The sequence below is a fragment of the Ostrea edulis genome, chromosome 7 (assembly GCF_947568905.1).
Source record: "Ostrea edulis chromosome 7, xbOstEdul1.1, whole genome shotgun sequence".
NCBI classification, from domain to species: Eukaryota; Metazoa; Mollusca; class Bivalvia; order Ostreida; family Ostreidae; genus Ostrea; species Ostrea edulis.
This window is the reverse complement of record NC_079170.1, coordinates 43313519-43601876: the sequence shown is the minus strand read 5'-3', so window position 1 is coordinate 43601876 and position 288358 is coordinate 43313519. Positions and strand designations below refer to the sequence as shown.

General features: G+C 35.3%; 15 protein-coding genes, 2 long non-coding RNA genes and 1 other non-coding gene across 24 annotated transcripts; 12 read left to right on the top strand and 6 right to left on the bottom strand.

Moving 5' to 3' along the window:
• Positions 1-169: 169 nt before the first annotated feature.
• On the top strand, positions 170-4692 carry LOC125656498 (isatin hydrolase-like). The gene is made up of 2 exons (XM_048887099.2): positions 170-237; positions 2973-4692. The coding sequence occupies exons 1-2, from the start codon at positions 170-172 to the stop codon at positions 3487-3489; spliced, it is 585 nt and encodes a 194-aa protein (XP_048743056.1). The 3' UTR covers positions 3490-4692.
• Positions 4693-6751: 2059 nt separating this feature from the next.
• Positions 6752-11176, top strand: LOC125656499 (isatin hydrolase-like). The gene is given in 5 exon segments (XM_048887100.2): positions 6752-6762; positions 8929-9099; positions 10179-10269; positions 10271-10349; positions 10827-11176. Coding segments are annotated over 5 exon segments (702 nt in total).
• Positions 11177-19665: 8489 nt separating this feature from the next.
• Positions 19666-35189, top strand: LOC125654872 (isatin hydrolase-like). Its single transcript, XM_048884974.2, has 3 exons — positions 19666-19925; positions 27356-27526; positions 34498-35189. Exons 1-3 carry the CDS (start codon positions 19747-19749, stop codon positions 35027-35029), a joined length of 882 nt encoding a protein of 293 aa, XP_048740931.1. The 5' UTR covers positions 19666-19746; the 3' UTR covers positions 35030-35189.
• LOC125654874 (uncharacterized) lies at positions 30531-33033 on the top strand. The gene is made up of 3 exons (XR_007362498.2): positions 30531-30750; positions 32017-32105; positions 32291-33033. It is a non-coding gene; the product is annotated as an uncharacterized LOC125654874 (long non-coding RNA).
• Positions 35190-45787: 10598 nt separating the features above from the next.
• Positions 45788-55931, bottom strand: LOC125655862 (RING finger protein nhl-1-like). The gene is made up of 3 exons (XM_048886389.2): positions 55386-55931; positions 52021-52216; positions 45788-46417 (listed from the first exon to the last, which is right to left on the bottom strand). Exons 1-3 carry the CDS (start codon positions 55511-55513, stop codon positions 45986-45988), a joined length of 756 nt encoding a protein of 251 aa, XP_048742346.1. The 5' UTR covers positions 55514-55931; the 3' UTR covers positions 45788-45985.
• Positions 55932-56103: 172 nt separating this feature from the next.
• Positions 56104-60549, top strand: LOC125655860 (protein rolling stone-like). Its single transcript, XM_048886388.2, has 2 exons — positions 56104-56237; positions 59464-60549. The coding sequence occupies exons 1-2, from the start codon at positions 56151-56153 to the stop codon at positions 60259-60261; spliced, it is 885 nt and encodes a 294-aa protein (XP_048742345.2). The 5' UTR covers positions 56104-56150; the 3' UTR covers positions 60262-60549.
• Positions 60550-108124: 47575 nt separating this feature from the next.
• Positions 108125-143616, top strand: LOC125653733 (uncharacterized). 4 transcript variants are annotated; one of them, XM_048883309.2, is made up of 4 exons: positions 108125-108593; positions 108919-108965; positions 121052-122578; positions 141831-143616. In XM_048883309.2, the coding sequence occupies exons 3-4, from the start codon at positions 121072-121074 to the stop codon at positions 141992-141994; spliced, it is 1671 nt and encodes a 556-aa protein (XP_048739266.2). In that variant the 5' UTR covers positions 108125-108593; positions 108919-108965; positions 121052-121071; the 3' UTR covers positions 141995-143616. The 4 variants fall into 4 exon arrangements, with proteins under 4 accessions (XP_048739266.2, XP_048739272.1, XP_048739267.1 ...); XM_048883315.2 differs by lacking the exon at positions 121052-122578 and having other exon boundaries at positions 108255-108593; XM_048883310.2 differs by lacking the exons at positions 108125-108593; positions 108919-108965 and having other exon boundaries at positions 122410-122578.
• Positions 116968-119136, bottom strand: LOC125656500 (craniofacial development protein 2-like). The gene has a single exon (XM_048887102.2). It carries the CDS (start codon positions 118302-118304, stop codon positions 117639-117641), a length of 666 nt encoding a protein of 221 aa, XP_048743059.2. The 5' UTR covers positions 118305-119136; the 3' UTR covers positions 116968-117638.
• LOC130048166 (uncharacterized) lies at positions 129125-131223 on the top strand. Its single transcript, XR_008797014.1, has 2 exons — positions 129125-129400; positions 130555-131223. It is a non-coding gene; the product is annotated as an uncharacterized LOC130048166 (long non-coding RNA).
• Positions 143617-143812: 196 nt separating the features above from the next.
• Positions 143813-157395, bottom strand: LOC125653736 (uncharacterized). Its single transcript, XM_048883322.2, has 7 exons — positions 155774-157395; positions 153625-154291; positions 153115-153388; positions 148537-148723; positions 145917-146111; positions 144410-144633; positions 143813-144142 (listed from the first exon to the last, which is right to left on the bottom strand). The coding sequence occupies exons 1-7, from the start codon at positions 157255-157257 to the stop codon at positions 143985-143987; spliced, it is 3189 nt and encodes a 1062-aa protein (XP_048739279.2). The 5' UTR covers positions 157258-157395; the 3' UTR covers positions 143813-143984.
• LOC125653734 (phosphoserine phosphatase-like) lies at positions 153887-188527 on the top strand. 3 transcript variants are annotated; one of them, XM_056144511.1, is made up of 6 exons: positions 153887-153902; positions 180538-180699; positions 182248-182382; positions 183867-184012; positions 184831-184979; positions 187912-188527. In XM_056144511.1, exons 2-6 carry the CDS (start codon positions 180560-180562, stop codon positions 188017-188019), a joined length of 678 nt encoding a protein of 225 aa, XP_056000486.1. In that variant the 5' UTR covers positions 153887-153902; positions 180538-180559; the 3' UTR covers positions 188020-188527. The 3 variants fall into 3 exon arrangements, with proteins under 3 accessions (XP_056000486.1, XP_048739276.1, XP_056000487.1); XM_048883319.2 differs by lacking the exon at positions 153887-153902 and adding an exon at positions 177724-177864; XM_056144512.1 differs by lacking the exon at positions 153887-153902 and adding an exon at positions 177757-177864 and having other exon boundaries at positions 180538-180688.
• LOC125653735 (peptidyl-prolyl cis-trans isomerase-like 1) lies at positions 161491-168745 on the bottom strand. Its single transcript, XM_048883321.2, has 4 exons — positions 168565-168745; positions 164791-164945; positions 164459-164527; positions 161491-162204 (listed from the first exon to the last, which is right to left on the bottom strand). Exons 1-4 carry the CDS (start codon positions 168624-168626, stop codon positions 161981-161983), a joined length of 510 nt encoding a protein of 169 aa, XP_048739278.1. The 5' UTR covers positions 168627-168745; the 3' UTR covers positions 161491-161980.
• Trnat-agu (transfer RNA threonine (anticodon AGU)) lies at positions 168272-168345 on the top strand. Its single transcript has one exon. It is a non-coding gene; the product is annotated as a tRNA-Thr (tRNA).
• LOC130048685 (uncharacterized) lies at positions 175866-176555 on the top strand. The gene has a single exon (XM_056145702.1). The coding sequence runs from the start codon at positions 175866-175868 to the stop codon at positions 176553-176555; it is 690 nt and encodes a 229-aa protein (XP_056001677.1).
• Positions 188528-191989: 3462 nt separating the features above from the next.
• LOC125655293 (uncharacterized) lies at positions 191990-197305 on the bottom strand. The gene is made up of 3 exons (XM_048885538.2): positions 196279-197305; positions 193046-193348; positions 191990-192425 (listed from the first exon to the last, which is right to left on the bottom strand). The coding sequence occupies exons 1-3, from the start codon at positions 196490-196492 to the stop codon at positions 192193-192195; spliced, it is 750 nt and encodes a 249-aa protein (XP_048741495.1). The 5' UTR covers positions 196493-197305; the 3' UTR covers positions 191990-192192.
• Positions 197306-202260: 4955 nt separating this feature from the next.
• On the bottom strand, positions 202261-209158 carry LOC125656079 (uncharacterized). 2 transcript variants are annotated; one of them, XM_048886663.2, is made up of 4 exons: positions 208762-209124; positions 206898-207206; positions 203824-205727; positions 202261-202871 (listed from the first exon to the last, which is right to left on the bottom strand). In XM_048886663.2, exons 1-4 carry the CDS (start codon positions 208997-208999, stop codon positions 202818-202820), a joined length of 2505 nt encoding a protein of 834 aa, XP_048742620.2. In that variant the 5' UTR covers positions 209000-209124; the 3' UTR covers positions 202261-202817. The 2 variants fall into 2 exon arrangements, with proteins under 2 accessions (XP_048742620.2, XP_056000485.1); XM_056144510.1 differs by having other exon boundaries at positions 202261-205727; positions 208762-209158.
• Positions 209159-246294: 37136 nt separating this feature from the next.
• Positions 246295-251358, top strand: LOC125656178 (ficolin-1-like). Its single transcript, XM_048886772.2, has 3 exons — positions 246295-246507; positions 246630-246794; positions 250665-251358. Exons 1-3 carry the CDS (start codon positions 246354-246356, stop codon positions 250922-250924), a joined length of 579 nt encoding a protein of 192 aa, XP_048742729.2. The 5' UTR covers positions 246295-246353; the 3' UTR covers positions 250925-251358.
• A 20653-nt stretch (positions 251359-272011) lies between these two features.
• Positions 272012-283372, top strand: LOC125656502 (fibrinogen-like protein 1). Its single transcript, XM_048887104.2, has 6 exons — positions 272012-272044; positions 273116-273212; positions 273340-273504; positions 276734-276975; positions 283174-283210; positions 283320-283372. Exons 1-6 carry the CDS (start codon positions 272018-272020, stop codon positions 283370-283372), a joined length of 621 nt encoding a protein of 206 aa, XP_048743061.2. The 5' UTR covers positions 272012-272017.
• The last annotated feature ends 4986 nt before the right edge of the window (positions 283373-288358 follow it).

Sequence of the window (288358 nt, the reverse complement as noted above, 5' to 3'; positions counted from 1 at the left end):
TTGAGACCTCAAATGCAATGCGAGTTATCCTTCATTGGACTCCTTATGTGATATGATATCGTTCGGTAGGTTGATATATTTAGTGGGCGCGTTTGATCTCTTTGCATCGTTCTTTTCCTACTGTAGTCCATTTACGCCTTATGACCATGTGCTATTTGATATAGTGAACATGCAGTATATGGACGACGAACCTGCAACAGCAGCTGAGGAGATTCGTTTTGGAGAGAATCATTTGTTGTATGCTTACTATTTACGCTTTAAATGCAAATAAAGTACAAAAACAATTAATAGTATATAACGTACATTGTTTAGAATTTTCAGGGTTTTTTTTTTACTGATAATGTGTTTTAATGTGCATCTATAAATATCTATATATATATCTAAAAATATACTCCAAACCTTTTGCTGATTCTTTTGGGGGGGGGGGGGGTGTCAAACTTAGTTTATGATGATTGCACGGAATACCAGTTGTTCCGTATTGGGCACGGCGAAGCTGAATCCCAATACGGATTTCCATTCCACACCCTGTATGACTCCATATTATATCTCAAACTATCTGTGAAAGTAAAAAATACAATACAATGGAATTATACTTTACAGTTAACAAAGTATAGAGGAAAATATACAAATTTTTCGCATCACCATTTCCCAGCCATATTGACTTTTTTGTTGCATTTACCAACGCATGCCCAATGCAGGGTGTAGGGTGTGTACACCAAAAAATATATACCTTTGCACTTGATTACGGAAAGATGTACACTTTGTGGTCAGTGTAAACAAATCGAGTGCGCCCATTGTTTCCAGAATGACCAACCTATCTTGACCTTTTGATCTAAATCATAACAGGGATCTGAAAATCCTGGAGAGACTTCACACATTATATTGCTAAATCACAAATAGTATTCAAGAAAACATCCTCACCAATTACATGAAAGGCGAAGATAACGAACAGTGATCAATCTCATAACTCCTATAAGCAATACAAAATAGATAGTTGGGCACACACGGACCCCTGGACACACCAGAGGCGAGATCAGGTGCCTAGGAGGAGTAAGCATCCCCTGTCGTATAAATATTTGTGAACAGAGGTAATGTCTATATTTCTTTTTGGACAGCAATTCACGACGAGTTCTTCTGAATCATGACCGAACGTTATCGCTAATGCACGGAGGAAAATTGAATAAAGTTGCAAAGACTAATACGTATAATAGATTTTGAGATTATGTACTTCAGAATATATAATACTATGAAATGGAAGTTTGCTAATGTGTATGTGCATGGCAGCCTCCAGCGTTTTTCAAGTGAATCATACAACGCTTTATACTTTTTTTTTCTCACTTTTAACTTTCACTTCCATGGCATCTTGTACAGTTTAGATATTTCAAATCCAGAATCTATAGATACATAAATAGTATTGTCACCTGACTGGTACAATCATATAACACTAAAATGAGAAATCTCCTTTGTGGAAATAATATTCCTAACTGTTTCCAACTACATGTTATTAAAGGGACTGGTTCACGTTTTTCGAAAGAATTTTTTTTTTCATTTTTGATGTTAAAAATTGAAAATATTTAATGCTGACAACAAAAATTTGAACCATCTGAATGCAAGGATAAGAGCAATATTTTAGCTTTGATAATGATTTATGTAAACATATACTCGAGGTTTTTGTGTAAACAAACAAACCAGTGAAACGCTAATTTTGTAATTTAAAGCATCTTCATGTTGTACAATCACAAATTTTAAGTTTTAAATAACACATTTTCTCTCTGGTATACTTGAAACGTAGGGTGTATATTAAACTTAGATCAATATCCATTTATTTTGAAAACTTCGTAAACAATAAAACACATTAATCTTTGTTTTCAAAACAAATAATAAACTCTTTTTATTACATGTATATACCCATCAATGTTTCATTGTTTATTGGGTTTGTTTTTGTTTTGTTTTTTTATACTGTGGAGTTCACAGTGTGCTCCGGTTTTCCGGATCACCACACTGTGGTTTTCTGATTCCGTATCAGTATCCTCAGAAACTGATGACGTCACAATGCATCAATGCAACTTTTTTTTTTTTTTTTGATACTGTGGATTTCAGTGTGATCCGGTTTTCCGGATCACCTCACTGTGGTTTTCTGATTCCGTATCAGTATCCTCAGAAACTGATGACGTCACAATGCATCAATGCAACGTGTTTTTTTGGGGGGTTGGGGGTGTTTTTTTGTGTGGAAAATATTGAACGCGTCGCAAACAAAACTGCATATACAAAATGTAATTTCACTGTATGTCTGTTTTTGATAATTTGGATTACATTTATTATCTTATGAATGTGGATTTAAAATGCATAAGGGGGTATATAATAAATTTATCATTACTGCAGTAATTTGGTCCGAAGAGTTGGATCATGTCTCGTTGACAGGCGTGGAACATTCAATCAAACTTGACGCTTCGCGTCTGGGGTGATATGATGACCTGCGCCTGTCAACTCGACGTGATCCAACTCTTTAAATCAAGTTACTGTAGTAATAATATTATTTACCGTGTCAATTTAACCAAATTTACAGACTTCTGTGCAGACGAGATGTTGTAACTGTATTAACACCTTTATCCCCATTTGTTGTATTGCTTATTTTTCATCCAGTATAATGGTCCATAATCAATGGCTATTCATCCAATAAATTACACGATATTCAGGGGTTTCAACTGTCTCGTTCTAATGTCAGCATACATACTGCACATTTCATGGTCGTTATAACGATTTAATTTAGCAGTACAACTTGTGATTGGATTAAATACTGTCTGATGCATTTCATATCAATTGTTATACCGTTCTTTATACATAAATTGTAACTACGGATTACTACATTTACTACATTTACCCGATCGAGATATAGGGCTCACAGCGGGTGTAACTCATTGATAAGGGATCACTGTTCGTTATCTTCACCATTGTGGTTTATGTACTTACAGAGTCTCAACCGATGATTTGACGGCATGGGAGGACAAATACGGAGAGATCCCCAGACAAGCTGTGGTTGTGATGAACTCTGGTTGGTCTCACAAATATCCAGATCCAACACTTGTCTTTGGAACACCTCTACCCAACGATACCTCATCGTTTCATTTCCCTAGCTGGCACGAGGAAGCCGTCACATGGTTGATAACCAAACGACAGGTCAACGCCCTTGGTGTTGACACTCCTTCTACTGATTATGGACAAACCAAGACATTTCCCTGTCACAAGATCATGGGGAAAAATAACGTAGTAGGTGTAGAAAACGTAGCGAACCTTGACAGCATTCCGGAAAGTGGCAGCATCGTCTATATACCCGTTATTAAATTATTTGATGGTAGCGGTGGACCTACTCGACTTTTCGGAACATACGACGACGAACCGAACAAAACAAATTCTGCCATGAATGTCATGAGTACCGCAATCTACGTCTACCTCTTGCAAATAATAACAATCTTCGTTTACCAATATTGAATATAACTCTATGTTCCATTAATCCCTGTATGCTTAATACTAATTCACATATCTAAATGTTTTTAACAGAACAGAGCACGGTTTTCGATAGCATGTACATTATTCATGCATATTTCGAATTCTTCAACAAGCATTTCGAGCCTCAGTTAAATTCAAATGCCTTTTTGTTTTTTGTTCAATTGTATGCCTTATAAGCAATTTGATTGCGTAAAATACTAAATGCGAAAAGAATTCCAAGATTCTTTTTAAATAGATTGCTACTAATATTGAGGAGGATTATATATGTGATAATCGTTTTAGACAAGAGGATCAATATACAATACTGCAGTCCTCGAGCTAAAAATGATCTGAGTAGTTGATGTCTGCTGCTTGACATTACAAATCTGTTTCTGAAGTTCCATAATCATTGTAGACATTTTAGACAAGTGTATGAAGTGTTCCTCGAAGATAGTGCAAGATAATTGTCTATGACATGGAAGTAATTTCTACAAATGATGATTGATTGAATATTGTTCATAGGAATCGTTCACTCATATGGAGACGTCACCATGAAGGGATCTTTATCGTGCCACATCTGGTGTGACACGGGGCTTCGGTTTTGCGGTCTCATCTGAAGGACCGCCCCATTTAGTCGCCTCTTACGACAAGCAAGTGGCACTGAAGACCCATTCTAACCCGGATCCCCACGGGGTTGATACAAATGAAGTTGGACTATTTAGATAAACGGTGTATCAAGGCCATTAACTGTTTTAACTCGCATTAGATCGTATAAAGTGAGTGGAACTCACTTCCGTTCCTCGCAACTTCATCGCGACATATCTATCCGAGATAAATATGTTGATATCATTTTATCAGCGAAATTACCTAACCTTGAATTAGAACACACTTTAAAAAAAATGTTCTGAGTCCCTCTCGTTTTCAGCTAACGGGCTATTTTAAAAAGCAGTAGATTGATTTATCACTCGACATTAGTCTTTAGTGCTGATTCTAGACCTATAACTATTTATCCTTTTAATTATGTGTGGGGGGTTTTCCTTAATGATACGTATTTATGCATAATTATGTATCCAGGTATTTATATTGTTAATTTTCGTTCCTCTTGTTTACTATTTAAAAAAACCAATATTTGATGTACTTTACTGATATGCTAGTATGATTATTTTAGTCATGTTATATTAAATTCCATATACAAAAAGCTTTACTGACCTAAGTATGCAATAAATACATGTAACGGAGAAAATTTACTACTGGTATGTATTTTTGTGAACCTTTCGTCCTTCACTATCAAAATTATTTATATACATCCATCGCTATATATACTTCTTTGATAAGATTCAAAAATATATTTAATATGGATGACACGACAGCCGTCGTTAGTCTCATAAGTCAGGCAATAAAGACAAGTTTCAATATATTTAAAATTTTATCTATTTATAAATTAAATCAATCAATTTTATAAATATACAAACATATTTGCAATTTACAAACCATCGAAAAGAAATACAAATAGCCCATGACAAGGTGAAATTCCTAACGTTGCATGTCCTTCCTAGGCCTTTGTGTTATGCCACGTCTTATGACGACGGCCCCAGTCCACTGACTTCCAGTGTAGTTCAATGAACACAAAAGGAGGGTAATTACTTTGGAATGGTACACTACTGGAAAATTATTTGAAGATTACTGGGAGTTCGTTGGAAAATTGTTGGAAGATTGCTGGAACCTTATGACAAAATGAGTACAATAAATCTCAAGCTAAACGTTCTATATATATATTTATTTCCTAATTACCATAACTGTGCAACATACAACCGTGCAACTAACACGCTGTACAACACTCTCTCTCTACAACACCCTTAAAAGATCTGTTAACGTCGTCAAACACATTCAGTACCTGACAAATACGGCACACTACAAATATAGCAGTTAGATATAGCACAACCCATTAGCAGAGCAAAAGGAAAACAAACATCCGGTAGGTAAATAACCATGCACGTAAAGAATAATTAGAAATATAACATCGAACACGTAAAGTCTTCAAACGTTACTCTAAATACAAGACTTAAATGATAACAAAAAACCAACTCACTCCTACTGGATATTGGTTACCTGACGTGAGATAGATTATGCATTCCATATTATTATATGTATTTATAATATTTGTCACTGACCGTCTACAGAAATGTCTGATTTAAACTCCATAGAAGGCTAGGCTTCGACTCGCCTTTAATGACATTTAACAACCTGACAATTTTTGGAGACAATCAGTAACAAACTAAATAAAAGTTTTGTTTTGTCGAGGACCAGACCAATATATTTAACATAGAGATATATAACAAAGAAATATAATCTAAAAGACGTTCCGGACACAATGTCGCCGCCTCAATTTTGCTACTCAGAGTCTAAAACAAAATCCGACGGCAATCACGTGACCCGTTGTATTCAATGACAGAGCGTCATTCTAGTCTGAGGCCAGACAGATCTTTAAGGGGATAATGACGGTTATGTGTTCGTAAAGCTGTACAGTAAAACTATACTGATTGAATGACATTTGATTTTGTATTGGCTATATAGCGTTTTCATAACCCGGAAAGTTATGACACAAAACGATGAAACGTTATTTCTGATAATGTATTGCATATAAAAGAAAGCATCACAGGCTCTTTAAACCACCACTCGTTATGGATGATAATCCATCCCAATCATGCCGTCAGTTCCTTAAACTTAGATTTACTGACAAATGAAGAGATGCTGTCAACATAAGCAACGTTTTTCTTCTTTAAAAGTACAGTTTTGTATTTCAGTATACCAACACCCTGTATGTTCTACAAATATACTTATACTATTGAATCCAATATTTTTAATTACGAGCAACCTTTACAGTGCCTAAATATAAACCATCTTATACTTAATCCGCCCAGGTCTAAACCATATTATACTTAATCCGCCAACGTGTAAACCATCTTCTACTTAATCCGCCCACGCGTAAACCATCTTATACTTAATCCACCCACGTGGTCTTTACAGTGCCTAGATATAAACCATCTTATACTTAATCCGCCCACGTGTTCTTGTTTTTCTTCTTTGGACTATATTTCAGCTGGATACATCATGTATGTCATTACAGGTGATGTTGATATCAATGAAAATGAGGACCTGAAATCACTTCAGAAATCCTCGGTCTTTTAATTGGCGAGAGAGCTTGAGTTCAGTCGAGGAGTATGCGTGACGACGGGTTAGATATCAAAAAGAACTTGATACCAGCATGGATAAAAAGTATAACAGGAATATGAAAATCACGTATTGGACACTGATGACCATATATTCCTCTGTGTTTAGTGATAAGTGATCCACGAATTACATAAATTACATGAAGAATGTATTTTGGCCCTAGTTGACAATGTTTTAACAACTTTGTCTTTTTTTGAAAAAACGCATTATATTGCAACTGTAAACAAACGTGGCATTAATTCCACATTCAATATTTTGGTAAGCATACGTATATTCTAACTTCCCTTTCAAAATATGAAATTCTTCAAAATCATGTTTCAGTTTTAAGCACATTTCATATCCCAGTCAATGGGACAAATGAATTTGAGTTACCGTACCTATACTGGATTCAAACATTACAAACACATATACATTGCTGGATCAAGTAAATGCTTCACTAAGCCCCTATCTTTGCCCCTCACAAAAATATTAACTGATGTGAAGGAGAAACTTCAAACATCAAATGTGGATTCTACAAAATTCTGAATAAGTTTCAATAAGTTTGAAAACCTCAACAAAATCCGCAAGATAAAAACCTATGACATTACAACACTTTACATGACCATTCCTCACGATAAATTAAAAACTAGTACTAGAATTGTTGACATTAAAGAAAGTTGTTTCTTCAATAACAATAAAAAAGAGGACCTCAACTCAACGTTATTGCAAACGGGATGATTTAAGATTTTTCATCCTCGGCATTTCATATACAAAGATATATGTAGCAATATTCCATTATGGTGACGTCTCCATATGACTGAAAGATTATCGAGAGAAAGTTAAACAATATGCAATCAATCAATCCACCATCACCTGTAAATGACGTTTGTATGTCTTCACCGATTCCATTGTTCTGCGAAGGGTCAATTTTTAAGTCGAGCATGTGTACTGACAAATAAGTTGATATTCTATCATTGGGTAAAACAGCTGACTGAGATGTCTCAGCAATTAGGGTCGTTCATTGTGTTCTTATATTGACTACGTATACATTGTTGATGCCTCTGTATAAAAGGCTCACGACCAGTGTGACCGGTTGAAAGGAGACGCTTACTCTTCCAAAGCACCTGATCCAATTACTGGTTTGTCCAGATGTCTGATTGTCCTGCACTAAATTTTGTATTCTTTATAGGAGTTATGAGATTAATCACTTTTCGTTGTCATCACCTTTTCATTTAACTAGGTTATAGGTGTAAAACAAATTTTACAGTATACAACGACCCCTTCTTATTTTAATACAAAGAATAGTACGCTCCCTTCTAATATGTAGAGTATATAAGTTATATTTATAGTACTTTCATTCGTTTCTCAGGAATATAGAGTGGCGTGGCAGTCGGGTCGCGCATTGAAAAGACTGTCACTCCTTCTGTACAATAAATTCCATACAAACGAAAGAATGTATTATGACCTGTGTCATTCGTAATAACATTGCACAATTACACACTACGTGGCATCATACACTGTAAGTATGGTATTGTCAACAGTTAGAAGTAGGAACAAAATTGCTAAATTCGACTTTCTGTTCGGTGATATTCAATTTGACGTTTTAGAGTTTCAAAACGACGTTGATGGTATTACATTATTTCAATATGCATGGTAGTGGATCTTTAAAATTTGGATGAAGGATTGGGCATAAATATTTCCCAGACTTAACTACATACAACACATGATATTTGCTGTTGAGAGTTTTTATCGATTAATAATGATAATTTTCATTCATATGTCGATTTGATATATCCCTGTGAACTCGAAATACGAAGACACCACAGAATCGTCCACTTCTACTTCATACTTAGATATTTTATTGAAAATAGATATCAACGGCAAACTAACAATTCAACTTTATGATAAACGGGATGATTTCAGCTTCTCCCCGATCAGATTCCCATATTAATGTAGCAATATTTCATTATCACCTGCATATGATGTTTAAGATTTATATCGCTCAACTGATTCGATACACAAGAGTTTGTTCTGCATGTGGTGTGAACTCGAAACAAAGGATACCGCAGAGTCGTCCATGTCTTCTTCATTTAAATGCGAAAAGGGAACAATGTGTTTATTTCTACGATAATATCCTATGATTACAGTATATATAGCTTTAAGAGATCAGTTCTTAACAACTTGCACGATCTTAGCCTTATGCATGGGTTCATACTGATTATGTGATTGTAGGCTTGAAAACAACTATTTTGCCATGCCAGAGCACATGGGGACTCACATAGACGCACCAGCCCACTTTTCAAAGGACGGCTGGAGGACCCATCAAATTCCTATAGAAAAATTGCATGGACCAGGAGTCATTATAAATGTCAAATCCAAAGTTGTGAACGATCCGGATTACAGGTGAAATATAGATTTAAAAAAATCCGTATGAATGAATATAGTTTATAATTACTTATTAACGAATAATTAGCACAATGTTCTTTTGTCAAAGTACATTTTCAAGGTATTGTAAATTCAAGGATCCAAAGAATCACTATAGATATTTGTCTTAAAGTTTATGCAACGTATTTTTAAGTGTATATTTTCTTATCGCTGAGCAAGCTAGTTTTCTTACTTCGAGAAAACCCGTTAAAAGAGAATCACAGATGCACAAATACAATATTTATATGTAGGTCACCCTCTGTTAATGAGTAATAAGTTTGTTTATCCTACGTAAAATATTTCATGAACGAATTAGCTGAATTAACTACAAGTCTGTGACTCTTCTTTTTTGAGAGGTAAATTTGTGAGAAATACATTGAGCAGATGTTTTGGTGTGTTCACGACTGTGCGTGCGAATATGAGCGCAAGGAGGTGTGTGTATTATTTACATGTGAAATTGTTAACTACTAGTATTTGTAAATTTGATATGAACTGTTTTTGATACAAATTAAGGCAAACGTTTATTTTGTTACAGTTTCACATGGAATTTATGAAGTCCTGGAAGTTAGAAATGTAGGTGCGTGCGAGATTATATGTGCGTGACTGTATGCATTGCGTAAACACAACATATGAATAAACTTCGTAATATTCCCTAGTTTAAGCTCCGCCTATTTTTTTAAATACTGGAACACATCAGAATACTATTCGCCACACCCTTCACAGACGAACAAGTCAAACATCTTCCTCGGGCATGTTCAAGAAATATCTAGGATTGACTTTGTCTAGTTGATATCCATCTGTCTGTATCAGGAAACACTGGTCACTCTCAAAACAATGTATGTAAACTGATACGGTACCAATTTTGATGCACCAGATGCGCATTTCGAAAAATGTGAGATGCTATTTACAACGTATCCATATTGTTTCCCTGTGAAAGATGAATTTACATGGCATAACAGTTGGTAATATCTGTACATATTCAAATGTATGATTACACAATATATATCAAAATCATTTGTTTCGGTATTATATCCTCCATTTCATTTTATTTATTGCAGAGTTTCTGTAGATAACGTATTGACATGGGAGGAAAAACACGGAGAGATTCCGCGACACGCTGTGGTTTTGATGAACTCTGGTTGGTCTCTGTCACAAATATCCAAACAAAACCCTTATCTTCGCAACCCCTCATCATGAGGATGCTTCTGAATTTCATTTCCCTAGCTGGCATGAGCATGTAGCAATATTCCATTATCACCTGCATATGGTGTTTATATATCTTAACTGATTCGATATGCAAGAGCTTGTTCTGCGGATAGTCAGTTTTTAAATCCAGGTAAGCTACCGACAAACAAGTTGATGGTACAGGGATGTCAGCAGTCTCGATTGAAGTCAGCATTTCGCAAATTCTATGGTCGTTATAACGATCTAGTTCGTCAATACAACCTCACAAATGCTGTCTGGCGTGTTTCATACCGATTGTTAAGCCGTTCTTGGCACACTGATTTTGACTGCGGATAACTCCGTTTACCTGATCAGGATATAGGGCTCACGGCGGGTGTGACCGGTCAACAGGGGATGCTTACTCCTCCTAGGCACCTGATCCCACCTCTGGTGTGTCCAGGGGTCCGTGTTTGCCCAACTATCTATTTTGTATTGCTTATAGGAGTTATGAGATTGATGACTGTTCGTTATCTTCACCTTACATGAGGAAACCGTCACGTGGTTGATAGCTAAACGACAGGTCATAGCCGTTGGAGCGGACAGTCCCTCAACGGATTATGGACAAACCAAGACATTTCCCTGTCACGTTATCCTGGGGAAAAATAACCTCGTAGGAATAGAGAACGCAACGAACCTCGACAGCATTCCGGAAAATGGCAGCATCGTCTATATACCCGTTATTAAGAATTTTGGCGGAAGCGGTGGACCAACTCGACTTTTAAGTACATACGACGACGAACCGAACAAAAGAAATGCCGCCATGCGTGTTATTAGTACTGCAATCTACATCTACCTCTTGCAAATGATTACAATTTTCGCTTATCAATTTTGAAACTCAATGTTCAAATGATCCCTGTATGCTTGATACTAATTTAAATATCTAATTGGGGTTTTTTTTGTGTAAAAGTTAAACAGAACGGAGTATGATTTTCAATAACATGTACATTATTCGTGCATGTTTCGTATTCTTCAGCAAGAACTTTGAAATTTAATTAAACTCAAATGCTAAATTATTCACTCATTCAGATGTCTTATAAGTGATTTGATTGCGTAAACTAGTAACTGCGAAAAATATTTTAAGCTACTTTTTAAACAGATCACCGCTAATATTGAGATGACGACTATGTATATGACAAGCGTTTTAAAGATGAAGATCAATATACAGTAGATCAATCCCTGGTTCAGTGGTTAAACTTTTCACTACTTTACACAACCATTCCTGGCGATGAATTGACGAATTTTGGACATCAAAGAAAGTTCTTTGTCAACAGAAATGGAAAGAATTCCTAACTACAAACATTACGTACGTGTGGACTACAGTCTTATACATGGGGAGTTTTCCTTGCTCGGATATAACGACACTGTGATCATACGTAATAATAGGTCCTCTGTACCCTTTCCATATCATAAGAGTTGACTAAATGGGGTGGTCCCTCGAATGAAACCGCAAAAACCGAGGTCCCGTGTCGCAGCAGGTGTGGCACGATAAATATCCATCCCTGCTCAAAAGGCCGTATGTGCCGAGCATAGGTCTAAATGTGGATGCCCATCAACGGTAATCGTGTCATCTCCATGAGTAAACATATACTCGAGTGAGACACCAAACAATATACAACCAACCTTACTGTTGTTACAAAAGGTTCAAGGGCTAACCTGTCCATACGAGACATATGCCGTTGTGACGTTTGAACATGACTTTGGAAATTCAAATTCTACAATTCATTTGATTTGTACAAGGGCAGGGGGTGGACATTATGAAACAGTGACTAAAACATCACCGCCAGACAATCAGAGAGAACCAATATCATTAGCATTCAAAATTAATTATTGCTGGAACTTTGATCATTCTGCATGTAAGAAATTTGAATTGGATACATTGAACTCATTGAAGACTACAAACAGACGAGAGACAATTGATCTACTAGAAAATCCCCCATGACAAAATCTACAGACTACATACAGACAATACATTCATATGATCAAGTTACAAATGTAGAACGTGGTATCTATCAGAAAAATCAGTGTTCAGTTTGCATGAAAATTTTCCCCAATAAAAATCTGTGCATGAGAAAGAAAATGGTAAAAGAATGTCATGTATTGTTCCACCATGCGACTTAGATTTTTATCATGTTGATATTCTTGGGAGTCATTTGATAAATAATAATGATGCAGACATTAGGGTGGAAGATTTGAACTTTAAAAAATCTTGATTCTTTTGGGAAATATTTGACAGAAGAGTCTATAAACAAAACACAAGATGTTTTCATAGACCAAAAACTGTAAACAAGGATGGTTCTGAGAGATGCACACTGGTTTGTCATAGGGATGGGAAAAGGCGAATCGCATGTGATATAAAAGATAGAAAGAGGGGGGAGAAAAAAGGGCTCATGTAAATTAGATGGTTTATGCTCATCAAGATTTTCAGCTTTGTTAGAGAAGGATGGAACAGTTAAAGCAAAATACATACAATCACACCCACACTCAACAACTTTTGAAGATAGAAAATTTTTACCTATTCCAGATCATTTGAAGTCAGACATAAAAACTACGTTAGCATTAAAAATTCCTATAAATACAATGTTAGACAAAGTTAGGGACAAATTTAGTGACAGAAACAATCGAGATGACTTGACAGACCTGAAACATTATCATTTGATTGGCAGAAAGACAATACACATTCTAAAGCAAAAGATAATTGACTCATCTGTTATTAGACACAAAGATGATGCAACATCAACATTTCTTCGAGTGGATGCTTTAAGGAAAGAAATATTTGATCCCATTCTGATTTTTAAACAACAAAATGTAGATGACAGCAAGATTGGACTGGCTAAGGAAGACTTTATGTTGGCAATAATGACGAAACAACAGCTAGACATATATGAAAAATATGCACCCATAATTCTTTGCATGAATTCCACCCACAAAACAAACTTATATTCATTTAAGTTGATAACCCTTCTACTTCCAGATGAATTTAGACGTGGTTATCCTGTTGTATTTTGTATTTCCAATAAAGAAAATGAACAAGCTATTTCTGGGGTTTTTTTAAAATGGTGTTAAAAACAAATCTCCACAAACAAAAGTAATTATTTTAATGACAGATGATGACAATGCTGGTTGGAATGCAACAAAGAATGTATATGGATCAAACTTAGAACAACTCTTATGTATAGTTGGCATGTACACAAAAACTGGCGATTAAAAATTCAGCATTCAGCAGCATATCAAAGACACAGAGTAACAAGACGAAATTTATTGTTCCAATATATTGTTTAAATATGTGACTTGTACACATAAATACCTTTAATTTTAGTGGTAATTAGCTTTGTTTCAGGTTTGGCTTACATTTTGACAGATTGATTAGTTCGTCAATACAACCTCGCATTGGGTCAAATGCTGTCTGACGTGTTTCATACCGATTATTAAGCCGTTCTTGGCACACTGATTTTGACTGCGGATAACTCCGTTTACCTGATCAGGATATAGGGCTCACGGCGGGTGTGACCGGTCAACAGGGGATGCTTCTCCTCCTAGGCACCTGATCCCACCTCTGGTGTGTCCAGGGGTCCGTGTTTGCCCAACTATCTATTTTGTATTTCTTATAGGAGTCATGAGATTGATCACTGTTCGTTATACTCACCTTGCATTGACTAGACCATGGGCCCATAATACCAACTTAAACTAAAGGAATCATTTTAATGTGATTTGTTTCATTGCTGCAGAATTCCATTCAAAAGGGGCCGAAACTTTCCTGGTTTCTTGAATAAAGCTCAATATTCTAATGTTTAAATATGTGAATTTTGAGAATTTTGTGGATTTATTAAAATGTAATGAAATAGATTATTGCCAATGAAGTTCTCATAAAGATTAGCTCTACCATGCCACTTGGATTTTACACTATTTGCAGATTTAGTTTTATTGTTATGATGAACTATGAATTTGTAAAAATGAAAGTTGTACACAAAATTAGCATGGCCAAATTTTCTTTACAGGGGTAAAGTACCAGAGAAGACGATATGTGTACCAAATTGATGCATCAACTCCTGCAAGGAAATTTGTTGCTTTTTGTGAAATAAAAGAGTTTATATTTTCTCAAGATTAATGGATGTTTTGAGAAGACTAAAACATATATTGATTATACAGATGTAGTAAACAGTATATAAATAGTACATGTAGTTGAGGGTAACATTGAAAATTTTCACCCTGAGAAAACCATTGTCAACCGAGTCGTAGCCAAGGTTGACAATGCTTTCTCGAGGGGTGAAAATTTTCAATGTTACCCTCAACTACATGCAATATTTGTTTTATTATACTGAATGTTATATAAACAACAAAGCAGAAGGACTTACGTTTGTTTACATTTGATCAATCACTGTCATGCAATATTTGGTATATTGATATGGGTATTCGTGTTTATTACAAACGTTCTAACGACGCAGTCTAACAATCTACGGCGAACCGTACGCGCATAAATTTGACGCATGTGATAATTTTTTATAATATCACCCGTTGTCAAGTAATGTTACCCGTTGCTAGATACTATCATCCCGGGCGCGTGCTTTTTGTTCTGAGAGGGTAACAATATGTTTTTTAAAATGCTTTTCGACCAATCAGATTCGAGTATTTTACATGAAAGTATAATAATTGTTATTATTATACTTTCATGTAAAATACTTGAATCTGATTGGTCGAGAAGCATTGGAAAAAACATTTTGTTACCCTTTGAGAACAGAAAACATGCCCTTCAGGGCACAGGGGCTAAGCCCGTTTTGGGCCCGAACTCTGTGATACCATAAATATAGAAAGGGGTCTAACTCTGACACAGATAAAAAACTAACACTCGCTTCAAATGCCTAAAAAATCTTAAACTAGGTAAGCTATGCGTAGTTTGTCGTTTTCCTTGCATAGATTAATGTTTTAACTACTTGCATGCCAAATTTCAAGTCACTGGTTCTTAAAAATAACAAAGATATGCGTCATCGTTCTCTCGATTTCACTTGTATATTTTTACTAGGACATTTACCGGTCCAGGTCACGGAGTCGTTTCTCGCCTATGACAGCAGCGAAATTCAGACTAGTATGGAAGATTTCGGACCTGTCAATTAAAATTTCACATCAATTATACGCTACTTACTTCCTCATATTTTAATAATGTTCTTCGTGTAGACGTTACACGACTTATTTTTCCTCAGCAGCATCAACGGTTGACAAGAGCTGCCATTTTAATGAATACACTAAATACCCGAAATGTCTAAAACTTTAAAGAAGGGGAAAATGGGTAATAATAATCTAAATGAAATAGAATAAACAAAAACAAAAAATTAAAAAAGCCAAGAAATAATGTTCAATTTCCTTCTCTAAGTGCAATATCACAAGAATAATGTTTGATAAGTTTTAAGGTATTTGAGATTTTAAGTCTATCGGGTATTTAGTGCGTTCATTAAAACGGCAGCTCTTGTCAACAGTTGATGCTGCTGAGGAAAAATAAGTCGTGTATAACGTCTACACGAAGAACATTATTAAAATATGAGGAAGTAAGTAGCGTATAATTGATGTGAAATTCATTGAAAGTGAAAAACAAAATTTTGGAGAAAATCATGAATCATTCCCTTTAAAGGTTACACATCTTAAGTGGAAAATACATCAAGGAGAATACATTTGGCAGAAATGAGTTCTTTAAATAATATCATACATGTATAACATAAACTATCTATTTTCATGCATATGTATTGGTATAATAATTAAAGTAATTAGGTCCCCATCATATGGCAGGTGCCTTGAGTAATCAAGTAGTCCATCCATCAATACTGTCTTTCTGGCTTCGTTAAGTGGAGTTAAGGGACTTTAAATTTTTGAGGTCACCAGAATCATTCAGGAGACCTGTTGCTATCTGTATTCATCAGTCAGTCATACAAAATGGAATATTTGAAGAGTGTTTTGAACAGCTCAACCAGTTCTAACAAAATTTGGTATAAAGTATCTATGGGTAAAGGGGAACAAAAATTGTGAACTTCATTGACCCTACCTCCCTTGGTCATGATTAAAATAAGCAATACACCCTCTACTAAAATTGTGAAATTTATAAACCCTGGGTTTAGGACCCAGAGTGGAGCTAAATTGGTCATATATTGAAAATATGTCATATCACCAAAAAACGTCTTCACTTCTAGAGAGCAAGGAGGTAAAACGTTTGCATTATTATAATGAGTCATCTACTATAGTTGTGAAATTTATGACTTTAGGGTTCAGGCTCCATTATGTTTACATGTCGGAGTAAGTAAGCATGGAGTTTTCTACTGAATATAGAGTAGGTGTTTTAAACGCTATGGGTAATTACTTAATGGCATGATGAGAACGTTTGTGTCTTAATGATTTTTAATATGCATGTATAGATTTGTGTGTATACACCTTTATGTATAGGTATGTATGTTTATGTGTTATTTAGCTTGATTGATTGATTGATTGGGGTTTTACGCCGTTTTGGCAATATTTCAGCCATTTTACGGCGGTTAACTTATTCAATTATGTTTGGTTGCGAGTGTTTGACTTTCCCAGACGGTCCCAGTGAGCCTACTCTTTTTTGAACACCAGGGAAACGATCTTTTGCGTACCGTCAAGGGGGTTGTGATCCTTGACACGGGACACCCTTTAATGTCCCATCCGACGGACATTGTTATTTAGCTTGAAGATCAGCTCCAATTATTGTTTACTTGAGATATAACCATATGAGGTGCAGTGTTTCCTCCTTCCTTCTTGTTCAATGTAATTTTTGTCCTGTTTCAATTCATGTTAATTCTGTCTTTTGGTATCCCCTCTTATGTATGTAACATCTCATAATGCCCTGTTGGGGCTCTGAATTAGAAATAAATCTATTGTATTCTATGGCACCCTAGAACCTGTAATAGTTAGAGACATATTTTTTAGACTATGTTTTAATATAATTATGTATTTATTGTGTGAATTTCTTCCATTTCTCCAGACACACTTTTCTTGTTATAGTAAAGAATACAGAGTATAATCCTAGATAAACGTACTGTCCTAGTTCAGAATAAACAGCAACACATGATTTCTGAATGATGGCCATTCAAAATAACATTTACTCAGAAGGTTTGCTTTCAATACATAGAATACTAAAACGGAATATGCAAGATGTGGCTCACTATAAAGACATCATAAATACATCTATAAATAAGCTGTCTCGAATACTTGGGGTACAAGACTGCCAGTTTAATAGACTTGGCACAGGCACCGTCCCTGGATACCCTCTGTGTTTATGACAACATTTTATAATATTGTTTTACTTTACTACCCATATAGCACACTTGTTGTACAGCTCATTTTCAATCAGTATTATGGTGAACCAATTCAAGACTAATGTCAATTACAGAAACTCTTAACATGTGTATATGGTACACATGTGTATATTGTATCATGTAGTTATAATGTTCAATTGTTAAAATTGTAGATGCCCCCACCCCCTTGAGGGCCCTAGATTGGTGAATAATTTATATAATAAAAATATTGAAATATTCTGTGTGATTGTGCAATAAGTCATTGTTGAACAGGTAAGTATAAAACTATAGGTAAAGTGTACAGGCTACTGAGATCTCTATAAAGAATGGTATATGTACGAGTAATGTGTCATTGTGATGCACTTTTCTCTATACACTTGCTACACATGTAGACTGCTGTAGTATTGAGATTTGGGTACCACATAATAACTTAAATAGGGGGTGGGGGTAGTGCCCCCTGACGCTGGCCTGATCCTCCCTATCACTATTTAAACGTTGTAAAATATTTGTACTAGCATCTTTAATGGTTTTACCCATAGATAAACATTATGCGTGTTCGTAATACATCAAGAAATTATATGCTTATCATTAGGCGTTGTTGTAAATTTATTCTCAGTAACCTTACGAGTGTTGTACGTTGTAATAAATTATATGTGTAAAGCAAATCGTTTTCTGTATGTAATACGTACTGATACTGTGACACATACCGATTGGTCTTTTGTTTACAAAAACTGAACAAATTCGACCTGGACATTTGTTGTCAATATTTGGTGCATGCGCAATAGCCTAGTCCTAAAGTTGCGAATAGTAAGATTCTTTAGACAATATATATTGCTTCTTCATAAGCTCAGTTAAAACATTCACCATTCCGCTGACCACTATTGTGACGTAATTTTTAATTACTAATACATATTATACACTGTACACATAAGTCTACTATGACGTCATATGGTATAAAGAAATTCAACAATGATCGAGCGGAGTATTTCTTAAATGTAAAAGAGAAAACCATAATATCACTATTTCAAAACATTTTTGTCGTATTTAAAAGCAATTCTTTCCGTATTGTATTACTCAGTATGCCTATGCAGAGCACATATTTACCTCTGACATTATCTATTGACATGCTGTTTGTACATGTTTTTAGTGATTACTATCATTTTGAGTTGTTTTTCGCACAAAACTAACACTGATATATATAGTTGACCGCGAGTATGATGCATGTGACCCAAATTTGCCATTACGCATGCGTTTACATTTAATGCGATTTAGCTTCGCTTAGCATTCACACGGAGCTAATGCGAAGTAAATTTAATTCGCATTAAATCGTGACGTCAATTTTAATTCGAAGTAAACTAATGCGCATTAAAATCTCCATATGAACGCAGTTCAGATTTAATTCGCATTAACTTATGTTTAATGCGAATCAAATTTTTCGTGTGGACAAGGCATTAGATATATCGACGACTTATTATCTATTAACAATAATAAATATTCAAAAATGTATATATAATTCAGGGAGATTATCATGATAGTAATTCCCTTTATGCTATAAGTACATGTATTTATTTTGTCTATACATATTATGTTTTGTGACAATTGTTATCAATTAATCTAAGGTGAGAACCTCGTAAGTTGTAAGAACTTGTGCCAAACCTGTTGTATAGTATATATGCAATAAAATATGTTCAATTAACTAGCTATAGCATGTTAACGTTGATATTCCGTTTGACTTTTTGTTTGAAGAGAAGTCCTCCGTATTTCCGGTAAGCGTCTGGTCCAAGCTACGTAATTGACTGATTTTGTTTTAGAAAGTTGAATCCCTTTTCAAAATTCTTACATCACATTACCTTTTTCTAGGCTTTCATTAGATATTTGGAACCTTCAACGTGTGTTAATCTCGGTTTTTGTGTGCGATATCCCGAATTCATAATGTAATTTGTTTTCCGTTGATAAGAAATTTTATAAGAAAACAGATGTGCATAATTGGTTTTATAAAAGTAATAGTTTACTGTGAATGTAAATCACTCCAATTAATAGAGCATGCTGGGTATATATCTCCACGCGCATTAATTATTTAACACAGTTGCTGCACGTTTTGGACAGAATGGATCTCTTGATGATATGCTGCTGTGCTTTTCTCCTGACAGTGAGTCCCGCGTATTCCAAACCCAGAATTGTGGACCTTACCCACAAACAGGACGAGGACTCTATCACGTGGCCGATCAACCCGTCGTACAACTTCACCGTGCTCCTACGAGGATTTTCAAAAAAGTACAATGCCTGGTAAGATTTTTATATATATTTAGGTATCGGGTATTATAATGCATATATCACGCCATAAAGTATCATTTCTATTTAATGTCATTATTGAATAAGCCATGTATCTTATTGTATGTTATGATAATCCTATAGTATAAATCATATTCAGCGTAAATACAGTGCAAGTTCTTACAACAAAGAGAAATGAACACCAAGTACACGGAATACACGTGTGTGTACTACGGCTTCATAGGTTTACGTGTATGTCTGCTATACCCCATAAACAATAATTTTCTCCTTTCTTCTTTCATAAAAAAGATTAGGTGCATGTCATCTAAATTGGTCTCATGAGTCTAGTAAATTCACAATATCATGCAAATTTACTTTGTTACGTTTGTCAATAATAAATTCTTGTCCTGATTTTTGTCTCTACTAAAAAAAATTAGTACTTTCAAATGAGAAACACAGTACGTTATGTTCAACTATGCCCTAGATTTTGCAGGCAGCGCAGTTTTCTATAAAGCAAATTTTCCAGACTCCATTTTAACGTCTACAACTGTCAGCAAAACTTGCAAAGATTGAATGCGTTTCCTTGACCGCATTGAATAAACTTGCACGCACGGCACATATCATTTTCTAAGTAATGACGATAATGATGATTAATTGCGACGTTACATCTGTAGACAAATATCAATGGACGTGAAACAGAAAATAGAAATGAATGTGCGCTTTTAGGATTATAGTTACATAGAATTTAATCAAAACATGTAATGAAAAACGGCATTATTTTTTTTTCGCTGAGGAAAAGTGTTTTTAATATACGCTTGGTACAAAATTTTACAAATTTTCTTTAACCGCATATTTTGCGTGAATTTAGACCATTTAATTATTTTTTTTAACTTCGTCCACGGTAAAACTTAGCTGCAGAACTGTAGCTCTCTGAAAAAATATTTTGACATAACAGAGAGCTACAGAGCCACCCCTTATAAAAACCTTCGATTTACGGCGCACAAAAAGCTGCGCACGGTTGAGGCCTTATATCGTTGTATTCTTGAGTTACTGTCTCATAAATTTAATATCAAAAAATTCTTAACATATTTTCCTACTATACTTGTGTCTAAACATACCTTCAAATATTCATTAAAGCCCCACACGACCTGAAAACTCCCAGCTTCAAATGATTTCGTTTGTTGACGTAGCCATGTTAGGTAGCCGGGTCAGTTCGTACCCTGTTGTTGTTAGTATATATTCATAAAATTCGTTATATGTTATGTATTCGCTCTTCATTTATTATCAATACGAATAATTTATAGAAATTAAAAAAATAAAGTTTTTCTAAAGGTAAAATAAGCTCTTGATTCATGAAAATGCTACTAAAGTCCTTAACACTCGTGTGGCAGGGATGGAGACCGCACCAGACTAATGAAAGCCGCATTGCCGTGAGTTTAGCTATTTGAATAATTATTATTTAAAAGCACTGGGATGATATATTATTTAAAATATTTAGCTAAAATATTTGTGGGGATATTAGTTCACATCTAGACGTTATTGTGCAAGTATGGAAATTAACCAGGATTCGAATTGACCGGCTACCTAACATGGCTACGTCAACAAACGAAATCATTTGAAGCTGGGAGTTTTCAGGTCGTGTGGGGCTTTAATGAATATTTGAAGGTATGTTTAGACACAAGTATAGTAGGAAAATATGTTAAAAAAATTTTTGATATTAAATTTATGAGACAGTAACTCAAGAATACAACGATATAAGGCCTCAACCGTGCGCAGCTTTTTGTGCGCCGTAAATCGAAGGTTTTTATAAGGGGTGGCTCTGTAGCTCTCTGTTATGTCAAAATATTTTTTTCAGAGAGCTACAGTTCTGCAGCTAGGTAAAACTATGTAAAATGAACACTATCATTCAGAATTTGGAGAAACTGGATTTCTTCGAGGTTTTCTTTACACTTCGTCCGACATTGATCACGTACTATAGAAATTTCCTAACTAGCACAGTTGTTGATACTGTATACATACCGACCAGCTGCATGTCCTCAAACATGGATGGGTTTTCCTAGAACGATTTCTTTGTAAACACTCTCCACAGATGCCCACTCTGATAAAATATTTCAAGATAAATATGACCCGGAAAAATCCGTGCATTGACATGGTGCGTCTTGACTCATGAAAACAAAAAACCTTCATGTTTCGTAAATTTTTCCCCTCATAATAATGATAAATCCTTTATCATTATCGCTATTTATTTGTTAGGTTTATTCTTATTCTACCGGGTGAAGGCTATATATTTTACAAAAAAGTTTCTAACCTCATTTGGAGCAAGCAAAATCGAATTAAACGCTACGTTTTACAACAGAACAACTTGATAGTAGGTGTTGTAGAAACTGAACTTATATTAAAGATTAATAAACTCAAACATTTTACATAAAATGCTACGTGTAGTAATCAGTAGATGCTTCAAAAAATCTGGTACATTTTAGATTTTGTGCTGAATCAATCTGAAGGGAAAGTGAAATAAAGCTATTTTTAGTCTTAACTTATTTCAAAGAAAATTTCAAGAACGGCGTAATCATTTAATAACGTGAAAGCGATGACTTAAAAACGATGCTGATCGGATGAAAAATTCGTTTGATTTCTTAGTCAAGAAAATTTCGTCCTGAGTTCATCTGCACTAAGAACTAGGAACTACTTTTCTCTGGAGTGCATCTTCCCCGTTCTAATTTTATCGCTATTTATAGAGCGAGGATTTCCACACAAACATTGTAAACGAAATGTATTCGTTTGATTTTTTTTTCATTGCTACCAAAAATAAACACAACCAAAAATTTTAATACTCCCTTAGGCCTAGTGATGACGTGGCAGAATAGTCAACTTGATGACGTAGATCACTTACTGGTAGAAGTAGACAGATTACACGAGTTCCCGGTATGTATCGTATGCTTTACGAGTTCGATAACATGATGGAGCAAGCGGCGACTTTTAATGTGGGAGATATTAATGAAATTGAACTGCTTTATATGGGGTTCAGTCAACGAGGGCAGTTTAGACGAAAAGGAGTTGAGCTTTTTACTTGATATTGGAATGAAGGCGAGTCGCATTCCACAGTCGGACTACGACACAACCAGTATCCAACGTCTCCTCCAACGCAATGCGGCATACATCCAGTCACCACTTGTTCTCTTCCTTTATATCTAATTCAGCTTTTAACCATTGCACCTTTAATTTGGTGTATAATCGATTTAATTCTGCCTGACCTAAACGCACAACCAGTTTTGTTGTTGTTTTCACGGTTACGTATACATGTATGTATTCCTACGCGCCATCTCAAAAATGTTAATTCAAGTTTATTGATGAGGGGAGCTATTTTTCTATTTGCAAAACATAAGTAAATGATGAGAAAGAAAACTTATCATTTTTTTATGCATGTATCAAACGAAAAATTGGACGGAAAACTTTTTCATCTACGCGAAGTTTTCCGTCCAATTTTTCGTTTGATACATGCATCAAAAAAAAAAAATTATAATTTTCGTTTCTTTAAATAAAAAATTACTCATTAGACAGTTTTCAATAGCAAAGTAACATTTGAATAATGTATATAGCAACAAGATAAAAATATTTCGAATTCAAACTTTTGAATAACATATTGAGCTGCAACATAGTAGTCTGCTCTATTTAAACCATTCGTGTTTCACATTTACACAATACAATCAAAAATCATGTTTTAAATCCAAATTTACCTTTCTTTCACATACTGGTACAATTAGACTTATATCAGCATTATGAAATAAGCCTGATAATTTATGCCTAGCCCATACCGGAAGCATCGGAGTAAGATTATACTCTTCCATTGCCAAAATTTAAAAATAAGTTTCATTAGAAAACCCTCTGAACTGTACATTTTGTCTCAGATAAGAATGATAAAGTCTTCATAATATATTTCCTGCATCAATTAAAGCTGCATAACCCGATGTTCCTGTATTATTTTTGTACATAATTACTTTAAAGCAGATTAATTACTTTATAAAGTTATTAACTTTCCCTTAATTGCATGCTATGAAAACATCTGCATGTAAAATAAAACAGTGAGAATATTATTTAGATATTAAATATAGAGTGGTACGTATATAGATCATCCGGAAAACCTCGGGCCTTTCACCCAAAACACGGTGTTTTCTCTGAAAGGCCCGAGATGTTCCGGATAACCCATAAATTATACAGTGTTAGACGTCTATAAATAGACCCACGCGCGTCTGGGGAATCCCAACATGATGTATTAACTCATACGCAACTGTCTAGTTTTAAGGCTCAAAGAGCGTAAAATACCGAATTAATAAGAGGTATTTTATACTTTTATTTCTATTAAACTTATGGTACGGTACTGTTGTAACAAAATACACAGCTTTACACAGATAAGACCACCAATGATCTGAAAGTTTGAACTGGTCACGTGACTGTCACTTGAAATGGCAGAGTGATGCCGTTGTTTGTAAACACCGATTTAAAATCAAATAATTTTGGTTAAAACAGGTGAAATAATGTATGACATGTCATACAGCCTCATAACTACACACGTGCGATGATTTAATAGCGTTTTTATGAGATGGAAAAAAATATTGTAATTCGGACCATACAGCTTTAAAAAAAAATACGAGTTGTATTATAATAGCTCTCTTTTTGGAACGTTCTCTTTCATTTTCAAGCGACACCAATTGCATCCACCGTGACATTAGTAGACACTTTCATTAGTACATGTACGAGTATGGGATAGGGAAACTGCATCTAGGGGACATTCGATTTTGCAGTCTGGGACGAGGATTTGCCGACTTTTAGCCAGCGAATCTTACTCCAGAGGCGTAATTTCCCTATCTCACACAAGACTAGCTTTGTGAAACTTCAAAATTATCAACGTGTAAACTACAAAACCAAAGGTTGTCCACCAGAAAACTATTACCAAATTGAAATTTAAATTAAGAAAACGTTTATACAAAATATTATGAAATATAAATCATAAAAAGATATATGACGTAACAATCAAATGACGTCGCAGCAGTGTGAGACTAATCGGCAATCCTCGGATGATTCCGTTACACTTCGGCTACATTAGAAATTATACGATTTGACAATTTTGACGAATTATATACGGTTATCAAAGGAATACTGGTGTAGTCAATGTAAAGAGAAAACAATGATTTTCTAATGTATATCTATGAAGGAATGACGGTTATGGTGGATGTACGAGAACAATATTATTAGATTGACTGATTGTATGTATGTATTACTCTTAATTAACGTTCCTCTTGAGAATTTTTCACTCATGTGGAGACGTCACCATCGCTGGTGAAGGGCTGAATAATTTAGGGGTATGCTCGACAGAATTTTATGGCCTTTGGGCAGAGAGGGATCTTTATCGTGCCACACCTGCTGCGACATGGAGCTTCGGTTTTTGCGGTCTCATCCGAAGGACCGCCCGATTACGTCGCCTTTTACCACAAGTAAGGGGTACTGAGGACCTATACTAATCCGGATCCCCATGAAAATATGATTAGAAGCACCATGGGAGATTTATAATATGTAGTCGTACTGAATGGTGATTTCCTGTAGTGAATGGTGATTTCCTGTAGTGAATGGTGATTTCCTGTTAGACATGACATTAACTCCCCTTCTATTGCTGAAAGCTGTTCTCTCTACCCTGTCTCCGTCTGGCTGTATTTTATTGTTAAAGGAACAAATAACCAAACTAAACTCTTATCTTCGGAACTCCGCCAACAGCTTGCAGGCCGTCCACGCTTTCACGTCGCTGTGTAATTGCGAATATTTGTCAGTTGTTTCCCCTATTTCAAACATAGGTGGCGCAAGACTCGTTTACGTCCTTGTTGTACATAAGATTTAAAAGAGAGTGTAAGGTTTTTGTTGTGCAAATAGGGAGCGGGGGTAGAATTCCCGAGATATGAAGCTTTTAAAAAATTCAATTGGTTCATTGTCATCAAATGTGACAGCGACAACGATCGTTTTAAGTTCCACTCAGCGTCGTGCACTATAAACTTCAGTTCAGTCCGACTTCACAGATATCAGATGACGACTTTGTTGCAGAAAGTATTTACAGGGGATTAAACATTTGCTCTGTAGATCGTAATATTCTGCATGAATGTTTTATGCTGAAATTGTATCTATCCTTAGTGATACAGTCATCAATGATCTTATAATTCTATGACCCCCCCCCCCCCCCCTTTCTAGACTAGATCTATAATCGAACAGGGGAAATTTGAATCATCAATATATTAACCAAGTATGGTACAAAAATACATTTCAGATGTCATTTAAAAATTAATTTTAGAGTTAACCAAGGTCGTCAAAATATGAATGAACGCGATTGCTAATAGCACCCCCCCCCCCCCCCCTCCGCCGTCACTCGGTACGACCGTGACGACACGACTGTAATGGAGGGATGGCTATAATCAGACTGTAACTGTAAGGCGGTGAATATTCTTAGGTCTTGTTTTCGTTTTTGATGACTAGATTGTAAATTAATTTCAACACTTTACTTTCATTGTTAATTTTGTTATAATTCAAAAAGTGTTGTAAAATATTGTTTGAATTTCAGGGAAAACGAGTCTGGATTCTTAATAATAGAATTTCAGATATATATGGATATATTTAATAATTGATATTCTTAATCCTCGAGAGAGAGAGAGAGAGAGGGGGTCCGCATCTTATTGTTTTAAACATATGTAATTCAACAACTTATAAAGAATTATGATGTATTGTATATTATATATTGAACCTAAACTACTGTTTAAGCATGTAAGCTTCACCACGAAGTAGTTTATTATGAAAAACGTTCAATATGTATTGAATGTCTTTATTTAATCGATGTGACAGAGAAAATTCGGTTACAGCTGAAACTCTCAACGTGCTTTCCTTTCCGCCCAGAGAGTCTTGCAATACGTTTTCTAAGTTCGTCTCTAAGCGTAGGTCCTACGAACCGTAATCCGTCATCGTTACTAAATAGTCAACAACTTTCTAATCTAAACATGTCCTTCTGACGCTCTCTTAAACTTGAGGTTAGAAACGCCTTGGACGTTAACGGATCGTGCGCCACCTGTAATCAAGGGCGAGTAATTTGAAGTTTTATTTGCAATTGTTTACTTTCGAAATGCAGCGTCACGTGATCATGAATATTTCGAAATAGGACGTTCACTATCCGACTCGGTGAATACATAATTACAATGTAAATAGGAAATTAGCTTGGTTACTTTTTAATCCGATTGAGTTAAATTGCATAATTTGTATAAAGTGCATAACTTATATAGCTTGATATAAAACACTCGGTATCTATTTCTACGATAATATTACGGGATATACAGTATAGCTTTAAGAGATCAGTTCTTAACAACTTGCACGTTCTTAGCCTTATGCATGGGTCAACACTGATTATATGATTGTAGGCTTGAAAACAACTTTTTTGCCATGCCAGAGCACATGGGGACTCACATAGACGCACCGTCCCACTTCTCAAAAGACGGCTGGAGGATCCACCAAATTCCCATAGAGAAATTGTACGGACCAGGGGTCATTATAAATGTGAAATCCAAAGCTGCGAACGATCCGGATTACAGGTGAACCATAGAAACCGCCCTATGAATGAATATAACATATACATGTAGTTGATTTAGAATATCAACAAATAATTAACACAATGTACATGTACAATGGACCTTTATTTCATTACAGAGCAAATGGTTTACAAATGTGATCTAATCTTATGTAAAATATCAAATTAAAGGATCAAATATAAATCCCTCTTGTTGTAAAACGGTTCCTTCCGACAAAGTGTTTTATTATTGTCTATTTATCTTATGTATTACAAAGGACAATGACGGCTGGAGGTTCTCTTGTCAAAGTAAATTTTCAAGGTATTGTAAATGGGAGGATCCAAAGAATCACCGTGATCTAAATATTTGTCTTAATAGTCTACGCAACATCTGATCCTATCGCTGAGCAAGCTAGTTTTAACTTGGAAAAAATCGAGTCGCACAGATGCACAAGTACAATATTTATATCATATGTAGGTTAACCTCTGCAGACGTAAAAGTCAAAACATCTTCGGGAATGTTCAGGAAATATCTAGGTACAACTTTGTCTAATTTTATCCATCTGTCTGTTTCTGTTCCTCCACAGGTTGGTCGCTCTAGAAATATAATTTAATAGCGGTAACCTTGTTATTCGGCTCTCGCGTAATTAGCCCCAAGAAACGTGATAACTAATTGACATAATTTAGATGCATTTGATTTTTAAAATAAATAATTCCGATTCCTAATGGGATAATGCTATTCTACAGATTTCTGTATTTGGTATTGTTCAACATAAAAACCCACATCGGGACTGGAAAAAAATATATGCAAAGTTACATATGTACTCAAAATTATTTTTTAAACATCTCTTCACCTCATGTTTTAAACTCATCCTACATTAAGTATTTCCAATCAAGAACAAATTAATTTTTACTGGTGCGAAACATTGACCTGATAAAATCAGTCATGTGACCTTCAATTAGATTTTAACAGGTGTATATTTGAGATGTCACGTGACTTGTTACATTAGATTTTAACAGAAATGTATTTGAGATGACGTATGACATTATATTTTGACAGATGTGTATTTGAGATGCCACGTGACTTATGACATTAGATTTTGATGGATGTGTAGGTGTGGCCACAGGGGCTCGGTTGTCAGATATTGAAGTTTTGTATTATTTGTTCCCGAATAATAAATTAAAGTTTTGCATGATTTGTGTCCGAATAATGAATTATATAAATAAAATCCACCACCAAAATCCGCTTTTTTAGAGCTTTTAAAAAAGGTGTATCATGTGTACATTAGAAAAAGTAAAGGGACGACACTCGCCATCTTGGATTTCTAGGGGGCCCTCGATTCACGGCTTGTTTTTAACAATTTCTACTCTCTGCCTACCGGTTTCTGGCGAGATCTATGTTGGAAAAGATCCAACGACTTCTCCCTATCGTCTGCTTATGTCTACATGCCGTATTAAAGATCCAGTGACCCGAAACATCCTCGATACCTGTCCCTACTTATCGAAAGCAACGGAAGTTTGCATCGAGTGACACGACGCCTACCGGAGCTCTCCATATAATCACTGGGGTGTTCCGAATGCATACGATAAGTCCAGAGAAATCAACACCGCAAAAACAACATATCTTAAAAGTGTTGACTTTGCTTTAGAATGGTCACAATTTATTGATAAACGGCCAAGCTGCTGAAAATGGGATGTTTCCATTTTCACATTTACTGATATTTTGGAGAAGCCTAAAATATGATAGAATTTTGTTTCCTTATTTTGAATAAAGTTCTTGCACGTCGTATTTAAGTTGAATTGTAACATTTGAAAATAAACAATGCACACGGTGTACAGTTTTGCATATCGGACCCATAGAATGATTCTAAATGGGGGAGGGGTATTTTTATTTCTCTTCTTAAAAGGCTAAAGCAGGAGAAAGACAGTCCTAAGAGAGAGAGAGAGAGAGAGAGAGAGAGAGAGAGAGAGAGAGAGAGAGAGAGAGAGAGAGATTACTCTTAATCAATTTCCCTTAACCCTTTCTCTACCGTATCGGTCAATATGACCGATAGCGCGTAAAATCAGGGCTACGCAAAAGGAGTGTCTATAAATCTTTGAAACTACGGACGTAATATATATGTTTTATATATCATATTTTTGGAAATTTTCTATATTTTTTAACTATGTAAAAATCAATTGAGTAAATAAAGCCATAAAATTAAAAAAAGCATTTAAAATGAAAGATGACTTCGTCTAAATATGACGCAACGCTTTGTCGCAAGGCCATTTCCCCCCTCGCTATGATTTTTTTTATTTTCCTTATGAATGCAATGTTTTTTTATATTTTTGAAAAGCATATATTCCCTGCTTTCAGTACATATAAAAATTATTTTTAATGCCTGCCAACGTTATAAGAAAATAGCAATTTTTTGCACATGTACGTTTTTTTACGATTTTATTTCTCAATGTTTAAACAGATCGGTGTTTTATCTATATTTATATATGGAAATAGGGAAAAGTAAATACAGCCTGTAAAAGTAGAGGAAATCTTCTTTTTGATGGACCCTTATTCATATTATAATTCTCGGTAGTTTTTATATTACGATAAAATGAAATTGGGACATGCTGCGCGGTTTTCTTAAAAATTAGCGACAAATCGACGTCGCTAACAGCAATCGACGCGCGTCGCACAATAAAGTGGTGAAAACTATTTGTATTGTCCTCTATTAGTAAATTCAGCACCTTTTGATACACTAAAACAACATACATACATGTATGAAATAATCAGCCAGGTATCTCTGCTTTTTTAAAAAAAAGCATAAAACCAATATTGGTATAAACAGTTACTCAACCTACATGTAACTTCATAAAACACCTATTGAGAATGTTACATCGGCAGAATGAATTTAAAAAAAAGATAAATAAAGTACTTCAAATTCAGATATAAACGTTATATTTGTTCGGAATAGTAATAATTTTTTTCTCTGCCAAAGAAAGAAAACAAAAAAGAAGTTCACCTATATATAGCCGTATACTTTTATTTTTCCGTGATCCGGATCGCGGGCCTCGCGGGGTTTTCTGAAAGTGTGCACAGAGAACACACGTGTTTCCGTTTCAACGAAAACAACACAGCTTCACCGTGATTGTCACAGCGATCGCTTGTATTTTACATCTTTAAAACGACCTGATGTCAGAAGAAGAAGATGCCCTGGATCTCCTGTTGCAGGATGACCCAAACGATCATGCATTTAGTATAAATACGTACATGTAAGTTGATGTAATCACATAGGCCGACTAAAAAGAAGAAAAATGCGGTTTTGTCATGTTATGAAAAATTCACGATTAGTTAACCGCGATTTGATGCCATAATTTGTCGTTTCATGAAAGAAAATATTTATATTTTATGATATTTAAACCAAGTGAATAACACCCTGTCCGGGTCCGGCATTAATCAGTTTGATTACCCCCCCCTTTTCCCAGAATTATCTCCTTACTTGACACGCGAGTGTAAGAAGGGGGTGGATTTAGTGTATAATGGGATGGGGTGGTTTTAATCAGACCGGGCATTCATGACCGCTGGTGAGAAGGCTATTTTCCAAGTTTTTTCCATGTTTATAAAAAAAATTATCTTTCTATGAAAAGAAAACACAATCTGTTAGGAAAACACACTTTGCATTATTGTAATAATAGAATTTATTATCATAATTTGAATTATTTTCTTTATTCTGTAACAAAAATAAAAACAAAATGTGTGTTTGGGCCAAAATGGGGGGGGGGGGGGGTAACATCAATCAAAGTCTGATTATGACAGCTAATGAAAAATCATATTGATTTCTCTTTTATCCAAATGCATGTATTTTATATACACTTAGTAGCTTGTGACCATAAATGACATACATGTGATCCATACATGCTGGTACTTGTATGCTATGAGCTAATGGGCACGTGTCCCCTTATTGCCGGCCTCCTCCGTGGCCGAGTGGTTAGAGCATCGCGCTCAAAATCACACGGCCTCTCACCTCTCTAGGGGCGGGTTCGAATCCCGTTCGCGCCGGTAAGTGAGAAAGTTTTCCCAGTTTACGTACGAAAGGTCGGTGGTCTCTCCCCAGGTATCTGGGTTCTCTCTTCCACCAATAAAAAAACTGGGTGCCACCAGATAACTGAATTCAATTCAACTTTTATATCTGGGGTCATTCACTTAATTTCCCTCAGAGTTTCAGTATTTTCGCTGGACCCTATAGGTTTTAACCTGAATTTCTTCAGTATTTGCCCTCATGTATATGCTAGGCGTAATGCAGACACCTACATGATACATATATTTTTTTCATTACCCACTCTGCTACTCTCGCAATGTATAATAAAATATTCGATTCATTTCTAACACATGTATGCAATCCCTTACCTTATCTTTAAATAAATTTGAGTAAATAAATTTAAGTGCGAAACTGTTCCATGCTACCGTGAAACTTATATTTTGCTTTTTAAACATGAACCAACAATTTTTAATTGTAATTTCTTTTCTTCTTTAAAAAGGGTATTGACATCCCAATATTTAGTTAGGGAGGGTTGCCATATACTTCCCAAGGAAGTTTGCAGCCTCTCACTGAAGAGGAACTGTACAGGTATTACTAATTTTAAAAACCGATATTGTGGCAGTGATTTCCAGTTTAAAAAGAATAATAAAATGCATAGTAAAAAGATTACCTTTACCAAAATTAATCTGGCTGTGAATCTAACTCATTTATTAAATGTGTACAACAATTACCTCTGATAAATATTCATAAGTAATTAAATGCATACTTTTCAGAGGGCCTTGATTATCGGAAACATTTACAGAGCCAATTGAGTTACTTTTTTCCCCAGATTTTTGTGCATTATCTTATATATGCCTGCTGTGAAGTTCCAGTCGATAGACAGATATTGGTCAACGCATGCCCCTGTCGGAACAACTCATTATCAAGAATTATGTCTAGAAATAGGTTTCAAGAGGTTGAATATAAGAACATTTTTGTTAAATATGATGCAAGTACATTTAAATCTAGTGATTGAAAGTAAGTACTTGAACATTTGTATATGTTGAACTTGGAGAGGAAAAATGGTTAGTACTTTTTTATAACATTTGATAAGATGTTGTTGCTGAGCAACCAAATATAATTGAATAAAAAAATTAATTATTTTAGATTAACAGTAATTGAAAGGTCTTTGTTTTAATGTTGCAATACTTATTCTATTTAATGGAACATAATGGCAAAACGTCATATTATTAGAAAATGATGGACAAGTATATAAAGTACGAAGTTTCCATTTGATGTCCTTTGACCTTAATTCTCTGCATCATATTTTTTGTTAAAAACCTTTTAAAATGATTAAGATCTATTTAAAGATTATATTTTTAAAATAATGGGACATTTACTAATCATCATGGAATGTAATTACGTTTAAATTGTGTCGAATGGATGCAGAAAGGCAAATTATGGTCAAAATTGTACTATGAGTGTTGTTACTTAGCAACCAAAATTATTTGTTTGTCAATAAAATTGATTAGTTTGATTGTGTTGTTTTTGTAGTATTTTAAAAGGCACATTAGCTCATACATTTAGAATTTCCTATTTTTGACTCTAATCTAGTGAGAGGGGTCGTAATATATATATTTCAAAGAGAAAAGATTGCAAAAATGTGCACTTATATGACCTTTGACCCCGTAGACCTCTTTGAGGTCATGGGATACATTGACAACTTTTATAAGAAATTGTTCCCTGTCCAATTCCTAACAAAATTATATGTTGTATGCCTACCCCAAATCGTGATCCATGCAGATTTAAATCGATTTAAAAATACTGTCATTTAGTCTTTAAAAACCTCCAAAATGTGTCGGTAGAGAAAGGGTTAATGAAAGGGAAAAAAGTGGATTTACATATAATTGGTCAAGATAAGTTGAAATGGGGGAAGGGGGAGGTTTGCATGACCCCCCCCCCCCCTTCTATGGGCCTGCAACCTGTGTTTGTGTAATCGAACGAACACTGATGAGTTAACGACAATACACTTACAATACTTGTATGGTATAATGGTATATCTGCCTTCAATTTGATATTTATATAGCAATGTGTGGATAAGCAGGTGTTCTTTTGATCATGTGCCCCTGTGGTACTTTATGCGTAAGTTAATCTAATGAGAATCATTCAGTTATTGGTATATAAAATCCCTCCCATAAATTACATAGTTTACTATTTACAGCTTACTATGCTACGACATTGTCTGAATTCTTTGTTCTTCCGTGGAAAACATTCGTTTACTAAATTCAATTTAAATTTAGTGCTTATTTCAACTTAGACTTCTCTAGATTTATCCTATGCATTCGGAAGACCCCAGTGATTATATGGAGAGCTCCTGTAGGCGTCGTGTCACTCGATGCAAACTTCCGTTGCTTTCGATAAGTAGGGACAGGTATCAAGGATGTTTCGGGTCACTGGATCTTTAATACGGCATGTAGACATAAGCAGACGATAGGGAGAAGTCGTTGGATCTTTTTCCAACATAGATCTCGCCAGAAACCGGTAGGCAGAGAGTAGAAATTGTTAAAAACAAGCCGTGAATCGAGGGCCCCCTAGAAATCCAAGATGGCGAGTGTCGTCCCTTTACTTTTTTTAATGTACACATGATACACCTTTTTTAAAAGCTCTAAAAAAGCGGATTTTGGTGGTGGATTTTATTTATATAATTCATTATTCGGACACAAATCATGCAAAACTTCAAATTATTATTCGGGAACAAATAATACAAAACTTCAATATCTGACAACCGAGCCCCTGTGGGTGTGGCGCCATATGAATTGTGACATTGAGCTAGACTTAGATGTCTAGATGAGATGTTATTTACAGCGTATCCATATTGTTTCTTTGTGTATTGTGGATTTACTTGACGTACCAGTCTGCAATATGCATATTCAAATGTATGATTACACAATATTTCATTTGTTTTTGTATTATGTCCTTCATTTCATTTCATTTATTGCAGAGTTTCTGTAGATGACTTAATGGCATGGGAGGAAAAACACGGAGAGATTCCGAGACACGCTGTGGTTTTGATGAACTCGGGTTGGTCTGACAAATATCCAAACAAAACTCTTATCTTCGGAACGCCTCATCACAAGGATACATCTAAGTTCCATTTCCCCAGCTGGCACAAGGATTCCGTCACGTGGTTAATAGCCAAACGACAGGTCATCGCCGTTGGAGTGGACAGTCCCTCAACAGATTATGGACAAACCAAGACATTTCCCTGTCACGTGATCATGGGGAAAAACAATGTAGTGCAGATAGAGAACGTAGCGAACCTGGACAACATTCCGGAAAGTGGCAGCACCGTCTATATGCCTGTTCTGAAGATTTTTGACGGAAGCGGTGGACCTACTCGACTTTTCGGAACATATGATGATGAACCGAATAAAACAAATGCTGCTATGCACATCACGAGTGCCACACTCTACATGTACCTCTTGATTGCCATTCTCATTGGTGAACGTTACTCAGTACTCAATTTGTCATAGATCCCATGGATACTTAATCCTATTCTACCTATGCAAAATGATTAATTGTTTTGTTTTTTGTTGTTGTTTTTTTACTTGTAAGCGTAAATAGTATAAAACGTCTCTGTACATTGAATGCTTGTATGTATTCGTATTATATAATATACATTAGAAAATATAATAGCTCATGTTTTAATATGCCCAGAGACACGTAAACCCAAGCCTGGAATAGAAAATGAAATGGGCGGAACCAATCTTTGAAAATAGCGCTTTACTATATTTTTTCAGCAGCAAATAAAGGTTTGGAAAACTTCTTTAAAAGCATCCAGGAGTACTCTACAGGGTTTTCGAAAATTCGCAACATTTACAAGGCATCTAGATCTAGAACGTTGAGTCTATCAAAACACAGCCCTACTGTATATCGGCTAATTTTGACATTGATAGGGAATGAAGTTTCTTATCAAAGTAGTTTTAAATCTTTATGCTTTATTTGTTGGTACGATTTTATTTAACAAGTGTATCATTTACATGAATAGAAATTTTGGCACTTTTATTTTTACGAATTTTCCTATTCCGCCAAAAGATTTGGCATTTTCAATGCGTCAAACTTGACTGATACATGTATACACGCCTCAAGAATTGTTCTGAAGAAAATTCAATCGTACGCCTTGGATTCGATATTTCACGTGGTAGGGTCACAATAGGGGTAGCTTAAGATGGATGTATTCTAACGAACTGTACGTCAATTCATTACCCAATCTTCCATATATATAGGCGCGAGAGTTAAGGTAAATATTGGGGGGGGGGGGGGGGGGGATATGAATACAGATTATATAAATGATAATAAATTGATAAAAATCTGACGGATGATAAATATAAGACATTTGGGAGTTCTTATTATTTATTTATTTAGCAAATGATTATTTATCAAAAAGGGAAAGTCATTGGGCGTGTCCTCATACCTAAAATTGTGATTTCTCTTAAAAGTGAGATTGATCACTTTTTGCTATCTTCACCTTTCATAAACAGTTTGGGACAACTTTATTAAATATAAAGCTTTTAAAAGATATAAAGATTCATTTGGTTAGTTTGTTCACTGGTCTTGGTGACGTCTCCATATGACTGAAAAATTCTCGAGAAACGTTAAACAAGATACAATCAATTAATCGTATGAGGGGACTAAATGGGGCGGTCCTTCGGATGAGACCGCAAAACCCGAAGCCCCGTGTCATAGCAGATGTGGCACGATAAGGATCCATCCTGCACAAAGGCCGTAAGCGCCGAGCATAGGCCTAAGTTTTGTATTCCAGTGTATCCGATTTGTCCCTTAAATCGCCTTGGCTACATAAATGTCTTGACTTGAACAGGTAATACATGATGATTTTGATCGTGAGTACCGGTATACTAAAAAGCATGACGATACGTGACGGGGCAATATTTGTCTATGAGTAGAACCACATCTCTTTCTCCCTCTCTCATGACCGATTCATTTCCTTGTGGAGTCAAATTATCTAAACGAGCTACACATTTATTCCATATATTTATATATCAGTTTTTGAAATACAACTTTGTTTTCTCGCTTTTTGGTCATCAATGGTATATATTTCATACGTGTAGTACTTTATGTAAAAGTTGAAAGGTCGCTTTCGTCGCACATCAAGTTACCTTAAAAGTGCGTGAAAATATTTCGTGATGAACACACTCTGGTGTACACCTTTACAAATCAAGAATAACTAATGTGGATAAGGACATCTAACAATACATTGTACTTATATCATATTCTTCATACCCATATACCGCATGTTAGATTTATTACTGAGATGATATACACGACCAAGACAGTTTACTGTGTGAAGCCCCGACATTTATGACTCTCCTCACAGAATGGGTGCTCGGTCGTGTAACAGCGTGCTCTTGTAATGTTGTGGGCTGATCGGTGTTCTTGCCTCCGATCTATTGTGATAAGATTTTTAGCCACGTTCTTCACGATTTTTCGTATATCACATTATATTACGGTTAATTTCAATTTCCTCTTGTCCTGGATATCATGCGTTCTTCGTTATTTGATGCCCCTTTGTACTTTTTATTTTTTAAGAATCCCACTCATATATTCATTGCATAATGCGCTATTTTTTATTTATTTTTTTTTTTTTTTTTTGGCGAGATAATATTTTCACATTTTTACATGTAGGCAGCGTATTGATCGGAATTATCGGGATTATCAAGGAATATTCAATTATGTGAAAAATGAACAAAGAATCTCTGTTTTCGACAAAACGTTGTATATGTTCTTTCAACGAGCGTTGGCTGCGTGTTTAAGATTTAGTTCCTTCTGGACGATTCTACTTGAACTACCAATCTAAATCATTGATGTAAAAAAATAATTTATATACTTAAGACACATGTCAATACACACATTAAATAATTATTCTCTTAAAACATCGAAAGTATCCGCAGAGGAAATGTCCTCGTTCTTGAAAAAAAAACCCACGTATTTTAAATGACCTATGTCATATCATAGTGGAACTCGTGGATTATATTTACACAGTTTATAAAAGTTCTTGTAGCCTCGTGCATTGACCACTCGACTGTCCATTTTTAAGTTTAAAAATAAAGAAATTATTCAAACACATACACAGATGAGTTGCAGTTTTTTTACGCTGAATTTTCATGAGAGGGGATATTACACCAGATTGATTTATCGTTCGTTGTCCTGAATTACAAGACACCGTATTTGAACACGATCACGCTACTCGATGTAAATACAGATAACTCGTCCCCACCGCTAGGTGGTATTTTGTTAATTACCATACGGATATTCAGAGGGGGGGGGGGGGGGGGGGGGGTCCTGGGAAAATTTGATGAACAAATTAACGTGGTTTTTTTTTTAAAGACAATACAGACCTTCTTGTTAAACTCTCTGCACAAGATACTAGTGCAATAAAGTTTTTAGATCTGAAATTATACAGTAAGGAATGCCAACGTATCTGGGACTTTAAAATGAAAACACCAGGAGAGAGCAACAATGATGCATATTAAATGACTTAGTGGACTCAAGACTTCAATCAAAGTACTGAAAGTACGGATGGGAGTTGATTTTATGTAGGTGTGCACCAGATTCTTCTGGGAGTAAGAATTATTTTTTTTTTTTTAGATGAACAATATCCTCAAAAGTCATAAACCTACATGTATCAATTCATGTTGTGTCTCTCTAACAAACAAAGCGCAATTATTCATATCTACATACAAGTACATATAAACGCTGGTAAGTTAACACCTTGTCTGGATTGTATTTTACTATTCCAACATAGCATATACATTTACTCTTAGAATAGCTCATTTTGTCAAACTATGTCACTACATTAATATTCTAAAACAAAAACATTTTTTGAAAAACTCCACACATAACTTAATAAATCTTGGGTTTATGTTCATTTTTTATTTTTTATTTACAACTCCTCTTTGATTGATTGATTGATTGATTGATTGTATCTTGCTTAACGTCTCTCTCGAGAATTTTTCACTCATATGGAGACGTCACCAAGACCGGTGATGGGCTTCAAATTTAGGTCTATGCTCGTCGCCTATGGCCATTGAGCAGTGAGGGTTCTTTAGCGTGTCACACCTTCTGTGACACGGGACATCCGTTTTTAAGGTCATCTCCGAGGACCCGTGACATTCACACCTGATGCCGAGCATTTGGCGATGGAACTGTCACTACCTGTTTTCACGACTTCGGACTGTCGCTGCCGGGATGAAAAACAGGGAAAGGATTGACATCAATGTATCGTTCTTTGATACTGTGGATTTCACAGCGTGTGATCCGGTTTTCCGGATCACACACTGTCATTTTCTGATTCCGTATCAGTATCCTCTGATACTGATAAAGTCACAATGACGTCACAATGGATCAACGCAACGTTTTTTGTGGAAAATATTGACCGTGTCACAAACAAAACTGCGTACACAAAACATAATTGTATGGTATGTCTGTGTTTTTGATAATTTGGATTACATTTATTATCTTATGAATGTGGATTTAAAATGCATAAGGGGGTATATAATAAATTTATCATTACTACAGTAACTTGCAATTGATCCAAAGAGTTGGATCACGTCTCGTTGACAGGCGCGGATCCTCAGATGAAACTCGACGCTTCGCGTCTTGTGTGATCTGATGATCCGCTCCTGTCAATTCCACGTGATCCGACTCTTCGGATCAAGTTACTGTAGTAATAATAATAATAATATATATATATATATATATATATATATATATATATATATATATATATATATATATATCAGAGGTTGGATCAGGCCACTAAGGGGATAAAGCATTCCCTGTCGACGTTAAACAATATACAATCAATCATGAAAGACGAATATAACGAACAGTAATCAATCTCCTAACACCTATGAGCAATAAAAAATAGAGAGTCGGGAAAACATGGACCCTTGGGTAGAGGTGGGGTCAGACGCCTAGTAGGAATAATCATCCCCTGTTGACTGGTAATACCCACCGTGAGCTTTATATCTTGATCAAGTAAACGTGCAGGTGCTTGTGTATAGGACTTCAGGTCCACTTCTCCCTCCTTGTATTTCTAATGCTATTTCGGGTGTATTTCTGATAAAATATTAAATTTTAGAATGTTTTCATTTAAATGGAATGCATAAATCTCTCAAAGAAACCGGGTTTTTTTTTTAAAATATCATATCCCCGATTATGATTGATGAACAAGACGGACAATACAGTCGGCGTCATTTTTGAAGGGAAAAAAGCACTTTGCTGAAAAACCCTATTGAAAGAGCAACAATAATGAACTACTAAATGAAAAGAACGGCCATTCTAAATCTACTGATGATTCTTGGATTAAATATATCGCTATTTAGTGCCCAATAATTTCTTCACCCATTAAATTTCATCGTTTTAACCTCACCACTTAGTGAGATGCTGAGATATTGCTGTCCCAGCCCACTGTTTTTAGAACGAAAAAACCAGAGGCAAGGTATTCTCTTACCCTTTTCGTGTAATTAATTGTTGATGGTATTTCAATTGGAAGACCTCATCAGGAGTTAAATAGTTTAATCTTACAATATATTTTCAGCTATCTGATTCGTAGGAAGAATTCAATTTGTATTTGAAGATGTGACTTTATAGTAAAACTAAACTTTAACTAAATGATGCATATACAGCTATAAGGCTTTACCATCTTATCATTTAACGTCATGAACAGAATATTAAAAATTCCATGGATTTTCTTTATTTCCTTTTTTAAAATTGAGCAATTTTGACCAAAACTTAATGAGTTCAACTTTGTATATAAATAATGAAGATTACGTGAATCAACAGAGAAGTGCATATATAATGTGAGTGTGATTAATTCTACACAATGCGAGCTGTAAAAGTCTAATTGAATATTAATTAATCGGGTATAATGGAAAGTTATTTCACCATTATAAATCTAAATGACAATACAATCCTTTAATTTAACTATTTAGTAAAGGAAAATTGAACTGGTATTATATTCACTATATGTACCGATTGTTACACACGAGGTACACGCGCTCTATCTGTCAGTTAGCTGACTCTTGTAATGCGGTTTTACGCCGTTGTGGAAATATTTCAGACATTTTATGGTGGTTAAATTGAAATATGTTTGGTTGTACGTGTTTGGGTTTCCCTTAAGGCCCCTAGTTCGAAAATCAGTGAAACGATCTTTTGCGTGACAAGGGGGTTGTGATCCTTGACACGGGATACCCTTTAACATATAAAAGTTAAAAATACATGCACAGATAAAAATACAAATCATTTCGTGTATATCAACAGTTGTATTATCAAAGTATTAAACTTTTCCTGTAAAAATTGTATCTTGTAAATATTGTATAATATAATGATTGTCAATATTTGTACAATGCTTTTGCATTGATTGTACGTTACCAAACAGTTTAGGCGTAAAATCACTGCATTCTAAAAGAATGTGATATATAGTTACATGTAATGGACTGTCACAGTATATACATGCAGGCTGAAGTTCTCTGTTTAGTAGGTGAGAATGGGTCAATTTTGAATGTCCAATGCGTATTCTTGAAATAATCACTTCGTCCTGGCGTTTCATTACGATGTTTCACGGTTTGCTTATTTTGTAATGAATGGAATAAAGTTTACTTGTGTCAGAGAATTCCCAAAAGATTTGACATAGAGAATTTACATATAGTTTTGTGAAATATTCTAAATGAGTGTTGGGAATTTTAAAGTGTGCAATATTACCTTGAAGTGCATTTTTTTTTTTTTTTTTTTGCAGACCATGTGTATTGAAAAAACAACCTGGAATTCTATAACGTGTACATGTAGTTTGATTTTCAAACTTTTTATGACAAATTTTCTTGTAAATACACAACAAAAAATATCTGGGTTTTTTTAAAATCAATATTTGATTTGATTTACAACTGAAAGTTGGGAAAAGTCTGAACTGCATGACTTGTTGCTTGCACACTAAAATAATGAAAATGAATTTACTGTGAAGCTCATAAACACATTTCTTGGTTTTATCACAGCCACTCTAACATTTAGGTGAGGTCACTGAGTGTTCAGTTTGTATTTTTAACACTACTATCATCGCCGATCGATTGATTTCCCAATTATGAAGACGTTATGTGTCCATGAATTTGAAAGGTCCTCGCAACTGTTATAAAATAGTTACGCGGAAACTGCAACTTCAAAGACACCGACTTTTCTATGTCCACGCTATTTTAAAGCGTGAACTTGCAGTCCGCGAGGCCCCGTGTTTTTACCTGTACTGTATTATGATCGATGTTATTCTGTCTGCGTGTAGAAATTTTTGATAGTGTGAATTATCGCTGTTGACATTAGATTGTATTTCTAGTGATATTTCGGTTGTTTCTCAATTTACATACTCAATTGACCAACGGTAGAAAAGTCAATTTTACAGAAATTATGCATTTAAACATGTAATACGTACACACGTTTTATGACCTATTTGGTGCTAGCGCTGCAAATTACATCTGTTTGTAGAGAAGTGCTGAGGTCCACCCCACCTTGAGCCGAGTGACTGCATAGAGGAGTTGATAAAATAAATTCCCCCCAAAATTTCCATTGTCATGAGAGACACTCGTGGAGTAGACGATATGCGATAATGTTTGTATAGGTACATGTGTGGGAAATCCCCCTTTTCTAGATCACCCATTAAGAGATACGTGTCTTCGTATGATATATCCTTTAATTTACAGAGCCCTTACAAATGTTTCAAGTTCAAGTTTCAAGAAAACAAAACATTTTGTGCATCTTAGAAAATTATATGAAAAATTTATACTTCAAGTTCAAGTTTCTTTATTCACTCAAACCAACAATACGTGGTACATGATGTCAAGTACATGTGATACATTCCAATGGGAAAAACGATACAGGGAAGAGAGACACAAACATAATCATGTTCACATAAGGAGCGAAAAAATAGGAAGCGAAAAAAAAAATAGAATATACATTTATGTATGAGTTATGGAGGACAGACTAAATCGTATATTTTTGTTACATGTATAAACAAACAGGTTTCTCAATAGAATAATTTCTTATTAAAATGGATTAGTCATAAAACAATGATGAGTTTATGGTACATACGTCTTTCCATAATTACATAAGAATTGTAAAAATAATATCAATATAGATTCTACTTTTAATCACCTGTAATCCGGATTGTTCGCAACTTTGAATTTGACATTTATAATGACCGCACAATTTCCTCAAATGCAATCTTATATGATCCTTGTTAATGTACGCCAAATTACGAAGAAAAAAACCCCAAAATAAACAACAACAAAAAACTAAACTAATGATAATGAATAAATAAAAGTCTGAAGAAAATAAAATTAAAAAAAAGAAGAAAATGAATTGATAAAATAGTCAAATGTAATACATATGTCCGCCCGTCCGTCCGGTGTTTTCTGTTTGTACGAGTAATTTCATTTCTCTGTTACATATGAAGCTGAAACTTGCTATGGAACTTCTTCGAGGATCACTCTAGATCATGATGCAAGGATTGTGATTTCCTTCAATATTTGAGAAAATTACAGGTTTTTTTTAACTTACTTGTAGTCAGTTTTAGGGAATCATTATTATAGAGTACATGGTTTGCCTGTTTTTCCTTCCACAGTTTTCAAGTTTGAACCTTCTTATTTTACAGAGTATTTGATTGGGTATGGAAGATGTGTATGTGGCAAGGATTTTGATTTTCTTCATTGTTTTGAGAGACAACATCAGGTTGTTGAATTCAATCCAATTTGAGGAAATACATGCGATATGCATATTTAATAAATGGCATAATTTGTTTCTTTTAACTCTTCTCACATAAAAAGCTATGGTCTTTTTTATCAACTTGAACATGTGCATAGTGCAAGGATTTTAATTTTCAACAATTTTTAATTTTCTTTGATGTTTTAAATATTTACAGGTTGTTAAATTTGGGGAAATATTTTACACACAAAACTCATGGTTTGTCTATCTACCTCCTGTCTCCGTTTAGGCTACGACCCTTTATTCATACAATGCGAAAAAAGTATGTCACAGCCTGATATTACCTGAAGCAAAGTTCTACAAAATATGGCTTAAGAAAAACATCCTATGTACACATGTCAGTATTTTCAAGGGCGTATTATGTACCGTTTGGGGTATTCTTGTGGATATACTTCATTTGAGCATTAACTATATTCCTTGGTAATTTTATAATAAATTTTATTATACCTCAGTGTATTTTTTTCTATATAAGAATATGTCGAATAAACATATTTTTTCTAAACACTCTCTTCCGTAAAATAGTTTTTGTGATATTTGCCCATGGTGAAATAGTCGTCTAACTATTCACCAACAGCATTTTATTTCCCTCGCATTTCATCTCGGAATTGTTCTAGTTGTATCCGGATCGTGACGTCAAAGTCCGATAACTCTAACTTGTTTATGGCAGAACGCTTTGCATCCATGACGGACGGTATTTAAGTCTTCTTTGGTATAATAAAACACCTATCTACTGACTATTTGGACAATAGCAAGTTTATTATCCCCCTCGGCAGAAACTTTTTTCCCTCAGCTGTGCCTCGGGAAATAATTGCTGTCTTGGGGAACAATAAACTTGCTATTGTCCTCATAGCCAGTAAATAGGTATATATTATTTACCTTACATTTACTATCTTACTATTTTGTTTGACAGTTAATCACACATATACAAATTGTCGCCAGAAAAACTCTAAGTTCCATTAGATCTCTATCAACTCAGTATCCAGCAGATGAGGATGACGCAATGCGAATACTATAATTATAAATCTCTATTACTTTGTTCCGGACATTTCACAACACGAGTTTCACGAATTTTCTATCACTAAAACACCAATTTAGTGTCTAGTTAATGCTGTATAAGGTATGTTGAAACACGATGGAAACCTTATTTTCTATAACGTACTAAAACACCGACATTTCCGATAACATTTACCGTATTGCCGATAACATGTTTTTATCCCACCCGATGTTTTTAATAAACTCTACTGTTCCCTTACTGTAAGTTTATTTTGATCTATCATTTCCTAAAGGATTCTCTAAGTCTAAGAATACAAATGAATACCCCTTCTTAAATAAATATAATTCTAAATACTGCTCTAGTATCACATTTTCCATTGAACCGAGTGTCCAAAAACAACTAAGTAGCCGATTACACGTTTACCCGCGTGAACACCAGAGGTAGGATTGGGTGACTAGGGGGAGTTACAAGCACCCCCTGTTGAGCCGTCACATCCGAGGTGAAGCCTACATGTATATATTGATCGAGTAACCCGTAGTCAAAATCATTATGTAAAGAACGGCCTAACAGTTGGTGTCAAACACGTCAGAACGTTTCGACCTCAAGACAGGTTATATTTGTAAATAAGATTATCATGATATCTAAGACGAAGAGCCGATTTCAGTGTCCTCCTTCTGGTGTGCTCAGTGGTCTGTGTTTGCTCATCGTCAGTTACCCACGGATGCTTTTCATCGATTCTCTTCATCATCGTTTGAATGAGCGTGCGTAAACTCTAAGCAGTGGCTTGCGCCGATGGTGTTTGCTAAACTCTCAATATTTCTTCATTTTTTTTTTATATCACTAACCACTCGACGTACACAATGAAACGAGATTCCATCAAATCCTCATAATCATGATTTTGTTTTTTAGCAGTTTTGTGACAAAATTCTACAAAGGTAGCATTCTGAAAAAACGTGTTTAAATCTTAATGTCCATTTGAGATGGCCAGTTGAGACAAAGTAAAAGGAGATGATCTCAATCTAAATTGTGAACGTTGGACAGTTTGATGGATTTTGAATGGGTTGAATCTTTGTTTAACGTCCCTCTGGAGAATTTTTCACTCATATGGAGACGTCACCAATACCGGTGGAGGGCTTAAAATTTAGGCCTATGCTCGGCGCTTACGGCCATTGAGCAGTGAGGGTTCTTTAGCGTGACACACTTACTGTGACACGGGGCATCCGCTTTTAAGGTCATCTCCGAGGAACCGTGACATTCACACCCGATGCCGAACGTTTGGCGATGGAACTGTCACTGTCTGTCGCGGCCAGGATTCGAACCCCGATTTTGAATGGGACGTAGACTCATGTTCGATAAGGACAACCACATGTGTAGGAGTAGCAAATCATTTTATCTTATACATTTATATCGCTATTTGTCGTCATAAATAAGATTTGAATGAGAAGGCACAATCATAACTAATTAAAAAGAAACATTATGTATGAAAATACGTTTTTTATTAAAACAAAACTCTTTTATCAAAACATAGTATATAAACTACATAAAAGTTTTATAAAATATCAAATGTTTCTGGAAAAACCCAGATGTACAAAAACTATTGGCGTCGTACAAAAAATAGTAAGGTCATTGCTTTGAAATAAAGCACTGAATCTCAAATTATTATTTGCTGTTTCTATCTTGGTGGGCCATAAATGGAAACGATGGCGGGGTCCACGGGAAGGCCGTGACGATATTGGTTGACCATACCGGGCGAAGGGCGCCAGTGACTTTGCTCATAAAACTGATATCCTCTCGTTCTCTGATATTGTTTCAAGTTGGCATGACTACGTGGAACAAATTCGGGCTGATTGGCATTAAGTTTGCTCTTCAGAATGTCAAATCCCTCATCAGATTTACGAGTTGGGTTCGGTGAGCGGTTGTTTCGTTGATGTCTATCGGACACCAAATCCTTCCTCTCCCTGATTTTAGCGATCTCAGAATAAGCGCTGTGAATAACGTTGCCCCTTTTCTTCAGTTGATGGAAGGCGGCGTTCATATTTTGTTCTATGTTTTTCAGCTTTTCATCCATCACTGCGTTTGTTTCAGTATTGGTAGCAGCGTCCACCTTTTGACAAAAGATAAATTCTGTTATCTCAGAAGTATAAATTTTTGCGTATCTATGTTAAATTGCATGTTTCATAAATGATAACATTCTGCTTCGATAAGATCAATTAATTAATTGATAAGATCAATCACTTACAACTCTATTCATCCATGCAACAGAAGCTGTTAGAATGAGTTTTTAAAGGGGCACTAACTGTGAAAGTGATGACAACCTTTTTTTCTCAAAATCTCTCAATGGTAACCCTAAACCTAATTTCTGTAGAAACGAAGTGGTTTTAAGGAATGAATTTATTTTCTTATCGTTGGATGGAAGTATTCCACGAAAACAAACGACGGAAAACTGCATCATTGCGCGTAAGGACCCTATTAAAATTCACTTTGAAACCTACAAATACCAGTTTCCATACCATACACACAATAATATTGTATTTTTTCTCCCGTTATGTACAGAGAAATTACAAATAAAAATCCCCTCTATCATTTGATTAGATATCATCTATTATAGATTCTTAAATGTTGTACATACCTACACTGTAGGACGTCCTCAAAATACGACTTCCTCATATATACTTAACTATTTGAAATAAAAGATCTAAAGTTCGTAGGATATCCATTAATTCTTTCATCATAAGTGTCCGAAAAATTTCACGTCAATATGTAAGTTCTGAAAGAATTTTGCAGTAGTTTGTTTGAATAAGGTTAAAGGGTATACATGGTGATCAGATGACAGAAAAGCGACCCCCACCCCACCCCCAGCTCCGATCATACATGTATAAGAAATATCTAATTTGATTTAGAATTTAAATATATATATATAATAACTTCAAGAATTGATTCAAATTGCAGGCAAAGGAAAAGATGTGTCTAATTCCTTTGTACCTAAAGGTCACAAAAGTATAAGGGAAATGAGTAAAAGATTGTGTTATATAAAGTGGTGGATCTAAAGAAGGTTAGTGGTGGTTGTCTCATTTCGTTAATCATTTTGAACTTAATTAAGGGCCTGAATATTTCAGCAAACACGAAGGATAATTGGTGGAGAAATTCGAAGAACATAGATTTTTGAATCCACTTGATAGCCTTATCACTATGACATTACAATGTACCCATTAGTAAGCCACATATGAGGTCATTGCTGATAAAGCGGAGACAGTCACAATATACATTTATAGTTATCACGCGGAATTCTAAAAACCACGTGATCAGTGCGCAGGACACTTAAGGTAACGAATGAACTCGGTATGATAATGAGATTATAATGAGCTGATATGTCATGACAGTTGTTCCACCTTGATCAATCCATATTTGGGTACACATACACAAACTGCATTTCTAGGAATATTACACATGACCTTAAGTCACACGCGTGTCCTGTTTATTAATCCTTAGAATAGATATATCCATCAACTTATATTCACATTTTCAGTGTTTTTAACTTTGATATCTTTACAAATTGCAATGCATTTTCTCATGAACACACTCCAGTTGTAAATAATGCGCATATAAATATAGAGCTACTTGATAAATATAGTACGTTTATTCTTAAATCAACGGCTGGGGATTCCGACAGGAATGAAAGTAGAAAATAAATCATGGAATGTGCCAGCAGATCAGCATGCAGTTTATAGCTCAAGCTCTCTGAAAAAAAAGAGTTCTTTTTAAATTAGATCACATCTAGAATACCGTAACTTAGACGTGGAGAATAATAATAAACTTACACGTAAACAATAAAACAAATCTTGATCAGTGTGTGACAATTAGCTTTGATATTTGATCGAGTGTGGGACTTAATCTCAGCTTCTTTCAATGTTAATAATTACAGTTTGATATGCTAATAATGTATCCATGCACCTAATTGTCCGTGCAAAATCCCTCTTAGAGTCTATTTAGTCGTATTACTATTTTTCTATTTGTTGATTGGCTAAAAACTGTAACATCAATAATTATACCATTCATTGGTAACAAACTGAGTGTTTGAATTACAAATTGCACGTTTGTCTTGTATTTTTACCATTCAAGATCAAAACACGAATAACTGTAGAAGCAACTAATGAATAAACAAATATGGCGGCGCCCATATGGATCACAACATTTTCAGTGAACTTATGTAGAGATTATCTCTATTCGTTTGCTGATTTTCTCCTTTTTTTCCCTTACACATGTACATACGTGTTACTTTTAGAGCCTTGCTTCGCGGACGGGTTCGGTCCGTCCGAGCTTCGCTCGGTAATATGATTACGGTGTGACCGTTGGGGCGAGCGCAGCATATCTGAATACATTTTCAAAAAATTTATATTGAACACAAGGAAAACTGCAAACTCCCCGTCGAGGCCTCATTACGTCACCTACGAATTTGTGAGCAAACGAACTCTGGTGGAAGTTTGGGAAAACTGATCTCGTTCACTGTCAATACGTAGGATTACTGTCTTGCTCTTCTCGCCAATGTAGGAACCAGTTTAGCGGGAAATGCAACGAGCGTGTTGTGACGTAATCTGGTAGTTGTGACGTGACTGTTTACATTTCTATAGACAATATTTTAAAAAGAAAAAGAAAGGGGGGAAGAATATGATTGTCATCCTTTCCTTTCAAATAAGAAAGGTTTGTAATACTTTAAAGTTTTTTTTTTTATTTTTGTTTTACGAATCGAACCATCCGCCATTTTGTACGAGGGACTTCTGGGATTGGCGTCAAAAAAAAAATTCTTGTTAGAGGTTGAGATTTAGCTCGGATTTTTTCCCGCGCTCTAGTCATTAGAGCTCGCAGTACGAGCCAGCGCTCCGCGCTGGCTCGCTGCGCTCGCTAATATGTATACGATGTGACCGTTGGACCGAGCGAAGCATGTACGTAATGGTCATTGGAATGTCCCAAGTGGTAATCATAATTCCGTTAAGTACGGTATATTATGATTCATTTAAAAAATATATATATTGAATGAAATTTCCTTGCGCTAAACACCCAGTAACATCTCAATATTAAAGGAGTTTATATGGGGACAACAGTTTTACATGATCCGCCTATTCATTGAACGCGGGAAATAAAACGCAAGGCGACGTAAACTGTGCATTGTGACGTCACATTTAGCCTCGACTTTTTCTTTTTCTTTTTCAAAGCAAACAATTATAAACAACAATAATACATTCCGTATGCAATGAAAAAGGCCGTTAAAACTAAACTAAATTAACCAATAAATTCAAAATGGTAAAAAAACTAACCGTAATTTTATCGAATATTCTTATTCAAAGAAACTCATGAACTCGTTCATTTATATAGTCGTATTACGGTTTTATATTGTATTTATTTGCTAAAACCTGTTACAATGATAATTATACTATTCACTTTGAACAAACTGAGTATTTTAATTACGAATTGCACGTCAGAGGCTTCTATTATTGGCATTCAAAATAAAACACGAATAACTGTTGAAGCAGGTCATGAAAAAATAAATGGCGGCGCCCATATGGATCACGAAAATTTTAGTGAACGTATATAGAAATTATCTCTTTTTCTTTTGCTGATTTTGACTTTTTTCTTTTACATACGTGTTACCTTTAGAGCCTTGCTTCGCGGACGGGCCTTCGGCCCGTCCGAGCTTCGCTCGGTATTAAGCTCTAAATCAATATTTGTGATTATAATCTACAATACGTGTGATATCAGATTAAGCTCTAAATCAATATTTATGATTAATATGTTTTACGGCGTGACCGTGTTTGAGGGCGAATCAAAAAAGTTTGGCATTAGTATCTATATCCAAAACAGGACAAAAACAACCCGAAGTTAGCACGCGGACGGAGCTGTATCAAAGCATCCTAATTTTGGACATTTGATCCGCCTATATATTGGACGCGGGAAATACAACGCAATTGATGTAAACAGTATATTGTGATGTCATATTCAGCGTCGTTATTTAGCAAATTTACAAACATAGCGTTTGAACCACAACAAAAAACATGGCGTTAATCGTGGAGTGATTATATATGATTAAGAAAATAAGATTTACATGCTTTTACGAATTTTATGTAACATCTCAGAACGACGTGAACTAGGGTAGACGAGATTCAAAATGGAGGAATACATGTCCACGAGCTAATATTCGAATCGACGCCATTGGTACCAAACTTTTCAAGTTCCATAGGTATGGTTTGATTTTTCATTATTTTCCTATATTTCCCTTTTAAACATGTATATACGTGTTACCTATAGGGAGAGCTCTCACGGCCGTGAGAGGGCTTCGCCCTCTAATATGTATACGGTGTGACCGTTGGACCGAGGGAAGCATGAAATGGTCATTGGCGTGTCCCAAGTGATAATAATAATTCCGTTAAGTACGGTAGATTATGATTCATTTAAATATATATATTATGAAATTTTCCTTGCGCTAAACACCCAGTAACATCTAAATATTAAAGGGGGATATATGAGGATAATTACAGGATCCGCCTATTCCTTTACCGCGGGGAATATAACGCCATCCGACGTAAACCGTGCATTGTGACGTCACATATAGCCTCGACTTCTTCGTCTTTCAAATCAAACAATTGCAAACAACACTATACATCCCGTTTGCAATATTTGAAAGAAAGCTAAATGTAAACAAAAATCAACCAACAAATTCAATGTGGTAAAAAGGTAGGCGTAAACATATTGTATATTTTTTTTATTTATGAATACTCATGAACTCGTTCATCTATTTAGTCGTATTCATATTTTTCTATTTGATGATTGGCTAAAAACTGTAACAAAATAATTATACTATTGATTTTCAACAAACTGAGTGTTTGAATTACAAATTGTACGCCAGTCTTGTATTTTCTCCATTGAAATTAAAACACGAATAATTGTAGAAGCAACTAATGAACAAAACAGTGTGGCCGCGCCCATATGGTACACGAAATTTTCAGTGATCATATGTAGAGATTACCTCTATTCATTTGCTGATTTTTTCATTTTTTTTTTTAATACATACGTGTTACCTTTAGAGCCTTGCTTCGCGGACGGGCCTTTGGCCCGTCCTAGCTTCGCTCGATATAATTTACAATAAGTGATATCACATTAAGCTCTGCAGTTAATTCATTATTTCGTGACTTTAAATTACTGCCATCTATATGAAAGAGCGTGGTTGGTTTTTTGTTTTGTTTTTGTTTTTTTGTTTTTTTGTTGTTGTTGTTTTTTGGGGGTTTTTTTTGTTGTAAACTTAGGAATTCGAGATTGCCTCATGGGATGTAGTAAAAAAAGGAAGGGGTCCAATAAAACCTAATCGTGATGCTGTGACTTTACTAAATGCAAAAAACACTGAGTTATCTTTCCTTTCTGAACCACTGATCTATATTTGTGTTTCACCCTCTCCGTGTAGTTTTTAGCAACACGTCTAGTATTCTTGTCCCCATAAATATGATGCTAAAATTTACCAGTATGCCGCCCAGCTATAACCTTACACCAGTTCCATGTGGTTTTTATGATTGATCTTAACTTTTGTCACGCGAAGTAGGGATTGGCATACTAGAACGTACCCAAGAGGCACTGCATCCATTGTACATTTAAGTCACATCACAAGTCGTCAAAGTAAAACAGGGGCTGTAGACCAGTTAGCGGCACATTTTCTTGACTTACCTTTGGCGCAGATTGAAAAGTTGTCAGTGTTTCCTTTATTGAACTCAATGCGTAGTTTAATCGAACACCATTTTTAAGTTTGTTGACGTCATCCAGGAGAACACTATGACGACAGTTAGGGCAGAGTATTGTGATGTCACAAATAGCTGTTATTTTAGTATTTTTTGACCGGTGCCGACCTATCTCATTCAGACATCTGAAAGAAACGAAAGAAAAGAAGTAAAATTATTATCCCATATCGATAGATGAAAATAGTTTCATTTTCTTTCAAGAAGAAGCAAATAGTGGATTCTGAATATTTCATTGTTACATTTAGACTACATATGTGTATCATGTACCGAATTTACTTTGCCGGACCCCATAAAAACGCGCTAAAACATAGTACAATGTACGCCGAATGTGTTTTCTTTATTATATTGACACGATTCTTCAAAATGGCATCCGTTGTTAATTTAGTACGCGCCGATTCTGCGCAAAGCGAATTTGACAGTTCAACATGTGTACCAATATCTACCCAGAGTTGTCGTTCCTTGCTCTCACTTACACCCAGAGTTGTCGTTCCTTGCTCTCACTTACACCTCTGTTAACGTCTCAAAAAAGCAATGTTATTCCATATGTAAATCCACTTTTTTATTTACGGCTAATAAAACTAAGAACTATTTCATAAAATATCGGAAAAATGTAGGACAAGCAACTATTTATAGATTTTTTTTCCATTACTATTCTTCATGTAGGCCTACCTACATGTATGTATAGGCCTGGTGCAATAGAATTATCCAATATCCACGTTTCAACCCAAATCAATGCTTCTTGTGTCACAAAAGGACTTGCCATCTGTTCAATATTTATTTATTTACGTATATTTTTGTAACTGAAGTCAAAACCATTTATTTGAGCATACATGCCATTTTACAAAAATCTTGTAAAACCCTAGAGACGTTGACAGAGGTGCAAATGAGTGTAAGGAACGATAACTTTGGGTAGAGATTGCATGTGTACATGTTCAATGTAAACAAATATGCCAATACAACGTAAAATCTTGTGAAAATATGCGGTTCTTTGGAGAATACAATTAATTGGTTGATACAAGTTGGTCTTATTCGGAATCTTTATGACTGTATTTCTAAATGTTGTGGTTTTGGAGTATTTGGATTAAGAAAAGAGTCATCTTACAGTGGTGATAGCCACGTTTGGAGATGTATCAACAAAAATGCAACAGGAATATATCCATTAGAAAATCATCTTGGTTTGAAAATCACAATTTAACATTGGGGGAAAAAAAATTATTACATATTTTTGTGTTTATAGATGTGCTCAAGATTTTGTAATTAATAAACTGGATATTTTTCAAAAAACTATAACAGATTGGTATAATTTTGGACGAGACGTGTGTGAATTTTATTTGGAAAAATACGACAGGAAAACTTGTTGAAATTGATGAATCAAAATTTGGGAAGAAGAAATATCACAAAGGAAGGCATGTTGACGGAGTATGGGTATTTGAATGAATTGAAAGAGATTCCAAAAATTGTTGGGTTTTGGGTTTTTTTCTTTTGTTGGTTTTTTTTTTGGGGGGGGGAGTGAGGGGGTTATACATTTTTTTGGGGTCCGTGTGGCAGACAGGACTGCTAATACCCTGGTGACTATTAAGAAACACACAAAGCCGGGAACCACTATTATAAGCGATTGTTGGAGAGCGTACAATGTATAGCTCCCTCAGTGAAGAAGGATTCAATGACTTACATATAACTATGAACCATAGCGTTAATTTTGTATGTACAAATTTCGGTGCCCACACAAATACGATATAGTCAACTTGGAGGGCACTTAAAACAATCTTTGCCAACACACGGAACACAGAAAGCATTATATGACAGTTACTTTGCACAATATTGTGTCAGGAAAGTATTTCGAAAAGAATCCGCCGATTCATTTCTCACTTTTTGTCAAATTATTAAAGAAGTTTATAATCCGAAATCAACAAAATCAGACTTTGTAACGGACACGAAAACACAAGTTTCAAATCCAGCCCCCAGTTCTCCAAAAATCAAGAAAACTCTACCTTTTACAGGTGTTACTAGCACACAAAATAACAGTCTGGGTGAATTTCGGATATAAGGTAAGCTATCTAATATCTTTATCTAGACCCATTTTATTCAAGTCACCGAAAAAAATGACGTCGAAATATTAACTTATGCATAGCAACCAGGATATGGGTCGCGTGACATGCGCATTACGTAAACTTCCGGGGACCGGCAAAGTAAATTCTTCTCAGTGTACTATTTTTTTTTTTTTTTTTTTAAATGGTTGTGAGTTCATTGCAAATTTGCTGATCTATGGGCCTCCAATCACACACCATGGTCAGACGCGAAAAATTCAACGACGTATTTCATAATTTGTATGAAACGATCGTTCTTGGTTTTAATTTGTATTCACACCCGAACATAATTTTGCTATAATATAAGACACTTGTATGTTGTGGTTCATTGGACAAAAATTAACAATATTTAAACAATACCAGCCTACACAATGTCATGTTCACGTCGCAATGCCAATCCGGCCGGTGTTGTTGACAATTCCAAAACTGTTCGGAATGAACTTAAAGTTCCTTTCTTGCTTTTTAAAAAAAAATATATGTTATAGGGTCAGTTAAAGAACATATTGGAGCTGGTGTTTATTGCTATATATGTCTACGTGTCGGTTAAAAAAGCTCTACAGAGCTTGTGTTAATTTTTTGAAATGTAAGTAGATCTATAGTGTCGTTAATGAAATTTACTTAGTAAACGCATTTACATGATCCGATTCTAGATACATCTACGTAGATAAATGAATAACATGTACAGCTATGGATCATATAATGACAGAAATCTACTTCTTTCTATAGATCTATATAAATATATACTTCATTATGTAATTCATAATTCCAAAGTTACAGTATCAATGTATGATAAAAATATAAAATATAAAAATTAAAAAAAAAAAATCTAAGAATCACGATTGAAATTTTATGCCATTCATTTACATTTGATTAAAATCAGATTTCTTAGATCCGCGCCCTATACTGTTCTCAAGCACGTGACGTCAAAGTTCAATTTCCCATTTTTCTCTAGTAACCATAATTACACTAAAGCTGTAGAAAGTAGACAGATTTCCAAAACTTTTATGAAATATAGAGGGACATCATTCTGTATGATCCATGATAACTGGATTTTAGTTATTTATTAACCGCACAATTAACATTATACGATACCTGTAGTACATGTACCTCATTCCAGTTACACGACATACATGTAGCAGAAAACATTACTATATCAAATATACAAGAAATAGATTAGAATAGCAACAGTAATGATAATATACTTTACCCCATACAGAACGTGTGTCCACAAGGTAAAATGGTGGGTTCCGTAAAAATATCCCAGCAAATGTTGCACTTTAAAAAACCAATTACTTCCGCTCCAACAATTTTCTCTAATTCATGCTCGTTTCCCATGTTGTATTAACCTAATAGCTACGAATTCTTAAAAAAAAAATATATTATAAAGAAAACATAAAAATGTAGACCTCCCTAACAGAACTCACCCATCGCCGTGGGGAAAAAAAATAACAACCGAATCTAAGGAGGTGACGTAATTCTTTTATGACGTCACAATATAAGTAAAAGCAAAAATCCCCGTGACGTATATTTTACTGATTGTTCAATATGGTTTCGGGATTCTTGGGATTGTTTTATTACAATCTATTATTATCATTCTTAAATTATTCATTTCATCATTATTATTTTTAATTTAATTTTATTTATTTATTTGTCTTTCATTTTCAAGTTGTTATTTCCCCCTGTAAGCATGGTTGCTATTTCTTTTCCTTTAAATAAAAACATAGATCCACCATGTCCTGTGGCTATCTTTAACCTCGTTCCCCATTGCACAATCGCGAGTTTTCGCAGGAGGTGTGTCCGATGTGTAGATAGTGATACATGTACGTGGATAGGCAGGTAAATAGAAACGATGAATGACGAACCGATAAAAGCTTGATAAGGAGCAAGGTGTATACACATGCAATCCATATAACGGAGCCCACGTGTTCCAGGCGCGTGTAAGAAGCTGACCACAAAAGAACATACACGCAGCATGGGGACTGGGTCGATGCGGGAGGAATTTCGAGTGAGGAAGCTGGGCTTTAAGTATCATAACCCAGCGCATTTCTATTCATGTCAAGTAAGACTTTTTTTTATTATCAATCCGAATTAGAATTGTCAGTATTGTGAAAACATATTCTGAAAAAAAAAAAATCTTATATCGTTAAATAGCTGTATAACTGTTTATTAACTATTCATTACTGCAAAATTTTCAGTCATTTTCGTAAATAATATATCAAAAATTTAGATTCGTAATATCAAAGAACTAAATATTTACTAAATAATATACATGCACAATATAGCGAAGAAATCAAAATGTCTGGGTAAAATGATAAGAGTTATTTAAATTATTTTTCAGCTTTCATTCATAAAGTGCCATACGATGCAGATTCATGTCTAAATCAGCAAACAGATTTTAAAATTTAATATGCACCTTATTATTTAGCTTTCAACAGTGTGTAAATAGACAGGGCAATTTACATTTGAATCCAATTATGACCAGATTTAGCATAAAAATTCCCTGAGTCTATAACACTCAAAGGAGATGGGAGTGGGGTGGAGGGTGGGGGGATTCAGAAAGGTTTAAAATATAATTGTTAGTCCTAGGAATTATCTAAATCTGCGCTCACATATAGATCTCCCTTCTAGTACATGATATTATGCATGGTGTAATTATAAGGATACACGGTGTCTACATGTTGAATATCACGGATGTGAAGTAGACTGTACAGTGTATGTTTGCCAGGATTCACGGGCTGAATTTTCTTTTTCAAGTCCATGTTGATTGATCTGTCCTAGTTACTTGTGAGGAATTAAGTGCTTGTTTGTTGATAGCACTATAAAGTTTGTGCAATCCTGGAGATTTACAACAAACTGTGCAAATATACAATCTTCGCAATTATAATTTTTGCAAGAAAACCTTTCTGTCTCAAGTGGTTGAGCTGTCATACAGTGTACTCAGTTTACACGGAACATGGGGGAGGACAAATTTAATGTTACTTAAAAATATATATATGTCTACGAGCGGTAACTAAAATATAGATTATCTCTGTAAAATTGACTTGCAATGGCGTTAGGGTGTGAGCAAATACAAATTTATAAACCTTTTTTTTTAGTTACCTGTAAACTGAATTTGGATATCAAACAATGTCCCACACGTAATACAACCATTAATCAAATAATTTCGTCCGGGGGAAAAACAACCAAAACAAATAGAATGAATAAATAAATTTCGAAATGAAGAAAATTTTTGAAAAGGTTTGCTAGATTAAGTCCCACTCCGCGGCCTACTTGATTATAGGTGAAACGACCTGAATCAACTTAGATTTAACTTACAAGTAAATCTATTGGCGGTGACCCACTTTCTCGATTAGGTACAAGCTTTTTACGTAATGCTGGGCTTAACTAAAAAAAAAAAAAAAAAAAAAAAAAAAAAAACCCACAAAGATCCGATTTTCCGATGTCTGCGGATTTCTTTGTGCAAATATTGGTCCACTCAAATTGAATATGCACGGGGATTTACAGATAAAACGATTATTAAAGTAATTCGTTTCCTGGAGATATTTCGATCTGGGTTGACAAAGAAAAGCTTTTCGACATAAATTTACTGATAAAATATTTCTACAGTTTTCACTGAAAGTAAGATACTAGATAGAACAGATTCACCTAGTCACGTGTATATATCAATATATTTACATTTCCAGTGTTTTTGTTTTCGATATCTTTAATATGAATTATTTGTACATTTGCAATGTTTGATATCTTGTAATAATAGCTATTTCCTCATGAATGCGCTGCAGTTGTGAGCAATGCATGTGTGAATCTTGATGCATATAGTACATCTATTTCAACGGCTTAAGAAATTCAACAAAAATAAAAGTGCAATATAAACATAAAAATAAATTTCAAATTTGAAAAATAAATGAGGGAATGAACAGCAACACTTCACGCCTGAATTCTAGTACTCGTTAACGCTGCACGCCTGAATTCTAGTTTTCGCTAATGCTCCACGCCAGCATTCTAGTACTCGCTAACGCTTCACGCCAGCATTCTAGTACTCGCTAACGCTTCACGCCTGTATTCTAGTATTCGCTAACGCTCCAAGCCAGCATTCTAGTACTCGCGAACGCTGCACGCTTGCATTGTAGTACTCGCTAACGCCACACGCCAGCATACTAGTACTCGTTAACGCTGCACGCCTGAATTCTAGTATTCGCTAACGCTCCACGCCAGCATTCTAGTACTCGCTAACGCTTCACGCCAGCATTCTAGTACTCGCTAACGCTGCACGCCTGTATTCTAGTACTTGTTAACGCCCCACGCCTGCATTCTAGTAATCGTTAACGCTGCACGCCAGCATTCTAGTATTCGCTAACGCTCCACGCCTGCATTCTAGCACTCGTTAACGCTCCACGCTAGCATTCTAGTACTCGCTAACGCTGCACGCCTGTATTCTAGTATTCGCTAACGCTCCAAGCCAGCATTCTAGTACTCGCGAACGCTGCACGCTTGCATTGTAGTACTCGCTAACGCCACACGCCAGCATACTAGTACTCGTTAACGCTGCACGCCTGAATTCTAGTATTCGCTAACGCTCCACGCCAGCATTCTAGTACTCGCTAACGCTTCACGCCAGCATTCTAGTACTCGCTAACGCTGCACGCCTGTATTCTAGTACTTGTTAACGCCCCACGCCTGCATTCTAGTAATCGTTAACGCTGCACGCCAGCATTCTAGTATTCGCTAACGCTCCACGCCTGCATTCTAGCACTCGTTAACGCTCCACGCTAGCATTCTAGTACTCGCTAACGCTGCACGCCTGTATTCTAGTATTCGCTAACGCTCCACGCCTGCATTCTAGTAATCGTTAACGCTGCACGCCAGCATTCTAGTATTCGCTAAAGCTCCACGCCTGTATTCTAGTACTTGTTAACGCTCCACGCTAGCATTCTAGTACTCGCTAACGCTGCACGCCTGTATTCTAGTATTCGCTAACGCTCCACGCCTGCATTCTAGTACTCGTTAACGCTCCACGCTAGCACTCTAGTACTCGTTAACGCTCCACGCCAGCATTCTAGTACTCACTAACGCTTCACGATGTATGACGACATATAGCGTCCGCAGTTCATAGCCACATGGTTTCTAAACTGAAATTTATTTCTGAATATATTTTGAACTTCTGTTACGTGTATATTTCGATAAATACTTTTAAAATTTCTATATATTTTATGTTGAAACCCTTGTACGTAATTAAGATGATTAGACTCACGGCAAACATTAGACATTTGTTTTATTCTTATTTTCAGTGGCAGTGGCCAGCATGGGTTTATATCGTCATCCGGGTACTGATATCTCTTTATACAATAGGTATCCTTATTTTCTTCTTCATAAGAAACTCCGGCTACACGGTAATGCAATTTCTGACAGTATGGACATACATCCTGTTAACACTTCACTTCTTTGTGACCGCACTCATCTCCGTGTTACATCACTTCCGGCGAACCAGTCCAAGCGCTTCTGTTGACAATGAACATAAAGACGGAAGCAGAGAAAATCCGGGCTTCGTGATCGAAAAGGGACAGATCGAAATAGAAAATCCTCAAACATGTACAGAGGACAGATGCAGTAGTTCAGAAAAATTTCAGAACGCGCTAAACGATAATATTACATGGTATATGAAATTGTCGTGGTTGCTCGCAGACATAGTGCAAGTGTTTTCGATTTGTGTCACAGCAATCTACTTCAGCGCCATCTATCCAACTTTAAACGCTAACGTAAGTGAAATCGAACTCTTCGTCGATTTTAACGTGCACGCAGTGAACTCAGTATTGGTGCTGATAGACCTCCTAGTTTGTGCGCGTCCGGTCCGGATTCTTCATTTCATCTACCCCTCTGTGTATGGCATGGTATACGTCACGTTCAGCGTCGTGGTGTTTGAAGTCTCGGGGACCGTGATTTACAATGTTCTAGACTATACGCAGCCCGTATACCCTGTAGTTACTGTGATAAGCATGGCTCTTGTTGCCATACCACTTTTACAACTAGCTATCTATGGCATTTACCGTTTGAAAGACTACCTATTCGGTAGAATATATAATTGTTAAACTCTGCAGGGAAACACGTCTTACGTAATTTCACGTGTCATATATAGCTGGCAGCGATATTTCCATTAATCTTATCAAAGTGATGTCAATGTTAAAAACTTCTTTTCCCACTTGCATGAGAGAGAAAAAAATGAATAGCGTTTATTTCGTTTTAGTTAATAAAGGATCTGAACAAATGCTGTACATGGCTACATTTAAGACGTCTTTCAATTTTTGAAAGTATATGATATGATATACCTTGAGCCCTGGCATACCGTCATATTGAATAAAACGAGTTTTACAATTTAATCATATTGCAATATAACATTTCAAGTGTTTGGTTGTTTTTTTTTTTACATTCGACATCTTTATCAATTGTAATGATAGCCATTTCCTCATGAATGTGAACAATGTGCGTATGAATCTTAATGAATATAGTACCGGAACGAATAGTTTAATGAATGGCTGGCAATATTCCGACAGAAATGAAAGTAAATTGGAAATATAAAAGATTAATTTAATTTTCGAAAATACATGAGAGTATGAACGGCATGCAACGCTTTGCGTCAACATACTTTTAAAGAACCGCTAACGCACTTCATGAATTATACTGGCATAAAACCTCGCAGTTTGTGCTGTCATGTATTTTCAAAAATTAAATTTATTTCTTAATGAACACGCGGTGGTTAGTCTACTTGTGATTGTGTCAAGTGTATCCATACGCAGTAATTAGCCTATATCAACAGTTGAAAGTTTATGAGATATTCAGTGAGAAAGAATGTTCAGGGGAAAAAAAACAAAAACAGAGTCAATAAATATTGGAAATGAACTGTTTCAGGCTTTTGCTGGTTATCCCGTTGTTCCATTTGTTGCATAGTACTGTAATGCCTTGTTCATTAAATTTTACTTCGCATTAAATTTAATTCAATGCGCATTACATTGATCCGAATTAGATAGTGTTTACACGGAACTGATACATTAAAGATGCGAAGTAAATTTTAATTCGAGTAGGATTGATACGCAGTAAAATGTCCGTGTGAACGTCAGGTCAGATTTAATACGCATTAACTTACGCTTAATGCGAATTAGATTTTCCGTGTGAACACTGCATTACTTTGACAATATTATCACCAATTGACGTCGTAATTACGGGGTCTACCTATCTGGTTTCCTATCATAATTACCAGCTAGGTATTGACATGATAATTAGGAGGTATTTCATATCGTAATTACCACTCGATGACATCGTACTTACGAGTATCTTACATTCGGTAGATTCATCCGGTCTAAGAATGACTCCCAGAAGGGATAATTTAATGTTTTTAGAAATTTTAAACTGTAAATATCAGCTTTGTAAAAACTGTACAGTAATTCATGTACCTTCGCCTAAAGAAAACACACACACGCCCAAAAAAAAAAGAAAGAAAAAGAAAACAAAAAACAAAAACTCAAAAACTTGGAAGTATATAGATACATAGCACGGATTAGAATCTATAATGTTCGTTTCGATGTCACGAGCAGAGTTACCTAACAGTTCGCAAGCATAGTCTATTCAAGTAAGGAGATCCTGTTTCTATGCAGTTTCTATAGTCATTCCTTCTAGATCTTGATAGTTGACAAGTTTCATGCGGTTTAGGTATGGTTTCCACTCAGATGATGGTGGTTCTAAAATCAGTTTGAGTAAGAGTTCTTGCTATAACTTCGGGAAACAGTATCCTGGTATCAGCCTGTCAGGAGTCTGTCTCGTAATTACGATTTCTAAACGTGTCAGGAATTTATATCATTCGTTCATTCCTCCTTTAGGTCATCTATCATACATATAGAGGTGACAAATCTCTGTGCACTTAATATCTTCGATGTTAATTCATATGCGTAGAAAATGTGAATTCATATAGTCAAATTGATAAAACTTGCGAACAGAGAAGAAAAACGATATACAATACACACTTAAAATTGTAAAAACGCAACAGATGGCACGTTTATTTGCTCGGATGGTTGCATAGCCTATCATAAAACGCGCAGGAAGTGACGACGTGCTTAGCATTTTGTTAAGCTAAGCTCGGTCAATATTGTATTTCTCAAGTAGTTAAATCATCGTATTGACCTAAACGATGTCAATGATTGTAAAATATTTATTTGGGAATCTATCATTAAGGTTTTGTCTGTAAAACTTATACGGTACCAATTTTGATGCACCAGATGCGCATTTCGACAAATAATGTCTCTTCAGTGATCCTCAAGCCGAAATTTTGGAAAGTCGAAATAACAATAAACTTGTAGGAGCTAAAAGGAAAACTAGAGTGCCAAAAAAACTGGAGCCAAATTCGTCGAAGGGTCAGAGCTATACATGAGGGAGATATAATCCTTAATTTTAAAATGGATTCCTAAATTTTATCCCAGCAATTAAATATACATCCGTATTTTCAAGCTAGTAACAAAGTACTTAGTTACTGGGTTGTAGAGACCCCCGGGAACTAACAGTCCACCAGCAGATGCCTCAATCCAGGGGCCATAATGTAAAACTTATACAGCACCAAATTTGAAGCACCAGATGATTATGTCTCTTCAGTGATCCTCAAGCCGAAATTTTGAGAAATCGAAATAACAAAAAAAAAAAACTTGTGGGAGCTAAAAGAAAAACCAGAGTGCCAAAAAACTGGAGCCAAATTCGTCGAAGGATCAGAGCTATGCATGAGGGAGATATAAACCTTAATTTTGAAATGAATTTCAAAATTTTATCCCAGCAATTAAATATACTTCCGTATTTTCAAGCTAGTAACGAAGTACTTAGTAGGGCATATATAGGGCACCTGTGGTACATCTGGCGTTTGTTGTCATATCTTGCGACTTTGGGATGATATGTTTCAAGATAAAACAAACAGTCGACCCGCAATAAATTCAAGGCTGTCCGTTGTTATCGCACTCTCATGCAGTAACACGGTATTTATACGAGATCTGAAGGAGCCATTAACATCGGATGTTTTTGCAATCTTAGTGTCGTACTTTTCTTAATGAACTGGCTGTATTTTCATACTAATTTCAACTTGTATCCTTCCGGCACTGACTACTCTGATGGACCTCTGTGACTTGAAATGCTAATGTTCCTTTATTGTTGAATGAGTCTGCGGTCTCTATTGCTGACTGACAGTGAGAGGATGATGCCAAACCAAAGTCTTCCAATGACGTCTGTTCTCCGGTTCTTTCACCACAGACACTTGTATTAGGTAGCCCCTGGTACATTCACTACGTACTGGCAAGTCTATGAACTTATCGTTCATTTATCAATGCAATCTAACATCTATTGGCATGCAACAGTTGCGGACCTAGGATTTTATTATTACGAAACGGGTGGGGGGAAGTGTGTTATATTTCTTGACACCGAACCAAAAAAAAAGGGGGTGGTGGTGGTGGAAGAATAATTAAGTCATTGGAATTTGGAAAATGGGAAATTAATGAAATACACGCTGTTATTAATACATGTATGTTTTATGGTGTGACGGTTGAGACGATCGAAGGTCCCTAATATTTTACAAAACGACTTGTCACATTTGATTTGCCTATCAATTAACGCTGGAAATATACCTCATGTGTAACACAGTGCATCGCGAAGTCAGAATTACCTTCTTTTATAAAACATTGGGCAGGGGCGGATCCAGGAGTTGCGGTTACGAGGGCGCCACTTTATGAGGCAGGGGGTCTGGAGGCGAAGTCCCCGGAAGCTCCTGGATTTTACAGATTTTATAGGGCTTGAAATATGTCTCCTATTGAGTCATTTGTACTGGATATTACAGATTTTATAGGGCTTGAAATGTGTCTCCTATTTAGTTATTTGTACTATTTTCTATCATTTCTAATAAGGTGAAATTAATACATTAAATATGACGCAAATTTTAAGGGTTTTTGAAAAAAATTAAGTTCTCCCACTGAATTTATTCAAGAAATCAAAAGATTTTGTCATTTATTTCTCCGGGAGTGGAAGAAATAATTGCTTCTTTTATCGTTTAGTACATTTTTCTAAACAAGATACCACGATTTACCTTAAATTTGAAAATTTTAGGGGGGGGGGGCTGGTTGCGCCCCCTTTGAATCCGTCACTGTTGGGCATATCAACAACAAAACGAGCGAAGGTATGATAAAACTTTTCTGGTTCACCAGAAATGTTTGTGGTACTTTTGAAACAATTTCTTTTATCTAAGGGTTTTTCAATGAAGTATAGCAGTGATGGCGACATTTTACCAATTAATGCCTTGGATAATACATTTTCAGCTGACAAAGAGTAAATCACGTGACTCGCATGTGTACATGTAATTACAGGAGTGAGCTCATCGCGTTGCTTCGCTCGCTTTCATATTGGGGCCGAGGATGGTGTCGGATCAAAAACTGGGTGGGGGGTAGATATTCACCGATGGGCAAGATTCTTAGCGAGTGACTGAATCATGTATAGACGCAACAATTACATCGATCCCTCATCTATTAATACTTCTTTCTTTGTAATAAAACAAGCTAAGGGTATTATACACTTTTAATTAGATATTAACATACCTCAGTATGAGAATTTTATGCAACGCGTAATCTGATTGGTAAAAACAGTCACGTGCCAGGGATGATAAAATTAGCTATGTAGACACCTAGAGGGGTAATACGGAAATATATGGGGTCCTTGAAAAAAATCATATTGGGCGAGTCGTAAGCCGAGACGTAAGCCGAGCCCAATATGGGTATATCGTATATACTTCAGAAAAATTGTTAAAGATATTGATAACCAAAGAGAATTAAAGTTGACCTATACTCGGCCTACCATTCTCTCACCAGAGGGCGCGTTACGCAAACTTCGTGTAGTGCGAGGAGCGCACGGAACTCTGGGTAGAGAATGTCGGCCTACATCACGATCAAATGTAAATGCAGAACCATGCTTCCGTTTTCCGAAATGTGGTATTTTAACGATATTGGTTTGATTTTTACATGGCGATATGAATATCCGATATTGATTCCTTCCTGGGCGGTCTAACATGTATCAGCTGCGGTCAAAAGTTGAGATTTTGTATTTTAAAGAAAAAAAAGGGTGAGGGGCTAAACTGAGATGATTCAAGCTTTAGAAAAAAATCGGGTGGAGAACAAACGACATTTTGGCGGATGAGGACGTGTCAATTACATTGTATATGTCTGTGAGGCATTCAATGTACATTGACTATTCATGTATATTAAAGTTTTACAATGATCCATGTTCAATGTAAGGAATAACAAAAGTTAGGGAGACGGGTGGAAAGGGGAGGGGGGTCGGACCAATTCAGATTTCCACCAGCATCTTAATGATATTAATTCTTTTGTAAGGATCCGGGTTATAATGGGTCCTCAGTACCCCTTGCTTGTCGTAAGAAGCGACTAGATAGGATAGGGCGGTCCTTTGGATGAGACTGTATAAACCGAGGCCCCGCGTCACAGCTGATGCGGCACGATAAAGATCCCCCCTGCTCAAAGGTCGTAAGCGGGAAGCATAGGCCTAAATTCTGCAGCCCTTCACCGGCAATGGTGACTTCTCCATATGAGTGAAAGATTCTTGAGAGGGACATTACACAATATACAATCAATTGATCAATCTGTTTGTCATGATGACACAGTATGAAATAAAACGAGGTTTGATTTTATGTGTTTTTATTTACATTATATGCAATTATAGATAAATACGAGGAACACGGCACGGATCACATTGATCTATATGTTTTGATTTAGCAGATATGTACACAATGTATATAACCATTATCATTGGATTAACTACATGTATTTAAGGAATGGTGTCCCAAGTACATAATGTATTTGATGTTAGAAGAACACAGATCTTGATTCTTCTTGTCAAAGAAACGCTTATGGAATTTCAATTGAATAGCTTGATTAATGTATGATTGATTGTATATTGTTTAACGTCACTCTTGAGAATCTTTCACTCATATGGAGACTGATTAAGATATGTTAACCCCCCCCCCCCCCCCCTCATCTTTGAAGCAAAAATCTATGTGTGACAATAATAATTTTAAAACAAAATGTGTTTGTGAAACACAAATGCCCCCGATAATGGCCAATTCCAAAGATGACCAATGTCACAAGGACAAATATCTTGGTACCAGTAGAAAAAATATTGTCACAAGAAATGCTCATGTGCCATTAAAAGCTCTAATAGTTACCATTTAGAACTTATGACCGATGTCATTATTAAAAAGTAGGTCAAACTCCACGGTCAAGGTCACAGGGTCAAAAAGGTATCATCGGATAGGTCATGTCACAAAGAATACTCATGTGAAATATCAAAGCTCTAGCACTTTATGTTCAAAAGTTATTAGCAAGGTTAAAGTTTCAGATAGAATGACTGACAGGACGAAAACGATATGCCCCTTATCTTCGATCTTGGGGGCATATACACAACAATCTTATGTTGTGTTTGATATAGCGATTTTAACACAATTTACGGCGTCTTAAATCCTTCAATTCATATTGTTGATACCTGTACATCGTAATATTTTCTGATAATTGTTAATGACTTACAATCGTACTCATCAAAAACTCGGTCAATCTTTAATATATACCATTCATTTAGACACAATGAAATAATTGCTATCTCAAAAGTACTACGCAGCTGTTGAATCCAAATTAACATCAACAAATACATGGTAAGCTTGTGTAAAAATAAAAGTTCACACTTCGCTACTCCAGTGACCACAGATATCGTAGTTGTATTCGCTGCTCCAGTGTTACAGATATTGACGCAAGCTTCAAAGATCGGCTGCAAATAATTTGTTAAATTTCACTGACCGTCATGAATTTGTCATTTTTCCTCATCCCCCCTTTTTTCCCCTAAATTTTATGGGGCGGCATCTGTATAACGCAATCAGTTTCTTGTTGAGATGATCTGCGTTTAAGTGGTGTACATGTATCCAATTTGTGTACATGTGTCTAATTTATGCACATGTAAATGATTTCATTGACCAGTAGATATTCATATAAAACTATGGCTCAGGATAAAAGACACATGTATATCACGCATTACACACGTACATTAATCATATAAGCAAAGCCATCAAAATTCAGTTTGTTACTTTCGTTTTTCATTTACATTGTGCAAAGCCTTCTCTAGAATATTTTGGGTTTTTTTCCAGATAAAATGTAAAATTGAATTGTAAACCACATCCATCTTATAATAGTTGTAGTTTGGCATAGTTTAATTTATTATCCAAGATTGTAAATTCTTCAAGATTTCAGGGGGAGCGGGTGTACGTGTTTTAGAACTCATAGCTCTTAAAATAATACGTCAATATCAGATTTTTTTTACTCAAATTCTTATTCTGAGATAATAATCTGTACATTAAAAACAATTTATTCAAGGTTTAGCCCATAACAAATAGAGGAAAAGACCAATATCGACACCAAATGGTATTTTCAACAGTATTTCTTTTAACATGTTTGGGCTCACAAAGTGTACATTATGAAAATTTGTATTCTAACTTATCAAAATAAATGTTGATGGGTTACTTACTTTTGAGAAGCAATAACAATGAAAATAGCATGTCAATATATATACATGTATACATATATATATTTCTATACTATATATATATATATATATATATATATATATATAGATAGATAGATAGATAGATAGATAGATAGATAGATAGATAGATAGATAGATAGATATAAATATATATGTATATATAGATAGATAGATAGATAGACAGATAGATAGATAATAGTTACTTTTCGCAATGATCGGTAAAAGTATAGGTAAAAAATAAAAATGAAACACGAAGACGTTTAGCAAAGTTTTAGCGCTTTCATTTCAAATCTTCAGAAGCTTTACATTTAGTAACATAGCGACGTTACGTCACAAACAGCGGAACGTCTAGATTTGTTTAATTTTAACATTCCGCTGTTTATGACATAACGTCGCTATGTTACTAAATGTAAAGCTTCTGAAGATTTGAAATGAAAGCGCTAAAACTTTACTAAACGTCTTCGTGTTTCATTTTTATTTTTTACCTATATATATGTACACACACACACACACACACACACACACACACACACACACACACACACACATATATATATATATATATATATATATATAAGCACTAAAGTTCCAACAACACCCGATACCTCAAAATGTCGGATCCACAACATGGATACAAGGTCAAATACAAAAAATTATACAAAGCACTAAAATGACCAACGACACGAACAACGAGATTGTCAAATTTTCGGGACGACCCGTCCCTTCTTCAGGACAAACGAAAACAATTACATAATGTGGTCAATATCAACAGAGCATAATAACAAAAACTACATATAAATACATCTAGCACTACAACTACACTAATCTACAAACGTATTTACAACGCAGACCACATGTTTTTGGTCTTTAGGCTTGCCAATCAATGTTAAAATACTTATTATTATTATTATTATGTTTTTATTATTTTTTTGTATTTGTTACTTATTATTATCTTTTATAAATTATGCATGGTTAAAATAGAATCTCTCTGAGTACGAGTTAGCTTTACTATTTGTCAACGTAATTGGGTTAACTCGTTCCACTTGTTTATTGTTTTTCTTTTCGGACATTTTGGATCAGCTCTTTGGACGAATAAGGCATGTCCTAATTCGCTCCACTTTTAACATTGATTGGCAAGCCTAAAGACCAAAAACATGTGGTCTGCGTTGTAAATACGTTTGTAGATTAGTGTAGTTGTAGTGCTAGATGTATTTATATGTAGTTTTTGTAACGGACTGTCTAGGAGTTAATCCCGTACAAGATTTAACCTCCGAGTCCACTATGAAGGATGAAGAGATTTCCAGTGTTTTAAATGATTTATATAGTATAAAAATATCAAGTTAGACAAATTATAAATATAAACCAGAAAGCTTGAGAGGGAGTGTGACTTTCAAATATCTACACCCTCCCATAGGTATATATATATACGAGACAACAAAGTCACGCCATGTGACTATCATGTACAGCTCAATTCCTTAATAACACATTTTCATTATACCCTGCAGTAGTATAATACAAAAACACAGGACAGGCAGAACAGGTCACCGAAAGCCCAGTAAGAGTACTCATGGTGCAGAACAAGTCTACCATTCCAACATAAGGCATTATATATATATATATATATATATATATATATATATTACTGGAATATACATACTTGTAATTGACCAAATCGTACCTGTAAATAGGTTGGCGGATGGCGGTATGTGGGGATGGCGTTATAATGGAGTTGTACATAGCGAGGAAAACGGGATTTTGAACATTTTTGGCGATATGCGGGGGTGGCATTATAACGGGGGGCAATATAGCGGGGGATCACTGTATATCTTATATAGGCATTTTTTTTCATGATTGCGTCCATTTAAGACCGGGAATAGATCTACCTTGATTAAAAGTAGATCAGTCCTCGTGTGATGTCATAGGTTTTGCAAAATTCTTTATCAAATTAAACTTTGTGCATGATAAAAATATATCTTTCAGATGAATTTTCTTCACTAAATAAAATCGGGTGTACTATTGATAGTGCAAAAGTTTATATTTCCCATAGATAATCAATTATTTATCATAAAATTTATGTTGTCAAGGGTAATAACTCCTATGTTGGTATTACCTCCACTGTAATAATAATAATAATATCCTTTATTTATACAGGATTGCACAATTAGTTGTATAAACTAGTTTACAATGTGGTCCTGTCTATAACATATATACATATCGAGAACATAATATATCACAAACCATGGAAATATCACAATTCATATACATACAGATAAGAACTAAATGAAAAGAGACAATAAACACACGAGTATCATTGAGTGTCAAAATAATGTTTTAGATAGGCTGATTTAAAAGATGTTGTAGTTGTACATTTTCTTATAAAATCTGGTAACGAGTTCCATAAAATTGCTGCTGAAATGATAAAAGATCTTCTAAAATATTCTGTTTTGGCTCTTGTAACATAAATAAAATCTGTAGAGCTCTGTCTTGTATTTCTTGTGTTTACCTTATTCACAAATCTAAAAACATGTAAATACTCTGGAGTCATATGATGTAAAACTTTAAACATAAGAATAATTTTTCGATAAATAAAATAGTCAATCAAAGGCATCCATCTCAAATTTGATAGCATGCAAGAAGTTGACGCTGAATGAGGTACTTTGATATGTAAAATGATCCTTGCTGCCCTCTTTTGTAATTTAAAAAGCCTATCAATATTTGTCGTGTTCTTTGTATCCTGCCATACTGTACAACAAATGAGAAAAAACAATAGTATTGTAAATTTTGAGTAGTGCCTCCTTTGACATAAAAGTACTCAATCTCCTTAAAACACCTAGTTTCTGACTAAGTTTTTTTTTTACATAGGACATCTGTGTGATAAGACCACGTAAGACATTCATCGATGTAAACACCTAAAAGTTTGGCACATTTGACATTTTCTATAAAAATTTCACCGACATTAATACAAAGGTTTCTACATTTCGATAATTTCTGTGACGTTCCTATTAAAATACATTGTGTTTTCTTTAAATTTATTGTCAATTTGTTCCTATGCATCCATTCCACAGAATTTATAAGATCATCCTTTATTTTTTTTTCCAATTACATCTAAAGATTTATCAGAAACATCTTGTGTGGTATCATCTGCATATTATTGACTGTAGAGTGCTTGAGACATGTTGGGTAGTCATTTCCAAACAGAATAAAAAACAGAGGACCCAATATAGAACCCTGAGGGACTCCGATGGTAACATTTTTTTCCTTTGAGATGGTCCCTTTCCATTTGACACATTGCGATCTTTCATATAGATAAGAATGAAACCATTTAAAAGTTTTTTCACAGATACCATAAGATAAAAGTTTGTGCATCAAAACATCATGATTAACTGTGTCAAATGCTTTGCTTAATTCAATAAAAAGTACACCTGTAAGTTTCCCTTTATCAATGTTCTCAAGCCATTTGTCAATGATATTATGTAATTAAGCAGTTTCGCAAGAATGTTTTGGTCTGAAACCTGATTGATGCTCTGTTAAAAGATCATTTGCATTCAAATACTCGTAAAAAGTGTTAAAAACATGCCTTTCCATAATTTTACTTATGATAGGTAAAACAGATACCGATCTATAATTATTAACATGGAAATTATCCCCAGATTTGAAAAGCGGATATGTCAGCGGGGAAATTATCCCCAGATTTGAAAAGCGGGGTAACTCTAGCTTTTTTCCATTCATTTACAACGTCACCCTTCTGTATAGAGAAATTCATGATGAAACACAATATGTCAGCTACAACATCAATACTCACTTTCAGTGATTTTACAGAAATTTCATCCATACCTGTAGCTTTTGAACTTGACATGCTTTTGATTTCTTTCTTAAAAAATTCTATAGATACAGTTGGAATTGTAAATGAGCCTTTCGGCTTTAGTTGTTCAATTTTCGGGAGCGAAGCATCAAAATTTGTCCCAAATTTATGACCTATGCCACAAAAGAAATCATTGAAGGCATTTGAAATTTTATAGGAATCTGAGATTACTTCGCCATCAATTTCTAGGTAGGATGCTGATGCGCCTGCAGATTTAGATGGTAGAAATTGCTTTAATCTTAGACTGTATGTCTAATATGTTGACGACGCTACCGTTTGAGAGAACGCAGCTACATATACACAAGTTTTGTAATGTTCATGCTTTGACCATTCAACCAGGTTCAATTTAAACAATATCTATTTGCCAAATACTCAGTACATGAATGAAATTAGGTAGCAGAAACAGCCGAATTAGTTTTAACCTGGAATTTTACATTAAATAATTATTTAAGTCCTGTATCAGAGATTGCTACATTTAGATCACTCCAAAATACCCAGCATGAACATTTTACAAACATGTTATGCATGAATGTGATTGAGATATGTTATACTATATACATTATATTTCTGATGCCTTCACTGTGACTTGCTTAACTTTTGACGCGTGACTTGTTCTGAACTGTATGCTCTCGACTGCCTCTACTTTCCTTATTTCTACTCTCAATCTTTCCAAGTCACTAATTGTGTGATAAAAATGCCCAAGTCTTGTTGTAAACCTTTCAAGTTTGTAAAACTGTGTGAACAGCACCGCATTTCAATATAATGATATATATTTTTTCTAAAAATATTATGATATATTTGCAAGTCAAGTAACAAAGTAAATTTGCATAATATTGTGAATTTACTAGACCCGTGAAACCAATTTAGATGACATTCTCCTAACTTTTTATCAAGGAAGAAAAAGGAGAAAATTATTGTCCGTGAGGTATGATAGACATCAATCTAATTAAAATTAGATCTTTGATCCGCTCATGCAATCGCTGAGCGGATCAAAGACCTAATTTTAATTAGATTGGATAGACATACACGTAAACCTATGAAGCTGTAGTACACACACGTGCATTCCGTGTACTTGGTGTTCATTTCTCTTTGTTGTAAGAAGTTGCACTGTATTTACGCTGAATATGATTACTATGTAATTGTCTTATCTTACTATAAGTTACATGGCTTATTTGATAATGAAGTTGAATTGAAATGATACTTTCTTTATGATGTGATATATGCATTATAACACTCAACCCCATCACCTGTACATGAATTTATCTTGTCTACAAATAGATTTGTTTAATTTCTTAAAATCTTTCATTTTCAAACCACAGAACCAACTTGTTTATATCTTTTTTCTGTGTTGTAAATTTCTATATCCATACCTAAATTATATTTGTCAGTCATACATCAAGCTGTAAATTATCATAGAAATGGAAACTTAAACATATCAATGTATTTTAAAATATATTGCTTCATTATCATTATTTGATAATTATATGTGTATGACCTTGACCATGTATTTGTATGGCGAGGGTTTATATAGGCAACGCCTGTTGTCCAATCCTTTTATGTATTATACATAATAAAATATTGTTTAAAAAAAAAAAAACACCAAAAAAACTATCACCTTTTCGCATTTGAAATTTATTTTGTCAACACAACATAAACAACACAAATCAATCATCGCATAGAATAGATACATAATCATATAATTCCTAACACTACAGATAAAAAAAAGTTTACTACTAGTAATGAAAATATATAATGACCTTCTTGCACCTGATAAACGAAAAAATTCATGATATCAAATTCGAGAGTTTAAAAGAACATATAAGGAGTAATGCCAATTTCTAAAATTTCACATAATTTTCAAGATCTTGTCTTAATATAAAATTCAAAATAGAAGTAAAAAAAAAAGTGGGGGTTAGAGACCATTTTTTTTTAAATTATGGGCTAAAATACTGAAGTTTTATACAAAATTTCAAGTAAATTGATGTAAATGTTTTGAAGAATCGGTGTTCTGTTTGGAAAAATATATCAACCAATTTAATAAATTACAATATTTTCTTAAACTAGTTCCAAGTCTCAACTACTTGTATCATGAATTTCAAAACTGGAGTATAAAAATAGAAGATATACTAGATGAAATAGAAACTAGTCTGTAATATCACTTTTTGAGTAACCAATCCTTCCGCCACAAAATATACTTCCTGCATAACCCGTTCAAAATTTGGATTGACACATTTTTTTTCCAACTGGATAGGGTTCAGTATTAGATGTGTAATGTTTCCACCAATGGGATCAGTAATGAACCAGTAAATACTTAATTGTAGCATCCAGCGCAGTTGTGCTCAAGTGCTCAGGAGCCAACCTCTTTAAATTACACAAAGAAAAATCAAACTGAAATATGATTCAAAAGCTTTGATTACTGGAAACCAACTTTTCGCATCGCGAATATTTCTCGCTACGAACCAGGGCGCTGTTTCACAAAACTGTCTTAAGATTGTCATAAGATAGATCGTAAGAGTGTCTTAAGATCCGACTTATGACAATCATAAGATACAGCAGAATCGTTTCACAAAACTATCTTAACTTCAAGAAATTTTAAGATAGATCTTAGGACATTGTTATATGTATACTCGTTACAATGTAAAATACCATGTTCCCTTTATAATCTTTTGACTGCATGAATGAATTTAAATTTTACATGTACACGTAAATGAAAGATTAAAGTATATAAAAATATAAATAGGAAGTTAAAACATTGCGATTATATGCATTTGTAATTATCTAATACATCTATAAAATTTGATACATTGTACTTGTTTTTGAAATCGTGTGACCTACACTTTATTTCGTATTTCAAAAGTTACATTCGATTTGTATACTACATGTATTTGATTTCAGAAATTGTGATACAAAAATCAAAACATTGAATGGTATTTTTATAGAAACACTATATCAAAGTCTGATATATGTTTTTAATTTCTCCCCCCATTCCTCTCCTCCGAAAATAAAATATTTGCTTAACTAATTTGAAATACAATCTAGGATTGTTGCGTTTGTTACAAGTTAGCAACACCGCACTTGTTTTATTCAACAAAATCAGTGGCGGATTTAAGAAGGGCGCAGCCGGCAATATTAAATTCATATTTACTTCTTGTGTTTCTTAGTCTTACAGCAACGAGAAATAAGAAAATAGATATACGGATTTGAAGAGAGGTTCAAAACTTTCAGAAATCTTTCTACGTACAGTCCGTATATGCTAAAGAAAAGGTAGTTAATTAAAATTTCAATTGTAATGACTTTATAAAAAATCAACATATTTATAACCGAGTTAAAAATAATTGACAATTGGAAAGTCGCAAACACGATCAAAATGACGGTTATAATAACATTCATTCGATTCTTATGTTGATTACTGGCCCTTGAAGATTTTAGGGATTTTATTTTCAAACAGTGTAATGTTATTATTGTAGAAAGGATAAGAACAGCTGTTATCAAAAAAATGATGGAGTAGTACGTATAGATATCAGTCCCGAACTCATATTTCTTAGCATATATGTTGTAATAAAATTCAAAAAGTCGGGTACAGACTCCCAATATCAAACTAATAATCCACACCGTAACAGAAAACAAAATAACAACTGGCGTGGTAAGGTGAATTCTGCTCTGCAGAGGATGAGCAGTAATCAAATATCTGACTAAACAGAGCAAAACAATATGTCCAAGGCAACTCAGGTAGGTTACACGAGAAGCAATAAAACAGATGATATAGTATATAGGATTGTAATGGTAAATAAATCTCAGGAAATTGGTGAACCATTCAAAATAACACCATATAAGCATTAAGAGATCGGGAAATGCCAAACATCCGATGGCAGCAAAGGTTGGTGTGCGAAGCTTTTTATTGAGACATATTATTAGAATTGTCATTATATTGCCAACGACACCAAGGGACCCGGTTACCAACGTGACTATCGCTAGGATTCTCATGGAGGACAGCGATGGATAGTGGCGCAATGTGAATATCTGAAAAATGGCTGTCATTGTTTTATAATTGTTGTCGTGGACTCGAGCTCCCTCGGTCATGTCCCATGCTGTAAAGGTGTAGTTAGAGGTATTCCGAGTTGCAGTAATAGTTCCATCCTCAATTGTTCTGTTCTCATCAAGGTAGTATGACAGATCTTTTAAATGCTTACCCAAATCATGTCCATATAACTCGGTGGTATTCATTTTTCTGTCTTAAGAACAGACTGTGGTTGACTGGAAAGACAGAAATGGAGAACACATGTAGTTTTGCTCATTGAAATCGTTCATATAAGTCAGACATATAAATTCAAATTATATAATCATATGAAAACGGTATGATACTCATCATTTCCATTAGTGGAACTCTTCAAATTAAAGGCGCGTAAAGTCATGCTACCCGGACAACATACACTGTATGTAAACATTGAGTTGGCATACGTAATATAAATTATCATATAATGGTGAATACAAATTATAATCAACTGCAAACCACAAAACTGATTGCAATTATACAGTCAAAAGTAATTGATTAATCTTACAAGAAAAAAGACGAACTTGTTAAACTATGTGAAGGAGTGTGGAACGCCGTTTCTGCCTTATAGTGTAAATCAGCCTTACGTTATGTCGATACATCTTTATGTTATGTGGTTATATCATTACGTTATGTTAACATTTCTTTATGTTATGTGGTTACATTACTACGTTATGTCGATATATCTTTATTTTATGTGGTTACATCATTACGTTATGTTAACATTTCTTTATGTTATGTGGTTACATCATTATGCTATGTGGTAACATCATTACGTTATGTGGTTACATCATTACGTTATGTTAACATTTCTTTATGTTATGTGGTTACATCATTATGCTATGTGGTAACATCATTACGTTATGTGGTTACATCATTACGTTATGTTAACATTTCTTTATGTTATGTGGTTACATCATTATGTTATGTGGTAACATCATTACGTTATGTCGATGCTTCTTTATGTTATGTGGTTACATCATTATGTTATGTGGTTACATCATTATGTTATGTGGTTACATCATTACATTATGTGGTTATATCATTACGTAATGTGGTAACATCATTACGTTATGTCGATACTTCTTTATGTTATGTGGTTACATCATTATGTTATGTGCAAACATCATTATGTTATGATAAACCTTCAAGTGATCGAGATTGATACAGATGCAAAATAGCGCGCTAAAATTCACAGATTCAAACAGCGTGTTTCCAGGATTACTTTTAAATGAAATTGGGTTAGGGATGGTGACTGATTTGTGCCATTTTAGAATTTGTCGTCTTTTCGTTATTTCGAGGTGAAAGGACGACAAAACGATAATTAGCTACTTTTCGCCGCTAAAAAAAGAAAGATAACAAAATATATGTACAGGTTTCCCCGTTATTTTTTCTGTCTGATTTAATAGGAATTCAATATAAAATTTGCTGATGGTTGTGGATAATCATTAATTACACATACAAAGAAGGAAACATTTAGAATTAAATTATGGTGCTCAGATAATTGTATTCTACTGAAAAAATCTTTTTGTGTGAATGTTATACCAGGCACGTTAAAACAGGGGGTTAGGGTGAGCAGGGTGCCTGGTCTGTCCCCTTTTTACAATTTACTTTTTCGTTATTTTAACACACAAATCCCATATCACATTTTCATAAACGATTGCTGGCGGTGCCACGAAGATAATTTAGGTTTCAATCTTCTTGTGAGAAGATCAGAAGTTTCTCAAATGAAAATTATTGTAAATGTCACCGGTCTTTGCATTTTCCATACCCGAGTTCATAGGTCTGTTCTGAATTACACCGCCAGTTCCGAATCACGGAGGTGTTTGAAACGACAGCAGGCCGATTCGAACATTGACTGATCCGGTCCGACATTCAATCGTTCTCATACTTTAAATCAGTATGTCTGTATGTTTATTCCGCTTAAGATATACCTAGTTTCTGTAGAAATAAAACTAAATCAGACACTAGTTTAAATTAATCTTTACATTTTTGAACAATATTCAAAGCTTCACATTTACACATATAGCCAAACTTGCGGCATTCAAATTGTCTTAATTAGCATTCATAGTTATAGTTATCTTTCTCTGAGGTTGTTCATGATATAACATTATAGCTATACGGAATAACAATTTCACACCATTTTCTTGTGGTTTTGGTAAGGGTGGGAAACTTGGAATGAAAAAAAAGTTAAAAAATTAAATATGCTAAAGTTGAATAAACTACAGTATACATTTTCAAGAAGTAAATCGAGACGCAATGCGTAGTATATTGACAGTCTCAATTTTCTAATTAAAAAAATGTTTGTTGAGTTTATAAAAAAAATGTGTGCTTTTTATATTTGACGCTACGTCTATAAATCCAAGAGTTCCTTTGATATGAACTGAAATATTGCTAAAAGAAAAAAACTAAGTTCAATATGACGCATGTGACGTGAGTGATCCGAAATTGGTTCAGCAGATGATGTTTTTTTGGTAAGGCATCTTGACTACAATGATACAATTAATAGAGAAATATTTATTGATGCTATTGTTGAAATATGTATCAATTAAATGCATTTATGTTTAGTGCAAGAAACGTGGTTATACTTTAGCTACATACTTTTTCCCACAACACGATTTTTCCCAAGCGTGAAAATGATCAAGATGTCGAAGTCATTGTGTATTATAGAAGTGTGACAAGTAATAAACCTGGGTTGGATAAAAATTACATCAGTTTTGTATCCCTCCGTAATCATTTCAAACGTGATTTACCATTCTAAGTAGAAATCATTTCAATAATTAGTAGTTTTAAAAAATAATTACAGTGATTCGGAAATGGTAATGATCTGGAACTGGACAAAAGACTAATTTATTTTTGCTAAAAACTGTGTTTCCAACTGTCCACAACTAAAGTCTATTCCGCCTTCCAATGGAACAAAGGACAAAACGGATAGTATAACCTACTTAATTCGTTTATTGCAACTCTCCAAATGGCTGAGAGATAAATGTGAATGTCTGAGTGTGGTAAAAAGCTACAAGAAAAAATAAGGTACATTATAGAAAATTATTACAAGAACTGCTTTCCATAGATTTAACATTTGAACATGAATTCACCTAATAAGTGTATGAAATTTACCAAACAATAAAATAAACCTTGTTAAACAATACTGTCATTAGCTAGAACTATAATGTCATTAACTATGTAAATTAGATGAGTTATATCTGCTCAAATATAAAGCAACAGGGCAATGTCACTATGGGTTTCCATTCATTTACAATGTGATACAAACAAACACATATTAAAGATATATGCATCAGAATGAAAAAATTCTAATGCCGAGCGAAGCTCGGAGGGGCCGAAGGCCCGTCCACGAAGCAAGGCTCTAAAGGTAACACGTATGTAAAAGAAAAAAGTCAAAATCAGCAAAAGAAAAAGAGATAATCTCTATATACGTTCACTGAAATTTTCGTGATCAATATGGTAGTCTCGTTCAACCAGACACTCGGCTTACTCCGTAAATCTCCGACGAGCAGAGGGTCTGGTAAAGACACGCGATAATAATTGTTACCGCTAGGTAGCGCTAATTTATTTTCCGTTGGATTCTTTCTGACATAAACAGTCAATTCCGAATAATTTGATGCTAATTAGTTGATCCTTCATTAGTGATATCAATGGGAAAATCATTACTACATGTACAATAAAAAAATTACGCTCTTTGTCAGCTGGAAATTGTACTTTCACTTTTGCCTCCTAAAGTAATTTTGATAAAACGGTTCTACCATTTCCCGTCGGTAGAACAGCAAATGAATGCAAGGTGAAGATAACGAACAGTGATCAATCTCATAACTCCTACAAGCAATACAAAATAGATAGTTGGGCAAACACGGTCCCCTGGACACACCAGAGGTGGGATCAGGTGTCTAGGAGGAGTAAGCATCCCCTGTTGACCGGTCACACCCGCCGTGAGCCCCATATCCTGATCAGGTAAACGGAGTTATCCGCAGTCAAAATCAGTGTGCCAAGAACGGCTTAACAATCGGTATGAAACACGTCAGACAGCATTTGACCCAATGCGAGGTTGTATTGACGAACTAGATCGTTATAACGACCATAGAATTTGCGAAATGCTGACTTTAATCGAGACTGTTGAAATCCCTGTACCATCAACTTGTTTGTCAGTAGCTTACCTCGATTTAAAAACTGACTATACCCAGAACAAGCTATTGCATATCGAATCAGTTGAGATATATAAACACCATATGCAGGTGATAATGGAATATTGCTACATAAATGTGGGAAGTTGACGATGGAGAAGCTGAAATCATCCCGTTTGTCATACAGTTGAGTTGTTAGTTTGCCGTTAATGTCTACTTTCAATAAAATATCTAAGTATGAAGCAGAAGTGGACGACTCTGTGGAATCCTTTCCTTTTACAAAAGTTTTTATAAACACTCTAGTTGTAAATCCTTAAGCTTAAACGGCAAATTCAATCTATTACAAATTTCTTCGGTAGTCGTTATTTTGAAGGTGTGTTGAATCAATCAATCAAATTAAATACCGAAATTTTGGCAAGCCTCGTTCTGACGTTACAAACGTTATCGCGTATCTTTACCAGACTCTCTGCTATCCATATAGACGCCGCCATTTATTTTTTAATTACCTGCTTCAACAGTTATTCGTGTTTTATTTTGAATGCCAATAGTAGAAGACTCTGACGTGCAATTCGTAATTTAAACACTCAGTTTGTTCAAAGTGAATAGTATAATTATCATTATAACATGTTTTAGCAAATAATTACATATAAAACCGTAATAAGACTAAATAGATGAACGAGTTTATGAGTTTCTTAGAATATACGATAAAATTACGGTTACTTTTTTACCATTTTGAATTTATTGGTTAATTTTGTTTAGTTTTATAACGGCCTTTTTCATTGCATACGGAATGTATTATCGTTGTTTATAATTGTTTGCTTTGAAAAAGAAAAAAAGTCGAGGCTAAATGTGACGTCACAATGCACGGTTTACGTCGCCTTGCGTTTTATTTCCCGCGTTCAATGAATAGGCGGATCCTGTAAAACTGTTCTCCCCATATAAACCCCTTTAATATTGAGATCTTACTGGGTTTTTAGGGCAAGGAAAGTTTCATTAAAAATATATATTTTTAAATGAATCATAATCTACCGTAAACAGTGCGACATTTAACTCTGGACACGACAAAAGTCCGGAGTTTCGCCAACCCTTTTATTAAGGATACAAATAAACCCTTTACAAAAAAAGATGGGATTTTATGTTCACAAGACATGCACCAACATTTACACTTGTACCTATTGTAGTTTTTAAGATATTTCACCTGAAATCAAAAAATCCCATGGGATTTTGGAGGGATTTTTAATCCCACTTGGGGGATTTTCACTCCCACCAAAAATCCTATGGGAGAAAAAATATAATTTCTCCCATAGGATTTTAACTCCCATATTTAAACTTAATATGGGATACAATGTCCCATAGGAGGAAATGTCCCATAATGAACATGAAATGGCAGTAAATATCCTATTTGAGCATGAATGGGAATAGATATCCCAAATAAAACACAGGATGGGATTTTTATTCCATGAATATAACAATAAAACAGAAAATCGTATCTTAAAAAGTGTTGTTTGTCATGATTCTTAAAATGTACTTAAAAGCCAAGGCATGACATTAATTTTTAAATATATATAGTAATTATAAACTCTTATGTGTAGGTCTATGTGTTTGTGAATAAATGTCTAAAAAACATGAGAGATAATATAGGATATTAGAGCTCTGCATTACTAAACTTTTCCCCATGCAATTTTAATTGTATACATATAACCCTTGCACAAAAATATCCATATAAAATTGGACGGGACTATATTATTGCAACAAGCAGACAAGAATACTATGAAATACTCATTCACACACGGGCACTGTAAGTTAATGTAAATATATAGTATGTGCATGTATAAATATATATACATGCACATACTACATGTATCTATTTACATCAACTTCCATTGCCCGTGCATTCACATGCAGTTGCTCACATTCACTATTCACAACCCTTCATATGTCGTCAGGTGTTAAAATATGTTCACAGGAACCGGTAATTTTGTCAGTGTATTAATAATAGTGTGGGTATATACCATATACCGTACCATTCCCTAATCAGCTGCTATGGGGGGGGGGGGGGGACCTACAAGGGCTGATACTTTACTCAAAACTTCGTTTCAAAATAGTTCTTAAAATTATCGTCACCCACCATCCTTGTGGTTTTATAAAGGGTAGCAGTATTATTACTACATATTAAATTACCAGTTCCTGTGATATGTTGTTGAATTACGGAATAGGCCTAGCTTACAACTTGTTTACATATTCTAAAATTAGTGTTAAGTGCTTACGGTGAAAGATGAACTCTGCTAGGTGATGCTAAGTTGTTTAGTGAACCGAATCAGACATCTCAAATAAGATTCTCGATTATTTAACAACACAAGAATCGTTTTACAAAATGCATGCTTCGGTCCATCTTTCCCTCCCTTCTACAATCGTATTCATTCTCAAGTCAAAGTACTTGCTATCATTACCTTAAACGTCGAAAAGACTTTGACAGGCGTGTCCGAATAAACGGTTAATGCCTGTGTCACATTACTAGCGGGTACCGGGCGAGGTATAGGTATCGGGGGGGAACCTGTCAAGATCTAACACCGTAGGGACACATTTCCAAGTCTGCCGGGTGATTAGCTCTCCTCATATACCGCCCGCACCTCGGGCGGGACAAGGAAAGCAGCCGTGTGTTTACCGGGCGGGGAGCGTATGGAATGATGGTGTTGGTGGCCGCCCGATATCCGTAAGGTTATCGGTAGGTAACCGGGAGGCGTACGTCCGGTACCCATACGGACATCGTACGGACTAGGTACCCCCGTGCGGTCACCGCTCGGACACCTGAGGGGTATCGGATGAAGCCCGGACGATGTCCGTTCTGAGAACATCCGGGTATCGTTCGGTGACCTTTGCCTTTTCATGCGTGTTAAGTGCAATTAAGGCAATTGCAAACTGGTGTATATATACCTATCGTCATCGTCATCATCTCCAACATCATCATCGACGCTGTTGCCAGCAACATCGACATGGCCAATCCTCCGAGGCATCTGAGACTGCCGTTCCTACGTCTACAACTCGCTGAAGCACGTGAGCGTTATCTTACGATGGGGTTGACATCGCCAGGATTTAACTCCGCGCTAAAAGCTGCCGGTGGGGTATACGGGCCCTGAATGGCGTGTTCTCACCGCATGGTTCCCGGCCGGACACTTTTCAGATTTTGGCATTCTCAGGCCGCTCAGAACCCGCTACCTAGTCGGATACCTAATCGCAGTGTAATGTGACACAGGTATTACAGACGTCTCGACTCTATAAAAGTTCGGCTTTAAGTGTTCTAAACATCTCGAGCGATTTCATAGTGATAAACTTCTATGTTTTTCGACATTTGTGTATCAATGTTTTATGAGTATTGTAGACTTTTTTACTCAGAAAGCAAAGCAATGTTATCGCAAATTTTTAGGTCTACTTTCAAATGTATTAACCCCGAGATCCGCCACTAATTAGTTACACAAGTTGTGTGGTTACAACAGTCTTCACTTATCATTTTAATTTCATTGGATGATAAAATAGATGACGTTAATATTTTGAATACCTTGTATACGTAAAAGAATTTAACTATACGATGTTTATTTTTCAAATTATAACTTCAGTGGCGAATGGGCGGATCCCCCGTCCCATTCCCATCCCTCACGCATAGTACTAATTATTTCCCCAGCCACTTAATGACCAGATATACACGACTATTGAATGTAAAGCACTGTTCAGTCATTGTGTACTCCCAATTAATTAACAATCTACTCTCGTAAATCATAATCGTTACGCTTCGTTGGACATGAAACCTTAAATCAATCCATTGACACTACTTAGTCAACGATTTTGTATTGTGATACATTTCTATGATTTCGGACATTTATATATCAGGATTATTTGATTTATTTATCAGTGTTCAAAAAGCAAAGTACATGTACCGTTACAACGATTTTATACCTACTTCTTATAATACCCACCTGGATCCGCCACTAGCTAAATTAATTCTGGTGATGCCTATAACAGCGGTACATGTACTCACCTATCATTCTTATTGAAAGTTAAAATAAATGTAGATATAATGTAAACATTTTGAACATACATTTATATATATATATATATATATATATATATATATATATAAAGGCATGCCTTCATCATATGATCATGTTTATTAACTTTAGTGGTGGATAACCTAGAACGACACCCCACCCCTACTTCGCACAATTCAATTTCTAATATTGACAAGCGGCCCATTTTGACCAGATAGACATTACCCTTGAACGTAAAACACTGGTCAGTCATTGTGTATTTCTAATAAACAAACTTCATCATTGAATACAGACCGTTATGTTGCCACTGACACTACTTAGTCGTGAGTTGAATTTGTACGTGATAAATTCCTATGATCTTTACTCGTATGTTTCATTGCTTATTTGGAGTTTTTATTTGTTTGGTTTTCCCCCCTCCTTCTTCTTTTTCAAGAGCAAAGTATTGATATTGCAGTTTAACCCCCTGGAACCGCCAGTTATTAGGTAGACGAATTGTGTTGATCTACTAATTAGGTAAATGAAGTCAATGGATATCTGCGGTAATATTTAGCGTTATTCACTTAATATTAGCTTCCTAACTATATTGAAAGTTGAAATAAACAACGTTAACATTTCGAATACTTTAAATATCTAGGAGACATAATCATACGAGGATTATTTTTTAATATTTTGAAATTAAAAACAACTTTAGAGGCGGAGGAGCGGAAGCACTTTCATACGGAAAATATTGGTCAGTCATTGTGTACTTCCAATTAAAAAAACTACTCCCATTGTAACTCTACTTAGTCCCTAGTATTCTACAATGTACAATTTGAATATTTCATATCTGTATGGTATAAACAGTCACACGATGTTTAGTTCGGAAATTAAAAAAAAAATGTAGTGGGGACACTGGTCAGTCATTGTGTATTCCCAATTAACAAACTACCCTTTTAAATCCTACTCGTTACGGTTCGTCAGACATGACAACATATCCGAACTAGTCTTGTATGTATAGATGTACTTGTTTATTGTAATTAAGGTCTGCTTCGCAATGAAAACCTGTTATCATTGACAATTAATTGTTATTCCACTTAGTCATCGATTTTTTATGTGATACATTTCTATGATCACGGACATTTATATATATATCAGGGTTGTCTTGTCAGGGTTTATTTATCATTATTCCAAAAGCAAAGTACTGTTATCACGATTTTATGCCTACTTCTTACCCCTCTGGATCCGCCACTAGCTAGATAATTTTGGTGATGCCTATAACAGCGGTACTCATCTATCATTGTAACATTATTGGAAGTTAAAATACAAGTAGATATAATGTTAAAATTTTGAATACTTTACATATATACATGTTAAGGAATTCATCATATGATGTTTATTAACTTTAGTGGTGGATGACCGAGAGCGAACATCCCCCTCTCCCTCGCACAATTCAATTTCTAGAATTGACAAGTGGTCCATTTTTACCCTTGAACGTAAAGCACTGGTCAGTCATTGTGTAATTCCAATTAACGAACTTCACCATTGAGTCCTGACCGTTACGCTTCGTCAGACACTAACCCACTAATACTACCTAGATACTGATTTTGTACGTGATAAATTCCTGTGATCTTTACTAGTATGTTTCATTGTTTATTTGGAGTTTCTATCTGTTTGGGTTTTCTATTTTTTTCTTCTTCAAAAGTAAAGTATTCATATTGCAATTTAACCCCCTGGATCCGCCACTTTTTTTAAGTAAACGTATAAATATAATTGTGTTGATCTATACTAATTAGGTAAATGAAGGCAATGGATATCTGCGGTAATATTCAGCGTTATTCACTTAGCTTCCTAACTATATTGAAAGTTGAAATAGACAACGTTAACATTTTGAATAATTTAAATATTTAGAATAGATAATCGTGCGGTGTTTATTTTTGAATATTTTGAAATTTAAAAAAAAAAAATTTAGCGGCGGAGGAGCAGAAGCCACCCCTCCTCCTGCAGGATTTATGGTCCAAAATTGACAAAAGGCTCGTTTTGACCAGATAGAAATGGCACTTGAACGGAAAATACTGATCAATCACTCTACTTAGTCCCTGATATTCTATGCAATGTACAATTTGAATACTTCATATATGTACAGGAAATAATCACACGATGTTTAGTTCGGATATAAAAAAATATATAGTGGCCCAACTGGTCAGTCATTGTGTATTCCCAATTAACAAACTATCCTTTTAAATCCTAGTCGTTACGCTTCGTCGGACACGACAACATAACACATTGACCCTAACCAAACAAGTCTTGTAATTAAGGTCTTCTGCTCCCAAATGGAAACCTGAATAAGATATCATTAAGGTCTTCCGTTTCCAACGGAAGATTTCGTTGTTCTTGACACTACTTAAATAAAAAAAAATAAATAGTGGCCCCACTAGTCAGTCATTTTGTATTCCCAATTAACAAACTACCCTATTAAATTCTACACGTTACACTTCGTCAGACACGAGATCATAAGCCATTGACCCTAACCTATCTAGTCTAGTACATGTATATATGGGTTTTTTTGTTTACTGTAATTCAGGTCCTCCGCTTCCAGCTGAAGACCTCATTGTTATCTCTGTTATCATTATGGTCTTCCGCTTCCAAAGAAAGATTTCGTTGTTATTTTTGACACTACCTAGAGACATAATCTCGAACATTTATGTATCGATGATTTGTTGTTTGTTGTAATTTACTGGAGTTGAAATAGTTACGGTTGATATTGGAAATTGATTTTACAATGAAGAACTAATACTGTCTTCATTACTAGGAAAACTTTAGTAGCGGACTGATCAAAGCACCCACCCTTTCCCCAACCCCTCGACCAGCCATCACGTATAGTTCATTTTCCAAAATATATAGATGCAACACTTGATCGTAAAATAGTGATCAATCAATGCATATTCCTAATCAACAAAATACCTTTAAAAGTGCGACATTTAACTCTGGAGACGATAAAAGTGCGGAGTTTTTTGTCTATGACAACCACTTATTTTCTTCAATAAAAACACTGAAATTTCACTCTGTCATTAAATGTACGTATACGACGCGATCTAATCAAGCCGGCATAGAGGCGCCCCGTGCGAAAATTACCCTTATCAAATGTTACATACTTCGGATTTTTATTGAGCTTAATCCTAAATATTGCACATCTAAATAATTTTCCAAAAATATATGAAACTTTTTACTTGTATCAAAATTCTTTCTGTTTTATATCTTCTAAATTTTATCATAGAGTTAACTAACATTCTCACTTGCGGAATTAAGGGGTGTGGAGATCCCCCCCCCCCCCCCCCAATCATTTCAAAGATTAGAATTTAATGTGCTTGAAATTGCTCTGCTTCAATATTTTCTCCCGTAAGGGAGGGGGACAACCCCTCCCCAACCACCCTAACCGTGATTTGGTTAGTCCTCAATTGCAAAGCCCCTGTAGTCCAATATCCAGTATCCAGTTAATGTAGAGATTTTTACATGTAATATGTATATCAGATATGTTTTATCCCGTGGGGATCCGGTGTTGTATCATAGACATCCCCCCCCCCCCCCGGAAAAACGTGCCCGGAATTGCGCCCCAGCATCTAATTTCCCCCTATGTACAAAGTCAGTATAGAGTCTCCCCTTTGGCGGAAAAATCGCCCTGGTATATATAGAACACCCCCCCCCCCCCCCCTGTTTCCGGATTTCATTTGTTATAATAGTTTAAGGAAATAGATATGCGCTCATTAATATTACGATATTCATAAAACAAACGAATATTTGTTGTTGTTGACATGATGAAGTTGGATTTACACGCTGAAAACTTTGAAATGCATATTGTAAATACCAAAAGACTATAACGATGGTCAATATAAGTAGGATTTTTCGTAAGAAATCGACTATACGATGTATAATTAAAATATCTGAAAAGTAAAATAGATGAACTGTATAAATAAAAGTAATTAAATTTTCTCGTTTATTTAAATTTAAAAAATCATTTAAGTTCTTCCCAACTTTACTAATTCAAATGTTAGATACTTGTAAATAACGATAAAGACTTAAGATGTCTGAATGAATTTTGATATACCATTACACGATTTGAGCAATTTCCTTTTTATAAAAAATCATAAGATGATGATTGTTCACGATACACACACACACACAAAAATAATCAGAAGAATTACTGGGTCTAAATAAGCAAGAGAATTCTAGTAATAGAAATGGAAACAGATACATAGCTAAAATGTAAGAATGGGGGTGTACTGTCATTTAGGGGGAATTTCTATACTGGGACGGTTTTTCCTAGGGGGTTGGGTTGGACCCGGGTTAATTCATCGTAAGGGGAAATTCTATTCCAGGCCCATCTTTCCGGGGGGAATGTCTATCCCGGGCCCGTTTTTTCGGAGGGAAAGTCTATGCGGGGAAAAATCTTATGCTTTACAACACCGGGTAGAATAGGTCCTCAGTACTCCTTGCCTGTCGTAAGAGACGACCCAATGGGACAGTCCTTCGGATGAGAACGCAAAAACCGAGGCCCACTGTCTCAACTTCTGTGGCACGATAAATTCCCTCCCTGCTCAAAGGCCGTAAGCACCGAGCATAGGCCTATGTTTTCAGCCCTTCACCGGCAATGGTGACGTCTTCATATGAGTGAAAAATTCTCGAGAGGAAACTTAAATAATATCCTATCAATCAAATCTGAGTCTGTTTTCATATCCATGTAACGTGTGTCTCTAGTACTTAATACATTCTAAGGAACTAAAGATCATGCACCCAATGTTGGGAATGAACTAAGTAAACTTAATTTGTACACTTTTAATGCGATATAGTTTTAGACTTTTTTTTCATTAATGTATATTAAATATGCGCATGCCAAATATACAGCTTTTAAGAATAAAGATATGCAATCAAAATACTTTAGAGAGTACTGGTGCTAGTTTTTGCAATAAAAAGAAGAGAGAAAAAAGCGTGCATTTTAATAACCAATTGGGACTTCACTTCAGAGTAACACAAACTGGGACTAAAGCATGCAATTCCTAACACTAAAAACTGGTCTGAACCCCCCCCCCCCCCCCCCCCCCACTCGCTTATATACCCTACAAAATTTACCTGCAATATTACATAGTATTTATTAATGTCAATTATCATAAGTTCTTTTCATTAAAAACATGGAATTTACAAATGGATGAAAAATACAAATTTCACTACATAGACTTAGGTGTACAAGTGGTTTCCGTCAAATTTCCGCACTCATTTTTCATCTTGAAAGCTTTCTCCCTGCAAAAACTTGGTGTGTCCTACTGAAACTTGATATATCTACGTTGTTTTCAAGTAGTTTCCGCAACGAAAATTTGCTGAAAGCTGATCAAGTTTGCGCAAATTTCGGTTTGCAGAAACTGTTCTGTTTTAGTATGTACATTGCTATACTGATAATCTACACTTTTAAAAAGATAACTGAAAAAACTCGGACTAAATGCAAAGACAGCCTGTTACATGTATATTATAATTTGCGGAATGTCAGTGGCGTAGCTTCCATTGAGGCAACCGAGGCAGCTGCCTCGGTAAAAAAAAAAAACCCCACCTTTTACGTTGTTAAAATGTCGATAGCCGAGGCAGACCCCCTGCCTCGGTAATATTCGAACCCAAGCTACGCCTATGAATGTGTTTTTCCCCTTTCGTTGTTAGTCTCACCCCCTCCCTTTGGAGGGATGGTGGTGGTGGTGGTGGTGTCCATTTGTACTAATGAAGTATCACCTATAAGGTGTCAGTATATTCTGGTAGATTATTGCAATATACATCAGTGGCGGATTTAGAGGGGGCGGAGGCGGAGAAATAAATGACAAAATCTTTTAATTTTTTTAATTACTTTATTGGGAGAACTTAATATTTTCCCCCCAAAAAACTTAAAATTTGGGTCATTTTATTAATTTCACCTTATTAAAATGATAGAAAATACATGTAGATCTAGTACAAATGACTAAATAGGAGAAATATTTCAAGCCCCATAAAATTTGTAAAACCCAGGAGTTTCAGGGGGCTTCGCCCCTTGGGCCCCAACCAGGGCTTCGCCATGGACCCACTGCCTCATAAAGTGGCGCCCCGTAACCACAATTCCTGGATCCGCCCCTGTACATGTAGATATGAGGAGATACTGTCTGTATTATAAGTTGATAGCTCATCAAACGCACCTCCTGCGATGTGAAAGTGAAAATAGCTGCAATCCTCGCCCGCGGAATTATGGTAAGGTTCAATTTCAGCAACTATTTGCGATAATGTGCTCCACGAAGATTTCCTTAAATATTACAATTATTCTAAATGAACCCTGTGCTTCCTAATCCCCGTAATATAGTTCTTGTTCATCAGTGGCGGATCGAGAGGGTTGTAGTCACTCCACTTTACTTCCATAGTTTTAAACAAAACTGGTCATTTTACCAGTTTGAGATATTCACCCATCTTTGGGGCCGGGGCGGAATAGGCACAAACTTGGGTCGCAATCCGCTCATCCTTTAAACAATTCCTGGATGCGCCCTTGCCCACAGGCACCTTAAATATGGATATTACTACCACCCCCCCCCCCCCCCCCCCCCACACACACACACACCTTTTTTCATATTTTTTTTGGTGGGAATAATTTCTCTGAAATGTATGAATTCGTAGTCTATTTCATCCCTCTTTCGATTCATGTAATCGTTTCACGCTTTTTTTGGTAAGCTTTAGAGATTGGCCTTCTACCGGTATAATAAAATTCATTTTATTATATACCAGTAGAAGGCCAATCTCTAAATACATGTATCCATACTTCCGGTGCCTGTGCCCTTGCCCGTGGGGAACAGTACGTAAAGTGCACTTGTAAATATATTACCATTTTGTCTGTAATGATATTTACGGGTGTATTCAATACCACCTCCTAATAAAAACACGGGGGGGGGGGGGGGGGGGGGGGGTGGTATCGTATAGACTCTCATTATTATCATTACAGACAAAATTACCGGTTCCTGTGATTAGACAAATATTGATTTATGTTCACAAAATAAAAATTAAATCAAAATCGGAACCAGGAAAGCTTAATTGATTCCCAACTACATGGAAATGGACATAAGATTTTAATAGTGATATTGTTTAGCTACAGTTCATAATGCATAAGATATAATTGCAAAAGTCTATCTGTTAGTTGGATAATGTCTTGTATACAATATAAGAATTTCATAAGTTAACATCAGGGACCTATATACTAACTAGTATATAGGTTAACATCAACACTGTTCCAAGTATCTGATTTAAATCATTACTTCTTTTTACTGGCTAACAATTTATATTTCTATTAATTTGTCTTGAAAATGAAAAATCCATCTACCACTGGACCTGTTTATAAAATGAAATTGATCCAACTTCGCCCCAAAATCACAGATTAAACAGTGGCGGATCTAGACCTCACTTTGTGTGTGTGTGGAGGGGGGGGGGGGGGGCTTTTTTGGTCAAGTAAAGGAGATATGGTTTTGGTATTAAGTGTTAATGAAAATTGAAACATCCATACTTCTTCATTATACTAGCCCGAATATTTAGAAATAATTGTCAAAGTGCACAAATGATCTTACAAAGATTTGGCCTAAAAGCAAAATATGCTTGACCTGGACCATTTAAATTGGCTTTAAAAGTGTTTCAGGTGTTTTCCCCCAAAAAGTCACTAATATGATTTTAACAGATTTGAGATGACCTTATAGAAATTAACAAATTTTGCACTAATCAAAATTTATAATCCATAGTTTTGAAATGTTTGAGTGGAGTATGAATGGTTGGTATGAGTGATTATGTATCAATTGTACATCTTACCTTTAAAAGTATATATTATGATGCACTTAATTTCTATTTGTACAAATAAATAAAAAAAAATTAAGCCTAAAAAAAAAAAAATTTAAAAACATTATTATAATCTGAGGATTAATGTGCATTAAATTATACTTTGTTGTACAATATGAAAAAGGTACAAATTAAACAAATATTAGAAAGAGATTACAATAAGTTAACCACATTCACTAGCTGCAAAATTGTAGCTCTCTGAGAAAATATTGGGACAGATCTGTACCAATTAATATTTTCTCAAAGAGCTACAGTTCTGCAGCTATGCATTCACACGATTATGAATTTCACAATATTTCATATGAATTTAAACGTAAAAATTAAAATGTATCCTTTGCCTTTGTATTGGGTGATGTATATTGCAACATAATTTTCAATGTTCATGCTGAGAATTGCTTTGCCATTATTTTCCAAATATCACCATATAAGCCTACAATATTACATATTATGTATCAAATGAATTATTTATAATATTGACTGAAATAGCATGATATGTTGATCATGACATGAAATGCTTATAAAAGTATTAGATGGCAAATTACAACTTCACAAAGTCATTCACCCAGTAATTGTAGATAAGGAACAATGAGAAACAAAGCCAGGGGCTTACTGAGCTGTAAAGAACATCCAATGTGTATTATACACAAAGGGACTAGTTGGGGTAAAAGTCACAAGACAAAACCTGGGTACAGATATAAAAAAAAAATGGACAAAATGACCATGCAAGGACAAAATCAATATTAGAAGTTTATTAAAGCATAATAACAAAATGTCACAGGACATAATACTGATTTTTATATAAATTCAGGGGGGAAATCTGTTCCTTTTGTAAAGTTTACAAAAATGCATGTGTAAAATATATGTTATATTTTTTATGATATTGTTTTTCAATTTTAAACTATAGATTTTGATAATTATTATTAAATGCTTATTCCTTTTATCATATCTATTGCAAAATATGAATTAAAATAGGATTTTCTTTTACTGATATAGAATACTAATAGGCTTTGTAATCATTGGGTTTACAAATTGCTACACAAGATCTGACATTTTTCACATAGCTTCTGCGTGCATGCATGTCATTTGATTCCATATCAACATATCAATTAATAAGCAAGATTCAAAATGTGAAATTACTTTGAACAAAAAAAAAAACAAAAAAAAAAAAAAACACAACAAAAAACTTGATGACTGATAATCCATAATATGGATGATAGTTCAAATTTTCTTATGAATATCAAATGATATGTCAGAACAATCAATTTGCTATTATTGTACGTACATGTATATGCTTTCATAATTTTGCTGTTGTGTGATAATGAAATATTGTCAAATAAAAAAAAAATGTGAAATTACAATTTAGTGTCCTTAGGTTTGTAATCAAGAATGAAGGAGTAAATTATAACCCAGTGGTGGATCCAGAGGGGGTGCTGGTTCAGGAAATTTTGCTAAAATAAAGTAAAAATAACACATTTTGAGGGTGGACCCCCCTCCCTTGATAACCAAAATTAATGCTAAAATTCCCCTCTCTCAAAAATTCCTGGATCCATCCCTGTAAGCATTAGACAATCATTAATTTGTCATTCCATTATTCATAATTTCTTCATTGGACACCTGGAGGCCAACTCTCACATGTGTGTATATAGACATAATTCCAATTATTTTGAAAATAAAGAGGTCAAAGTACCAAATTGAATTCAATATAAAATATATAAAGAATATCTTATCATGGATATAAAGATTAAAACATTTCAATCATGTTAATTAATAGATTTTTAGGTCAATTGGTTCTCTCATGTGACCTATTGCTAGTGGTCAGCTTCTGTTGTGACAGTAAACAAAACATCAAGCTTGTAAATATCATGATTCCTAGGGTAGAAATTCTGACTCCAGGAGGAACCAAACTTGATATGTGTAAAACATTTAAATTTAGATAACATCTTCCTTAATGCTATTGATGCTTTTAGGTAAAGAAGGAACAGGTAATTGTAAATTTCATGACCTCGATCAGTGATAATAATAATAAAATTTATATACATGCAGCCTTATATAAAACAGTTTATTACTCTAAGGTGCTTTACACAATCTGATTAAAATAAGATCTTTGATCCGCTCCGTTATTGTTATGTCGTTACAATAAGATCTTTGATCCGCTCCGTTATTGTTATGGAGCGGATCAAAGATCTTATTTATAACAATAACGGAGCGGATCAAAGATCTTATTTTAATCAGATTGTGCTTTACAAGGGCAAGAAGAGGAATGCAACAATAAAATAGAATTAAATGACATTATGACAACTTATACATGTATCTGTAAATTAAATTATCAAAATAAAACACTATGATTAAGATCAATAGCTAAAAGTTGGTTGGTTTTTTGGTTGTTTGTTTTGGTATTTGATAATTAAAAACACAGTTAGAAACACATGTTAGAATCTAAAGGTTTTGATACTAGCTTTCAAATAGATGGAACCAAAATGGTCATAGTAATCACATGTCTTTATGATTTAAAAGAATCCTTCTTTAATTTTGTTGACACTAGAATATTATAAATGATGGATGCATTGTCAAGAAAAACAGAAAGAGATGTACAAAAATTGTGACGCTTGCAACTCCAGGGTTCTGATTCAAGGTCAGATCCAAATAGTGTTAAAAGTGTATATCAAGTTTATAATTGTGAAATGTTTCATCAGTATAGACGCTTTTGGGGGAATGAATTACACCTTATATTATACTTCTACTGAATATTAGAATTTAGCATATAAATGCATGCCTAGAGCAAGAAAAGTTACTGTATTATATAGATTTCATTCATATTGAGGTTAGTAATACTTTTAACTAAATAACTCAGGTGGCTGGTAGGGTCAGTGTCTTGTTGATATTTTTGATGTGTGTATGCATGTACGTGTATGTGTGCGTGTGTGTGTGAAATACAAAAAAAATCCATAAAGATTTGTTTCAGAGTTTTGAGTAGTGATCAGTTTTAGCAATCATCAACAGCTAGGGTATGAATCTGTACACTTATCTTTGTTAATTTCTAAAAGACTTAAATTGCATTTCAAAAGTAGTCAAGTGTTATGTGAAGGAGATTTGAGGAACATATGTTCCTGCTAAATGTGTGTGATCATACGTTTGGGGTGTCAATGGATGGAAAATCATCTGAAGATCGAAGTTTTGAAGAAATTGAAATACTTTTTTGAATATTAATCAATCTTATTTTCATTCTAAAATCATGTACTCAAAGGAATTTTCTTTCAATTACATATGTAAGTGCATTAAATTGAATTATTTTTCTATTTCTGACTTACATTTAAAACAGTTATGTTTGTCATTTTGTTTCTCAAAGTAGAAAATATTTTCATGTAGATTTTTCTTCCAAGATTATTATTCCTTAGATTTCAATTTAGAACATTCAAGTAAAAGAAAATAAGACTCTAAAAAAGGAGGTCTCCATGTGAATTGAGAGAAAGAAATGGAAATTATAAATTCTGTGGTGACATTAAATTTCATTTCATAATTTTGCCAGCTATAATAAGGTATGATATGAGATTCTGGGTGGTACATTTATGTGCATACATGTACCTTGTATCTCCAATTGAAAATTGATTGCTTTAAATCAATTTCAACATTATGAATATCCTACAAAAGTAAAACATAATGATTTAAAGTTTAAAAAACACATTGTTTCACTCCTGAAACCTTGACCTCACATGGATATATATTGGTATTTAGTGTTGGTAGGTTTTGGTTCTTTTTGGGTGGATTTTGGATAATGTAGTGAATTTCAGTTAGTTGTAGCACAGTAACATGGAGTGAGCTTGCTTGCTTCCTGATATCTAGTCAATCACTTTTTAAGACATACATATTTTTCAAACTCGCATTGCACATATTTGTTTGCATTTTTGGTAGGAGTGTTTTATATGCTCACTATATGTCATCTTCATATATAGATGTGTAATTGTTTGCAAAAAGAGGAGACATCTAAATTCCTAATAAAAATGATAATTACATTTAAATCATAATTGTGCACTTCATGTACTTTTTACATGCAAAATCATTTCATATAATTATATGGTTTTTGTACTTTCTGTCCATATCTGTAAGTCTGTCTGTCACAAAGTCTTAAATTGAGCATTAAAATGCTTCTCCTGTATGGATTATCTGATAAACTTGAAACTTTGTACAATGCTTCATTGCCATTTTCAGATGTACACATTGTTGGGAGAGGATTTATTGTTATCCTAAAAGTTATAGTGGTTCGATCCAAGAGGGATGGGGGTGTAAAATAGCTTGTGACCATTTCTCCTAGTTGCAAACATATTGGAGAGTCTTGAATTTTTTTAAATTTTTTTTTTAACAATACTTCATTATCATTTAATGATGTCTAGATTTCTCTGACCCAGGAATCTAATATTTTCCTAAAATCTACAGTGGATCAAAAACAATTATTTTAAGAGTTTTTTTTTTTTTTTTACCCTTTATTGAATAATCTTTGTAAAATTGCATGTGCAAAGTAAAGATGCTTTGAAAATTCAATTACAAAATTAAACATTTCACTGGTTTGTTAAGGTACTCATTACACTAAAGCTTTATGACACTATGTTACAAGATGGCGATTTAAATGTTTTGGGAAAGTATTTGTATCGATCGATTTATTCGTCTATAACACCATAGCTAAGTGGTTAATTAATAAAGCATTGGACAAGAGAGAGAGAGAGAGAGAGAGAGAGAGAGAGAGAGCATTGGGCTGGTGAACTACAGATCTTGAGCTCAAATCCACCAGTCTTTTGTTCATGTGTTGAAATAATATTTTTGAAAATCATGTTTTTATCCAAATTTGCATTTTTTGCTGTTTTTGGCATACACACTTATTGTATATCATCAGATCTTTTTTAAAATATTAAATCAATTTGTACTGATTTGAGGAACTATTTTCCGGTGTAGTGAGCCACCTTAAATGTAAACATAAAAAGACTCCAGTTTTTGTTTACATGACACAGAATGAAGGCTAAAATATTGCTTTTATTCCTGCATCCAGAAGGTTAAAATTTTGGCTGTGAACACAGATTCAGTTATACTTTTCATGTTTAACATTTAAAAAAATGAAAACAAAATTTAAAAAAACAAAATAAAAACGTAAACGTCCTGCTTGAGAATTTTTCACTTGTATGGAGACGTCACCATTGCCAGTGAAGGGCTGCAACATTTAGGTCTATGCTCGGTGCTTATGCCCCTTTGAGCAGGGGTGGATTAATATTGTGTCACACATTTAGGTAATGTCATATAACTGTAAACAATGTCTCTAGAGGATTTGGGTGTTGCTCAACCGGAAATTTAATAAATTAATGCATAAGATTGGGTCATACTTCTTTTTGGACTAGAACATCCAGGACTGAACTTTCTTAGGGTCGAGATGTCTGTTAACCGTTTATTCATATTTACCTGTCAAAGTCTTTTTGACGCTTCAGGTATAGGAGAAAGTACTTTGACTTCAGAATGAATGTGATTGTCAGAGGGAGAATGATGGACCGAAGCATGCATTTTGTAAAATGATTCTTGTGTTGTTAAATCTTCGGGAATCTTGTTGGAGATGTCTGATTCGGTTCACGAAACAACTTAGCATCATCTAGCAGTAGCAGATTTCACCGTAAGCACTTAATTAACACTAATTTTAATATATTGTAAACAAATTGTAACTGTAAGCTAGGCTATTCCAAAATTCCACAACATATCAGAGGAACCCCATAATGATAAGAGTAGGGGTATATACCACACGCCCCTAATAAAAGCATTGGGATTACTGAATCAGAATGACAATTGGGGTGGGGACGATAAAAGCAGAATTTTCGAATTATTTTGAAGCGAAGTTTTGAGTAAGAAATGGTGCCATTCCTTTTGGGTTATTTTTTTCATTGGGGATGGTACCATAGGGCCTACTATTATTATTACAGACAAAAATACCGGTTCCTGTGAATATTCACACCTGACGACCTGTAAAGGGTTGTAAATAGTGAATGTTAACAGCTGCATGTAAATAAGTTAGTGTTCTAACTGCATAATTTAATACCGTTCAATTTTATTCTAATATTTTTGTGATAGGGTTATATGTATACAATACACGTATCAACACTTCGCCGCAAGTTACGTCCCTTTGCGGGGTCAGCCAAAGGTCAATCGGTGAAAAACCCAGTTTTCCTTCTTTACCTTACCAAATGTAAGATGTTATTACTTTGAATTTTAGCCAATTACCAAGTTTTCATACAAGTTAATGGGTTGCCCCAATCTGGGGCATATTGTAGTTGACTGCAATTGATGGAAAAATAACAGATGTCAAAGCTACAGATAGGAAAATTACAAAGGCCAACGTAGGGAAATACGATTTTTATCCGGGAGATGACGGACAAGGGACGTAACTTTCGCGAAGTGTTGATACGTGTATTAGAATTGCATGGGAAAGAGTTTAGTAATGCAGAGCTCTAATATAATTTAATTTCTCATGTTGTTTAGACATTTATCCATTAACACATGTATAGGTCTACATAATTTAGGAGTGTAATTACTAGATATAAAGTTAATGTCATTCCTTAGCTTGCAAGTACATTCTTAAGAATCATGACAAACAACACTCTTTAAGATACAATTTTCTGCTTTATTAATATATTCATGGGATAAAAGTCCCCATCCTGTGTTTTATTTGGGATATTTATTCCCATTCATGCTCAAATAGGATATTCACTGCCATTTCATGTTCATTATGGGACATTTCCTCCTATGGGACATTGTATCCCATTTTAAATTTAAATATGGGAGTTAAAATCCTATGGGAGAAATTATATTTTTTCTCCCATAGGATTTTTGGTGGGAGTGAAAATCCCCCAAGTGGGATTAAAAATCCCTCCAAAATCCCATGGGATTTTTTGATTTCAGGTGAAATATCTTAAAAACTACAATAGTTACAAGTGTAAATGTTGGTGCATGTCTTGTGGACATAAAATCCCATCTTTTTTTGTAAAGGGTTTATTTGTATCCTTAATAAAAGGGTTGGCGAAACTCCGGACTTTTGTCGTGTCCAGAGTTAAATGTCGCACTGTTCGTACTTAACGGAATTATGATCACCACTTGGGACACTCCAATGATCATTACATGCTTCGCTCGGTCCAACAGTCACACCGTATACATATTATGTGAAACTGAAGAAAGGTATAAGTACCTTAAATATATATTCAACTTACACCGTGGGTGGCCTACAGAAGGAAAATTCCAACAAGAATAACAAAACAAAGGAGCATTCTTTCACACGAGATTTGGCGGCAACAGACAAGAGAGATAACTCACACATGGATGATGTACTAAACAAAGAGCAGTAACTGTGACATACTCATCAAAATTCTCAATCCAGAACAAAGTCCATGGCTGTGTTTGGGAGAACTACACTTCCGTTCTTTTCGGTTATTTTTACAATACCGCATAGTTGTCCTCGACTTGAGTGTCTCTGCGTGTTTTAAAAGAATATTCGATGTTGTTCAGGTTTTTGCTGACACAGTTGAAATACCATTGATTCTAAGTGCAGTCATAACTTTGTTTAAAAAAATAAAATAAAAAATGGAGCGGAAAATGGACCAAAAAATTCCGGAAGTGGGAAATTTAAATTAATAATATTTCTTACATTCTTTTTAAATACGAGCGCTCGGATCCGACGAACAAGAAATTTTAATGGTGTCGCCTAGAACTTTAATGTACAGTATATCTTATCATTCAATAACCATTTATCAAATTTCAGATTCATAAGTTTTTTTAAGGCCATTTAGTGTTGAACATTGCACATCAACGAAATAAGCAAAATTGATTATCTATCTAAAGATCTAATATATGCAATTCTTTTATCAGGAAACTTCATCTATCCGGACGATTTTGTTAGGAATAAAAGTGTTCGAATTAACGAGTCTCCGCTGTAACAGACAGTGGGGATAATCTCGTCCCCGTTTGAAAACTGATGCGCATATTTGCTAGCAAACTGAGTAGTTGACAACGATGACAGAGGTACATGTACAATATGAACGAAACAATCCTGACAAAAAGACCGTATATACATGTATAGATAGTATCCGCTAAATATGTACGTAATCATCTAGAAATTACTTACTTGACAGTGAGGAACTGGATATTCGAAAATCACTTATGTCGTCAAGTTTCTTTTCTTCGTATAATTGCTCTGATTAAGCACCAGTCACATCCAACTCTCGTGATAACGAGATGGTTTGTTTCTGTGACTTTACAAGTACAGAATATACATGTACATGTATTAAGATGGTATTCAATACAGAGGCAGGTGCACAATGTACGATCTATCATATTTATAGAGGCTCATCAGTTGCAAATTTGCATGGCTCTATCCATCATATTTATGGAATCTCACAATAACTATTACAGGTATGATATAATTCGAAACATTTGATTAAACTTAATCGGTGGTGATTATGAAGTCAAACAACTTGCAGCCGCATGTAAAGTGCAGTGTGAAAGAGAGGCAATTTAATGAAAATAAAAGTACAGATTTGTACGTGCAGGCAGTGGACAACAGTATATGTAAATATTACTGATTAAGATCAGAAGGTGCAATAAATCAAACACGGACATTTGTAATCCAAATTTGATGATCAAGCTTAACAATGTTTGACAGAGGCTCTGGGAGATACTATAAGAATGATCTAATTTGATGCGATTTATAATGTACACAATTTAGGCTTGTTCCAAAGTGGACCGGATGTGATCACTTATGATTCGGTTGAATCTTGAACCTTTAAAACCTTTCAGCCTCTCTTTTTCAAACATGTGCCGTCCACCTGTAACATGGTCTGTAATTTAAATTACATCAACTCAAGCGGAGTAACTGCTATCGTATTTTGTTTGTTTTCTGGACTTATGGAGGGGAGGGGTGCGTGGTTTATTTATTACTTTTTTCTGTTTTTGTTTGGGATTGTGTTTTTTTTTTTTTTGTTTTTTTTTTTGTGTGTGGTTTTTTTGTTGTTTTTTGTTTCAATGGGTGGGTGGGTGTGTTTTTGTATTGTATTGTTATTATTATTCGTTTATGTTTGAGAATCTTACCTCATTTAAAGACATTCACGTATTTACATGGGTAACAAGCTAGAACATGACATTGAAATAGGTAGTGCTGTCTGTAAGCATGTGTGTTTATTTATCTAATCTTATTTATTTCACACATTGGAATTAATCTATGTATTACTTGACTAAGGCTTCCTATTGCCATCACCCTCAGTACCAGGTACATGTAGACGTTGGACTTTTTTCCAAGACAAAAAAATGAGAAATGGAGAACTGAGATTGTTCTCTTTATACAATGCATGTGCTTTCAGGGTCATTTCAAACTCTATAAAAATACCTCTTTCGTTTACGATTCATGCAGTATCTGTGTAGTAAGGAGTATAAGTATGACAAAACTGTGGTGCTATAGCAACGAATTCAGTTACCATAGTGTGATTGGTCCGCAATGACACTTGTTCAGTCTCAAGATTTTTGTGGACCAATCACAAGACGTTTGACAAATTCATACTGTGTGACTTCTTAGCGTGCCAGTGGACGAAGCCCTGTCCGATACAGTGGATGTAACCTGTCTGTACATTATGAGTTTCACCTGACTCTACAGTGTATTTAGACCGCCTCACCAATCGATATACAAGTATTGAAATAACTAGACCTTGTGTCATTTTATTAACCAGTCACAGAACCTCCAAAGTGACGTAAAGTTGCTTGATAAGATACGACATCTCGTAAAATGCCAGGAAAATCACCGCGGACGTTACAATTAAGTCGCACGACTTTGTTTCCTCTCATGGGATCTCATTCGTCCTTTCCTATAACTGAAAAGAGTTGTTGTTACGGAAACAACCGAGTAATTACGATTCTGTTTCCTTATCTACAAGAAAGGCAATATCATAATGATATATACATGTACATTAGGAGTCTGAAGTGCACTCCTTGCGATTTTGTATATCCTTCTAAATATTATTCAGAATTGTCTTCTCAGTTTTTATCTGTCATTCGGATTTCTAGGTATGATGCAAGCAGCATCAGATCTAGTTGCGGTCCTTAATCCGGGTCCGATAGAGTGTTGTGGAACTTGAACACGTCTTCTGATAACCTATCATTGTGTCAAATGTTGTCTGAGGTGTTTCATACCGATTGTTGGGCCGTTCTTGGCACTGATTTTGACTACGGATAACTCTGTTTATCTGATCAAGATATGGGGCTCACGGTGGGTGTGACAGGTCGACAGGGGATACTTACTCCTTCTAGGTACTTGATCCCACCTCTGGTGTGTCCAAGGGTCCGTGTATCCTCAACTCTCTGTTTCGCATTGTTTATAGGAGTTATGAGATTGATTACTGTTCGTTATCTTCATCTTTTTTATTACTTAGTCACATGTCATGATTGTGTACATCAGAGATTACTTAGATACATATCATGATTCTGTACATCAAGGATTACTTAGACACATATCATAAGGTTACTTAGTTATATTGTACATACCATGACTGTGTACATCAGAGATTACTTAGTCACATGTCATGACTGTGTATATCAGAGATTACTTAGTTACATGTCATGACTGTGTACATCAGAGATTACTTAATTACATATCATTATTGTGTACATCAGGGATTACTTAGTTACATATCATGGTTGTGTACATCAGAGATTACTTAGTTACAGATCATGATTGTGTACATAAGAGATTACTTAGTTACAGATCATGATTGTGTACATCAGAGATTACTTAGTTACATATCATTATTGTGTACATCAGGGATTACTTAGTTACATATCATGGTTGTGTACATCAGAGATTACTTAGTTACAGATCATGATTGTGTACATCAGAGATTACTTAGTTACAGATCATGATTGTGTACATCAGAGATTACTTAGTTACATATCATGATTGTGTACATCAGAGATTACTTAGTTACATATCATGACTGTGTACATCAGAGATTACTTAGTTACATATCATGACTGTGTACATCAGAGATTACTTAGTTACATGTCATGACTGTGTACATCAGAGATTACTTAGTTACATATCATTATTGTGTACATCAGGGATTACTTAGTTACATATCATGGTTGTGTACATCAGAGATTACTTAGTTACAGATCATGATTGTGTACATCAGAGATTACTTAGTTACAGATCATGATTGTGTACATCAGAGATTACTTAGTTACATATCATTATTGTGTACATCAGGGATTACTTAGTTACATATCATGGTTGTGTACATCAGAGATTACTTAGTTACAGATCATGATTGTGTACATCAGAGATTACTTAGTTACATATCATGATTGTGTACATCAGAGATTACTTAGTTACATATCATGATTGTGTACATCAGAGATTACTTAGTTACATATCATGATTGTGTACATCAGATATTACTTAGTTACATATCATGATTATGTACATCAGAGATTACTTAGTTATTCTATACACGGGGAGAATTGTGGAATTATGGATTTTTGATTTGATAACTTGTATTGTGATGAGATTGTAAAATTTTCAAACAAACTACACACCATGCATTTAGTCCATATATCTATTCCGGTGATTCGACTGATCTTTAACAGTACATTTATAAACTTTTCTGTCAAGTTGAAATGTCACGTGCACGTCACAGAACTTTTATCGAGAAATGAAAACAATGAAACGACAAAGATGTACATGTATTATACCATTCTCTACCCAGAGTTCCGTGCGCTCCTCGCACTACACCTCTGTCAACGGCTTTTTACAAAAATCTTGTAAAAGTTTCTTTGATCAAACATTTATGTTTTGGACTAAATATTTAGTCATATTATGATATGTTTTTGGTGCAATTAAATTGATGCTTACTGTAAATTGTTTAAAATCGCCGTTTTCTGATCATAAATTTGGAACTACTTCGTAATATGCGTATGAATGTAGGATATACACGTGGTGGAGATTTGAATGTAAACATGGAATCAAAAGTAAGAAAGGCTGTAAAAATACGAGAGAACTTGTAAAATAAGAGACAAACAGCTAAACGGTAAATATGCACTTATAAAGTGTCAGTTGGCTATGAAAAGAGCCTGATGTATCACCTGTTGCCTGAACTTTTAAAGGGAAAGGAAACCGAGAATGATTGTTTACATCATGTTATTGTATTGTCACGTGATTCCAAGCGTTGACAGAGGTGTATGTGAAGCTTGCGTAATGCGCCCTCTGGTGAGAGAATGGTATTATACGTAAAACAATGCTAAAAGTGTATGTCACAAAGTAATGTAAGGAATTTAGAGATACGAGAAGATTGGCCTACTTAAAATTAACCGCAGTTTGAATTCAATCATAATTTACTCATATTAGCGAATTCTTTTGGTAAATTTTAGAAATAGAATTAAATACTAGAGCAAAGCTCGTTGCAAAGCAACGAGAGGTCTTCCGTCGGAGCTGTGTGACATAAAAACCTTGAACTTGACCATATGTCCTTGGGTCAGGTCCTAATGCAGCCTCAATTAACATGAAAATCTGTTGTAAGTATGAAATCTAAATGTTTCTTCATTACAGCATATGGTCAGGACAGGGTTTGTATTTTCAAAAAAGTGAACTTGACAATATGAGCATGGGTCAAGGCCAGGACACTTTCTTTGATCATATGGAAACTTTTCTTTCAGTATTAATTAAAATTTGCCATTAGTTAGATCTATTAAGACTCTAATCAATTTTTAATTTTTAGACCTTTAGAAATGGTGCAAATGACCTTACATCAAGATTATTTATGTTATTGTCATTAATAATCTTTATGTGAAGATTGAGCTTACGGTGTATTTTTAAAAGTTGCGGTCTGGGCACATTTGCACGGATAGGCGGACTTGGTGATATCTTAAACTTTGTTTGCTGGAACTATAATTAGTGTTCGGTAATATTGCTATCTGTTCTTCCGGCTCGAAGAGACAGTCTCTTTTGTTAGATTGTCAGATATTAATGGGAAGGTTTTATGAAAAGTAGTGTTTTATGATGTGGATATCATAAAAACATTGCTTTTCACCAAGGTGCAATGGGCAATAACGGTGACGGTTTTCCATTGAAATGCAACCTGTTTTTGGACCGATAAAATGCTGAAAATTGTAAATGATGTTGTTTTTCATCCTTGGATATATGTAACATCATCCCCCCTCCCCCGACAAAAATGGTTATCCTGCTTTCCCAAAGCATCCACAGATACAGAACAGGGAACAGTGGTCAGAAAGAGGACTAATATTGGTTTGTTTCAGACCATACTTCGATGCGTCGAGTCAAAGCACCTTATCCTGCTTGGTTGTTTTTTTTTTCTTTGAGTTCACCCTCGTGATTTTATGATTTATTTCAGATTTTTTGCGTCTTTACTGATCTTTGAAAATGTCGATATCTTTGGGTTTCTACGCTGCGGTTAGGGGCTTAAGTCTCGAAGCCCGCGTAGCAGTTTGTAGGCAGAAAGATAGGGGGTTAAAGTCAAAAATCCTATTTCGGGGGGGTGGGGGGTGGGGTGGGATGGGGTAGGTTCCAACTTTTCTGTACACCAAAAAATTTGTTCTTTACATAACATTAGCGCATTTCACTACAAAAGTGGGGGGGGGGGGGGGGGGGGGGCAACAGGCCTTCCAATGACCATTTTCATAGTAAATTAACAGTAAAACGTTAGGTTTCCTGCCCCCCCCCCCCCCCCCGGGTTTTACGTGCCTGGAAAGGGCATGACCGTAAATTAACGATCTGTATTGTATACTGTCAAGCATATGTTGGCAAAAATATTGGAGGGTGGGAACTGGAACTTCCTGTCCTTCCACCAATCATTTGAAAAATCCGATTTTATTAAAAACATAATTTTCTGTAAATCGTTGTGTTTGCAAATTACATTAAAACGGTAATGTTTTTGTGTGTACATGTATTGCCGCTGATCGCTGGTACACATGCGATGGCTCCGAACTCGGGCAATCGAGCCATGGGTTACGTAATTGTAAACAAGAACAAACCCCGGTGTGTATGTAAAATGCTTGCAGTTAATGACTGAATGAAATGAGACTGATTCGATGTGGATTTCTGATGATTTTCTATACATGTTTAGAGTTGGTATAATCATGATAAGAACCCGTGATTTAAAAAATAAAGTTTATAAATTATTTGTTATGCTTACAAAAAGGATCCATTTTTTTTAACTTTGTAGAGAATGCAGAAAGCTTGTGTATCAACTGGCTAAAGTAGAGTTAAATCACAGATTGCTTGTCCACATGTGATGAATCTCCAAAATTAAACACAATAAGACGCTTGAGATATATATATATATATTTGGGGCGCTCTTGCCTTTTTCATTTCACTTATAAAAACCGCATCTACTTGCACGCATGATTGTATTTAGATGAAATGAAATGAACCGACAAATAAATCCTTCTGTATGCAGACAATTATAAGTTAATAAAACTTAAAACTACTTCATTTTATTTAGTACGATTTTTTCTGACAATTAGAAACGTCACATACCCTTACCGTAAACTTATTGTGAGGAAAATGACAACCCGATAAATAATCAGGAAAATTGTGTAGGTTTTTTTAAATGTATGTATAACTTGACACAAATATTATGAGGTCCATTGATCACTAACTCGAAATGTTTGCGGTAGCATCTTTACAATTACTTTATAATTGAAATAAAACATAATATAATTGTTAATTAAGTATGATATAATGTAAAAGGATTCAAAATGATTTCAAACATAATTTTCCAGTAATTTATGCGCTTATTTATGCGATGGACGAAAGCCGAGTTAGCTTCGATGTTTTTGATTTGATTATGCAAGCTTGTCACTCTGGCCACCTGCGAGCGAGGCGAGAGTTGGGTTACATAACTGTATAAACAACGCTGACCGTGAAGAATGTAAACAGCTTGCAGTTATTGACCATGATTTATTCTACGTTTGAACGTTTTATTTTTATGTATATTACTTATTTTAATTCTAATATGAAACAAATAAAAGATAATTTATCTCTCTCCTTTTGTTGTTGTTGAAGGTTTGTTTATGTTAAAACGAAAGAAAAAGAGAAATGTATCACTAAATAATTTGTATTTGAACCACAGAGCATGTTAAAAACCTTATTTAAAATGAATATTAGTATCTATTGTAGTCAGGTATGTTATTTTTAGCAAGTTTATTTCAGTTATACGCATGAAGAGTTCTCGCTCACTTGCCAAATGAAAATGGCTACTTGTTTACGGGTATAGCTTTTTACTCTAATATAACACAAGATTCGAACAAAATAACAATTTCATGAGATAAATAAGATGTTAAAAAACAACTTTTCCATCGGAAGCCATATCGAATTCTTTGCCGTTTTTGAGCTATAAAGCGAAAACTTTTAGGGGCCGTAGATCCCTAATTTAAGGGGCCAGCCCCTTTTTACTGGTGTCAAATAAAAGCTCTTGAAATTCTACACAACTTTTATTCTACATGTCTTAACAAAATATTTTTAGTTTAAAAGATACAAAGGAAATTATGTGCAAATTTTCGCTCTTTCAGGCGTCCTGATTTTTGACCCCTCTCTATCGCCATTTTAAATGGCGAAATCAAAAAACAAAATATGATGTGCACAACTACAATGCTTCTACTTTACCAATTCAGTGTTTTCTCTGCTCCAATTATTATAGTCTCGGAGCCTTTATCTGGAAACCAAAGCCCCTAAAATTTCACTAAAAGGGAAATAACTCGCAAGTGGAAGAGAATATCCAAAATGTTTAAAAGTATTTTGAAAGTCTTTCGTAAAATGTATTAAAGCTGAAAATTTGAGCAAAATCGGTTGAGGAATGAGCGAGATATGAAGCTTCAAAGTTAGCGTCTAGGGAAAAAAAAAAGAATAATAAGAATAATCTTAACCAGCACAATAAGTAGAAGGTCTTCCGTTGCTACGGAAGACCTTAATTATTATCTACAGTGTAATACTACTCGTAGAAGGAATTTTTTTTTTTTAAATATATATACACCATCTATTTTTTTTTATTATCATTATTTTCCACAGATTGTTATTGGCCTCAATTGGTTCAGTGGATAGACCTTCTGATTTCCATGCGAAAGGTCTAAGGTTGGAATCCCATTTTAATTTGAAAAATCTCTTTCACATTTTGTTAAAACTTAAACGCTCCATAACAACAGAGGGGTATTAGAGAGAATTTGTACTGTACATTAAAAAAAACCAATTCAACAGAACATTACTTAATCACTGAAGCTCTGCATTTCCTTATAAATAATGGAATGCTTATCAGTAGCATGACACAGCAGGTGTAATAATGATACAATAACAAAGCCTTGGTGATTGGAATCAGAGAGTTGTACGTGTCTCCGTGTATGTCTCTGATGGAGTCAATCACAGAGGGAAACATGCGTCTGGATTTAGAGGGTGTACAATTTCAGGAAACGTTAGCTAAGAGATCCGTGGCAGAGGTTGGTGCTGGGAAATCAAAAAGGACTCGTGTATTTGACTATTACAGCATTTCTACTCTGTACCAGTAAGTTTGTTGTTATATTTATCGTAGTAGCCCACAATGCTTTGCGAATTTACGACCTTGTGATTCGTTTTTATACGGGTGTTATCTGTTCAGTGCTGGGATAAGAAAATGGCCTCTTTCTGGAGACCGGAGTTGTGATTTTCAACACTGAGGTTTGTGAGCGGTCTTCAAGACAATCTACACGTGAATCTTTAATGTGTGAACATACCATTGGATCGTACGTGAAGGACTCGCAACTGCAAGGGGAGACACGAGATTATTGATCACAGTTATTGGTGAATGTGAGTGGTGCCACGGTTAGTATCCCTGGGTACTTGTCTTTGACCCTGGGATTTATTATGATAATTATTGGGCTGGGGGGGGGGGGGGGGGGTAATCTTCATTCTTCTATAATTACAAAACTAATTCCGGTAAATTAATGGTTGAAACATGGATATCGAATTAAGTTGAGGTAGCATGCACAATGAAAATATGATACAAAGAAATTTTAGGTGAGTGTTACATGATTTAACTTGACTGATTTAAAAATTAACAAATATTACTAATTTAATGAAAAGAATGTAGAAATGAGATTAGCGTATCGCCTCTTGATAAACAAATCCATGATTCTTACCAACACAGGTTAGGAACTTACAATCCCAGGACGCCCATCTCAACATCAATCTCAGGTAAGATGGAATGGCGCAATTGGTTTATTATTTTTTAATTCCTAAACCCATACAGTTTGTGAATTCAAAATATTTACATACAATTGATTATACATGTAATTATGTAAGCAAAAGTAACATGGTATATCTGCTTAAATGTTTGTTATATAGCATGATAATTAATAATAATGCGTGAGTGATTGAAGACCCCCCAACCCCCACCACCACCCCCACCCCATCCTGAATACGTTCGGTCAGTTCCATATCTGCGTAACAGACACCTAAACAAATACACGACTGTTCTGTTTTATCAGGTTAGATATCCCCCTCGATCGATACAAACTAAAGGTGAATATCCAGGGGGTTATCGCGGTCGCAACCATTCACCCTTTGGTTAAAAGGGCATAATCATGTTATTCGCTCCGAGTGGCGAATTATTTTGACATGCTTGGTTTAAACGGTTAACTATTTACTTTTTATAATCATGCTATTTATTCCATTTATAAAAGCAAAAATCATTCATTCACATTTACGGAATAAATGCTATATCTAAGTACGTAGAGTACATGCTAATTCGCTCCGCGGAGCGATTAACATAATGATGCCGTTGAAAGGAATATTTTTAAAAACAATTACATTTTATTTTCTGATTTTGCCCCACCCCCTGTTTTGTCGGAAAATGAAGAACTTGGATCCGCCCATAAAATGTCACCTATCCTGAAGAAAGCGTGTCACGAACTGTAGTCACCATGTATAATTCCATTTAATGCAATGGGTTTCATAACTTTACATAATCATATCATTGAGGGACTGTTAGCGTAATTCAAGGAGTCTGGAATATGAATCAACAAGTCTACGTAGCAGCTTCGTCTGTTCACATGTTAAGGTAGCTATTGATAGCTAGCCCCAAAAAAACCGCTCATTGAATTTTTTTCAATTTTATTTATTATAACATTTTAACTTTATCCTAAAACATATTAAAAAATCAACAAAAGTAATCAGGTTAATTTTCGAGGAAAGCGAGATTGAAATCCCCTCTTTTGCAGCCCCAAAAGGCAAAAAATGCCAAAATTGAGCAAATTAACACAGAAGCCAATAAAATTTTTATTGACACCAGAAATATTGTTTGTCATATATAGTTATGTAAATTAAACACAAACAGACAAAAAATCAACATTGATTATTCAAAATGCATCTAAGAAAAACATTGGGATGATTCGACTTGGCAATTGGCCAAATTTACCCTAAATATGGCGTTTCTCAAATACTATCAGGCATACATTTTCTGACAACAACAAAATTCTGCTCATAAAATTTCTGATCTTATTTCATTTTTAGAGTAAGTCAAGTAGTATCTAAAATATTGAATTAAAAAAAATATACCAAATGAGGTTTAATCTGAAACTATGTCAGATTTTGTAACCCTACCCCCTCCCTTCTAGAAATGAATTTTAAGAGATACAGTCAGCAGAGATAAACTATTGACCTTAAATGATTAAGCATTCCCAAATTACCACATTGAGCATTCAAACTCACAATACTAGAAGTTTCTATGAGCCATTTAAGAATGATATATAGTGTGTGCTATTGCAGTTGACCTTTTTGCACTCACAATGATTGCCTAAATATTTAGTTATTTTTTATACAATTTCTTGTAATAACTGGACCAAATCTATTACCTATACATATTTTTTATAGAAATTTATATCACTATACAGTATAATACACCAAATCTGTTTAAATAACCATTTCATATTTTAATAAATAATTAATATCAATAGAAAGAGACCCATGGGCTGCCCATGGATCACTACATGTAAATCCATCTGAGTCATCTTGCCCTCACAGATAGGTGTGTCTTTCATAAGTTTAAGATTTTTAATTGTCGTTTCACAATGAACAAAAAACTCACTATTGGATAACTGAGAATGCATGTACATGTATATTGCATTAACTAATTGTAGTTTTCCCCAGGTGAAGGTCTATGTTCACTGTATGTATAAGGTGGGGGGGGGGGGGGGTTAATTAGTTCCATTATGAAACTTTTCTAAAAATTTGATGTACATTAATGTATCAATGATGTATGTTTCTGATTGAAGTTATAAAATTGATATTCTATCATGTGCACATTTTTTTACTAATATATCTAAGAAAGAATAATCAACATTGAAATTTCCTTTACATCCATGCAATATTATTGTCTTTCAAAAAGCATGTACATGTAATACACGAGTACATGTACTTGTTTTCCCTCAAATTCACAATTTAGTTTAAAGTATGCTGTACAACATCCACTGCTCTGAACTCATATAAATGAATTAATGTTTTTCATCCAAGTCCCAAATTTTGCAGTAGTTCTTTAATCTTCGGAACTTGATCAAACATTTTTAAATTTGTGGAGTTGTGGGGGTCCAGGGGATATGTCATCATCACTGGAAATGGAGTACCTGTTCAAAATATAGATAAATATATTTAAATATAGCAAAAAAGATGAATATCGGATATACTCAGAATTGTCTTTACAAATGTTTATCAAAAGAAAATATAGTACCTCTCTTGCCGTTATACTTGTTGACTCGAAATCCACATCAACCTGCACTGGTCCTATCTAACTTCCCTTGGTCCTCAGACTGATGCCTAGAAAAAAGATCATCATAATTGATATTTGCACAGTTAGGTCTATATTATACCATTGAGTAATTAGATTGCGTCAGACAATGTGAATTTTAAAATTGTGTCGCAACACATATTCAGTGAAAATTTTTATACTGATGTTTCAAAATTATAAATTGCAATATGAGATGACATGTATATATGTTTTCATAAACTGCCATAGACTTATCATATCTGTTTTATTTACAAAATGTGGGTCAAGAGAAGGGCATACATGTAGTATACATATCTTACTTATACATACAGTGCACACATTTGCCTATGAGAGGGCATATGCAGACTTGTGATTAATTTACATTATTTTTAAAAAGGTTTTGCTAACCTACATGTTTGTGTGAAACACGAAACCTCAGGTTTGATATATTTCTTAGGTCACTGAAATTTCAAAGGAATAGTACATGTATATGTATACATACTATAGTCTAGGGAATTATAATTCAACACATGCCCCCCCCCCCCCCCCCCCCCCCCCCCCCACTTTCTATCCGGTTCCCTCATACCCCAAGATAGTAGGTTTATACAGATATTTGTTTTTCATTACTTTTATACATGTAGTTCAAGGTATGTTATTTTCGTAACGGTTATTTTCATAACGAAAGTTGTGAGAGCCCATGTTTACAAATGTGGTATACATTTACATGGCATCCGTTCGTTTACAATCACATGCACAGGTGGGAGTTATATTTTAAGCACACATGGAATACATGTATACATACAAAATAATACATCTACTGTATGTCGTGTGTTTAAACTTACAGATGTTATTATAAATCGGGTTGTGAAATAGCAGAGGAAATGTGAGTTGAACTTTTGAATACAAATTTGTGGCATTTTTTCACTCACCAAACGAAACTATAATTTCGTTGTCCAAGTTGAATGCATCCACCAACTTCCTCTTCTTGCAAGAAACTTTGTTTAGCCTCTCAATGACTGTATAAACAGTATTTAATCTCGCAGCATGCTGCACTCGGACATTTTAAAGATGTATCAACCAACAACTTTGTTTACGTAGCGCATCTTTGTACATCGATTGGTGGTTGGTTTAACATTTCGATTAGCAAAAAGTTTCACACAGATGAAACATTTGATCTACCATTATTACAGATATTGACGTATACTTATATGGTATGTGCATATTTTCTCTAGGCGAGTCAGTCACAGCAACAAAACACTTTCGGAACCCCTTTTTGTTTTTCGATTTTTCTATGACGGAGTAAGGAATTCCGGAAAATTAATTCACGTGAAAATACACAATTTTTACTGATCACGTGGTTGCTATCCGTCGCTACCTTAAGTAATCCAGGTGAGGATAAATTCTCGAGAGGGACGTTAAACGTTATACAATCAATCAATCGATAATGACATTGCGTGAATACAGAGCACTTCTAGAAAACGCAGAAATATCACTGATTTACATGTACTTATATTTTGACAGGTCAGTCTAAAACGGGAATTCGAATGTGATCTCTTATTCATATGAAATTTACACCGATCTGGTGCATCTTCAATCGGATTATAGAGGAATAAAGTATGTTACCATGTCACTGCTGAACTGTAGTTCTCCGGGGAACTTTAGGATATAGCGGGGCGTTAAGATATAGCGAAAATATTGAGATATTGCGAAAACATTGAGATATAGCAAAAACAATGAGATATAGCGAAAACATTGAGATATAACGAAAACATTGAATATAGCAAAAACATTGAGATAAAGCGAAAACATTGAGATATAGCGAAAACAATGAGATATAGCAAAAACATCGAGATGTAGCGAAAACATTGAGATATACAAAAGTGTAGCGAAAATATTGAGATATAGCGAAAACATTGAAATATAATAGCAGAAATCTTGAAATATAGTTCCCTGGGTGGGGGGGGGGCATTGAAATATAGTTTTCTGGGGGGAACATTGAGATATAGTTCTCTGGAGAAATTTGAGATATAGTTCTCTAGGGAAATATTGAGATATAGTTCTCTGGGGAAATATTAAGATATTGTTCTCTGGGGAAAACTTTGATTTATTATAGATTGTAGAGGAAATATTGAATAGTTCTCTGGGGGAAACATTTAAATATAGTTCTCTGGGGGAAACATTGAAATATATTTACATTTACTCTTAAATCCTGTGATAATATGCATCAGAGAATTTTGAATGATACGCGCGTTATTCAATTTGTATGCACGCACCGTTGCAGGTATGAGACTACATCTTTCAAAAAAAAAAATTCATTGCTTAAGTAGCGGAAACATTGAGACGTACATGTAGTTCGTTATGGGAAACATTGAGATATAGTTCTTTAAGGAAAACATTCAGATTTAGTTTTTTATTGGAAACATTGAGATATAGTTCTATGGGGAAACATTTAGATATAGTTTTCTGGGGGAAACATTGAGGTATAGTTTTCTGGGGGAACATTGAGATATAGTTCTATGGGGAAATATTGAGATATAGATCTCTAGGGAAATATTGAGATATAGTTCTATGGGGAAACATTGAGATATAGTTCTCTGGGGGATATATTGAGATATAGTTCTCTAGGGAAACATTGAGATATAGTTCTATGGGGAAATATTGAGATATAGTTCTATGGGGAAACATTGAGATATAGTTCTCTGGGGGATATATTGAGATATAGTTCTCTAGGGAAACATTGAGATATAGTTCTATGGGGAAATATGGAGATATAGTTATCAAGGGAAATATTGAGATATAGTTCTATGGGGAAACATTGAGGTATAGTTCTATGGGGGAAACATTGGGATATAGCAGAAACAGTGAGATATAGCGGAAACATTGAGATATAAGTCTCTGTTGGAAACATTGATATATAGTTCTCTTGGGAAACATTGAGATATAGTTCTATGGGGGAAACATTGAGATACTGTTCTCTAGGGAAACATTGAGATATAGTTCTCTGGGGAATATATTGAGATATAGCGGAAACATTGAGATATTGTTCTCTTGGAAAATATTGAGATATAGCTGAAACATTGATATATTGTTCTTTAGGGGAAACATTGAGATATAGTTCTCTGGGGAAGCATTGAGATATAGCTCTGTGGGGAAACATTGAGATATAGTTCTCTGGTGGAAACATTGAGATATAGTTCTCTGGGGGAAACATTGAGATATAGCGGAAACAGTGAGATGTAGCGGAGACATTGAGATATAGTTCTCTGGAGGAAACATTGAGATATAGCGAAAACATTGAGATATAGTTCTCTGGGGGAAACATTGAGATATACGAGAGAGCTAAGTGATCAACTCCTTATACATATCTTCGATTTAAACCGCGAATTCATATCGTTGCATGCTTGCATCATCGTCACAAAGTGTCTATCCTTTTTTCCACTACAATTGTGTTCAAACATCTTCTTTAAACATTCATTAGAAAAGTGCCATGTGAACTGAAAACTGACAGCTTCAAATAATTTCGTTTCACATTGTCATACAATGTAGTTACATATATATAAGGATACTAGTCAATTCGAACCTAGTTGGTTTTTTATTTATTTTTAATTCAAACACTATGTACATATTATGTCTTAATTTATATTAGAATATAAAGATGAAATTTCTAATAATAATAACATTAATATAAAATGAAAAAAAGTAATTCTTCTGCACATAGAATAAAGCTCTGGAATGATGCGAGAGTAATCTGATGTCTGCCCCGCCACTCCCAAGTGTCGCCTTTTGTCTGTCTTTTTATATATATATATATATATATATATATATATATATATATATATATATATATTTCCTTTTTTAAAATAGTATAAACGGAGTGGTGGGAATTGGCTGTGTGTAGATGTAAGATAGATGTATGTATACTCGTGAGTTCAAGAATAAGTACACCTCATCTCCACCCCCAAATAAAATCCTGAAAATTATACAGTCATATATTTATAAAACAAATGAAGTTTGAGTATATTTACAGTATTTAATTGATATAATTCAAACTATGATAAACTATAACTATTAAATTCTACATTTTATCCAAACTTTTTCTACAGAAGGTTATTCACAATGTAAATGTTTTAACGAAAATAACAAACTGAATTTTGATGATCTTGATGATTATGTGCGTGTGATATACCTACCTACCTAGTCCTTGTTGCGCCCGTGGGCACATAGGGCAAGGACTAGTGTCTTCCACTCCTCTCTGTTTTTAGCAACCTTTTCAATTTCGCCCCAGGTAATGCCAATCTCTCTCATTTCTGTTTCAACGGTCCTCCTCCAGGTGGTCTTTGAACGACCTTGTTTTCTTTTCCCTTCTGGAGTCCATCGAAGTGAGACCATAGTGATGTCATTGATGGGTTTCCTTAAGACATGCCCAATCCATCTCCAGCGGTATTTCATAAGTATGGTGCGCATGTCTGAGAATTTTGTTCTTACATGTAAATTCTCATTTGTGATTTTTTCAGGCCAAAATATCTTACAGGTCTTTCGGAGACATTCATTGTGGAAGCTTGATAGTTTGTTAATGTCTTTCTCCGTCATCCTCCAACATTCCGCTCCGTACAATAGAACTGACAGGACACAGCTGTTGTATAACCTCATCTTGGTGTTCTTGCTTATGCTGTTTGACTTCCAGATGTTCCTACGATTGATAAAGGCACACTCTTGCTTTTCCTAATCTTGCCTTGATGTCTTCTTCCTCACCACCATCTGTTGTAACAATGCTACCCAGGTATGTAAAAGATCTTGTACTTTCCAGGTTTTTACCATTAATCTGTATTCCTTGTGGATGCTTGATATTCAAAGACATAACCTCTGTTTTCTTTATGTTGATGTTCAATCCAATTTTGCTGGCATTAGATTGCAGGTTTGATGTCTTTCGTTGCATGTGTTCCTCAAGGTGTGACAGTAGGGCAAGGTCATCTGCGTACATGTAGTCAAGATCTTCTAGATTGGAAAATAGGGTCCACCTGATGCCGTTGTTGTTTCCACTCGGGGTTGATCGCATTACCCAATCTACTGCAATCAAAAATAGAAGGGATGACATTACACATCCTTGTCTTACCCTAGATTTCACGAGGAAGCTTGTGTCTGGTTCTCTGCCAACCGTGCATCTGAACTCGGAGTAGAAAGCTTTAATTAACTCCACTATCTTAGCTGGTATTCCATAGTGTCTTAAGATTTTCCATAAGCTTTCTCTGTGGATACTGTCAAAGGCTTTCTCAAAATCGACAAAGTTGATAATTAATTGCCTCTGCCACTCTGTGCATTGCTCTATGATGTTTCTGAGTGTGAACACCTGGTCACAGCAGCTCTTTCCTTTTCTATAGCCTGCCTGTTCGTCTCGCAGTTTGCTATCTACTGCTGTCTTTCTTCTATCAATTATAATTTTACTAAAAACTTTGCTAGGTATGGAAAGTATGGTGATACATCTCTAGTTATTGCAGTTGGTTAGATCTCCTTTCTTTGGCAGTATAGTAATGCTCCCTTCAGCCCATATATTTGGTATGATGTTTTCGTTCCAGATCTTGCAGAAAAGTGGGTGGGGTATAGTTGCTGCTAGTGTGGGATCAGCTTTAAATATTTCTGGTGGTAGCTGACCGTGTCCAGATGCTTTGTTATTTTTTAGTGTCGTAATTGTTTTCATAATCTATATTTTTGACGGTTCCTTAATGTTTATTACTAAGTCATCTTCTGCTTCTTGGATTTCTGCTAATACAGTGGGTTCTGGTCTATTAAGAACCTCTTCAAAATGTTCTTTCCACCTCTCATATTGCTGTCTTTCTGATGTTATCAGTGCTCCTTGTTTGTCTCTTACTGGCATGTTTGCGTTTCTTCTCTTCCCACATAGTTTTTTGATTATCTGGTAAAGATCTCCCATTCTCTGCTCGGAGGCAGCTTTCTCAGCTTCCTTTGCCATCCCTTCTATAAAGTTTTGTCTATCCTTTTTTAACTTCTCTATTGCTGCTGCTATATTGTTCTGCAAGTTTATCTTTTATTATATCAGAGTGTGTGTTACATAGCTTCCTCTTAAGGTCTTTTCTCTTATCTATTAGCTTTCACGTTTCTGATGTAATCCATTCTTTATGAAATTGTCTTCTAAAGCCCAATACTTTTTCGCTTGTTGTGCTGAAGGTATCTCTCACCCTGTTCCAATGTTCGTCTATTTGGTTTTCATTTTCTATGTGGCTGTTTTGTAAGACGTGGAATTTGTTTCTTAGCTCTATTCTGAAGTTTTGTTTGATATTGTTGTCACTAAGTTTCCCTGTGTCGTACTTTTTAATATTTGACTTTGGTGCTATTTTCTTCAATTTCAACTTGATGTTAGCAGTGACTAGGTGGTGGTCACTCCCTACGTCAGCTCCTCGTCTTACTCTCACATCTTGGAGTGACCTCGTCCATTTACCATTAATTGCGATGTGGTCAATCTTATTCTTATCTCGTCCTCCAGGTGATGCCCATGTTAGTTTGTGAATATCTTTATGTGGAAAGAGTGTTCCGCCGATGACAAGGTTATTGTTTCCACAAAATTCTACAAACTGCTCTCCGTTTTTATTCATGACACCACATCCATATTTGCCAATCACTCGCTCGAATCCTGTGTTGTTGTTTCCTACTTTTGCATTGAGGTCTCCCATAACTATCGTCAAATCATGCTTAGGAATCGTTTCTTTCAGCTTGAAGTGCCTCATAAAAATCTTGTTTAACATCACTTTCTGCATCATTTGTTGGAGAATAGACCTGTATTATGGGTGTTTTGACTGGCTTGGTGTTTAGTCTTGCTCTTATTATTCTTTCATTAACTGGATGATATTCTATTAATGACTTAGCAGTTGGTTTAGATAAAATGATTGCTACTCCTTCATGATGACGTCCATCTTTTCTCCCTGAGAATACTATTGTTTCTCCTGTACTTGTTGTATTCTTTCCAAAATCTGTCCATCTGCACTCACTTACACCTAGAATGTGCAGCTTGTTCTCTTTCATCTCTCTTAAGACTTGAGCCTGCTTTCCGGTCTCATACATTGTACGGACATTCCAGAAGCCTACTCTTAGCTTGGTTCTCGTATTCAGTATACTCTTCATGCTGCTACCTACCTGTTGGATTTCACTAGAAGCATTCATACATGCAGGATTCTGCTGGTATCCTGAGGTCTGGAGAAAAGTTGAATTATTTCTAGTCCTTGTTTCCGTAATCAATATTTTTTTTTACGAGAAGGAGAGATTACCCCCTTGTTCAACCTCCAACCTGTTGGGCCAGGGATTTGTATTCAAGGTTACCTTCCTCTAGAATGGTTCCCTACCTCAGATAATGAATCCATTCTACCCAGGTTTTATATCAGAGTTTCCTTCTCCTAGATGAGTTACTTGCCAAAGTTGACGACACTCATCTGGCCGACCATTTGCCCATGGTTGGGTTAAGGTTGATGAGTGCTAGGACATGTCCACACATCGGTGGGCCTACACACTGCATCTCTGGGGCCCTTGCTGCTCCGAGATCCCCTGCAATTCAGCCTGTGATACTTGATCCCAGTTGACGTGCGTTGCCACGGGGAGGCATTGAAGGAGTCTTGGTAATGTAGAGGCTTTATACTGGCAAGGAAAGATTTACGCATTTTACTTTCCTTTTCACCTACAAGTAGGCTAGCCAGCGGCAGCATTAGATCTACAATTTTGATCTTAGCCACATTAGACGCATTTCACTACCCTGTGATGATTCACCAACACACGTGCGTGTGATATAAATGTATACAAAATGTTATGCCCGAGGACGAAATTATCTACTGGTCATGGAATCATGTGCTTAAATTGGATGCATGTAAACCACTTATATGGCGATCTAAGTAGAGGCAATATCGAGAAGAAACTACTGGGAAATCACGTGATGTTTCAAGGGCGTCATATGCCGCTCCAATAATTAAAAAAAAGAGAGAGTGAAGAAAAAATGATACATTTATGAAATATGTAACGACGATCTCTGTTCATTTGAGCGGAGAACACGACTAAGTCATTTGTGGCCAATAAAGCAGCAAAATGTGAAGTCTTTATTTTTACACAAATATATCAAAATAATTATCGGAAAATATTACGATTTGCAGGTAATATGAACAAAAGGAAGATACTGTAAATTGTGTTAAAATCACAATATCTAACATAATATAAGATTGTTTTTTAAAATCATTATTGTCACACACATATTTCTGCTTTCTTTCCACTTCCAAGAAGAAGAAGGTGAGGGGGGATAATGTGCATTAATCAACATATTCATATCAAATTTCATAAGCTTTCTTACGACAAGAAAAATAAAAAAGCTGTGTTCTTTCAATCCCAGAACAATCAATATTTGAACCGAGGATAATGGCTACACATTGTGTACACACACTCTATCTGCTAAACCAAAACATATCAATGTGATCAGTACTTACCGGTTTGCTATATCTAACATGCAATGTAAAATCAAACTTCATTTTATATCATACTGTGTCATCAGGTTATAGTCAATGACAAAAAGAAATAATATTATTAAGATGCTGGTGGAAATCTGAATTGGCCCGACCCTCTCCACCTTCCCTTTCCAATCGTCTCCCCATTGTTAAATACTTTTTCGGCGCCCCCGTATTACATATCTTGGAGAACATGTGCATTAAGTCAAATCATTGTAAAACTTTTTCATACATGAACAGATGAAAAGTCAATGCACATTGAATGTCTCACGAACATGTACAATGCACGCCTTTATCAGCTGACATGTCGTTCGGGTGATCTTTGTTTTCCCGCCGATTCTTTTCTAAAGCTTGATTTATCTTACTTTCCCTGTTCACAAAATAAATTTAGATTTGGCCACAGCTGATATCGCAATGCAAAATATCGTTGAAATACTACATTCCGGAAAACGGAAACGTTGTTTCGCATCTACATGTACTTTGTGACGTAGAGCGATGGTGGGACTTTTAATCCTACTTAATAAAAAAAAATTCTATCCGAGTTGGAGTTATTTCATTCAAAATATTTAAATAGAACATTAATGTGGGGAAATTAGTCCCCATACTAAGAAGGCATTGTTTTTAAATATAGAGAGAACATCTCCAACACATTAGTATGGCAATTAACTGGGTTCAGTTAGACTAGCAACTTAGCATGGCTACATCAATAGGTATAGAGCTTCGAGTTTTCAGTTCGCATTCGACTTTCTTTAATGACTGAATGTTTAAAGGTATTTATGGACACACGTGTACTTGAAAAATATGAGCTACGAATTTTGAAATTGACATGACCTAAAGGATGTTGAAAAGGTTTGGTAAGTCGGTACATGTATCCTTTGATTGACTTCCAGAACCTTACCTGGCAACATCTATCCACCCTTTACAGTAATTCAATCAGAACGTAATTAGACACTGCACCCACTGTGCGTTTTCAAGTGAAATATACATATATAGTTTCTAGATGTGATTAATTGAATTTTTCTTTGCAGTATACATTCCCCTTGTTGTCATGGCATCCAGTAAATGTACTGCGTGCTCACAATGGACCGGCTCGCTGACACACCCTTCCAGGAAGACCGTGTTCCTCATTGTGTTCAGTGGTATGGTCGTTTGCTCTCTCTTGGTTCATCTTCATTTAGATAGTTCTAGGAAGTTTGGCATTTATCACGATCACTGTGCAAAATGGACAAATATCTCCGATATTGTGATTCCAAACGACAAACAACTTCATCAAATGTCCTTGTATACAATATCGTGTCTGTATCAGCGTTACGTCACTTCCCTTCAAAGTTTGTGCACCGAACCAAAGCGTTTTGGAAACGTAGATTACGGGGGTGCTCGAATATGTATGGACAAAGGCGTGGTGCCAAGCACCGGATGTGTAGTGTACAGTTACAATCATGATTTATCTGAAAGATTCGTGAAACAAATGGAAGCAAAATTTAAAAGTGCTGTTGTCTTTTTTGGCAGAGACATATTTTCTAGTCATTATAGTGACATGGGAGGGTTTAATAAGATTCTCACAAGTCAAGGTCGTGACATAAGTGTAGTGGTTCTGAAAATAAACTCTCGAGATTTTCCGTTGTTTCGAAATTTTACTGAGAGTTTGGATAGAGTGTTAGTAAAACAGATTATCCTTGAAATTCACTACGATAGAGATAGTGAGTCCAAGTCTGATTACGTCACAGTTCTGGCTGCATTGCGACGCTTGTACACTGGTAATTACCTCACGTATTGGTTTGATAGAAACTGGAACTGTGTGAAAAACGAGAAGAAAATGAGCAGAAGAACAGGATGCTTTACTGTCAACTTGTTCCGGAAAAATACGAACGATTCCACTCCGTCACGTGAGATCGACCTACCCAAAATATCTCCTCTAGGAACGAGTCCAATCGATAAACAGGAAATGATGAAATACCAAGACATCTACCTGAGATATATATCGAAGCATCAGATCCTCTGTAAAGAAATGCTGCGTTTAGGTAATATTGTGGATGGAGGGTGGGATATATGCCACGATGTACGGTTTCGCCCGGGGTCAACTTGTATCGTTTATTCATTTGGCATCGATTACGATTTTTCATTTGACGAAGACATGGAGAAAACGTACGGATGTGACGTGTTTTCATTTGATCCCAGCATGAATATGGATGATCATAAACATTCCGACCATATTAGGTTTTATCGGGTTGGTCTCGGTGACAAAAATAAAGATATATGGGTTGGTGGTAAGAAATGGAAAATCGAGACTTTGAAAACCATCCAAGAAAAACTGGGGCATACGAACAAAAGAATAGATATGCTAAAAATAGATATTGAAGGAAACGAAATAGCAGCATTACCGGAAATGGTTGAATCTGGGGCACTGAAAAATGTCGCGCAGCTCTGTCTAGAACTTCATCATTATTACGATCTGGGAACTTTGAGAAAATTGCACGATATTGGTTTTAGGATATTTTGGGCTCATCAGAATCCATTCGCTGAATTTTACGCCAATGGTGAATCGTATTCCTATGGTATGGAAGTTTATTTTGTCAATATTAATATGGCGAGATGATACACAAACTCCACACCGATGAACAACTTTTTTATTTGTTTACGGCAGGCTGTGTGCTGGGTGCTTAACGACAAGGTTTAGAATTGGTTGTTCGTCTCAAATGCACACATTAGTATATATTGTAATAAATAACGATTTTATAAACGTCGGGCTTCATAGGATTTGATAACTAGGCCGCTCTATACTTCATTTTAAAAAAAGTTATAATTTTACTTTTTTTTTTAAAAAATGCATGAGGATATGAACTGCGCCGGTTCACACCGGCATACATGTACTTCATGAAGCGCTAACGGAATATCGGAACCATTATTTCGTCTCCGATTCCGTCGTGGTTTTAATAATTAGTATGCCCAACAAGGTCGTTTTCTGCGTTAACTTGGGCAACTTTCAATAGACAAGCACTTGGTTATTAATTATTATCAGATATATTGAGTTCAGGCACAATTAAGCGTCGATTTTGAAAGATGAGGGGTGGGGAGCAAACGGAGAAATAAGGTGCCATTATATATGTAAAAAATGTTTTAGCAAGAAAAGCAATTCTGCCCAAACCCCAAAATCTTAAACCCCAAGGGCAGGGGGTCGGGTGGGGGTGGGGTTGTATTCTTCAGTACATGTACGTGAGTTAAATACTTACATTTCTACTACCTCACATCGCCATTATAATAATGCGATAAGTACGTCACTATGATGTCAAGAAAACGGAGGGGGTGGGGGGTATATGTTGAGCACTGTAAGTACGTATCTGGGAATCGATGCATAAATTGTGATTATTTATATCATTTCATGGTGGTTGGTTTTTTTAATGACTCGAGAAAATAAATCTCATTAAGTAAATTTTATATCTACATACGTACATAGAGGAAATAAACTTTTTATATCTTCGCTTTTAATCATCAGAAATTTAATCCAATAACTCATGTTTTTGGTACTAGGGCATTCACTTACAACATTCTGCAAAATAACTTACAAACCAGGTAGATATTTTTGTATCAGAAATGAGTCGTCTTTAGCCCTCACTATTTTGTATACAAGTTGCCCAAGTGATGCTTAATTTTCGTACCTTCTTTTCTGAAGAGTTCCAAAAATTCCTAGTTCCGATATCCCGTATTCATACTCGCATGGGGGCCTCCGTGGCCGAGTGGTTAGAGCATTGCGCTCAAAATCACACGGCCTCTCACTTCTGTCGGCGAGTGGTTAGAGCATTGCGCTCAAAATCACACGGCCTCTCACCTCTGTCGGCGCGGGTTCCAATCCCGCTCGCGCTGGTAAGTGAGAAAGTTTCCCAGTTTACTTTCGGAAGGTCGGTGGTCTCCTCCCAGGTACATTGTATCTGGGTTCTCTCTTCCACCAATAAAAACTGGGCGCCACCATATAACTGAAAAATTGTTGAGTGTGGCAGAAAACATCAAAACAAACAAACTTACTCGCATGTATTTTCAAATATCAAATTGATTTCTTATATTTACATTCTGATTTCTTTTCTCTCGTAATGCCCAGTCTTTGTTAAAGTAAAAGTTTTCGATACAATAAAACAAAGTTTGAAATATCAGTTTTGTTGAAATATTCTTCTGTTGTGATTTTTAAAACATTATCACAAAATTCTTCAAGATATAACCGCTTTTTGCTCGGAAAAGTCGAAGTATAAAAGTTTTTAATACTGCAAATAAAATCAGTTTTCACTGCAGTCAATCAAAGTTTTCCATAAAGTAAAAAAGCGTTTTAGCTCACCTGAGCTGAAAGCTCAAGTGAGATTTTCTGGTCGCCTGTTGTCCGTCTATCCGTCCGTCTGTAAACTTTTTACATTTTCGACCTCTTCTCCAGAAACACTCGGCCAATTTCAACCAAACTTGGCAAAAAGCATCCTTGGGTGAAGTGATTTCAATTTTGTTCAAATGAAGGGCCACGCCTTTGTAAAGGGGAGATAATCACAAAAATAGGGTGGGGTCATTTAAAAATCTTCTTCTCAAGAACCACTGGGCGAGAAGAGCTGCAGTGTATATGAAAGTTTCCTGACATAGTGCAGATTCAAGTATGTTAAAATCATGACCCCCTAGGAATAGGTTGGGGTCACATTAGGGGTCAAAGTTTTACATGCGAATATATAGAAAAAATCTTTATATATGTGCCAAGGTGACTCTGGTGAGCAATGTGGCCCATGGGCTCCTTGTTAATGTTAATTTGGTAGAAATATGTACTGTACTGAATATTGAGTATAAGCAACTAAAGCACTATGAACACTAAAAGCCGGAAGCACGAAAACTGAAACAGGAAGTGATTTTTAAAGACAATAACCCATGGCAAGGTGCTTTTAAATACATCTTAAATCATAAAGTTGAAATCATAAATCGTTAACTAGAAACATAAATCTCGTATATATATGATAGAGTCTTGTTCACGTGCTCATAATTGTATATTGTGTACATGATTGTATAGTATGTGTACATGATTGTATATTATGTGTACATGATTGTATATTATTTGTACATGATTGTATATTATGTGTACATGATTGTATATTATGTGTACATGTACATGATTGTATATAATGTGTACATGATTGTATATTATGTGTACATGGTTGTACATTATGTGTACATGTACATGATTATATATTATGTGTACATGGTTGTATATTATGTGTACATGTACATGATTGTATAATATGTGTACATGATTATATATTATGTGTACATGATTATATATTATGTGTACATGATTGTATATTATGTGTACATGATTATATATTATGTGTACATGATTGTATATTATGTGTACATGATTGTATATTATGTGTACATGATTATATATTATGTGTACATGATTGTATATTATGTGTACATGATTGTATATTATATGTACATGTATATGATTGTTTATTATTTGTACATGTACATGATTATATATTATGTGTACATGATTATATAGTATGTGTACATGATTATATATTATGTGTACATGATTATATATTATGTGTACATTATTATATAGTATGTGTACATGATTGTATATTATGTGTACATGATTATATATTATGTGTACACATAGGTGATTGAACATGTATTACACTCAGGTAAATTGGGTACATCAAAATATCTCCCGAAGTCCGATCTGGTCCGTTGCATTTTCTCCCCACTCGATACAATTGAAAAACATATAAATAACGAGATATAGAGATTTTGAACACCGATTGATGAACAAAATTTACATATGAAAAACTGAGACCTGGGAATGCTCATATAGATATATTCATAACCTTCACTGTTACCTTGTTTTAACATGTTTCTGAAGACGGCTCATAAACAATAGAGGGCTGGGGTATCTATTCATTTCAATTGAATTTTGTTATATTTTTATGTACTATATTAAATTTATTCTGTCATAACTGTTCTTTGATCTTTGGAGAGGGTTTATAGAGGCATTGTGCCTGCTGCCTAATCATATTTATGCATGTATTTTTCTACATATACATGTACATGAATAAAATACTGTTGAAATCTATTTCAATTGAATTTTATTGATAAACCCGTGATGTAGATTTTAGGTCAAGTGCATGTATACGCAGTGATTTTAAAAGTCGAATGTTTGTGAGATATTGACTTTTCAGTTTTCTAATAAGTTAGAAAGAATGTTCAATGAAAAACGAAGTTGTGTAAACATAGATAAATACAAGAAAATTTTAGATATCAAAATGTTACTCTTGCAAAGTAAGAGTTATTCCCCTTTATGTAATAAAATACAAGCAGTTCTTCTGATTTTGCAATGGTCAGTTACAATCAGGGGCGGATCCAGGAATTGCGGTTAGGGGTGCAACTTTATGAAGCTGGGGCCGCCTTGAGCCCCCCAGTGGGTTCAGGGCTAAGTCCTGCATGGTGGGGGGGCCCAGCCCCCGCAAGCTCCTTGATTTTATAGATTTTATAAGGCTTCAAATATGTCTCATATGTAGTAATTTTTACTATTTTCTGTCATTTATGATAGAGGGAAATCAATATAATGACTCAAATTTTAAGGAATTTTGGAAAAAATGTAAGTTCTTCCAATAAAAATAATTCAATAAATTAAAAGATTTTGTCATTTATTGCTCTGAGAGTGGAAGAAATTACTGCTTCTTTTATCGTTTACATTTTTCTAAACAAGAGACCACGATTTACCTTGAATTTTAATAATTTTAATTAGATCCGCCACTGACAATACCTGCCAAACGTTGTTCCTAATGTCAAGCATTGTAGATTTTATATTATGTCCTTCATGAAAAGTCTGAATATAAAAAAAAAACCTAAATAAACAGCATGTATTTCTCAATTATGATTTAATCTTAATAACATTATTTTGTAATTCAGTTGTATTTAAGGTAGTACCACACAGATGCGTAGAATTTAATTTTTCCTAACATTTATTTATTTATTTTTAAAACCTTTGATATTTTTTCTTAGGAAAAGAACCGCTTACTTTGCATGGTATGAGAGAAATATATCCTATCATTTTTGTCCACAATGTCCAGTGGTCCGTGTTTGCCCAACTCACTAAAAGTGTTATGAGATTGATCACTATTCGTTATCTTCACCTTTCATACATTCTCTCACCAGAGGGCGCGTTACGCAAGCTTCACATACACCTCTGTCAACGCTTTGAATCACGTGACAATATAATCACATGATATAAACAATCATTCTCGGTTTCCTTTCCCTTTAAAAGTTCAGGCAACAGGTGATACATCAGGCTCTTTTCATAGCCAACTGACACTTTAATAAGTGCATATTTACCATTTAGCTGTTTGTCTCTTATTTTACAAGTTTTATCGCATTTTTACAGCCTTTTTTACTTTTGATTCCATGTTTACATTTAAATCTCCACCACGTGTATATCCTACATTCATACGCATATTACGAAGTAGTTCCAAATTTATGATCAGAAAACGGCAATTTTAATCAATTTACAGTAAGCATCAATATGATTGCACCAAAAACATATCATAATATGCATTGACTAAATATTTAGTCCAAAACATAAATGTTGGATCAAAGAAACTTTTACAAGATTTCTGTAAAAAGCCGTTGACAGAGGTGTAGTGCGAGGAGCGCACGGAACTCTGGGTAGAGAATGCCTTTCATAGTGTCAAATATAGGGTATCAGAACCAGTTAGAAGAATGTAGAATTAAACTTTCATGATAAGAATATGCCCTATGTAAAATCAACTACAGAGATTGTTCAAACCTTAACAATACTTTTTATAAAGCTGACCTATTTGTTACTAAATCTCAGTAAAATATTATATTGTAATTAATATACACCACAATGTAAGTCATTATAACATACATGAGCTAAAACACATGATGGGGTGTTGATTATCATGAACTTTAAACGCTGTAAATTTGATGAGAAGGTTTATCTTTTACGACATCCAATCCGACATGCATTTTGTAATTATCAATATCTCAAGCTACATGTAGCACGTGTAAATTGTGTACAAATAGAGATATTGAAGACGAATATCACATTCGATTCGAACCTTAGACCTTTCGCAAAGTCTATCCACTGAGGTGGATGATAACCAGTGCATGGAGAAATTAAGCAAATAGATGGTTTATATGACAAAAATCCTTACTACATATATAGTAAATAATAATTATGATATTTTATTATATTTTTTAAAATTATTTATAAAAAAGAATTATCTAATGTGAGTGAACTATAGTTACCTGTACATTTGAATTGGGGGTGGATTTTAAGTAGGTCAATATCCACGTACCTCCGTCTCCATTCCTTAAAGTAATGGACTTCGGCCCCCTCGGAGCCTCGTCAGCAGTACTTTAAGGAATGGAAAAGTACTCAGTCATTAATCTACCCTTCAAGTACTGCACGGTCTATTGTATGTATACCACACGCAGTACATGGGCATTATCATCGATGATGTTATTCGATCCGCCAACTTAACAATATCGTTATCGTGGTTTTATGTATAAAGATGTTTAATTATAGATAGTCGGCACATGGACTAACTAGTTACTAATACTTTTATATTTTTACACATGTTAACTAATCATGTTATTTATTCCGTTTTTAAAATTCACATTTACGGAATAAATGCATGCTATCGTAAAGTTCGCTGATCGAATAACATGGTTATGCCAGTACATGGTATTGAGCGAATAAACAAAACTAACGACTGTCGAGTAGGTACATGCACAGGTGCTTGTGGACAGGACTTCCGGTACCCCCCTTCTTTTATTTTTAAATGTTCAATTCCTTGGGTATTTCGGACGTATTTTTGATAAAGTATGTAACTTCAGAGTTTATCTATTTCAATGGAATACACAAATCTCGCATAGAAACCGTTTTTAAATATATTATGATCGGTGATATGGCCTTTTTAAAAACGGTTTCTATGCGAGAATTGTGTATTCCATTGAAATAGATAAACTCTGAAGTTACATATTTTATCAAAAATACGTCCGAAATACCCAAGGAATTGAACATTTAAAAATAAAAGAAGGGGGGTACCGGAAGTCCTGTCCACAAGCACCTGTGGGTACATGTAGGTGTGTTGAATTCAGGCTCGTTACAGCCGTGTTTCCGTCCGGCTGATCACTACCATGGTCATCAAATCCTGGAGCCACCGCGACGAATCACGTGATTTCTTTATTAGTCTGTTTCATGGGATGACGAGTTTCTTTTCCCTGTCACATACATGCATTGTTGCTTTTGAACACTGACCGTGGATCTCTCATCTAACGATGCCATCATTCTGTGTATTGTGGACAGTGCCTAACAATGATATGTAAAGGTAGGACACGATCAAGCCAATTAATCAATACACTTAAGAATGTAGTAACACGTGTTGGTATTCATTGAAATCGGTGCATGTCTCGTTAATTTGACCACGTTTGCTGGTAGTGTGTAACATAAAGCTGCAGCACACAAAAGTATCGTAATATTTTTTATCTCAATCGATAAATACCGACTTATATACGTTGTATATATTACAAACAAGAGATCGATATAGTGGGGAACTTTCCACGTGCATTATCTATCCTTAATCACTGAAGGAATTATAACGATCAATGGAACACTGCATGTAGCAAAACTATCACTTCTTCGACCGGTTACCATAGTGATGTATAGGATAATCACATGTCTCAGCAGTGACGGATCTAGCGGGGAGTTAGGGGGTTGCAACCGCCCCCTCTCTTGGTTGAACAATTACAATTCTTTAACGTAAAAGGTCATTCGTTTGCCATGCTGGGGTCTTCACTCCCTCTTTGGAAACGCCCCCCCCCCCCCCAAATTTCTGGATCCGCCCCCTGTTGTCTGACAAAACAAGACCAATATAATTCCATGCTTGGGGTTTCGCACACCTGTGGTGAATACATATGTAAGTTCAATTTCTACCATTGATGTATGTAATTACATTGTGTAGGGTCAGGTGTACCGGAGTTTTCACGAAGAGTGTGCGCATAATAAAACTTCAGCATTTGTGATTTTGCTATGCACACGACCTACGACTAAATAGTTTGCATTTAAACAATAGAATGCTTTCTTTGTTGTTTCATCGGGGTGATGAAGGTAGCTAGCATTGCAGAAATACATTCTTTTGATGGACAATTTTTTTTATCGATATCTAGCTCAAAGTCCATCCATGAACTGATGAATATAACATAATAATTGGCATTGCTATAAAATGTAATTGTAACCGGCATTGTTGTTTCCTGGTGTGATATCATAGTGTGTTTATAATGGTGAATTTTTTCCTTTATATTAACACCGCGAGATTTCAGGCAAAGTTACTTTTCAATATTGAGTTTCAAATTACATATACCTGAAACACCCCATACCACCAACCACCACCCCAACCTTTCCACCACTGACAACAATCGCTAAGCCTATAGTACATGCATCAAGCGTGTTAAGATATCACATGACCAATATCATTTCCTTCAGATTTCTCTTTTCGATGGATCAGGAAGTAGAATTGAGGAGGCTAGTTTGATAGCAAGTTTTGTTTACTTCAATGAGATTGCTACCTATACTGTACAACTGTAAACAGCACCTATACATGATACCGGCATTTATTCTGAAATTATTCAGCGGATTTACAGGTAATGCAAATTAATAGCAGTGAACTTATATATCTTATCATCACCCGTCGGCAATTCAGTACGACATCGATCGTGTACCGGAAGAAAACATAACATTTTGTGCATCTTAGAAAATTGTATGAAAAATTTATACATCAAGTTCAAGTTTCTTTATTCACTGAAACCAACAATACGTGATACATGATGTCAAGTACATGTGATACATTCCAATGGGAAAAAGGATACAGGGAAGAGAGACACAAACATAATCATGTTCACATAAGGAGAGAAAAGAATGGAGCGAGAGAAAAAACCCAAACAAAATAGATTATATGCATGAGTTATGGAGGACAGACTAAATCGTATATTTTTGTTATAAACAAACATAGGTTTCTCAATTTTTTAACACTTGTACTTGACATTATTTCAGAAAATTTGACCACATTTGGATTTGTACAATACCTTGAATGTAAAAATTGTTTTCTTATGGCACACAATGATTTGCATTCTAAAATAAAATGAAACTCGTTTATAATTTGACCTGAATTACAAAGTGTACAAAATCGTTGATTCAAAGGAATATTTGCCCACCTGCCTGTCTCTACTGGGAGCCGATGATTCGAGATTCTGAATTTGATAAATATTTTTCTAAGTTTAATAGGTAAATTTTCAAAGTATTTTTCACGATCAAAGTGGGACTTAAAAATTCTATAAATTTGGCCTTTTGATGAATTATTAATATCACTTTCCCATTTTTTGAATGAATTGATCACTTAAACGTTGTTTAACAATAGCAAGCGCCATATTTTTGTCTAAAGAATCTTGCCCCTCCCATATATTTGGGACACCACATGAAGACAGGATTTTGTGAATACAATTTATCCAGGAATTGCTAATACCTTTTTTAGAATGTTGCAGACGTAAAAAATTATACAATACACAGACAATTTTGTTTTCTGTACAAGTCAGTAGATTAGTCCAAAAAGAAATCATTTTCGTAAAATCATTTACAGTATATATAATGGAAAACGCCCAGTATCACCATACACCATATAGGAGGGTGTTTCAGAAATTTTAAATGTATATGTTCAATAATATCAAGAGTTTCATAACCCCAAATCTCACAACCATATGTCAAAACTGGAACAACGATTCTATTAAAAAGATCAAACTGAGATTCGATAGGTAAATTGAATTGTCTTATCTTATTCAGAACACTGTACATCGCTTTTTGTGCTTGTTCACAAAGATGTGTTTTTGCTTTACAGAAAGAGCCTGACCGAGAAAATATAATTCCCAGATACTTGAATACGTTTACAATTTCTGTGGCATTGCCATTGTAATAGAATGTTTTAGTCGGCATTCGACCTTTTGAAAAAATTAAAATCTTAGTTTTGTTAACATTTACATTCAGTTTCCATCGTGAACAATACAATTAAAAACTATTTAAAGTATTTTTGTAAGTCTGCATCTGTTTCAGCCATAATAACAATTTCGTCAGCAAATAGCAAAATAAAAAGTTTCAGATATACATATAATTCATCTTCAAATTCAATTATACTTGTTACACTTTGCAAACCAACAATGTTTTTATCCAGCAAAAAATGTTCCAGATCATTGATATATAATATACATGCATGTGATGATTGTAGGACGAATTTCAATTGTTTCATTGGGTGGGAGGGGGGAGGGGCATTCCGAACGTTTGGGTTCCTTTGATAGTTATGATTATTACAACCAATTCTTACCACAGGGTACCCAATTTTGATGATTGAAGCAATAAATATTAAATAATCTTATTTGTCCAAATGACAAGAAGCCATCTTTAAACGACTGGAATTTTCCTCAAGCGTTTTTACTTCATAATTTTTTTTTTTCATTTAGATATATGCATGTAAAAATGTTTAAGGCTTAATTTCAGACATGGTGATAAATTCAAATAATGTATGGAAAATTGTTATTAAAATGTCCTGACCCCTCTTGAGGATATAGCTTGTTTAGTTAAGACATTAATCTTATAATTCTTTTCTTGATGGCGGTATCACAGGGAATATTGGACGGAAAACTTCATCAACGCGCGGATGACAATGTTTTCCGTCCAATTTTCCTTATGATACTGCCATCAAGAAAAGAATTATAAGATTCATTTCTAATCATTTTATTATGTTTTTAAAGTAAACCAGAGTTGTGGGGGTTTTTTTTCATCAAAAAACTTTCAATTATGCTTTTAAATAATTTTGTTTTCAAATTCAAACGACGTTTTTATTTGTCTGAATTTTTTAAAATTATGATTATTGTATTTTGTTATGATGACTCGACCTCTAAGGAAAGAGTAGCGAAGAAGGATAACTCTAATTGATCAATAGGTATATTCTTGTACAAAGCCAGGCCGAGTTTTCTCCCTTCTGGCTGCATCGTCCACGAACTCAGTCAGGCACACAACACCACAAACATACCATTAACTGAGAATATATACTTCAGCTAAATTCTGATTGTACCCCTGATTCAAAGATTTGTTTTAAAATACCTGCAGATTTATTTAACCCCCCCCCCCCAAATGCAAACATGGGAAAATTTTTAGTTGCTTATGAAAATCATTTCGAAGTTAGTTAGAAATTTTGACTTACTAGTAAGTCTATTCTCAGTTTATAGTCTTGAGGGCTGTTTTCGGGCAGGGCCAACGTGGCAGGCAATTTGCTTGTTTACACGGACGTACAAAATGTAGGAGCGACAACCCAAAGCACTTGTGCAATATAAGAATAAATTGAATTGGAATTGCTAATTGTAATCTGTGCCGTGATTTCAAAACTCTGTAGATTTCCACTTGAATTGGACATTTACTTTTGGCAAATAGACTTGAAAATTCGGCTAAAGATTCTATACTGTATAATGTCTTGTAAGTGTCAAAGGAAATTAATGACACGTATGCAATTCATGGTTGTTAAAGTCATTGTATATGTGTAAATTATAGTGCAGAAGCTTAATTAAATATTCTATGTAATGCCACTTCGTTCAATTTTTCAATATTCAAACTTTTTTGAAAATTCAACAATTCATGGTTAAACCAAGTCTCGTCTAGAAAGTTGGATACCTATATAAAGCTACGCCAAGACAGCTTTTTAGCTCACCTGAACCGAAGGTGAGCTTTTCTGATCGCTTTTTGTCCGTCGTCTGTCTGTCTGTCTGTCCGTCTGTTAAACTTTTCACATTTTCGACTTCTTCTCCAGAACCACTGGGCCAATTTCAACCAAACATGACCAAAAGCATCCTTGGGTGAAGGGCTTTCAAGTTTGTTCAAATGAAGGACCATGTCCCTTTCAAAGGGGAGATAATCACAAAAATGCAAAAATAGGGTGGGGTCATTTAAAAATCTTCTTCTCGAGAACCACTGGGCCAGAAGAGCTGAAATTTACCAGAAAGCTTCCTGATATATTGCAGATTCAAGTTTGTTCAAATCATGGCCCCCGGGGGTAGGATGGGGCCACAAGGGGGGATCAAAGTTTTACATACAAATATATAGGGAAAAACTTTAAAAATCTTCTTCTCAAGAATCACTAGGCCAGAAAAGCTGAGATTTACATGAAAGCTTCCTGACATAATGCAGATTCAAGTTTGTTCAAATCATGGGTCCCTGGGGTTGGATGGGGCCACAATAGGGGATCAAAATTTTACATACAAATATAAAGGGAAAAACTTTAAAAATCTTTTTCTCAATAACCACAGAGTCAGAAAAGCTGATTTTTATGAAAGCTTCCTGACATAATGCAGATTCAAGTTTGTTCAAATCATGGGCTCCGGGGGTTGGATGCCCGGGGCCACAAGGGGGATCAAAGTTTTACATACAAATATATAGTTAAAATCTTTTTCTCAAGAACCACTGAGCCAGAAAAGCTGATTTTTACATGAAAACTTTCTGACATAGTGCAGATTCAAGTTTGTTCAAATCATGGCCCCCGGGGGTAGGATTGGGCCACAAGGGGGGATCAAAGTTTTACATACAAATATATAGGGAAAAACTTTAAAAATCTTCTTCTCAAGAACCACTAAGCCAGAAAAGCTGAGATTTACATGAAAGCTTCCTGACATAATGCAGATTCAAGTTTGTTCAAATCATGGGCTCCGGGGGTTGGATGGGGTCACAATAGGGGATCAATGTTTTACATACAAATATATAGGAAAAATCTTCTTCTCAAGAACTACTGAGCCAGAAAAGCTGATTTTTACATGAAAACTTTCTGACATAGTGTAGATTCAAGTTTGTTCAAATCATGGCCCCCGGGGGTAGGATGGGGCCACAAGGAGGGATCAAAGTTTTACATACAAATATATAGTTAAAATCTTTTTCTCAATAACCACTGAGTCAGAAAAGCTGATATTTACAAGAAAACTTTCTGACATAGTGCAGATTCAAGTTTGTTCAAATCATGGCCCCGGGGGGTAGGATGGGGCCACAAGTGTGGGGGGGGGGGGGTCAAAGTTTTACATACAAATATAGGAAAAAGCTTTAAAAATCTTCTTCTCAAGAACCATTGGGCCAAAGAAGTTGACATTTACATGAAAGCGTTCTGACATAGTGTAGATTCAATTAAGTTTGCACAGGGTAGTTTGGGCCATAATTGGGACTAAGGTTTTACATGCAAATATATATGAAAAGTCTTCAGATATGGGCTAAGGTGACTCAGGTGAGCGATGTGGCCCATGGACCTCTTGGGTTTTTTTTTGTATGAACATTGTTTGTACCATTACTAGAAGGCAACATACGACAGTGTAAAATGTAATTTAAATCTTGATGGAGAAGAAATTCATTTTTCGAGTAGACTGTCCATATTGTAACCCTCAAAAATAATTCCTTTATCAATGGAAATTAAGAAAAGTATATATATATATATATAAGGGAAAAAAACCAATCTTAATAACAAAAAAAACAAAAAAAAAAAACACCCAGTTTCATATTTATTTATAAAAGTAACGAAAATTTGTGATTTTAATTCTAATGTTGACTATAGTCCTATAGTCCTATACTTCTATTTTTGTGTGTTGGACATCTTTAAAAAGACGGCAACATATACACAAATTCTTCGGTTATTAATTAACTTAAATAATACTGAGTGGAAATTAATACAGTTTCTCCACCTTCAACTTGAGGGTGGTGTTCGGTATAAAGATGTTTTTTTTTTTTTGTTTTTTGTTGTTTTTTTTTTATAACTAACGAGTTGTTTTCATCGCACCGGAAGGGGGGGGGGTCGCAATTAAATGTTATACTTAAAGATAAATGATTCAAAACTGATAACCATTAAACAAAAAGTATTTTGATACAAATACATGCAAGTTTTGTTTTCTATACTGGGCAACTCTCTTGACCCTGGATAGTCTTGATATAAGTCGATATTCAGAAGCAATAGACCTATTCAATAATTGAATTGAAGTAGGAACGGTAACTTTGTCGCAATCTTCAATTCATGAAGTGTAAGATTTAAATTAACAAACTAGATACCCCGTGAGTGCTATGAGTCATCGGCAATGATTGTTTGGCAAAATTGGTTCATGAAATTGGGTGGTGCGGACTAAACATACCCTGCTATAGGTAGGTTTTAATGCTGAAATCATTAAGGAACTTTAATGCCCTGTACAGTTTAGATACGAAGTAAAGGACTCCATTTGTACATGTATCAATGAAGTGGGTTTTTTTTTTTTTTTAACGTTTGTGTTTGGCCCCCGTTTTCTATGTCGTACAGGCACATATCTTTTGTTGGACATTTAATTTTTACAACCTTGACACTATCGAAGGAAATCAATACTGCTAGAGATCGAGTCCCAGGGCCTAGTACTAGTGCATTGTATTCATAACGTCATAAACAGTTCAACATATGTCTCAGCTCTCAAATACTATAATTCAAATTAACGCGAGAAAGGTTTAATGAAACTGCCTGCTTTAGGAGGTTAACGGAACGTGCTCAGAGATGTCAATATGGTAAGGTATCGATTCTTTTTAAAACCAATCTTTGACTGTGTTAAATATATGAATAATCTACCTCCGGAAACTGAGTATACTCAAGAAATTCCGTGCTACCAACTCCGTACCTCCTATTGACTCGCACATTGTCGGATATTCCTCTGTGTTGTTTGTACAATATGGCTTCGAATTCGTAAAAAGTCAAAAGAAAAACAATTATTGATTGGATTTCAATATTCATTAGAAGTAACACTGTAGTCTCGCCTGAGATTCTTTGGACTATCTCGGAGCAGCCCCTCATAACTAAATTTCACTTCCAGCTTTGGTCGGTATAATCTGCACTTATGTGACACTGCTGTTCGTTTCAAATGTTAAACTTACTCCCTATCACTATCGGTTTTACATTGCGTACCGTCTTCTAGGTATGAAAATCCCCAAATAAAAACAGTCACTAAACGCTCCATTCAAAAGACGTCTCCCTTAATGTGATTGTTTATATCATGATTATGAGGAGTTCATATACTATATGTCTCTTCCCTTTATTGGTATGGGCAACTGCCGAGATTTGTAGCAATATTCAAACACTTCATTAAGCGTCGAGATCTCATTAAAATTCATGAAACTGTGTCTATGCAGAAAAATTCACACAATGTGCCTTAAAACACCTAACTCGGGGTATTACACACGTATATGCAGATACAGCCGTAAGGCTTTATGGTTAAGAGAATAACATTGATTATCGAGGGCACGGGTATGTTTTTTACTGCTAGTTTCTACGAAGGACATGGTTTAAAGAGACAAAGTTTTAACGTATTCTGACACTGTGGATTGTACAATGGTAGGCTGTTCGTACTCTTAACAATGAGAATTGGACTCATTGCATTCACTGTGGGACTGTCCTGATCTTGTATTTGCCGAGGTTAGTCTCTATTGATTTATTCGTATTCATTCACTTACAATAAAACGACGACAGCATGCTGACAAGCTGATGCCACATTGAAATGGTTTTAGCGCCGTATACTTGTACATACATGTACATGTACACGTGTAGAAGGTTGTGTCGTGCGTGTGCACGTGTATCGGTGATCTACATGTACCGTGTCGGCATGTACCGGATGCAGTACCCGCAAGAGACATTTTTATGAAGTCTCAAGAATATTAATATATACATTACTTGTATAATACAAAAAATTCGCAAGGATATTACTGTTATATTTGGTTTTATGCTTGAACCTGACTATGTAAATACATAGCATGCGACTTAAAATGTATTGTACTTTGGCTATCGCGTTTATCGTGTTTTCTATCGTGTATGGTTTGCATTTATTAGGGCTATCGTGCATGTATTTTATTGTTTATTAGGTTTCTGTTTATCGTGAAAATCATTTATCTTGTAGCTTTGGAAACTATCAGGCCTATAATCTATATTGGGAAAAACTTTTAATATTTTCCTCTCGAGAACAGTTGAAAGAAGATGACAATCTCTACCCAGAGTTGTCGGAACTTGAGCAAGGAACGACAACTCTGGGTAGAGATTGAGAAGATGGGTGAATTTGGCGAACAATGATTGGCCACCGGTCACGAATCGGAAGTTTAAAATCCGCATTGATGGTACCCGTAGTTACAATAGATACAGTACCGTACTAAAACGCTTTCCAAAATATTTAGATATAGATCATACTTCCAAGAAGGATATTTCATCAAAATCACCATCAGAATTTGCTTCACAGGCAACATCATGTATATCAGATATTAAGCAGTTTTAACACGCATAATTACACTGATGCCTGAAGTACCTAGGGTACAAAATGGCACTGCATATAAGCTCGCAACACCCAACAGTACGTGATCCACATTTCCATTGACATATTAACTGATGTGAATGAGAAACCTCACATGTTTTGTGGTGTAAATCAAATGTGGAATAGCGTTTTCTGTATAGTGCAGTATCAATGCTTTGATTTGGATTCAGTCTTCCACCTACTAATGTTTTTGAACAGCATTTACAACCTACTGGTACTACTATTATACCAAATGTAATAAAGGCATCAGTTGTCGCCTCTTTCGGTACAACTCTGAGGCCGTTTACACAGTTACAGAACGCACATTTTCTATTAGACTTCCAAGCAAATACAAATGGGACATAAACAGACACTAGATTTGCTTTTGTATTTGTACTGAACTGTAGTTCACTGTGTCTTTTAGACAGTCTGCACTGGTTGCACAATTTACATTTATTCACTAGCTGCATGTTGGAATCAGTTACTTGTGATCGTCATTAAATTGCATGCTATGAATAAAACTTAGCATAAAATGCCAGAGACAAATAATTATGGGAAGTCTAATAATTCAGAAGAAAAAATGATTGGTAGGGGAAATTGGTATTCGAACCACAGATATGCAATCTGAGCCTGTCCAAAACTTCAGTGAGACTTCTGCTATACCACCTTGGCTATCCATCCCATGAAAAATATGTGAATTTCAGGCTATGTAAAGTCACCCGTCGTGGACATAGAAATTTTCTTGATAATACGACAAAAGTTATACACAAGAAGTAAGTTTTTTTCATAGAGTGGGTCAAGTCTCCATACTTTCATTTACAAAATATTTTACACCTAAACATGTACTAACATATTTTACTCAGTTCACAATGGAGACTTAGCCCACTCCATATGAAAATCTCCTTGGAAAAGTCAAATTTACTGTTATTTTGTGATTTTTTCGCGTATACGTGATTTTGAATAGGATTTATTTCAATGTTCCTTTGAAATGAGCACATCGAAAAAGCATTTTTGGAAACTATGGATTGATTGTTGCAACTAGAATGCAATTTTTTTTTTTTTACTTTTTCTGGAGAGTTTCAATTTTAACTTTGATAGTTGTCCTTCTGTGGGTTCTCGGCTCGATAAAGTCACCCATCTTCTTTACAAGAAAGTTTTCTGACAGAGTAAATTCAAGTTTGTTCAACTCATGATTCCCAGGGGCGGATCCAGAAATTGCGGTTACGGGGGGCGCCCCCTCTAAATCCGCCACTGATTCCAGGGTAGGGTGGAAGTAAAGTTTTACATGCAAACTTTGTACATAAGGAACAAGATAAATATGATTAGTCGTGTTAATATATGAGCATCCGTACTCCGCAGGTAGCGCAGATTCCAATTTTTCAAATTGACTTATTGTGTTCCCCGGGGGTAGGGTGGGCCCACAATATGGGATCTGATTTTTACATGGGAAGTTAGAGAAACGTCTTTAAGAACATTCATTTCAACCACAGTAGGGTCATGATTAGTCATTGTGATATGTATGTATCTTCAGGTGTTTGTTCTATTCGGGGGCCCCAGGGGTAGGGTGAGGCCACAATAGATCGAAGGTTTATATCGGAATATACAGGAAATCAATTCAACCAAATTCTTTTCAAGAATAGCAGAGTCACACTAAATTATATTTACGTGTATATGCAAATGTCCCTAAGTTGTACGAATTTAAGTTTTTTTTAATGCATTTTGCGTAATACATGTATATTGTTTTGTCCAGTCTGTCTGTCTGTTTGTCTAACACTTTAAACTTGCTAACCTTTGAGTGGTGAGTAACAGACCTATCATATTTCATAAGCACATTTTTTGCGAGAAGACCTTTTCTTTTTGCACCAAAGGTTGCAACATTGTAACCTTGACCTTTTGAAGTTTGACCTACTTTAAGGAAAATGTAACCTATTCAGTATCTGCTGAACTGTTTAAGGTAGTGCTTTTTAGATGATATGCATATAGAATACTTATGAAAAGGCTTTACATGATCTTTGATCTCGACTTGACGTTTTTACCCAAATTTCCAAACTATAACCTTAATTAATAACTTTTGAATAGCGAGTTTTAGGACTCCCATGTATTACATACATGTACATACATTCCTTGTGACAAACCTTTTTTGCCCTAAGTATCAAAGTTTCTAGTCTTTAGATCTCGGGATTTGATATACTTTGAAAAAAAAAACTTAACCTGTTAACCAATTGAATGTCTCGTGAACTATTGAAGGAGTGCTTTCATATTTTGTGAACAGATTCTTTCTTGTAAGACCCTGTGATATCATGATGTTTGACCTTGTGACCTTGACCTTAGAGTATGACCTACTTTTTTTAAAATGCTGACCTATTCAATATCTCCTGAACTATTTAAGGTAAAACTTTCCTATTTTGTATGTAGATTTCTTATGGCGAGACCTTTCATTTCATACCGTTATCAATGCCCTTGTCACTCTGACACCCCGAAACAACAAGGTAATGTTAATATTATTATTTTGAGACATCTCCACGTTGTGTGAATTCATGTTCAGTCATATCGTGATTCTTTGGGGCTAGGTTGAATTCATAATTTGGGGTAAAAAATTCCATGAAAATAAAGAATTATTTAAAAAATCTTTTAATGATCACAGCAGCTGAAAAACGGCATGGCCAGGTGACTCAGGTTCGCGATTTGGATATAAAATATGTGCATTTAATGTTTTGCCACCTGAAAACATATTCCCTATGTTAAATAGAGCAAGATTTACCATTTATAGGATTGTAATGGTTTTTTTAAGGTCAGGAAACCCCCCCCCCCCCCCCCAACAAATTGCCCCAGAATTGAAATTCATCAAAAACTATCATTTTACTGGTACATTCCATGTATAAATGTTCGACCGATGTACATTACTGTTTGATTAAATGATAGAAAAATCCCACATAAACACGGCTAAATCCTGTTGCATGCAATTAATGAATCCAAAATCTTGGATATCCTAAGACCTTAAAGCTGCTATGTTTACGTGGAATTTTCTATTATTTGATGAAACAACATTGTAGATTTGTCATTAACACATGCAATGCACCAACGAAAAGACATTCTTGAAGAATTCAAATTTTGTGGTAATTTTTAAGTACAGATTTTTTAAATACAAAAATAAAGGTGTTTCCATAAGAAAATTCTGTGGTAAATATTGATTTTTAGCAATATTAAAAGATTCCCAAATAGTTTTACAAAATTCTTTAAAAGATTTTTTTGCAATTATGTTGTGTCCTTAAAATTCTTTCGGTTAATTATTTCCTACGATGTACAGTAGTTAGCATTCTCTATTTCATTGTCTGTTAGTGATATTCTTTTGGAAGTATTACTTGTAGCTCGGATACCCTAATTAATTTCCGGCGTCTTTTTCAGGTGATGATGGTGTCCAGTCGATTGTCAATGAATCTTCAAAGTTGTCTCCGGACTGTTTCATCCCAAAGTCCGTACAAAAAGGTTGTTTTCCTGTCCGCAGCGCTGGCTATTTCTGTGTGGCTCTATTCTATAGCCAGCAATACTTACACTGCTATTCACCATGACCATTGTTTAAACTGGTCCACGAGCGCCGATATTGTGATACCAGATGCCGAACAGCTTCATCAAATGTCCTTGTATAGGATATCGTGTCTGTATCAGCGTTACGTCACTTCCCTTCAAGGTTTATGCACCGAACCAAAGCGTTTTGGAAACGTGGAATACGGGGGTGTTCGAATATGTGCGGATAGCGCTGTGGTACCCAGCCGTGGATGTGTGATTTACAGTTATAATCACGAATTAAGCGGTAGATTTGTTAAACAGATAGACGCTCAGTATAAATGCAGTGTTGTGTTCTTCGGAAATGAAAGCCACACGCAGAAAAACATGAACTTTGGTGGTTTCAATAGAGTTGTAAACAACTATGGCCACGAACTAAGCGTAGTGATTCTTAAAATTAGGGCTAAGGATTTTCCATTTTTGTTGGAGTTTAGCAAGAGTGTAAATCAAGTGAACGTAAAACAAATAATTCTAGAACTTCATTATGATAGGAATAAGGAGAAGATAGGAGACTACGTCATGTTATTAAATGCATTACGTGAACTACGAGCCTCGAATTACGCGATTTATTGGTTCGACAGAAATTGGGAATTCGTGGAAAATAGTAGAACGAAACAGAGAAGATCAAAGTGTTTTACGGTCAATATGTACCGGAGAAGCCAGATTCCAACAGGTATTTCACATCAAGAATCTAACGGGGCTCTATCAGATGTCGATTTACCTCAAATAGCTCCAATTGGGACCAAGTCTATAGAGAAAGACACAGCCCTAAAATATCAGGAATGGTTTGCAAAATTCATATCAAAACATCTGTTCTTGTGCAAGCAAATGCTTCGTTTGGGCAATATTGTGGACGGGGGATGGGAAGTATGTCACGATTTCCGGTTCCGCCCTAAACCGCCATGTGTTGTATACTCAATAGGTATAAGTTACGATTTTTCATTTGACGAAGACATGGAAAAAACGTACGGATGTGACGTGTTTTCATTTGATCCCAGCATGAATACCGGAAATTACAGACATTCCGACCACATCATGTTCTATCAAGTTGGTCTCGGCGATCACGTGGGTGAAATAGAAGTGAAGGGGTCAAAATGGAAAATTAAAACTCTAATGGCAATTATGAAAGAATTAGGTCACACAAATAAAAGAATAGATGTGCTAAAAATAGACATAGAGGGAAGTGAAAGACAAAGTCTCGTGGAGATTATGGAGTCTGGGGCTCTGAAAAACGTGGTTCAGCTTTGTTTAGAGTTCCACAGCTATTACGACTTGGGTGCTATGAGAAAACTGTATGACTTGGGCTTCAGGGTATTCTGGGCTCACCAAAATCCCCAAGCACCTATGTACACAACCAATGAAACATACTCTTATGGAATGGAAGTGTATTTTGTAAATATTAATATAAAATAATTTAATTTTTTTAGCTTTCAAACGGTGTTAATTTTACACCGAAATCTTCTGTGTTTACTTCGTACATTGTATGTATTTGTACGAGTATGTACATGTATGTCGTATTATTTATTTTTTTTGATCATTTTTCCTATTTTGTATTTTGACATTTTTATTAAGTGTTTCACAATCTGATCGGCCTATTGGCTCAACTTAATAAAAATACTCAAACTGCCGTGTTCAATTTAATCTACTGATTTATCCATCTGCAAGCAATGAAAGAATTATACTTACCGGTAAATCTTTAAAATACTAGCCCCATGCATGCACATATTTCCCATTAGCGAAATAAAACATGTTTCTAATTAATTGGTATATAAACACCACGATCAGAGAGATGCTATGCATGAATTAATAATTACCACGCCCAGTGCCTTTAGGATCTTTAATGAATATTCATGATGTGGTTTTACAAAATTTACATATACTTTCATTAATATATGATTAAATATTTATGAAGAACATTATTTAAAATGCTTTAAATGTGTTATTTTATAATCCTTATATTTTCATCATATAGGTGTTTTTCTAGGATATAGATAATCATAGGCAGGGCATTTTGACACAGGCCACGCCTACCACCGGTCTAAATTCCTCCTCATTCTCCTCCTCCCAGGTCCCCGTCTCACAATCTAGGATTTCCATGCTTGCTACCTCTCCCATCTGGGTGCTAACCCCGCCCAGTATGTAAATGTTGCATCCTACATGTAAATACAAAGGAAAATGTCATCAAAATAATGATATCTGCTTAGTCTTTGACTGATTTTCATATTTACAATGTACACATGACTACAACAACAAGGAAACTTTTAATTTTGTATAAAAAGTCAACTTTAATCGCAAGTCTTAGAAAGCATACATGGTATATGTATACTGTAGTGATGAAAATCCACCTTACACTGGGAATATCCGTAATCTTATTTAATTAGTCCGAATAACATATCTGAATGATGGTTGTATTTGTTTACCTATGGCCACTGCGCCTGCGTCGTGTCTGGGTGTAATCATTTCAGTGAACTCTACCCAAACCTCACACAAACTAGTGTAACGATACACTGTGTTCGAACTCCACGTATACAATTTTCCGCGGCGCTTCTTCTGTGTTATACCGCCAAGAAGATATAGGTCATTGTTTACCTCCAATACGCATGCGTGACATAAAGGCTTTGGGAGACTCCTCTTTCGCACCCAGCTACAAAATTGTATTGCACTTACTAATAATTTTCTGAAATGTACCAATTCTTTGGAAAACAGGCAGCATGCAAAAAGCAATATTAAAGTAGTACCAAACAGATACGTAAAACTTTTCCTCAAGTTCAATTTTTTGAAACTTTTAATATTTTATTCTACGGAACAAAACCTCTTTCTTCGCATGGTATAAAAGAAATCTGTCCAATCAATTTTTTTTTCTCTCCACATAGTCTCAAATACATGTATAGGGTATCAGTAGCTACAGAACTGTAGCTATTTGAAAAAAAAATATGTTGACAGACCGGTCTGCCAACATAATTTTTTTTTCCAGATAGCTGCAGCTTGGGTATCAGATCTCAGATAGAGTAAGGTGAAATGAAACTTTCATGATAAGAATGTGCCCTTTGTAAAAAAAAAATATATATATATCTATAGAGATTTTACAAATATTAATGATACTTTTTTATAAAGCTGACCTATTTATTTCTAAATCTGAACAAAATATATTGTAATTGATATATTTGTGTACATCGCAATTTTGTACAACATAACATGCAAGGCTCATAAACAGCACATCTTAAACGTAAACTTGCTACTTATTAAGATCTCTTAAAACGAAAAGTATAGTTGAAATTATGAAAAAAAATTAACATAATGAACGAAATGAGACAGAAATTGATACATTTTAAGATAAAGAAAATTTATCTTGGGATTTCGGATATTTTGGACTTTAGAAAATTTCATTACGAAACAATTGACACATTCGGCAAATGACGTCATCATATTTTACCTATGACCTCGGCCTTCAATATACCTTAAGATAAAACACGTGTCTACATTTCGGATATTTACTAGCTGCACAACACAAGTTACCAGTTACTTTGTAATAGACATTTAGATGAAATAAATGCATTCAAAATTTAGACTCTCAGAGCTCAAACATATTTGATATCTCCCATATTTTTCAGAATGCTGAATACAGGTCATGGATTATATTACATGCACATGTACATGCAGTTTGTTCAGATCATCATTAAATATTAGAATCGTGGAAATTTTCTTCCTCAAATCAAGAGATATAAGTGATAACTGATTTTGCAGGTGTTTGGCACTACCTTAAAGAATAATTAATAATAAAAAAAAAAGTATGCAAAAATACATGAATCATTTATCTAATGAATTCTAAGAAGTGCGCACTATGCAGATAATTGCGTTTCACAGACGGAAAAAAAAAAGATTAATACAAGACAAATCGGACAATACATTGACCAAAAAACTACACACCAATTAAGTTCCGGATCGTAGGATTCCACGGTACTTAATAGCACCTTTTGACCTCCACGATCTACAGATCCGCCGATAACCAATAAACAACCCTTGTAACCTATGCAAGCCACGCCTAGTTTGGGTTCCGTCATGTTGGCTGCATAATTCCAAGAGTCTGTGTCCGCATTGTAATATTCCACAGAATCTAGTTCCCTGAAAAACAAAACGTTTATAACAATATAAAGTGACAAGTGACCGCATACTCCCGCTAGAATTTCCCATTAGCAACAATTAAACCGTACAAAAACACCCAGTGCACATTAATTGCTAGAACCGGCCGAAGCTGAAAATTAAATTTCTAGACATGAATTATGAAGGACTGCTCCGAGATTTGGTGAAGGCGGAAGTCCAAATATTCAGCCAAGACGAAGTTCAGCCGAGATTAGCCTCCCAAGCTAAATGTACCAATAGTTTTCAGACTTCTTTTTCCGGGAGCTCTACGTGATATATACAATCTTGCGTGTTGTAATATCGCTATTTACGATGCGATATTGCATGATTGCAAGAATACACAAAGGCTTTATCTGAAGCAATAATATTTATGCAACCAAATCTGATTGTTTCAGAATTTCATAAAGTTCAACTTTTAGAAATCAATTGATATAGAACTGTGAGTAGGTGTGGGGGTTAACACAGGATCACAAACAATCGGATCACGTTCGTCCTCTTCCGTAACCGGTTACGGAAATAGCCGAGTAGTTACGATGGGATTACAACCTAACCACCGTCATTAAAGGACACAACGCATGTTTCTAAACTTTTTCATTTTTTCAGCAAAATTGATTATTTTCATGCCTAAAACTACTTTAAATGTCTTTTTAATGAAATATTTTGCGTATTTTTCTAGTTTGAAAGCGATGAAATTCAAATCTTGCGATATGCAAGGTGAAGATAACGAACAGTGACCAATCTCACAACTCCTACAAGCAATACAAAATAGATAGTTGGGCAAACACGGACCCCTGGACACACCAGAGGTGGGATCAGGTGCCTAGGAGGAGTAAGCATCCCCTGTTGACCGGTCACATCCGCCGTGAGCCCCATATCCCGATCAGGCAAACGGAGTCATCCGCAGTCAAATCAGTGTGCCAAGAACGGCTTAACAATCGGTATGAAACACGTCAGACAGCATTTGACCCAATGCGAGGTTGTATTGACGAATTAGATCGTTATAACGACCATATAATTTGCGAAATGCTGACTTCAATCGAGACTGTTGAAATCCCTGTACCATCAACAGGGTTTGACACTAAGGCACGTCCGACCGACCAAGTCTACTAAATGATAGGTCCGGTCGGGTAAAATGTCGATTCACTAGTCCGACTGGTCGTGTTAAACAAATAAACAAGAAACTTTATTTTAAACCATAAGATATCTTATTTTTAACTTTAAAAAATAACTGTAAAGAGTTTGCGAGCAATTTTGAACCGCGTGATGACAAAATCTCTATTTTTAGTTCTAATCTATAAGTCGCTGTCCGAAGTGATATTTTACGACATTTACTCTTTGTTAATGGGTGTAAAGTTATATTTCGGATAAATAGATATAAACTGTTTTATTTTCATTTGAATAAAAACAAAACAGTTTATTTTAATTGAATATAAGAACGTGTCTATCAAATGAATAAAGACTAAAGAATTTCTGTGCCGAGTAGAATTTAAAGAATGCGTTTGAAGAAATTAAAAGCATCACATTGAATGACGAGACTAAAGATGTTTTTGAGACAATTAAGTACGTTATAGTTTAAACTTAACGTTTGTCATTTGAATTAAGTACTTAAATATGGAGAAACCATCAGGGTTTCTTTTCTCTGGAAAGTTGGTCAGGGCTAGTGGATGTAAGGTCAGGTCTAGTAAAAATCATTTGAAGTAGCCCGACTGGTCTAGTGCTCAAGAAAGTAAATGTCAAACCCTGACCATCAACTTGTTTGTCAGTAGCTTACCTCGATTTAAAAACTGACTATACCCAGAACAAGCTCTTGCATATCGAATCAGTTGAGATATATAAACACCATATGCAGGTGATAATGGAATATTGCTACATAAATGTGGGAAGTTAATTATTTACTTTCGCTATTTTACGCGCCATTATGTGTGACGTCATATGTGCCCTCGGGTTTGAAAACATAAAAATTTTGTTGGAGAAAGAACTTTTACCTTTAAAAAAATCTCGCTTTCCTCACTATATCTGGGTATTTACATCGCTATTTGTATGCACTGGTGGCGGAAACATATAAAACCCGGGAAAGTCAACATCGGTTTTTAAAAATGATGTCCATGGTGAACAAATTAGGCCCTTAAAAGCCGAGTTCTTTAAAATATATCACACTACTTTCACAATCGTACCACGTGACTACCTAACTAATGAACTAGACTTTTTGAAATCGAGGCTTAGATTTAAGTCTGTATTGTGGTTAATCATCGCAAAATTTCGGCGAACGAACTACTAGAATTAATTACTACAGCATAAGAAAGACATACTACATGTAATTTTGTAAACTTTGAAAACATGAGATGTGTCCTTTAAGTACAAGGGAAACAGTGTGATGATATTAAAATGAGTCCCAATTTTCTGTTACCTGCCAGTGTAATCGTGTCCTCCAACGGCATAAAGCACCTCGCCAAGAACGTTCCCGCCATGATACATCCGGGGAGTCTGTAGTGAGGAAATGCGGGACCAGTTGTCCGTATCGGGGTCGTACCGGAAGCACGTTGATGTTGGGTTGGATGAACTATCTGGCTGTTCTTCGCTGTAGGTTGACCCGCCTATAATTTATTAATTCATTATCATTGAACCCGCCTATAACGTGAATGGGTATATTTATTATTATTATACTTTCATGTAAAATACTCGAACCTGATTGGTCGAGAAGCATTTGAAAAAAACATAGTGTTACCCTCTGAGAACAGAAAACACGCGACCCAGGGTGATAGTATCTAGCAACGGTTAACAGTACTTGACAACGGGTGATATTATAAAAAATTATCACATGCGTCAAATTTATGCGCGTACGGTTCGCCGTAGATTGCTAGACGACGTCGTTTGAGCGTTTGTAATAAACGCGAGTACCCGCATCGAAATACGAAATATCGCACGGCAGTGATTGATCAAATGTCAACAGACGTAAGTTTTTCTGCTTTCCAGTTTACATAGTATAATAAAACAAATATTGCATGTATTTGAGGGTAACATGCATCGAAATACGAAATATCGCATGACAGTGATTGATCAAATGTCAACAGACGTAAGTTTATCTGCTTTCCAGTTTACATAACATTCAGTATAATAAAACAAATATTGCATGTAGTTGAGGGTAACATTGAAATTTTCACCCCTCGAGAAACCATTGTCAACCTCGGCTACGCCTCGGTTGACAATGGTTTTCTCGGGTACTGACTAAAACCCGGTCTCGGTCCCGGTCTTCGGTCTCGGTCCCGTGACTAAAACCCGGTCTTCGGTCCCGGTCCCAGATACTTTTATTCAATAAAAACAGAATATATCAGGATATTTGAGCCCCATTTCTCAATAACTTGGGTATGACATCTCATGCCTGCATTCTGATAGTAAATTGATCATATTATTTTCTTCTTTTGTAAAATAATATGTGAAAACTCCGGGACCGGTGGGACCGAGAAATAAAAACAGTGCTAAAAGCCGGTCCCGGTCTCGACATTTTTCCTCAATAGCCGCTTTAGTCTACCTTTTCAGAAAAAATATAAGGAGGTGATACTCAATGGCATCCCTTTGTATACATATATTTCTGATTTATTGTGTGTATAGGTTTTTTATTCCAATATTCTTTATACATGTATTTATGTCAGAATCGAACTCAACTACATGTACATGTACGTGACATTTTGTCCCAAATGATCGCGTTACACTACCTTTTCATTAGAAGATAAGGATGTAGAAGGAAAATAATATACTGTATATGTACTTATCCTGGTGTATTTGTTTGTAATTTACAGTTAGTTTATTTGTTCATTTATTTTATTTCTTCTATTCCTGTCAAAATCAGTTTTCAAAGATTCATGTTTGGTATTCCGAACCCGATCTTTTTATATGGGTATAGTTTTATATAACCAATAAATAATAACTATAAAATATTTCTTCCTTTCTTATTTCATACTTAGTTTTCTTTTTTTTCAGTTGTGGTTCTTTTAGATACAATTCCTTTTTTAAAAAAAGTCCACCTAATATATTTATAGTATCTATAAAAGTGTGTCATACATAGAGCACATGCTAACCAAAAATTCTCAGATTCTGTATACTTATACAGAAGATACCCTCTGACTTTAGATGATTTTCAAATAACCTATGGTATATGTTTTACTGTAATATTATGTGGTAACTATATTTATTGTGAATAGTTATATACGTATATGTGCAAACATATATGTATTAATTATGCTGCACAAAAACTGTTGGTTTCCTATTTTCAAAATATCTTATATTTCAAAGTGCATAAATTTGACATAAACTGATAAATTTACAAACAATGAAATCTACATTTATAAATATGCAAGACATACATGTAAATTTATTTAAGAAATAAATTTCAGTTTTGAAAATACAAATAGGCCTACTGTGAGCGCTTCATGAAAAGTATGCCTGCGTGAAGCATTTTATACCCTCGTGTATTTTTACTAACCATTCAAGAGTTATGGCTAAAGCTAAAGATATTCAAAAGTAGGTCAAATTTGAAAGGTGAAGAATTGCAGGTAAAGAAAGGTCTTGTCACAAGGAGTACACATGTGAAATATGAAAACCCTATCAACATGCATTCAAAAGTTATGCCGAAGGTTCAAGTTTTTGCTGACAAACAGACGGATGGACCAAAAACTATCTAAATGCGCCCCGAATATCCGATTACGGGGGTATAACATTTGCTTTTCAAAAGCATCATTCTTGTATTCAGAATCTTTCTGGAAAGGGGCGGGGGAGGGGTTGTTGACAAGAGTGCACATTAATTTTGTTTCACTATCAACAACAATTATTCATCATGTTTCAATAATCATAACAAAATTTAAGGACAATATTTGTTTTGTTTTTTTTCCATTTCACTAATGAACATAATTTTTTAAAGTACTTCATACATCGTACATTCTGGACTCATATCTTGCACGTATTATTCTAATATTTACATAGAGGCTTTTCTTCCCTGATTAAAACAACTAATATAACATCATAATTTAACAAATTAATGCGATTCTCACGATACACTCGTAAATGAGAGAGAGAGAGAGAGAGAGAGAGAGAGAGAGAGAGAGAGAGAGAGAGAGAGAGAGAGAGAGAGAGAGAGAATACATGTACATATACAGAGACCCGGTTCGGAATACACCAACATTGAATTTGAAAATTTTATCAATCGTGTGGTCAGGTGTTTGACCTAAATGAAATATAAAAAAGACTTAATTTTGTAAATACTACATCCAACAGTAAATTACAAACAAATACACCAGGATAAGTACTTATATATCATTTCTCTTCTACATCCTTATCTTTTTATGAAAATGTATTGTAACGCGTTCATTTGGGAGAAAAAAATCACGTATTTGAGTTCGATTTTGACATTAAAAAGGAAAATTGGAATAAAACACAAATATACAATAAATCAGACACATACATGTGCATAAAAAGGAATGTCATTGAATATAACACTCTTATCTTTTTCTCATAAAAAAGTAGATCAAAGCGGCTATTTAGAAAAATAAAAAACATCGAGACCGGGACCGGCTTTTAGCACTGTTTTTACTTCTCGGTCCCACCGGTCCCGGAGTTTTCACATATTATTTTACGAAAGACGACAATAATATTATCAATCAACTATCAGAATGCAGGCATGATATGTCATATCTAAATTAACGAGAAATTGGGGCTAAAATATTCTGATGTATTCTGTTTTTATCGAATAAAAAAATCTGGGACCGGGACCGAAGACCGGGTTTTAGTCACGGGACCGAGACCGAAGACCGGGACCGAGACCGGGTTTTAGTCAGTACCGTTTTCTCGGGGTGAAAATTTTCAATGTTACCCTCAACTACATGCAATATTTATATATTATTATAACAGTTGTATAGGTAATAAATCTGCGTAAAATCTAGAGAATGTTAGCGTTCAATATCTTAAGAATTTATTGAACGTTAACTTTGTATTGCTTAAATTGTGTGCGCCCGAAACATTACGAGTATGAGCGTTAAATACTGACGTTACCGTAACGACGTAAACAAGTCAAAATGGCAGACGACGGTCCTCCGAATCTGACAGAGCCGGTATTTGATATCATACTCATTTATTTAAACAAAATGTTTCATAGTACATAAATTATGATATCCCCATTCACAAAATCAGTTTGCTTCATGCATTAATGACGGGTTTAATATTGAAAAGTTAAGAAAGGCATGCTGATATTGCACACCTTCACCTTAGATGCCAATATTGATGAATTATCGTCTATTTTGGAGTATTTTGAGTGAAAAGGGATATAATCTAAAACTAAATACTTTAGCTATATCATAAAAGGGTTATTGAACTTATATTGGTGAAAATTGGCACTCGGTGACTGTCAAAATGCACTCGCAAGCTCGTGCATTTTGACAGCCAACTCGTGCCAATATTCACCAATATAAGTTCAATAGCCCTATAATATCATTATCATTAAGAGTTAAGACCTGTAACGTGAAGGGGTATATTTATTGATATCATTATTATTAAACCCGCTTGTATCGTGAAGGGGTATATTTATTGATATCATTATTATTAAACCCGCCTGTAACGTGAAGGGGTATATTTATTGATATCATTATTATTAAACCCGCCTGTAACGTGATTGGGTATATATTTATTGATATCATTATTATTAAACCCGCCTGTAACGTGAAGGGGTATATATTTATTGATATCATTATTATTAAACCCGCCTGTAACGTGAAGGGGTTTATTTATTGATATCATTATTACTAAACCCGCCTGTAACGTGAAGGGGTATATATTTATTAATATCATTATCATTACATGTAAACCCGCTTGTAACGTGAATGGGTATATCTATTAATATCATTATTATTAAACCCGCCTATATAACGTGAATAGGTATAGTATTGTCACACTCCTTCCTGTGTGTGGGATCAATAAGTCATCAAACTCCAGTACTCACCAATAAGATAGACGAACCCGTCTAGGAGACATGCGCAGGAGTGGTGTCTGGAATCAGGGAGACTAGATTTTGTTGTCCATTCGGACTTGCTCGGAAAGTATTCTTCCACCAAACGACTTGTCTTGTAGTCTGTTACCTCGAATGGATCGATCCCACCAATCACCAGGAAGCGATCAAGTACAATCAATGTGTCCCTTGTCCTTATTTTCGGAGCCTTTATTTTTGCTTTTATTTCTTTTGCTTCCGGTGTGGCCGGTATCAATTTATTTACAATCTATAATTTACACATTGAGAAAGTCATTGATCGTTACTTTTATGATTAAAATTCTATAAAATACATTTTAAATGTTTTATATATGGATTTGTAAATATATGTATATGCAACAAAACTCCAACTTAGAAATTTTAGGTAAAATGAAATTGGACTGCATATTGACAAAAGGATTTGAATTCTTTCTTAGATATAGCCACATACACATGTATTAAGTAATATAATACACATTACTTTACCTTTCTTGGCTGTGGGGATCTCTCGGATCCACTTGATTCAGAATCAGAAACAGACACATCCGGTACCTTCCCCTGACACGGATGAGATTCAGTCATATCTCGTGTTGGAAGAGAATTGGCCGAGGCTTTGCGTGTTTTTGATTCCTGTTCAGAGGACTGCCTACAGACACCATCTTTACTCTTTTGTGGATCGTGTTTGGAGTGCTGTGTTTGACTGTCATTTAGAGAATTCTGTGGAGGTATCCCATCATCCCCACAATTCCGAGAGCCTCGTTTTGGTGAGTCTCCTAAACGTTTTCCTTGTCTTCCATTTTTCAAACTTTTCCCCTTATCAAGGCTAGGTGTAGACCCAAGAGACTCAAATGTGCCGCGCTTTCTTTGACTAGGCCTGTTGGTGCTATCTTGATCGGATTTTGCTGTGCTGAGAGTTGATGCGTATTTTCTTGTAAAACTTTCACTATTATTTTCTCCTCCTGTTGATTCCATCATAAGCTGAGAACCCGTCAGCAGTGTGTTATTCGTTCTGTTTGCGGGTTTGTGTGCTGCTTCTGAACTCTTACGATCCATCGTCCTGAACTGCTCGCACACAGTAACGGTGTACCGTCTGGGAGGGGGGACACTTATGATGGTAAACAGGGTACTTCCACTTAACTTTATTGCATGGTATCTAAATAGAAATATTGTTGATTTTATATTGATTTTCGTAAGATTGAATTATTATTTGAAGTCATCTAATTGTTCATGTGATTAAACTTTCAATAAGAGATTTGAGATACTATAGTGATTGATTAACCTTTTGTACAGCAAGAGTATTTATATGTAGAATTTGTAAATTACAAAAAAAAAACCAAAAACAAAACAAAACAAAAAAAAAACTATGGCGACTAAGTCATGTTTACAGGTAATATTTCACGATTAAACTTAATGCTGTTTCAATGTCTTTCATATCTCGATACAAGTCCTGACCACTCAATTTGACAGAATCAAAATCCATATATGGTAATAATTTTCTAGGTCCTTTGTATCATGTGGATATTATGGGGTTTATTCGATTCTGCAGATATCACCATGATAAAAAAATCTTATAAAAATCCTCTTCAAAAGAGAGAAAGAGTATCGCATTCGTCAGATGTCATGGATTTGGAAATTAGAGGTGTATTTCATTTCTATTGAAAAGATGCAACTTTACCATCTACACATATTAATAGACTCCCCTCCATATACACATTATGAATATACGCCTTTTACAATGTACATAGGGGCAATGAAATTCTGCTGAATACAAACTTATAGATGAATCTTATAGATTCAGATATTTTCATATCAATATTTTCTTATCACTTGTACAGATCGTACGGCATTTTATTTATAAAGACGTACTGTTAGTCTTATTTTTCTACTGTTGCCGGTCCTTTTGATTGTATACTAATAAAATGTGTTTAAAACATCTGTACATGTATATACAGCGTTACTTCTCTGCGTAATATTTATTTTGTATCATTGTTGAAAACTGTATCACAACTCATTTACAAAACAGAATAGGCTTATGTGTGATTGTGAAATTGTCTCCAAAAGCAAAAGCCGCCATTCTCCAGCGATGTAGGAATCAGGTTTTCGGTGTGTTTTTTTTGGTTTATATATATATATATATATATATATATATATATATATATATATGGATAAATTTTATAATAATTGAAAAAAAATATTGTTGTCCGGGGATTTTATAAATATGCAGGTACATGTATATACAATGATGCAATTTCGTGAAAACTTGAACCGACATACATGTATGGAATAAACAATGCAGCATTCGACTCCGAACATGACTAAAGTCCGAATTTTCGCCAGTCATTTTATCAACGATACAAATAACATTTGGGGGGGGGGGGGGGGGGGGGTCTACCCTCAAGACAGGCGAGCTATTGCTATTGAGGAATCTAGAATGCCTGTGTCTCGGAGTTAAAAGATACAAATACACGTATTCTTTTCCCCCCTAGCCCCCTTGTCTATAATTGTATAAGAAATCTTTTAACTATCTAGTTTCGACTAGGAATGTTTTTATATACAAAGTGCATATTGTATTTAAAAATGCATAAAGATCAATCGGGGATTTAGTATTATCAGACTTCTTTCTTTTTTCTTTTACCTGAATGCAAAGTACAACATCTCGAAGCACTTTTGTATGCTGAAGATATGCCTCTCAGGTTCAACGTATTTGATCAAATCTTCCGGACTGATGTAAATTAATCGAACACATCCAATGAGAATCGGGGCATACTTGATTCTATCATTTCGGTTGTGGTCGATCCATCTAAGTACGGCATAAAATACCTCTAGCTCACTGTTCATCTCCAGCTCGTCTCGAGAAATGAGCCATTCTACCTGGTGCATCCCACACTCCAAAAATCCAGTCGACTGCATCAGGGTTAAACTGCTTTTGTTCATGAATCCGGACATCCGCTCTGCAATTTCCGCAAACCCTTGTCTCTGTGCAATTGGTAACAAATACAAAACGCTGTCTTTGTTAAAAGAGTTTAGGAAATCTTGACAGAACTCAAGAACTCTTTTGATCCCTAACTGCCTAGCGCAAATGATGACCGACTCGATATTTTCTGCTGTAAGGGTGAGTTCGTTTGTGTAGATATAGTTAATCAAAATCTCAACGGCATCAGGGGAGGCATTAGGTACTATCACCTCTGAAATGGTCAAGGGTGCCTCTTCACAATATCGGCTGGTAAATTTCTCACTGTGCGCAGCCAGGGCTAGTTTATGGGCGTGGAACTCCTTCCCGTTGACCTTGATTATGATATCACACATTTGTTGCGATCTCCACAGGTCGTACAGAAACTGGTTTATCTCTTTGGTCGACGAGGAGGCTTCAGTTACAATTTGCTCTATTCCTTTTGTAAGCAGTGCGTCCTCGGAGCTTTTCTCACTTGACATAGACTCTTCTCCTCTTTGCTGCCTTATGCACTGGCTGTCAAAGTGCATGTTTTGGATGGCATCTCCGTGTCGTACACCTGATTTTGTCGTGTACCGACAGCTGTTTACTTCATTCTGCAATTCCGAGGCATTAGAGAGATGCTGCATGCCTACGTTACCACTAATACTGTTCATTCGTTCATTTGTCATATAATAAACTGATCCGTGCTCTGTCGTGTCCATGCTATCGTGCCGTGTAGCTGGTAATCTAGGGTGAACATCATACTCCGCTGCGAGTGTTGAGTCTCTTCCGCTCGACTGCTGGTAATTCTGTAGTTTCCAGTTTGGGACGGTACCCATGGATTGACCTGTCTCTCCAGAGTGACGACTCGTGTCTTCGGTATTCATCGACTGTTCCGCTCCATAGTAAAACCTGGAAGGGGCCTGGATAGATTCTTGCTCCCGTAAACTATGAAAGCTTGCTTCATCACTGCTAGAAGTTGTGCCATCTCGGATGTCGAACACGGCATAATTAGCGCTTTCGTACAGTAATCGTTTACTCGAGAGTTTAAAATGGGCTCCGCTCGGAGTCTGTTTTAAGGCTGAACCCTCCTTCACGGGTTCGTCTCTCATCGAGTTAAAATACTGGGCTACAGCTTCACGGTTAGCACGGACCTTCGTAGGAGTCCTACCTGTTCTTGTAGACATCGTCCTTACCTCGGAAATTCTACGTTTACCATGTTGTCAAACAGCTGGCAACTAAGCGACGTTTATGACGTCATGTTGTTTGCAGTCTGATGACGGAGTTTAATTGTGACGTAACAGTAACTCTGAAAGTAATCAAAATCATATTCCAAAGAAAGGGGGTGGGGTTAGGGACAGAATGAGTGCTAAAAGCCTAAATTAGGGGGGAAAGGGGGGAGGGGCGTATCTAGAAAATCTCAGTTTCTGAATAGTGTAGATAACGTACAGTGATATGAAGCAAAGGGGTAAATTCTGAGATCACACAGTTGGTGAAGAGATCAAGTTGAAAATTTACTGCTAGTATGATTCCTGATTGATAGAACTGTAATTAATACATGACCCTTCGTGTTTAAACGAACATGAGAAGGAGCGAAAATTTTCTGGAAATTTCAAGATCGGATTTGAAAGACATACGCAATATACACATTCTTTTTTTTTTCATAATAGCAATGTTTACTTTTTTGTGGTCTTTAAAATGTAAAGGGCAAAGACTACGTTTAGCTATATATACAATATAATTCTAAAGACCACGAAAAGTATACACATTTTATGTCATCAGTAAATATACTTTTATATGAAACAACCTTGTAATTGTATATTATACATGTACATATATTTCCTTAATTCCTTGAAATCTACGTTTTCAAAGACTATAGGCCTAATAGTAAACATTTTTTATTCAACCTTCTATTTTTACCAAGGTGTATATTACATGTACAACACTTTAACATAAAAGTTAGCCATTCTTGCTAATGTTACAGCTGTGTACGTACATAGGTTTAAATAACTGATTTGATTGCACCCTCATCTTCAAATCAAAATCTTTTGATTTGTAGTAGTTGGGCATTCTGCCACTACTATTGATATGTTCTTTTTACTTCGCGTTGTGTTTTTTTTTAAATGATGATAGGTGTTATATAAAGTATTCAACCCTTTAGATATTTCCAGGTAAGTTTGAGTCCGCCAAGAGTGAGGCTAGTAATAAAATAATAAATTAATAAAGTTTTAAACCTTTAATAAAGTTCGACAATTGTATGATAAATACCAAAATAATAATCCCGGGGAATGAATGTGGCTTGAGAGAAAACTATAACTAAACAGGAAAAATAAAGAAACACTAATCAAACATACGGGGTGAGGCAACTCCTGATATTTACCTTGTTGCAAGGTTTGGCTCAGAAGAAGCCCCGAGCACGGTTGTGCTCGGGTTTAAATACTATTCTTAACAAAAGAATGAAAGTAAAAGTTACCTGTAATGTGATTTGATAATAAATCTAGAAGTAACCAATGAGAAGTTTTGTAATAAAATACGTTTGAAAATAAAAGATAACTCTCTTCCTGTTTCATGAAATAAACAACTCGAATACGAAGATAGGAATTTACGTAGACAAGTAAGTAGAAAATAATGAAATGGAGATAATATAGACCGATACTACCACAGATTCTACAAAACTGTACAAAGAAAATACCATGATTGAATTAAGCTTACCTTTAATTCATTCCAGTGGTGGGTTAAGGATTTGTCCCGGGTCTTGAGTTTTTTAAATTTATTTATTTTTATTTTTTGGTTTGTTTTTAATGTCGGGTTATGGGTTATTCTAGCTATACGATATACATAATGAAATCAATAAATAACAACAAATACTTGATTTGTCTATCTTTATGCGCTTGTGTGCATGTACACTATCTTGCACTTTTGCTGTTGTTCTACATTTTGTTTAAATATCTTTGTCACAAAAAAGGGGCCCGGGCCCATCTAATCTTGCCACTTCATTCCAGGATAAAAGTGTTAGAGTACAAGCTGTAACCGACGGTAAATAAATTGAGAAATAAAAGAACAAATATTTGACATATTTGTGATTGGCTACATATAACTTCATAGAATCAGAGTGAATCTGAAGCAATGAACCTGTCAAATAAGCAGAAAATATCGATCCACGAATTATTGTCATCCTGACAGCAATTCCTGCTCGTAATCGCCGATGCGCATTGGCCTCAGAGGTCACCAGTTCGGAAAATCAGATGTGCAAACACAGAACTACGCGGGAACCAGGCTACAATTTAACATGCCAATTTTATAGAAAATTCACTAAAATTTCACTTGAGTGGCAGATTTGCGTAATCATTACTTTCTTACACTTATAATACTTCTTGTCATTGATGAAACAATGTAATATTTTAAAGCAAATGAAACATGTACTTACTCACATCAATTTCCGTCTTTTTATATATGACCTCGGTCTCAGCAACCCGATTAAGTTCGGCAATCATCGTTCCCATGTCCGTGTATACGAAACGCCCATTATAGGTACATTGTATGCTCTCACACAACATTCCCTTGTTTATTTTGCCGAATTTTTCGTCAGATCTTGAGGATTATATCAGTTATAGGTGATAGGTGTTATTTGATGCATAACTGGATAGTTGAAAAAATACCGTCAGTTACAGTGTGTATTGCTTTAAAATATGTGAAATGACTGATATGAATATGAAGATCAAAATTCTAAACTGGACATGTTCTTATTCAACATAATTATTCTTTTACATGTATGTAAGTGAACAAATGGGCATTGTTATACACCTTTTTTTTTCTACATAAAACTAATACAATTTAGAACCAACATTTTAACCGTTAAACCAACTCTCACACCCGTGGTCTATTGATCGGTCAACTGTTGACTGGACAATAGTCTGTTCCATTTCTATTGGCTACGCAAGTCGCGTGATTTTTGGTCTGCTGCTTTGTTTTACGTAATGGCGAGGCTCATTGATTTGACAGCTAGATGGTGAAATACAGAATTCATTACATTTGACACAAGACAGAAACATGAGAAATGTAATTATTCATTAAGATAATGGGTATGTTTTCTTTTAAACTAGTGGATACTATGGACCCCAATGGAAATAAGCCTGTTGGCTTTTTGGGGTTATCCAAGATAAAGGGCAATATTTAATTTTGTCTTTTTTAAGTGAGCCTAGTGCTGGGACAATTTTTAAAGTCCAATCTGTGACTGTAAATGCAAAATGTGATATTATTTATAGAAAGTATTATTTCATGTGATATTACGTCATATCAGTTGTTATTCTTTGTCTAATGTGTCTTTATCTGAATAAACATAATAAAAATAACAATAACGTTGATAAATTTTCGCAGTCACTCTGAATTGTTAAAAGTTGAAAGTCGACAAACCATGTGTATCTAATAAAAAGACTGGTCCAAGTATAGTATACGTTGAAGTAGTTCCGACCTTTAGAAAAAACAATACGCACTATTAAAGATATTCATACACCAAACTGTAGATTCATACATGTACCACAATTACTCAATTATGCCGATTCCATGACGTTTCTCAATTTTAGGTGTCAATCACAGAGTTATATAACCAAGTAGCATAACTTCGAACAGCAGTACTTCTTTCAACTCTATTGTACTTATATATGCTTGGGGTCTACAGGTTTATATGTTCAAGGGTATACAGGTCGTCAGGTCTACGGATCGACAGCTTAATATATTTAAGAGTCTACGGGTCTACAGATTAATATATGTAAGGGTCTACGGGTCGACATGTTAATATTTAAGGGTCTCCGGGTCGACATCTTGATATTTGTGAGGGGTTTATATACTTCTATATAAATATTTAATTTTAATACATAGCACCTTGAAAACCTGTATACTATACAATCTGTACAGCAGTAGACATGTTTACTAGTCAACCTCTACACCTGTCGACCTGTACACCTGTCGCCCTGTATACCTGTCGCCTGGTTCACGTGTAGACCTGTCGACCTTGTATTACTGCCTTTAGCCCAACTGTACCTTTGGAACTAGGATATCTGTAAAATTTTGTCATGCTGTAGACATCGTTTAAGTACTATAAAACTGAATTACATGTAGTAAAGCATTAGTAAAGCACTTTTTTATGAGTCGAATTACTTCTTGAACAAATGGAAAAAATCCACTAGAATTACAAATACACATATCTTATCGGATTTTTAATGAACCGAATTACTTCTTAAACATATTGTAAATATACACAGGGACTACAAATACGTATACCATACTTGATCCAAAAGACTAACAGCCTACAGCTTCGGACAACAGATCCATTCTCGGGTCAAACAAAACAGCTGTTATCCTCCCACGCAGTCAATAACTGTATACTGTTTTATGTAAGTTTTATATAAGTACACACAGTGTTTGTGGAATGAAATATTTTATTTGAGAAACAAATGTTTCAATATTACACATGGTACATGCATCGTATGTAAAACAAAAGATGGCGAGTTTCAAAAAACTGATCGGCCAAACATTCCCTAACAAATGTACATGTACAAAAATATGAGAATATTATGATGGAAATTTTTACAAGAAATAGAGAGTCAACTCCTTGTTCAATTAGAATCATATCCATTTACACCAGGTTACTGATCGTGTCACAAGTTTAAATGAAGGACGACGTCATTTTTCTTGTCGTGATTCAAAGTGAGGTGCAACAAGGTGACTTATTACATCCAAGGTTTTTTTTTTCTGGACTTGACGACAAACGCCAAGCAATGTTCAGTTATCAATTAGCTGCCTGTGTATTCAGTCCCGACAAAAATTCCCATGCAACGTACAAATACTCATCCATTACACTTCTCTCGTGAAATTCAACAGAATTCTTCGTAGTCAATAACGTAAAAGGAATCAAGATGGCGTGATGTACGCCTGCACAATTTTAACTTCATCCACAGGTCGATCATCTGTGTCACATTCCACTAGCCCTATTCTCTGAATGACGTTCATTCCACCACTGATCCGCCCGAAGATGGTGTGTTTGCCATCCAGCCACTGTGTCGGGGCCAGCGTAATAAAGAACTGGCTTCCATTTGTGTCTGGTCCACTGTTAGCCATAGACAAAATTCCAGCCCCTAAAAAATAATACTCAATGTACATGTAGGAGGATAGCCAGCCCCTAGAAATAATACTCAATGTAAGGAGATAGCCAGCCCCTAAAAAATGATACTCAATGTAGGGAGATAGCCAGCCCCTAAAAATAATACTCAATGTAGGGAGATAGCCAGCCCCTAGAAATAATATTCCATGTAAGGAAGATAGCCAGCCCCTAAAAATAATACTTAATGTAGGGAGATAGCCAGCCCCTAAAAAATAATACTCAATGTAGGGAGATAGCAAGCCCCTAGAAATAATACTCCATGTAAGGAAGACAGCCAGCCCCTAAAAATAATACTTAATGTAGGGAGATAGCCAGTCCCTAAAAAATAATACTAAATGTAGGGAGATAGCCAGCCCCTAAAAATAATACTTAATGTAGGAGGATAGCCAGCCCCTAGAAATAATACTCAATGTAAGGAGATAGCCAACCCCTAAAAATAATACTCCATGTAAGGAAGATAGCCAGCCCCTAAAAATAATACTTAATGTAGGGAGAAAGCCAGACCCTAAAAAATAATACTCAATGTAGGAAGATAGTCAGCCCCTAAAAAATAATACTCAATGTAGGGAGATAGCCAGCCCCTAGAAATAATACTCCATGTAAGGAAGACAGCCAGCCCCTAAAAATAATACTTAATGTAGGGAGATAGCCAGCCCCTAAAAAAATAATACTCAATGTAGGGAGATAGCCAGCCCCTAAAAAAAAATAACTCAATGTAAAAAGATATAGCCAGCCCCTAAAAAGTGATACTCAATGTAGGGAGATAGACAGCCCCTAAAAATATTACTCAATGTAGGGAGATAGCCAGCCCCTAAAAAAACAAGAGGTACTGTGAGCAATGCTCACTAAGAATACCCCCCACTTACCCCAATCTCCCAAACGGTGTTGGTAATAGGTATAAACTACCTCTTTTCTGAGTGTAAAAAACAAATGGCATGACAAACCGAACCATATTCCTACTTCGATGTCCAGTGCGTGTGACCTTTGACCTTTTGACCCCCAAATCGATAGGGAACATCTTCATCCCATGGGTAGTCCATATGTATGATATGGTGACTGTAGGTGGAAAGGATAACGCTTTAGAGCCCGGAAACCATATTGCTACTTCGATGTCCAGTGCGCGTGACCTTTGACCTTTTGACCCCAAAATCGATAGGGAACATCTTCATCCCATGGGTAGTCCATATGTATGATATGGTGACGGTAGGTGGAAAGGATAATGCTTTAGAGCCCGGAAACCATTGCGTCTACAGACGGACGGACAACCCGATTCCAGTATACCCCCCCCCCCCCCCCCCCCGCAACAAGTTGCGGGGGGTATAATAATACTCAATGTAGGAAGATAGCCAGCCCCTAAAAAAAGTTATACTCAATATAGGGAGATAGCCAGCCCCTAAAAAATGATACTCAATGTAGGGAGATATCCAGCCCTAAAAAAATAATACTCAATGTAGGAAGATAGCCAGTCCCTAAAAAAATAATACTCAATGAAGGGAGATATCCAGCCCCTAAAAAATAATACTCAATGTAGGGAGATAGTGGAAACACAGGGATTTCACCTGCTATCTGATTATGTTCAGTGTTTTACCAGTACATGTACATATATTGAATGAAACAATGATGACAAGTATTCTAAACCACTAACATATAATATATAACCACTAACATATATAACCACTAACATATATAACCACTTCAAGTACGCACAGAGAACATTACATCCTAAATATGGAGACATTATTTTTAAAAGCTTGTATTTGTGGTACTATACAACCTTGGAGTTGTATTTTCTGTATGTTACATACTGTATCATATTTCCATCAGCAATAGAGATATTCATATTATGATCAGAATTTTGTCACAAATTCTGAATGACAGTATAGATTGTAACATTAACTACATGTACCTGTCAGTTATTGTAACATTATTAACTGTACGTACCTGTGTGTGTCAGTCATTGTAACATTATTAACTGTACGTACCTGTGTGTGTCAGTTATTGTAACATTATTAACTGTATGTACCTGTGTGTGTCAGTCATTGTAACATTATTAACTGTATGTACCTGTGTGTGTCAGTCATTGTAACATTATTAACTGTACGTACCTGTGTGTGTCAGTTATTGTAACATTATTAACTGTATGTACCTGTGTGTGTCAGTCATTGTAACATTATTAACTGTACATACCTGTGTGTGTCAGTTATTGTAACATTATTAACTGTACGTACCTGTGTGTTTCAGTTCATTGGAAATCTCATCATCAAACTCCTTTCCATATATGGAAGCCCCTCCTCTTCCTGTAATAAGTATAAATACCAGTAATATTTTTCTCCTCAGAAAATACCATACATAATTTACCTGTAGTATTCAATGTAAATAATCATGTGTAATACACAGTCAGAGTCATATTCATTTTACTCCAAAGGACCCAGAAATTGGATACATTAAAGAAAAATAACTGATTTCCATTGCATTTAATATAAAGTTTATATAATTTAAAAGTTTGTTCAATCCAACACAATTCTGATGATTTCGATTCAAACTTTACGCTGCCACTTACCAGTGCCTGTTGGATCCCCTCCCTGAATCATGAAGTCTTTAATGATCCTATGGAACTTTATGTTATTATAGTAACCTCTTCTCGCCAATTCAGCAAAGTTACGACAAGTGTTGGGGGCATGCTTCCAGTACAGCTCCAGAACAACCTGACCCATCCTACAATCAAATGGGTATAAATATCTTAATTATATTCTACAATCATAATATTTAGCCTGAAATATATCATCTACGCAAGACTAATTTTAGAAGAAGAATTTTGCACTCTAACAGGAAAAGAGAAAGTGCAATGTAGACTAGATATCTAATCCAGGCCCCCGATTTTCGAATCAGACACTCCACTCATGATCAATCAGGACAGCAGTAATGGACTCCAGCTGATTGCAATAGTCACGAACCTCTTTAAACACCTTTGCGCATGAAGGCTCATAGCCCAGCATCTCTATCCAATAGCAGGTCTCTCCTCTGTCAGTTTCAGCGGCTGGGTAATCTCAGCAGAGATTTGGCTCGACTGAATATTTGGATTGATGCCTTTACCAAATCTTGGAGCAGTCTTTTCATAATTCATATCTTGAAATTTACTGTCAGCTTTCGCTTTGGCTGGTTCTAGCAATTAATGTGCACGTAGTTGACACTTCTGTTCACTTCAAATAAGTTAGTTGACTATCAACATGATCAAACCAACTCTGTATCACTATTAATGCTGCATTACTTACTAAGTATGTAGATTCCATAAATAAACTATCACTGAATTGTCCGTTTAAATAATGACTTCCGTGGCGCAATATTTTATCTTCCGAAATTGAAGAGTTCCTATAGTTTGATTTTTAAAACAGCCATATGTACACGATCATATGTAAAGACGCAAGGCTTCGGGGCCATTATTCATAAAATATCTTAAGACTAGGCTGAAAAAATAATTCTCTCTGATAATCGAATACCGATCACAAGGTCATAAGTATGTATTCAAGTTTTATAAACCATGGATGTACTTTACATATTAATTAAAAAAGTCTACAAGAGATGAAAAATAAGAAAATTAGTGTTTGTAAATTTTGATCTTAGTCGTAAGATATTTTGTGAATAGGTGCCCAGCTGTAACTTGATAAAACAGACTATATGAACTCTTCAATTTCAGGAGAAAATATTGTGCAATGAAACTTACCATTTCAACCGAAAATTTAGTAATTGTTTTCATTTTGTTATTTCCATACCTAAACTGTAAGAAATGCAAAATTAATAGAGATAGAGATTTAGTTTAATAGTCAAATTACTAATTATTTGAAGCCAACAGCAGTGTCACCTTTAGAAGTGCTCATCGGCTGTTAGAACTGTTCAAAGCTGAAAGTAAATTTCCAAACATGAATTATGAAGGACTGCTCCGAGATTCAGTGAAGGCATCAGTCCAAATATTCAGCTGAGCTGAATCTCAACTGAGATTAGGGGTGGGGGGCTAGTTAATCCGAGATTGCTTTGACTCTTACCCCCGCTTTTATAGTGTGACATGTGCGGGGGAGAGTCAGATCGGACTCCATATTGAAAAGTGAGAATTCAGCGACACCACCTGGTGTCGCTGTTTTACCTAACTCTTACAACTTTATTTCGCGAATCTATCTTCCAAGACGTGAGGATTCAGTTATCGGAAGATTACTCTACAAATAGATCATGATTAATACGATGCTATCATAGTTTAAACGGCCCTAACACTGACAAATGAAGCATCACTTGTATTAGATCGTCACTTTGCCATTTGATTTCTTTACGCATAATGTCAGCACATAAACACACAAAATTGCATCATTTAAACAGCGATAGCATCGTATTAATCATGATCTATTTGTAGAATAATCATCCGATAACTGAATCCTCGCCAGGGTTCAAAATTAACATTTTCAAGCACTAGTCCGTACGGACTAGTCACTATTGATGTTCACTAGTCCGCAAAGCATTTCACTAGTCCGTCCAGTACATCATATTAAATTATCTTCATTTTATTCATCAGTATTTAATGAAACCAAACACATCACATTTGCAATCCAGTACATCATATTAAATGATCTTCATTTTATTCAACAGTATTTAATGAAACCAAACACATCACATTTGCAATTAATTTAATTTCTGACACCTACAAATAAAAGAGACCACCATATTTTATTTCGCATTCAAGATCTTCAGAAGCATACAATATTAACCTCCGAGTTAATCCTTTTATAAACATCCATAAGTGCGTTCGAGATCGACGTTCCTGTTGTTTTGGTGCTCAGATCTTAGAGCCACAGGAGTTCGAAATGTTATCAATAAAGTCAATAAAATTCACTCGATTGACCAAGTCATGAGCTATAGTGTTATGAACTACTGTGTTAGAGTCACGAATGTCGAGAAAATGTGTACACAAACGTGCATGTTCTCAGAGGACACTACTTGCAATTCCTGCACCTAGAACACGTTCTCGTGATGTGTACTCGGCGTTCGGAATCGGCAGGAATTTGACAATTTGTGCACGTTCGAAGAACGGTGGTCTCGAATGCACTCCATGTGTTTGGAAGATCAGGATGGCATAGTCACGCAAACACTTAACCATGCAGGTAATTAATCGACCATAAGTTCAAACATCTAAGAGACTCGGACAAATCTTGCTAAAAATCTTTACCATATTCAAGATTGATTTCCGGATTTTCACTAGTCCGTACGGACTAGTGCTATAGAGAGTTCACTAGTCCGACACGTTTTTTACTAGTCTTGGACTTACGGACATGAGTTAATTTCGAACCCTGCTCGCGTCTTGGAAGATAGATTCGCGAAATAAACTTGTAAGAGTTAGGAAAAGCAGCAACACCAGCTAGTGTTGCTGAATTCCCACTTTTCAATATGGAGTCCGCTCTGTTATCCCCTGCACATGTCACAATATAAAAGCGGGGGTAAGAGTCAGAGGAATCTCAGATTAGGGGCTAGTAAATGGCTCCAAATGTAATTAGGAGGGGGATATGACTGAGATTCAGAGTAGGGACTGTTAATCTGTTGTCTCTAGCAACTGAACAGCACCAGCAATCAAACCCGGCTGACGGTCACAGCACCATTATACACGTGACAATTAATTAACCAATAGGCTGGTATTTACAGATTTATGATCGTGCTAATGTTAAATTAGATACATATATGAATGCTACGTCCTAATTGCTGATTTCTAAAGAAAAATGTAATGTAAGTGTAGTAATTAGGGCTATATGGACTGTGGATATTGGCCTGGATAACTCAGTGGTTAGAGCATCTGACTAGTAATGCAGGGGTCCAGGGTTCGATTCCCGGTCCAGCTAAAGATTTTCTCCTCTCTCATATACTACACCATCCCTGGTCTTGCAGGTTGTCCTGCCAGGGGCGAAATGAACCTGGGTTGATATTGAAAGACAATAATTAAAAAATTTTTTAATTGATCTTAAGGAGGGAGGAATGTAGTAATTAGGGCTATATGGACTGTGGATATCGGCCTGGATAGCTCAGTGGTTAGAGCACCTGACTAGTAATGCAGGGGTCCCGGGTTCGATTCCCGGTCCAGCCAAAGATTTTCTCCTCTCTCATATACTACATAAGCTAAGGATAGCTGCAGAACTGTAGCTCTCTGAACAAATGTTGTGAGATTGATGAAACATGAATAGATAAAAACAACCTTTCCATTGTTTAGAAAGTGCAATTTCAAATCAAAATAAAGGAAATTCGGGATGCCTGAACTTTTGAAAACACTTCTCGTTTTAAAAAAATAAGTCTAAAGTATATTTACGTGGTTTCCAGGGTAACATTTGCAGGTTGCCATGTTTTAGGTGGGACTCCGGATGTCGACATGACGTGAAAACGCAATTTTATTTTACTTTTAATGAAGAAAATCACCGGCACGCTCAATATCGCGATTGATTCACGATCGGGATCGTGATACCGATAAACCGCTGTCAGATAAGTCGGACCAAAACAAAGTCGGACTATAGCAAAGTCGGACCAAAACAAAGTCGGACTATAACAAAGTCGGACTACCGATAAATAGAATATAACTCGGTCAATTTAATAATGAACAGATAATTATCCGCAAAAGTGTTTGATCCTAAAAGAACACAACCTTGGTCCGGAAAAACGATTGCTGGCAACACAGAATATGCGATACCGGTGAGTGTATAAATTTTTAATATCAAATAAGTTATTTACACATGTATATCATCACATGTTTATAATCAAATTACAAATAATTAATACATAGGTCTTTAGAAGCGCTAGGTTTTGAAAGAGGGATAAATTTCATCCATAGAAAACAAGTTTGTATGAAACAAGTTGATTCATCAAAATTTTGATTATGTAGTAGCCAGTTCTAATGCTATTTTGTTCACAAGAACATTAAGTGCATTAAATATTGCAGAGATTTATCATTATGTATCATAGTTGATATAGACAAATCATGTTATAAGATTTGATGTAATCTTCCTAATAGATACTTTTACCTACTACTTACTTTTTCTACCGATTTACGCTAATAATTGCTTATCTTTAGTTTGCTACACAAGTTATTGAAGTAACAGTATAGAGTAATACACTCCATGAATGTGTCCGTGTGTGTGATATGCCAATTTCATTGTGTTACTCTCTGAACTTTGTGTATAATACTGTGATGTGCTTGATTGAAAACCTGATATCTTTTTATCTCTATGACTGTCTTGTATAATGTCACACTGTTCTTTATACCATGGAAAATAAAATATTTATTTTGAAAACATATGTTGGCCATTTCTCATTCTAAAACCTCATTTACGCATATAGTAATCTAGTAAATATTAGATTAGGCATATAATAATCTATTTTTTCATCAATCGTATAAACATTCAATCACAAGGGCGAATCCAGGTTAATTTTCCAATGGGGGGGGGGTCTCACACTGTGGGGGTGCAAGTGTATAGATTCTAACAGAAAACCTTTTTTTCTTTTTATTCATTTCTTTTTTATATATAAACACAGTAAATACATTCTGCAAAGAAACTTGTACAAAATGTTTATAACAAGCTACTGAAGGTATATATGTATATATCCTTTTCATCATTTTTATATGGAATATGTATATGTTTCTGAATTTCATAAAATTATTTTTTGTTATTGATATTTGAATAACCTTCAAATTCTCTGAAGAAATGCTGAACACTAGCACACCCCCAAAATAAACGTTCAATTGTTTCTGGCAGAATGTACATAATTTTGATTTAGAATAAGTGTAGTGAAATTCCGTTGATCAAGTTAATCATATGCAAATTAGATAATCAAGGTTGAATTATTCTTTTCTAATCATATGTTATCTCCTGTGTTCGGACAATGTTCCAAACGTTAAGATGATCTAGATCTGACTCAGCAGATTTAGGGAAACTATATAAAGCGGTCTTATTCAAGATCGGTTGTTCATTCTGGAAGAAGTCGTCGTATAGTGAAGACGTGCTTGGAGGTAAGGTATTTATGACTACTCATTTGCGGTGTCTCAAATTGCTGAAGACGGACCATTTGGGTATCATAAATTCTTGCTGAACAAAAAGGAGCAAAGTGTATTAATAGGGTGTTTGAAACCCAGTGTTTAGAAATAGGTCTGGGAGCTAAGGCTCAAATGTAAGTTTCAGACCTAGGCTCAGAGCACAGAGAGATAACAGAGAAAAACCAGATAAATATAGAAGATCAGTTTAAATCATTGTGTTGTTGATTATTATTGATTCTGTTATATTATTTTATTTAAATCCAATCAGTAGAATACGCCAAGTAGCGTAAGGAAAATTATATATATATATCTACTTCATTCGTGGTCGAACCTACAAAACACATTACAAATTTTTGGTGGCAGCGGTGGGATGATCTAAATCCCTTGTTATTTAAGAAGCACAATTAACATTATTTAAAGTTTGTCTGAGAAATATTAGGATTAGGTCTTAAACCATGGATGAGGTTGACAAAGAGATAAGTTATCTTGAAGAGAAAGTTAAAGAGTTCTCAAACGAAAGTATGCGTTTAAAAGAAAAAGAGAGACAGAAAGCATCTACACCAATAACGAATAGAGATTCTGGCATTGGTGCCTCAGAACAAGTGAAGAGTTCTGAACCCATACGAGAGTTTGGAGGTGCAAGACCTAAAGTAAGGGTTGAGGCTGAAACAGAAACTGATTTTGACTACATCAGTGATAGAACACATAGACCAGCTTCAGACCATGCGCTTTATTCTGAAACCCCGAGAAATGTTCCAAGCAATGTTACTACACGCAGGTTTAGAGACAATAGATTTGAAACACTTGATGTTCGGGACCGCATGAGAAAAGATGAAAAGTCTAGTAAGCTGAAACCCGCAACTTATGACGGAACGACGTCGTGGTTAGACTATAAGTCGCATTTCAATGCATGCGCTTGCTTGAACCACTGGTCGGAGGAAGAAAAGGGAATGTATCTGGCCGTGTCATTAAGAGGTCTAGCACAGGGTGTGCTTGGAAACCTCCCAGAATATCTTCAAATGGATTTTAAAGAGTTGTGCAGGTTCCTGGAAGAACGCTTTTCACCAGCTAATCAGACAGAACTGTACAGGGCACAACTAAGGGAGAGACGGCAGAAAGTATCTGAAACAATACCCCAGCTGGGCCAAGACATTAGACGACTCACACGCCTGGCATACCCAACAGCTCCAGGAGATGTGTGTGAAACACTGGCGAAAGAATATTTTATTGATGCACTTGTAAGTTTTGACATGCGTCTGAGAATTAAGCAGTCACGACCTCAGAACCTAAATGATGCCATTAGACACGCTGTGGAGCTGAATGCTTTTATTGGGGCAGAACGCAGAAGGAGTGAAGAGAGTGGGTTCGTTCGAGAAGCAGGAGGCGATAATGCTTCCTATGAATCTAACAGCAGTAGTTTAGAAGACTCTATAAAATCAATAAAGGAGATGCTGCTGAGCCTACAGACAGATGTGAATAAGATGAAAACTGAGCAACAGAAGCCTCGTACTTACCATACTTCTTACAACACACCTCGGAAGTTTGAAGAAAAGAAGCAGGGAGTTGGCTCTTCCAAAAAGTGTTTCAACTGCGGTAAGCCTGGGCACTTCAAGAAGGATTGTAGATCCAGAATCAAGAGTAAGACTAATGCTCAGCAAGGACACTCTGACTCATTGAGCAAAAGCAAAAGTGGCAGAACCATTGACACAGGGAAAGAGAGTTCTGGACAATTTAAAATGGCTATCAATAATGAGAGCAAGTCAAAAGAAAAACATAAAGGTTGCATTGGAATCCACAAAAAGTCCAATGAACCAGGCATGTACATTCGTGGTACCATTAATGATGTACCTGTCATGACATTAGTTGACACTGGTGCCACGGTTACACTCATTTCGCGCAAAGTGTTTGATGCCATCTGCATGAAGCATGACTTGGAACTGAATGAGACGAACCAGAACATTTTATCAGCCTCAGGAACACCTCTCAATGTACATGGAAAAACAGTTGGTAGGCTTAAATTTGGCAAGAAAGTGATATATCAAGCAGTTATAGTTGCGGATATGACTGTTGATGTTGTTCTAGGCTTAGACTGCTTGAAGGCGAATGAAGGTGTAATAGATTTATGCAATAAAAGTCTTAGACTAGGGGATGAATCTCACCCTTTAGAATTTGAAGGCAAATTTGGGTGCTTTAGAATAGTAGCCTCAGAAACGATGACATTACCATCAAAAGCAGAAGTTGTAACAACAGGAAAAGTAATAGTACCAGACAATGAAAATTTCGATTTAGACGTTGGTGTAGTTGAGCCATCACCAACTTTCCTTAAGTCTGACAGAGGACTGGTTGGACGAACTCTAGTAAAGGGAGGTTCAACAGTCCCGGTAAGGTTGTTTAATCCATCAGAAAGTAATGTTACAATTCATTTGGGAACGACGGTTGGAGAGCTTTCGCCTATAGAGAATATAATGGAGGGCGATTTAGGTCAATCAGAATCCTCTGACACTTTGCCTGAACATTTAAAGCCGTTGTTCAAGAATTCAAGCTCAAACCTGAGTAAGAAACAAGCCAAAGTTGTAAAGTCACTTTTGATGAAGTATGCTCTCTTATTTACGAAGTCTGATAAAGACGTCGGAAGGACAGGTCTGACAAAGCATACTATTAATACAGGTGATAATAGACCAATCAAAGAAGTACCAAGGAGACTGCCTGAGCACATGAATGTTGAAGTAGACAAACACGTTAAAGACATGTTGGAAAATAGTGTTATTGAGCCTTCCAACAGTCCTTGGGCATCTAGGGTCGTACTTGTCAAGAAAAAGGATGGTTCAACCAGGTTCTGTGTAGACTATCGACGACTAAACACTATTACAGAAAAAGATGCTTATCCAATACCACGCATCGATGAAACCCTAGATCAACTTGTTGGGTGCAAGTGGTTTTCAACTCTCGACCTACACTCTGGGTACTGGCAGATTGAAATGGATCCTAAGGATAAGCCTAAGACAGCGTTTGTAACTCGAAATGGCCTGTATCATTTTAATGTGATGCCATTCGGGTTATGTAACGCCCCTGCCACGTTTGAGAGGTTGATGGAGACCACACTAGCAGGCTTGCAATGGGACATATGTCTCATTTACCTTGACGATATAATAGTATACGCTAAGACATTTGAAGAAATGAATAGGAATTTGTCAAGGGTGTTTGAGAAACTCGCAGCTGCAGGTTTAAAGCTAAAGGCTAAGAAATGCACATTGTTTGCTCAAAGTGTTGAATACCTGGGACATGTAGTGTCTGAACATGGAATATCCACTGACCCAAAGAAGACGGAGGTTATACGAAAATGGCCTCGCCCAAACAATGTAACTGAACTAAGATCTTTTCTTGGATTCTGTAGTTATTACAGAAAATTTGTCCCAAATTTTGCAGTATTAGCTAAACCGCTTCATGTTCTGACACAGAAAGGCCAAGGATTTTTATGGTCTGAGGAATGTCAGGAAGGGTTTGAGATTTTGCGTGAAAAACTTACCAAAGCACCTATGCTTTCACATCCTGATTTTTCCAAGCCATTTGTACTTGATACAGATGCTAGTGATGTGGCAATAGGAGCTATACTGTCACAGGTACATGGTGGCGAAGAAAGGGTTATTAGTTATGCCAGTCGGTGCTTGACTAAGGCTGAACGTAAGTATTGTGTAACACGTAAAGAGTTACTTGCCATAGTGTACTTTGTTAAGTACTTCAGACATTATCTGTATGGAAAGCCCTTTCTTGTTCGAACTGATCATAGTTCATTAAGATGGCTTCTGAACAAGAAGGATGCAGAAGGTCAACTTGCCAGGTGGATAGAAACGCTATCTACCTATGAGATTCAAGTCCAACATAGGCCAGGAAAATTACATAGGAACGCTGATGCACTCAGTAGAATTCCTTGCAAGCAGTGCGGAAGTGATTTTTGTATCAGCAAAATAGCGAAAACCAGAGCCCAACTTAGAGCTGTGTTTGAGGAGAAGGACACTAGCAGTATGACATTGTTGGAAATACAAGAACAGGACAAAGATATCTCTGTTGTCAAGTCATGGCTGGAGAACAACAAGAGACCAGTGTTTGAAGACATAAGGAGTAAAGGATACTTTCTAAGATCCCTTTGGAGTCAATGGAATAGACTAACTCTGAGGAATGGTATAGTTTGCAGGTGCTGGACAGTGCTGGAAACAAATGAAGAGCTACTTCAACAAGTGATCCCTCTATTTGAGAGGCGGAATATTCTAAGACACTGCCATGATGATAGAACGTCCGGACATCTAGGAGTTCACAAAACTTTGGCTCGGGTTCGGCAGAGATACTACTGGCCGGGCTTGCAACAAGATGTAAGGCAATATGTCACAGGCTGTGATACTTGTACTATGCGCAAAAGTCCTAATAAGAAGAAGGTGTCACCCATGGAAATCGTACCCTCAGGCATGCCCATGGACCGCATAGCAACCGACATCCTCGGTGAGTTGCCCATAACGGAGGACGGGAACAGGTACATTTTGGTAGTCTCAGACTACTTCACAAAATGGACAGAGGCGTTCCCCATGCCAAACATGGAGGCTAAAACCGTAGCGAAACTTATAGTGGAGGAAGTAGTTACAAGGTTTGGGACACCCAGAATAATCCATTCAGACCAGGGTAGACAATATGAGAGTGAGCTCTTTACAGAGATGTGTAGGCTCCTGGGCATACAAAAGACCAGAACCACACCCTACCACCCACAATCTGATGGGATGGTAGAGAGATTCAACAGAACTTTGACAGCAATGCTTAGTGCCTATGTGCAAGAAAATCAGAGAGATTGGGACACTCATATTCCATATATTATGATGGCGTACAGGTCGGCAGAACATAAGTCCACGGGGTTCACACCCAACTTGCTTATGCTGGGTAGGGAAACATCTCTGCCAGTAGATCTAATGTATGAAATGCCTGAGACAATGAAAGAGGAAAGTCTAAACCATTGGGCTTGGACCCTGCGTGAGAAGTTAGAAAGAACACACAGTTTTGTACGCGAGAATTTAGAAACTGCTATGAATAGACAGAAGAGGTACCATGACATGAAATTGTCATGGGAAAGGTTTAAGCCGGGAGACAGAGTTTTTGTGTACTTTCCGCAGAAAAAGATCGGCTGCTCTCCAAAACTTACTTCGTTTTGGCGTGGACCATATGAAGTGCTGGAACAATGGTCTGATGTGCTATATGCAGTTTCATGTGGCAGAAAAGGTGAAAAACAAATCATTCACTGCGACAGATTGCGTAAAAAGAGAAATCAGACCCTTAACTTTGAAGATACGGAAATTGAAAACGAGTCTTTGTTAGATGAGGTAGAATCAGAAAACACAGATTTAGCTGAACTGACTGCAATTGATACAGTGGAAGAGCTAGTTCCAGTTACTGGACAGAAACGCATCCGAAAACAACCAAAATGGTTGCAAGATTATGAGCTGTAAAGCTAAGATATAAAAAAAAAATTTAAAAAAAAAGTTTATGAAAATTTATGTTCTGAAAAGAAATAAGCTCAGAGATATTTTTTTTTTATTTTGCAGAAAATGCCGAACACCAAGTTCACAAAAGCAAAGTCGTGTAGCAAGTGTCCCTTGTGTGATGGAGAAGTTCTGGACAATAGGTGGCGTGAACACCTGCTAAAGTGCAATGGAGGAAAATTCCCGTGCAAGACCTGTGGCAAACTCTTTAAGAAGAGCTCGTACCTACAACGTCATGAGAGAAAGTTTCATGGTAAAGATGAAGTACCTGAGGAGAAACGTGATGCAGACAAAGAGTGGCTAGAGCAAGACCCCGGTGATTTGATCGGAGAGATCTCCAATGATAGTAGTTCTGGTGGCAGTAGTAGTGACAGTGAAGAGGAAGTAACTGCTCAACAAATTCAAGGTAGACTGCCTCCATCATCACAGGTTGAGAAGATAAAAGGGAATAAGGATGAAGAGAACAATTGCAGTATTTTGGAGGAGGGTAGAACTGTGAGGAAACCCACAGCACCTATCCCTGTGTTTGCTCCACAGAGAAAGACAACTCTCAGCATGCCTGAGAAGGATGTGTCGGTGAACCGATTCAAGTTTAAGTCATTTTCATCCACTAGCACACAAACTGAAGTTGCAGGCAGTAGTTTGCGAAACCTTGTCAAGAGAAGGAAACTTCGTAAGACAACATCCAGTTATATCAAGGATGACAAGAAGGTTGAAGAGGTTGTCGAAGAGGAGGAATTCTTTTATGATGAATGACTGATTAAAGAGACATAAAAAAAGGAGTGGCAAATAGCACTTAAATAAAAGATTATTTTAATGATACAAGAAAAAAAAAAAAAATACTTAGAGTGTGACTGAAGCCAATTCTTGTGTTGAATAAAAAAAAAAAAATGCATGATCAGAAATTTAATTCATCAATATGCGGGACGCATATGTTTCGGAGGCGTGGGTAATTGTAGTGAAATTCCGTTGATCAAGTTAATCATATGCAAATTAGATAATCAAGGTTGAATTATTCTTTTCTAATCATATGTTATCTCCTGTGTTCGGACAATGTTCCAAACGTTAAGATGATCTAGATCTGACTCAGCAGATTTAGGGAAACTATATAAAGCGGTCTTATTCAAGATCGGTTGTTCATTCTGGAAGAAGTCGTCGTATAGTGAAGACGTGCTTGGAGGTAAGGTATTTATGACTACTCATTTGCGGTGTCTCAAATTGCTGAAGACGGACCATTTGGGTATCATAAATTCTTGCTGAACAAAAAGGAGCAAAGTGTATTAATAGGGTGTTTGAAACCCAGTGTTTAGAAATAGGTCTGGGAGCTAAGGCTCAAATGTAAGTTTCAGACCTAGGCTCAGAGCACAGAGAGATAACAGAGAAAAACCAGATAAATATAGAAGATCAGTTTAAATCATTGTGTTGTTGATTATTATTGATTCTGTTATATTATTTTATTTAAATCCAATCAGTAGAATACGCCAAGTAGCGTAAGGAAAATTATATATATATATCTACTTCATTCGTGGTCGAACCTACAAAACACATTACATAAGTATGAGTTTGAAGCTAAAATTGTGTTCAGAGTTCTATATTGAAACCGTTGCTTTATTCTGCTTAACTTTGGCAAAATAAATTCCAAGTAGAGTAAACTTACAAGTCCCCAAACAGAAAAACTGTGAAATTTCAACACCACCCCCCCCCCCCCCCCCCCCCCCCCCCCCCCCCCCCCCCCCTTCACCTCGCTGGATCCTGTAAATATCACACCTACAGGTAAATCTGTCACTTTCAGGTTCATAATATCGCCCAAATGTAAAAGAAAAGAAAAATTAAATGAGTTAATTTGTTAATTTCGATTTACATTCACAATTATAAGTATAGTCCGAGTTTGTTATGGTCCGAGTTTGTTATGGTCCGACTTTTTGTAGTCCGAGTTTGTTATGGTCCAACTTTGCTATAGTCCGACTTTGTTTTGGTCCGACTTATCAGTAAATCCGATAAACATGTGGTGACGAGGATCAACGTCGAAAATTATTATTGAAAGAAACGTTCAACTTGTTTCAAGGTAGATATTTTTACCCATCATCTGCAGCTTATTTTGTGTCTATGATAATACTATAATTAAGATAAATACAAAATGATCATGCATGCCGTTGATCTTTTTTTTTTAAAAAAAAGTGGCCTTCGGAGTTGAGCTGTTAGTGTTAAGAGTGACGGGTGGACATGCAGTACGACAGGTGCTTGGGTCATAATATATGAATACACATCTAACGTTATACATATGTAAATAATCAACGTTGATTATTTACATATGTAATAAGGTTAGATGTGTATTTATATATTATGACCTGAGCACCTGTGGACAGTACAGGTGACTATCGATGATTCGAACTTTGATCTCTCAAAGTTCTTTACTTCTTAAAAGATCTCTCAAAGTGAAATCACGGTCCCGTTTTTTTTCTTCTCTTCTATATGTTTACTTGAATTAATCCTGATTCTCTCGAAGTGAAGTCTAGGTCCCGTAAAACATAATTCATTAACTGTATCATTGTTTTTCACTGGATCTAGGAGCTAGAAGTAGGGGTAGCATTAATCCGAGATTCCTCTGACTCTTGCCCCCGCTTTTATATTTGACATGTGCGGGGGAGAGTCAGAGCGGACTCCATATTGAAAAGTGGGAATTCAGCGACACCAGCTGGTGTTGCTGCTTTACCTACCTCTTACAACTTTATTTCGCGGACCCATCTTCCAAGACGCGAGGATTCAGTTATCGGAAGGTTATTCTACAAATACATCATGATTAATACGATGCTATCGCCGTTTAAACGATGGAATTTTGTGTTTACATGTGCTGACGTCATGCGCAAAGAAATCAAATGATGAGGCGGCGACCTAATTCAAGTGATGCTCCATTTGTCGATGTTAGGGCCGTTTAAACGGCGATAGCATCGTATTAATCATGATCTATTTATCTTCCGTTAACTGAATTCTCACGTCTTGGAAGATAGATCCGCGAAATAAAGTTTTAAGAGGTAGGTAAAGCAGCAACACCAGCTGGTGTCGCTGAATTCCCACTTTTCAATATGGAGTCCGCTCTGACTCTCCCCCGCAGAAGTCACAAAATAAAAGCGGGGTTAAGAGTCAGGAATCTCGGATTAGGGTAGCATACACACGTCATACCATCAATCAAGTGTATCATTGTTTTAGCATGAACCTTACCTGGATAATGTTGAATGGCCAGGGGCTAGCTTGGCTGTGTTCAGTAGATGTTTACATGATGACACATAACTTGTGATTCAGTTAGGGATGGGCAGTTAATTTTTTAATTGATTAGTTTCAACGTAGCACCTCTTCTTTGGTTGTTATATATGATATCAGAGACATAAATGTCTGATTTGTTTGACATGACAATTAGGCAGTGAGTTTGAGGAAATAATCTAAATTTAAGACATAGTGGGCTGAAAAGATACGCCTCCTTCACGATACGATACACATTGCAATACTTATACCATATGATTCAATATTTTCAATACGATACATGTATGATGTATATAATATATTATAAAAGAAACCAATAACAACTTTGAAGAAACATTTAATTATGACGACTCGGTCACAATTTCAAAAGTATAAGCTATTTCCAAAACCTCTGAACGGTAAAATGCCTGTTGTCTCTGTAGTTTAAACTGATAAGTTCATTAATTGTTTTTGTCAGACTTGAGGCTAACGACAGCCTTACCATTATCGGGCACCATTCTATCCCTCATGCATGAAAACTAATAAGTACAGGTCAAGCCCAATGTATTTTACCAAACCCGATTTTACAAAATGTATCGCTCTGAAGATCGAGGCAATGAATCGAGCGTTTATATTGAAAGTATCCATACTTTCAAATTGGTGAATCGTATCAGCCCTAATGCCAATGCATTATTTACAAGAATTTGTGATTTGCAACTGGAAATGTGAAGATAGTGCTCCGTGTAATTTTGACTGTGAAGCTTCGTTATTCATGAGAATTTTGTCATGTAAATACAATGAATGTACTTGTGATCTATTTTTGTATGAAAAAGGAACAAATGAATATTTTTTTAACTGTAAAATCTTCTTATTTATGCAAGGTAAAGTTCTGTGTTGACGAAATCAAGTCAATTGCCCAATAAATATGGAGGAAAACGTGTATCAATGATTCTAGGATGTTGTAAAATTACAATCCGAGTACTGTAAAACCTGAAACATAATGGTTGAATTTTCGGATTTGACTCTTTCTTTGACATCTAAAACTCTCGATATCTCTAACATTTTATCAAGGTCCTTTGAATTTTGAGTTATTGTTAGTTGTCTGTATTCAGGTACATGTATATATTATTTGTGTAGAGGTTGTTATTGAGAGTCACCTGTATATATTATATTATTTATGTAGAGGTTGTTAACGAGAGTCACCTGTATATATTATTTATGTAGAGGTTGTTATTGAGAGTCACCTGTATATATTATTTGTGTAGATGTTAATTGTTATTGAGAGTCACCTGTATATATTATTTGTGTAGAGGTTGTTATTGACAGTCACCTGTATATATTATTTGTGTAGATGTTAATTGTTATTGAGAGTCACCTGTATATATTATTTGTGTAGATGTTAATTGTTATTGAGAGTCACCTGTATATATTATTTGTGTAGATGTTAATTGTTATTGAGAGTCACCTGTATATATTATTTGTGTAGAGGTTATTTTTTCAGGCTCCTCAGACATCTTAACACAATGGGCAGTCTTGAAGAGGTTCGGAAGATATGGGCCAGTGCCGACGCAGTTTGCTTTGATGTCGACTCCACCTTGCTGATAGATGAAGCACTGGATGAACTGGCCAAATTTTGTGGTGTTGGAAAAGAGGTACAAGAATGGTAAATTGTTTTGAATAACAAATTAACTTTAGTGACCCAATAAGGAGAAATGAGAATGGTAATATTATTGATAATGCCTTTGTACTTTACTTAATTTGATCACACAATACATTGGTATAATTCTTGAATGTCTCATCCCCCTAGATTGGTTGATTAATGTTTTATGCCGTTTTGACAATATTTCAGCCATTTTACGGCGGGCATCCCTCTAAATATCAAATCCTTCCCAAAAGTAAAGCGATTGGTTAAACTCTTGCAAGATGAAATACTTATGTACGATATTAAAAGGAATGATTCACGATTTCCCCCCAAATTTTGTTTTTCGCTTTGAATGATCAAAATCTACAGTCTAATATGTTTTTCATATATACTCGCCTATAAGTAAGATTTTTTGGAGTTAAATTTTGGTCCAAAACTCTATGTCCTGACTTATAGGAGTGTCCTAAGAAGATTAGTATTTTTCTGGCGGCGTAATGTATAGCCTAGTATTTTTTATACAACAAAAACATGGACAAAATAAAGAAAATAGTAACCGTTTAATTTGCTGAGAATAATAAATGGAATATTGATGTCGTATCCCAAAATAATTTTGGAACACAGATATATCTTTTCTCGACAAATCAATTTCATATCAATACTTTTATGTATTTATAAATACATAAGAGTATTGAGGGCTGTTCCAGAAATGATCAAATGGGGGGGTCGGGCGGCAAATGATATTTTTTTGTGTGGGTGGTCGTATTTTTTCATATTTTAATTGGTCCGTGGTTGGATTGTTAAAAAAATATTTATTATGGGTAGTGGGTAGTTTCTATTGTTTTATTTTGTGCCACGTGGGTGTTGAGTTTTCAGAATATTTTTATTGTCGCTTTTGTCGTGTTGGTTACAAAACGTGCTTTCGAAATCAGAAATCGGAAGTAACATAGAACTATTCGAGTTGTCGCTCTTTACGGCACTCTTCAAATTAGAGGCGCGTTTAGTAGGGTCCCTTTGGACATGATGGTGGCGAACTCTGTTCTGTAGATTATTACAGTTTACAGTACATCGATTTGGGGAATATTTTGAAACCAATAGGTATTCCGTTTTCTAATAAAAATAGGCAAACCTTGGTTGATTTATACGAGGGTACCGATGCGTTATATTTATCAATCGGTGTGATGGTGATATAGAGGCCTCCGGGCGCGGGCTCCATTAGAAGACAAACGATTCGTGGAAAAACATATCCATACCCATTTCATGATAATAGCATCGTTTGGACTCCCAATCTTTCCAACATTCCCGCCATAGATACCTTTGATTGTTGATGTGACATCGTTTCGTCCCGAAAACCTCGCGAGATTTGTACCGGGGGGGGGGGGGGGGTATATGTGTTTTACAAACATCTCTTGTTGATTTTTAACATAAAAAAGAAATATATTTCTTTCAAAAGACATGAACCAGTCACTTTAAGAAACATCAAACTGTTGTTTATTGTTCTTATTTTTTCTGCTGAATGTGATGATCTCGCATGTGGATGGAGAAACCGTCAGAATCTTTTGATATTTACAGGACCATGAGAGCCATGGGTGGAGGCGTTTCCTTTAGGGAGGCTCTAGAGGCTCGTTTAGATATCGTAAAGCCGTCATGTCAAAACGTAGAAGACTTCATCAGACAGCACCCTCCACAGTTCTCACCTCACGTTCAGTATGTACGATTTATTTTGTTTTGTTAGATTAAGATGCATCATGCACGATAGCTGCAGATCTGTAGCTTTCTGGGAAAATTTTGGGACAAACCAGAGAGTATCAGATCCACCCCTTTAAAAACCTTCGACTTAAGGCACAAAAAATGCGCATGATTGAGCCTTATATCGTTATATTCTTGCATCGCCGTCTCATAAACCTAACAAAGGTATGTCAACAAATGAAATAATTTTGAAGCTGTGAGTTTTCAGGTCACATGGGACTTTGATAAATGTTTGAAAGGATGTTTGGACACAAGTATAGTTGAAAATTATGTTTGGATTTTTTTATTAGATTTTTGAGACGGCGATGCAAGAATACAACGGCATAAGGCCTCAACCGTGCGCATCTTTTTCTGAACAGTAAATTGGAGGTTTTTATAAGTGATGGATCTTTAGCTTTCTGGTCAGTCACAATATTTTCCCAAAGAACTACAGATCTGCAGCTAGATGCACAATACACCAATAGAAACGGTGTTTTGTTTCTATGCGATAAAACTTGTGTGCGACCTGACACTGAAGCATCAATACGATGATACAATCAAACTAAAGATAGGTTATCTATGCTATTTATGGAGAGAAAAATAATCTTCGAAAATTCAGATTTTGCAAACTAGAAGACAATGGAAGCCTCCAGTAAGATTTAAACCTGCTACATATTGTATTGTGTGCATCCACGCTAGGATTCTCTGTCAATGCTGATCTCTGGTTGTTAAAGGGGCATGAACATGATTTGAGCTAAAAAAAAAAAAAAACTGTTTACACATATATTGCTTCATAGAAAACAGCATGTTCAAAATCATAAAATGAGATGTGCCAAACACTTGAAACTATTTAATTGTGTTCAGAATTAACTTCTATATTGATTTGATTTGAACGTATTTTATTGTATATATAATATACATGTATACAATAGGATCAGAAGCAAGATCGTACAACTTGCGAGTTCTTCTCCTAGTATATTTAACCTATGTAAACAAAAACATGGCACAAGCCTTGTTTACATAACAAAGAATTGGGAATTTGGCATTTCCCATGTACCTCGACAACTGACTTTTAAATTTTTGCTGACCAATAGCATGATTAGAAATACCTATGTTAAGCATTCTAAACATTAAAAATCGAAAAATAAAATTCAACATTTTTAGTTCAAATCATGTGACTGTCCATGTCCCTTTCATATCTCTTGACTGCCAAAGTGAATACCACTAGGCATATTATAAAGCAAACACTATTGAACTTCAATCAGGGGCAGATCACTCTATTTCTAATGTTCAGTGTATTACAACAGACATACAGAGGGTATATCACTGTATTGAGAATTTTGATTGATCAAATAAATGTTTCAAAGTATTCTTATTGTTTTCAACACCACACAGACTGTTCTGTTATAATTTTGTATATATTATTTTACATTGTGACGATGCTCTGTGTTTACTGTTGACAGGGAATTAATTTCGAAGCTCCACGCCAGGAAAAGGGAGGTGTACTTAGTATCCGGGGGATTCCGGAGTATCATCGAACCATCAGCCAAGGCACTTAACATTCCAGCCACGAACGTTTTTGCCAACAGACTGAAATTTTACTTTAATGGTAATCTTTTAGCTTATTTGCTGTTCTGCTAGAATTTGTTTTTTGTCTGTCTGTCTCTTTTTCATGTGATTTGTTTACAACTTTAATCTTAATGATTTAAAATTTAAACTATTATACACATAGAGCACTTAAAGGTCAAAGTAACAGCTGAATGAGTGCTACAGGTCAAGTTCGTTCATCAGAGATTTAAGTTAATGTGAACGTGGCAATGCTTAGGTGTATTGAATTTCAAAAACAGATGCCATCTTTTTTATGTTGATATTATGTGTGATAAATTTCTTCTATAATTTTATTGACACTAGATAAAAGTAAAATAAATATTTAAGAGGAGCAGAGAAGGATCGACTGTCTTAATACTTCGTTATGGTCTATTAAAAGCCCGCTACTTTAAATTGTAAACTTCATTGACCCCTTGTGGTCAGGTTTAGGCTCCAGGGCACAATCAGTATATACTATAATGTTGATATATACAGTATATAGGAAATTGTATTGAATCATAGAAAGCCAATTTATCAAATAGTCATGTATAAATGGGAGATAATTTGTACACATTAGCATAATCTACATAAAGTACATTACTTAAATTTGTGAAATTTGATGTATGTATTTATAACAGCCAATACATTACATGTATAAAACCAATCTATGTTATATCTTCTTTTTATTTTATGATTACTATCATAAAAATCCGAAGGTTAAGGGTAAATGAAAAAGAATCTGTGATGAATTAAATCATGAAGCATTCACGTATGTGTAAGTCAATATAACTGACCCTTAATGAAAATCATCAACCTGAGAAACCAGTCGACATTTTACAGGTGACTACGCAGGATTCGATGAGACCCAGCCAACTTCGTCTTCTGGGGGTAAGTCCATCGTGGCGAGGATCATCAAGAAGGAACATGGTCACAAGATGTTGGTGGTGGTGGGAGATGGGGCAACTGATATGGAGGCAGTACCCCCTGCAGTAAGTTTGACCTTCTATCCTGACCTTGTAATTCTACAGTTTATACAAGTTCAAAGGGGCATGGACACGGTTTTGATACAAGACACAAAGATGTAGACATCTCAACATTTCATTTTAAATACAAGACATGAGCCCTGTTTATGTTTAAATGTCATGTGACTCAACTATCAGCGTGGTGTGAAAGTCGACTGTTTGTGTGAAAAAAAAGCTTTTACAAAGAAAATTTCTGTACTTTCATCTTCGTGCTAGCTCCCTAAATTCATTTATCATTAACGTATGTCGAAATGTAGAATGTTTTTGACATACTTTTTAGAAATCTTGGTGTTCTCACCTCCGCACGTGGTTTCCTGGCTATGACAAGCGTGTGTTGACAAACATGATTTTGGGAGTAAGATTTTATGGAAATACAAAGTATATCCTGTGTAAAAAGATATTCTAATCCACTTATTTATAAAAGATCTTTATTTCTACAACAAAACCTGTCAATTTCAATTGATCCATGCCCCTTTCAGTTACCGGCAGTGAGTTATGATTAAGTCACCTGACCATATACAGTGGAACCCCGTTATTACGTTTTCCATTTTGTCAAGATAAAATAACGTAATACCGGGGGCAACGTAATAAACGTTCCCAGTGAAATCCGTTAAAATTATCGTTTGGAAATTGTATATCGTCCGTTGGTACTCCGTGAAGGGGTGTGTGAATATATGTTTACTGTTTCTTTGTTTAAAAGACTATGATACTTTGTTTTATTTACATCTTATCTTTAATGTCCGTAATTCTTCATGTTCTTATCCCTTTTCTTTATTTCTGGTGTAGGATTCATAAGGATGTTTTGATAAACGTTGCTTTTCTGCATTCGTTTGGACCGCCATTTTGTTCAACTTTAAAACAATGCGTTCATGTAAATTTCTCTCAATAACTCGTTCCGGTTCGTATTCAACATTCGTATTAAAAAAATAACAAAACATCGTTTTTATTAAGTTCGCTAATTACACAATACACAACGCAAAAAAAAAAAATACCATCCAAAAAACAACAAAACTATAGACACAAAACGTACACGATACCCAACACTTACACACTTTTCTCACCAACGATAAACATGGAGAACAATTTAAGCGCAATCCACATAAAAAATATAATGATGCACGGAGATTTCATTTACAACGCTAAATGATGGCACTAAAATCACGTGCGCATCAGGGGATTTTAGAATATTCACAGAGGTAAATGCCATGCACGAATCGGCCGATGACACAGGACAGTTTGATTTGTGTATGTATGGACGAGATTTACGAACACCCAAGCTGCATGTCCAAACAACGGACAATTTTTTAATTCAACACCTTTAGTCACCTATGTCCAAGAAGTTACCCAAGCGGTTTTAACATTGCTACGATAAATCTTGTCTTTCATGTTTGGTTCCAAAGCTGTCCGTAAATAGAGTTTTAATAGCGAAGGTAATCACACTATGCTGTACAAGCAGGTAGTTGAGAAATTATTTCTTTGATTATCAAAATATGAAAAATGAAGTAAATTTCATAGAGTACAATTTCTAAATAAACATTATTTAGTTGTTTATCACTGGCTTCGATATGGGGTATTCACCTGTATTGATGTCGCTAGATCTATCAAAGCGTGATCAGTCAAGCATCTCTAATCCCCAAACAGACCAGGAAATTTACGTGGTGACTGCCTCAGGCAGTCAAGGTGTGAATGGCTTATTATTTTGAGAATCACTATTGAATAATTAGGGGTTTATTACGTTTTCGTCGGAATTTTTACAACATAATACCGAGTCCCGGCATCTTAGGACAACGTAATAACGAGGTCTATTTTATATAGGTTTGTTAAGAAATGGATTTGTGTTTTGAAATTCCAACGTAATATGCGGACTAACGTATTAAAGGGGGAACGTAATAGCGGGGTTCCACTGTACTTTATATCGCCTTATACCGTATTAGTGGAATGTTTAGTGGGACACAAATTGAGCAATTTTCCCCATAAAAATGGGTATATATGTTTAGCAAGAGCTAATTTTAGCGATTTATAATTCCAAGAAAGATAACTCTGACCTCCAATATGAATAAATTGTTAGAGAAATTCAATTTTTGCAATCTCATCGCTTTTGCTAATAATGCCAAAATTAAATCCTCACTAAAAATACTGCTTATTGATGATGCAGTTTATTTATTAATGCAAGACATTTACAGATTGTGTTTATTGGTATGTGGTATGTTGTTAGGTTACCCGAGTCGGTGACCTATTGCTCTATCTGTTTTTGTCTGTCGTTGTGCATAAACTTTTCACTTTTTCCACTCTTTCTTTACAAGCACTAGCCCAGTTTCAACCAACTTACCACAAAGCATATCTTGGATAAAGGGGATTCAAGGCAATGCCCCCTTCCTAAGGGAGATAATCAAGAAAAGACAAAAATAGGGTGGGATCATTGAAACCACTGGGTCAGAAAAATTGTAATTTACATGAAATTTTCCTAATACACATGTATAGTGCAGATTCTATTTTTTTATTTTCAAAATACCACGGAGGTGGGGTGGGGTTCCAATAGGGGATAAAAGTTTTACATGGAGATATTGAGGAAAAATCATTGACATATTCTTTGTTAGAACAATAGGGCCACAATGAGTCATATCAATATGCAAACATCTCCAGGTAGTACAGGTTCAAGTTTGAAATGGTGGCTCTCAGGGGTAAGGTGGAGCCTCAGTATGGGATCAAAGTGTGATATGGGGATATATAGGAAAAATCTTTCAAAAATCTTCTCAATAACAGCAGGGCTTTGATTAGTCATATTCCCAGGTAGACCAATTTACTTGCTATATATATGCAGATTGGCACAGGTGTCTGTTAAGGCCCATGGGCCTCTTGTTATAGAATGTTTTATTGGTATGGTGGTACATTTTTGCAGAATGCCTTTATTGGTTATGGTGGAAATGTGGTCAGGGAGTCGGTGAAAGAGAAGGCAGCCTGGTTCGTGACAGATTTCAGAGACCTCATCCAGGCACTAGACAGCTGAGACGTACCTCTATACAGAAACAACATCACATAGATAACAAGCGCAGCCCAGAAGTTTCCAGAAGAACCAGTCAATGGAATTGACTTAGTTTTAACATATGAACTCCCTGCACTGGAGAGAAACTGCCATCTATTTTTGTCAACCACTATCTAGTTTCCAGATGAGTATGCGAGGCAGGTATAGGAGGTACCTGTTAATCTGACAGCCCATCCGTCAGAGAAAACATTTCAAAGAAACAAAGTATGAAATTCAGATCTTTTTGTGAAATCAGTGTAGAACTTTCAAGAAATTTGTATTCACTAGTATAAGAGGGAAGAAAGAGATTTTTTATTTCTCTTTATTTGTTTTTGAGAAAACCATTTTTATGTTTTACGTATTATGTTTTAAGTACATATGCATGTATGTTTTGTTTTTGTTTTGGGAAGGATTATTTTAATAAAAATGTTTTTATTATTTTACATGTAACTGCCCGACAGGTGCAATCTTCATTAAACTTCTCTAAGCTGTTTTTGTAGTTATATTGTATTATATTAGTATTGCAATACATATTGTTGTCATTTTTATTTTGTAAACTAGCTGGCAAAATAGGGAAAACATTAGCATGGTAAGCTGATAAATTACTTTGAAGTTCTTTAATTTACAGGCAAACTTCAATAAAATTAAGATTATTAGCAGGTGCACATGCATAAAAAAGCCATGTAAAAAGTGTTTAACTAACTTTGTTAATTAAGTTGAAAATGGAAATGATTTTACATGAGGAGACAAAGTACATTGTACATCCAACAGTGTTGTATACTGGGGGTAGGGGATTCCATTGAATGAGGATTCGAGGGAATACCAATGTACGGCCATTTTATATCATGATACATTTGATATCGCGTTACATAATTATTGTGATACATTTTATATCGTGATACATAAATATCATGATACATTTTATATCACAATACATTTTATATCGTGATACATTTTATATCACAATACATTTGATTAAGAAACAGAACTGACACGCTTGAGCTATAAGATTTGAAGTGTTACGTAAATAGTGTGTTGTACATAAGCTGTACCATGGAATTTCTAAGTTTATGTTACTTGACATATAAATGTGATGCAGAATTCACGTAGAAGAGAGTGGTTATTACAGTGTGGTATAAATAAAGGTGTTTGATCGATAATCGGCGAATGTATGTAGTACAGGAGAGGAGAAAATCTATGTAGTACTGGAGAGGAGAAAATCTATGTAGTACTGGAGAGGAGAAAATCTATGTAGTACAGGAGAGGAGAAAATCTATGTAGTATAGGAGAGGAGAAAATCTATGTAGTACAGGAGAGGAGAAAATCTATGTAGTACAGGAGAGGAGAAGATCTATGCCTGAAATAGGAATAGAACCCAGGACCCCTGCATTACTATCCAGTTGTTCTAACCACTGAGCTATCCAGGCAGCCAGTTGTTCTTACCACTGAGCTATCCAGGCAGCCAGTTGTTCTTACCACTGAGCTATCCAGGCAGCCAGTTGTTCTAACCACTGAGCTATCCAGGCAGCCAGTTGTTCTTACCACTGAGCTATCCAGGCAGCCAGTTGTTCTAACCACTGAGCTATCCAGGCAGTATTCAATGAAATATAATATTTTTCAAACCCTTCTGAATTTTGAATTCCTATAAAATGTCAGTTAGATAGAGGTACAATGGAAGTTATACATGTAGATATAATTATACACTACTTGGGCGAATGAAGTAAGCATCAGTATTGGAAGCATCGTGTGTGGGTTCTTTACACACACATATATATATATATATATATCCAATAATAAGAGTCAAGAAACACAAAACTCGAATAACATTTCACTGTTAGCGCTTTCGGCTTTAATGCCTCTTCAGACAGTTATAAAATGAAATAATATTTTTAGTTTTGTGTTTCTTGACTTTTATTATTGGATGTATTTACTGTATCAATATCTGAAAGACCCATGAATTTCACTTTCAAATGCTGAGCGTTTAGAGAAGAAGCTATCACTACGTCTTAGGTTTCAAACTTTCATGGCTTGAGCGGGGCTCAAACTAATGACCTCCCAATTATGAGGCAAACGAGCTACCATGACAGGTTTATTCTTTTTTTAAATGATAGTAAACGAACACTTTTGACAAACTTACGAAGTTCAGGGAGGGAAAATCGTTATAATGAAAGGTGGAGATACTGAACAGTGATCAATCTCATAACTCCTATAAGTAATACAAAATAGATAGTTGGGGAAACACGGACCCCTGGATATACAAGAGGTGGGATCGAGTGCCTAGTAGGAGTAAGCATCCCCTGTCGACCGACCACATCCGCTGTGAGCCCTATATTTTGATCAGGTAAACAGTTAAATCCGTATTAAAAAACACTGTGCCAAGAACGGCTTAACCACTGGTATGAAACAAGTCAAGACAGCATTTGACCCAATGATAGGTTGTATTAGTAAACTAGATTGTTACATGTATAACAACCATAGAATTTGCAGAATGCTGACTTTAAACGAGACTGTTGAAACGCCTCTATCGTCAACTTCTTTGTTAGTAGCTTACCTCAATTTAAAATTGATCTTATTCAGAACAAGTTCCTGCGTATCGAAGCAGTTGAGAGGTATAAACACCATATGCAGGTGATAATGGAATATTGCTACAAAAATATGGGAAGTTGAAATCATCCCATTTATCATAAAGTTGGGATGTTAGTTTGCCATTAATATTTTCAATTAGATAATGAAGCAGAAGTGGACGACTCTGTGGTGTCTTTTATTTCGCTTTCACAGGGATATATGAATGAAAATTAGCATTGTTAGTAAATAAAATGTCATCAATATATAAAAATGTCAAATTGAAGACTACAGCAAGAGATTTTTTTCATCTCGCATAGAAGTTTTTTAATAAATTCTGATTCATATGAATATAAAAACAGGCCAGGTAACAAAGGAGCACAATTCGCGCCCATGAGAATTCCAACAGAAGAGCTGATCACCAAAGACCACGAAGATATTGTCAATGAGGAACTCTAGCATATTTTTTATTTAAACTTCAGAGTACTTGGCGCGTGAAATCAGAGTGGTGTTTAAAATTTTTTTTATGACTGATCACTAGATAAAGATAGATTACTCTCGTTTTCCATTATTTGTTGAAGCAACTGCCTATGATGTCAAAAAGTCTAGTCTTTAATATAACGTAAAGAGTGGTCGTGTAATGTGATGAAAAGTCATATACATGTAATATAAAAGTACATGTAACTAAGGAGACATATATGTCAACACAGCGTAACTTCTCCGCAGTAACATAGGCAAGTGGTAGCTTCTTCGGCAAACGCTCGGCATTTAGAAGTGAGAATCACGGGTCTTTCGGATATGACTTTAAAAGGATTTTCCGTGTCGCTACAGGCGTTGGCACGTTAACGAACTCTCACCGCTATGGCCCTGAGCGCTAAACATTCCAGGGCCGTAAATTACATGGAGGCGGAGGAGGCAGCTGCCTCCTCCAACTTTTGAGCCCAAAAAAATTAAAATTTAAAGTTCATTAGAATTTATGTTGTTTCCAATAACTAAGAACATGATGCCTCCCTTAAAAAGCATTCCAAATCTTTCTTTTAGAATGAATTAGTCAAGTAACATCTTAGAAGGCCCTAGAATCAAGGATTTTGCACGAAACGTGTTCAGTGTGCACAAAATGTGCTCAGCGTCTGGGGGCCTGGGCGGCCCCCAGACCCCCGCCTAATTTCCTGCCTCCTCCAAATTGAAGGTTAATTTACGGCCCTGCATTCATCTACATCTGGCTCTAAATTTGTGGTACTTCACCTACAACTGGTGACGTCTCAATACGAGTGAACATTCTCGACGGGATGTAAAACAAACAACCAATCAACAATCTTCTCTGCAAAAATCTGAACTCGACAATTTGAATTGTATGGCTCGTGGTACACTAGATACAAGGGATGGCTTTAGCTTTGGTTAACATTTATTCAACAAAGTGAAAGTAGGCAGAGATACAATGTACATGCACTAAGATTTGTTTAATTTCTCAACAATGAATTAATACAACTTTAAAAATGTGTGCAGAATACAAATCAATGTAAATATTTCGATATTATTTATCGTTGCATTTCCATCTGTTTAGTAGAAGTTCCATAACCGAATGTTTTATAAAATTCAGAGTCGGATACAGACATGCTCCACCGGATCGAAGACGATCTTGGACGTTTCCTCGTAAGTGCATTGTCCTTGGTGGACAAGTCTCTCGTTCTCACACACCACAAAATGTGGAGTCCACTCCCGCCCTGACCACGAGTTGATTCCATCCGCGCGTCCCTTACAGCTGGGGAACCTCACCTCGCACGGGATGCAGTGGGAGGAATGCTTGCACGCGTTGCTTTCGTACTCACCTAAAATCACAAGCATCAAGTAAAAGAGAAAATCATTTGAAATACTTATTTGGTTCTCAAGTTTACAATCACTGATATTTCAGATTAATAAAATTTGAAACAGAAGTTTTGAGTCTTCGTGATCGTTTTGGAAATCATGTATAGTGGAAATAGTGGAAAACATGTATAGTGGAAATAGAATCAGTTCAGTCCCACTGTGGTTGAATATGACAGCTGACAAAATACGTCACAATAGTCGACACGTCAGTTTTTCCTTGTGAAAACGGGTACGCACTGCGCACAGTGATGCTGCAAACCACAGCGGTACTCTGGCATACTGTTTGCAGAACAAAGAATAATTCTAATCTAGTTGTTTTTACTATATCTCTGTAAAATTATCATATCCATACAATGAAAGAATGTGTGAAACTTTTGTATTTGACAGAGGCCAAAGATTTTTACTTTTGATGTCACTTACGGACTGAATGGAGAGCATGGTTAAGAACACCGTTGTATTCTTTAAAAGGTTCCCTTATAGTAGAATAGGTACAATTGAGATTCAATATACGTATTCAAAAAAAGTCAGTTAAAAAATTCTTTAAACTAACTAGGTATTCTAAAACACGTCCTAATGATCTTACATGCATCCTTCGGTTCCCATCTGGTTCCACATTTGACATTTAATGGACTGTCACATCTCTTTGTTTCTGAATTCCAGAGGGTCGGGAAGGGGCATTCGAATTCTCCCATCATGCCTTGCATAACCTTGGAGCAGTCTATGTGTTTAGCACAGCTGTCGGGGTGAGGCAGCAGAGCTGAAGGCGCGCCTCGACACATGTCGGTGTAGGGGTTGGTTTGTGGTTTCTGGACCATTGGTTTTGGATCAAGGGGTTTTTCAATCATTGGCGGGGTCTTCTCATCTACCACTGACTGCTTTTCTGAACCTACAAAATAAGAAAAGTAATCAATTATAAAGGATTATCTACACATTATTCAGTGTAAAGTTTTTGGACGACCAGAATATCAATGTATCCTCACATGTTGAGATTAAAGACGTTCGATATATATTTCTTCATAGGATATAGACCTTCTTGTTACAATATAAAATTCCTAGAATAATCCATTATTAAGTCAGAAAAGTATACAGTGTTTCTATAAGCTATAGCAAATGCTACATGTATCACTAGAGTTTCAGAACTTGTTTAACAATGTTACACAGGGAAGTTAGAGTGATTCGCGTGATTTTTATGCGTGTTCCGTTTATGTTCGAATATCATGCGATAATTGTACGAAATATCACATGTGCGGATATCATGCGATAATTGTACGAAATATCACGTGTGTGGATATCATGCGATAATTGTACGAAATATCACGTGTGTGGATATCATGCGATAATTGTACGAAATAGCACACGTGTGAATATCATGCGATAATTGTACGAAATATCACGTGTGTGGATATCATGCGATAATTGTACGAAATATCACGTGTGTGAATATCATGCGATAATTGTACGATATATCACAAATGTGAAAATCGTGCGATTTTATAAGTCTAATATTAGAAATCAGGTGATTTTCAGGCACTTGTTTCGGATAATATTCTATTATACATGTACATATTTAATAGCATTCGCCGATTATCTTGTGGTAATCGACAGTATTCGAATGGAAATGTTGCAATTTTTATGCTACATTAATGTTGAAGAGATGAAGGACCAAAACTATATATAACATCGTTTATGATATCTATTATTGTTAATTCATTTACTAACCTAATTCTGCTCAAATTTAGACTATGTATTGTATTATCATCTTCAACCTTGACACTCAGTGGCGGATTTAAGGTGGGCGCAGCCGACGCCCCCCCCCCCTTAAAATTTTCAAATTTAAGGTAAAATGTATTAAACGATATAAGAAGCAATAATTTCTTCCACTCCCAGAGAAATAAATGACAAAATCTTTTAATTTCTGCGTCATTTTATTAATTTCACCTTATAAAAAATGATAGAAAATAGTACAAATGACTAGATAGGAGATATATTTCAAGCCCTGTAAAATCCAGGAGCTTCCAGGGGCTTCGCCCTGGACCCACTGGGGACCTAAAGGCGGCCCCAGACCCCCTGCCTTATAAAGTGCCCCCCCCCCCCCCCCCATAACCGCAATTCCTGTATCCGCCCCTGACACTAGTACATAATTGTGTTCTTTGCTTGCATTATAAGACGGACCATGTTCAAATGACTTTCCTTGAAATGATTTATATGAAAATCAGGTGTATATATTTCATGCGCGCGAATATCATGTGTGTTAGTTTTCATCTTCTTCTCATGCGAAAATATATTCGCGTGAAATTCGCTTACGAGAACCATGTGAGCTACTTCCCCTTCTGTATTTTCAAGAATAAATGTCTATATCCCAGTGGTGGTCTTTCGTATTTCGTTCAATTTTTTTTTTTTTTGGGATAAGATAATGATGAAAAGGTATACTTTTTGGAATTCCTCAACATGCAGTGAATTAAAGTTCCTGTATTGTAAGTTTAATTAATTTTTATATGCAAGGTTATTATGAATCATATATCCCCTATTGCATGATATATGCTAAATAAAACTATAGGAACAAATAGATGAGTATAATATACACCAATCATGATTTAATTGTGTCGTTCAACATCTTTTGCAGTACAGGGGACATATAATCTTTATATCCTTAAAAGTGTGTAATATGCGAAGCAGCAGAGTTCGATTTCTATCAACAAAACCAAATTGGGGGGGGGGGGGGGATTTATCTTTATTTTTACCCACACTTCTAAAGAAAGTTAGGGGTATATTGAAGAAATAAATATTATTTTTGAAAATACACGAGGGTAAATTATGTTTGAAAAGCAGCGCTTTACCCAGACATTAAAAGAATTCTATAGTTGATAGCCCCAGAACCGCAATCATCAATATTGATAATTGAGTAGCTTAATTAAGGAACATTTATGATATGAACACAGTGAAATGAAGAAAAAAATAGTTTGCCACGACTTTCTTACATAAAATGAGGAGCTCCAATAGCAACAATATGGCGGACGGATGGGATTTTACAATATTTACATTTCTAGTGTTTTTACCATTTTGTTTTGGCAGAAAGTGTCTTGATAAAACAATGCTGACAGGACGTCTTCAGACTGAAGATTTGTGGACCGCGTCACACGTCTCAACATACGTGTCACATGATGAAAAACGCAACTGGTGTGTTTTGAAAGATGATTTATAATATTACATTTTTGATATGTGCACGGTACTTTTATATGTCTCTACTGTCTCATTCCAGGAATAAATTATAGTGAAATATAATGAATTCGTTCAGAAGTATGATATGACGGTGTTAATTGTTTTCAGTAGTAACAAATGACATGGTCAACGAACTCTTTCAAATACAAGGATACATGGATTTTACTTGGGGGCAGTGAGAATTTGGGATATGAAATTAACAGCAAAATTTTCAATGCTGTTCACAAATCTATAATGAATTCAACCAGATTCTTATGATAGTAATATATAATTATGGTATTTATTTTCTCTTTACATAAATCTTAGGTGAGAACCTCGTAAGTTGTCAGGACTTGTGTTCAAACCTATTGTATATCATATATATATTTAAAATATGTTCAAACGAAATGTTTTTAGTGTATATTTATGCATTTCTAATTGGCTTACAATGCGTTTCTTTATAGTTGTTTCAGTTTACAATATTCACCTGTCCTATTATAAACATTGCGGTCTTCTCATCATCGTCATATTAGTACCAATAAGTAAAAACTATAATGTCATTATTACATGTAAAAAAAAAAAAAAAAGAAAAAAAAAAAAAAAAAAAAAGAACCTTACAAATATCCATGTAGGATCCGGCCGGTACACACGCCTGCATCATTTGATTGGCGACCGTATTTCCAGGACACTTGAATTCCACGGACTTGCCCAGAACACACATGGAGAAACTGCTGCAGTCTGTTTGCTTGGTCTTCCACATCCCTGAATGACACATGGAGACCACGTCCTGTGCTACACCCAACATGCACAAAACGCACACTTTCCAAAACATTGTTAATATTGTCTGTAACTTTCTCACCAACAAGCGACCCGTGTGCTGATTGATGTCAGTTTCCGAAATTGAGCCCTGTTCCCGCTGCTTCACTTCAGAATGATTTAGAAGAGATGCGATCCTTTAGGTAAATGACCATATCGGTTGTTTGTTTGGGACTATATACGACACCACTCCATATCAAAGTCCAAGAGATGCCATCAATACCATCCAATCTTTGATCAGGTCGCGGGCGACATTCAGGGTGGATAAACAAAATGCACCCATGTTTACAATGAGATACAGGTCCTGTCCTCCTGTAAGCTTCGTCGATATATACCTTTAAAGTTAATGGGGAGAGAATTTGTCCCTTAGACCCAGTGTTTGTGAGAATTTCGCTATCTTGACACCGTTAATCCCTAAACAGGATGGAAGTTTGATAATTTTCTCTTACACCCCGTCACCTAGGATAAGATTATGCAATCCTGTTTTCCACACTGGTTAACCTAAATACATGTATATCAAATTATCAAAAACTACTTTCTTTATCTATTCATTCAAATCATCTTTCAATATTTTGAAAAACGTATGATTGAAGATATTTATGTCACCGTAATCGGATATTCGGGGTATATAGTTTTGGGTTTCTTTGTGTGCCAGCTAAAGTTCTAACCTTTGTCATAACTTTTGAATGGATGGTGGTAGGGCTTTCATATTTCATATGTGCATTCCTTGTGACAAGAATCTTCTTTTGGTACCAAAGATTTTGACCTCGTGACCTCCTCCTCGTAGTTAATCTAAGATGCTATTTGCATGTAAATGTATCGCTAGACCATTCCTGTATATAAATTGGTCCTTGACGTTTTGATATATTTCTACAGTAGTGGTATAAGTGACATCGATATCATTCTAAATATAAAAAAAGCCAGGAAACAAAAAAAAAAAAAAAAACAAAAAAAAAAAAAAAGATTGTTAAATAAAATAAAATTTTACTATAGATCTAGTTATATATAACTACAAATCTGGTTATCTATAAATATAAATCTGGTTATCTATATAACTACATTTGGTTATCTATAAATATAAATCTGGATATTCATAACGACAAATTTGGTATTTTATAACTATATATCTGGTTATTCATGACTACAAATTTGGTAATTTGGTTATTAAAATAACTTATAAGTTGTTTATTTATATTGAGCAGTATAAAATACGTGCGCCTCCACTTAGGTACACTTCCTCATTTGTCCTGAATCTTATTGATTTTTCGTATGCAATTTGGATATAATAGCTTCTAGATTTTCGCTGTTGTTGTTGAATGTGGAAAAGCACCTAGATACTTATAGAATGATGAATATTCAAGGCGATCTTCTCCTATTTGTAATACATGATAACTTCTTCTTCGCTGCTTTTTCCGAATGTGGACTATTTTAGATTTGGTAGAATTTCAATTTATGCACATCCTCCACTTTTTCACCAGCTTGAAACAATATTAAAAATTGTGTTCATGTCGGCCTCATTCTGTGCTATCAAACGCTTTGTCGTCTGCGCAAAGAAGGACATTCAATTTGTGGGCACCGATTTGTATTCCATTGTTTAGGTCTTTTAATTGTACAGCAAGATCGTTGATGAATAAGGCAAAAAGTGTTGGCGAGAGATAATCCCCCTGTATAACTCCTGATTTACAGCCAAACCAGACTGTATAATAGTTACCTAAACGAACACGGGACTCGGGACTCCGATACAAGGACATCACCACTGGTAGAAATGACCATCCACTCCCTTCCTAATTAAACTGTATTTCAATACATCTCTATCTACCATATCAAATGCTTTTTCCAAATCGATTAAAGAAACAAACGTTAAATTCCTGTTTTTGATTATGCTATTCAGAGTGAACACATGATCCAAACACTTTCGGTCATTCGCACTGGAATCCGCTTTGCTCATCGACTAAAAGATCGTTATCGTCTAAGTTCGTCACCAGTCTTTTGTTCAGAATGGAGCTGTAAATGATGATTACAACAGAGAGAAGGCTTATTTCTCAATAGTTCAAAGGAAGCATAATTATATCATATAACTATGAATCTAGTTCGTTATAACGAAAAATCTGGCTATTTTTAACTACACGTACGGATTTGGTTATTCGTGGATACAAATTGTTTTTTTCTTTTATTACAACAAATTTTGTTTCTATAGCTACTATATACATCTATGGTTATTGAGAATTACCAATCGTGTTATCTAGAACTACAAATCTTATTCCTACGTGTAATTACTATTATAAACACGAATCTGGTTATTCATAACAATACATCTTGTTATTTGTAGATACTGTCATTGATCCTGATTGTATCAAAAGGGAATGGTTTACATCACATCATGCATAATACGGATAAATATTCTTGAATTAAATTAAACTAAATCTGAACGCATTTAAAGATAATAATTATGTAAAGTGGTATCATTTAACTATTCATGTTTTACAATCAGAATTATTTTACTGTGAGTCAAAACTGACGGGACAGATTTAAAAGTCAGCGTTGAAATATTTCAGACATGAAAACTAATTTCTTTTTTAGTGTGTTTGTTGTCTGAATCACGACAGCTTTTATCAGAAAGGAATCAAATTTTTCGACTAACTCATCACACCGATCGCCAAACCGGACACGGGCGGCCGAAACAGGACGTTACCCGTGAATGTTGTTTGTACAGAATACACAGAACCCTGGCCAGATAACAAGACTAGCTGAAATCTCTCTGATCACGGGAGGCAATGACAGCATTCTAAAGACATGCAAAGTTAGGAGAAGTGGCATTACCAATAATTTTACAGCGTAGAATTGTCGTCAGAAGTATCAGAGACAGCAATGGAGGGAAGAGGGGGGGGGGGGGGTACACACACAAAAAAAACTTTCTTCTTAAACATCTCAATTAGAAGCTGATTTGATTATCGTCCCATTTTAAGGTCCACACTTGTTAATACCACAACATGTGGACACAAAAGCGTAGTATGCAAATATACATAATTTCATTTGATTCATATATATATATATATATATATATATATATATATATATATATGCATATATATATATATATATATATATATATATATATATATATATATGTATGTATGTATGTATGTATGTATGTATGTATGTATGTATGTATGTATGTACATGTATATATATATATGCTGTGTTACACCTTTCACCTATTGAGCAACACCTTGTGAGTAAGAAGAGTGAAATTAAGAATTTAATCATTTAGAACGCGTGGATAACGAATGATTGCAAGGTTTGTACCCAGGGTACATGTCTAGATCCAGTATATACAATTCTTGATTGATGACTCAACGTACACATGTGTAGATCCTGTATTTATATCTAATTTCAATGACTTAACGGTGGAAACTTACGTATTGTTTATGGTAGGCCTATATGTTTTATTTTAAAATGCTTTTATTTGAATTCATTTTTATTCGTGAATATACAGCTTCATTAAAATTATTGCAAATCTGATCAAAATTAAAGATACGGATGTATTAATCCATTTGGTAGTTTAACATACATGAAAGGTGACTATATCGTCATGCTTTGTTTCCCTAGAGAAGGAAATGTCATCTGTCCTAACATTTTCTATCAGCTTTGACAATTCAATATTTCTGACAATTTTCTTTTTTCTAGCGCTAGCATTACGACAATAACCCATTTTGATTTTAGCAAATGGCAGTACAAAAACAATTCAAAATCCCTGAAATGAAGACCAGATGCTGGACAGGATGACTAATCTGTCTTTATAGATAACAGTTTCACATATGTGGGTCGTCTGAGGGTCAGATCAGAAGACACCAAAGGTAACAATGAAGAGTTATTCTCTGACTCAGAAATTATTAATGAATCCATTTCGATGTTTTCGATCAATTCCATCAGTGCAGACCAATTGTCATTATAAAATACAATGTACCTCTGTATAGTAAAAATAAATATTGGTTCTTCCCTCCAGGGGAAAAACAGATCTACGTATTCGAGTCTTTATTCGTCTTCCTCAATCATTAAATAGAGTCAAGTTCTCTCTCATTTTTATTTTGCAATGAATGCATCTCATCTAATTAAGTTTGTCAGATAATATATAGTCATTGTTAATTATCTCTTATTTTAAATCGATTTAGATGAATTCATTTGTCAAGATTTTCTTTCATTGTTTTCTGTTATTGATCACTTTACAGTCAGCATTTGTGGAGATTGATGCATGATCTAATCAAACGAGAATCGTTAGAAATGAAATAGTTATTACCGTTCGTTATGACGTGATATTTAAAGGGGACAATGAAGACATTTCTCGAGAAATTCCACGATGCCCGTATAGTAAAAATCTTGTACAGTGTATGATTCGTCTTAGTGTATAGATTCTACAATAACCGTATAGTAAAAATCTTGTATAACTCATCTTAGTGTACATAAACCACTTCAATTCGTGTATATTTCTCACTTTTCAAATTTCTTGAAATACTTGCTTTATTAATTTGATATTTCCAGTCCAATGGATTCCTTTACCTGTAGTTTTATACAGAGTGACGCCCGTCTTCTAACTGACGGCTGCTTTAAACTTTTTAACGCTGTTTTGCAACATATTTTGCAGGAAGTAAATTTAAAGTTAAACAATAAAACCCTGTACGTCTTGTTGAAACATATTGATATAATTAAAGGATAATTTTGATTAGTTAGAACACCGAAATGTCACGCTTTAAATAATTACGAATGTACAAACTGACTAGTGTATATGTGGCCCCCGTCTCCTGCTCGTGGTTATTGCGGTATAATTTATGCTTTAAATTTCTTTTTATAGAGCACATTTATATCCTCATTGAATTTTAATAGAACTCCTTTGCCTTACTTATTATAGAATTTTACCTAATTTTATTCTCATTTTTTTTTTCTTCGCTGAAAATACGAGTGTACAAAATGTTAAGCCTTGAAATGAATTTCTTTTCTATCTACTAGAAATTGTGATGTATTTTTTGCACACAGGATGCAAGCGTGTGTGTTAAGAAGAAATATCAGATTCACACGTTAAAGCCCTACCAAACAAACAAACAATTAAACAAAAGTGAACATTCAATTTAACAACTGGTTATATCAAACCTGAAAACATCCCAAGCTTTACATACAGTACAATAGATACCATCAATATATATCTGTATTACAGTTTAATATCTATAGATATAACCAATATATATATATATATATATATATATATATATATATATATATATACGTGTATTACCAATATTTATTCTACTTGTAATTGATTCATTTTAAGATTCCGTGATTGCGAAATAAATGAAACCTTATTTTGAGAAAGAAATGAAAAATACATATTGTATAACTGTAGAAGTGATTCATACGTCATTTATTACCAGCAAACATGACAGCGAGATTGTCTGATTAAAATTTAATTAAATTTACGTCAAAATTGTGACATTGTGAAACTGTATCGAGCTTACCACAAGCGCGAGGAAATTAATGTCCGTACCACGCTTATCTCGACTAAGACGTATTGCTGACAACTGCTGTCTTGCTTCTTTATTTAATTCACGATTTTCTCCCGTATACAGGTATACATAATTCATATTTATATAAGTATGGAATAATGAAAGTCTTGGAGTTTGAGAAGAATGAATTTGAAAGGGGGCATAACTTAATGTGATATAATTACACAAAATCATGCACATACGATTCTCCTATATACCACATTTCAGTCTTGAACACAGAACAAAGTTGTCTTACAAAGACCATTTATTACTTCTCCACCTTTAAAAGCAAAGAGAATCATAAAAACGATTGTCATACAATTAATTATTACAAAAAGAAAGATCTTTCAAAATCATATTGAAAAGTGAAACATCGTGTTAAAACAATTTTAAGATGTGAAGTTTCGATTCATGACTTTTGTGTACCAGACATGTTTTAATATAAATATATTATATATTGAAAGACCATTTTGTGTCTACTAAGTCATGTATTTGAGTTCACACCTGCCTTGGGTTTTTTTTCAAGATACGATGTATTCATGCGACACAACCATTTCTTAAAGGCTCTCGAACAGTTTAACTCAATAAATGTACAAAGTCTAGCATTAACAAATCAATATCTTTATAGTCAACAACCAAACACGTCAATAAATAAATTAATACTGGTTTCAATGTAACAAGGACAGAACACAACACAGTAAGAATGCCTCCACATTTTCAAACACATTTTATGTATTCTAATCATCATACTCTCGAAGAGCTGTTGTCATTTCAGTTGCCCCACCCAATTTTGCTATACTCTTCAAATTATACCCTTCGCTTTGGAACACGTCTTGGGGGCACCCTTCTCTTTTTCGTACCCTGTAAAAGAAAGTGATCCAAGTTTTGAAAAGAAGCGCCCATGCCGCATTGATGGCGTAGTAAACTATAGCGCATGCGCTCAGACCACATTAGGCATTGCGAACTGGGATGGATTTGATAAGCTATTGGAGAACTTGGGGCCGCCGCTCTGACTAAGACGAGATGCCGCTAAACCGCTTTGAATTGTAAATCTGCTATTCAGTACCGCTGTTCTCGCTGTGCTTGCTGGGAAATAATTGCTTAGTACAGTAGGCGTCGGGGGCTGCAAGTAATGACTGTTACCTACTGCGTTTTGATGTGTTTGAAATCGGGGATTAATAAATTGCGGTGTTGGATTAACTCTCATAATCTGCCGCATCGCCTGTTGCTGAAACTGCTGATGTTGCGCTATATTTGAGAGTTGGCTCGCTTGCAACTGAAAGCCGTGGTTGTTGCTTTGAGGTTGCTGAAATTGATTTGGAGAATTTTGACTATGTTGCTGTTGCACTTGCTGATTCTGCACGTTTTGCGGTGTTAGTTTTTGAGATGGCTGACTTTGGTGATTTTGTATCTGTTGGCGAACAGTGTTCTGTTGTTGTTGTTGCTGATGTTGTTGCTGATAATTTGGTTGGTTTGGATGATGCGATTGCTGTTGAGGTTGTTGTTGTTGATTTTTGTTTTGTTTTTGATTGCTTTCTTTCTGTTGTTTGTGATAGTTCAAATGTCGGAATGTTTCTTCAGTTCTTTTAGCAGTTTGCTTTTCTGATTTGCTTTGCTGATTTCCATTTGACTTAAATATTTCATTTAATCCAAGAATGTGACTAGAATAGCGTTCCATCGCCCTTTCAGGCTTAGAATGTATGCTTTGCTGCGCAGGAACATGACTGGATTTAATATCCACTATTTTTTCGCGCTTTGCGTCTGAAACCACCACCTCTCTCCTAAAGGGCTCATTTCTAAACGCCCTACCTACCTGGTTTGTCGGTTTGGGATGCCTTCGGCGAGACAGATTTTTTCGTCCTATTGCCTGACGAGTAGTAGATGGTTCATTGTAAAGTTGGGGTTTGGGATACGGACCAATTCTGGGTCGTTGAACCGGTTGTGGTCCATGGTTTCGTGCTCTCGGAAGAGGTTGGGGATATGCCCGTGATTGAGTTGGTGTCGGTTGAGGTGGGCTATGGTTTTTGTTAGGGATTGGATACGATGGTTGTGAATTATGATATGGACTTGTTCTCGGTATATTTGGATTTTGAACAGTCCGTCGCACATTTTGTGGAGGTCTTGGGTTTCTTGGAACAGTTGGTGGTCTTTGTGGTACAGGTGGAAGGGGTTTAACTTGAGGCGCTTGAGGATAAGACGGCTGCCTCTGTTGATTCGGATGTGGATACGAAACTTGTCTTGTTGGAGCTGGTTGGTGAACCACGGGAAGGGGTTGGTGAACCACGGGAGCGCGTTGATGAACCACGGGCTGTCTTGGTAAGGGCTGGACTGGTTGAACAGGTGGGGTGTTATGTGTTCTTTGCGGACGTCTACCTGGTTTAGCTCTCACTGTTTGTTGATATGGCACAGGCGGGTTGTTTGCAGAGGGATGCTGAGATGGGGCATTATGTAGAGGCTGATTTGGATGATTTGGGTATACATGTGGTTGGGGAACATTTGGTTGTTGATTCATAAACTTATTTTGCATTTCACCTATAAATGTTTGTAGAGAAGTTGGAGTTTGAGCTGGTACTTTATTCTGATTTGGAGGATGGCTGTAAGGGGGACCTTGTTGCTGGGTTGAAGCTGGAGGTTGATTCACATGTGGTTGAGTTGCAATATTAGAACCGGGCCTCTGATGCTGTGGATACTGAGGTTGTGGCGATCTGTTGGGTGGGCCGTAATTTTGAGGCGGAGGTTGGGGAGAATTGTGTTGGCGGTTTGGATGACTATACTGCTGAGAAGGATGCTGGTTGTTTGGAGGAGCATGGTTTTGAAGTGGGCGTTGTGGTGGGTTATGCTGTTGTGGTTGACTGGACGGCTTAAAGGTGTTGGGAGGATGCTGGGGAGGTTTTTGGCTTTGCGGAGGAGATTGATACTGCTGTCGTGAAGGAGGTGAGTTTTGGACGGGAGCTTGTGTTTGCGGCTTATTTGCATGCCGAGCACTTTGTCCTGGAGTCTGAGGTTGTGCTTGGTTGGGATGGATGGTATTTTTACTTGGAGATTGTGTGTTGCCTTGTGGTGGAGGAATTTTCGGCTGGTTGACATGTGGAGCATGCGAGTTGGGTTGCTTCTGTACTGCCTTCTTTTGAGATGAAGCTGCTTTTTGCTGAGGTTGATTTATATGAGGCTTCGGGGTATTTGGCTGATTTTGAGGTTGATTATTGTTTGCGTTCTGTACCTTTACATTTTGCTGTGGAGTTTGATTTTTCTTAGGTTGATTGATGTGTTTTTTATTTCCTTGTTGTGTTTGTTTTTTACCAGCGTTGTTATTGGTGTTGTTTTGTTTGTTTTTCTGGACTGGATTAGAGGGAGACTTTGAGTGTTGTGGAGCCTTAAATTGCTGAGATTGTTGTACCCTCTTAGCATGGTGAATTTGTTCAACAATCTGACTTTTCCCTATTTCTCCTCTATGCATGTGATGAACCATTCCCATTTCAAAGTCAATGGGTCGACCGCAGGTGTGATACTCTCCGTCATATACTTGTCGTTTTCCGGGCTCCGTATTTATACATCGGCCGTGGAAGGCTACTCGTTCTTTCTGACAGACCACATAGAAAGGGGTTTTCTCACGTCCACGCCAAACGTTGATCCCGTCAGGAAGACCAGTACAGGTGGCATAACGGATGTGGCATGGTGCGCAATGAGCATTTCTGCAGGCGTTCGAGAGATAATCACCTAGAAGTACACAGAACAAATTAACCATTCACTAATGAAAGGTGACGATAACGGTGATCAACCTCATAACTTCTAATCTCACATTTTCATAGTACAGCGACATTTCAATGTTCTTGTACTGGTATTGATATTCTCTCTGGTGCATTTTCTTTGATTTAGAAGATGTGTAAGCTGTTATATTTTTCTGAGTGTTTGATTTAGAAGATGTGTAAACTGTTATAATTTATTTGTCTGATTGTTTGATTTAGATGATGTGTAAACTGTTATATTTGTCTGATTGTTTGATTTAGATGATGTGTAAACTGTTATATTTGTCGGATTGTTTGATTTAGATGATGTGTAAACTGTTATATTTATCTGATTGTTTGATTTAGATGATGTGTAAACTGTTATATTTGTCGGATTGTTTTCTGGTAACCCTGGTAACCCGGTGTGTTGTTTTTGTAGTTATCTTTATGCACATGCATTCAATTTTTTTATATACACGTATGTTATTTTTTTTTCAGTACTAGGGAATTCTAGGAAATTCAAAATTAGGAAATATAAGTATTTGTAAATCAGGATTTTTGTCACTTAGTTTGGGGTTTCAAAATGGTAGTTTCATTTAAGGTAAGTGTGTGTGGGAGGTGGGTGGGATCTTTTGGAGTCAGAATGGTAGAATAATTTTAGTTAAGTCTGTGACTTCAGAATGGTAGAATAATTTTAGTTAAGTATGTGACTTCAGAATGGTAGAATCATTTTAGTTAAGTCTGTGACTTCAGAATGGTAGAATAATTTTAGTTAAGTATGTGACTTCAGAATGGTAGAATCATTTTAGTTAAGTCTGTGACTTCAGAATGGTAGAATAATTTTAGTTAAGTATGTGACTTCAGAATGGTAGAATCATTTTAGTTAAATCTGTAACTTCAGAATGGTAGAATCATTTTAGTTAAATCTGTAACTTCAGAATGGTAGGATAATTTTAGTTAAGTCTGTGACTTCAGAATGGTAGAATCATTTATTTTGGGGGGGGGGGGGTCAGAAAGATAGGATCATTCTAGTTAAGTCTGGGACTTTAGATTTGTATATTAATTAAGTCTGGGGGTCAGACTGTTAGTTTAATTTTAGATAAGTTTTGAGTTTAAATTGGTGTAATAAGTTTGTTGCAATAATAATGTTGTAAATACTTACAAGGATCTAGAGGCATCTTCCGTTTCCCGCAGTTTACGGTGGTATAATATTCACAACTTCCAGTTTTGGTGTCATAAACTGTGGGATAACGACATTCTCGGAGGTGTTTCCCCCACCAGTCCTCTTTAGGGTCAGCCCCACAGTCGTAGTACTGCGCACAACGTGTGGGATGAGGAAACCTTTTAGTGGACCCTGGCCTACATTTAGGTCGCCATGTTGACTCACTGAAGGGTGAGTAATGTCTGCTTCCAGGCGATCTGGCATTTGGATCACCTTGTGGAGGTTTGGGAGGCAGGGGGTTCTTGATATCTGTAAGATACAATTCTTATCCGTGTACAAACTTCATCATACTCATGTACTCAGAATTGTGTGTTTCAATGCTGATGCCATATCGTTGTTTGTATGCTGGTAAACAAAACGTTGTTAAGTTATAGCTATCTTCCTTTAATTTTATGACCTATTGAATTGAAATGCATGAAGCTAGTGAACTATCGTCCGCAGAATGTGCTGCTGCATGGTTATTTACACGTTCTCTGGGTAAAATCTTTTATCCACCAAGTTTTTAATTTATAGATGTGAATTCCGAATTGTGTAAAGGCTATGGATATAAGGTTTCCCGATTGCAGTTTTTATTTAAAGATATTATTATACTTCATTAAAAATAAATTGCACACGAATAAGGTGTATTCCCTTTGTCGAAAAAAAATATTGTCCTTCATTAAAAAGCAGTTTAGAAATAGGAACACGGAAATGGTAGAGCCAAATATTTTGTCGTTGACATAGACAGGTACTTTTAATCTGTGTACTTTCTGACTACATAGAATCACTTAGAGGATCACGAAGGGCCACAAATTTATCAATCGTTAGCTATATACAACTGGCAGGTTAGTCACTCCAGGGTCGTACACGATACCACTAAAAGTCATTAGAGAAAATTTATTACCGAGCTTGATTAATTAAATGTAATGTATTTAATATTTCATCTACAGATTTCTTCCTACCCACTGTAGTCTGTGAATGTGTAAATGCTTATTTTCCTTTTCAGTTAATTGTTTCTTTTATAAATGGCTATTTTCCTTTCCAGCTAATTGTTTCTTTTATAGATGGTTAATGTGTTGGCCCCATCTGCTAGAACGCGTTTTCCTCACTCTTCTCACTGATTAAAACACTAGACTGCGTGTTTAGGAAAAAGTAAATTAATAAAATTTACATTTGTCGTCGTCTCTAAGAAAAGGATTATGACGTGACAATCTATCATTTTATTTTAGAATTGTCTTTTTCAAGTTTAGCAAGGATAACAGTTTTATTTTGTTCGATAAAATAATTAAAACACAATTCAATGTTTAATAACCGAGAAGCGATTCGTTACAGAATTTTTTTTGTATTGGGGGCGTATGTAATGAAAACTAGTTTTTTCCCCCAAACATTCTATTATAACAGTGGAAAAGCATAATGATAAATTTTAATCTGTTATACGTCATATTTTTAATACAAAAGATCTGCGATGCATTAATTCTTCTTTCCTTTTTTATATTGATGTACATGTACTGTGTTGTATATAGAGGTATCTTGTTTTCGTTAGTTCTTATTTTAGTATATAAAGAACCAACAGTATTCATTTCTTGATAGTTCTTAGAACAACGAGATGCGAATTGCTATCCTAAGTAGAAAGTAAAATAAAAAATAGTTTTCCATGAAATATTTATGAACAATGTTCAATGGTTTACCTTTATTATGTGCTTTAAATGAATGATACAAACTTTAAATTTTGTTAAGAAAAATCATGAATTTTAATGTTAATTTTTTTTAGAACAATGTATTTATCTTTAAATTGATATATTATTCTCTTCAAAGGCATACAAACTTTGTGTGCATGTGTCTTTCGGAGTGCTAAACACGCATGCGCCTTTTTCCTGGTTCCATATCATGTTTGGGCCGCATTGTAGTCTCCAGTCCTTGCCCTGTCCACAGAGGTAATATACCCTGCAATCCGTCGGATCCGGCCGGAACTGCTGTCCCAGAACTCCGTCACACGGCTTCTGAGTAGACACGAATTCCCAGCACACCGAAAGGGTTAAAATTAAAAATCCGAAACGAATCATTTTCGAAGCTGGCTTTGAACCCAGTGCCTATACTGCACAGACTTCCAACGAGTTCGACGTTCTCTTCCAAATGATTCCCAGTCAACTGATTCGACAGCCTCTTACAGACTGCATTTCAGGATTTTGTATTTATTATAATTAACTTATGTTCCCTAATGTAAGCGCCTATCTGTATGTAAATGAGATGTCATGTCGCGGCACGTCACGAATATTAATGACGGGGAAGCACTGAGTAAAAGATTGCAATTGAAATCTGATTTGAAAAGCAATATTGCGATGTAGGTTACTTGGAATTTCATTATCATAAATGTATGTAGTGATCTCTACAGAAATGCCGTAATTAAATAATGATTTTAATTTATGCGTGTGTTTCTACAGCAAAGTGCAAGCGTTTATGCTGCAATATTGCCTGTGCCTATGACACAAGGTAGACCAATACGTTGTTGCAATATTCTCAGTTAAGATAAACATATATGTCTTTTTCTTCGATTGGATCAACTGTTTTGGGAATTAATGACTTTTACCATAAAACATATATTTTGTAAACCAGATAAAATCGATCTTCCAATTATCAAAGATGCAGATTTCTAATTGTGTATTTTGATTTTGGAATAACTTCAGTTTGCAATCTTAAATATGCGGTTTTCTCATAACCCATTTCAAATTCAAAAGTTCATATTTTGTCAAATGTAAACCTCTGCATCTTAGGTAAGACATTCTATTTTAAAAAAAAAAACTAAATATCATTTAGAAATAAGTTGTATATATGTATAATTAGCTATTCGAACGTGGTTTCACTTACTTCGTTTGGTGGTCAAAAGAAAACATTAAATTTTGCAACAATTACTTTTGTATTCCCACGAGTATGAAAATGAAATAAAACTCCAAAATCACACTTTTTATTATCAAGACTTATGATATTATCATCTTTTAATTGTCTTTATTCCAGTTCAGCACTCTGTAGAATGGTATTTATTAAACTAGTTTATGTTGCAATCATGTTTCCTTTTATTCATAATGTATATGTTGTGACGACAGGTGAAGATAACGAACAGTGATCAATCTCATAACTCCTGTACAAAACAGAGAGTTGGGCAAAGACGGACCCTGGATATACCAGAGGTGGGAACAGGAGCCTAGGAGGAGTAAGCATCCCCTGTCGACCGGTCACACCCGCCGTGAGTTATCTATCTAGATCAGGTAAGCGAAGTACATGTAGTCCGTTGTTAAAAACGACCTAATGACGTAAGATAAATTAATTTCTATGCTGATTATATTTAATTTTGCTATATTTATCAAAATTGAATATTACGATGTCTATAAATTCACATTCAAACATATGTTAAATAGTTTTATTTATACGACTTTACAAGTATTTTGGGAAAAAATATCAAGCTTTAAATGTCGGACATATATTTCAAAGGCTAGTTTGTGTCAAGTAAAATGAAAAACATCCTGCCTTTACGCATTTTTAATTCCGTCATCTAGAATTTCTAAATATATACACAATAGTAAATTTATGCAAAGAGCTGATGTATTTTTCCCCTAGAGACATGGGATCGTTTATCATGTTGGTATTGTAAAAATTAAAGTAAATTAATGCTTGGTTATTACATATGTACATTCAGAATTGTTTTCAAACACAATTCAATGATAGTAGTTCTCTAATCAATGATCTTATAATTAAGATGATATCAAGCTTAATGTATATGCATGTACATCAATGTCCTCTAACAACATTTATATTAGCAAAACTCACGCCATGCTTTGTTATGTTATTTGCACTGATTTTGACTACAGACATTACTCTGTTTACATATTACCTGATCCAGATGTAGGGCTCACGGCAGGTATGACCGGTCAATAGATGCTTACTACTCCCAGGCACCTGGTTCTACCTCTGTTGTTTCTAGAGAATCCGTGTTTGATCAACTCTTAATTCTGAATTCATTGATCACCGTTCGTTATCTTCATATTTTCATTCTTGGTTCTTTAAGTTTAAGTGCACTACTCTCATTTTGTGTTATTTGTGTAAAATTATCAAAGTAAGGAGGTCACTCACTGATAGATATTCAAACGATATGGAGTATGAAATAAAGTTACCGTTCGGTTTCATATTACTCAATCTCAGTGCCAACAAACCTTTGGAGACATTTCTTCTATTCACATGACAAAGCATTATGCCATTTGAAAACTACACTTTTCCAGATTATCAATAATTTTTAATAAATTAAGCGAAATCATAAGATTTTATCATATAGTGTAATCTATACGCCTAGTTGTGTAAAAGGTTTGATTTTTGTTACCATACTAAGTGTGAAATAATTAAGTTACCAAATATCAAGGTATGTCTATCTGTTCCTGCAATGCGGTAATGAAGAACATTTGTGCTTGTTAATTGCTTTGTGGCTATGTTTTAAAATGTCAACAAATGTTCAAGAATTAATGTTCGTATGAATTAATGAAGTATTCTAGAGTTTATGGAAATGTCAATTCTACTTTGGATTGTCTTTTCCAAAAGAATTTTTTTTTTGCAGAACGTATGATAGACATTATCATTACGTGTTTGTAACGTGTTTGGGATATTGAGACCATACAAATTCATCACGGGAATCTATGTGAAATCCGGGAAACCTCACCCAATGTAAAACCTACTCAATTCTTGTATGTCGTGAAAGATACTTGGAGACATCGATAAAACAACCAATAAAATCAACGTAACGAAAATTTTCATACACTTTTTGTAAGCATGAAAAGTATGAGGTAAAAGTAACTCCATGAAAATTTATAAACATTGAAAAAAATGGTAAAATTTAGACCAAGACGTTGATATACGTATGCACTCACAACGTCATGCAATGGATAACGTCACCGCTATGTTTAGCCATATATAAATATTGGTTGATTTTGCATTGTTTCGTCCCACCCGAGAACTTTTAACTCACATGGTGACGTAATTGTTATACATATATACATGTATATCTTTTTTTATGTTCATCATTATAACCGTCCCAGTGACTGTTGAACTAGAACAGTTAAAAATACTATCGACCTGCCACGAGTGGTGTAAATTTGCACGAGTGGTGTAAATTTGCACGAGTGGTGTAAATTTGCGGTACTTCGCTGGTGATGTTTCAGTATGGGTGAAACATTCTCGACGAGACATAAAGCAAACAAGGTGTGCAGTATCTTTTTGCTACATTCAGTAAGTGTTCCACCAACTGAAGCCTTAATCTTTGCTCCTTACGAAAACATTAACAGATGTGAAGGTAAAACTTCAATCGTACTGTGCCACTACATGTACCAGAAGTGGTGCTTCCTCAACAAAAATGGAAAACTGAAATATTCATATTTAGTGAACAGTCATCCAAAAAATTACTTTGTTAAACACCACTCCGATTCCACGCACAAGTACTCTGAAGTTAAAACTAAAGATATGCTGGAGATTCTCATTGACAATATCTTCGTGGTCTTTGGTGATCAGGTCTTCCAACAGTCTGTTGGAATTCTCAAATGTACGAATTGTGATTCCTTGATAAGTGACCTGTTTTTATTTTCAGAATTTATTCAAAAATTTCTTCTTGAGAAGAAAAAATCTCTGACTGTGTCCTTCAATGCGACATTTAGACATATAGACGACGTTTTATCTATTGACAATGATAGTTTTCATTCATATGTCGATTCGATATATCCCAGTAAACTCAAAGTAAAAGACACCACAGAGTCGTCCACTTCTACTTCATACTTAGACAGTTTATCGAAAATAAATATTAACGGCAAACTAACAACTCAACTTTATGATAAACGGAGTGATTTCAGCTTCTCTATCGTCAGTTTTTCATATTTATGTAGCAATATTCCATTATCGCCTGCATATGGTGTATATGCACATGTATATCTCAACTTATTCAACAGATAAGAGCTTCTATTGCGTATGATCAGTTTTTAAAGCGAGACCGGCTACTGACAAACAAATTAATGGTGCAAGGGTTTCAACAGTCTTGTTTAAAGTCAGCATTTCGCAAATTATATGATCGTTATAACAATCTAGTTTGTCAATACAACCTATTATTGGGTCAAAACTCTCTGACTTGTTCATACCGATTGTTAGGCGTTCTTGGCACACTGATTTGACTACGGATAGCTCCATTTACCTGATCAAAATATAGGGCGCAAGGCAGGTGTGACTGGTCGACAGGGGATTTTTTACTCCTCCTACACACCTGATCCCACCTGTGGCGTGTGCAGGGGTCCGTGTTTGCCCAACTCTCTATTTTGTATTGCTTATAGAAGTTACGAGATTGATCACTGTTCATTATATTCACCTTTCATGCTTGTATATGGGAAAGATCGAGTCAATCACTTGAATAAACACATATACGAAAGGCGATAAAAATTATAAAGACTTGCCACTTATTTCTAATTTTACCCAATGGTTCGCTTTCCTTCCACAAACGCGCTTAAAAAGCAAGGAGACATAAAATCCAACATATTTAAAATGAAACATTAACAAGGAATTACGTCATGTTCGTACGTGTATACCTAGCTGGCGAACAATGGAATATGACGTTTTATCGTGCTCAGTGTTATCTAAAACATTGTTTTTCCTCTGTTTTCATAACTATTTATATTTATGACATTCTTGGATTGTTCGATAAATTATGAAATTCCATCATGTTTTATCTGTTATAAATCGTTTGTATAAAGAATGTTCAGAAAATTGTGTGGTAAAATTGACCTTCTCGAAATATAAGAGCCGAGGCTTTTATATTTCAAAATAGCATTTCTCGACCTCGGAGATTATTCTGTAACATCCACGAAAAAAGCGTGCTTTATTTCGGGAAACTTGTCCACCCTCGGTCGTTGGGCCATGATTCCGTTAACATACCAGCATTTCAGTTCTAATTTTAGAATCGCACATTCGTCTATTTTTTTTTCAATAGCAGACAAAGTTATTCTGTTCATCATGTTTTATAAACAGACGTGAAATAACAATTACTACTAAGCAGATGTGACGATACAAGGTAAAGTAGTCCCCGGGCAGTGCGAACTTCCGTGGCTCAGTAATGAGGGTGTTATATGGAATCTATGTGGAAAAATATAAGATATGTGACAAATGTGATATAAACACCCTATGATTTCCTTCATACGAATCAACTGAGAACACACCAAATAAAACACCTACAAGATGAGGAATGTCGAGAGATGGCGACCATACTCTATTCTGAAAACCATTAATGATACTTTCAAGGGAATTATATTTCTACTGACATGAATTACATGTATATTTAATTGCTGTTATAAAATTTAGAAATTCATTTCAAAATTAAGGATTATCTCCCTCGTGCATAGCTCTTATCCTTGGACGAATTTGGCTCCACTTTTTTGGCACGCTGTTTTTGGCTATATTTAGCTCCAAAACTTCATAGTTATTTTGGATTTCAAACATTTCGGTTGAGCATCACTGAAGAGACATTATTTGTCGAAATGCGCATCTGGTGCATCAAAATTGGTACCGTATACGTTTTACATTATGACCCCTGGGTCGAGGCGCCTCTGTTGGTGGACTGTTAGTCCCCGAGGGTCTCTACAGCCCAGTAGCTTAGTACTTCGTTACTAGCTTGAAAATACGGATGTATATTTAATTGCTGTTATAATATTTAGAAATTCATTTCAAAATTAAGGATTATCTCCCTCGTGCATAGCTCTTATCCTTGGACGAATTTGGCTCCACTTTTTTGGCACGCTGTTTTTGGCTATATTTAGCTCCAAAACTTCATAGTTATTTTGGATTTCAAACATTTCGGTTGAGCATCACTGAAGAGACATTATTTGTCGAAATACGCATCTGGTGCATCAAAATTGGTACCGTATACGTTTTACATGTACAACATAGCATATGTATAAAAAAATATCTGAAAATCAGTGGGTATTTATGACAGGAAAGGAATGCTTATCTTTTGGGGTGAATATTTTGAAGTTAAAAACGTCAAACAGTTCTCCAAAGCGGCCGTGCAGTTTTCCGACATTGGTACTGAGAACAAATATACAATTCTAATGTTGTTATTTTTACAGCCGTGCAGTTTTCTGATATCGGTATTGAGAACATATAATACAATTCTACAGTTGTTATTTTTAGTGCTTGAAATTTTATCCCGATCCCATTGGATATTTTTAGACAACTTATTTTGTTACATGATTGATGGTAAAAAGAAAATAATTGAGTCGTTTATTTCTGAAACACTAATTACTTTAATTTAATTATTACGATACAATTAAGTAAATACAAACGATTTCCCGTTATAAGTCACAGTCACGAAGAAAAACTCCGTCCAGGTCCTACACAACGTTTCTCAATAGTATATCATTTTGGTAAAATTTCACGTATAGATCACTTGCATCCTGTCTTGTTTCTGCGGGAAAAAGTCATGCGGTCTGTTTTAGAGTTAGCTTTTTTGATTGCCAGTTTTCTGTGTACTTTACCCTTGAGCATCATTGAACAAGCTAGTATGAATCGGTTCTGGCGTTGAAGCTCCCCATGGAATTAAGTAAAAATGTGCTTACCCACAAATATTGATCCCAAAGAACAATGGTGATTCTAAAATATTTACATTATAGATCCTTACCCATAATATGATGTAGAATATGTTTCTTTCTCTGTATTTCTAACAGTTTTATACATTATCCTAAATGGATGTAGCATTCATTATGAAAGATTCATAAAGGGAGCTTACTATGTTCATAAGGGGAGCTTACTGTGTTCATAAGTGGAGCTTACTGTGTTCTCAAGGGGGCTTACTGTGTTCATAAGGGGAGCTTACTGTGTTCATAAGGGGAGCTTACTGTGTTCATACGGGGGCTTATTGTGTTCATAAGGGGAGCTTACTGTGTTCATAAGGGGGACTTATTGTGTTCATAAGGGGGGCTTATTGTGTTCATAAGGGGAGCTTACTGTGTTCATACGGGGGCTTATTGTGTTCATAAGGAGAGCTTACTGTGTTCTTAAGGGGAGCTTACTGTGTTCATAAGGGGATTTACCGTGGGAAACGTAGCTCCACAATAACCATGAACATCATAGAAATACTTTCAATTTGCGTCATCATTTCTACCAGATACAGCAAATAAGCATGGAGATATGAATATTAATTTTTATGTCTTATCAAACTAGCACTAGTATTTATCGCTACATTTCAAAGGCATTTCCGTAAAAACTATTTCATGAGAAAGAATAATAATCGATGATGAAATTTGTCATTTCAATCAGTTATTAATCCTTAATTAATTTACAAAAAACTTTGATTACTAATCATTTCATATGAATGGGATCTTTGATTTTATGAAAATACTGAATATTCGTTACTATGTCTTATCAGACTAGTACTAGTATTTATCACTACCCGTATTTATGCCTCAGGGTGTATTGAGATGTAGGCTGTGATAAAACCCTGCATTATCCTGATTAGACCTGCAAATATCTAATATTACCATTAATATCTACTTCATAAGACGGCCCCAAAAAGTATGTCGTCCTAAATGCATTCACCAAAGTTTAAATGCGAGTGGCCGATCAGTTGATGTCCCTCATATACATTGTATATGGAAATGTTTACTAATTAGGGTTAAAGTATACATGTACAGACTGTTGTTCGCAGGTATGACAATCTGTATTTATGACCCAATTGTTTATAAAATATCACAGTATTTGATGACAAACAATGTAGATTTATATGTTAGAGCTGGATCTTGTGGTCTGGCTATTGACGTAGGTGATCTGTTTATCATTCGCGTTTTATTGAATGATTTATATGCCAACTGTGTTCAAATATGTCTTATTTGTTTTAGGGGGATATTCTGCATTTTTTGTGGTCATTGTTTATCAGGAGAATTCTATAATTATGGAATAATAATAGGAAGGATGAGTCTGAACTATTATGTAATCAAATCAAAATTTTCCAGACTAACGCAGCGAATTGCGTGTCTCGACAGAATTTCAGAAAAGACCAGTTATCCCTCAGTGGGTCAGGAGTTCGAATTCATGCAGTGCCAATGGGCAATGTTTCTGGATCATAAATTACTCTATATCGCCCCACCAGCATAATTAGGCATCTGTAATAAACGGCATTGGACCACAGACCCCATCTTGTTTATGACTAGAATTCAGCTTTATACTTTGAACGATTAATGCAGTTTTGTAAATAGCAAAAACACATCTAAGCATTGACTTGTAAAAATCAGAATATTTGATTGATGATAGGTAATTAACCCTGTGCAATGATTCCATTAACCTGTAGTGTAAAAATAAATGTTGTTCAATCACCTAATGAACTTAATTAATATTATGCCGAAATATAGTCTCTGAATTGATGTTATATAAGATGGACATGAATTGGCGTATCTGTATAGGATGTACGAACTAGCAATCGTTTGTTCGTGAGTTTAAATTTTAGCGATTTTTCAGCTCATAGATACAGTACACGAATGATTTTAGCGGAATGTATTTTCGCGGGCGTGGGGTTCCCAATCATAGCAATCGATAAGACGTATTCAACTGTAAAATGTTTCACTGAGACAACCGTCATTTAAGAAAAAAATGAAAGGTGAAGATAACGAACAGTCATCAATCTTATAACTCCTATAAGGACTACAAAATAAAGAGTTTGGCAAACACTGACCCTGGATATACCAGAGGTAGGATCAGGTGCCAATGAGGAGTAAGCATCCCTTGTCTATCGGTCACACCCGCCGTGTGCCCTTAGTCGTGATCGGGTAAACGGAGTAATCTGAAGTCAAAATCAGTGTGCCAAGAACGGCCTAACAATCGGTATAAAACAAGTCAGATAGAATTTGACGCATTGACTCGTAAGTTGTATTGACAAACTAGATAATTATAATGCGAATTTGCGAAGTGCTGACTTTAAACGAGAATGTTGAAATCCTTGTAACGTCAACTTGTTTGTCAGTTGCCTGTCTCGATTTAAAAACTGCTCATACACAGAACAAGCTCTTGCGTATCGAAATATCAATAGTTCATTTGCCTCCGAAGCCGAAGAGTGCATTTATGTACATCACAGACAATTATATCGCTTGTGTTCGAATTTACAATTAATTCTGAACAATAAATTCAAACCAAAGCGATATACATGTAATCACCTTGTTGGCTACGTAAACCTTTAGCACAGTAACTTCTTAGGTCTTTCCGGCAAGCTCGGGAAAACACCTCGAATGCAATACGTTCAACGGATGTACGAAATTTGTACAAGATAGATGCTTTCACCCACGGTAGAAATTATCAACGTGATTTTAATTTTTTTATGGGGACGTCTCAATGTTTCTAGCAAATATTTATTGTCAAAATAGACACTATAGTTAGAAGTTTTAGTCGTATTTTGAATGATAGAGAAATGGAGATTATCGTTGAACATTTGAGGTTATTTTACCACTAACAGGAAAGACCAGAGAAGTTCCGAAGGGTACCTAACTGCTACAAAGAGTTATCTTACATGCGAAAATACGCTTTATGATTGTAGGCAATTTGAATTAATAGCTGTTGATTTGTTTTACACAAATTCTTGTTTCAGATCATTTTCATTTGATATCAGTAAAATGTGTTTAGAATTATAAATATATTTCGGTAAAGTTATGTGTGAGTACGGTCTCTCAGGACTGTACAGTCGTAGATGTTCTTTCGAGTGCCTATTTTATCTATTTGGAAAAGGAGGTGGTGAAATCTAATGATCATTATTTCTCCATCGAAATTTTACCTAGTCTGTTATGTAAATTTCAAAAAGAAATAAAATCAGATCTGTTTGCATTCGTTATAAATTGTGCATGTCGTGTATGTGTCTGATCACCTCTTTATTTGATTACATCCTAACGTTACCACTAATGTTGATACAATTTGTATTGTAAAGAATAATTCGGAAATGATAAAGATAATTTTATGTGCCTTCAATGTGAATACGATTTTATTTATGCTTTCTTTCTTTCTTTCTATTTTTTGGCTGACGGAATTATGCTTCCTGGAATTGTGTACTGTAGGATATCTTAATTCGCGGCGACCATTTTTCGTGGATTGTCCAGATCTTACACTTTCGTTGGGGTTTTATTTCGTGGGTATGGTTTCTGTATTCCATGGAGTATAAGGTTACCAAAGAAAATGCAGTCCCCACGAAATTGATGTTTCCTCACTACATCTACAGCTTGTCAACCTTGAGTAGAATGATTCGCAGCACGAAATACGTAATTTTTTACAAGGAAATGATTCATTATTCAGGCAATAGACCACAAACAAATTCATATTTTTGTTTTACTTCAATGTTATCGCCTATCGGTTTAATTAGTATTAATCTATGCTTTATTCTGGCCTGTTGTGGAATTAATAATTTTAGATGTTTTTAGTTTTCGCCATCTGCTTTTCAAATTACATTGGGTGTAAACGGAGATTTTGTGTCCTGGCTTATGAACAGATAAAAACAAAATTCACTAATTTTATTTGCAATGTAAATCATACCTGTCTAAGAGAGGGCGTTCTAAGTTTTAAGAACTTGTGCCCAATCCTTTTGTCTTCAATGTCTTGACAATAAAATATGTTCAATTCAATTCAACGTTGTTATTATTTATTTACGGGATATTGTTTTCAAGAAATATTTGACCTTTATTCTCAGAAAAGTAAACAATCTGTAATGATTATACAAATCAGATTGAGGAAAGATTACTTTGTTCTGAATGTAACGGTGTCCATTTTTGTAAATCGGAAACGTCTTCATAAAAAAGTTGGTATTGAAAGTTTTATCGGATAAATATTGCATGCCATTGGTGAAGTAAGATAACTCTCAGCATCGTTTGATGGCTTGGTATCACTTACTTTATTCCTTGTACATCTAGGTTTTAAAACGCCTCCAGCGCTAATGTTATAGATACATTTTCTTATCTAATCATTTCTTTATTTATTTTCGTTAGCTAAATTCAATAATTAGGTGATTTCAATTCGTGTGTGTGTGTCTTAATAGACTAATTATCAACTGTCAGTTTAATTGTGACATATTTACACAATATGGAATGCATTACAATTTTGAAACTACACGAAGACACCAAATAATTATTGTTAAATATGATAGAATGTATATCTAATCCTGGGCCACACCTCACCATACATTACCGAAATGTGTGGATACGTCCCATGCATAACAATTAAACCATCATTTTATTAGAAATTTTGATGACAAATCAGATAATTATGCTTATGAAATTACATCATTTTCATAAGAATTCCTTTGTGCTGAAAAACCGATATATCTAGGATTAATGGATTTGTATCCCGGATTCCCACTGTTAGCGCATCTTGAAAATGTTCAGATACATTTTTATTTCATTGTATATAGAGATGTTATCACTGGTATAGTTCTGGTATGTTTAAATACAGTTATAAACATTACTTGATTGTACAAAAATTAGTTGCATATATACATTTGTTAACAGTAAAAGTTAAAACGCAATAGGATGCGGGATATTCTTAGAGGCATTCGGAATTCCGATTTGTATATTGTATACTAGATAAACCCAGGATAAATCGGAAATCCTATTTGTATAGGTAGAAATTGATTGATTGATTAATACTAGATAAATCCTAGGATACATTGGACTTAAAATGTCTATAAGGACAATTCGGAACATCCAGATTTGCATTGTGTAGGAGGATTCTATCAGAATCCAGAATATCACTGGATTTAATTCCTACATGCAATATGATTCACGATTGTACTGAACAGTTGTGAATGATTAATGCCAATCAATGTAGAGGCATGTTTTTTTTATTGTCATTTGCTATATTTGTGGAAATTTTGCTTATGACACTCGGTAGATCAGGAAACGTTTGCTTTAATTGTGACAGGAACATCAGAACGTTTAAAATCTTCCAGCAGAATTGTTACAAATAATATTGAGCATTCACGGCGGCGATATGGGGCATGTCTTATTTAAGCTGATTGACAGAATTTAGACCAGGAAACCAAACTGTTATAAATCTGCAAGGTCATCTTTTGAATAATGATTGTTCAAAATGCCATCCTTCGGAGAGAGACCAAAAAAAAAAAAAAAAAAAAAAAAAAATCCTATAATGCTTAAAAACATTAGTGCATGTATTTTTTCCCCCGGGGTTCCGCGATCTATTGTGAATTTTAATCTCAATATTGTTACTTCTTGTGAATTTAATTGGACAAACGTCACAGCCGACTCTAGAAGTGTCCTCCTACGATTTGCATCCCGCAAATCAATTGAAAATTATTTATATCATTGAGAATATTATCTCGTCCGCAAAGCGCATTATTTCTTAGTCATTGTAATTATAGTTTCTTATTGGCTTTTCAGCCTTGCGGATCATCAAGATAACACATATTGAATTTAAAATATAAACAAAAAACTGTATATAATATGTACAGCGCAGAATCACAGGGCAGAAGGGCCGCTCCCTCATAGACCGAACTCCTTCCTTCCGGTGCGGACCCTAATTATCACAATAAAGACAGAGTTCTTCCTCCCAGAGCGGACCCTAATTATCCCATTAAAGACGGAGTCCTTCCTCCCGTAGCGGACCCTAATTATCACATTAAAGACGGACTCCTTATGGATCTGGCCTCAAAACCATAAACTGATAATAGACTTAAGTCCGAACGAATCCAACTAACTTTTTAAGAATACTTTTCATAAACAAATAAAGTTTTTTAAATATATGTTTGTGTTTGGTTTTCTTATCAACAGTGCTTTTTAAACATCAACGTAAAGATAAATTTTTAGATAGAAGTATAATCAAAACTTTGATTTTTAAAAGTATATTATCGGTCTATGGTCAAGAGGCCTGGTCCCCATAATCATATTACAGAAGGACCCGGTCAATGATAGACCGGATCCCCATAATAACATTACAGAAGGACAGCATTATCATAGACCGGATCTTCATAATCACATTATACAGAAGGACCTCGTTATCATAGACCGAAACTCCATAATCACATTACAGAAGGACCTCGTTATCATAGCCCGGATCTTCATAATCACATTATACAGAAGGACCTCGTTATCATAGACCGAAACTCCATAATCACATTACAGAAGGACCTCGTTATCATAGACCGGATCTCCATAATCACATTACAGAAGGACCTCGTTATCATAGACCGAAACTCCATAATCACATTACAGAAGGACCTCGTTATCATAGACCAGATCTCCATAATCACATTACAGAAGGACCTCGTTATCATAGACCAGATCTCCATAATCACATTACAGTAGGACCTCGTTATCATAGACCGGATCTCCATAATCACATTACGGAGAGTGCTCTTTGAAAAGGTGAAGATAACGAACAGTGATCAATTTCATAAATCCTATAAGGAATACAAACTAGAGAGTTGGGTAAACACGGACCGCTGGGCATACAAGAGGTGGATCAGGTGCCTAGGGGGAGTAGCATCCCCTGTCGACCGGTCACACCCGCCGTGAACTTTATATCATGATCAGGTAAACGGAGTAATCGGTAGTCAAAATCTGTGTACCAAGAACGGCCTAACAATCGGTATGAAACACTTCATACTGCACTTGACCCAATGATAGGTTGTGCAGGTAAATTAGATCATACCAGACCTTCATTTAATATGTAATTACATAATAGAGGGTTGTACTTTATCATGTGTTGGACTTCCATTTAATTACATCACATATAGCGTTTTTTATGATATGTAGGAGTCTATAATCACACTACAGAAACAAATCACAACCGTACAGTCTAACATAGGGCGCAGTACATCGACATAATAACAATATTCACCATCCAATGGAAATTAAACTGAGTTTCATTTATCGAGGAAAATTCAAATATCTACCTGTTTGAAATCTTGGGAGACTAAAAACCCCAACATCACGCATATCCATGTACTTATAACTCAAGTAGTTTTATTTTTCAAGAAAACAAAATATTTAATTAATGTCTGTGTGATATTATGGAGATCGATTCTGTAGGTGAGATAATCGGTCAAATGGTGGTTGATTCTTTGATTTGTATTTTTATTTAGCCAACCAGTGTTTTGATTTGCAAATGTTGTATTGCATGGGTGTATATGGAGTTGGCAGGTACTGTCAAAACAGAAGCAGCTAGAAGCTGATGTAAAATATAAAACATTATATCAACATCAAAATCCATAGTACTGATAAACCTGGGAATATCAACATCAAAATCCAGAGTACTGATAAACCTGGGAATCTTTCGATATCGGGAGATCCTGTTCCTCTATGAAAAATAATGTTGACTGATCACACTCCTTGTAAATTAACAGAAACTCCGTGTAAAAATAGAACACGTATCTACCGCATGCACAATTGAAGTATTTTGCGGTTTGAAATATTCTGTGGATGATGGATAAGCGGAGAGGAATGGCATGCATTCTCTATTTCAGCTCTGTAAAGTTCTTTCTTTTTCTGCATTTTGTTTCATCATGAGAATAAGCCTTGCTCATACTCAATCATTTCTCATCATGATAATGTAAAACGGTGACTGATTTCATGTTAGAATAACGACTGCTTGTCAATATATGATGTATTATATTCAACTCTTGAAGCGATTTATTAATAATGAAATAAATGTGTTTCCAATTGTTAAGAATGATGGATTGTTATCGATCCTAGTCTGACAAAAAACCTCAGTATCTTCTTTACTAATCAGGTGATTAAACTTGAAAGTATTGCTGATTTGATAAATTATACATGTATGCCATAGGCCTTCATAAACTTTATAAACGTTTGAAATTGACTGACTCATTTCTACAAAGCCTGTGTGTTGCAGTATTAACTAGACATACTCATCGGGCTTAAATTATTATTTCCTTTGTTGGCAATGATGAAAAGATGGTGAAAGACGGTTCGATGTGTCCTCATCAACCCTGCGGAACTGCATCCTGTTGGATCTTCAATTCGAAGATTCATTAGCTGTTTTTAAATATATACTTAAAACATTTCTTTTTAAACTTGCATGTAATTTGTAATTCAGTTATTTTAAAAAAAACAGCAACAACAACAACAACAACAACAAAACACCATTATACAGTTTTGCCTATTCTTAGCTACTTCAGTTTAGTATCATTTGATGTCATTTTTCTATATGCATTTATTGATAATTGCAGATAAAGCGCTATAGAAATTTACAGTAACAAATACTAAAATAATATTAGTAATGCTTAATAACGGGGATCAGACATGGATTTCACAATGCGCTTCCGTAATTATTTTTTTTTTAATTAATTCCCTATCAAGATGAAATAATTATACAGGTATTTCTATAATCTCAAATATGAAAAAAAAAATAATCTCAAAATACGTCAGTCATCTTTAATTGTGGTGTCCTTGTAAACAAGTGATGGTAACATACGTGAACCGCTTTAATGGTGTTTCAAAATGAAGGGTAACACCGTCTTTTTGTGAGAAGTATTGCGGCAACTTTTTTTGCTATTTTAAATTTTTTAAAAAAAAAGTGCGGATAGAACAGGGAAAAGACATACATGTAATTCAAAATTACAAAATTAAACTATCTTGAGTAGTACATAATTCATATAAAATCTATGCGAGACCACCGTCTTAGATTTTTGATTTTCAGAATATACAGTGTACAGCAACTTATTTTTAACATTTTGGCATCGTTCCAGCGCTTACGGTATCAAGATACATACATGTTTAGGTCGTCAGATGAACGAACATTAACTCGTGCTGTATGCTAATGGTAAAGAGAGCTCTAAGGAATCTTCTAACGGCTGTCCATAAGTGGAAATACCATCAGTTGATGAATGTTCTACCAAGGAAGTCCAGATTAGTTAGATATCCCCATTATTTATATGATGACCGTTAAGTGCATTTAAGAACAATATTTGAGTCAGAACAAAACAAAATGGCGGATGATGTAAACAAACATCATGTTTTGGACTGAAATAGATAAGTGTTAATATTGATGAATATACATGTTTTGGTATTTTGTCAAGAAGCCTTTGGATTTAATGACTATCATAATTCTCCTTGGAAAGGAACTGTTTTTAAAGTTGTGGAGCTATTGAGGTTGAAAAGAAGTCCATAAGTCATGAATAACGTTAAGCATATGGGGTCTTGCTGTTTCGGGCAACGTTTCAATGCGAAGCCAAATGTTTTTAGTGATGTATAAACTAGTGGTTGTGCAGGTCATCCCATGCAGTTTAAATTTACATTTCTCGATAATATGCGCGATATACAGAAGCATTGTCATCCTGAAACCGATTAGCCCTGTTACAGAAATGACAGGTTGAAACGGTCCCGATATTTCTGAGCCAGGGATACAATTCTGTACTGTACTTAGCTTCATTAGCAGGATTTCATACATATACAGCATTAGTCTGTCATATCACTATTTGGGATTCATCACTGAATATTATTTGCTTCCATGAAAGGTGAAGATAACGAATAGTGATCAATCTCATAAATCATATAAGGAATACAAAATAAAGTGTTGGACAAACACCGACCCGTGGATATACCAGAGGTAGGATCAAATACCTAGGAGTAAGCATACCCTGTCGTCCAGTCACACACGCCATGGACCTTATGTTTTGATCAGGTAATGGAGCAACTCGTAACCAAAATCAATGTGCCAAGAACGGCGTAAAAATCGGTATAAAACACGTAAGACAATATTTGATCCAATGATAGGTTGTATTGGCAAACTAGATTGTTATAACGACCATAGAATTAGCGAAATGTTGACTTTGAACGACACTGCTGAAACCCCTGTAACATAAACTTTTTCAGTAGCGTTTCTCGATTTACAAACTGATAATACGCCGAACAAGCTCGAATCAGTTGAGAGATATAAACACCACATTGGAATATTGCTACATAAATATGAGAAGTTAACAATAGAGCAGCTGAAATCATCCCGTTTGTCACAAAGTTGAGTCACTGGTTTGCCGTTAATAGTCATTTTCAATAAAATATTTAATAACAAAGCAGATGTGGAGGACTCTGTGGTGTCTTTTATCCAGAATTCACACGGATGCATGTATATCGAATTGACATGTGAATGAAAATATTTATTGTTAATAGATAAAATGTCGTCGATATATCTAAATGTCGAGCTGAAGGCCACAACAAGATATTTTCACTTCTGATGTAGAAGCTTTTGAATAAACTCTAAGAATATAAAAACAGGTCAGTTAGCAAAGGATCATAATTCGTGCCCATGGGAATTCTAACAGACCGTTCAAAGACCTCATCACCAAAGACTACGAAGATATTTTCAATGAGGAACTCTGGGATATTTTTATATCAACTTCAGAGTATTTCTGCGTGGAATCAGAGTGGTGTTTAACATTTAGTAATTTTTTGAATGACTGATCACTAGATACAAATGTTTCCATTTTCCCATTTTTGTTAAAGAAGCAACTGTCCATGATGTCAAAAGGTCCAGTCGCCAATCCACCACGAGAAATGGTCGTGCAAAGCTTCGCAAATTCACACGTTCCGATGTTGTTGATTTGAGAAAAGGATTCCATGGATTTTGAACTCTCAGTTTTCTCCACGGAAAAAAACCAAGAAAATAATTTTCTTTTGTTTAACCCCTCTCTACAATTTTCTATCGAATTACCCGTTCAAAAATTTGTTTTGTTTCAAATCGTTTGGACAGTCTTGTGATGGACTTTTATTGTCCCCTTAAAATCATTTGCTATACCCTGTAATATTTTCTCACGGTTTCGTCTTGCGAGTCATAACACTCTGCTCTCCGCCCATTTTTGTAATTTATTTAGGTCTCCCAGATCGAGGTGATTTCTTTTACATTTGCATTGGAGCAGGGTTTGAAACTAACTTTAAAACTTTGGTAGTCATGTAGGCCACTGAACTTTGCAATCATAGGAGCCCACTGACTAGAAGACCTTTTTTATTTGAAAAGTATTTTCATGTTTTGTTATGCTGTTTTGTTTATATGACATGCAACTGGCAACAAACAATCGGGACCCTGTGACATTTGATGACATTAAATAAAAGAGTATCACGGTGAATACGATAAGACAAAAAGATAACGGAAGTTTGAAATCAACAGTCGCCTATTCGCCATTTGCGACTAAATTTCCGAGTGAGTGAAATAAAATTACGGTTCAAGGTGACCACATGGCGATGAATCAAGACCAGGAGTTATACATTTTCCTTACATCGAATTGTTGATTATAATATGTATACTGATCTCTAAATAACGCAATTTCTGCACACTCCCTTTCCCGTTTATAGATCAAACTATCTCTTGTGTGAGGTCGGTACTTTTTTTCGACTTAAGCGCCATCTTTGAAAATATCACCTAATAAAACCGGTAGGCGACAACATTGATACGTTATGAGGTCATTAGTCATGTGATACTGAAGATAACTTTAAAAAAGTAAACAATCGACAGTTTATATCAAAAAGTTTTTATCTTAATTTGCTTTCTTGAAAACTTGACTTACTATGACTTAATTCCTTCTCTCCTCGTGGAGAATAGGACCATGAACAAGTCCTCTCCATTTACTTCTCTTCTGGGCTGATCTTGCTGCCTCTGTCCATGACCCAAAACCTAGTTCTTTCCTCTCTCTTTCTATTGTTCTTGAAAACACGTCCCCTTTTTTCAGGAATAGAGGCAACACTGTAGTTTCAGATGTATGATGTGATAACGGACAATGTACAGCGAACGGGTCATCTCTTCTTTACGGACTCAATAGAAGTATTTTTCGTTAATTAGTAGTTTAACCACTACAGTTGGATTAAGTGGTACATGCAATATACAGGGGATGCTTACTCCTCCTAGGCACCTGATCCCACCTCTGTTGTGTCCAAGGGTCTGTGTTTGCCCAACTATCTATTTTGTATTGCTTGTAGGAGTTCTGAGATTGATCACTGTTCGTTATCTTCACCTTGCATACATGTACAATTTGATTGCTTGCAATTTCGATCTATTGGTTGATATTGACGATGACTCCAAGTACTAGAGACAATGTATATTTCTGTGATTTTACGCGCTCATTGTGGTTATCATATTTAAGGCTAGCTGCTTTCTCCCTTTATCATTTGTTGACATTCAGTTTCTGGTAAGATAATTATTCGTTTTGTATTTCAGTTAATGCACCAATGCTTTGTGGGACACTTTATCGATATCTCAAACATTTTGATTTACATGTAAACTTTTTAATGAACGAGAGAGCATAGTCATCTTTAATCAACATTCATTATTTACTAGAACGGTATTCCCTCTCATGCCAGATTCATTTTCATACAGAATATTTTTTTTTAGCCTAGATGATCCGCAATTTGTGATATTATGTACAGGGAAATTCTTGCTTCCGCTTCATACGACGAGCATGATGTTAAGATTTACTCACACTTCTGAAATAGCTGACAACGATTTTGGGCGATTTTCGATACGTCTGGGCCAAACTAACACGGAGCTAAAATTATCTCCTAAATAGTGCTCCCCTTTCGTATACTGATATGAAATTGGTTTCATTCAGCCTTACGGTATTCAGAATGTGTCTAAAATTTAGATTATAGTTGACAGTATGTTTGAATACCATGATGTTGATTTAGTTTGGTCTGATAGCGTTACATGAATGAAGACTAGTATGAGGAATGTATAGAGCGCCAAACTAATATAAACTCAAATAATTGAAATTATCTTCAATTATTTGAAGATATCATCAATCCAATTATTGCTCTCTTTATTTGAATTAATCAATAATTCAGAATTGAAGATATAATTAATTATATGAAGAGATCTTTAATTAAATTGTTGCGCGCATCAAATGAATTGATGGTATTTTAAAATAATTGAAGATATCTTCAATTATTTGAGTTAATGTTAATTGGGCGCTCCATAGAAATGCAGCTCATTTTCATTCAGATATCTATTATTAGCATCCTTTCAGACGATGTATCTCAATTCTCACTCAGATATCTATTATTACCATTCCTTCAGACGATGTATATACATTCTCAAACATCCGCTTATGTTTACATGAATGTGAACACTGATTTAACTAGTCTGTATTTTCATTGACTGTTCATACTACTTAGCTTTTGATTGCTTCATATGGTGCGTGTGTATACATGTATGGCGATGCTGCAATGATATACTGCATTATCTCTTCGATTTCCTTTTGTGTGTTGGGGGGGGGGGGGGGGTCCTGACTTGCTATTTACTTCTATTTCTAGGTTTTTTTTTAAAGGTAGATTTGTTCTTAAAATGTTACGCGTGACAATACGCGTGACAATACATTCACTTTGAAAATATTTGTAATCAAACTCTAGAATGAATTTACTGATGATCTATGGTCTTACTTCCTTTTAGCTATGATATCTCTTCGTTCACTTGGTAAGATTCCTATATAAGTGTATTTGGTTACACACCTCCACCGTATACAATGTCACAATCGAGGGGTCGTAATTGTGGATCACGAGGGCTCGGCTCCGAAGCGGAGCAAACGCAGTATTATCGCGTATGTGATCGATTTTCTCATAAAATACACAATAATTTTGCAAAGCTCATATTGCATAGAGTGTCGTATATGAAGATACATGTATATCTTGATAAATCAAATTGGTCAGCGAATTTCGGAAACCCGTACTTATCTCAAACACTTCGTTCGCGTTTCACTAGTACGTCTAAAACTTTGATGATTTAAACCTATCTTTCTCGGTGCTTTATGAAAGGCGAAGATAACGAACAGTGACCAATCTTATAACTCCTATAAGCAATACAAAATGGATAGTTGGGTAAACACGGACTCCTGGACACACCAGGGGTGGAATCAAGTGCCTAGAAGGAGTAAGCATCCCCTGTCGACCGGTCACACCAGCTGTGAACCCTATATCCTGATGAGGTAAACGGAGTTAATGCCTGCTTGATTTGTTTGATAGAGAGCATCTATATTTTGATACCACCCTTTTTTCTCATATTTCACATGTCAATCGCACAAAATCACACCAACTTGTAATGTGTCGCATGAGGGTTAAAAGTTGGCATCCCGTGAGGACTATGCTCCATGTTATTGACTGTATCGTCAGACTTTAGAATTTGACCTTTGAGCTTCTAAACATGACTTTAATCATGATCTCATATATTTGTCAGTTTTCTTTTCGTACATGTATTTCAGAATAAAATATGGCGTGAAAGAAGTTCAATCTTACCATGAATTTGCTACAGAACTGTAGTTTTCTGAGAAAATATTGGGACAGATCTGATCTAATCTGTCCCAATATTTTCGCAGATAGCTACAGTTCTGCAGCTAACCATGAATAGTATCTTCTTTTTTTTTTTTTAGAAAATCGATTTTACATTCACTTATTCTCCGTTTGCTCCGCTTCGGAGCCGAACCTCTGTGATCCACAGCGGTGACTTCTACTTTGTGACGTTGTACACGATGACCTCGGTAACTTTAAATACAAAATTAGGCAAAGACAACCGTCACATACTTTTTTGAAGTATTGTTTTTCAGGAGTGTTAATGGGCGTATGCTTGTGTGTAGAGATGGTGCAGGTGTTGTAAATTGAAGGAAAATATTAAAAAATTTGTATATTATTTTCAGTTCTGTTACCATAATAAGCGATCAAGATACTGAATATATCTTGATCGCTTATTATGGTAACAGAACTGAAAATAATATACAAATTTTTAAATATTTTCCTTCAATTTACGACACCTGCACCATTTATCGCAGTAAATCAAAACGCTTTAATGACATTCAATAATGTTTTAGAAGAACTAATGATTCAATTAATCTTAACTAGAGATATTCTTTATGCATGAAATTTTATAGAACTGCGTGTTATTGCTAAAGAAACGAATCAGAAAGGTGTGTTTCATCATGCAATTACCAAAAAAAAACAAAGTTAAAACAGAATCATTAAGATTTCTTGTAATGTTTCAGACATAGGGAAGTATTGATAAACGAGTTTGTTAATGACTAAATATGAGTAATATACACCGTGCAACTATATATTTTACATTTTGTACTATATTTGCGTCTGATTTTTTTTGATGTCATAAAGAAAAACACGTAGAGAAACCCAAAGAATATTCCTGTAGCAAGAGACGTAAGGATAGTGGGCTGTCTCTTCACATCAAATTAGTTCCTAAATAATTATCACAGACAAAACATTTACCGCTGATCTGAGAAAACCAAAACCATGTTTGTCTGTGAACATTGCATTTATTACTTTGCAATTTCTGTCGTTCGGAGCCTTAACTATTGCACTACAAGGATGCCCTTTGACCCTATTCCAGGTGAAATGTACACGGGGACTGTATACGCCGTGGTATCCCACGTAGGTCTTCAACAATGCGTCTCGGAATGTATATCCCGGAAGCCCCACTGTAAAGCCATCAATTATTCGCGAAATCGACTCTCCTGTGAAATATGTTCCTCTACCCGACATTTCCTTTTGTCGGATGAATATACCAAAGTCAATTTGAAAAAGGTAATTTATTTTTCTCATACGAATTCTAACAGAACGATGTTTAGCTAATTATGAAATTCAGAATTACGAATTGCATTTTCCTGAAAAATTAAAGAACTGCGATGACAGCCTCTCTGGTACACATAAAACTAAAACTTTAAAACTGTACAGGAAGTGTTATCATTCTTTGTTTTTCATTTACGAGGTACATACTGTAATATCTACGTTACTTCCTTATGACATTTACAATGATTTGTCTCCGATATTTACAATAATGTCTCTCTGATAATTAGAACATAACATCAAAAGTGACACAATTTACGAATTTTTATTTGGTGGACAAATAGAAATCCTATCATACAGATGTATATCAGTGAATTCTCGATTCACCAATATTGGTTTCATACAAAAGGTTCTAATTAGGCATTCTAGTATTAAAAAGTAGTTAACACCAGGTATAAAATAGTATCCCTTCAACATTTGGTGTCCATTCCATACAACATCGTGTATAGATACTATTCGCTTTTATGAACATAAGACTGTACACTACTCTGGTTTATTTTATAAAACAACAGTGATAATTCTTAAACTATTAAGAATGTAGGAATATATTCATGAATGAAAAATACATTGAAATAACGCATTGCATGTAGTGACGTTTTGCAATCAATTTCTGCTTTATAAACACAAACATAATTTTTATGATTTCATTTGTAATAGGCAGAAAGAGATACAAGCTGTCCTAAATGCTTAGACGGAGAAAAGTGCGTGCATATCTCAAAGAACACTACCAGATGCATGGATGGTAATGTTTTGCGTATAATAAATATAACTGATCTTCTCGTTACTGCAACCAAGTATGTACATGGTTCTGGAAAAATATCGTCAAGGTTTGACCTACTTGTCTTGTGTATTTACAGTATGTTTTGTGTTTTTGGTTTTTGTCAAATTAAAATTGAAGATAACGAACAGTGATCAATTTCCTATTTCCTATAAAGAATGCAAATAAAAGAGTTATGCAAACACAGACCCCTGGATATACCAGGGATGGGATCATGTGCCTAGGAGGAGTGATCACTCCCTGTAGAACGGTCGCACCAGTTGTAAGCCGTATGTCTTGATCAGGTAAACGGAGTAATCCGTAGTCAAAATCAATGTGTCAAGAACGGCCTAACAATCGATATGAAACACGTCAGAAAGCATTTGACCCAATAACAGGTTCTATTGACAAACTAGATTATAATGACGACCATAGAATTTGCGAAATGCTTACTTTAAACGAGACTGTTGAAATCCCTGTAGCATCTCTCCTGGTAGGAGGCATGATGTTTCACAGTCTTCTCATTATTGATATTTTCTTTTCTTCATTTGACAGATGGAGATTATATCACTGATTGTACTGTGTTGCATTGGAAAATACCTTCGTTGAACAGTGGGGAATATACCATCAAACCTCTACACAAGAGAAAAGTCCGAGTGTTTTGTGAAATGAAGAAGGATGGGGGCGGGTGGACGGTAAAAAAAGAATCTTCCGTGAATCAGTTAATGTTCATAAAGAAATGTTTGAAATGAATTGTTTGGAAATGGTAAGCTAAAACTATTTCAAGAGCAGATGCTTTAGTGCTTTCATTGCCAATTTCCATCAACTTTATATTACATATATGAGATTTTTGGAGATATTTAAGGAAAGGTTAATATAACGAACAGTGATCAATCTCATAACTCCTACAAGCAATTCAAAATAGAGTACTGGGCAAACACAGGTCCCTTGATATACCATAGGTGGAACCAGGTGCCTAGCAGGACTAAACATCCCTAGTTGATACCCTTTCACAATCAACTTCTTTTGCAGTAGCCTGTCTCGATTTGAGACCTGAGCATACTCAGATCAAGCTCTTCCGTATCGAACCAGTTTAGATATATAAACACCATATGCAGGTGAATAAATTCTGCTTTTCTGCTTCAGAAGAATATAAAAACAGGTAACAGCTAATAAAAGAGCCTAATTTGTGTCCATGAAAATTCAAAGAGACATTTGAAAGACCTGATCACCAAAGACTACAAAGATATTGTCAATGAGGAACTCCACCATATTTTTAAATTCAACTTTAGAGTACTTGTGCGTAGAAGAAGAGTGATGCTCTACGTAGTAATTTTTAGGATGGCTCATCCCTAAATGTGAATATTTCTGTTTTCCATTTTTGTTGAAGCAACTATCTCTGCTGTCAAAAAATCTTGATTGGAGCTTTGAAATTCCTTATATTCTTACAATTCAGGTTTTCCAAAGACGGATTGATGGTTTTGTAAACTTTACCCGTACATGGAGCGAATATAAAAAAGGATTTGGAAATCTATCAACTGAATTTTGACTTGGTATGAAGAGTATAGCATAAAGACTTACATAAATGATAAATGTTCACCTTGATATCTGTTTTTAATTGAATCGATCAGCAGTGTATTATATTTTTATTTTCTCACTATACTGCGAATTGTAGGGAACAAATACCGGTACAGTATTCTACGTCAAGGAAATTACCAACTTAGAATGGATATGAGAGACTTTGAAGGAAATTCAACATTTGTCAAATACAAGAGCGTTAGTATCGGTGACAAAAGATCTAGATACAGAATGAATATATCTGGATACTCAGGAAATGCAGGTACATGTATATTATTCGATCACAATAATGATACACTCTAGCTGAAGCAAAGACTGAACCGTGGTTAAAATATTGGAATCCATTAAAATTAAGAGAAATAAGTCTGAATATGAAAAATCGGCCTCCAATCGAATTTTTTGAAATTTAGGCAATGAATTACTTACTTATATTCTATATTTCGCCGTTTCTTTCTCTATGAACAAAGGAAATTCTAATGTCAACATTACAACAAAAGATTGCAAGATTTACGAATGTTGTAATTTTGATAAAACATGTCAGTGGTGATTTTATGTACTGTAAAGCTGTTTTATCATTTTGGTAACAATCGATAACACTCGGCAAGCAGCTAATCCCCTTTCAATTTTAGATGTACATTTCATTTCAATGTAATATATAGTTTCTATGCAGTGAATCTGTCCCCAGAATTTAACTCGAACACTTTTGTAGAAATATGTCAATTACCATGACTTTAATTAAAAGTATCATACATATATAATGGTTTCATCATAGTAGAAACTAAAGTTATCAAGAATTGAACCTTTTTATGTATATTATTTTTCAAACTTTCGGCATTACATTTACTGTGTAGAATAAATTACTTCTAAAGAACATATATAATAACCCTTACAAACAAAAATATATTGCTGCATCCAGTAAGTGTTATATCAAGCCCGTATCTTTGCTCCTCACGAAAATATTAACAGCTATGAAGGAGAAACTTCAAACTTACTGTGCGACCACATATGCCAGAAGTGGTGTTAATCAAATGTGGATTCTAAATGATTCTAAAGAACGTTTAGTAAACTTGAAATCGCAAAACTTTTCCCAAATCAATAACATCAAAGCCTATGACTTTTCAACACTATACACGACCATTCCTCACGATAAACTGAAGACTAGACTAAACTTTTTGAGATCATAGACAGTTGCTTCTTCAACAAAAGTGGAAAAAGGAAATTGTAATATCTAGTGATCAGGCATCCAAAAACTTGCTTTGTTAAACGCTACTCTGGTTCCACGATCAAGTACTCTGAAGTTGAAATAAAAAATATGCTAGAGTTCCTTATTGACCATATCGTCGTAGTCTTTGGTGATCAGGTCTTCCAACATTCTGTTGGAATTCCCATGGGCACGAATTGTGCCTCTTTGTTAGCTGAACTGTTTTTATATTCATATGAAGCAGAAGTTATTCAAAAACCTCTTGGTGAGAAGAAAAAATCCCTTGTTGTGGCCTTCAATTCGACATTTAGATATATCGACGACGTTTTTTCTATTAACAATAATAACTTTCATTCTTATGTCGATTCGATATATCCCTGTGAGCTCGAAATAAAAGACACGACAGAGTCGTCAACTTTTGTTTCATACTTAGATAGTTTATTGAAAGTAGACATTAACGAAAAACTGACAACCAAACTCTTTTACAAACGGGATGATTTCAGCTTCTCCATCATCAACTTCCCATATTTATGTGGCAATATTCCATTATCAACTGCATATGGCGTTTATATATTTCAACTGATTCGATACGCAAGGGCTTGTTCTGCGTATAGTGAGTTTTCAAATCGAGGCAAGCTACTGACAAAGACGTTGTTGGTACAGGGGTTTCAACAGTCACGTTTGAAGTCAGCATTTCGCAAATTCTATGGTCGTTATAACGATCTAGTTTGTCAATACAACCTCTCATTGGGTCAAATGCTCTCTAACGTGTTTTATACCGATTGTTAGGCTATTCGTGGCACATTGATTTTGACTACAGATAACTCCGTTTACCTGATCAGGATATAGGGCTCATGGCTGGTGTGACCAGTCGACAGTAGATGCTTACTCCTACTAGACACCTGATCCCACCTCTGGTGTGTCCAGGGGTCCGTGTTTGCCCAACTTTCTATTTTGAAATTGCTTATAGGAGTTATGAGATTGAACACTGTTCGTTATCTTCACTTTTCTACTACATGCGTGATACTGTTGACCTTTTTGTCATTTTTAATAAAACAAGAATGTCCGACTGAACTGTATAAATTTAAAACTACAACAAATCTTCGTTTGAACACACACAGGATTAATGCATAATCATGATGGTGTCATCTTTATAATATCACAGTTAGCCTTAATATAATAACAAGCTACTAGCTATACTATCGGGCTAGTATACAAGTACTCGGCTTCAGTAACTACTCACTGATTACCAATGGCCAGTTTAACCGATTTGTTCTATACAAAATTTTCATTAAATTTGTTGTTTTTTTTTTTTAAACTCTGATTCCGTAAATTTTAAGTTGCTGAAATCAATTGTTAAATCCAACTTGGTAACTTGGTAATATAAATACGGTGTAGAAGAATTTGATTTTATGAGACTTTGTCATCTTTACGATAGGTAGTTTGTTTTAGCTCACCTGAGTTATAAGCTCTAGTCAACTCTTCAGATCAGCATTTGTTCCGCGTCTGTCTGTCCATTAACTTTACTAATTTTCAACTTCTTCATATCAACGCAGCCAAATTTAACCAAACTTGCCTTAAAGTAATCTTAAGTAAAGGGGGTTTAGAAAAGTTTAATTTAAGGGTCACAGCCTTTTCAAAGCGATATATAGAAAAGGATGCTAAAATCTTCTCAGGAATATTTCCAATAGCGAGGTCTTAATCAGTCATCACTCGGCATTAGAAGGTACAGATTATTCAGGTTTGTTCAATATGTGGCCCTCGGAAGTAGTGTGGTGTCACAACAGGGAGTCAAAAGTATATCGTAAAAAGCTCTTAAAACTTTCTTCTGATGAACAGCTAGGCCATGAATAGTCATGTTAATAGGCACGTGTCATCAGGTAGTGTAGATCTAAAGTTATTGAAATCAATGACCCCAGGGTAGGATGAGACTACCATAAGCGAATAAAGTTATGAATGGAGATATGTGGGACAAGAGTTCTTAAGACCAACAGGGCCGTGATTTGTCACCATTATTATTCAATAATCCGAGAATACTGCAGATTCAACATTGTCTAATTCATGACACTGGTAACGGATACGGCCACAGTAGGGGGTAAACGTTTTACATGCGAATATATGTACTCTTAAGCTTTGAACATTTTCTTATTAAGGACACCTGTCAGATTAGATACATTGATATGCAGCATCCTAATGTAGTGCAGATCCATATTTGACTGGGCTTGGGTTTACATAGGGAATCAATTTTTTTCATAAGAATATATTGGAAATTAAGAAAAAAAAAATCAAGAGTGGTATGACCTTGCTATATCATATCAATGTCAAACTGTTCTGATTTCATGGAATTTTTCATGAGTTTAGGGTGGGGCTAAAATGAGGGATCAAACTTTTTATAATACATTGAAATAGGAAAATATAATTTAAGATCTTCACCAGACCTCCAGTTCATGTCTGTCATACTGATTTTGGCATTCTCTTGTCGTGTGGGTTCAGGTTCAGTTACGTCTAAATCCCATTGGGCTAGATTGGATTGTGATTTGGAGTCACAATTTAAAATGAGATGAAAAAATCTAAAATCTTCAGAAGAACAACATCGCTAAAGGGAAAGGCGAAGATCACGAACAGTGATCAATCTCATAACTCCTATAAGTATTGCTTCTATGATTTATGAGATCGATCAATGTTCGTTATTTTCAACTTTCATGTAACATACATGGAATCACTTTGTACAAGAGATAAACACACTGTATACCGTGAAAGTTTTATTTCTGCGCATTTTAGCATCATCCTGTGTGGGAAATACTCAAAGTCAATGCATTTGATCTACTTATTCTTCTTCTAACACAGCCAAAATACGACTTTCGAAAAATTTACAACAGGGCTAAAATATATAAAATGCATCTGGATAAAAAAAAGTCTATATTCAATAGCTTCTACTAATTATCCTCTTGCATATGCAGGAGATTGCTTAACCTCAGGAATCACAATTCACGATATGAAGTTCTCAACATGGGATAAGGATAACGATAATTATAACGGAAGCTGTGCTGCACTGTATAAAGGCGGATGGTGGTACAACAATTGTCATGCTTGTAATCCAAATGGACTGTATCTTCCTGGAGACAATTGGCAGTATGCACAGGGGATCACTTGTGATGCCTGGAGAGGTCATTATTAATCTCTCAAAGAGATTGAAATCATGGTCAGGAGAACGAAATGACGTTGACGACGTGGGGAAATGTTCACTAAACACTGTTTTTTTTTAAATTTGTGATATTAGAACGTTAAGCATTCGATAATCAATGAATTATATTATCGTGCTGGCTGATTTTAAAATAAAATATGCTGATATTTATGTGCAGGTGTGTTAACATGGAATAACTTTCTTTATAAGAGATACATTGATGTAGTGTTATGCCACAATGAATAAATTGTTTTCTATGTATAATTGACTCACAGAACGTATATTTTCTGTCGAGCTGGGCACATCAGCTACAGGATCTTCTTGACCTAAAACATTGAAATTGTTCTTTCCTAGATCCACGCGTATTCTTGTCTCTTCGCTCTGATTGGGATCCTTTCATATCCCCCATTTCAAATGTTTATATTTCATTTCCATTATGATGTGCATTAACAATTACTATACATTTGAAGTTTCCTCTGCAGGCATGGTTGTTTATTTTTCACATAGCAGCAATAATTTCCAAATAACGAAAACAACAAGAAATGTTTTTGAAACATATCCGTCTACCCCGTGTGGTTATATAGAAATTAATCAACTGTGTGTTTAGACTGCATTGCGACATATTTCAAAATTAAGGATTATCTCCCTCATGCATAGCTCTTATCCTTGGACGAATTTGGCTCCACTTTTTTTGGCTAGCTGGTTTTGGCTATATTTAGCTCTAAAACTTCATAGTTATTTCGGATTTCAAACATTTCGGTTGAGCATCACTGAAGAGACATCATTTGTCGAAATGCGCATCTGGTGCATCAAAATTGGTACCGTATAAGTTTTACATTGCAAATTATGGAATATCTACTAGTTAGGGACAACCTTCATAATACATGTACCTTTGATCGCTTTAATTACTAAACAGACATTTCTAAATAAACAGACGTTTGAGTCATGATTTTTGACCTTGTGTCTATGAAACCAATGGGGGTCATTTACGCTTTAGGGGCATCAGTGTACCAAGTTCGATATCCATTAGGAAGAAATATTCAAGATAGTGAGCATAAATATTTTATATCCATAGAAATTTGACCATTGACTTTGTGTCCTCAATGTCAAAAGGGGCTGAGGATGTACCGATTTACCAAGTTTAATGTCTGTAATACCAAGGGACTTCACCATTGACCTTATGGCCTCACTATCGATTGGGGTTATCTACTCCTTAAGATGAACCAGGGTACTAACCTTCATGTCTGCCAAACAAAGGATTCTCAGGGTATTGAGCGGGCAATATTTCCAGAGTAATTTAACCTTTGACTTTTTTACTTCAGAATCAACAGTTAAGGCTTCCCGAGAAAACTCATAAAATGTACCTCTGTAAACCTCACAATATATGATGTTACAATATATAAATACGTCACGACTTATAGGTCTATAGTTGTATTCCGGGGAAATATCATAATATTCTCGCTATTTACTACTGCTATTAAGTGAAAATCTGTATGTGTAAATCTCCTTGTCAAATGATTTAATTTTTATGATATATGTCTTTTATCTTTATATATAGTATACATTACTATAATTTTAATATTACATTGTGACTTTGAAATTGCCCACAATGTACATAGCCATTTAAAATAAAGAAAGTCAATCGCGTGTACATATCGACTTAGGACAGGTGAAAGATGAGGGCTGTTTGCTGAAATTTTGTGTCAAATCAGGAGCGGAAACAAGTAGATTTGCAAACTTTGTTTGGAAAAGTTACAAATCATTATAATAGATCAGTGTTAGCAAAATATACCCTCGAATTTGACGATGTTCAATATTTTAAATGTAATATTTACGATTCTAGGAATATCTATCAATTACCCAAGCAAAATCAAAGTTAACGAAACTTTACCTCTCTGTTTTAGATTTCAATGCTATGAGATATTTTGCCTGTTCCGAAGTAATTTATTTCAGGACGTTTAGATTGTAAAAATATCGGGTGACGTGACTATTAAGATCATGTGACAATAAAAAGAGGGTCCCCTCTGGTATATCAAATATTCCTAATTCGTATGAAAAATAAACATTTACATAGCGAAATGGGGTTTGGCGACATAAGAAGGGATTTGTGAAGCGCAATATTTATTAAATTTACATAGTTCGGGAAATCTTAACATTGCTGTGATTAGTTGTCAGCTACTTATGATGTAAAACCAGTGTACCAAGTTTGATATCTGGGGAAAAGAGGGTTCTCAAGATATTCAACACACAAACCCTTACACTGTCTAGTGTGACCTTGGGACAACAAACTCAATATGGGATATTTACTGCTCAGAAGGAACAAGTACATCAAGTTTTGTGTCTGTCAAGCAAACGGATCGTAAGATATGTAACGGGCAATATATCATGCCCTGAATAGTTCGACTATTGACCTTGTGACCTTAAGATCTACTTGAGTTATTTACTGTTTAGGTAGAACCAGTATTCTAACTTCGATCTCTGTCGAAAAAGGTGTTATCAAGATAATGTCACCATTCAGTCAACAGAAAAGTTACTGAATCATTGCGGATTCATAATTGAATTCTAGCTGATAGAGATATTTTCTTCTGAGTACGATTTCTCTTGATACATTTTGGAAAATACCGCTTATGAAAACAGCAGACAGCAACATTGATACAGTGATATGTCATGAGGTCATTGGTTATATGATATTGGAGATACCTCGAAATTAGTAAAAGCCGGTTATCGACTGATTCATCGAAGCAAAAGATCATTTTTAATTTGCTCTTTGGAAAACATTCCGTGCGCACGCGCGTGCGTGCGTGCGTGCGTGCGTGCGTGCGTGCGTGTGTGTGTGTGTGTGTGTGTGTGTGTGTGTGTGTGTGTGAATACCTTCAAGAGAGCGCTGTGCTTGAAAGACCGTGTACAGTGAAGGGACGTCCTTTCGTTGTGGTCTCAATGGAAGTAATGTCTTAGTTCTTTATCCAATACAGTCGGAGTAATTGGTACGTGCAATATACATATACAACCGGAGTGCTTGCAATTTAGCTCTATCGGTTGAAACTGACGATACTATGGTTCAAAGTGCAGACTCTATATATTTGTAATAAAACAGTGAAGCATGTCCCCTTCTTGACCTAAGATGAGCTCTGTTTTATGTTGTAGATTTCTGTTCTTTTATTTACTCAATGTGCTTTTTATATCTAATAAATTGGCTACCTGCTTTTTCTTTTAATTATTTGTTGACATTCATTTTCTAAGAGGAGGCTTTTTCTATCGTTCATTTCATGCAGAAATATTCCATGAGACACTTTATCGATAGCTATAGATGAGTCCAAACTTTTATTTTCTCTCTCTCTCTCGCTCTCTCTCTCTCTCTCTCTCTCTCTCTCTCTCTCTCTCTCTCTCTCTTTCTCTTTCTTTCTCTCTCTCTCTCTCTCTAAGTAATCAGATGTCAGGCGGCGATGTCATCGAAAGCAAGTTTTATGCCTTGTCTAGATGGTCGAGTGGTCTAGCGACAACCTTCACATATGCATGTTTAAAGTATTGTGTTTTCAGAGGTGTCAATGGGTGTATGCTTGTGTGTAGAAATGGTGCAGATATCGTAAAATGATTAAAAAACATTTATAGATTTGTATATTATTTGCAACGTTAACTCTGTTATCATAAGAAGCGATCAGTATACAGATGGTAAAATACCATAAACAAATCGCTTCTATGACATTCATTGACGTTTTCGAAGAACTAATGACTCATTTAATGGTAATTAGGGATATTCGTTATGCGTGAAAGTGACTCTTTAAAACTACATAGTATTTCTAAAGAAACGGATTTTAAAGATATTTTTCTTCTTGCAATTACCAAAGATAAAGCTTAGGACAGAATTATTCATATTTCTTGTGATCTTTCAGGCAACGCTAACGTTGATAAAAACACCAAACCAGTTTGTTAATTATAAAAAAAAAATGAGAGTAATTTACGCCGTACATCTATATATTACATTTTCTACTGTATTTGCCGCTAATTATTTCCTTGCCGTGTAGAAAATAACATACACAGAAACCTTCTAGATTCCTATAGAAAGAAATTTAAGGATATTGTGCTGTTTCTCCACATCAAATTATTTCCCAATTAATTTTCACAGACAAAACATTACCCGCTGATCTGAGAATAACACCAACATGTTTTTATCTACCGTCGCGTCTGTGAACATTTCATTTATTACTTTGCAATTTCTGTCGTTGCTAAGCATAGTTCGGAGTCTTAGCTTCTGTACTACAAGGATGCCCTTTGACCCTGTTCCAGGTGAAATGTACACGGGGACTGTATACGCGGTGGTATCCAACGTAGGTATTCAGCAATGCGTCTCGGAATGCATATCCCGGAAACCCCACTGTAAAGGTGTTAATTATTCGCGAAATCGACTCTCCTGTGAAATCTGTTCCTCTACTGGACATTCCCTTCTGTCGGATGAATATACCAAAGTCAATTTGGAAAAGGTAATTTGTTTTCCTCATAATAATTTAAACAGCGGTGTTTAAGTAATTCTGGAAGTCAGGATTACGAATTGCATTTGCCAGAGATAAAAAACATTGTCAATGATGACAGGGTATCTTACCCCCATAAAATTCAAAATTTAAATTCTAAAGTTGCAGAAGAAGGAGAAACCTTCCTTAACTCTCCTTTATTTCATATCCAAGGAAATGTCCAATATAAATTCATGTACCTTCTCTCTGATATTTACAGTTATATATCTCCGATATTTTCAGTGATGTCCGATATTTACAGGAATGTCTCTCTGATATTTAGAGTAATGTCTCCCTGATATTGAAAGTGATATCTCTCTGATATCTATAGTTATTTCTAGTTGATATTTACAGTGATTCCTATCTGCTAATTATATTGATTTCTATCTGATACTAGTATTTGCTGTGATTTCTATCTGATATTTACAGGGTTTTTTTTATCTGATATTTACAGTGATTCTCTCTGCTATTTACAGTGAATGAATTCTCTCTAGTATTTACAGTGATTTCTCTCTGATATTTACAGTGATTTCTCTATGATATTTACAGTGATTTCTCTTTAAAATTTATAGTGATTTCTCTCTGGTATTTACAGTGATTTCTCTCTAATATTTACAGTTATTTGTCTGTTATTTACAGTGATTTCTCACTGTTATTAAAGTGATTACTATCTGATATTTACAGTGATTTCTCTCTAATATTTACAGTTATTTCTCTCTGATATTTACAGTGATTTCTCTCTAATATTTACAGTTATTTCTCTCTGTTATTTACAGTGATTTCTCTCTGATATTTACAGTGATTTCTCTCTGTTATTTACAGTGATTTCTCTCTGTTATTTACAGTGATTTCTCTCTAATATTTACAGTTATTTCTTTCTGTTATTTACAGTGATTTCTCTCTGATATTTACAGTGATTTCTCTCTGTTATTTACAGTGATTTCTCAGTGTTACTTACATGATTTCTCTCTGATATTTTTAGTGATTTCTCTTTAACATTTACAGTGATTTCTCTCTGATATTTACAATGATTATATCTAATATTCACAACAATTTCTCTCTGATGATGAGTATAGAGTATCAATTGTGACATAATATCACCAACAGCAGTTATGATGTGCATGATTTCCTTTTAGTAAACCTGGAGAACACCTTTAGACAAACAAAAACATAAGATCAAATATATGTACATTTGTACTAAATATGAATTCATGGTATGAATATGGAATTTGTACAAGCCTCCTTTAGATGTTTTCCCAACGTGGAACTTTTAATATGGCTATTCTGTGTCAAAATTCCGGAAATGACAGCAAATCTCCATGTTTTGATGTTATAATTCCGAGTCTAGGTCATCTTGACCAAACTTAGTAAAAAAAATAATAATTGAAACAAATCATTGCATGTAATAACCTTTTGCAATCAATTTCTGCTTTATAGTACAAACATGAATTTTCATGATTTCAATTGTAATAGGCGGAAAGAGACAAAAGCTGTCCTGAATGCTTAGATGGGGAGAAATGCGTACACATATCAAAGAACACTACCAGATGCATGGATGGTAATATTTTGCGTACATTCAATTAATATAGCTGATCTTCTCGTTACCCTAATCAATTGTATAAATGGCATAAATGACTCTGTTGACATGCCTTCAGCATATTAAGTTTCACCTTTACTTATCTTGTGTGGTATACAGGATGGATTTTGTTTTTACTTCTTTGCAAATGAAAGTTAGAGATAACGAACACTGATCAATCTCATATGGAGGGCGAAGATAACAGTGATCCATCTCATAACTTCCATATAACGATCTAGTTTGCCAATACAACCTATCATTGGGTCAAATGCTGTCTGACATGTTTCATGCCGATTGTTAGGCCGTTCTTGGCACATTGATTTTGACTACGAATAACTCAACTTACCCGATCAAGATATAGGCCTTACGGCGGGTGTGACCGGTCGACAGGGGATGCTTACTCCTCCTGGGCACCTCATCCCATTTCTGGTGTGTCCAGTGGTCCGTGTTTGCCCCAACTTTCTGTTTTGTATTGCTTATAGAAATTATGAGATTGGTCACTGTTCGTCATCTTTGCATTTCATAAGCAATACAAAATAGAGAATTGGACAAACACGGACTCTGAGCATACCAGAGATGGGATCAGGTTCCCATGAGAAGCAAGCATCGTCAGTTCACTTGTTACACCCACTGTGAGCAAAATCAATGTGCCAAAAACGGCCTAACAATCGGTATAAACACGTCAGACAGCATTTGATCCAATGACAGGTTCTATTGACAAACTAGATTATAATGACGACCATAGAGACTGCGAAAGGCTGAATTTAAACGAGACTGTTGAAACCCCTGTAACATCTCTCCTGGAAGGAGGAATGACGTTTCACAGTCATCTCAGTATTGATATTCTATTTTCTTCATTTCAACAGATAGAGATTATATCACTGACTGTACTGTGTTGCATTGGAAAATACCTTCGTTGAACAGTGGGGAATATACCATCAAACCTCTACACAAAGAAAAAGTCCCAGTGTTTTGTGAAATGGAGGAGGATGGGGGCGGGTGGACGGTAAAAAAAAAGAATTTCCCGTGAATCAGTTTATGTTCATTATCATAAAGAAATGTTTGAAATGAATTGTTTGGAAATGGTAAGCTAAGACTATTTCAAGAGCAGATGCTTTAGCGCTTTCATTTCCAATCTCCATCAACTTTATATTACGTATATGAGCCGGTATTTTTAGAAAGTGGTGCTATCTCATGCATTGCTGTATAATCAATTTAGGAAAGTAAGATATTTTCATCAATATGATCTTTAAAGTTATTTTTTATAAATAAGAGTTGAGCAAACACTGACTCCTGTATATACCAGAGGTGGTATCAGGTGCCTAGGAGAAGTAAACATCTACTCTTCAAACCCTTGCCCAATCAAATTATTTGTCAGTAGCCTGCTTGATTTGAAAACTGGTCATACGCAAAACAAGCTCTTGCGTATCGAATCAGTTGAGAAATATAAACACCACATCCAGGTGATAATGGAATATTGCTACATAAATATGGGAAGTTGTCGATGAAGCTGACCCCGCTTGCCATCGAGTTGAGTTGTAAGTTTGTCAATCAATAAAATATCGAAGTACAAAGCAGAAATGAACGATTCTGCGGTGTCTTTTATTTCGAGTTGACAGGGATATTTGGAATCGACATATGAATAACAAGCATTATTGTTGATAGATAAAATGTCGTTGATATATCTATATGTCGAATTGAAAGCCACAGCAAGACATTTGTCTTCTCACGCAGAAGTTTTTGAATAAATTCTGATTCAAATGAATATACAAACAGGTAACAAAGGAGCACAATTTGTGCCCATGATAATTCCAACAGATTGTTGGAAGACCTTATCACCAAAGACTACGAAGACATTGTCAATGAGGAACTCCAGCATATTTTTTTTTTAACTTTAGAGTACTTGTGCGTGGAATCAGAGTGGTGTTTAACATAATAATTTTTAGGATGACTAATCACTAGACATGAATATTTCCGTTTTCTATTTTTGTTGAAGCAACTATCTATGCTGTCAAAAAATCTTGAGTGGATCTTTGAAATTTCTTATATTCTTACAATTCAGGTTTTCCAAAGACGGATGGATGGTTCTGTAAACTTTACCCGTACTTGGAGCGAATATAAAAACGGATTTGGGAATCTATCAACTGAATTTTGGCTTGGTATGCAGAGTGTAGCATAAAGACTTACATAAATGATAAATGTTCACCTTGGTATCTGTTTTTAATTGAATCGATCAGCAGTGTATTATATTTTTATTTTCTCACTATACTGCGAATTGTAGGGAACAAATACCTGTACAGAATTCTACGTCAAGGAAATTACCAACTTAGAATGGATATGAGAGACTTTGAAGGAAATTCAACATTTGTCAAATACAAGAGCGTTAGTATCGGCGACAAAAGATCTAGATACAGAATGAATATATCTGGATACTCAGGAAATGCAGGTACATGTATATTATTCGATCACAATAATGATACACTCTAGCTGAAGCAAAGACTGAACCGTGGTTAAAATATTGGAATCCATTAAAATTAAGAGAAATAAGTCTGAATATGAATAAGCGGCCTCCAATCGAATTTTTTGAAATTTAGGCAATGAATTACTTACTTATATTCTATAATATTTCGCCATTTGTTTCTCTATAAACAAAGGAAATTCTAATGTCAACATTACAACAAAAGATTGCAAGATTTACGAATGTTGTAATTTTGATAAAACATGTCAGTGGTGATTTTACATACTGTAAAGCTGTTTTATCATTTTGGTAACAATCGATAACACTCTGCAAGCAGCTAATCCCCTTTCAATTTTAGATGTACATTTCATTTCAATGTAATATATAGTTTCTATGCAGTGAATCTGTCCCCAGAATTTAACTCGAACACTTTTGTAGAAATATGTCAATTACAATGACTTTAATCAAAAGCATCCTACGGATATAATGGTTTCATCATAGTAGAAACTAAAGTTATCAAGAATTGAACTTTCTTATGCATATTATTTTTCAAACTTTCGGCATTACATTAACTGTGTAGAATAAATTACTTCTAAAGAACATAATAACCCTTACAAACAAAGATATATTGCTGAATCCAGTAAGTGCTATATCAAGCCCGTATCTTTGCTCCTATGAAGGAGAAACTTCAAACTTACTGTGCGACCACATATGCCAGAAGTGGTGTTAATCAAATGTGGATTCTAAATAATTCTAAAGAACTTTTAGTAAACTTGAAATCGCAAAACTTTTCCCAAATCAATAACATCAAAACCTATGACTTTTCAACACTATACACGACCATTCCTCACGATAAACTGAAGACTAGACTAGACTTTTTGAGATCATAGACAGTTGCTTCTTCAAGAAAATTGGAAAAGGGAAATTTTAATATCTAGTGATCAGTCATCCAAAAACTTGCTTTGTTAAACGCCACTCTGATTCCACGATCAAGTACTCTGAAGTTGAAATAAAAGATATGCTAGAATTCCTTATTGACCATATCGTCGTAGTCTTTGGTGATCAGGTCTTCCAACATTCTGTTGGAATTCCCATGGGCACGAATTGTACCCCTTTGTTAGCTGAACTGTTTTATATTCATATGAAGCAGAAGTTATTCAAAAACCTCTTCGTGAGAAGAAAAAATCCCTTGCTGTGGCCTTCAATTCGACATTTAGATATATTGACGACGTTTTTTCTATTAACAATAATAACTTTCATTCTTATGTCGATTCGATATATCCCTGTGAGCTCGAAATAAAAGACACGACAGAGTCGTCAACTTTTGTTTCATACTTAGATAGTTTATTGAAAGTAGACATTAACGAAAAACTGACAACCAAACTCTTTTACAAACGGGATGATTTCAGCTTCTCCATCATCAACTTCCCATATTTATGTGGCAATATTCCATTACCAACTGCATATGGTGTTTATATATTTCAACTGATTCGATACGCAAGGTCTTGTTCTGCGTATAGTGAGTTTTCAAATCGAGGCAAGCTACTGACAAAGAAGTTGTTGGTACAAGGGTTGCAACAGTCACGTTTGAAGTCAGCATTTCGCAAATTCTATGGTCGTTATAACGATCTAGTTTGTCAATACAACCTCTCATTGGGTCAAATGCTCTCTAACGTGTTTTATACCGATTGTTAGGCTATTCGTGGCACATTGATTTTGACTACAGATAACTCCGTTTACCTGATCAGGATATAGGGCTCATGGCTGGTGTGACCAGTCGACAGTAGATGCTTACTCCTACTAGACACCTGATCCCACCTCTGGTGTGTCCAGGGGTCCGTGTTTGTCCAACTCTCTATTTTGAAATTGCTTATAGGAGTTATGAGATTGATCACTGTTCGTTATCTTCACTTTTCTACTACATGCGTGATACTGTTGACCTTTTTGTCATTTTTAATTTTTAAATAAAATAAGAATGTCCGACTGAACTGTATAAATTTAAAACTGCAACAAATCTTCGTTTGAACACACACAGGATTAATGCATAATCATAATGGTGTCATCTTTATAATATCACAGTTAGCCTTAATATAATAACAAGCTACTAGCGATACTATCGGGCCAGTATACAAGTACTCGGCTTCAGTTACTACTCACTGATTACCAGTGGCCAGTTTAACCGATTTGTTCTATACAAAATTTTCATTAAATTTGTTTTTTGTTTTTTTTTTAACTCTGATTCCGTAAATTTTAAGTTGCTGAAATCAATTGTTAAATCCAACTTGGTAACTTGGTAATATAAATACGGTGTAGAAGAATTTGATTTTATGAGACTTTGTCATCTTTACGATAGGTAGTTTGTTTTAGCTCACCTGAGTTATAAGCTCTAGTCAACTCTTCAGATCAGCATTTGTTCCGCGTCTGTCCATTAACTTTACTAATTTTCAACTTCTTCATATCAACGCAGCCAAATTTAACCAAACTTGCCTTAAAGTAATCTTAAGTAAAGGGGGTTTAGAAAAGTTTAATTTAAGGGTCACGGCCTTTTCAAAGCTATATATAGAAAAGGATGCTAAAATCTTCTCAGGAATATTTCCAATAGCGAGGTCTTAATCAGTCATCACTCGGCATTAGAAGGTACAGATTATTCAGGTTTGTTCAATATGTGGCCCTCGGAAGTAGTGTGGTGTCACAACAGGGAGTCAAAAGTATATCGTAAAATGCTCTTAAAACTTTCTTCTGATGAACAGCTAGGGCATGAATAGTCATGTTAATAGGCACATGTCATCAGGTAGTGTGGATCTAGAGTTGTTGAAATCAACGACCCCAGGGTAGGATCAGACTACCATAAGGGAATAAAGTTATGAATGGAGATATGCAGGACAAGAGTAGGGCCGTGATTTGTCACCATTATTATTCAATAATCCGAGAATACTGCAGATTCAACATTGTCTAGTTCATGACACTGGTAACGGATACGGCCACAGTAGGGGGTCAACGTTTTACATGCGAATATATGTACTCTTAAGCTTTGAACATTTTCTTATTAAGGACACCTGTTAGATTAGATACATTGATATCCAGCATCTTGAGGTAATGCAGATCCACATTTGACTGGGCTTGGGTTTAGATAGAGAATCAGTTTTTTTCATAACAATATATTGGAAATTAAAAAAAAACATTCAAGAGTGGTAGGACCTTGCTATATCATATCAATGTCCAACTGTTCTGATTTCATGGAATTTTTCATGGTTTTAGGGTGGGGCTAAAATGAGGGATGAAACTTTTTATAATACATTGAAATAGGAAAATATCACTAAAGATCTTCACCAGACCTCCAGTTCATGTTTGTCATATTGATTTTGGCATTCTCTTTTCGTGTGGGTTCAGGTTCAGTTACGTCTCAATCTCATAGGGCTAGATTGGATTGTGATTTGGAGTCACAATTTGAAATGAGATGAAAAAATCTAAAATCTTCAGAAGAACAACAGGGCCAAAGTGAAAGGCGAAGATAACGAAGAGTGATCAATCTCATAACTCATATGAGTATTGCCTCTAAGAGTTATGAGATCGATCAATGCTCGTTATCTTCAACTTTCATGTAGCATACATGGAATCACTTTGTACAAGAGATATACACACTATATACCGTGAAAGTTTTATTTCTGTGTATTTTAGCATCATCTTGTGTGGAAAATACTCAAAGTCAATAAATTTAATCCACTTATTCTTCTTGTAATATAGCCAAAATACGACTTTCGACAAATGTACAATAGGGCTAAAATATATAAAATGCATCTGGATCAAACAAATGTCTATATTCAATAACTTTTAGTGATTATCCTCTTTTATATGCAGGAGATTGCTTAACCGCGGGATACACAATTCACGATATGAAGTTCTCAACATGGGATAGGGATAACGATAATTATAACGGAAGCTGTGCTGCACTGTATAAAGGCGGATGGTGGTACAACAATTGCCATGCTTGTAATCCAAATGGACTGTATCTTCCTGGAGAAAATAGGCAATATGCACAGGGGATCACTTGTGATGCCTGGAGAGGTCATTATTACTCTCTCAAAGAGATTGAAATCATGGTCAGGAGAACGAAATGACGTTGACGACGTGGGGAAATGTTCACTAAACACTGTTTTTTGAATTTGTGATATTAGAACGTTAAGCATTCGATAATCAATGAATTATATTATCGTGCTGGCTGATTTTAAAATAAAATATGCTGATATTTATGTGCAGGTGTATTAACATGGAATGAATTTCTTTTTAAGAGATACATTGATGTAGTGTTATGCCACAATGAATGAATTGTGTTCTATGTATAATTGACCCACAGAACGTATATTTTCCGTATGAACTGGGCACATTAGCTACAGGATGTTTTGACCTAAAACATTGAAATTGTTCTTTCCTAGATCCACGCATATTCTTGTATCTTCGCTCTGTTTGGGATCCTTTCATATCCCCCATTTCAAATGTTTATATTTCATTTCCATTCTGATGTGCATTAACAATTACTATACATTTGAAATTTCCTCTGCAGGCATGGTTGTTTATTTTTCACATAGCAACATTAATTTCCAAATAACGAAACCAACAAGAAATGTTTTTGAAACATATCCGTCTACCCCGTGTGGTTATATAGAACTGTACGTTCAGACTACAACTGTACGTTCAGACTACATTACATCCTATTGCAAAATATGGAATATCTACTAGTTAGGGACAACCTTGATAATACCTTTGATCGCTTTAATTACTAAACAGACATTTCTAAATAAACAGACGTTTGAGTCATGATTTTTGACCTTGTGTCTATAAAACCAATGAGAATCATTTACGCTTTAGGGGCATCAGTGTGCCAAGTTCGATATCCATTACGAAGAAATATTCAAGATAGTGAGCATAAATATCTTATATCCATAGAAATTTGACCATTGACTTTGTGTCCTCAATGTCAAAAGGGGCTGAGGATGTACCGATTTACCAAGTTTAATGTCTGTAATGCCAAGGGACTTCGCCATTGACCTTATGGCCTCAAAATCGATTGGGGCTATCTACTCCTTAAGATGAACCAAGGTACTGACCTTCATGTCTGCCAAACAAAGGATTCTCAGGGTATTGAGCGGGCAATATTTCCAGAGTAATTTAACCTTTGACTTTTTTACTTCAGAATCAACAGTTAAGGCTTCCAGAAAAAACTCATAAAATGTACCTCTGTAAACCTCACAATATATGATGTTACAATATATAAATACGTCACGACTTATAGGTGTCTATAGTTGTATTCCGGGGAAATGTCATAATATTCTCGCTATTTACTACTGCTATTAAGTGAAAATCTGTATGTGTAAATCTGCTTGTCAAATGATTTAATTTTTATGATATATGTCTTCTATCTTTACATATAGTATACACTACTATAATTTTGATATTACATTGTGACTCTGAAATTGTCCACAATGTGCATAGTCATTTAGAATAAAGAAAGTCAATCGCGTGTACATATCGACTTAGGACAGGTGAAAGATGACTGCTGTTTGCTGAAATTTTGTGTGAAATGAGGAGCGAAACAAGTAGATATGCAAACTTTGTTTAGGAAAGGTACAAATCCTTATAATCGATCAGTGTTAGCAAAATACACCCTCGAATTTAACGATGTTCGATATTTTAAATGTAATATTTAGGATTCTAGGAATATCTATTAATTACCCAAGCAAAATCAAAGTTAAGGAAACTTTACTTCTCTGTTCTAAATTTCAATGCTATGAGATATTTCACCTGTTCCGAAGTAATTTATTTCAGAACGTTTAGATTGTATAAATATCAGTTGACGTGACTATTAAGACCATGTGACAATAAAAAGAGGGTCTTCTCTGGTATATCAAATATTCCTAATTCGTATGAAAAATAAACATTTACATAGCGAAATGGGGTTTGGCGACATAAGAAGGGATTTGTGAAGCGCAATATTTATTAAATTTACATAGTTCGGGAAATCTTAACATTACTGTTAATAGCTGTCAGCTACTTATGATGTAAAACCAGTGTACCAAGTTTGATATCTGGGGAAAAGAGGGTTCTCAAGATATTCAACACACAAACCCTTAAAATGCCCAGTGTGACCTTGTGACATTAAACTCAATATGGGATATTTACTGCTCAGAAGGAACCAGTGCATCAAGTTTTGTGTCTGTCAAGCAGAGGGATCGTAAAATATGTAGCGGGCAATATATCATGCCCTGAATAGTTCGACTATTGACCTTGTGACCTCAAGATCTACTTGAGTTATTTACTTTTTAGGTAGAACCAGTATTCTAACTTCGATCTCTGTCGAAAAAAGGTGTTCTCAAGATAATGTCACCATTCAGTCAACAGAAAAGTTACTGAATCATTGCGGATTCATAATTGAATTCTAGCTGATAAAGATATTTTCTTCTGAGTACGATTTCTCGTGATACCTTTTGGAAAATACCGCTTATAAAAACAGCAGACAGCAACATTGATACATTGATATGTCATGAGGTCATTGGTTATATGATATTGGAGATACCTCGAAATTAGTAAAAGCCGGTTTTAGCCAAAATCTGCCCTGTCAAGGAAATTCACCAACATACTAAATCTGGTATTTGAGAATGTGCCATTTATGAGAATGAGTATTGTTATTCTTTATCTACAATAGTAGCTGTAATATATTCAACGGAAAACTTTATATTAACCTGAAGACGTCACCAAATTTGACGTTAATTTTGACGTAATATACGAGAGTTCTCCCCAAGCGATGTTTTGAGTATGAAATAAAAACTGTACCACACATAGAACTATTAATTGTTAATAAATGAGAAATTATTGGTTTTTGTACTGATTTGAATGGGTATTAAATGGAAATTGAAACCACATCAGATATGCCGCACAGGGGCAAAAACTGCAGGTATTCGCGGAAAGCTTTTCTGGTGCAGAAATATAATGGTTTGAACACCAAATTAATTAATGAAACAGTTGTATGCTGGTGACAGTGATTTCTTATTTCTGTCTCCAACTTCCTTTATTGTGGCGAATTTTAAGATTTTTTTTATATTTGTTAGAGTTTCGCGTGCATTCGGAAAAAAAATGATGACATCAAAGGCAGCTCAAATTCAAATCACTGAATTTTATGCGAAGTTTGGGTTATCACCAATGTAATTCTTCACGAATCGGAACACAATAGAATTCATCGGTATTTGTTTTTAATTGGCATACGCAATATTCCATATATGTATATTCTCAATATTATATGCGTGGTGTTAAGTTGGAGCAAAATGTCATTTCATAGGTATACTCAGGAAAAAAACCCGCAGTGTTTCTGAGAAACTAGAAACACAACTTCAAAGGGAAGATAATTATGAAACGGTTAGGGTTATCAGTGGTATGGCATTCGCTTCGTGACCGGGAGGTATAGTGTGTTTGAACCCCGCTCATGACATGCCACGTCGAACCTAAGACGTAGACATACATGTGCTCTTCGACAAACGCTCGACAAAAGTGAGAATCACGGGTCTTTCAGATAGGCACCTGATGCCACCTCGACTGTGTCCAGGGGTCCGTGTTTGCCCTACTCTTTATTTTGTATTCTTTATAGAAATTACGCAAATTCGAATTCATCACTATTCGATATCTTCAGCTTTTCGTGACCTTAAAAAAGGAAGTCCTGTGTCACAACAGGTATTGGCACGTTAAAAAAATCAATGCTATAGCCTTAAATGCTAACCATAGGTTTTATATGTGGTACTTCACATACAGCTGATGATTTCTCAATTTGAGAGAAAAGTTCTCGAAAGGACGTAAAATAAATAACGAAAAAACTCTCTCTCTCTCTCTCTATCTCTCTCTCTCTCTCTCTCTCTCTCTCTCTCTCTCTCTCTCTCTCTCCACTATCAGGCTTCTCCACAAAAAATCGTCAATGTGTTCGGTACAAATGAGCGATACACAGCTGGTACACCCCAACACTTGGTTTGCGCAATTTAGTGTCATTGTATCCACTTTTGCTCAAAGAAACCCTCTTAAAAGTTCTAAAATACAAAAATCATTCGATAGTTTATACAAGAGAAATAAAACTTAAGACTTGCTAACCAACCCCTGCCTCATGATAAAAGAAAACCATTCAAATCTAAACTGCATTTTCTCATTATGTAAGTATATACATACATCGTATATTTATCTCGAATGGAGAAAAACAAAATTTTGACGGAATGCTCAATACTGCGAGTCTCATTATTATATTTATATATAGATCTATTCATATGTTGTGTATTCGCTTTGTGTACCCTCCCCCCCCCTCCCCCGGACTACATTTTAGTAGTAGAGAAAGATAGATGAAATGTAATTGTAAGTGATACATTGGATACATGTAATCAACCCACTCCAATGATACCAAAATCCCTATTTTTGTGTTTGTCAATGTTTTCGAGACGTCACTCCCCTTTTTTTAAAAAAAAAACAAAAAACGATCTATGCGCCTATAATCTATTTCAATCATTGTAAATTAAAATACATATAGTAGGCCTAATACGATCCGAGTAACACATATGGAGCAAATTATCTTTCAGGCACCTTTATCTAAAAATAATTTTAATGAGTAACATATATCCCTTAGTAAAAAGTGCCTTGCAAGAAATGTATATTAATCCCTATCTTAGCTACACAAAAAATTTTTGTTTTGCATTGTGTTTTCAAAAATGAAAGTGAATTAGTGTTCCCCAAACAACGAAATAGTTTTGTAACCATTGCAGATATAGAAAAAACACTGAAGACCCCTAGTGCCATATTGCGACACCAGTCATCCGGTGTTAAGGTCATCTCCAAGGACCCGTGACATTCACACTTGATGCCGAGCATTTTGGCGATGAAACTGTCACTATCTGTTTTAACGACTTCGTTTTGTCGCGGCCGGGATTCGAACCCCGGGCCTTCCGCTCGACCACCGCGGTGGTGTATACTTATAGTGTGCTTAAAATTTTATATTTGTGAATAACCATCGTAAACTTTCTGACATAAATTGTTGTCTTTGAAAAATATAAAATGTTACACTCACGCTAAATACGTCACTGATGTACGTACGTACCTAGGTGGATATTGTCGTCTGCAGTTACATGCCGTTTCCCATTTAATCAAATGAATGTGAATGGTAAAAGATAATGCTTGAATCTTCAAGGAATATATTATTTATTAAAAGAATCGTCCATCGTTATATAAACTATTTAAATGTAGTTTGCCTGGTATGTAACATGAATTCTCACGAAACGTCGGTTGGTGCTATTTATATACCGTTCTGTTTACGCTATAGTCATAACAACAAAATGGCATCCGGTCTGTAAGATAAGCTTAAATTTATCCGGATTTTTATTATTATTATGATGATTTTAATAAATGTCAATGTGTTTAAATAAATAACTATATGAGCATATATTATTTGAAAATATATTTACTACTCAAATGATTCTCGTTTCCTCTTCAACCGCCACGATCAACGCAAATTGCGTCACGATGGCGAATTTGTTAGCATCTTTCAACTGATATTTTAACCCCTCTTCCATCGTCGCCCGGGATGAAACTAAGAGGAATTGTAAGTTATTTAGTAAATTTTTAATCCATATAAAAATTATTCCGGGCGACGAGGGAAGAGGTGTTCAATTTCACACGTTTATCAATACAAAAACCATGAAAACAGCACAAATAGCCTGAAAGCCCTTACTTTATTTGATTATGTACTACGCATGCACGTAGATGAGTTGATTTCCATATGCTTTTGAGAGTTACTATAAGTTACTCTTTTAGGAATTTTACAGGAAAATATCTGCAACGCAAAATAATTTTCCTCCATAAACGCCGGGCAGAATTTGGCTAAAACCGTACCTTGTCCTTTGCTCTTTGGAAAACATCCCTCGCGCACGCGCGTGCGTGTGTGTGTGTGTGTGTGTGTGTGTGTGTGTGTGTGTGTGAATACCTTCAAGAGAGCGCTGTGCTTGAAAGACAGTGTACAGTGAAGGGACGTCCTTTCGTTGTGGTCTCAATGGAAATAATGTCTTAGTTCTTTATCCAATACAGTCGGTGTAATTGGTACGTGCAATATAAATATACAACCTGAGTGCTTGCAATTTAGCTCTATCGGTTGAAACTGACGATACTATGGTTCAAAGTGCAGACTCTATATATTTGTACTAAATAAGTGAAGCATGTCCCCTTCTTGACCTTAGATGAGCTCTGTTTTATGTTGTAGATTTCTGTTCTTTTATTTACTCAATGTGCTTTTTATATCTAATAATTTGGCTACCTGCTTTTTCTTTTAATTATTTGTTGACATTCAGTTTCTAAGAGGAGGCTTTTTCTATCGTTCATTTCATGCAGATATATTCCATGAGACACTTTATCGATAGCTATAGATGAGTCCAAACTTTTATTCTCTCTCTCTCTCTCTCTCTCTCTCTCTCTCTCTCTCTCTCTCTCTCTCTCTCTCTCTCTAAGTAATCAGATGTCAGGCGACGATATCATCGAAAGCAAGTTTTATGCCTTGTCTAGATGGTCGAGTGGTCTAGCGACAACCTTCACATATGCATGTTTAAAGTATTGTGTTTTCAGAGGTGTGAATGGGCGTATGCTTGTGTGTAGAAATGGTGCAGATATCGTAAAATGATTACAAAACATTTATAGATTTGTATATATTTGCAACGTTAACTCTGTTATCATAACAAGCGATCAGTATACAGATGGTAAAACACCATAAACAAATCGCTTCTATGACATTCATTGACGTTTTAGAAGAACTAAAGACTCAGTTGAAGGCAATTAGGAATATTCGTTATGCGTGAAAGTGACTCTTTAAAACTACATAGTATTTCTAAAGAAACGGATTTTAAAGATATTTTTCTTCTTGCAATTGCCAACGATAAAGCTTAGGACATAATTATTCATATTTCTTGTGATGTTTCAGGCAACGCTAACGTTGATAAAGACACCAGACGAGTTTGTTAATGATAAAAAAAATGAGAGTAATTTACGCCGTACATCTATATATTACATTTTCTACTGTATTTGCCGCTAATTATTTCCTTGCCGTATAGAACATAACATACACAGAAGCCTTCTAGATTCCTCTAGAAAGAAATTTAAGGATATTGTGCTGTTTCTCCACATCAAATTATTTCCCAATTAATTTTCACAGACAAAACATTACCCGCTGATTTGAGAATAACACCATCATGTTTTAATCTACCGTCGTGTCTGTGAACATTTCATTTATTACTTTGCAATTTCTGTCGTTGCTAAGCATAGTTCGGAGTCTTAGCTAGTGTACTACAAGTATGCCCTTTGACCCTGTTCCAGGTGAAATGTACACGGTGACTGTATACGCGGTGGTATCCAACGTAAGTATTCAGCAATGCGTCTCGGAATGCATATCCCGGAAACCCCACTGTAAAGGTGTTAATTATTCGCGAAATCGACTCTCCTGTGAAATCTGTTCCTCTACTGGACATTCCCTTCTGTCGGATGAATATAACAACGTCAATTTGGAAAAGGTAATTTGTTTTCCTCATAAAAATTTAAACAGCGGTGTTTAAGTAATTCTGGAAGTCAGGATTACGAATTGTATTTGCCAGAGATCAAAAACATTGTGAATGATGACAGGGTATCTTACCCCCGTAAAATTCAAAATTTAAATTCTAAAGCTACAGAAGAAGGAGAAACCTTCCTTAACTCTCCTTTATTTCATATCCAAGGTAATGTCCAATATAAATTCATGTACCTTCTCTCTGATATTTACAGTTATATATCTCCGATATTTTCAGTGATGTCCGATATTTACAGGAATGTCTCTCTGATATTTAGAGTAATGTCTCCCTGATATTGACAGTGATATCTCTCTGATATCTATAGTTATTTCTAGCTGATATTTACAGTAATTCCTATCTGCTAATTATATTGATTTCTATCTGATACTAGTATTTGCTGTGATTTCTATCTGATATTTACAGTTATTTTTATCTGATATTTACAGTGATTCTCTCTGCTATTTACAGTGAATGAATTCTCTCTAGTATTTACAGTGATTTCTATCTGATATTTACAGTGATTTCTCTCTGGTATTTACAGTGATTTCTTTTCAACATTTACAGTGATTTCTCTCTGGTATTTACAGTGATTTCTCTCTAATATTTACAGTTATTTCTCTGTTATTTACAGTGATTTCTCACTGTTATTTACAGTGATTTCTATCTGATATTTACAGTGATTTCTCTCTAATATTTACAGTTATTTCTCACTGATATTTACAGTGATTTCTATCTGATATTTACAGTGATTTCTATCTGATATTTACAGTAATTTCTCTCTAATATTTACAGTGATTTCTCTGTTATTTACAGTGATTTCTCTCTGATATTTACAGTGATTTCTCTCTGTTATTTACAGTGATTTCTCACTGTTATTTACAGTGATTTGTATCTGATATTTACAGTTATTTCTATCTTATATTTACAGAGATTTCTCTCTGATATTTTCAGTGATTATATCTAATATTCACAACAATGTCTCTCTGATGATGAGTACAGAGTATCAATTGTGACATAATATCACCGACAGTAGTTATAATGTGCATGATTTCCTTTTAGTAAACCTGGAGAACACCTTTAGACAAACAAAAACATAAGATCAAATATATGTACATTTGTACTAAATATGAATTCCCGATATGAATATGGAATTTGTACAAGCCTGCTTTAGATGTTTTCCCAAAGTGGAACCTGCAATATGACTATTCTGTGTCAAAATTCCGGAAATGACAGCAAATCTCCATGTTTTGATGTTATAATTCCGAGTTCGAGTCATCTTGGCCAAACTTAGTAAAACAAAAATAATAATTGAAACAAATCATTGCATGTGATAGCCTTTTGCAATCAATTTCTGCTTTATAGCACAAACATGAATTTTCATGATTTCAATTGTAATAGGCAGAAAGAGACAAAAGCTGTCCTGAATACTTAGATGGGGAGAAATGCGTACACATATCAAAGAACACTACCAGATGCATGGATGGTAATATTTTGCGTACATTCAATTAATATAGCTGATCGTCTCGTTACCCTAATCAATTGTATGATTGGCATAAATGACTCTGTTGACATGCCGTCAACATATTAAGTTTGACCTTTACTTATCTTGTGTGGTATACAGAATGGATTTTGTTTTTACTTCTTGTCAAATGAAAGTTAGAGATAACGAACACTGATCAATCTCATATGGAGGGCGAAGATAACAGTGATCCATCTCATAACTTCCATATAACGATCTAGTTTGCCAATACAACCTATCATTGGGTCAAATGCTGTCTGACATGTTTCATGCCGATTGTTAGGCCGTTCTTGGCACATTGATTTTGACTACGAATAACTCAATTTACCTGATCAAGATATAGGCCTTACGGCGGGTGTGACCGGTCGACAGGGGATGCTTACTCCTCCTGGGCACCTCATCCCATTTCTGGTGTGTCCAGTGGTCCGTGTTTGCCCCAACTTTCTGTTTTGTATTGCTTATAGAAATTATGAGATTGATCACTGTTCGTCATCTTTGCATTTGATAAGCAATACAAAATAGAGAATTGGACAAACACGGACCCTGAGTATACCAGAGATGGGATCAGGTTCCCATGAGAAGTAAGCATCGTCAGTTCACTTGTTACACCCACTGTGAGCAAAATCAATGTGCCAAAAACGGCCTAACAATCGGTATAAACACGTCAGACAGCATTAGATCCAATGAAAGGTTCTATTGACAAACTAGATTATAATGACGACCATAGAGACTGCGAAATGCTGACTTTAAACGAGACTGTTGAAACCCCTGTAACATCTTTCCTGGTAGGAGGAATGACGTTTCACAGTCATCTCAGTATTGATATTCTATTTTCTTCATTTCAACAGATAGAGATTATATCACTGACTGTACTGTGTTGCATTGGAAAATACCTTCGTTGAACAGTGGGGAATATACCATCAAACCTCTACACAAAGAAAAAGTCCCAGTGTTTTGTGAAATGGAGGAGGATGGGGGCGGGTGGACGGTAAAAAAAAGAATTTCCCGTGAATCAGTTAATGTTCATTATCATAAAGAAATGTTTGAAATGAATTGTTTGGAAATGGTAAGCTAAGACTATTTCAAGAGCAGATGCTTTAGCGCTTGCATTTCCAATCTCCATCAACTTTATATTACGTATATGAGCCGGTATTTTTAGAAAGTGGTGCTATCTCATGCATTGCTGTATACTCAATTTAGGAAAGTAAGACATTTTCATCAATATGATGTTTAAATTTATTTTTTTATAAATAAGAGTTGAGCAAACACTGACTTCTGTATATACTAGAGGTGGGATCAGGTGCCTAGGAGGAGTAAACATCTACTCTTCAAACCCTTGCCCAATCAAATTATTTGTCAGTAGCCTGTTTGATTTGAAAACTGGTCATACGCAAAACAAGCTCTTGCGTATCGAATCAGTTGAGAAATATAAACACCACATCCAGGTGATAATGGAATATTGCTACATAAATATGGGAAGTTGTCGATGGAGAAGCTGACACCGTTTGCCATCAAGTTGAGTTGTAAGTTTGTCGATCAATAAAATATCGAAGTACAAAGCAGAAATGAACGATTCTGCGGTGTCTTTTATTTCGAGTTGACAGGGATATTTGGAATCGACATATGAATAACAAGCATTATTGTTGATAGATAAAATGTCGTTGATATATCTAAATGTCGAATTGAAAGCCACAGCAAGAGATTTGTCTTCTCATGCAGAAGTTTTTGAATAAATTCTGATTCAAATGAATATACAAACAGGTAACAAAGGAGCACAATTTGTGCCCATGATAATTCCAACAGATTGTTGGAAGACCTTATCACCAAAGACTACGAAGACATTGTCAATCAGGAACTCCAGCATATTTTTTTTTTCAACTTCAGAGTACTTGTGCGTGGAATCAGAGTGGTGTTTAACATAATAATTTTTAGGATGACTAATCACTAGACATGAATATTTCCGTTTTCTATTTTTGTTGAAGAAACTATCTATGCTGTCAAAAAATCTTGAGTGGAGCTTTGAAATTCCTTATATTCTTAAAATTCAAGTTTTCCAAAGACGGATGGATGGTTCTGTGAACTTTACCCGTACTTGGAGGGATTATAAATACGGATTTGGGAATTTATCAACTGAATTTTGGCTTGGTATGCAGAGTGTAGCATAAAGACTTACATAAATCATAAATGTTCACCTTGATATCTGTTTTTAATTGAATCGATCAGCAGTGTATTGTATTTTTATTTTCTCACTATACTGCGAATTGTAGGGAACAAATACCTCTACAGTATTCTACGTCAAAGAAATTACGAACTCAGAATGGATATGAGAGACTTTGAAGGAAATTCAACATTTGTCAAATACAAGAGCGTTAGTATCGGCGACAAAAGATCTAGATACAGAATGAATATATCTGGATACTCAGGAAATGCAGGTATAACATTCGATCACAACAATGATACACTCTAGCTAAAGCACAGACTGAACCGTGGTTAAAATACTGAAATCCATTAAAATTAAGAGAAATAAGTCTGAATATGAAAAAGCGGCCTCCAATTGAATTTTTTAAAATTTTATAAAAATTATCTGCAATGAAGTATTTACTTCCATAGAATAATATTTTGCCAATTTTTTTCTATATGAACAAAGGAAATTCTAATGTCAAAATTACAAGAAAAGATTGCAAGATTTATGAATGTTGTAATTTTGATAAAACATATCAGTGGTGATTGTACGTACAGTAAAGCTGTTTTATCATTTTGGTAACAAACGATAACAATCGGCAAGCAGCTAATACCCTTTCACCGTTAGATGTACATTTCATTTCAATGTTGGAGCTTATAACTCAGGCAATCTCCAGTGAACTCTTCAGATCAGCATTTGTTCCACGTCTGTCTGTCCATTAACTTTACTAAATTTCAATTTCTTCATATCAACGCAGTCAAATTTAACCAAACCTGCTTTAAAGTAATCTTGAATAGTTTAATTGAAGTTTAACAGACTTTTAAAAGTGATATATAAAAAATCATTCTAAAGTCTTCTTCCCCGGAATATTTCCACTAGCGAAGCCTTAATCAGTCATCATACGGCATTAGGAGATACATATTATTCAGGTTTGTTCAATTTGTGGCCCTCGGAAGTAGGGTGGTGTCACAACAGGGAGTCAAAGTTTTACATGACAATATATCTTAGAAAGCTCTTCAAACTTTTTTCTGATGAACTACTAGGCCATGAATAGCCATGTAAATAGGTATCATCAGGTAGTGTAGATTCAGAGTTGTGGCAATGAATGACCCCAGGGTAGGATGAGACTACCATAGGGAAATGAAGTTATGAATGGGGATATGTAGGAGAAGAGTTCTTAAGACCAGCAGGGCCGTAATTTGTCACCATTATTATTCAATTATCCGAGGGTACTGCAGATTCAACATTGTCTAATTCATGACTCAGGTAATGGATAGAACCACAATAGGGGATCAACGTTTTACATGCGAATATATGTACTCTTAAGCTTTGGACATTTTCTTATTAAGGACGACCGTCAGATTAGATACATTGATACTGTAGATTTCTTATTTTACGCGAGCACTTATTATCGCGAAATTGTTCATGGACGTCAAATCGCGAGAAAATAAATTCGCGAGTGCTCTGTAGATCAAGTGTTTTTGCATGTATTTTACCAATATAAAAATAAAAGCGAGAAATGTTTTTCGCTATTGATGTTTCTCGCGAAATTACTTGATAATAAATTCCTCGTGTATATTTAGGAATTTACAGCATGCAGCATCCTAACGTAGTGCAGATCCATATTTGACTAGGCTTATGTTTACATGGGGAATCCTTTTTTTTCAAAAGAATAGACTAGAAATCTAAGAAAAATCAAAACAAAAGAAATTCAAGAGTTTTAGGACCTCGCTACATCATATCGATGTGCAACTGTTCTGATTTCATAGGATTTTTCATGGGTTTGCAGTGGGGCTAAAATGAGGGATCAAACTTTTCATAATACATTAAAATAGGAAAAAGTCATTGAAGATCATCTTCACCAGACCTCCAGGTCATGTTTGTCATATTGATTTTGATATTCTCATGTTGTGTGGGTTCAGGTTTAGGTACGTCACAATCCCATGCGGCTAGATTGGATTATGATTTGAAGTCATAATTTGAAATGAGATGAAAAAAATCTAAAATCTTTAGAAGAACAACAGGGCCAAAGTGGAAGGCGAAAATAACAAACAGAGATCAATCTCATAACTCCTATAAGCAATACAAAATAGAGAGTTGGGCAAACATGGACCCCTGCATATGCCATCGGTGGGATCAGGTACCTAGGAGGAGTAAGCATCCCCTGTCGATCGGTCACACCCGCCATGAGCCTTATATCTTGATCGGGTAAACGGAGTTATCCGTGGTCAAAATCAGTGTGCCAAGAACGGCCTAACATTTGGTATGAAACAAGTCAGACAGCATTTGACCCAATGATAGGTTGAATTGGCAAACTAGATTGTTATAACGATCATAAAATTTGTGAAATGCTTACTTTAAACGAGATTGTTGAAACACCTACACCATCAACTTGTTTGTCAGTAGCCTGCCTCAAGGAGTGTTGTAGCCCATGCGTCTCTTGTGTAGAACATTTATTGACATTTCCCATATTTGTTATTAAACATGCGCTTCTTACACAAGAGAGTTATGACATTTATACAATGTTACATTTATCATTCATATCTTGCTTAAAACGTTGCCATGGACAGGGAATTCTTACTCCTCCCAGGCACCTGATCCCACCTCTGGTATATCCAGTCGTTCGTGGTTGTGCAACCCTGCATTTTGTATTGCTTATAGGAGTTATGAGATTGATCACTGTTTGTTATCTTCACCTTTCATGTAGCATACATGGAATCACTTTGTACAAGAGATATACTCACTATATACCATGAAAGTTTTATTTCTGCGCAATTTAGCATCATTCTGTGTGGGAAATACTCAAAGTCAATAAATTCAATCCACTTATCCTTCTTCTAACATAGCCAAAATACGACTTTCGACAAATTAACAACAGGGCTGAAATATATAAAATGTATCTGGATCAAAAAAATGTCTATATTCAATAACTTTTACGTAGTGATTATCCTCTTGTATATGCAGGAGATTGCTTAACCGCAGGAATCACAATTCACGATATGAAGTTCTCAACATGGGATCAGGATAATGATAATTATAACAGAAACTGTGCTGCACTGTATAATGGCAAATGGTGGTACAACAATTGTCATGCTTGTAATCCAAATGGACTGTATCTTCATGGAGACAATTGGCAGTTTGCACAGGGGATCACTTGTGATGCCTGGAGAGGTCATTATTACTCACTCAAAGGAATTGAAATCATGGTCAGGAGAACGAAATGACGTTGGCGACGTGGGGGAAAGGTTCACTAAAAACTGATTTTGAATTTGTGATATTAGAACGTTAAGCATTCGATAATCAATGAATTATATTATCTTGCTGGCTGATTTTAGAATAAAATACGCTGATGTTTATGTGCAGGTGTATTAACTTGGAATAACTTTCTTTAAAAGAGAGTTATTGATTTAGTGTTATGCCACAATGAATAAATCGTTTTCTATGTATAATTGACCCACAGAACGTATATTTTCTGTCGAACTGGGCACATCAGCTACAGGATGTTTTGACCTAAAACATTGAAATTGTTCTTTCCTAGATCCACGCATATTCTTGTCTCTTCGCTCTGTTTGGGATCCTTTTGTACTCCCCCATTTCAAATGTTTATATTTCATTTTCATTCTGATGTGCTTTAACAATTACTATACATTTGAAGTTTCCTCTGCAGGCATGGTTATTTTTCACATAGTAGCATCAATTTCCAAATAATGAAAACAAGAAATGTTTTTGAAACATATCCGCCTACCTCGTGTGGTTATATATAAATTAATCAACTGTGTGTTTAGACTGCATTGCGACATATTGCAAATTATGGAATATCTACTAGTTAGGGACAACCATGATAATACCTTTGAACCCTTTAATTACTAAACAGACATTTCTGAATAAACAGTCGTTTGAGTCATGTCTTTTGACCTTGTGTCTATAAAACCAATTGGGGCCGTCTACGCTCTAGGGGCATCAGTGTACCAAGTTTGATATCTATTAAGAAGAAATATTCAAGATAGTGAGAATAAATATCTTATATCCAGAGAAATTTGACCATTGACTTTGTGTCCTCAATGTCAAAAGGGGCTATCTACTCCTGAGGATGTTCTGATTTACCAAGTTTAATGTCTGTAATGCCAAGAGACTTCACCATTGAAATTATGGCCTCAATATCGATTGGGGTTATCTACTATTTAAGATTAACCAGGGTACTAGGCTTCCCGAGAAAACTCATAAAATGTACCTCTGTAAACATCAAAATATATGATGTTACAATATATAAATACGTCACGACTTATAGTTCTATAGTTGTATTGCAGGGAAATGTCATAATATTCTCGCTATTTACTACTGTTATTAAGTGAAAATCTGTATGTGTAAATCTACTTGTCAAATGATTTAAGTTTTATGATATATGTCTTCTATCTTTATATATATATAGTATACACTACTATAATTTTGATATTACATTGTAACTTTGAAATTGCCCACAATGTACATAGCCATTTAGAATAAAGAAAGTCAATCGCGTGTACCTATCGACTTAGGACAGGTGAAATTTGAGGGCTGTTTGCTGCCATTTTGTGTGAAATCAGGAGCGGAAACAAGTAGAAATGCAAACTTTGTTTGGGAAAGGTACAAATCATTATAATAGATCAGTGTTAGCAAAATATACCCTCGACTTTGACGATGTTCGATATTTTAAATCTAATATTTACGATTCTAGGAATATCTATTAATTACCCAAGCAAAATTAAAGTTAACGAAACTTTACCTCTCTGTTTTAGATTTAGATGCTATGAGATATTTCACCTGTTCCGAAGTAATTTATTTCAGGACGTTTAGATTGTATAAGTATCGGGTGACGTGACTATTAAGACCATGTGACAATGAAAAGAGGGTCCCCTCTGGTATATCAAATATTCCTAATTCGTCTAAGAAATAAACATTTACATAGCGACATGGGTTTTGGTGACATAGGAAGGGATTTGTGAAGCGCAATATTTATTAAATTTACATAATTCGGGAAATCTTAACATTACTGTTAATAGCTGTCAGCTACTTATGATGTAAAACCAGTGTACCAAGTTTGATATCTGGGGAAAAGAGGGTTCTCAAGATATTCAACACACAAATCCTTAAAATGCCCAGTGTGACCTTGTGACATCAAACTCAATATGGGATATTTACTGCTTAGAAGGGACAAGTGGATCAAGTTTTGTGTCTGTGAAGCAAACGGATCGTAAGATATGGAGCGGGCAATATCTTATGCTCAGAATAGTTCGACTATTGACCTTGTGACCTCAAGATCTACTTGAGTTATTTACTTTTTAGGTAGAACCAGTATTCTAACTTCGATCTCTGTCGAAAAAAGTTGTTCTCAAGATAATGCAACCATTCAGTCAACAGAAAAGTTACTGAATCATTACGGATTCATAATTGAATTCTAGCTGATAAAGATATTTTCTCCTGAGTACGATTTCTCTTGATACCTTTTGGAAAATACCACTTATGAAAACAGCAGACAGCAACATTGATACATTGATATGTCATGAGGCCATTGGTTATATGATATTGGAGATATCTCGAAATTAGTAAAAACCGGTAATCGACGGATTTATCGAAGCGAAAGATCATTTTTGATTTGCTCTTTGGAAAATATCCCCCGCGCGCAATGTCTTAGTTCTTCATCCAATACATTCGGAGTAAGTGGTACGTGCAATATACATATACAACCTGAATGCTTGCAATTTAGCTCTATCGGTTGAAACTGACGACACTATGGTTCAAAGTGCAGACTCTATATATTTGTACTAAAGAAGTGATGCATGTACCCTTCTTGACCTTAGATGATCTCTGTTTTATGTTGTAGATTTCTGTTCTTTTATTTACTCAATGTGCTTTTTATATCTAATAATTTGGCTATCTGCTTTTTCTTTTGATTATTTGTTGACATTCAGTTTCTAAGAGGAGGCTTTTTCTATCGTTCATTTCATGCAGAAATATTCCATGATATACTTTATCGATAGCTATAGATGAGTCCAAACTTTTAATCTCTCTCTCTCTCTTTCTCTCTCTCTCTCTCTCTAAGTAATCAGATGTCAGGCGGCGATATCATCGAAAGCAAGTTTTATGCCTTGTCTAGATGGTCGAGTGGTCTAGCGACAACCTTCACATATGCATGTTTAAAGTATTGTGTTTTCAGAGGTGTGAATGGGCGTATGCTTGTGTGTAGAAATGGTGCAGATATCGTAAAATGATTAAAAAACATCTATAGATTTCTATATTATTTTCAACGTTAACTCTGTTATAGAAAACGTTCAATATACAGATGGTAAAATACCATAAACAAATCGCTTCTATGACATTCATTGACGTTTTAGAAGAACAAATGACTCAGTTAATGGTAATTAGGGATATTCGTTATGCGTGAAAGTGACTCTTTAAAACTACATAGTATTTCTAAAGAAATGGATTTTAAAGATATTTTTCTTCTTGCAATTACCAAAGATAAAGCTTAGGACAGAATTATTCATATTTCTTGTGATGTTTCAGGCAACGCTAAACGTTGATAAAGACACCAAACGAGTTTGTTAATGATAAAAGAAAATGAGAGTCATTTACGCCGTACATCTATATATTACATTTTCTACTGTATTTGCTGCTAATTATTTCGTTGCCGTGTAGAAAATAACACACACAGAAACCTTGTAGATTCCTATAGAAAGAGATTTATGGATATTGTGCTGTTTCTCCACATCAAATTATTTCCCAATTAATTTTCACAGACAAAACATTACCCGCTGATCTGAGAATAACACCAACATGTTTTTATCTACCGTCGCGTCTGTGAACATTTCATTTATTACTTTGCCATTTCTGTCGTTGCTAACCATAGTTCGGAGTCTTAGCTACTGTACTACAAGGATGCCCTTTGACCCTGTTCCAGGTGAAATGTACACGGGGACTGTATACGCGGTGGTATCCAACGTAGGTATTCAGCAATGCGTCTCGGAATGCATATCCCGGAAACCCCACTGTAAAGGTGTTAATTATTCGCGAAATCGACTCTCCTGTGAAATCTGTTCCTCTACTGGACATTCCCTTCTGTCGGATGAATATACCAAAGTCAATTTGGAAAAGGTAATTTGTTTTCCTCATAAAAATTTAAACAGCGGTGTTTAAGTAATTCTGGAAGTCAGGATTGCGAATTTTCATTTGCCAGAGATAAAAAACATTGTGAATGATGACAGGGTATCTTACCCCCCCCCCCCCCAAAAAAAAAATCAAAATATAAATTCTAAAGCTGCAGAAGAAGGAGACACCTTCCTTAACTTTCCTTTATTTCATATCCAAGGTTATGTCTAATATAAATTCATGTACCTTCTCTCTGATATTTACAGTTATATATATCCGATATTTTCAGTGATGTCCGATATTTACAGGAATGTCTCTCTGATATTTAGAGTAATGTCTCCCTGATATTGACAGTGATATCTCTCTGATATCTATAGTTATTTCTAGCTGATATTTACAGTGATTCCTATCTGCTAATTATATTGATTTCTATCTGATACCAGTATTTGCTGTGATTTCTATCTGATATTTACAGTGATTTTTTATCTGATATTTACAGTGATTTCTCTCTAATATTTACAGTTATTTCTCTCTGGTATTTACAGTGATTTCTCTTTAACATTTACAGTGATTTCTCTCTGGTATTTACAGTGATTTCTCTCTAATATTTACAGTTATTTCTCTGTTATTTACAGTGATTTCTCACTGTTATTTGCAATGATTTCTATCTGATATTTACAATGATTTCTCTCTGATATTTACAGTGATTTCTCTACAATATTTACAGTGATTTATCTCTGTTATTTACAGTTATTTCTCACTGTTATTTACAGTGATTTCTCTCTGATATTTACAGTTATTTCTCTCTGTTATTTACAGTGATTTCTCTCTGTTATTTACAGTGATTTCCATTTGATATTTACAGAAATTTCTATCTTATATTTACAGTGATTTCTCTCTAATATTTACAGTTATTTCTCTTTCTTATTTACAGTGATTTCTCTCTGTTATTTACAGTGATTTCTATCTGATATTTACAGTAATTTCTATCTAATATATACAGTTATTTCTCTCTGATATTTACAGTTATTTTTCTCTGTTATTTACAGTGATTTCTCACTGTTATTTACAGTGATTTCTCTCTGATATTTACAGTCATTTCTCTCTGATATTTTTAGTGATTTCTCTTCAACATTTACACTGATTTCTCTCTGATATTGACAGTTATTTCTCTCTGATATTTACAGTGATTTCTCTCTGTTATTTACAGTGATTTCTCACTGTTACTTACAGTGATTTCTCTCTGATATTTTCAGTGATTATATCTAATATTCACAACAATGTCTCTCTGATGATGAGTACAGAGTATCAATTGTGACATAATATCACCAACAGTAGTTATAATGTGCATGATTTCCTTTTAGTAAACCTGGAGAACACCTTTAGACAAACAAAAACATAAGATCAAATATATGTACATCTGTACTAAATATGAATTCCCGGTATGAATATGGAATTTGCACAAGCCTGCTTTAGATGTTTTCCCAAAGTTGAACTTGCAATATGGCCATTCTGTGTCAAAATTCCGGAAATGACAGCAAATCTCCATGTTTTGATGTTATAATTCCGAGTCCGAGTCATCTTGACCAAACTTAGTAAAAAAAAAATAATGATTGAAACAAATCATTTCATGTAATAACCTTTTGCAATTAATTTCTGCTTTATAGCACAAAAATGAATTTTCATGATTTCAATTGTAATAGGCAGAAAGAGACAAAAGCTGTCCTGAATGCTTAGATGGGGAGAAATGCGTACACATATCAAAGAACACTACCAGATGCATGGATGGTAATATTTTGCGTACATTCAATTAATATAGCTGATTTTCTCGTTACCCTAATCAATTGTATAAATGGCATAAATGACTCTGTTGACATGCCGTCAACATATTAAGTTTGACCTTTACTTATCTTGTGTGGTATACAGGATGGATTTTGTTTTTACTTCTTGTCAAATGAAAGTTAGAGATAACGAACGCTGATCAACTCATATGGAGGGCGGAGATAACAATGATCAATCTCATAACTTCCATATAACGATCTAGATTGCCAATACAACCTATCATTGGGTCAAATGCTGTCTGACATGTTTCATGCCGATTGTTAGGCCGTTCTTGGCACATTGATTTTGACTACGAATAACTCAATTTACCTGATCAAGATATAGGCCTTACGGCGGGTGTGACCGGTCGACAGGGGATGCTTACTCCTCCTGGGCACCTCATCCCATTTCTGGTGTGTCCAGTGGTCCGTGTTTGCCCCAAATTTCTGCTTTGTATTGCTTATAGAAATTATGAGATTGATCACTGTTCGTCATCTTTGCATTTGATAAGCAATACAAAATAGAGAATTGGACAAACACGGACCCTGAGCAAACCAGAGATGGGATCAGGTGCCCATGAGAAGTAAGCATCGTCAGTTCACTTGTTACACCCACTGAGTAAAATCAATGTGCCAAAAACGGCCTAACAATCGGTATAAACACTTCAGACAGCATTTGATCCAATGACAGGTTCTATTGACAAACTAGATTATAATGACGACCATAGAGACTGCGAAAGGCTGACTTTAAACGAGACTGTTGAAACCCCTGTAACATCTCTCCTGGTAGGAGGAATGACGTTTCACAGTCATCTCAGTATTGATATTCTATTTTCTTCATTTCAATAGATAGAGATTATATCACTGACTGTACTGTGTTGCATTGGAAAATACCTTCGTTGAACAGTGGGGAATATACCATCAAACCTCTACACAAAGAAAAAGTTCCAGTGTTTTGTGAAATGGAGGAGGATGGGGGCGGGTGGACGGTAAAAAAAAAGAATTTCCCGTGAATCAGTTAATGTTCATTATCATAAAGAAATGTTTGAAATGAATTGTTTGGAAATGGTAAGCTAAGACTATTTCAAAAGCAGATGCTTTAGCGCTTTCATTTCCAATCTCCATCAACTTTATATTACGTATATGAGCCGGTATTTTTAGAAAGTGGTGCTATCTCATGCATTGCCGTATAATCAATTTAGGAAAGTAAGATATTTTCATCAATATGATGTTTAAAGTTATTATTTTATAAATAAGAGTTGAGCAAACACTGACTCCTGTATATACCAGAAGTGGGATCAGGTGCCTAGGAGGAGTAAACATCTACTCTTCAAACCCTTGCCCAATCAAATTATTTGTCAGTAGCCTGTTTGATTTGAAAACTGGTCATACGCAAAACAAGCTCTTACGTATCGAATCAGTTGAGAAATATAAACACCACATCCAGGAGATAATGGAATATTGCTACATAAATATGGGAAGTTGTCGATGGAGAAGCTGACCCCGTTTGCCATCAAGTTGAGTTGTAAGTTTGTCGATCAATAAAATATCGAAGTACAAAGGAGAAATGAACGATTCTGCGGTGTCTTTTATTTCGAGTTGACAGGGATATTTGGAACCGACATATGAATAACAAGCATTATTGTTGATAGATAAAATGTCGTTGATATATCTAAATGTCGAATTGAAAGCCACAGCAAGAGATTTGTCTTCTCACACAGAAGTTTTTGAATAAATTCTTATTCAAATGAATATAAAAACAGGTAGCAGCTAACAAAGGAGTACAATTTGTGCCCATGATAATTCCAACAGACTGTTGGAAGACCTTATCACCAAAGACTACGAAGACATTGTCAATGATGAACTCCAACATATTTTTTTTTTCAACTTCAGAGTACTTGTGCGTGGAATCAGAGTGGTGTGTAACATAGTAATTCCCACGATGACTAATCACTAGACATGAATATTTCCGTTTTTTATTTTTGTTGAAGTAACAACTATTTATGATGTCAAAAAGTCTGGAGTGCAACTTTGAGATTCCTTATATTCTTAAAATTCAGGTTTTTCAAAGACGAATGGACGGTTCTGTAAACTTTACCCGTACTTGGAGCGAATATAAAAACGGATTTGGGAATCTATCAACTGAATTTTGGCTTGGTATTTATTCAGAGTCTACTATAAAGACTTACATAACATGATAAATGTTCACTTTTATATCTTTTTGAATTGAATTGATCAGCAGTGTATCTTATTTTTATTTACTCACTATACTGCAAATTTGTAGGGAACAAATACCTCTACAGTATTCTACGTCAAGGAAATTACGAACTTAGAATGGATATGAGAGACTTTGAAGGAGATTCAAGATTTGTCAAATACAAGAACGTTAGTGTTGGCAACGGCAGATCTAAATATAGAATGAATATATCTGGATACTCAGGAAATACAGGTATAATATTCGAGCACAATAATGATACACTGTAACTAAAACAAAGTCTGAACCGTGAATAAAATACTGGAATCCGGTAAAAATTAATAGATATATGTCCACGAATGCGAAAGCGGCCTCCAATCGAATTTTTTGAAAATTATGTATAAATCCTCTGCAATGAATTGCTTTGTTTATACAAGAATGTTTCGCCCATTGTTTCTAAACAAATAAAAACTGGCCGCCACCAGACAACTGAAAATTGTTGAGTGTGGCGGAAAACTGCAAAACAATAATAGTAATATATACAAATAAAAGAAATTCTAATGTCAAAATTAAAAGAAAAGATTGCGAGATTTATGAATACACGTATTCTAATTCTATTAAAATATATCAGTGGTGAATTTTATGTACTATACAGCTGTTTAAGTCATTTTGGTAACAATCGACACATAAGACTGGCAGTCAATGATCTTTTAAACGTTAGATATAAATTCCATTTCCATGGAATATATAGTTTCTATGCAGTGAATTCGTCACCAGAATTTAACTCGAAAACTTTTATAGAAATGTTCCAATGACACTATCTGAAGTGAGTCTAATTGAAATTATCACTTCGGATACATTTGTTTCATCAATGTAAAAATTATGGTTATTAAAAATTTAACCTTTTTATTTATATTATTTTTGGCATCACAATTATTGTGTAAATTAAATGGCTTCTACTTCATGCGCAATACTGTTGACATTTTTGTCAATTTTCTTATTATGAATAAAACAAGAATGTCCGACCGAGCTATGTGAATTTAAAACTGCAACTAATCCTCGATTGAGAACACACAGGATCAATGCCTTGTCATATCTGTAGCATCTTGAAAATTTCACAGACCGGTAAAGTTAGATTTACTATATAAGGAAAGGTCACACCTTACCGGATAACCTCAATGGACGTCGCGCAGATAAAAATGATTTTGACATAATGCTGTCCGTTGATGTCCGTTAATGAAAGTCGTTTCCACCGCTGCTCGGGGCTCCTGCATCACTTGATGAAACGTATACAACGCACAATAACCACACGATTACTGGACACGTACCGGACAATTAACGGTCGATTAGTGGACATTGTCGTCTGAATAACGGACAAGTTCCAGGTTAAATGAACGTGGGAGACATGAGAAACTGATATAATATAACGTCCTTTCAACTTTAGACGAAATGTATTGTATTGGTCACGTGACTGACAGACGGGAATAAATCGAAATAGGACGTCAGTTAGCGTTATCCGGTTAGATGTGACGGCTACAATAGTAACAAACTACTAGCTATACTATCGGACCAGTATATGTACAAACACTCAGTATCAGTTACATATAGCTGGTTAATAGTGGATAGCTTTACTGATATTCATTGAGTTTTAAAAACTTTGTAATTGTTTTAAGTTGCCTGAAATTCATCGTCAAATCAAACTTGGTAACTTGGTAATTTCTAAACGGTGTAGAAGAATCTAATGTTATGAGAATCTGCCATCTTCAGAATAAATAGTTCGTTTTAGCTCACTTGAGCTATAAGCTCTGGTTAAACATTACCGATAAGCATTATGCATGCGTCTGTCCGTCGGTCTATTCTTAAACTTTATACATTTTAAACATCTTCAGATCCACACAGTCAATTTCAACCAAACTTGCTTTAAAGTAATTTTGTGTAAAAAGGATTCAAAATTGAGGGTTCACAATCTTTGTATCTATATACAGATGTTGGACATTCAACATTGTCTAAATCATGGCCCTGGTAAAGGATGGGCCACAATAGGGGATACAAGTTTTACATGCTTATAGATATATTCTTAAGCTTTGAACATTTTCTTATCAAGGACGACTGTCAGATTAGATACATTAACACGCAGAATCCTAATGTAATGCAGATTGTATTTGACTGGGGTTATGTGCTTAAATAATGGATCAGTTTTCATAAGAATATATAGGAAATAAAAAAAAAAGAAGGAATTCAAGAGTTGTAGGTCCTCGCTACATCATATCAATATGCAACTGTTCTGATTTCAGGGTTGTTTTTTTTCATGGGTTAGGGTGGGGCTAAAATAAGATATTAAACTTTAAAATATAATAAAATAGGGAAATAATCTGTAGACATCTTCTTCGACAGACCTCCAGATCATGCTTGGTATCCTCATGTTGTGTGTGTTCAAGTTCAGTTACGTCACAACCACTTGAAGCTAGATTGGGTTATGATTTGTAATGGGATTAAACAGAGTAAATTTCTCTTTCAAATACTTAGAAGAACAACGGGACCTAGGGGACTTGGACGAGCGTTGTTGCCCATGTGCCTCTTGTTTAAAAAATATATTGATATTTTTCCATATTTGTTATGGAAAATGCCCTTTTTGTCCAATGACGTTATGATATTATCTTGACGTTACTAGTATCATTTTTTGGGGTACTTTTAACGTAGCGGCCATGTTGATGTTGAAATATGTCCAACAAATTCATCTTTCTGTATGAAAGGGGAAATCTTAATCAAATGTAGATACAAGTAAATTTCCATCATCTGATGTATCTATTTTAATCCAGTGTAATTATAGAATGTTGTCATCACCAGTGTAATTATAGAATGTTGTCATCACCATATCCTAAAAAGATATAACGATATTGTTCAATAATATACATTAAAATTTCCTCTTCCATTATTAAATGATGAAGACTTTGAATATTTCTGGTTCTGTTTAATAAATTGTTTATTGTTCAATATTACATCATGGATAGAGAATACCGTAGTCCTGAGCAAGTCTTCCTGTTAAAATATTCCCATGCTTAGATGATGATGAAATGGATATAATTTTAGACATAATGTAGCTGCATCAGTTAATCATTTTACGTCACATTCGACATAATGTACACTTACTCATATTTACTACATACCTTGTTACTCAACACTAATATCACGTTTGCTGCATGTAAGATACATGTCATCACTTTGAACAATTTTAACACATTTGGAGTTGAACACATTATACACAGTAAAAGTTTTATTTCAGTGCATTTTAGCATCAGCCTATGTGGGAGAATTCAGAACTGAATCAATAATTTAATTTCACTTATTCTCTTAAAGTAGCCAAAAAATACGACTTTAGAAGAAAATGAAATAAGATTAAGAATACTAGTATATGAAATGCATCAGTATGAAAAATTTTCTATGTACGGTAATTTCTGGTTATGATCCCCTCTTGTATATGCAGGAGATTGCTTCACCGCGGGAAACACAATTCACGATATGAGGTTCTCAACATGGGATAAGGATAATGATAATTCTGACGGAATCTGTGCTGTGGCATACAAAGGCGGATGGTGGTACAACAAATGTCATGCTTGTAATCCAAATGGACTGTATCTTCGTGGACCAAATCAACAGCATGCAAAGGGAATAACTGATCATGCCTGGCGAGGTCACGACTACTCACTCAAAGGAATCGAAATCATGGTCAGAAGAACGAAATGACGTTGATGATTGGGGAAAGGTTCACTAAAATCTTTTTTTTATGAATTTGTGATTTTAGAACGTTAAACTTTCGATGATCAGTCGATTATAATATTAAATATATACTTGCTGGCTGATTTTAGAATAAAATATGTTAATGTCTATGTGCGGGTGTATTAACTTGGAAAACCTTTCTTTATAAGAGAGTCGCTGATGTCGTGTTATGCCACAATGATCCACAAGACGTATATTTTCCGTCTTAACCTGGCACATCAGCTACAGGACGTTTTGACCTAAAACATTGAAATTGTTCTTTCTTAGATCCGCGGACATTTTTGTTTCTTCGCTCTGTTTGGGATCCTTTTATATCCCCCCATTTCAAAAGTTTATATTTCATTTCCATTCTGATGTGCTTTAACAATTAATATACATTTGAAGTTACCTCTGCAGGCATGGTTGTTTATTTTTCACATACTAGCATTAATCTCCAACGAATTGAAACATCCGCCTACCCCGTGTAGTTATATAGAAATTAATCAACAGTACGTTCAGACTACATTGCGTCATATTGTAAAATATGGAATATCTACTAATTAAGGACAACCTTTGATCGCGTTATTTACTCAATAGACATTTCCAAATAAACAGTCTTTTGAGTCATGACCTTTCACCTTGTGCCTAGAAAACCATTGGGGGCCATCTACGTTCTAGGCGCATCAGTGTACCAAGTTTGATATCCGTTAAAAAATATTAAAGATAGTGAGAATACAATATCTTATGTCCAGAGAAATTTGACCATTGACCTTGTGTTCTCAATGTCAAAAGGGGTTATCTACTCCTGAGGATGTACGATTTACCAAATTGTATGTCTGTAAAGGCCATGAGCTCCGAAGACACTGAGCGTACAATATCTAATGACAAGAATAACTTAACCATTGATCTTCTGGTCAAAATTGATAGGAGTTATCTACTCCTTAGGATGAACCAGGGTACTAACCTTCATGCACAGACACTCGATGTTTTGAATATCTATAATAAAAAATCGTCTTTCTGTAAACATAATATTCACAAGGTACATCACACCGCCATCTTGGTTTTCTGTTTTACCAGCTGCATCGCTAGAAAATTTCGGCGAAAAGATCGATATAATATGATAATTAGATCCCTTCCGTTTAGAAGAAACTATGTCAAGAATAATATTTACTATTTTTTAATTTAATCGACCAATGAAAAAAGGGCTATCCAGAAATTATGTCATCTTCCGTCCACTATTCTGCGATGTTTTGCTTTTGAAAGCAGTAGACGATATTTGACGGTTGATTATAGCCGATAAATGGACTTTATTTCCAGTTCACCATGACGATGGAGAGGTAAGACCTTGTCAGAGTTCTTCGCAAATTCTATGGTCGTTATAACGATCTAGTTCGTCAATACAACCTCGCATTGGGTCAAATGCTGTCTGTCATGTTTCATACCGATTGTTAAGCCGTTCTTGGCACATTGATTTTGACTGCGGATAACTCCGTTTACCTGATCAGGATATAGGGCTCACGGCGGGTGTGACCGGTCATCAGGGGATTCTTACTCCCCCTAGGTATCTGATCCCACCTCTGTTGTGTCCAGGGGTCCGTGTTTGCCCAACTATCGATTTGTATTGCTTATAGGAGTTATGAGATTGATCACTGTTCGTTATCTTCACCTTGGTCTAAACGGTAGGGGTCTAATTATCATATTATATCGAACTTTTCGCCGAAATTTGCAAGTGATGCAGCTGGTAAAACAGAAAACCAAGATGGTGGCGTGATATATTGTGAATATTATGTTTACAGAAAGACGATTTTTTTTATTATAGATATTTAAAACATCGAGTGTCTGTGCCTTCATGTCTGCCAAACAAAGGATTAACAAAGGATTCTCAGGGTATTGAGCGGTCATTATTTTAAAAGTAGTTTGACCATTGCCTGTGTTACTTCAGAATCAACAGTTAAGGCCTCCCCGAGGAAATTCCTAAAATGTACCTCCGTACACATCACAATATATGATGTTACAATACAAAAATACGTCACGATTCATAGGTCTAAAGTTGTATTAAGAAGAAATGCCATAATATTCTCGTTATTTACTACTATTATTAAGTGAAAATCTGTATGTGCAAATCTGTTTGTCAAATGATTTAATATTTTTGATATATTATGTCTTTTATCTTTATATATAGTGTACACTACTATAATTTTGATATTACATTTTGACCCTGAAATTGCCCACAATGTGCATAGTCATTCAGAATAACGAAAGTCAATTGCGTGTACATATCGACTTAGCACAGGTGAAATATGAGGGTTGTTTGCTGAAATTTGTCTGAAATCAGGAGAGGAAACAAGCAGATATGCAAACCTTGTTTGGGAAAGGTATAAATCATTATAATCGATCAGTCTTTGCAAAAATACCCTCGAATTTAACGATGTTCGATATTTTAAATCTCATATTAACAATTCTGGGAATATCTATGAATTAGCTAAGCAAAACTAAAGTTAACGAAACTTTACCTCTCTGTTTTAAATTTCAATGCTATGGGATATTTCACCTGTTCCAAAGGAATTTATTTCAAGACGTTCTGATTGTATAGATATCGGGTGACGTGACTGTTACGACCACGAGACTATAAAAAGAGGGCCCCCTCTGGTATATCAATTAAATATTCCTAATTTTGTCTAGGAAATAAACATTTACATAGCGAAATGGGTTTTGACGACATAAGAAGGGATTTGTAAAGCGCAATATTTATCAAATTTACACAATTCGGGAAATCTTAACATTGCTGTGAATAGTTGTCAGCTACTTATGATGTAAAACCAGTGTACCAAGTTTGATATCTGGGGAAAAGAGGGTTCTCAAGATATTCAACACACAAACCCTTACAATGTCCAGTGTGACCTTGGGACATCAAACTTAATATGGGATATTTACTGCTTAGAAGGAACTAATGTATCAAGTTTTGTGTCTGTGAAGCAAACGGATCGTAAGATATGTAGCGGACAATATCTTATGCTCAGAATAGTTCGACTATTGACCTTGTGATCTCAAGATCTACTTGAGTTATTTACTGTTTAGGTAGAACCAGTATTCCAACCTCGATCTCTGTCGAAAAAGGTGTTCTCAAGATAATGTCACCATTCAGTCAACTGAAAAGTTACTGAATCACTGCGGAATCATAATTGAATTCTAGCTGATAAAGGTATTTTCCCCTGAGTACGATTTCTTTTGATACATTTTGGAAAATACCGCTTGTGAAAACAGCATACAGCAATATTGATATGTCGTCAGCTCCTTGGTCATAATGTAAAACTTATACGGTACCAATTTTGATGCACCAGATGCGCATTTCGACAAATAATGTCTCTTCAATGATGCTCAACCGAAATGTTTGAAATCCGAAATAACAATGAAGTTTTAGAGCTATTATAGGCAAAAACAGCGTGCCAAAAAGGGTGGAGTCAAATTCGTCTAAGGACAAGAGCTATGCATGAGGGAGATAATCCTTAATTTTGAAATGAATTTCTAAATTTTATAACAGCAATTAAATAAACATCCGTATTTTCAAGCTAGTAACGAAGTACTTAGCTACTAGGCCGTGGTACTGGTGAAGCCTCAAAATTAGTGAAAACCGGTAATCGACGGATTCATCAAAGCGAAAAATCATTTTTAATTTGCTCTTTGGAAAACACACCCCGATTGTTTTTTTTTTATTTGTGTGTGTGAATACTTTTGAGACAGCGCTGTGCTTGAAAGACAGTGTACAGCGAAGGGTCATCTTTTCGTTGTGGTCTCAATGGAAGTAATGTTTTAGTTCTTTAACCAATGCAGTCGGAGTAAGTGGTACGTGCAATATACATATACAATCATTCTAATTATGAATTACATCTTATGATCCGATCATCTACTATCGTTACACTGGGATCTAACAACTCCGAGTTAGGGGTCACCTCAGGATGACCTATGATGCTATCGAATCAGAGCGTCGCCTAAGAAGTTTTCGGTGTCGTCTTTATCTCTCGGATATTGTATAGCTTAATCATCAAATTATGGTAAGTAAGTAGACTGTATTAAACAGCTGTTTAAATTCTGCAGTCCTTCACCGGCAATCGTAACGTCTTCACGAGTGCAATTTCTTGAGAGGGACACTAAACAATATACAACTAAATATTCACAAAACTTTTAATTAATCAAGTTAATCACATGCATTTGATGTCAAGGTTACAGTTGCATGTTTTCATGGATGCAAGTACAATAATAAATTTCTCGGTCATAGTAAACCCAATTTCATCCTTAAATGATGAGTAGCAGACAGGTATTTCCCATTTTCAATAAAATTAGATTTAATTGACTGTATCTTGTGTACAGGTTGGAAGCGAGTAAATATAACCAGACACAATCTTATATAGAGGAAGCCATTTATTCAGAACGTGTGCGTATGTGGTAAAGAGCTGAAATACAATATATAACAAATCGAGAATTTACAACTTAGAATGTAAACACCAAAAAAATGGCGTCTTACATAGACCAACCTGGGTAACAATTTGCAGGATGAATAAGCATGGGCACGAATAACACCATGCAAAATACACTTATACATTCTATAATATACATTGTATATGTAAATGTAGGAAAAACAACTTACATTTTGCAAGGACAGGAAGACAATTACTGTAGCCAAAAAAGGTACACTGGCGTGTGGCGGGTCCACACTGTTACATTGGAGCAACGTGCATAATAGTTCCAAGACAAGAGCAAATAAGTCTAATAGAAAAAAGTGTGTACAAAGATGGATAAATCTTACATTCCACCATATATTGATTCTTGAAACTACTTGTACCGAGTAGAGAAAATAATTTGGAGATATTTACATCATATTGATTAATTTGAACAAAAACAAGAAAGATTTTCTATTCAGCAACATTGTATCAAATGTTAATGGATACTGGTCAGTGAAAGATCCATCAAGGGGTCAGGAGAGTCCTACTTTCTAGCAGTGGTACATTCTTAGTACTATGAGGTGTGGGGTGGAGAAAACCACTTTGCCCTTCAATTATTTTAAATACAAAGTGAACTTTTCTGCACCCCCACCCACTTTTATAGGTTTTCAATGCATCACTGTAACTCCCCTTCTTGGAGAAATATGACTGGATATCGTTACTGATTACCATTCTTCATCTCAGTGCACCTTTGGACTGTTTAATTGTAATGAGAATAAAACAAAAGAAACTGTTCAACAAATGAAAAGAAATATCCAAAAATTTGTTTCAATGAAAGACAGGGAGTATAATAAAGGCAGAGTTTTATGGAGGATTTCTGAATGCACCCGTATATGTATACCTGATAAGTATGTATGGATGTAGTCCTTATAAAAGTAATGGAGAGGCACAAGGATTTCGAATTATTTATCCCCCGTTTGAATTTAACTATAATTTTCTCATTAGATTAAGTTCTTTTTCTAACATGTGATATTGCAATCAAATATGGTATACACAATACTTCATTTTGAGTGTGTTTTATCCAACAATTTCCATCACACTCAGTAGATAGCTAGAAATTATGTCTACAATGTGAAAGGCCTTTGGTTTGAATCCTGTCAATGCCTTTGGATTTTAATTTGAAATTTGTCAATTTTAAAAGCTCTTTAGTGACAGAGGGATATTAGAGGGATTTTGTACATAAAAATGATAAAATTAAACTCAACAGAACATCACTAATTAATTAACTAATATTTTCCATTCCAGAAGAATAATGTAGCACTCAAACAAAATAATGGATTTGAAGTTGAATCTAATATTTTTTCTCATATTCTTCTTTTATTCTTTCATTGTTCAAAGCCATTTCCATTTCATAATGGTGAGAGATGAACTTTAGGTGTCTAATAGAAATATCAAATTTGGAATACATCTCACGGCGGGTGTGACCGGTCAACAGGGGATGCTTACTCCTAGACACCTGATCCCACCTCTGGTGTGTCCAGGGGTCCGTGTTTGCCCAAACTATCTATTTTGTATTGCTTCTAGGAGTTATGAGATTGATCACTGTTCGTTATCTTCACCTTGCATCAAAGGAAATTGTTAAGGGCAAAACTGTATTCAAGTGTATAATATATTAAATACCTCTACTGAAAAAATAAAATTAATGAGGACAATTTACTTTGTATTTTAGGCTGACACTGTCCACAAAATGACTTATGACACTGGAAGTGAGTGTGATCCTTGCACCATGTATTACTACCGAAACCTTTTGAATGCGAGAAGTGTAAAATGACATGTGGATAATTCTATAGATCTTTGTCATGTTTATTTTTACAGTATCTACATTCTGTGATATCAAGCACTGCTCTGATAATCAACCATGTCAATAAAACACTTTTCATCTACACATAATGACTGTAATTTATGTTTATATCTCACAATATATATCTAAAAAGGTTATAACCTTTTCAAAATCAATATTTTAAAAAAATGAAAATAAGGAATTTTCTGCATGTAGATTTACTAGATAACATGGATGAGTACAGGGATAGTTCTTATCAATTTTATCTCAATCTTTGAGACAGTACATGAGAAAGTCACTTCCAAATTTATTGGATTCGAACTTTCCAAAATGTTTTGCATCAGAATCTGAATCTAGTTCATCCCTATGTTCGAATTCAATTTTTAAAGTGTTTTCCAATAGTAACAGCGGGCAATCTCCACAATAGATTTTTTTGTAAAAACAAAGAAACAACTAATCAACGATCCATTTGCTCATGAATTTTATCTAGTTAAGAGTATATCAACAATGACTTCATGATGGAAAGTACTCTGCATCTGGTATCATGAATGACATTTTTAGTTTTACATCAAAATCAATGCCGCGTACATTGTATCGCATTGTGTAGCAATAATTATATTGTACATCATGAAATGCCATTCCTTCCAAAAAGACTATTTCTTGGCGGATGTCTCTTGTCATTTTTGGGGGTCCATACAAGCGAATGAAATCCCTGAATGTCCACCCCATGCCCAGAGCACGTGTATCGATAATTATCCAGACATCGCAATCTGAATTTCCCAAAGCAGATATTATGTCTGTCTAAGTCTTTGGTCTTGTTTGCAGATTCTGAAAGAAAATTTTCCACATAATGGATAATATCAAGACGCTCTGAAGTATAATAAAATTGTGCATGTGGTATACTTAAAACTTTGGAAATCTTATAGCGTTACAAGTCCATCAACTAGTCACAATGAAGCCATCTCAACAGACTTTGACACTTTTTCACAATAAGTCGTACGCTTAATTTATTTCAAGGGTCATCCAAATTCAAAACTTTCATGATTTTCTAATTTTCAAAGACCAGGTTGTAGTAAGAGTTAAGTGTTGCACTGGGGTAAATTCTCATAAATGACCCATTTGTGTGTACCAGCCTATAAATGCTTCCTTCCTGTTGTCTGAATGTAAATCCTAAAAAGAAATAGCACATTTGAGGTTTTGCTAGGGTATGAATCAATTACTTTTTCCTAGGATAATGCATATGGCTTTTAGAGGCCATATACATTATACAGAAGTTTATAAGAATTCAAATAGCACATGTTACTCTTATGTTGATTGAAGAATGTAGCATGTACTACATGTAGTAAGTGATTTATTTCAAATATAGGTAGCATAAAATTACAACATAAGACCAAATAAAAATATATATGTTAGTTTCCGAGTTGTCGAGTTACAAGAGAGATACAGAGCCCACAATTCTTAAAGCTCTGTTATGTTGATTGATAGATTGGTGTTTTCCGCCACACTCAACAATTTTTCAGTTATCTGGTGGCACCCATTTTTTATTGCTGGAAGAAAGAACCCAGACACAATGTACCTGGGAAGAGACCACCGACCTTCCACAACTAAACCCGGAAACGTTCTCACTTACCGGTGCGAGCAGGCTTCGAACCCACTCCGATCTAAGGTGAAAGGCTGTGTGATTGTGAGCGCGATGCTCTAGCCACTCAGCCACGGAGACCCGTTTTTGTTTACGTAGGTTAAATATACTTTAAAAAATTGTTTTAACTTAATATATTTTTCAATTACAAGTTAAATTGTGAAAGTAACTAAACAGTTTCCAGTGTTTGTCACATCTCATTTTGTTTTAAACATGATATTTCTCTTAAGCAATCTATAAGTAAAGAAAAACATGACATGAGTCTTATTTGCATAACGAAGAATTGTGATTGCTGTTTCTCACATGTAACTCAACAACTGGCTTTCAAATTTTGCTGTCCATAAGAGATACCAATTAGTTAAGCGATGCAAATATTTAAAATGTGGAAAAAAAACTTCAGTTCAAATTGTGACCATGCCTCTTTAGCACTAAAACTTTTGATTTATTTTATTTTCTAATTGAGGAAGAGGGTGATTATTGATTAAGCATGAATCTCACTCTTCTTTATAGAGAGGTGTTAACAGTTTAATAGTTTTTATCATTATTATTTTGTGTATTCTCTTATGGCAGAATGGTTGCAATAAATACATTTCCAGAGTTGTTCACTCCAAATTTAAAAGCTATCCAATACTCTGAAAATCATCAACATTTAAAATAAATTTTAGGATGTTTGAAAAATTTAATTCTAACATTAAATATAGAATTAGATCTCAAGTATATTGAACACATGTTAAACGATGTAAAATATGTATAATTTTCAAAAAAATAATTAATCATTTGATTTGCAATTCATACAACAACATGGGAATACAAATGAAGTATTCAATGTCTAGCTCATTAGATCAGACTTAAAATATTTGTAGAATATCTTTTTAAAAATCATACCTCACAAGTCATTACATTTCTTAAGTTAACGGAGTTATATGAATATATATAGTCCTTGAAAAGAATTAATCGAGGAAATTCAGACTATAGAAAAGCGAATTCCAAATTGTGATTTAAGGAATAAAATCATCCTATGATATCGCTAAATATATTAGATATAGGGAACTTACAGACAATAGGTCTACGCTAACGTTGTTTTTCTCAATCTCAATCTATAAGGCATTTATTAGGAACGAGTTTTGAAATCCGGAAACAATTCTTAAGCTGTGTACGAAAACATTGATTTATGATATCCTTTTGTGAGTAATACCTTTGTAGCCATCATATGAATAACTGACGTGGAACAATTTTCTTCCGTCGGGTCTTTCATCAAGCCTATCTACGAGGACGTGTACCCTTTCCGACTTATTCGTTTCAGAGCTGCATAAGTCTAGAATGGCTCATGCCTCGAATGACAAGGAGTTTCCAAATCCAGTTGACAAAACATCATAGCAATCCTTCCTTTGTGTAATATTACTGCTTATTTCCTTTTCTTCCAGTTTTAATGTGTTTACGTCAAAATCCTGTAATACATCTTCAATAACATTTTCGATTATGGGCGCCGCCACTTTTTTATGCTTCCCGAGCAGTAGTTTAGAACCGATGATTTGATTGACAAAGCTAAAAGAATTTGATTGGCTGCCAATTTCCCTGCATAGTTCAATCTGATATGTAGCGATAGTAGACGAGCGGATCATAGGATTTAATTTTAATTAGATTGCATATACAACCTAAGTGTTTGCAATTTAGCTCTATTGGTTAAAACTGACGATACGATGGTTCAAAGTGCAGACTCCATATATATATATATATATACTAGAGAAGTGAAGCATGTCCCCTTCTTGACCTTAGATGAGCTCTGTTTTACAATGTAGATTTCTGTTATTTAACTTACTCAATGTGCTTTTCATATCTACTAATTTGGCTACCTTCTTTCTCTTTTTATTATTTGTTGACATTTGTTTCTAGGAGGAGGTATTTTCTGTAGTTCATCCCATGCAGCAATGTTCCGTGCGACACTTGATCGATAGCTATCGATGAGTCCAAATTTTTAATATTCATCTCTCTCTCTCTCTCTCTCTCTCTCTCTCTCTCTCTCTCTCTCTCTCTCTCTCAGCGCATGAAAGACGATGACTAAAAATGAATAATCTCATAACTCCTATAAGCAATACAAAATAGAAAGTTAGGCAAACACGTACCACTGGACAGCAGAAATGGAATCAGGTGCATAGAAGGTGTAAGCATCCCCTGTCGACCGGTCACACCTGCCGAGAGCCTTTTATCTTGACCAGGTAATCAGATGTCAGGCGGCGATGTCATTGAAAGTAAGTTTTATGCCTTGTCTTGATGGTCGAGTGGTCTAGCGACAACCTTCACATATACATGTTTAAAGTATTGTGGTTTCAGAGGTGTGAATGGGCGTGTGCTTGTGTGTAGAAATAGTGCAGATATTGTAAAATGAAGGAAAACATTTATATATTTGTTTATTCTTTTCAACTCTGTTATCATAACAAGCGATCAATATACAGATGGTAAAAAAAAAAGAATAAAGAGCTTCTATGACATTCATTGACGTTTTAGAAGAACTAATGACTCAGTTAATGGTAATTAGGGATATTCGTTATGCGTGAAAGTGACTCTTTAAAACTACATAGTATTTCTAAAGAAACGTATTTTAAAGATATTTTTCTTCTTGTAATTACCAAAGATAAAGCTTAGGACAGAATTATTCATATTTCTTGTGATGTTTCAGGCAACGCTAAACGTTGATAAAGACACCAAACGAGTTTGTTAATGATAAAAGAAAATGAGAGTAATTTACGCCGTACATCTATATATTACATATTCTACTGTATTTGCTGCTAATTATTTCGTTGCCGTGTAGAAAATAACATACACAGAAACCTTGTACATTCCTGTAGAAAGAGATTTAAGGATATTGTGCTGTTTCTCCACATCAAATTATTTCCGAATTAATTTTCACAGACAAAACATTACCTGCTGATCTGAGAAAAACACCATTATGTTTTTATCTACCGCGAACATTACATTTATTACTTTGCAATTTCTATCGTTCCTAAGCATAGTTCGGAGTCTTAACTACTGTACTACAAGGATGCCCTTTGACCCTGTTCAAGGTGAAATGCACACGGGGACCGTATACGCGGTGGTATCCAACGTAGGTATTCAGCAATGCGTCTCGGAATGTATATCCCGGAAACCCCACTGTAAAGCCGTCAATTATTCGCGAAATCGACTCTCCTGTGAAATTTGTTCCTCTACTGGACATTCCTTTTTGTCGGATGAATATACCAAAGTCAATTTGGAAAAGGTAATTTATTTTCCTCCTACTAATTTAAACAGCGTGTTTAAGTAATTCTGGAAGTTTAGAACTGAATTTACCAGAAATAAAAAGATTGTAAATGATGGTAGGGTATCTTACCCCCGTAAAATTCAAAATATTAAATTCTAAAGCTGTAGAAGAATGTGAAACCTTCCTTAACTTTCCTT

Excerpts from the sequence above, each read along its gene's own strand:
- LOC125654872 (XM_048884974.2), top strand. The coding sequence starts at position 19,747 with ATGGATCTCTTGATGATATGCTGCTGTGCTTTTCTCCTGACAGTGAGT. Across the intron at positions 19,926-27,355 it reads TCAAAAAAGTACAATGCCTG|GCTTGAAAACAACTTTTTTG; the intron begins GTAAGATTTTTA and ends ATATGATTGTAG. Across the intron at positions 27,527-34,497 it reads GCGAACGATCCGGATTACAG|AGTTTCTGTAGATGACTTAA; the intron begins GTGAACCATAGA and ends CATTTATTGCAG.
- LOC125656178 (XM_048886772.2), top strand. The coding sequence starts at position 246,354 with ATGCTGTCAAAAAATCTTGAGTGGATCTTTGAAATTTCTTATATTCTT. Across the intron at positions 246,508-246,629 it reads ATCAACTGAATTTTGGCTTG|GGAACAAATACCTGTACAGA; the intron begins GTATGCAGAGTG and ends TGCGAATTGTAG. Across the intron at positions 246,795-250,664 it reads TGGATACTCAGGAAATGCAG|GAGATTGCTTAACCGCGGGA; the intron begins GTACATGTATAT and ends TTTTATATGCAG.
- LOC125656502 (XM_048887104.2), top strand. The coding sequence starts at position 272,018 with ATGGAGGAGGATGGGGGCGGGTGGACG. Across the intron at positions 273,213-273,339 it reads ATCAACTGAATTTTGGCTTG|GGAACAAATACCTCTACAGT; the intron begins GTATTTATTCAG and ends GCAAATTTGTAG. Across the intron at positions 283,211-283,319 it reads AATGACTTATGACACTGGAA|TATCTACATTCTGTGATATC; the intron begins GTGAGTGTGATC and ends TTATTTTTACAG.
- LOC125653735 (XM_048883321.2), bottom strand. The coding sequence starts at position 168,626 with ATGTCGACATCCGGAGTCCCACCTAAAACATGGCAACCTGCAAATGTT. Across the intron at positions 164,528-164,790 it reads AGGGGATCCAACAGGCACTG|GAAGAGGAGGGGCTTCCATA; the intron begins GTAAGTGGCAGC and ends TACTTATTACAG. Across the intron at positions 162,205-164,458 it reads CAATGAACTGAAACACACAG|GGGCTGGAATTTTGTCTATG; the intron begins GTACGTACAGTT and ends ATTATTTTTTAG.
- LOC125653734 (XM_056144511.1), top strand. The coding sequence starts at position 180,560 with ATGGGCAGTCTTGAAGAGGTTCGGAAGATATGGGCCAGTGCCGACGCA. Across the intron at positions 182,383-183,866 it reads CAGTTCTCACCTCACGTTCA|GGAATTAATTTCGAAGCTCC; the intron begins GTATGTACGATT and ends TACTGTTGACAG. Across the intron at positions 184,980-187,911 it reads TGGAGGCAGTACCCCCTGCA|AATGCCTTTATTGGTTATGG; the intron begins GTAAGTTTGACC and ends ACATTTTTGCAG.
- LOC125655293 (XM_048885538.2), bottom strand. The coding sequence starts at position 196,492 with ATGTTTTGGAAAGTGTGCGTTTTGTGCATGTTGGGTGTAGCACAGGAC. Across the intron at positions 193,349-196,278 it reads CGGATCCTACATGGATATTT|GTTCAGAAAAGCAGTCAGTG; the intron begins GTAAGGTTCTTT and ends CTTATTTTGTAG. Across the intron at positions 192,426-193,045 it reads ATGGGAACCGAAGGATGCAT|GTGAGTACGAAAGCAACGCG; the intron begins GTAAGATCATTA and ends TTGTGATTTTAG.
- LOC125655860 (XM_048886388.2), top strand. The coding sequence starts at position 56,151 with ATGGGGACTGGGTCGATGCGGGAGGAATTTCGAGTGAGGAAGCTGGGC. Across the intron at positions 56,238-59,463 it reads CGCATTTCTATTCATGTCAA|TGGCAGTGGCCAGCATGGGT; the intron begins GTAAGACTTTTT and ends TCTTATTTTCAG.
- LOC130048685 (XM_056145702.1), top strand. The coding sequence starts at position 175,866 with ATGCCGAACACCAAGTTCACAAAAGCAAAGTCGTGTAGCAAGTGTCCC.
- LOC125656079 (XM_056144510.1), bottom strand. The coding sequence starts at position 208,999 with ATGATTCGTTTCGGATTTTTAATTTTAACCCTTTCGGTGTGCTGGGAA. Across the intron at positions 207,207-208,761 it reads GAAAGACACATGCACACAAA|ATATCAAGAACCCCCTGCCT; the intron begins GTTTGTATGCCT and ends TGTATCTTACAG. Across the intron at positions 205,728-206,897 it reads GAAGATGCCTCTAGATCCTT|GTGATTATCTCTCGAACGCC; the intron begins GTAAGTATTTAC and ends GTGTACTTCTAG.
- LOC125656498 (XM_048887099.2), top strand. The coding sequence starts at position 170 with ATGCAGTATATGGACGACGAACCTGCAACAGCAGCTGAGGAGATTCGT. Across the intron at positions 238-2,972 it reads TTTGGAGAGAATCATTTGTT|AGTCTCAACCGATGATTTGA; the intron begins GTATGCTTACTA and ends ATGTACTTACAG.
- LOC125655862 (XM_048886389.2), bottom strand. The coding sequence starts at position 55,513 with ATGGGAAACGAGCATGAATTAGAGAAAATTGTTGGAGCGGAAGTAATT. Across the intron at positions 52,217-55,385 it reads GGACACACGTTCTGTATGGG|ATGTCTGAATGAGATAGGTC; the intron begins GTAAAGTATATT and ends CGTTTCTTTCAG. Across the intron at positions 46,418-52,020 it reads CTTTTCAATCTGCGCCAAAG|GTGGACGCTGCTACCAATAC; the intron begins GTAAGTCAAGAA and ends TTTTGTCAAAAG.
- LOC125653733 (XM_048883309.2), top strand. The coding sequence starts at position 121,072 with ATGGCATCCAGTAAATGTACTGCGTGCTCACAATGGACCGGCTCGCTG. Across the intron at positions 122,579-141,830 it reads TGGTGAATCGTATTCCTATG|GTGATGATGGTGTCCAGTCG; the intron begins GTATGGAAGTTT and ends CGTCTTTTTCAG.
- LOC125656500 (XM_048887102.2), bottom strand. The coding sequence starts at position 118,304 with ATGATGCAGAAAGTGATGTTAAACAAGATTTTTATGAGGCACTTCAAG.
- LOC125653736 (XM_048883322.2), bottom strand. The coding sequence starts at position 157,257 with ATGTCTACAAGAACAGGTAGGACTCCTACGAAGGTCCGTGCTAACCGT. Across the intron at positions 146,112-148,536 it reads GGACACGATTACACTGGCAG|GGAACTAGATTCTGTGGAAT; the intron begins GTAACAGAAAAT and ends TTTGTTTTTCAG. Across the intron at positions 144,634-145,916 it reads TACGATCCGGAACTTAATTG|CTGGGTGCGAAAGAGGAGTC; the intron begins GTGTGTAGTTTT and ends ACAATTTTGTAG.